A 238,179-nucleotide genomic window follows, 5' to 3' on the forward strand; every position below is an offset into this window, starting at 1 on the left:
TAGTATTGGACAAGTAGTATAGTATTCTGCAATTCTTCAGCACCTCTCAATATAGCCTCTAAATGCTTTGTGGGTTTTATTTGGTAATAGTTGGTGTGTATTTATAATGGTACCAGTGTAGATTTTTACTTTAGTCCCTTCACGTCTCTCCCACATTGGTCTCTACAGCCACAACTGGGGCTGTAACTCCCCAACAATTTGACTTCACCTCCAAAGCACACTCCTCCATTGTCTCCTGAGACAGACAGATGTCAACAGCAACCTCTGATGTCCATGCATTGAGTATGAACATCTACACCAGAAAGGCTACACACATAGGCATCTTTGCTACCAAGAACTCTTAGGGCAGTCTATAAATGTTAATAAAAAAATAATCAGAATACCAGTTTCATATTATGTCTATGTTTTATTCTTTATTGCATTTATATTCCACCTTTCATCAAGGAGCTCAAGGTGGCATACACAATACTTCCCATTTTATGCTCACAACAACCCTGTGAGGTAGGCTTAGAGACAATGACTAAGTGAAGTAGTGAGGTCTAGGTAGAGATTCAAACCTGGGTCTCCCAGCTTCTAGTCTACCTTCTATACTACACTGGCTCTTTCTCAATCCCTTTCTCTCTTCCAACTTAAAACTCATGTCATGTTTTCATAGAATTGGAAGGGACTTCAGGGGTCATCCAGTCCAACCCTCGGCAATGAAGGAATCTAAACTAAAACATCCTTGACAGACGGCTATCCAACCTTTGCAAAGCTCAGTATTAACACAAATGAAATTGATACTGTCTGGTTTTTTCTTTCTAAGGCAACAGTCAGAAAAACAAGAGGAACCTGAGAATGTAGATTATAGTAGATTATTGATAAATTTACAGCCAGGCTCAACCTGCCTGTAATAGCACTTTAAGTTATAGAGGTCTATGGTCTATCACTACTTTTTAAAGATTGCTGATATGCCTTCAACTCTCTTAAACATCTCAGTCTCTTCCTTTGCCTGATAAATTTCTGTTTGTCTGAATCCAATTACAGAAGTTTCTCACCAGTGAGACCATTTTAAAGCACTTCATTCCCTGCACTTTGACACCAAGTAAATCTTCCCCCCAAAAGTTTTAACGACTCAGCTGCCATTTCTGGCTCTGTTTCTATGGAAATGAATGTCATGGCTAGTTGAAACAAAGCAAGTAGTTTAAAATAATCACTATATGGTGGTTATTTAAAACAAGGCACCCCATGTTTGCAGACTCAGTCTCCGTTTCTATGGAAATGGGAATAAACAAAGCATTCCAAGACAACTTTTCATATATATATATATATTTCAGAACTATTAACAAAAGTCCCACAAATTCTATTTTTCATATACATTACTGTATAAAATTAAAATTTCAAAAATTGCAGTGATTCTGTTCTTCGTGCCCTTGCATCTTTCAATGAAGAAAAACAGATTTCCTTTTAGTTAAAGCTTTGAATTAATAATGAGGGATAGGGGATTGTTCATTCTAGTTCTAAAAGTTAATTAATAGTACAATCCTAGGCATGTCTACTGTAAAGTACTGCGGCCTGGCTCAACTCTAGGGTGGTTTTATTTAACTCAGTATAATTCAGGGTCCTAAATTAACTGTTTGCAACTGCTGTTACTGGAGCCTAACATTTCCCCTATGGTTTCCAGATGCTTTCTTCATTTTATTGAAGTAGCAATATGATATACATTAGCCTGGTGGCAGGTTTTATTTTATGTCTGATGTAGCTTCCTACAACATTTTAATTGTATTCCCTGCTGTACAAATAATCCTCATTTATTTTATGAAGACTAGGTTGATGAAAGATTTTCACTATTTCTCCTGGAGGTTATTATTTTATTCACTTTTTCACTGCATTATATGAATATGATCCAACCAAGGTTTTAAGTCCTACTGAATTCAATGGCAGACCTGTAGGCAAAAATCAATAGAAATAAAAGTGCTTATTGTTAAATGGATTGTACTGTGTTAACATACAGTGATGTTTTGGGAATGCAGTATCAAATCTTTTCTCTCTCCCTTTTAAAACACATTAATAAAACACTATTAGAACGTGTGTGTGTAACATTTGTGTGCACATTATCCTTAGCATGATGCTTGTGTAATTTTTATCCAAGACCAGTAAAACAATCTATTGCTCTCCTATAAGTAGACTTTATGCAGGATTGCCTTGCTGTTGTGGTGGTGGTGTGGGATAGGCATGCTGGATTCATATAGCATAGGAATGCACAATCAGCAAGGAAATAAACCTAACTCCAATATAAGTAAACAAAAATACAAAATAAAAAAGTTTACAAGATGGCATTGCTTGTGAAGAAGTCCCTCATAACTAACGATGGGGTGAGGAATTGATTAGTTTTAATAACATGTAAAGTGTATGCCCACTGCATTGTAAACGATACAACTGAATATACATTCTAGCTGGAGTAAGATTTACATTCACTTTGTATATCGACTTGATTGCAGAATCAAATTTAATACACTAATCTCTTAGACCCTGGATACAAAAAACAGATTAGCAGACCACACCTCTTAAATACTACTTGGAAAAATATAAACACTGCTAGGGTCATAGACATGTTTCACAAGGAAGTAAATACATGTAAGTAACTATAACCAACAAAGGATGAAGAAGGGGAGAAACTTGAAATATGTGGCTCTCATTTACAAGGATTAATTTTACATTCTGCTCTCTTAGCAGTAAAAAGTTCAAAAGGTGTTTTGAGTATCATGCTTGCATGATAATTTAACCTTTTCAACTGTAATAAATCTCAAGGAAACATTTTAAGCCAATAAACAGTTTAGAATTAGTGCGGAAGTGGAAGAGTGCTGCTTAGGGCTGTGCAGTGCAATCCTAAGCATGTCTTAACAGAAACATATCTGAGTTCAATGGGACTTACTCCATGGCAGCTGTGTTTATGACTGCAACCTTAGTTATTCTGAAACAATTAACATGGAATGTAAGGGTACGTTTTTGTGTAAATGGTGGTGGGGACACTTTTGACTATGTATACTCCTGGAGAATAGCGGGGCTGGAAGGGGCCAAACATAAGAGCTCAGCTGGATCAAAACAAAGACCTATCTAGCCAGCATCTTGTTCCTCACAGCAGCCAACCAGATGCTTATGAGAAGTCCACAACCAGGGTATAAGGGCAATAGCACTCTCCTGCTGCTATTTCTCAGCAACTGGTGTTCAGAGGCATACTGCCTCCAACTCTGAAAGAAGTATATAACTTTCATGTCTAGCAGTCATTGATAGCCTTATCTTCCACAAATCTGCCAGCCTTCTTTTAAAGATGTCCTAACTGGTGGCCATCACATCTTCTGCTAGCAAATTCATTTCACTCTGCCAGGGTTGGGGAGCCTTTGGCTGTCCAGAAGATGGTGAACTTCAACTCCCATTAGCCCCGGTAAGCATGGCCAATGGCCAGGGATGATGTGAGTTGTAGTTTAGCAAACTCCACTTTCTTTTTCAAATTTCCGCTAGCATGGAAGTTTTTTATTTTATCAGACATAATGCAGCAAGATATAACAAAATAACAAAATACTACCAGTGATGTAATACTAAATGCAGAACCATGTGCCCAGACAACAAGGAAAACAAATGTGGGCAGGAGAGAGCACACATAAGGGTAAAGAAAACCCATTTGCCACCTCACTCCGCTAACAGCAGCATTTATATGTGGCAGTCTAATGCTTCTAGAAACATATAAAGCTCCACTTTGGAGAGTTTAGGCAAACATTTGAGAAACCATGATAAACGAAAAGCACACAGCAGCAGGAGGTGAGCCTCTAAGTTACCACTGTGTTCTTAAAATATAAACAACTACGGTTGCCAGGCAGAGAAAAAACAGGCACTGGTGCAGGAAAGCGTATCACTGAAGACCCGAGTTGAATTCAAACGAATTCAAAAGTAGCAGAAAGGGCATAAGCCATTCACGCTGACACCACTAGCCTCCAAGAAGTCCCCGCTATGAATCTCTTTCGATCGTAACAGCGGATAAGCCACGGAAGGAGAAACACTTGTCAGAGAAAAAACAAAAACAAACCAATGCTATTCCAACTTAGTGTGCAGAATGGATTTTTTGGGGGCAACCTAATTTAAGATTTCTAGGTTCGGTGGGCCCCCTAGAGCGTGCGCGCCCTCGTGCACCGCTCACTTCATATGGCAGCAACCAGCGGAAAAGCCTCTGTGGCACGAGAGGGGAACCTGTTGCGCTTCTCCCGAGGCAGATCCATTGCACCCGCCACCCCTTGCAGCCGCTGGAGTCCCAAGACGTCGGGCGGGGACGACACAAGTAGAAGGACAAAGAGGGAGCTGGGATGGCGGCTGCATCTGAAGAAGGAGAAGGGGCCGCTGTCGGCTTCGGCCTCTTGGTCCCTGGACTGCGAAGGACTCCTTTCAGCGGCTTCCTCTGAAGTTCCCTAAAGCGGAACCTTCATCTCGCTTGCCCGTTTCCCGGGGAAAGAACAGCGGCCGGACCGCTTCCGGCTGCCGCGGAGAGCAGCGAGGCAAAGCCGGGCTTCCATCTCTGGTCGCAGTTGCTCCTGGTCATGGGCGCCAAGCGCAAAAGCCCGGCTTCGGCCAAGCGGCAGGAGAAGGAGAAGCCGCCGCCGCCTAAGCGGGGCCGCGGTAACGAGGCAGCGGAGCTCACCGGGACCCAGTTCAAGTCCACGTTGCGCGACCCCAGCGCCGCCATGAAGGGTGAGGGCTGCTTTCCCCACGTGTTCGCCACATCGGTTGCTTGTCTCCCGCCACTCCTTTACCTAAACGCTTCTCCCGGACCCCTTGGGGTTAAAGCACTGCGAATCCGTGACTGGGCAAGGGCCAGGCAGCTATCCTTGGGCAATAGCGTAGCCTACCCTTCCCCCACCACCACCGCCCCCCGGATTTCCCCCCCTTTGCTGCTGATTTATATAGCCGAGTACTGCTTCGCCACCCCAGTGAGTTGCATTGCTCAGTTTTCCACCAAAATTGGATGCTCAGTAATTACCGGTAACTTTAACCGCTCCGTCGAGGAAGATGCAGCTCGCAGAGATCGCCTTCCCCAGCAACTCTTGTCCATCAGAATAGCCCTTTTTGAAAGAAAAGAGCAGCAATCTGCATACTTGTAGGGGATTAGTTATTTCAAACACAGTTTTTTCTCCATTTACGCAGTTCAAGTGGTTCCCTTGTTGCAAGTTCTTATTGCACAAGGGATTGCAGATTCATTAAAGGCAACAGAGTTTTTTGGCACCTTAAAGACTCAGCACATTTATCATGGGATGGTCTAGTAGTGCCTGCTTCATCACATGCATGAAATGTAATCATCTGTTAGTATGTATATACAGTAAGGTCTGAAAGGGTAAATGTAAACATTTGAGTTAAATGGCAGTGCAGTGTAAAAAGTACAGCCCGTAACAATCCCATTTTAGCTTAAATACAGCTAAAATCATTTTAACATTGTTGTGTAAATTAACACCAATCCTTGGGCAGCAACTGCACATTTTATGTTATTTTAGCAGACAAACACTGCTAAATATCTGCATATTGATTAATGCAGAGCACAAAATGGGACTGAATGTTTATATATTGCACTAGAAGTGCGCAGTTGGAGGGGGTAGAAAGTTTGCAAGATGTCCCCAGGTAGGGAAGCTTGTCAACATAAAAAGAGAGACTCTTACTCTCAGTGTCATGCGGTTGGACTAGATGATTGTCATGGTCCTTGCCAACTCTACAAGTCAATGATTCAATGATTTTATTTATAATATTTAAATTTTCAGATTTACCCAGGTAATAGACTCCCAGTTCACTGCTCCAACTTTGTTATGGTACAATATTACAAATTTATTTTCCACTTTGTTACTGTTGCACCATTTGTTTGTCGGTCTGCACCTGTGTTCTGTTCCCAGAAGTTACATTGGCAAGGTATTAATGCCAGCAATTTGTTGGTGGTGGTTTCTAGGTACATAGGAAGCTGCCTTCTTTAGCTGGTTTATCTAGCTCAGTATTGGCTATACTGAATGACAGCATCTCTCAAGGATTTCGGGCAAGTGTTGAATAAGTCCTTGATTTGTTCCAGGTTTGGAAACATTCATATCGAGAGCAAAATCATTACCATCAGCAGAACAGTATGATGTTGTAGAGGGATACATAAAAGTTTCTGTCGAGTGCGCAGAAATTTTAAAACTTCTGGATGGCGAAAGGCGGCCTGAAAGTGAGGTCAGTATTTCATTTGTTGCATTTAGCATTCTATGATGAGTTGTGTATACATTGAACAAGTACTGATTGGTAACATAAAGCAATAAGGAATGAACTTTCCACTGGAACCTTCACACAGTTAAATTAACGTTTATTGCTTGTCAAGTATTTCACACATTGAAACACTTAAAATGATAATCTTATTTGTTCTCACAATAAGTCTGTGAAATATTTCCTTCATATTTTCATATTGTAGGATTTGTAGCCCTGCACGTTTGTGATGCACACTGTTGTTCCACCTTCCTTTGAAATTGTGCGTTGGCTGCAGGCATTTTGTTACACTACAGGACTGGAGCATTGGCTTGGAAATTTTGACTTACTATTACAGTAATTGTCTCCTTGAAGACCTTGTTTAGCAAAGATAGGGTCCACAATTCATTTGCAATATTTCTTTGCTTTATTTTGGTATTCTGATTTAGAGTTTACCATTGTAGGAGGAAGCAGTGGATCTAAGCACTTGCTACATTTTTACATTTGGAAGCTTCCTTTGTTGTTAGATGTTATACTTTATTTAGGATGATGACTTCTCAAGTTGTTCTACTAATATTTGCTGCTTTTCCCACCCACCCACCCCAATGAACAAAGTATAATAAAGTATTTAAATGTTGCAGATGCTGCTAATCTTTCAAGCTCTAGAAAGCATTTTGCTGCGAACAGCGAGTGATTTGTCCCACTTCAGTGTGGTAGGGATGAACATAGTAAAGAAGCTGATCAATAGCTACATGAGATTAATCTATGCTGCTCTGTATTCTGAGAGTCACAGGTAAGTTCATTGCAAACCAAAGAACATATATAATTGTCTAAAACTTGAATGAATCAATATTTCCATTGATCAGGATCATGCTAATCCTGAGAACAGATCTTGGAATGGTACACAAAGTACTCTTTATACTTGATTTAGGAGAATACTTTAATTGGCCATGACCTTCCTCTCCTTTCTTTTTGCTTCCATGTTCATATACAGTATTTATTTATTTGACACTTCTATTCCACCAGCATAGATTCATAGCAGCATAGATTCAAAGCATAGTTACAAAAATGTGGTTGCACATTTTTTAAAAATTCAAAATATAATGTGCAGCATCCATTACAGAGTGCAGGGGTCCACTATAAAAAAGGCTCATCAGCAGGAAGAAAAATATAAAAATAACAGTTACTCACATCAACCGCATGTGTTTAAAAGCTGTTGGTAGGGCCTGGCCATACTTATAAGTGACAAAATAATACCAAATTAAAATAAACTTACCACTTTTATGTACTCTGTGAGTCAATTTTTCTAATAATGCAATATCCTACACTTTTGTATTCCGGAATTCTTTCTCCAAAATCTTGCAATAGTTAGTCTGGTAAGTGACTGACCAGTTCCCTGCTATATGGAACAGATTCTTCCTCTGTAAAGAGGGCTAATTGCAGGGATGGCCTTATTTTGCCTTTTACATTGAGTGCGTTCTTACAAACCACAGTATTCAGAAACAGTTAAACTTGTGGATATTCCCACCATAAATGGAGATATGTTCCCATATCTTGACATTCTCTCCTGCACTTTGGCAAGGAATCTGGAACCATATTTCTAATAAGCGGGCTGTTACAAATACTGAAAGACCAGGCAAAGATGGCCCAAGACATTTTTGTTTCCTGAGGTACAAAATTCAAATGGTGCAACATTTATATTATTATGTTTTATTATTATTATAAAACCACACTAGCACACTTTAGTTACTGAAATCTTTTCCCTCAAATCTTCTGCTGAGGTGGACCGCCTCAGCCAAAATTGCTAGTTTTTAGGTTTTATGGTTTTCAGTTACAAACTTCAGAAAAGTAAAGAAAAAGCTACAGCAATGAATTTCAAACAAAAAACAAAAGGGGAGGAAATTTGGGTTAGATGCTTATTGGTAAGTGTTTTCAGGCAAACACTTCAGTCTGGGATGTGCCTTAGCATTTCTAATGATAGGGCAGCCTTGGGACCATAATTTAACAGGGCTTAGCCTGGTACAGTTATTCATAAAGAAGTGGCCTATATAATTTTCAATCATTTATCTTAAAAGTGATGAAACAAAAAATAGAGAGCATTGTACCCAGCAAAGTTTCCCATTGCCACATGGTTGTTGGCTTTCACAATGGGAATTCCTCTCCCCTCCACAAATCTCCTGTCTAGTGGTGACGTGCTAGGTATCTGCCGCTCTTAGCTGACATAATTCAGACTTGCCTATTTTAATTTCAAAGGTGTCAGTTCTTAATTTTCCATTGACTGGTTTGCCTATGTACTGTTCCTTCTCCTGTGTTGCTTATACAGACTGTCTCGCCAGTGCCTCATCTTGCTATCTGCAATGGTGTCACAGGGGCCAGATGCTGCAAGGGATGTCTACAGCCACTTTGATTTCAATAATAAATTCCTTCCTAGTTTAGTGAAGAGGAGAGATTATAAGGTAAGAGGAGGAAATATGCAGTGAGTGTAAGTGATGGCTTAACCGTATTTGTTTTTTGTGCTGTGAAAAGTAAAGCTAGAATTGGGGATGGGGATACCTAAGTCTCTTTCTATATCATGTGCAGAGCATCATTGATGTGGATTGTTTTATTGCTTCAAACTGTCACTGATCCACAGGGGAAACAGTTTTTGATTCTTGATTTACTTAGTTGTTGTTTTTTAAATGTATATATACGTGATTTTATTACATCATTTTTCTGTGGGGGGGGGGAGCTTTTGTATGAAATGGCACCTATGTTTGGTATGACATGGATGTAACTGTTATGTTCCCCCCTTCCCCTTACACAAATGCCTTCTTGCATAAAAAAGAAGTAGCAAAGTCATCCTGTGAGAATTTCACAGCAAGCAAGCTCATATGCACACAAACACACACCATAATGTGTGATTCAAGCTGTGGATTCCTTCCAAAGTTCTGTAAAAGCACATTGTGCAGTTTTCCTAGGATTATGCTACTGCAAAATGCAGGTGTGCATGGAAGTGCAACATGTTTGTCTGCTGTTCCGCTCTAGAAAGCTGCTGATAAAAACAGGGACATCAAGAAGATGTGTTAGCTTCCCATGTACAGTGGTACCTTGGAAGCTGAACGCCTGTAAACCTGAACGCTTCGGTTCCCGAACAATCAAAAACCGGAAGTGATTGTTCCAATTTTTGAATGATTTTCAGAAGCTGAACGTCCGGCATGGCTTCCAGTTGGCTGCAGGATGCTCCTGCAGCCAATCAGAAGCTGCACCTTGGAAGTTGAATGCTTTGGAAGTTGAACAGACTTCCAGAACAGATTCTGTTCAACTTCCAAGGTACGACTGTATAGGAAGGTTCATTCATTCATATGACTGGTAAACCGCCTTTTCTGTTAATCTTACATTGTTCCAGGTACATAAAAACACATTGTTCATCTTTCTCCCATGTTTAATGCATAAATAATCTTAGGCCCTTGGGATTTTGACTGCTTTTGTTTTATGTAAACATGTGAGGAAACCACAACCGCAGTTGTTGTTATCCATATCTAGGCTCTCTTACAAACCACTGTGGAAGCAGTGACACCACAGTGGTAAAGAGGGCCTAAGTTTCTGATGGTGTGCACCTTATGAAATAGTATAAACATAGAAATGGTTCTGCTAGTTAAAAGACTGTGAACTGTTTAAAATTGCAGCCACTCTTTTCAATATGTATTAAGTCCCTCATATTACAACTGTTGTAGTGAGTTGGCATTTGGCTTTATAAGTTGCTGAATGTCTCTTAACATTTATTTAGGGCAAGCCTGATGTTCGTATGGCATATATCCAGTATGCTGTTTCTTTTTTAATTGCTGGTGACAACACAATCCTTGTCCACGTTCTGGAGTTAAAAGGTATATTATAAATATTTCTTAAAGGCGTTAATATCTCCCTCTTATTTGTGAAGTGAGAGGTCCGTGTTTGGATGTTACGAGTACCTAAATTCATTGGATACAAGCTTTAAGAAGGAGCAGTTCACTTTCATTCACCTGTGAGTTGTATTGCACAAGGCATTTAGCTGTCAAGATACATAATGGGAGAACTTAGGAAAACCTCTGTGCTCTTTAATAGAGGAAGACGGAGATTTAAAGAACCCTTTGCTCATGTTTTTGAGTAAGTGGCTGAGTTCAATGAGGGCAAGATTCCCTTACTGTTCTATCCCAGCAAAGGAAAGTTAAAGCGCTTTGCCGGTTTCTTAGCTCTGTTTGGAGAAACTTGAGTCTTTGGATTGGGGACAATGTTATGGGCCAGATTTCCCCTGCTCCCCCATAGTTGGCCATCCTTACTGTAGATACTGTAGAGTTCAGAATTCAGCTACCCTCTTCCATGGCACAAGTTCATTGTTTATTCTGAGTCCATTCGCTTTTGGTTCACCTTGTAGACCAAAGCATTCGGTCACACCAGTGGCAACACTTGATAAAACTGATTTCATTTTAAAAACGCTTTCCATCTTCCAATTATGTTTTTAACATTTTTAAATGGTTTGTAGATTTCATCCCAGATATTTTTCGAACCGGTTTGAAGGAAGATAGAATTTCTACCGTTAGCCTTCTACTTTCCACTTTGGCAACTAAGGTATGACCTTGACGTGACTTTACTCTTTGTATCTTATTTGCTGAAAATAACTCTGTTGTGGTTTTCCAAAGACTCTCCAATTACCAATCCTTTAATGTTTGGCTACAGTTTAGATCTTGTCAGCATTTCTGTTATGAGCTTTTGTTTGATCATAAAATATTCCCTAAGAGTTGGAGCCTGTAATTTGCTGAGTTTTTAAACAAACAAGAAAATAGTATTTCAAAGCAACTGTTAGGAAGTTTTAAACCTTTTGTACATCCTGTAAAAATAACTAGATTCTTTTGGATTTCTTTTGAAACTTCAATTTCTGGGGGCAAGGGCAGCTGTTTCAGTTTGCTGAAGCAAAGACAACAGTATTGTGGCATCTTAAAGACTTAACAAAATCAAGGGTTCATTCACTTGTTCATCTTCCAGTGTGGTATAAGCAATCATCTACTAGAAATGCCACCCTGCACTCTTCCTAGGGCAAACAGGTTTCTGTAAAAATAAAACAAATGTACACAATCTGACATCAGAAAGGGCAATATTTAGAAATGCATGAGAGAACATTTCAGTCTCTTTCTTAATGACCTTAAACCTGACCGTTCTTGAACAAAGGAATTTCAAAGGTAGGCTCTAGCCTGAAAATGCGGAATTATAAATTTATCAAGATAAAATATTGTTTTTTTCAGCTTTGTAGTTGAAATTTGTGTATGTGTTGTATTTTTTTCTAGGTAGTTCACAATAGAAATCTTAGCAAGACCCAGAAAGTTCGTTTTTTTACTGTCGAAGTATTGAACCACATTGCCTCACTCTACCGCTGGAATGGAATTACTGACGTCAGCACAGAAGATGTCGTGGTACAGCAGTTTCTTCTTATCTTTCTCTATTTCACTGTTTAACCTCAGCAGAAAGGGTTTTGCCTTTATACTAACTCAAGAAAAAGAGGAAAGCTATATCTGGCCCCGCATAGTAAAACAATATTTTGCCCAAGATAAGGATTATTATTGTTGTTGCTATTACTCACCCTGTACCAGGTCTGAGGGTGGCTGGCAGAAATTCAAAACGGGATGGGAGTTGGGAGTTCAAAACATTTGCAGGGCACCAGGTTGGGGAAGGTTAGTATGCACAGCTGAAAAAAGCAAAGGAAGTGAGGAAGAAGAGTCTTCTCTGATCCTTCCTAAACCAGCTTACGGACATTTAACAGACAGTGTCTTCAGCTTTTTATAGTGTCTCACCATTCACCTTTTTCTCCTCCAAGAATCTGCTGGTTGCTGCTAGGTCTTGGGACTCCATTTTTCATGTCCTACTCATAAATGCCACCCCATTCTGCCCCTCAAATTTGACTTCCCAGCCAGAGGGAATATTGATCTGATTCCCCATTGCTCATCTCCTCTGACTGATGGCAGCCGTCCAGCTTCTCAGGCAGAGCCCTCCCCCTCACTTGCTCTCTGATCCTGGATATGCCAGGTACCGCATTTGGGACCTTCTGAAGCATGGAAAGCATGTGCTCTGCCCCTGAGCTATGGTCAAATAAACAAATTCTAGTAAACATTGATCTTTGTGCTCTACGCAGGTTACCCAGGATCCTGAAGAGGCAGGAAAGATCCTAGTGAGGAAACTCGTCCATAATTTTTTACTGGATCTCTGTTGTTCTCTGAAACATGGCATTAACTTTTATGATCCAAGCCTTGGCACATCTGGCAGGTAAAGTATCCCAGTTACTCCGGTGGTTGAAAATAGTCCCATCAGCTATTCTCTGTTTAAATCAAAGATTCTCATTTTCAACCAGACAAACCAAACATACAAAAATTGCTTTGGTTTCGTATGTGGACTGCAGGTGTTCCCCACTGTGGAACTGAGACTTGTCAGGAACCTGAGGGAATGAAGAAAGATAGAACTGGAAGGGCAGCCAGGAAGCTACCCCAAACCCCAGAATGTTTCCTAGTCTGTTGCATCAGGGGTAGAAGTGGACTTGGGGTGTAGGACCACAGCCAGTCCCAAACCACGATTCTGGTTGAGGCAGAAACATTGACAATTGTTATGTCATCTCCTTTTTAAAGGAAGGCCACAGGGTGGAGCCCCAACACTCTACAGCTCCCGGAAGACAAGGCTGAACAAAATACTTCTAGTATTTTTAGTGAGAACCCTAAACAGAGCTTTAAAAAATATAATATGGTTTCCCTTGGGGAGTTGTTGCCATCATATGATATAGGCTGCTTAGATGAAAGTTCTGTGAAGCATTGGCCTTTGCTTGTGAAAAGATTGGTCTACATGTGCAGGCAGTAGCTGCCTGGAAGAATGGCCTCTCTGTCATAAGCCTCTTCCTTTATGAACAGTCCTATGACCCCTTTTGTTGAAGAGAAAGGCTTATATGTAGCCCAGCTAGTGAGGTAAAAAGGTAAATAAAAACCACCTAAGAATTTCTTGACTGATTTACTTTGCTTAGCTAGTTCTTGCAGTACTTAGGCTGACATTCTTCCCATCCTACCTCCTGCTTGAATTCTCAGCTGGTACTGTTTCTTGCAAATGAGATTGAAACAATAATGCGCCAGTTATGTCCTATCTAAAGTGTCTAAATTAGATAACAATTCTGCGATTTCAGTAGCTTACAGAATTGTTTTGGGTTCTCTCTGTCAAAAGTAAACTGAGCATCTTGCCTGCACCCAAAGAGCCACTTTACTAATTCCATACACCCAAGGGAGCTTTGTAGGTGTGCTGTTTTGTTTTGTTTGTCTAATAGCAGTTTTTTCTGCTCCATGGCACACCTCTTTTGAAACTGAGGAATGTTACAAGAGCAGTTTGTGAATCAGATGGAGGTCAAAGGGGGGCAGGGGAGAGTCAAATTCCACTGGGCATGCTCAAGACCCCCTTGCACATGCCTAGAGCAGTTGTTTGTATCCTGGCCACTGTTAGAATTGGTTTCAACTGTATGGTGACATATGCTGCCATAGTGATTGCTTTTCAAAATCTTTCTTTACTAGAGGAGGGAATTTGGTTCTTTTGCGCTTTCTCGTGAATCTAAAGACTGCTGCAGAAGATGACATGGTTGCTGATCTTGCGGTGAACATATTCAAAGTGTGCCCAGATTTACTGAACAGATACTTTAAGGAGTCCCAGTATTCTTTTGTTCCCAGGCTAAAATCAGCTTGGCTAGACAATATGAAATTGCTGAGGAAGGTAAGAATTTTATGAAAAGTATACCCTTTGTACATGAAAATAACATTTACCAACTTTTTTGCTGTGTTAGGATCACAGTAAACATCTTTATTCCCCCCCCCCCCTGTAGTTATATTTGATGGGGGAGTAGCAAAGAGACTCATTTTGGTTAAATGGTTCATGCATTTCTTACTGTGGAGAAATCCCAACAGAGTTAGACCTTTGGGTTGGGTTGCTCTTCTCCCACACCTCACCATGTAAGTAAATAATGTCGATCTTTACTATATTTATCTGAACATAATACCTCTCTATTATCTGCCTTCCAGATTTGTCCTTGAAAAGAATGCTAGGGAAATACTGTAGTCACACAGCTGAAATGATATTACTTAATAAGAGCATGATACAGAAAGCCCAAGATTTTACTAAGTTGATATTTTGCCGTTGTAACATATGAACAAGTCCTGAGTTTGGAAATGTTTTTGCACAGGAATTAACCACATCTGATCATAACTGGCCGCCATTTTGTGCCATCTGTGCAGAATCAACATTCAATGGTACTTTGTGCACTGGAATCTGTACCAATCATGCAAAATCATATTTGATTCAAATATGCAAATTAATATTGGGGTCCATTGCTGCATATATTTCCTAATGGTTTTAAAGTGTTTGTTCTGCCAGTTGTGGAAGATGAAAGAAGATATAAGGAAGCTCCATTTCTATCCCCTGGGATAGAAATGGGAATACCAGCTCACACCTACTGACATCTATAACTTTGCCAGGCATTGCCTTTACACCTTCAATACAGTTATAAGGCAGAGTGGTTATAAGCCTAGATTCCCAGGATACTGAATTTTGGACTTGGTACCACATTCTATGCTTCTGCAATACTTATGGCATGTATACAGCTCTGACAATAAACAGGAGGCAAGATGGTAATATGTGGGCTAAGTTTGTTCTCCTACCTTTTTTCTGGGCATAATTGCTGTTATCTGCTCTTTAGAAAGAGTACATTATCAACTCAAAACGGGTGATTAAATAGGAGCCAATATATTATTATCTTCCTCTGTGCTTACTGAGTTCTGTACCAGGGACCCTGAGCTATAAGTTGCCAAGAAGATATTGGCCATCCTTCAAGCTAAAGATCATTTAGCTGGTGTGAGTTGACTTAGCTCTAGGTCTTCCTAGTTATTTATAGAAAATGTGGCGAGGGGTTTTAAAAACGTCTTACTAAAATGCATTAGAGAGAGATTAATACACATCCTTTATTCCTGGTATATCACCTTCATGAATGGGGAAAATGTTTTTGAAAGTAATAGAATATATTAACTAAGAGAATGAGATCAGTGATGGAGAAATTAGATGGCAGTTTATTTTTTATTTGATTAGAACGCTTATGAATAGCTTTTCTGTTACTTAGCAACATCCTGATAAAAGTGTCTTAAACAGGAGGAATTAATATTGACAACAACAGATAAGCTATGGAAACTAAATGCTTGCTAGGAGAGAGAGGGAGCACAATATCACTCTCTCTATTTAGGATTCTCAGCAACTGATACTCAGAGACTTGCTGCCTCTGTTACTGAAGGTGATGCACAGCTAGCGTGACTAGTAGCCATTGATACCCTTACCCTCCACGAATTTTTGTTTTGAGGTGGCTACAGCAGGAAACTGCTGAGGTTCTCCTAAATCCCTCTTCTGCTGGTGGAAAGCTATGCTTTATCAAATAAACAGCTGGGTTTATCTCCAAACACCTTTCTTTTCATGAGGAATTAGGCATTTCAGACTCTTTTATAATATAATAACCTTTGTACATGTTCAGCTGAATTGGCTTTAGGGGCCATGGCCTCATTAGCACTGTCTTAACAATGTGTATTTTCTATAAAAATTTCAGATCTATGAGGCTCAACCAGAGATTTCTACTGCTTTTAAAACAACAGAGTTTGTTCCTTTTCCAAGATTGCTTTCAATGGTGATGGTAACAACCATTCCAGCTGTCTGCAACAAAGTCATGTTTACCCAAGGATTAAATGTAAGAACTTCTCTTTATAATCCGGTTGGGGAGGTTTTTGGTTCCACTAAGCAATTTTGCTGGCACTTTCCTTATTAAAGCTTATCTTCCATGGAATGTTCCAACAGTTGCAAGAACTCAGTGGCTGAATTTTCATGTTATAGGAGTGAGCCTGTGCAAGCCTTGGGCTTGTGAGGAAGATTTTGCTTTGATTTTGACAAACCACACCTTTGCATTGCATCTGCATTCAGACAGACTATGTTAGTAAACTTAACTGTAGTTTACTAAAACAAGGGCAACTTCAGTCTGTGGCTTATGAGTCTGGCTCATTATGATCGTTAATTCTAGTATTACAACTGAACCCTAAATTGTGGTTAATGAAAAATTAAAGTGGAAGCTTCCAACCCTCTTCTCCTCATGGCTGTACAAGAGGAGGGGAAGCATGTGAGCCTTATTTCGTCTCAAAGGTCTGTCCTGATGCTGCCACCTTGTCTGGATGGCAAAAATGTTGGCACAAATAGTAAAAAATTGAATGTCATTGGCAACCCAAGTAGATTCCATCTCTCAAACATTACTGTAGCAACATAGAATCCATCGAAGGGAAACAGTTTTTGGTACAAGGCCAGTAAACTTAGCATAGCTCATTTGATACCCTGGCCTAAATATGTGAAATAATTGAAGTAAATCATGATTTTTCAGTGTCTCGTAGCAGTGTGTGGCAACCCCACTTTACAATATTATTTGATCATTCTCCAGTGCTTAAAACATCTGGGGTCCTTCAGATGTTTTTGACTACAGTTCCCATCAACCCCCAGCCAGCATGGCCAGTGATCAGGGATAATGGGAACTATAGTTTGAAACACCTGGAGGGCACCAAGTTGAGCTATTGCACCTTTTGTTAACCTTCCAATCTCTCCTTACATCCCCTCTTCAGTAAATGTTGTTAGCTGCTCTGAGCCCGGCTTTGGCTGGGGAGGCTGGGATATAAATAAAATTTTATTATTATTCTGCCTGGACACTGAGGTCCAGCGCCGAGGGCCTTCTGGCAGTTCCCTTGCTGCAAGAAGCCAAGTTACAGGGAACCAGGCAGAGGGCCTTCTCGGTAGTGGCACCCCCCCGTGGAACGCCCTCCCACCAGATGTCAAAGAGAAAAATAACTATCAAACTTTTAGAAGACATCTGAAGGGAAGCTTTTAATGTTTAATAGGTTATTGTATTTTAGTGTTTTGTTGGAAGCTGCCCAGAGTGGCTGGGGAAACCCAGCCAGATGGGCGGGGTATAATTATTATTATTATTATTATTATTATTATTATTATTATTATTATTATTATTATTTTATTACTACTACTACTACTACTACTACTACTACTACTACTACTACAAGATCTTGCAGGGAGAACCTTTCCAGTCCAAAGTACCCAGAATGTATTAAACTCTGTCTGGCCACATAATGCTTTGACCCTTTCCAGTCTGCCTGCTTCCTTCAGGCAAGAGCTGCTGCTTGGTTTGCTCTTCACTTTACAGGGCTGCTGTTGGCTTTCATTCTGTGCACGCCTACTTGAGGGTAAGTCTCACTGAACCCAGTGGGACTTACTTGTGCTCTGTCTGGCCCTTTATCCCTCTCTTCCTTCAAAGTAGTGAGTCTGACTAGGCAGAAGCTATGTGATAATTGATGTGGAGCTGTGCAGGTTAAAGGCAAAGGTAGAAAAATGTGTCTTGTTTCCACTAAGGGTGGGGGTAGCTCTTGTCACTGCTATTTGCCTCAGTTCCTGCGAAAGTTCAGGCATGGAGAGGCATTCTTCTTACATGGAACATTGATGCTTCCTGGCCCCATCCTGGCAATTGAAAGTGATGCCACCAGTGGGTCACATCAGCAGTTCCTGGAAAGGTGAAGCAGAAGCACAGTAACAGTTTGTTCCTCTTTTCTTTTAGATAGCCAATAAAACAGTAAAACATACAATCTTTTCGCTTATATCAACTGTTTTGAAAAGAGCACTGAAAAACATTGAGCACTGTCTAAATGAGACGTTATGGGAGAAGTCCGAAATCTATACACCATCTATGATGCAAGAATTTGTCCAGCAATACAGAGAAGCACTTGGCAAGGTAAAAATTAATAAAACTGTGTGGTGCATAATTGCAGTTTTGTGCAGCAGAAAATACGTCCATTCAGAGAGGATTTCTTCCTCCACTTTCTGTATCCTGACAGCTAAGGTGAAAAATATCCAGAGATATTTCTAATGGATTCTTAACGTCTTCTCCCTCTTATAATTTTTATGCCAACTATTTATTGATGCTTTAAGACTTTCTTAATTAATGCTTAATTGCTGAATAATGGGATACTAATGTTTTAAACTTCTTATATGCTTTTATTGAAATAATTCCTTTGTGAGGTACTAGTTGCAATTTTTAAGTCACGGTGCTTAGAATAGCAAGATATGTTCAGCCAGTAGAGATGGTAAAATAGAGTTTCAATAACTCTGGAATTCTGAATGTGGAAACCTGGCTGGGAAGAACACATATCTGGGTGCCAGGTTTGGGGAATATCAGCCCCCTATCATTTCAGTAGATATTGAAGATAAGGGGCAACAGTTGTAGACTGACAGTCAATTTGTACTAAGGTAATAGTTGAGCTAAGGTAATAGTTTTCCAATTCTCACAGCTGAGGCATCTCATTGGCTACGTTAGGACATAATGCAAAACTGAGAATAAGTTGATCCTCCTCTTGGGCTTGTATGCTCCTCTTTCCTTCTCTAATGCAGCCAGGAGGGGGATATTGGAAACCTCTGCTTCAGCTTTTAGATTACGTGCAGTTCAGCATGTCATCCAAACCATAAACTGTGGTTAACCTATACCATTGTCTTGCTTTTTCACACTGACCATAGTGATATGCATGTATTTGGACCTGTTGTATAATTGGTGTGATAATTAGTATTAAAAACTGTAGGCCAATTCACTTAAGCCTAGTTCTGACCAACTGAAGTGAACAGTCATCAGTGGGCTTAATTAGCAGTTGCACAACAAAAACTATTTCTCAGTTTTAAAATACTTCTCATCTTGTAATTCAGACTTTCTCAAAAAATCAATGACTGGTATATTTTTGTATGAATTTGCATAGGGTGTTCTTTCCCCTTTTCTCCTCCATTCCTGCTCTGTAAATAATTCTCTATAAACATGTTGCAGTGACAAGACAATTCTATAACAATATTTAGTGGCTAATGTTGGTGGTCTTTTTAACAAATCTAGCTCTTGCCAGATATGACTACCATAGTAGCAGTCTGGCAGTCGCTTCTAAAGCAAGAGAAGGGACAAGATGGACAGAAAGGGAGTGGTGAAGATGCTTCTGTTTCGGAGGAAATAACAGCAGGCAAAGAAACAAATGGAGAGCATGGTAGGAAAACCTTAGTCATCTTATCTAATGTGCGTGTGAACAGTGGAGCACAATGATTCATATCTGATGAGTCACAATGGCTCTGTTCTGTTCTTTGACAACCCCTGTTAATGACCTCTTATAGGAGAGATGCTTTTAGAGGCATCTAACATTATTCTAAGAATCTGAGCTCCTGTTTTCAAGAAACGTCTTGAGTTATCCTGGGGTAGTCACAGTGCAGCCTATGCAGACTCCGCAAGGATGCAAAATTCAGTGTTATCATTTCTGCCGAAATGGTTTCCAGAGCTAAGTTACACTCCTATCCTGTGCACAACTTAAGCTCTTGCTGCATAAACAAAGGCTTGCAACGGGGCAAGAGGAGTTGTCTGGATTTTCCTTTTCGCCATGGCCACTCCCCCTCCATTCTGCAGTTCTTTCCTATCACAGAAGGGATGAGAATGATAATTTCTTCGTAGCTCTGACTGTGACTGCCATATCCACCCACCCCTACCCTCAGTGCATTAGTACTTAACTATGTAGGGTTTTGCTAGCCAATACTAACGCAACAGTGTTTGTGGTGGTTGATGCACAAGCACAAGGGGCAGGGCCAGTTCCAAGCACCAAAGTAAGGGAGCCGGGCTTAGACTGTTAAATGCATAAACCTAACTCCATGATTATAGTTGGTTACTTCTTAAATCACCCTTGATCCTGACTGCTATTTCACAGAATTGTATTATGTCTTTGCTAGTAATATTATTTTAAAATATGTTAATATATCTACTCTAGGCTCAGATGATGCAGAGACCACTCTTTTGAAAGCTGTCTTACTCCACGTGATCTGCCTTTATCAGCAAGCTGTTCCCCATTTAGTAGCACAGAGCAACTTTGACTTTAGCAAATTAATAAAAGGTAATTTAAGAGTCTTCAAATTTTGAAGTAAGGCACACATTGAAAATCATTTGTATGATATGTATGCATGCAAAGCTCTGCCACTGAGCTATAGCCCTAACATAACATTTTGCTGTTAGACCTCTTTATTTTCCCAGGGTTTTAAATATTTGTTGTGTATTGCAGTGCTTAAACATTTTATACTCCTTGATCTATTATGTTCCTTTTTGTTGTTTTAGTTAGTTTTTTCCCCTCTGTAATTTAATGTTTTATTGAAATCATGTAAGCTCTGGAAATATAATGCATGGAATAAAATATTGTTATTTTCCAACCACAGGCATTATTACTGAAAAAGGACTGCGGCAGGAGATCCCTCCTGTTCTACAATATCACATTATCAAGGTGGCTCTAGAATTGCCTGCAAACAAGTTTTCCTGGTTCAAAATGCAGGTCGGAACATGAGGGTTATTTTTGTCTCCTATATTAAGACCAGCTGTCTTACTCATTGGTTTCCTAATCTGTTTTGTCTGTAAGGCAGTCATAAATTCCATTTCGTCAAGAGACCTGTGTGTTGTGAGCAATTATATTCACATTATACAAGTAGTGATGTTCCCAGAGGTAGCAATAAAGCTTTGACCATGCTGTAGGGCAGGGATGGAGAACCTTTGGTCCTCCAGATATTGCTGGACTACAAGTCCCAACATCCCTGGCCATTTGCCACACTGGTGGCTGATAGGAATCACTATTATTATAATATATATATTCATAGGTAAAGGTATATATTATTATAATACATATATTCATAGGTAAAGGTAAAGGGTCCAGTTGTGACTGACTCTGGGGTTGCGGCGCTCATCTCGCTTTATTGGCTGAGGGAGCCAGCGTACAGCTTCCGGGTCATGTGGCCAGCATGACTAAGCCGCTTCTGGCGAACCAGAGCAGCGCATGGAAACACTGTTTACCTTCCCACCAGAGCGGTACCTATTTATCTGCTTGCACTTTGACGTGCTTTCAAACTGCTAGGGTGGCAGGAGCAGGGACTGAGCAACGGGAGCTCACCCTGTCGCGGGGATTCGAACCGCCAACCTTCTGATTGGAAAGTCCTAGGCTCTGTGGTTTAACCCACAGCGCCACCCGCGTCCCTACATATATTCTCATATATATATATATATATATATATATATATATATATATATATATATATATGCTTTCGTAGATTTTCACGGGTACAGGAATGCAGGTTTTGGTGTCCTCGGGTGTCTTCCCGTGTAAAAGTTGGGGTGTCTAGGCGACGTTTCGACGAGGTCTCACTCGTCATCTTCAGGCTGGTGCTTTCGGCTTCTTGTTACTGGAACAGAGCAGGATCTCAGTGTTTGAGTTCCTATAAATACTGTTGAGGGGGTGTGGTGTATAGCCTCCAATGTTCTGGGCAGAGAGGAAGTTCCCAGGCTTCCTCTCTGCCCAGAACATTGGAGGCTATACACCACACCCCCTCAACAGTATTTATAGGAACTCAAACACTGAGATCCTGCTCTGTTCCAGTAACAAGAAGCCGAAAGCACCAGCTTGAAGATGACGAGTGAGACCTCGTCGAAACGTCGCCTAGACACCCCAACTTTTACACGGGAAGACACCCGAGGACACCAAAACCTGCATTCCTGTACCCGTGAAAATCTACGAAAGCATATATATATATATATATATATATATTTCTTATGGACCAACAAGATATACTTCGCTTTTTGTGTTCAAGGGAAGTGGGGAACTCTGAATTGTTAAACCTTGACCCCCAAGCTCTATGAAAGCAGAGTTGGCACTTGGCACAAGTTGTCAGTAACAGAGTTATAGGCATCAGTCTCTGTGGAGAGAACCCAAAACAATTTTATGAATTGTAATCAATAAAGTGTGTCCTCCTAGGATGAAGCCGAGAAGGTCTCTGGCGAAAGATCAGTATTTTATTTGCTGATGAAAATGTTCGTAACAAGCAATCATTTGCACCTCAAAACCTCAACAAAGAAATTGATTATTAAGGTGAGCTTTTTTTAAATCTAGTTTTCAAAATTTTGTTGTGCCCACAGAAAACTTGTTCACAGTGAAGATACTGAACAGGTTTCCTCAGTCTTGGCCCTCCAGATGTTTTTGGCCTACAACTCCCATGACCCCTAGCTAGCAGGACCTCAGTGGTCAGGGATGATGGGAATTGTAGTCTCAAAACATCTGGAGGGCCGAGTTTGAGGAAGCCTGCTTTAGAAAGTTGGATTTAGGGTTAGTAATAAGCACGAACACTGTATTCGCGCCCTGGATTGTATCCAACATTGCATGAATGGCATTCCACTCACACAACAGAACTGTCACACACACCCAATCTTTCAGAGTTGATTTTTAGGGTATGCAGGGAGCTGGAGGGGACAGGAAAATTGGTTGCACACACATAAGTCTGTTGTGTGAGTGGAATGGAGCTGCAGGGCTGACTAGAGCCTCCTCTGTTCCATAGAATATACCACTTGTGGACTGTTTGCTGTATTCCCAGGAAATGGGTTTAGTTACTTCACTTTTTTATTCTTTCTTCAAGTCTCTGTTATCAAGTCTGTATTATGGCAATGAATTTGGTTGTAGGTTGTGAATACTGATACTCTGCTCTTCAAGGACACAAAATATACTGCTTACGGAAATCAAGTTTTCCTTCAGATGTTATGAATGGACTGATACTTGATGAAATCACCTGTGTGGGGAGGTTCAGACTTCATGCAGGTGGTTGCAAGGCAACCTCCAGTGTGTTACTTGAGCACTTTTGATAGGAAAAAGCACTGCCAAAAGTTAAACAACTCCCCTTGGAGTTGCCCTAGTTTTGCTCTCCACCCTTCAATTTAATGCAGTAGTGGGTTTTTGTTTTTTTAAAATGAAGTCTAAACTGGGTGATTTAGCAGTAAAATCCAGCCCCTCACTTCACCCTCTGAACAGCTGACTGGTGTGATTGTGGCTTTTACAGGGCCACACACACATGGCCCTAGCTGCTGGATGAGCTGGGGAAACGTAAATGTGTTTCCCCATCAAGCTAGGGGTTCATGTGTGTGAGAAGTCTGTGGTCCTTTTGTAGGTTGAGGTGAATAAAATTGTTTCCATATAAATGTTTATAATTCAATTATTCATAGTGCTAGTGTTTTCTTTAGTTACAAAATTTCCTCCCTGCCCTTCACCCTAAGATCCCAGGATGGAGTGCAGTGATAAAATGTACAATTATTAAAACAGGACGCACCCCAAACAGGTTCCTGCCTCTTTTCATAGGCTTGAATTTGGTAGCTGGTGCTGACAGTAAAACTCTCCACCGCAACCCGTGGACAGGCTATTCCATGCTGTCTGCGTTACAATAAAGGAGAGACAGGGTTTGATCTACCCTTTGGCAGAGTCGTTCAGGGTCCTGAGAGCAAGTTTGAATGATCCTTACCTAAAGGAATCCTTACAAAATGTTCTCTGGACTAATAGCTCCATCTTCTTTCAGAAATAAGAAAAAAATAATATATATATATTATAAAAACAGGAAACATAATTTCAAAGCACATGAAATCATTCCAAATGGAACAGAACAGTATAAATTCAGCACAAGAGGTGGGTCCCATGAAACAAAATACAGTGGTACCTTGGGTTAAGTACTTAATTTGTTCCGAAGGTCCGTTCTTAACCTGAAACTGTTCTTAACCTGAAGCACCACTTTAGCTAATGGGGCCTCCTGCTGTCGCCGTGCCGCTGGAGCACGATTTCTGTTCTCATCCTGAAGCAAAGTTATTAACCCGAGGTACTATTTCTGGACAAAAAAATTCCTTCCAGTAGCACCTTAAAGACCAACTAAGTTAGTTCTTGGTATGAGCTTTCGTGTGCATGCACACTTCTTCAGATACTATTTCTGGGTTAGCGGAGTCTGTAACCTGAAGCGTATGTAACCTGAAGCATATAGTACCACTGTACTATAGCTGTCAAAGGCCAGGTTGTAAAGAGGTGTGTTGCCAGCATACAGCAGAAGCTGCCCTTAGAAGATGCTGAACACTTCTCTATGGGGTGGGAATTCCAGAATTTATGGACAGCCTTAAAGAAAGCCCACTCCCAGGTTTCCACTTCTGAGGGCAGGGCAGTACTGCTGAAAGGGCTCCCTCTGCATATCATCACACCCAAGAAGATCAGTAGGGATAGAGACAGTATTTTAATTACATGGGCTTTGAACACTAACGTGAGCGCTATTGGTGTATGCTATGGAATTGGAATGGAAGGCTCTTGCAAGCTTGGCCTTTTGTGTTGGCATAGATAAAGGAAAGTGGTTGAGGAGGGAGCAACACATGAGGCTTATATACTTTTAAATAACCTGTTTTTCCATAATTGTGGTATGTTTTTAAATAGGGGTCAAGGTAAAAATGACTCTGCCATCTGCTGCTGTTCTTTCTTTAAATCAAACAGCCAAAATGAGAGCTGACATACAAAAATAGAACTGAAAGCTTTGCATGATAATTGTTTTTTTAACAGGTTCTGCACGACAGTGGAGTATTTGAGTATACCTGGAAGGAACTTGAACTGTGGCTTGAACACTTGGATAACACAGCAGAAGGCAAAAAGGAAGCAGTGATTCAGTTTTTGGAAAGGGTAATAAATGTGCAAATTAACCAGATTAACAATCCCAAGAATAGCATATGTGGGGACTTATTACCTTTTGTTGTTTTAAAGAGGAAAGTGTTTTGAAAAATCATGAATGGATTCTGAGAACTCTTATCTCCTAGACACGGAAGGGAACAAAGGAGATGAGTGATAGGAAAAGGCTTTTGTTAGAGATTTCCACTACAGTGGGTGGCATTGACAAAAGATTGTTTTTCACCATCAGTTTTTTTATCAGCATCTGCTGTTAAAGCAGAGTGAACAAAGGACATGGGAAGGAAATGCAGCAAAGTTATGTAAACCATGATTTAATCCTACCAAAGATGCTATCTTTTTTGTGTGGAAGCTGTTAGTAGCATGCAGGAAAAACATGGTGTGGACTAGAAAGATCACTTCACAGGCAGTACACTGCATAATAAAAGTAATACTTGGTTCTAGGAATGCAATTTTATTATAGAATCAAAATGAATCCATATTATACCCCCCCAATTGCTTTCTTCAATGACAACCCTAAATATTTAAGAATACACTATTATAAAAGGAGGAGAAATTTAAAAAGGTGTCTTCAGTGGTTTCATTCACATTTTGTATATGTTTGAATGAGCTCAGGTACCAAAATACATGCAATTCTGCTGGTTTTATGTACACAATGATAAAGCATCTGTTTTTCAGCCACTGTGATGGTTGACTTTTGTTCAATTATACTAGAAGATAAAATGTTTAGGCTCCAGGACACCGCATTATATCTTTGGCTGACACCTGTGCGGAATGTGTGGAAATGTGCTTTGGCATCTAACATACATACTCACTGCTAGATTTCTCAAAATATTTTTTCAGGGGTATGTTTCAATGTATGCAAAATTCTGCACCAAATCCTGTAGGCTGCCGTGAAATGTTACATTGCTCACTGGGGCTGATGAGAATTTGAGTCCAACAACATCTGCAGGGCTAAAGATTCCCCAGACCTGCTTTATGCTTACAGTTAATAGCATTGCTCCCTTACTATCTTTATGATTAAACGTTTGTAATGAAAGTTCACTTTCCATTGCAGATCTTGGTAAAACTGGTGACCAACCCCTATCCATACACAGATAAAGCAGCAGACCTCGTCCAGGAAGCCAGCATTCTCCAGGTCAACTTGTTTAAGCAAGATGTTGATAATGCCAGCATACCCATCTCTCACATTGACGGTATGTTCACTTTTTTGGGGGGGTCATTATGCAAATCTTCCACAATTTTGCTGGAAAATTACATGTAGCCAGCATTTTAGAAACAGGCAGAAATTTTTAACTCGGGAGGGGAGCAATACTGTTTTGTTTTGTTCTTGTTTTTATTATGTGGTTTTATTCTATATTTGTGGTTTTATTCTGTATTTTTATGCTATGAAATGCCCTGAGATCTTCGTATGAAGGACGGTATACAAATTTAAATGACAACAACAATGCAATCCTGTGCATGTCTACTTGGAAGCAAGACCCTTTGAGTATTGTGTGTGTAGGATTGCAGCCTTATTGGCCTTCTCAAGCTACACTGCAGTTGCTGACATAGATTCGCAGCTTTTTCTAAATGCAAATGGGATTTTGCATCTTTGCTTATCTTCGGGATCCTAGGCCAATCCAGAGAGTTAATTGGATTTAGTTTTGCTTCCAAGTTACAGGACTAAGGTCAGATTTCTATATCAGTTTCTATACCCTTCTGTTGTTATTCATACTACAGATGGTTTGTCAGTTATTACTACACAGAAGTTCATACTACAGATGGTTTGTCAGTTATTACTACAGTTTGTCAATCTAGGTACTCCACCAAATCAGAGTTAACACAGACCATGGTTTCTGATACTGATAGGCTGGCTGATTGCAACACATGGTTTGTCAGTTCACATACTACACCAAGCCATCATAATTTTGACATGGTGTCTGAATAAAGCCATTGAGCAGTTGCTAGCTCAAATCATTTAGCAAGAATAGACCATCATCACTGAATTCTCACTGAACACACTTAATGTTAATAGACCCGAAATTTGGCATTTCTTTTGAGTTTCGAGGTCCCCCACCACAGCATTTGATATAGCAGATTTCTTGGGATGAACCGAAAAGCCTAAATGGTCTGCCACACACAAAATATTCGAAACTCATGCAAGCAGAATTACTGTTTTCTGTTAAGATCTATGCAGGATTGTGTTTTGCTATTTTTACTGAATGTTTCGTTTTGAGTAATGTTGTACTTGAGATCCTGTTATTCGGCTTCTGTTGACTGTTGACCCATTTGTTTGGGTTCTAGAAACAACCTTCATCTAAACTAAGCTTTTCCCCCTTTCAAACTAGATGTTCTGGATATGATTGGTGTCATTGTGGAAGGCAATGAAGGCCTAAATGAAGAAATTGGATCTACTTTAAATGAAGACATGATTGTCAGCACTTTCCCATTTAGTGCTGTCGTTCCTGCTGCTTTGGAAGCCAGGAACAAGTTGCTTCTTGAGGCTGATGGGAATGCAAGAGGTATTTCCTTCCTATATTTCTTTTGCATGCTTTAATTCTTAATAATATGGGCAAAGCTTCCCTCTGAGTTCTGACAAAATAATATTAGTTGTTGCTGTCATGGAAAAGGTTTTTAAGCAACAGGGGTTCTTGTTGATTTGAGTTTCTTGCCTACCCATTTTTTAACGACTACATGTGCTTTTTAAAATGCTCATAAGTATATCAGGGTGCTAACCAATAATTTAGAGGACTGAGTTTTCAAGTTAAGAAGCCGTACAATTCAATCTGTGTTTTGTTCTGTGTCTTTAGGAGAAAGCATAGTGGAGTATCTCATCACCGTTTTCACTGACCTCCTGCATTCTCAGAGAGACCCCTTAGCCCTTTGTTTGCTGTTTCAGCTCTATGATAAAGAACTCCAGACTGTCTCTCCTCAACTCTATCAATTCAACCACTACTACAGTCTTTGGATACCAGAGCAAGCTAAGGAAACTGTGGTAAGCAAGGCAACAAGTATTTTCAGCTGGTTAATTTGATGTTGAGCTCACACTGACTGCTTTTGGGTGTCACACTAAACCACTGTTTGGTGTGTTGACAGTGAGCCTCTGCAAGCCTCATGATGGCAACCCCAACCCAGGTGCTTCTGGTACAGTAGCAAGAAAGAGCTCAGAAGATTGTGCTGATTTCCACTAACCACAGTTTAGCATGTTGCTTGAATCCTAAACTGTGGTTAAGGTAGATTAACCAGTCTCAGAATCCATGGTTAACATCAGGCACCCCGAACCTTCGGCCCTCCAGATGTTTTGGACTACAATTCCCATCATCCCTGAACACTAGTCCTGTTAGCTAGGGATCATGGGAGTTGTAGGCCAAAACATCTGCAGGGCTGCAGGTTGGGGATGCCTGGTTAACATTAACATGGCCTGTTAGTTTGAATAGCACAACAAGCTATGATTAGACAAAACCCCTTCCTTCCTGTCACAATGGAGTGGGAGGGAAACGTGTGAGTTCAAGGCTTGCTGCAGTTTCTTCTTGTCACATAAATTGTGGTTTAGTGCAGGGTGGGGGAACTTGTTTGAAGCTGACGGCTCTGTGCCTTGCAGGGCAATATTCCAGTGGCCATTGGTAGCAGTGAGTGGTGCCCCAAGCAGAAGTAGGTTGGACAATGGGTGCAACTGTTAACTTTGTACAATAGGCTACATTCCAGCCACAGAAAGGCAGAGGTTTCTATACACATGTCTGTAATGATGTTTCTTTCTTCCCCCCGACCCTGCTTTCTGAAAACATGAAATGCATTTTAAACATTTCCAGCAAGGCAGAAGTGAGTACGTAGACGATTGCCTCTTGCCAGATTCCTCCTTTTCCTCGCTGCTGAAGAATGCCTATCAGAAAGGTGTTGCAATTCTGTTGGAAGAGGGTTTTGAAGAGAAGCTAAGAGAAGCTATTTCCCAACTCCAGCCTCAGCGGTTCCTGTTAGCTTCAAAGCACGTCCTTCTTTGCCTAAAAACAACCGTGGAGAATTTCAGCAGTGTAAGAGATGTTGTTTTCTCTCCTTCACCCTTTTCTAAGATTATTGGTTATAATCCCTTCCTCTTTTATTCCCACACCAAGAGCTCTTTTACAGATTATGTGGCAGTAAATAAGTGCTTGGCCGCTGCAGGTGCATACACCTGAGAAGTGTATAAAGTTTCAGCTACTAGGCCTGCACGATAGGCACTGCAGAAATGAACCTTTCACTCTATGGAAATGTCACAGTTTTAAGAATATTTAAAAAATATGCTGCATGCATCTGGCTTTAAAAAAACCAAACATTTTTAAGTGTTACAAAGAGAAAAATGTTACAGATAGGTAGCCGTGTTGGTCTGCCATAGTCAAAACAAAAAAAATTCCTTCCAGTAGCACCTTAAAGACCAACTAAGTCAGTTCTTGGTATGAGCTTTCATGTGCATGCACACTTCTTCAGATAAGAGAAAAATCATAGACTTTTTTGTATGTGCTGACATGCTCTGCAGTGCAATGATGTAGTTTCTCTGCTTGGTCCTTTCCCCAAGTTTTCCCTATTCTGAAATGTATCTTAATTTTCTAACAGTTTGGCAAAAATTTGGGTCTCTCACTTCTCACCTTGTTTGTGGATCTGCTGAAGAGCTTGTTGCACAGGGGGGATGCCATAGAACTGTGTGGTCAGCAGAAAGAGAAAAATACACAAACCGAATCTGATCTCTTTGTGGATGCGGAGTGTCTGATGGCAGCAGAGACTGGAAACGACAAGGTAATAACTTTTCTCTGTCTTACTGTTTATGAATGTCAGCCTAGTTAATCGGCCCTTGGAAGGGGGGGGGGAAACCTTCTGGCAATTATGCATAAACGTTTACAGGTGCAGGCAATTGTTGTGAGACAAAAAATTACGTTTCCTCAGTGAAGTGGAAAGTCATGCAAGGGGGAAAATGACTTAATTCTTCTGTTACTTAGGTATTTTTAGACTGAATAAAGATAAAACCCTAGTCATGCAGTGTTTCTTAATCATGCACCTTCACTTCCATTCACTGGCCATTTGTCTGGGAGATGGCTCAGTTCATTCCAGACAATGACTTCCTTGACCCGTAAAATAACAAGAGCAGCTCTCTTAGGGAGCAGTCCAAACTCACAGCCAGCTGACAAGCTTAGGGTGGGGGGTTAGGAAGGGGCAGGGACACTGCTGCACCTGCATCCTTGCAGGAACAAGGGCCAGAGGGATCACTGGAGCTGATGCAGTTCTCCTGCCTCAACTGGGCATTAAGAAAAATAATATATATATCAGGGTGGTTCACAAGATAAAAATACAGGATAAAAGCACAAATAAATAGTTAGAACAAAAACACAGTAATAACCTCCCTCCCACACACACATTTAAAAGGCCATAGAATATTAATTAGCCATAGTCCTGATTGCCTATCACATGGCAGATTCTGAGCTTCCCCTGCTTCTGACAGCTCCTGGGTCTCTGGGCAGCTTAACAGGGATCTTAAATCAGTTGGGTGATGTCTTTAATTGTAACCATCTCCATTGCAGATACTGGGAGAGGTGCTTCCTTTGGTCTTCAAACACCCTACGCTGGAGAATTGGTTCCTGGCTGTAGAACAACGTTCTCTCCCTCCCCATAGTTTAAGCCCAGTTAAAGTGAAGCTGCTTGCTGCTCACCTAAACCGTGGCATTCTTGAGTTGCTGAAGGTGGGCTGCCCAATGTTGCAAGCCAGGAACCAGCTAGACACGCTCTCTAGATATTTCGAAGCCATCACTAAAACTGTCTTGGAAGAACTGCATGCTGGGAGAAAAGATGTCTGCAGGTTACATCCCAAAAGGTCACAGCAGGTGGAGGCCCTGCAAGAACTGCAACTGTACATGGATACCCAACAACTGAAGGAAGTGACGTTGGCTATGCTGCAGCTTCCTAAGGCGATGCTGGCCTCCAAGACAGCTGAAAGCATTTGTGGAAAAGAAACATGCTTGAGCACCTACGGGGAGACTTTGGTGCAGCTGCTCACAGACAGCTACCAAAGGGGGTCCCTGAAGGGAGACCTCTTCGTCTCAAGAGAGCACATTCAAGGGATGGGGACTCTCTTGTCCACAGCAGTCACAGAAGAGTTGGAAAAGGTCTTCCTGCATGCGATACAGAAGGAGCCTGTCTTTGCCCAGGCAGTTGGAGTGGATGTGCAGCTTTCCTGCCTTAAGCATTCAACGAAAACGTCCCTTTCCATTGTGGCTGTGCTGATTCGGTACAGTCGGACTCACTTGCTGCAGTTTGAGCTTTGGTGTCTGAAGCCGGGCGCTTGCAAGCTTCTGAGAAAAGATGTGGACCTCTTTCTGCCACTTGTAAATACATACTTGGACTGTCGAGAGCAGCACACTTTGAGCCACCTGTCAGAAGGTAACCATGGTCAACCTACGTAACACTCTTGATCAGCTTTTTTAAAAAAGGGATTGCAACTTTTTTGTGCCATTGGATGAAGAGTATGATTTTGAAAAATAAAGTTGTAAATGCCAGTGGTACGGTGTTTGCGGGTTTTCAGACTAAAAACTTCAAACCTTGTTTGTTAAGTGGGCCAGTTAATGGTTCAGATGTTAGTTTCCCTGCAACTTTATTACCAGGGAATTTGTTTTTTTCTACCTTTAAATTTTGTTTACAAGTTCTCCTGCCGGTCTTAGTTTGTTTCCATGGTCCTATATTATAATTTTGTAAGGAAAAGTATGTGAGAAACTCTTAACCAGGATGCAGTTTTGGAGCAGCCTGGTTTAAACATTGTTTGGCTGTCCCTTTCCAAGATATTAGAGTTTGTGATTTCTCTTTAGGCTAGTAGTTCTAGTATGTCATTCCAAGGACTTGAGACTGTGCAGTGGCCTCTGGTACATGTATTAGAGTATGGGCCTGTGAAATGCCTATGTATCCACCTTTGTGACTGTTGCGTTGTCCTTTCCTACAGTCTCTTCAGCTGTTACGTCCATCTTGAGAGAAACTTTGTGGCCACAACTGCTGGGCATTCTTCTGAATAGTGGTTCATCTCAGCCGTTTACTGAGCACTGTCAAGTTCTTTCCAAGTTACTGCCGCCTCCAGAAACAGAGCCATTCTCTAATTTAACAGAGAAATTACTTTTATCTCTTGAGATGGCGGGAAATCATGAACAGTAAGTCTACTTATTTTCTGCTTATTAGTTCCAGTTCTCCATAATGACCAGTTGATTACAATAAACACAAGCACATGGCCTCCATTCTCAGGTTCCTGCTGTCAATGTGAAGTAGTATTTTAATACTTCAAATAGATAGAAATCATCTAAAGTATATCATCTTTTGCTGAGTCACATCAGTGGAGGTAAATACCAGACGGAACATCAATATTGGGGGGGTATGCTCAGTGTTAATAATCAGAATTAATGAAATATGGTAAAATTTAATAATAAGATAAAATAAAAATGTTGGGCGAATGTGATGTCTGCTACACTTTAGAAAATTACACAAGATAAAATAAAAATGTGATAAACTTTAATAAAAATGTAGTAAGCTTCACTACTGCAGCTTGGCTAGATCAGAATGCCTGTTGCATTTTTCTTTTTTAAACATTGATCTGTGTCTGTTATCAGTAGAGAAAGAGTTGCTTCAAGTATGACGCCAAACCTGTTTGACGCTATTTGAACGAACTCTGCCCATACACTCCGCCATCATCCCCTGCCATGATCAGCCAGTTGCCACTTCTCTGGATCATTTCTTCAGCATTAATCCATAGTTCACCATTAGATCTGAAATGTGCTGATATTGTCATTTGCCTTCAAACAAGGTTTGCAAACCGTGGTTTCGACCTGTTTTGCAATCCTGATTTTTAGGCAAAGTATTGGCTTGTGCAAGCCATTGTTCGCCTGATTCAGATGTTATGACAAACTGTTGTCTGCTGCTGAATCTGAACTGAAGGAGGAAACCAGAGCAGGGAAGGAGAGGGCGCAAAAGGCTCATCCATGTACCGTCAAACCAAGTTTGGCATTTTGTGTGAACTGGGCCAAATAAATGAAGCTTCTTTTGCACCAGGATAGCAATAGACATTTTATCACAAAGAGAGAAACCATATGTGGTGGTCATGATGACTCACTGTGCAATTACTTTCCTGATCTGCAAAGTATTCCATCCCATTGTGTTTAACAGTCTAGCAAAACATGCATTAGACTTCTGCAACCCTCCATAATGCCTAAGAAGTCACTAGTCTAGACCAGTGTTTCCCAACCTTGTGCCTCCAGATGTTTTTGGCCTACAACTCCCATCATCCCTAGCTAGCAAGACCAGTGGTCAGGGATGATGGGAATTGTAGTTCAAAAACAGCTGGAGGCACAAGGTTGGGAAACACTGGTCTAGACCAATCAGTGGCTGTGTGTTTTCAATAGGGGGACTATCCTCATGGCGCTCTGAGAACTCAGGGCACTGCTAACATCCTCTCCTGATTCAGCAGAACTTCCAGGTCTAGAAAGCAACTAATAAACGCTCCATTTCCCAGCAATTTAAGTTTAAGGTTGGGGGGCAGTGGTTGAAATGAACACAAAAGCTACCATTTCATTACTCTTTTCAAACCTCTCTAGCTGGGTGATTGCTGACGCTGTATCCAGAGCCCTGGAGAGCTCTGCAGAGAAGTTGCATTCATGGAGGAAACGCCTGCTAGTTGCCTGCATGAAGTGGTTGATCCTCACGTACAGCAGTAACAGAGAACAAGAAGCCCGCTCAGAAATTGAGAGTGCCGTGCTGTTGAGGCTAGAGAAACTACTGGTGAGAATTAGGGGATCCCCCCCCCAAAGTTGTTGGACATTATTCTAAGCAGGGTGGAGGTGTATCAAGCAACAACCGCAGGGGAGTAATGTGACCACTAGAGGGTGCATATGCACAGGCTGTTGCACATGAAAGTGCAAACTTCTTTAGAAAATTATTCTTTGCTCTACCTACTTTCTCGACCTTTTTCCAGCTTCAGCTGTGACCCTCCTGACAAAACCAAACCTTGCCACAGACACCCATAGTCCAGTGACGTGCAGGCTAGATTACTGCAACATGCTCTGCATAGGGCCTTCCATTGAAAAGTGTTCACAGATGTCAGCCAGGGCAAGATTCAACTAGGCACTTTGGGTTTATCATGCCAGTTTTGTGTGATCTTATTGATGGCAGGTTTCCTTCTGGGCTCAATTTAATGGGTTCTGTTTAACTTTTAAAGGCGTAAGCAGCTTAGGATCTGCATAGTTTATTCCATATGAGCCTCCCTCCATACACGAATCATCATCTGAGGCCTTCCTCAAGATCCCATGAAGAATGCTTGGCAGTGACCAGGGCCTCTTCTGCAGAGAACTCACCCTATGGAACACATTGCTAAACATGCTGCATCAAGACTGCTTTTGGCTGAGCATTTCCTCTTTCTTTCTTGTATTTTGATGTTTTAATTCTGACTGCTGCCTGGACATTTTTTGTGGTCTTGGCTCCTCATGCTAGTATTTTGGTTTATGATTTTAGTTCAGTGGTTCCCCACCTCACATGGACCACCTGAAAATTGCTGATGGTCTTCACAGGCAGCTTAATGATTTTTCAGCCTGTTGTAGCCATTGTAATGTGCTGTGCTAGATACTGTATTATTTTTAATTCTGGGGATTTTTGCTGCTTTCCCCCCTTGTGTTTTCTAATACAATGGTACCTCGGGTTAAGTACTTAATTCGTTCCGGAGGTCCATTCTTAACCTGAAACTGTTCTTAACCTGAAGCACCACTTTAGCTAATGGGGCCTCCTGCTGCTGCCGCGCCGCCAGACAATGATTTCTGTTCTGATCCTGAAGCAAAGTTCTTAACCCGAAGTACTATTTCTGTGTTAGCGAAGTCTGTAACCTGAAGCGTATGTAACCCGAGGTACCACTGTATTGCAATTTGCATTCCCATGAAGTGTTATCCCTGCACCACCACATCCCCACTGTCATATGTTTAAGTGTTGTTTTGCTGTTTCCTACCTACCTAGAACTCAGTAACTGAGGTGACTCCAGAAGACTGGCACAGTTTTGTGAAGATGGGACTCAAGTAAGCATGTTTAGATTTATAAGAGTATTTTTTGCTGCTACAATGACATACAACACTGAGGTTGCTTATGGCTCACTAGGCAGTAGTTTTGCTTCTTTTAATAGATGTTTACCAATTGATATCATATACAGTACTTTTAAAGCGGTGTGGCAAACAGGTTGACAGACCAAACCAACTCCTGGGATATAATTCTTTCTTTCATTCACTTTGCAGGCAGAGTGCATGATTTTTATCTCAACGTCTCTTTAAATCTCTGTCATGTAGGTACCGTTATAAAGACCAGGGCTTTCTGAAAACTCTGAATGCAGCTATCAATTTGCTGTACCAGAAAGGAATCCCTGCTGCTCAGAGATTAGTGAAGCTGTCGGTGCTTTATATGATGATCACGCAGCACTCCTTATTTTTGTCAACTATGCTGAGGTCGCAAGAAGGTGATGACACAAACATTCATGAAAGAGGTATCACCTTCTCATTTGTTTCCTTGTGTATCTATATATAACCCAAGTGTCTTTCACGTGTTGTTTTTCATCCTTCCACTTGCCAGCCCACCTAGATGTTTTCAGAGCTGCTCTATCTAGAACATAATTATTTTAGCATTTACCTTTTAACATATTACTAACTCATCTCCATTATCATAGCGTTGTCCCTTTTCTGTATATTTTTTCAGCTCCAGTGCCTTTTCTTCCTATTTATTTACATTTGGATTGCATTTATTTATCATTGAACTTAGCATTTCTTACTTTATTTTTTATTCTTTGGCTATATATTTCTGAAACAGTTATTGCAGTATTGTATACAGCTTTGTTTGTTTTGTAATTAAGCATGCTAAAAAATAGCCCACTTGTTTTGGGTTACCTGGTCTTACTGGGATATTTACAGTGCTAGTTGAAATCCTCAGAATCTCAGCTTTGTCCCTTTTTCTTAGGAAGTGACATAGTGGAATTTATCCTAGACTAGATGCAGGAATAGGTGGAGTAATGCAAATTGAAAGAATCTGGGCTACACAGCATCATTTAAGAGCTTACAAAAAGGAACCCTGGAAAAACCTATGCAAAAGTTGTTTAATTAACCCCGAGACCCATTAATTAGCACAAGGGCAGAAGTTCCCATGTTACACTGGATGGGGATTAGAGGAGAAAGGAAGGATGGCCCAATTAATTTCCGCACAAAACTTGAATGGAATGTGTGGGAAGCTTGAGTAGCTGGAACTGTGTGGATCAGTGCTGCAGAACTGCCGTTTACCTGGACTACGCAGCGAGGGGGCAAACCAGAAGTGAGATCAGGGCTCCATGGGTGCAGCATTAGAGCCAATCTGGTGCTCCCTTTAAACTTTGATCTTCCCCCTTACCTTTGTCTTGGTAAGAGGCAGGGACATTGGTGTCAGAAAGGCAGCGCTGCCCCACCACACTGACCATTCCTGGTGATAAAATAATACTTTTCAAGGCCCCCTTCATATTGGAACACATGTTTTATGAATTGAAAAGGGCCTTCATTTTCTTCCAAAACAAAAAGCCCTATGTGAAAGCGATGAACATTTCACAGTTATATCATAATGTGTTTTCCATTTTGTTGGCAACAGTCACTGTCCACTGGGAAGTTCTCCTGCGTGGCTAAAATGAATGGGAGCTTCATGAAAGCTCTCATGGTGCTCCATTCATCTCAGCAGGTCTTGCCCCAGAGAACAGCCTAGCAGTGTGAGTGACCAGCACCATTGTTGTTAGGAAGCGCCTGAGCAACTGTAGTATTCTCAAATTGCTTGACAAGAGACGATAAGTCATTTGGAAGAGGGAAAAAATATTTTTACTTTTTGCTTTAGAGGCATTAGTGGACATCCTGCTGACTCTAGTGAAACTCTGCCCTGCAGTTTGTGAGAGCAACCATTTTGCTGTGTTGCTTGGAGCCTACGGTGCAACACTGAGCACTACAGGTAAGCGTATTTGCAGTTGAAAGAGATGCATGGCCTAATTTTGGAGACTTCTTAAAATGCAGCAGCCAAACTACCATGTGTGTCATATGCAGTAGCTCAGACAAATCCTGCTGTTCCTGGGTGGTTCGGGAAAATGACCAAAGAAATAAGTGCATGCATGCATTCTAAGGAGTTTAAGTGAAGTAATTTTCCTATCCTCCTTTTGTTCCCATTGTCCAAAGGGAACTATTTGAAATGGGACGAAACAAAGATAAAAGGAGAGAAAGAAACAGCGTCTTAGGAGACATGGGTAGTGGTCAAGAAGTGGCAGGAGGGGTAGCTGGAAGGGAACTGTATTTGGAGGTTCAGAGACTGGTTGGTCTGAGGGTTGTGGCTTAGGTAAAGGAAGTACAGAGCAGTAGCCTGAGGGAAACTGAGTAGGGTGTGGTGTGTTTTGTACAACAGAATGCCACAAAGACTTCAGTATGTGGTTCTTAATACTGATCCACAGGCATTCATATGTCATCTGCTGTGCCTTTAGATGATAACTTGCAGCAGAACATGTGCACTGCCTTCATTGCAAAGTATTGTGTTCAAAATGATGTCAGGTGAAAAACCTCTCTTGATTAAGGTTAAAGTTCTTACTCAATGTTGCAGGAATCAATAGTTGCATGTGCCCAAAGGTTGGCACTCTATTTGTCTGTCTGTCTGTCTGTCTGTCTGTCTGTCTGTCTGTCTGTCTATCTATCTATCTAGCTATCTATCTATCTATCTAGCTATCTATCTATCTAGCTATCTATTTATCATCTGTCTACTATCTATTTTTTCTCTTTTTTATTTTTAGACCAGAAGATATTGCAGCTGCTTAAATTGTATGAAAATAATGGTCTGAGCCTTGTAAACTTCAGGTTAGTTGACTGCCATTTTCGTCAGTGTACAGTGTGTGTCAGGTTTGCCTTCCTGTGGATTACGTGCCTCAGGTATTTGCATATACAAAGGGCATGTTGAGGGGAGTTTAAACCTGTGCAGAGGAACAGTTATTCCTTAAAACTAGTGGTAGGGATGGGAATGGAATCTGATAGACTGCAGTTCCAAAGTTGACTCACCTGGTCCATTTTAGAATCTGAACATTGACAGATTCTTTCAACTCACCCTGAATCATTTATGGGTTATTCCAAGAGTCTGCCTCTCTGTTCACATCATACTGTACATTCTTTTTAAAAGGTATCTATTCTTTCCTCTGTGAACCCACCCACCTCCTGAGGTTTATCCCACCTTCTTCCCTGGTGGAACCCTTGGAAATGAATTCTAATTTTTTTTAATAGAAAAAAGCATTTTCTTTCATTGAGTGATATTGTGGCGGCTACCAAAAAAACTGTGTTGTTTATTGCTGATGCTGTGATACTGTGTAGGAGGCAGTATTGCAGCCTTTCTCTAAGAGCCAAGATGGCTAAAAAGGAACACAGCAGAGTGACTGTTGCTTCGTAGTTTAATTTTGTTTCAAAGTGCTTTGGAAGGAAAACTAAGGTTGTCAAGGAAACACATCCTACCTTTGGTTTCTCTGGTAATAAATAAAGAAGTGAAGAGAAAAGGAAAACATTGTTCTACCATTTACAAGTCAAATTGCTTTGTGTAATTGCTATCTTCTCTTCATATACAAAGTTGGAAAACACATAGCATCTTAATGTGATTCCAGAATCCTGCTTTGGGGTCCAGCTGCTGTGGAGCACCATAAGACATGCAAGAGTCTGGGAAGGTCCCTGTGGCAGCAGCCAAGCATGGAAGAAATTCTGTGTCTGCTAGACCAAGAAATGATGATGAGGACCATTCTCCATTTCCCACAGCATCGGCATCTCCTGTCCACAGAGGTGCCTTCATCTGACCACAGATTTCTGTCCTTTTAAAAACATACGTACAATAGAACCATTTTAGTCTTAGGTCATTAATCTTGAAAGTGGCATTGTTAATAGTCACAGTGGCAGTCATAGCATCTGGTTGATTTATATTAAAGGGCCTTATTCCTCTCCCCCCCCCTTTTTTAAATGTAACGACTGCATAGTCTGCTTGAAAGCTGCGAAACTGCAATCCTTTCAGTTCAGTGAGGTTTCAGAGTTGGGTGCTAATTATGATCTAGGAATTAACCACCAAACCCTTGGGCCAAAATTGTAGCAGCTATTGAGGAAACGTAAAGCTTTTTCCTGCAAAGAGAGAGATGCAGTCAGGCTGCAAATCCTAGACACACTTATCTGGAAACTGAAATCAGTGGGGTTTACTTCTGCGTTGACATGCATAGGATCAGTGGCTTCTAACCCTTTAGTGGGCTATGGGCTTACCTCCACAGTCGGAGCCAGTATGCTTCTGAAAACCAGTAGATGAAAACTGCAGGAAGGGAGAGCTCTGTTGTGCTCAAGCCCCGCTTGCAGGCTTCCCCTAGGTATCTGGTTGGTGACTGAGAACAAGATGGACCATTGACCTCATCTAGCAGGCTCTTCTTAATTTCTTATTGCACAGCAGTCATTGAGGTCAGGGAAAGCTGTAAAAAAACAACCCAAAGCAGTAACACAGCTATCACCGAGCTTTAGGATGCCCTGCGGTTCTTATATGATGACTGTTATGAGAAGGCTTTCACAGCAGCTAAAAAACATGTCAATTAAAATTCAGTCATACCTTATTTTATATCCTGTATTTAGGAAGAACAGATGCTCCTAAGCAAAGGCAAAAGCGAAGTGGCTCTTCAGGATCTCTATGACCCCTGTTTTCTCCTTCATCTCTTCAGTGAATTGTTGAGACCAGGTATAGGAAATGGTTTTCTTGTATTTTAGGAAGCATTTAGTGTGAAACTGTAAACATAGACCCCCCCAAAAGTTATGGCTTGAAAACTGTCCAAGATTTGCTATGCAGGTCTGAGGTTGCAGCTAAGCTTGTGTGATTTTTAAAAAAGGCAATGGCCATTTTTGAGAATATAAAGTCTGTTACCCAGATCTTTCTGCAGCCTTAAGCCAAACAATAAGGTAGAAAGCACAAATAAAAGAGCTGGCAGTTTTTATATTGACAAGGCAGGCAATTACACTGAACCATTTTTTGTTGGTTATTTTGTTAGTTTGATAGTTTTCTTCCTCCCCCCCGTCCTTGCTTTATATAACCTCCAGCCCAATCAAAAGTTTTGACAGTACCCAAAGCACACAACATTTTGGTTGGTTCTAACAAATATGTTGGCCAACAGTGGATTTTGGAATATTTCTTGTGGTTTCCAATGCTGTTTCCTTTGCTTTTTATTTGTGTTCATGGTTTAGTCTGAGGCTTGTGTAATTGGACGCAAGCTCTTTATGCACATCTGCTGAGCTAACATAGTACGCTTTATATGTCTGTCTTATCTGTTTATAAAATGCTTCAAAATCCGGAGCTCATTTGCATTATGGCATCTGGTTTGCGTTTGCCCAGGAGTCACGGCATCTTCTAAAACAGGTGGCTAGTTGATAATGCAATTGCTCATTAAACTATTTACTCTTCCATTCAGAGCAGACATCAGATATCAAATTGACCCCAAAGGCTTTAATTATACTTTTTAAAGAAAACAAGAAGGGGTTTTGAGATGGAGGAAGAACATCATCTGACACTGCAGCACACACAGTTTTGGAAGGGCCGCCAGTGCACTTGGCAGTCACCGTTTTGGGTTTGCATTCATCGTCTTGGTACCTGCCACTTACCATCTCCATTTTCCCAACCAAAATTTTTCACTCAACAATTGAAAAAAAGACTCAATGCTTCTTTTAATAGTGAAGGAGTGTGTGTGTGTTTTCCCCCACAGCATCTCCTGTCCTGTATTTTGTTACGTTGTTTTGCAGGAGTTTGGAATCATTAGATTTGTCAGTGCTATGAGGAATATTGGCTGCTGCTGGATTGAGTATGTGAAATCTGGGTGGAGCGGGGGCATAAAAGGAAATTCAGGTGGCTGAGAAGCTGCACACAGATAGGCCACATGAACAGGTGTTTCGTTTTTGTTTTTTGAGAAAGCTACAAAGCAGGCAGGATTTCCAAATCAAGAGAGACTGTGTAGTGAGTACAGCATTGAAGGGTATGTGGTAGTGGGAGTAAGTAGGTTGATTTAAATAGGGTGAAGCAGAGCTTGTTTTTAGTCTTGGGTGGGAGAAGACAATTTTTCATCTTTGGAATGGCAACCTCTTCCCACCACCAGAAACAATATTGTTTTGAAAAGCACTGCTTGCTTTGATTCTCTGTTTTTGTGGATGATTTGTTACCTCAACTGTCCACCGACTCTTGTTTACTTTTCCTTGTGGCTTCATTGCCATAGCTTCTCTTAGCTTGCAGGCTTTGCGTTACCACAGAAAGAAAATCTTTTCTGGTCAGTGGCAGCAAGGCATTCTGTGAATGTCTGAAAGCATTTGCTTAGGTCACAGGCATGGCCAAACTTGGCCCTCCAGCTGTTTGGGGACTACGGTTCCCATCATCCCTGACCACTGGTCCTGTTAGCTAGGGATGATGGGAGTTGTAATCCCAAAACAGCTAGAGGGCCAAGTTTGGCCATGCCTGGCTTAGGACATGGGAGCATCCAGCTGAAGGCTGTCCACCCCACTACAGTCAAAACCAGATATTTTCCCCATTATGATTCCTGTATCATTTTTGTCTTTCTCACTAACAACATCCAAGCTGCAGATCTTGCTTTGGTTCCTCTTTGCCTCTCTTGCTGCCTCAGTTCCCTGAGGCTTTCTCCCACTTACTGCATCACAATCCTTCCTTTTATCCTTCAAATAATCTTTTAAGAACCTGCTGTCTCCATGGAATCTTTTGACAGCCGTTCATTCTGAACATGCTCTATGGAACAACCCCAAACATGCTGGGCCGTTACAGCAGGTGGCCGAAAGGGTCTTTGTTATATTTTTTGCTTCCTACATGTGTTTATAACAGTCTCCTGTGAATAAATGTTCCATAATTGCTTCTCACTGGGCGTAAAAGCCCCAAATGAAATACAAAAGGGAAAAAAGACACCTCTAGAACTGATCATTATCTCAGCAGCCGTTTCCCCTTGATTTTTCCAAGGTTTTGTAAACAAAACTGTATGTCCAACATAAATTAAACTTGCTGTCAAGTTTCATTTTGCCAAGGCCAGGTCCAGCATTGATGTTTCCTTCCATGACCTATACTCCTCTTTCCAGATTAATCTTCACTCCATAAATTTAGGGCTAGCCCCCAAAATACAGAACAAGATTCCTTGTTGACAGAATCTCTCTTTTAGTAAGGGAAGAGGGGTGGCTCACGGGGAAAAGATTCAGCTGTAATTGCTCTGCCTTCCAGTTCCAAACTTTCAATCACTAGCTTGAAGTAGAATCACTGCTCCACAAATATACATGCACTGATGAAACAGAAATAGAGATCCTTGTTACCAAGCTGTATCAAACAAAAGCATGGTAAAGAGTAATTAGATCTGTTTTAATTGACCCTGTATGTGCACCTCGGTGTAGGGCTACAAAGAGATACGGTTTGGGTGGTGCCAGAATGGAAGGCTCCTTAGAAACTCAGGTGCAAGAGGGTTTGTGTCTTTATTTGCTTAAGCAGAGGCAATTCAGAGAGATTCTATCTTGAATTCTTTGTTGCAGAAGAATAGAAGAGGACAATTTTCTAATCAGGGATTCATTCACTCTTCTTCTAGAAATTGCTATGATTTAATGTGCATACCTATAATTTAGTCTTCCTTTAAAAAATTACCTTGTAAAAGATTTTGAGAGTTTCCTTTTTACATTTTAAAACATTCCTTCCCCTTCCTTTTTTCCTATGTAGAGTGTGTTGTAGCATATCATAAGTTTGTTGACGTCAATGCCTTGGGTCTGGCAGTAGCAGCCCTTAGCAGCTATGACAGTAACATGCGAGCGGCAGCATACTATGTCCTGAGCTCTTTCCGCTCTCACCTGGAAGGGGCTCGGTTTAGAGAACAGAAGCAGGTAAGGAGTTAACTTTAGCTTTCCTAAAGTATGCAGTGGTTTGAAAACATGCCTAAGTCTAAACTTGCTCTGAAAGCATCTCCTAGGATAACTGTATTGCTAACTGCCAAAGATGTCAATATGCTTCTGATTTTCAGGGTACTATGTAACTTCCTTGCCCACCTCCCAGTTTTCCAAATTATATATAGGACTCAACCCACGAGTGAAATACAGAACTTAATATTTCCCATTCATTTGTATTAGTAATCATTTCCTCATCACTTCCATTCAGTTATATTAGGATAGGTATTCTAATTCAATTGAGTATAATTTCTATACTATGATTAACATATACTTTCTGCAGTTTCTGGTGAAAATCATACTGTGTTGTCATATGAGGACTGTGTGTACAATTGAGCAGTTACTGATAGGCTCATACAACCAATTTCCTGATTATTTCTCTCTTTTTGTCTTGTGCTTCAGTTGGTTTACCTTATGGATGTTGTGCAGAATGGAATCAGACAACCAAATCTCAGATTTACTTTCCCTTTGGCACTGTATGTTTCAAGAGTAGCCCACCAAATGCTAAAGCCAGGTATTCTAGAACAAGTTACACCTGCTCTCTAATCTTTCTTAATTCATAAGATAACCATTTTGTTTCTGTTAAATTTCAGCTGGTTTTGTTTCAGAATGAAAAACAATGGCTTTTAGTCAAATTGTTACTTCCATTTTAGATATCCCTGTGATCATGAAATGTTTGTCAGATTTGTCATGCTGTAAAAGGAGAGATTTTTAAGATGAGCATAGAAATTTCTTGAGTTTAATAATGGAAATAAGGGCGTTTTCCATGCTACAGTAACCATTCTGTTTTCTTCCCAGAGGAGCACATGTACACAAAGCTGAACAAGTTCCTTCTATCTCATCAGTATTTGGATTTGAAGAAGGTGCCTGGATTTTTTCAGCTTTTCTACAGTTTTGACTCAGAGGTAATAGAAATCTGTGTAGTGTAAACTGTCATTCATGAATAGCACAATTGTTTGCTTTCTGTTCTCTGTACACAAAAATCTGGTACCTGTCAAGTAATTCTGAGAATCTTTCTTTTCTTTTCCTGTCTGTTGCAACCAAATCACTATGTAAATAGTCTTTATAGTTGATTGCAGCAGCCAGGATCTTCATTTCTAAACTCTGAGCATGGTAAAAGCGTCATTGTTCAGACACTGAGATTAGTGTCCATGTGGCAGCCGCCTCTTCCTGTTACACAATTCTGTTCATGCATGGCCTCTTTATTTTTTCCTTCTGCCATTCACCACATTTTTGAAACGCATTCCAAATTCCATATTTGCATTATTATTTTTTTAAAAAGTGTTTTTATTAAATTTTATCCATATAAGCCAAATAACAAAATACAGCAAACAAAACACATAAAAACTAAACCAAATCACGGCAGGCATGGGATGTTACATTCACAAGAAAAAATGGTGAAGCTGGTTATCTGTGTGTTTGCGATAAGATACAGACAGGCAAGTGGAGCATCTTTTTTCCTACATTCAGTATGTGACTATATAAGAAGGTGCATTCTGAATGCAGAAAAATGATAAAAATTGTTTAAGCCGTTTAAAATAAGGAATGTGTATTATATTTAGCAACATCACAAATTACTAGCATATCTGGAATTTAGGTTTTTGTGTCTCTTGTTTGCAGCATCATGTGGTTTTTTCCCCCTTCTTTCTTCATCTTTATCCGATCTGTTGGAGACATTCCTATAGAGTGGAAAAGTTACAATAGTAATTTATGCTCCCTCTTTATTTTCCAGCACAAAATGGAGCGTGAATGGATTCTTGCAATTATTGGGGAAGGACTCAAAGACAAACACTGCTATGAACTATATGATTATCAGAGAATTTTCCATGTCATTCTGTCTTTCTTCCATAGTCCACTGTGTGATGAATCCTCCCAGGTAAAATGCAACTGAAACACATACAGATACTCCTAAAAGCTTTTAACTTAAAGCAAAAAGAAAACATTGAAGACTTTTTTTCTAAGAACTAGTCATATATTAAAAGAAAAATATCCAGTTAAGTCTTTAATGTGTCAAGAATTTTAACATCTGTGGCTATCTTTAGATCTCAACATAGTCTGTAGTAATAACATTCTAAGGCTGCGATCCATGCTTGCTTACTTGAGAATAAGCTTGGAAACAATACTGACTTCTGAGTGAATGTGCATAGAATTACTCGTAATTTATGAAGATACAAGCAATCCTTGTTTTGTGCAGGGGTTACATTCCAGACTCCCACGCTTGTCTGTGAGACCTGCATAAAGCATTTCCTCCCTCGTTCCAACCTTTTAGTGATGTTTTCGGGTCACTTCTGGGTTTGGTGTGCATGCGTGATTGTGCATCAATCAGTCACTGCCTGTAGGTTAATTTATATCTCATTACTGTTTCTCTCCCCCACCTCACCCCAATATTTGCTAGTAAGGTTTTATAAAACTTAGTAATTATGTATGAATGGAAAGCTTGAGACAAAATTTGAAAATAACAAGCTATCTCCTAAGACCAAGGAGTGTGCTAAAAAGGCAGCGGGAAGTATTGTAAAATTTTTGAAAACACTAGAACCAAAAATATTGGGGTACTCTTTGTATATAACACACAGAAGCAAGATAAAGGTCACCAAGTACCCTTAGAATGTCTGTCTGCATTCTGGAGGAGTCATGGTACCATTTTGCATGCATTTTAAGGCGAGATATTGAAGACAATGTTCAGATGGATACTGTAGATTCTGCCCACACTCATGAGAAGATAATTTCCAGGGTGACGCCATCTTTGATGTATTCACTCCAAAAGACTGTTGGTCTCAAAGGTGCCACAGAACTCTTTTATTGTGTTTGCAGATAATTAGATCTAGTTGTTTTCCCCTTGTTTCATTCCCAAAGGCTTAAAATTGCAGCTGTGAAAGTTATTAGGGACATCTTATGTAACTAAATAATAATATTATTTTTTTTTTTGTCTTTCAGAATCAGATTCTGGAAATACTTCAAAATGCTGCATACATCACCAAAGCTGCCTATCAGCTAATAAGAGATCACAGCCTATTAACTTGGATAATATCTGTACTAGATAAAAGGTGCATAGAAGAGTATTCATGATTGATTGCTAAATAATTTCTTTCTTTCACCTTTTTAAATGTGCATATACGAGAGCAAGAAATTAGGATAAGCATTTTTTGCTCGTAGAGGTCATGGTATGCCACTAAGGCAGCTATCCTAAGAACATTTAGAAGGATGCCAGCTTCAATGAACAGACTTACTTTTGAGTAAATGTGCATACAGTTGCACAGTGAAACAGCTTAAGCCCTTTAAATACTTTTACTTAGAGATACTTTAAAAACTTTGATTCTGTTAAAATGTTAGCCTGTACATATAATTATCAACTTAGTTAAGGATTATTAACTATACTTTCCATGTATTCCGAAGCCATACTCCATGTGCCTGCAAAGACTTGAGTTCATTAACTGGAATTTAACAGAGTGTTCTATTGCTTCTTTGGAGAAAACATTTTATTAATACTCTGTCGTTCTTGTTTGTTGAAGAAAACTTGGCCTCTAAATATGTTTCTGAAATGTAATGTAACTGAATAATAGTCAGAAAACTGGCTGTGGCAATGTTTTATTTAAAAGCTGAATCTCCTGTTCTTGAAACTCGACTTAAATTCTCCAGGGATTAATAAAGAGGTTCTGAGGATTGTTATGCTGTTAGTGGGAAAACGACACTGGGTTATTCTTTCCATAGTTGCTGCTACTGTGGTTTGCTTTTAACAACTTCAGCACTCTTCAGCTTAGGTCCCATATTATTGGATCCTATTTTTGGCTTGCAGCGTTCATCTCTGAAAAACTGTTGAACTAAGTTTCTGTTTTCACACAGTTTCTCAGTGTACACACACACACACACACACACACACACACACTCTGTAGTGTTTGATGTGGGAAATGTGAATTTCCTAAATGCATGTTCAAAGTCTACTCAAGGTTTAAATCCTACAGTGACTCTTTCAAATAAATACATCAACAGGAACGTACACTCTGGATTCAGTGTTGGATTTTTCCCTTCCATTTTTTCCCCCTCAGGTGAAAGGCAGTATTAAAGGTAACATTTTGTGTACGCAGCTCATGGGACTAGTGGATAATGGTTGAGAAATATTATTTTTTAAATGCTATTTTGGTGCACTATTGTAATCTAGTTTTCTATAAAATAAACATGGTACACTTTTTATTTTAACTTTTTTTTTATTCATTCATTCATTCATTCATTCATTCATTCATTCTAGGTTTCTGGAATCCAAGATGCTAAGCAGTGTCATCTCTTTAGTCCATACACTTTGGGTAACCAATTTAGGAGATAAACAAAAGTCACTTGGAACACCTGATACGAAGGAGCTACTAGAAAATCAGAGATTCCTTCCTCTCCAGCTTGTCAGTGAATTTCTTCACATTTTATTAATGCTTCTTAAACACATTCGGTATGTATTTCCTTCTGTTTTCAAGAGTTCAGTCATACCTCGGGTTAAAGACACTTCGGGTTAAATCTTTTCAGGTTGTGTCCCGCGGCAACCCAGAAGTAACGGAATGGGTTTCTTCTGGGTTTCGCCGCTCACGCATGCACCGACACTCAGAATTCCGTCATGTGCAGATGCGGCAAATCGCGGCCCACACACACGGGTTGCGTTCTGCTCATGTTGCGAACGGGGCTCCGAAACGGATCCCGCTCGCATCCAGAGGTACCACTGTATAATGTAACTGGAATTAAATTTCATTGAACCTTGAGTTTTTGTAATATCTCAAAATTCACCTTTTATTTTTCATTGTAAATGGCAACAATCTTTTTTTTAAAAAAACAGCTTATCTGCAGAGATCTGAAATGCCTTGGTTGGTACTTGCTAATGTCTAAGTGGCCCACTCATCATTTCTGCTCAGTGGGAGCCTGTCTTCAATACATTGTGCTTTTATTTATTTTCCAGAATATCTTTCTCACCTTTCTATATTGTAATCAAGGCTGTGAATGGGGGCCATGGAGAAGCACTGCTGAAGTCTGCTTAGCATTCAGTAGTCTATGCCTTCTCAAAACTATTGCTTATGGTTTTTTTCGGCCACTGTAATTCTTCAGAGCCTTAGTTCTCAGTCAATTTTGGCAGTTCTTAACCTTTAGAGTCATTTTCACCCCTAACAAGATGTTATGCCTGATTTTGTCTCTTTTCACTGACCAGTTTTCCATTTGACCTAACCCTTATACTGTGTGATTTTTACTTGAGTTCACTACAATGCATTCACCAGTAAAACAAATTTAGCTTTTTATTTTTGTTTACTGTGTACCTGCATTTTCAGGAAAGACATACACTAAAAGCTATGTAAATCAAGCACTTGAGTAGCCCTGCCTGAAAAGTGTATTCATATTTGGAAGGAGGAAATAGATTCAAAACCTGTGAAAATGAATTGGCTATTTGAACCCAACTAGCACATGTATTGTTGTTTGGAAGTGTTATTCCTACTATGGCTTGGTTCATATGCGACATTAAAGCATCATTTAAAATAAGCTGTGGTTTAATGCCCATAAGTATGTTGCTCCTACTTCACTCTTGACTGTACGGTATGGGAGAGGAAACAAGCCAGAGTCTGGCTTGATGTGAACTGTGTACCCAGCCTTGAGGTTTGTTTCCTCCCAGGTTTGCACATCATGACAAGCCAGGCTCTGTCTTGTATCCTCCCCTGCAGGGCATCGTAACAGTGGAAGAGAAAAGAAGCGCTCATGTATACTAAACCATAGTTTATTTAAACTACAGTTTAATATTGCATGCAAGCCAGAGCAAATTATGCAACCTGATAACAAACGATAACTCAAATCAGTAGCCTTCATGTTTCACTGCTGTCTTTTTGCTGCAATCATATCTGCCTCAGACTCTTATTTTGTGTTAGACAAAAATTAAATAAACCGTCACTTGTTTCCAAACAAAAGCAAATTTTGAGTTTAGTTACCATTTGGGTTGAGCATTGTAACCTTTGTTTTCTCCATCTCCTGCCAAATAGGACCAACTTGGATTCTGCCATATTGATTCAGTTTTTCAGCACGTTGAGTTCTGTATTGGAATACCGCGTTGTGGTTTTTGAGGCCTTCAGACAAATGGGAAGATTCACTGTGAATGAGCATGTCCTTTCAAACAAAGATGTTCTGCTGCTCTTGCACAAGTGGAGCATAATTGGCAAAGACATGGAACTTCAAGATATTCTTCAGATATTTGCTCAACAGTACCAAATAAAAGAATTGCTTAGTAAGTTCTAAATATATCATGTGTTTTAAGTAAGGTCAGCTATTTTCTGCTGAATTCTGAAAGTACTGAACGCAACAGCCAGCTCATCATATTTCATCAAATGCATGGAAAAAGAGGAAGCCCTTAACCACACACTAAAAAGATATTATTGTTGGCCCCAGGCAGGCTTCCTCAGGAAGTTTGAAAAGGGAGTAGAAATCATTAAAATATATGTGTACTTCATTAATAACATCAGACATGATCCAAGAAAAAGGATTTCATATCTCTCCCCCCCCTCTAGTGGTAAACTTCATAGAACATCACCATATGCTCTTTATATAAAATGAAGCTCTGAGTATAAGTGACTTTCATCATGTCAGTTTGCCAGGATCTGCTTAGGACAGTCGAGGCCTTACCCAAACACTTTCCCCTTTCCTGAGCCTTTGTAGGGGTGGATAATTAAGGAGCAGAGACCTGTGTGGAAGCAGAAACCATTTTAGTTTGTGTGATCCCACACACAAAACACCACTGAGATGGGTAAATAAAAGAAAGAGTTCTCATTTTTGAGATAGTGGGAAATTGCTTTTGTTAATGTAGATTTAAAAGAGAGGGCTTATAATAATGTTTGTTTAGAGAAAATATTTTTGGCAGCATTCATGCAAAATCTATGGAGTGCTGATAATCTCAAGATAAATGTTCAGGTCTGGGCTTCCTGCAACTGAGCTATTTGTTTTGTTGGGATTTGGTTGAACTTTTAACCTGTTACTTTCCAACTTTAAAAGCATAATTCAGCAAGAGGTTCTATCTGTCCTTCTGTCTCGCTTTTAAATAAATACTGAATTGATTAATTTATTTATTACCATTCTCCCTTAGGTGTGAATATGTCTTCGCAGCAGTGCAGGAGAGGTTAAGACAGGTGCAAGATGATGGTTGTGCAGAGTCGTGAAAAAATCAGTTTACACCTTTTGAAACCTCTCCTGTACCAATGTGAAGACATCTGCTTGCTGCAACTTGGAGACATCCAAGTACCCACTGAGAAACATTTTTCACAATAAGACCAACAAATACTTTTCAGAAAGTTCAAATTTTCTCATTTTTCTTTAAATTATTGTAAGTATTTTGTTTGTTTTCTTCTACTACAGAAAACATTAAAGACAAAAACAAAGCACAAGCACCATTTCGAACATCATCCCGACTTATTCGGAAGAAGAATGAAATTGAACCAGAGCCAGAAACAGCATCTGAGCGGGGGGAGAAATATTTAGAGGAATGCAGATCTGTCCTGAGATCTGTGCTTTTCCACTGGGAACCTGTATTCCTGGATATGGCAGCAAAGCATTCAAAAGAGCACAATGGAGATGACAATCCTGGTCTTACGTGTAAGATTGCTTACTTAGTATTCAGATGGCTAGTGAAGTCTCTTCTCGACAGCAGCTTCAACGTGCAAAATGTACTTTTGACTTTCAAGTGGTTTGAAAAGAGTGCTTTGCAAAACAGCACTGTGGTAGATGAGATTCTTAAAGATTCAACTCTCAAAAGTGGTATATTTAAGCTTTACAGTACTGTCTACAATGCCTGTGAAGAGGCGGCCATGGAACTGAGTGATCTCTCCTTGCTTAATGGAATCATGCTGCACCTACTAGATTCCCAGAACCTGACCAAAAATGCTTTTCATGAGACTGTGGAAAGGTTCTGCCTCTCGGCAGTAACAGAGGAAGAAAGAACGAAGAAAGGTAATGTTATTTTCAGCAAGGAAGTTGAGGAGAAACTAAGCATATAATCTTTCTCCCCCATAAAACTTCTTGAAATTTTGCCTTTTGCTATAATATGGTAATTCCAGAAGATACTAAGAGATTAACTAGTAATGTAGAGTAGGATATTCTGGTGACATTAAAATTGATTGAGAAATTAAATAAGCCTGAGTATGGTAAGGGATATTCTAAGGAATAAAGTGGTGTTTAACATCAATAACCCATGTTCGCTTAATGAAGTATCAAATGTTCCATTTTAATTGGAAACTGCCATTTAAAATAAGCAGAGTAAATGATGTATATAGATCAGCTTTTAAGAAAAGATCTTGATTGTGACAATTATTTTCTTATTTCCTAGGGGCAAGCATATTCCTCACTTCTGTTTACATTGGAGATCTTTGGCTGGGAGCAAAGCAACCAGACACATTTATAACCCATGTTAAACTGATACATGGAACAGCAAATGGTAAACAAAAGAATGATGATCAAAGAACACGGGAACCTGAAGAAGCTATAGCTTCTCTCTGCAAAGACATTTACCCATTCTTAATTCATCACCCTGTCTTTCAATCTTAAATGTAAAGTGTGTGTCATGCTTTCAGATCTTGATGGGGGGGAGGCTGCCATAAAGAGAACTATTTTGGAACTCATAACTTATTTGTAATTATGTATCACGAAAGATACGGTGTACTTTTAAGCTGGATTTTGAATAAATATTTACTGCTATTTTTTTCAGAAGTTTTGAAAGCTGATTTTCAAGGCTTTTGATGTATTATGTTTTAAGATGCCTGCCTACTAAAACCAAAACACCTGACTCACAGTTAGAATGGTTGGTTGACTCAAAAACAAACTGAATAGGTGACAAGAAAAAAAAATTCAAGTCATCACCCTACATCGATTTTCTACATTCACTTTACTTCTTTAAAAGACTCATGCAGAATTAGGGCTTCATAGACACCAGGGCCAGTAGGAAGATATTTCTGGGAACCCTAACATGCAATTCCTATTTGGACCCCCTCAGAGAAATAGTGTGAGATGGGTTATAGCAGGCAAGACATGCACTCAATTCAGACAGTGATTTCTGGCTTGTATTACATCTGATCTGGGGAACTAAGATTTAATGTCAGCTAATAAGTCATCATGATTCTGGTTTGTTAGCCCCAGTTCCGATTCAGAAATAATACAAGCAGCAATGAAGTGACACAGTAGTAATCCAAACCAGGACATTGTGAGCCTAATGGAAGCAGGGAATGTATGATACAGTATTTTAGAATTTTAGAAGCAACGTAGCCCAGGTGTTCATTAATTAGATGCTTAAGGATATAAATCTAGGATGCTTGCTTTGCATCCAAGTCCTGTCTTTCATAAGGGCATACAACCTTACATTTCCTTTCATCTGCAGAACACAAAGCATTGTACTTACTTCACGGGTGTAGAACCAGTCCGAGATATATAGAACAAAATAAGGAAAAGAAATGCCACAAAAGAAGCAAGCCCAATCCAAAGGGCTATGACAATTGAATCTGTGGAAAGAAATACAGTATTTATAACACCTTACAAATCCTTAAGGCATTTATTATAGATTTATTATAGATTACTAAGCAATATTACGTCCACTCAAGGAAGGCTTCTTTCCCAAGGAATAGGGGCTGTAGTGCTTTAAGTGAGGACACCCTCCTGAAACTCCAAATACTAAAAAAATTAATAGCAAAACATTGCTTTCATTAGTATAACATTTGAAGTACATGACTTATATTCTGTTTTAATGTAACAGTAAGAGGGAAGCTGTCATTTACTACAATGTTCAAAACATATTAATGTATTCCAGCAGTTAAGTCATTTGAAAACAAAAATATACATTCCATCCAATTTTAATGTATACATACTTGGAAAAGAGTTTCAGTGAAGTAGGTGGACTGTCTTAGTAGTCAACCTGCACAAGACTGGTACTGAATTTGGTAGCCAACAAATTACTATGCAGTAGTCGGAAACCCCAATCTAAATAAGCAATTTACATGCAGAAAGTGTGTTTACAAAAACATTAAACTTTTCAAAGGATGTTTTCTTTTTTGTTGTTATTGCTTTAGTTGGTCACATAATGCAATACTTACATCTGTTAGCCTTCAGCTTTCTTGCATCAACTGGAAGTAGATCTAAATAATCCATGTAATATTCAAAATCGTAAGTAAAACTGGATGAATTTGTCTTGTTAGCCATCTCAGTACAACCTCCTAGCCAGCTCTAACCCCAACCAACAATTATGATGAGTTGTACTTAGGTGTTCCTATAAAGAGATTCTGTAGTTGTGCAGTTTCTCATTTGAGCAGACATCCTTGAGCAATGCCAAGATACCAGACCCAATCAGCAGAAATGAAGGTCAGTGTATGGCGATGGTCTCTGGTGCCAGAATGACAAATGTGAACATTCCTTGTGGAAAGAACAAAAAGGCATTAACTCTTATGTTTTCACTAATACAGAACTAAGTAATAAGAAAAGACACATAGTCAAGTTGGTAAAGAAAACCATGCCAGCAGGTGACAGGCTATCATCATCATCATTTTATTCATAACATGTTCTTCATTTAATATTTCGACCCCACAGCAGTGAAAATGGCAATATACAAAAATTAAGGACTAATTAAAAAGTCAAATAAATAAAACAAACAAAGCTAAATGCAGGGAGGACAACCAACACATTACCAAGATAAACAAACATGACACCCGGCCCACTAAAATAAAGCAAATTGTGTTAGCAACAGCTGACACCCCATTTTTCACCTACAGAGTGATCACTGCAGGAAATGAACAACTCCACCTTTCAGTCCTCTCCAATGCACCCCTCTTTCCCGCAACTGACCACGAAACGAACACGAATGTGGGAAATGGGTGGCACGTGGAGACTCCTCAAAGAAATCTTTCCCACCACACTGGAGTCAGTTGTTTTGCAGGCGCAATGATGCCACTGCTACGTGTGATGTGCTTCCTACTGCCACCTCGAGCAGGTTTTTGAGCAAAACCTGCACAGTGTGCATATTCTTGCTGTTATCATTAGCAGCTGCATCTCTCGAGGTTGGTTGGTGGTACTGAGAATCGTGTCTGTCGAAAAGATTGTAAGAATCACGCGACCCCCCCTTTTTAAAAAAATAATAATCTTCAGAATCTGTATTTTGGAGTTTTTATTCTTTCATAACTACTTCTCTCAGAAGTCACTACCATGCAACCTCGCAAAGACCCTTAGACCGCTCAAGGCGGCTGCTTCCCCCGCGTTGCTATGGTGAACTCCGCAACCTGCCCGACCGAGGTCCTTCCCTGGTGCTGAATCACCCAGCGCCACAGCGCATGCTCCCACCCGCTCTCGAGCGCCGCCGACTCCGCCCCTTCTCCTGGGAGAGGCCAAAGAGAAGGGCTCGGTTTGCGCGCTAGAGCGGCACCGCGTTGCATCTGTTATTTCCGGCGCTGGCGCGGAGGGGGGGGGGGGGCGCGGTGCGGGCGGCTTTGAAAGAGAATGGCGGCGCACCCGGGGGAAGACAGCTCTCTCCCGTTGACGGAGGCGTCCCCTGGCAGCCCGGGGCCCGGAGAGGAAGCGGGGTCTGAGGAGCTGCCCATGGTGTTCCTGTGCGCTGGCTGCAAGCGGCCCGTAGGAGACACGCTCGGCTGGGAGTTCAACGACGAGGACACCAACTGCATCTTGTTGAAGAGTGAGCGACGAGGCGCCCGCCCGCCCGCGCGGCTAATCACCTGGGAAACGCTCTGCGCCCGCCCGCACCGCGGCTTTCTCTCGCGCGCTTCCTTCCCTCGCGCGTGCAAATATTCGCGCGCTCGTCCTCCCCCCCCCCCCATAAACCAGCATTCAGTGGCTCCTCTCTTGGCTTTGTTCGCGCCCTTCTTTACGTAGGTCTTAGGACCCAAGTCTCCCTTCTTGAGGCGGTTTTAGGCTGCGCCATCACTTGAAATTATCTGGGTGACTTGAGAGGGAATTAAAGCAAAGGCATTGCAATAAAAGAAAGTGAATATGGTGAAGTTGCAGAAGGAACAGCAAAACACTTGAAAAGAGAGAACGGGGGAAAGATTCTGCAGTGCTAACGTTGCCATCCTATATTTGTGTGTGTCCAGTTATTTTCAGTGGGGTTTTCGCCCAGGTAAATGGGACTCAGTTCTAGTGCTAGTGACGTATATGCCACTTTTTAATTTCCAAAGTGTTTTGGAATATGCATTGATCTTACTCCTTGCCACCCAGTTGACCAAAGCATGTGGACATTATTGTGCCCCTTAGTTGGGACAGAGGTTTTTGTCAACCCACTTCAGTGTTTTCCCATTCTGTGTTGGTGATAAATAGCATAATTGGGCTGGGAGTACTTATGGGAGACTACTTTTCTACTGATCTTACATCTTTTGATTTTCAGATGTTACGCTCAATGTTTCAGTGGACAAGGAACAAAAACTTTCAAGCCGAGCAGGCGAATATGGCTGGTAAGCGGTGAAAATCCCAAAGTGAAACAGATGTGTCTCACAATAAAGCTTTATGCTAAAGAAGAAAGTCAAAAGAAAGGTTTGCCCTAAAAGTATCCATATGGGCTAATAGACAGTATGTTTGGACTCCTTTTTATTAGGAAGGGGAATAGGAAGCCACTTTAGAGCAGTTTTTTTTTTAAGCCATCTGTTTTAAGCCTGTTACTCATACTGAATCTTTGAGGAAGTGTGGGATGTATATCTTATTATGTTAGTGTTTTCAGGATTTTTTAGGAGACATTCCTTGGGAAGTGTGTGCATACATAATAAAAATACATAGGTTAATGATCTTCAGTGCTTGCTACTAAGTTGTCACTTCTTAAAATATTTACAAGTGTTCCAAGAAGAGTAATTTCCACACAGTTTTGAATCTGTTTGAACATTCAAGCTACAATGCTTGTGCTTATTGACTAAGACTAAAACTGGTTTAAGAATTTGGTTCACATCTGCTAACCATCACTCTGAATAGTTGTTTTGTTTTGTTTTTTGCGCACTTGCATGAATGCAGTACATGGGAATTTGCACCTTTTTGACCAAGTCCTTAAAAAAAGTCCTGGGAAAACCATTTTTTAAATATTGCTTTCAGTCAGATAAATATACACAACTTGCCTTTAACATTTATTCATAAATAAAGAATGTGTTGTCAACAGGCCTTTTCATTGAGTCATAATCAGTGCTACGGAAGGACTGATTCTTAAAATGTAATGCAGTGGTTGGAGTACCCAGCAAGGACTTGAATGTGGTGGAATCAGCTATTATCAAAAGCACCAAGGTCTGGGTGATCAGACCATGGCTGGGGACTCTGCTGGGTAGCACCCAAGAAGCATAAGAAGGTTCTAATAGTGGGTTCCCAACCCGCTTCAGGTTGATCCCTCTGACACCTTTGGCTGTCCTGTCTAACATGGATGCCTGGTCTTGTTTATCCCTCTTGAGACCATAAACAAGGGGCCCCTGTACAAACCAAGACAGTTCAGCTTCTGCCTTATCTGTTATCTCTCAAATAGGCCCCAAGCTGGCTGCCTCCAGGGTGCCTGGCATTGTATTACAAAGCATCACATAGTGTTACATTTTGCCTGACTGCCTTTTCCCAGACTTGCTTGGTTGTTGTGTCTTCTTTATCCTGAAGTGGCCTTCACATGCACAGCTGCTTCTGACACCTGTGGTAATCTCTTGGCCTTCCTTGTAAAGGAAAGTCACCCACTCACAGTTACACTCCAGGCTGTCTTTGCTTTATGATCTAATTAAGTTGAAGAGCAAAGGAGAGAACCAGAAAAAAGGTTGCAATGGTATTAGGTTTTTCAAACCAGATTAATACAACAAAGTATATAAAATAATTCTGTCTGATTGCAATAACTATTTCAGAATAAATTCATATCTTGACTGCATTGCCACAAAATCCCTACTTGGCTGTGAATACCAGTTGGTGATTTTGGAGCCAGGCATTAAGACACAGACCAACCTAGAGGAGTGTTGTGAATCGTAGAATTGTAGAGTTGGAAAGGGACCCTGAGGGTCATCTAGTCCAACCCCCTGCAATGTAGGAATCTCAACTAAAGCATCCATGACAGATAGCCATCCAACTTCTGCTTTAAAACTTCCAATGAAGGAGAGTCTGCAACCTCCTGAGGGAGACCGTTCCACTGTTGGAACAGCTCTTACTGTCAGAAAGTTCTTCCTGATGTTTAGTGACAATAACTAGGAGTGGGCAGGAAAGCCAGGTATGCTGCTAGAAGCTCCTCAGAAGGAGGACAGGATAAATCCTTTTTATTTAAAATATATGTAAAAAACAACTTTCCACTAATTGTTTTATGCCATTTGTTTAATTTGTACTGGAAGTGGTACATTGCTGTGTTACGAATTACAACATGAACATGTTAAAATGATGTTACATATTTTCTAAGTGATGCTTTGCTTTACAGCATGCTTGAAACCTTGTTTTGCACTGGGTGCAACATGACCCTTGGAAGCATTTACAGATGCACTCCGAGACATCTGGATTATAAACGAGATTTATTTTGCTTAAATGTTGATGCTCTTGAAAGGTAAGCAAAGCAATAATTCTGTTTGCCTTTCTTCTGATGACAATTGATTATTTAAATACTCTTAAAACTGGACAACTTCCTCAATACTCCAGGTTATTTCTGATGTGCGTAAAGTTTTTTGCGGGGAGGGGAGGAACAGTAGCGCAAATATTTTTCTGTTCCTCCATGGAAGGAAAAAATGAATCAAAACTGGCCTTCGTTTTTGTTTGCATTCAGCTAAGTAACAATGAGGAAAACATCAATTTCTTCCTCTCTTTCCTCACTACCACCCCTCCAATCCTTGTAAGTTTAACCATTATTCTGTGCAATAAATACCCGTCATTTCCAGAGATGAGACTTCATTGACAATTGCTTGCAAGTAGCATTTTCTAACACAGAGATAATAGTGTGCATTGTGTTCTCTGAAACATATCCAATTACCATACTTTCCTTAGCAACCATTGAAAAATTATCCTTGAACGCGTGCTTGGGTAACTACAAATAGAGGATTGTGATCTAACTGTGATAGAGGATTGTGAACTCATCTCTTCCTTCAGATGTATTTTGAAAACTTTTTCATTTATGCTTGTCTTCACAACATGCATTTTCTTTTTAAATCCATCAGGATTTATTGATTTCTTTGTTACTATTTTTGGTATGTTGTGTTCCGTAATCAGGAACCAGAGAGCAAAGGCTCTGAAGCCAATCTCAGGGCCTGTACAGGGCCATAGAGTTGCATAAGGTTGAGAAAGATGTCATTTCATTCTTCATCCCCCTCCTGAAACCTGCCCCTCATACATTCTGTAAGACGTCTGTTCTGAACTGGCTTGACCTTGAGGCTGAAGAGGAACATTCCTGTTAGGGATTGGGGATGCACCAGAACATGTTGCTGCAGATCATCACTTGTCATACATCTCTCTGGAATTTCATCATCTGCCTTAGGTACATAGCTCTGCATTCCTAGGTGGACCTTCACCAAGGTAACCTGGCAGGCTCTACTTATAATGCAGGCTCTCATTACTTAAAACAAAATAGTGGTAAGGGGCCAACCAGCCTATAAATAATGTGTGCATTTCAATTACAGTGGTACGTTGGGTTACATACGCTTCAGGTTACATACTCTTCAGGTTACAGAAATAGTACCTCGGGTTAAGAACTTTGCTTCAGGATGAGAACAGAAATTGTGCAGCAGCAGCAGGAGGCCCCCATTAGCTAAAGTGGTGCTTCAGGTTAAGAACAGTTTCAGGTTAAGAATGGACCTCTGGAACGAATTAAGTACGTAACCAGAGGTACCACTGTACTGAGTATTACAGTTATGACCGCTGTCACTGGTAAATGATTCTTCAGTTAATAAATGCTCACACATTTATTGATTGTGATTGTGATGTTACTTATAACTGTACAATGTCCAAGTTATACCCTAGGGTCCTCGGAACAAAAAGCTGAAATTGATGAAGAGCCTCTAACGCTTGAAAGTCGAGCTAGTTTAGAAGAGTCATTAGGAAGGGTAAGATGGTTATTTTATGTTTTATGTTTTACTTTTTTCAGATGTGAAAGATGGTGTGATGATGGTTCCTTCTTAAAATCCCTCTTCTTAAGAAATACAGTAATCATGTCAGAAGAACTTGTTAAGGGAAACGGGGGAGAAAAGACACATGAGATTCTTTCTGTACTATATGAGAAAATAATGGCTGTTTGCAACTGGGGATGCAGATGTGTTGAAATATGCATGCAGCTGCTGAGTTCTCCATGTAGTTCTGTCTGGAGATCAATGTGCAAATGCAGCCCCAAACGGACAGAGCATGCTGTCATCCTCTGATCATGCCAGTCAACCAGAAGGTTGGTGGTTCAAGTCCACCCAGGGATGGCTGTGGGCAGGATTCCTGCATTGCAAAGGGTTGGACTAGATGACTCTTGCAGCCCGTTCCAGCTCTACGATTCTATGATCTCTACCATATGGGGGAGGGTGACATCCATTCCTGTCTTCTGTGATCCTACTCATGACATATTGAGGAGGCAGGATGAGCGTCAGGTATACTGGCTTGTAATTCACTTGTGGGTCCATGAATTTGGGACACAACTTATAATTAACATCTAATGTAAACTAAAATGTTTCTCACCCCATCCCCCGTCCCTTTACTTAACAGGCAGAAACTATTTTGAAGGCATTGGAGCAACGATTATCTGTAGTTGAATCAAGTTTTGCATCTCTTCACAACATTGGCTGAATAATTATTATTGATATTACTAATAATATTGACACTTGAGTTTGAAGTATGTTGAATCACTGCTGGAGTTGTCTGGTTAAAAACAAGTGTTTCCCAGTGTCTAGAGGTTGAAAATGCAGACACCTGAGGAAGGAGAATACTTCTGGAAAGCCAGACATCCTTTGGAAATTCTGGTCATGAATGTTGTTGTTTTTTAAAAAAAATCATCTTTTTTATTCTCATCTTTTCTAAATCACTGAAATGCAGATATTGTTCTCAATATTCTCTTGTACTTTTTTGGTTTTATATTTTGATTGATATTTCTTTTATGATTTTTCACATTGCTTTTGGAACAAGTGTGGCTAACCTGCTTTTTCTGAAGAAGAATGGCAGCAGTAGTGTGTTAGCTGCCTAATAGATCGATGGAATAACACTTTCATTTATAGTAGCAGCTGTTTAGTCTTCTATTAGTTGTGGGTACTGAAATAATGAGCAGTGTTGGCTGAGCCTACATCTGTGGAACTTGTTAGCTTGCTTAAATGATTTAAGTGTTAATGTTTATATTCCTGTCTTTATTATTTTCAAGAATAAGGTTTAAATTTCACAGAAGATGCTATCAGTGGCTTGATGAGAATTTCAAAAGTTAAAAAGGAGCAAGTGATACTTTGACTGTATTGTCTTTTTTGTAAATAAAATAAAATAATATGATAGAACTCTGCTTCAGTTTTATAACTGTATTGTGTACAAGTTATTTAGAGAGATTTGATTCCTAGTACTGTGACACTTGAATAAATGTAAATACTTAGTGCTGTAAACGTTTCATTAAAAAATTTCTACAGCTGAACTGGAATTTAAAACTGTTCAGTAAAAGTGTTTTATTGCAGGTCTTTGTGCTCATTCTTAATCACCTCGTCCTCCAAATTGAAGCTTCATGCCGTTTGCCAAACTTGAATGCCTTTCATATTCCAAATAACCTAGGTGCCATTAGTCATCACAGAGTTTTCATTATGCTGAAGCACATTCTGTTCACATCTAATTGCAGCACATCATGCTGTTTCATCCTTATTTTCTCTTTCTTTAAAAAAATGGAAAACAGGCACTGTTCACCAAGAAAAGGCTTTTATAAAATAGATGCTTATATATAGTAGTAATTCTAGCTGTAATGAAGCTGGAAGCTCAAGCAAACATTGCCATTTCTTTTCAAGTTAATTTGGTAGGTTTCTATCTTGGCATGTGAATAAAACTGAAGGTAATTGGCATCATTAAGTTATGGAAATTTGCAGATTGAGAGTTTCCTGTCCCTTACCTCCCCTGTAATCACCTCTTCCCAAAAAGTATAACCAGACAATCCGGGAGGAACCCTTCTGAACAATTTGGGATTGGGTGTAGGAGATGGGGGGCAGGACTTGGCAAGAACTCAGCCTAGTTTTGGGTGATTTCCCCCCTCCTACCACAACTCATTGCTGTGCCTGTTACTGTTCTTTGTACCACTAACAAGTAGTCCAGATGCTTGTAAGTTTTCCTGATCATGTTTATGACCATCAGATATTTTCTTCAATGTAAGAAGATGCTGATTTGGATCAGATAACAAGGGTAGCTGGTTTCTCAGATGCAAATGTAAAACACAATTTTTTATTGCAACCTCAAAACAAATTTTGAGATAACAGCTTTCAATTCACCCAAATGAAAGCTGAAAACTGGGCTGCCATTGCTGATCTTTCGCTACATTTGGCATTTTGATACAGCTTTTTAATATGGACTATTGGGACTGATTTATTGAACACAAGTGGGACTTACTTGCTAATAGACATATAGAGGGTTGTACTGTAGAGCTGTAATGTTTTAGAATATATGAATATACTTCTAAAATGCAGATAAGAAACTGGATAAATATACATCTCTTTCAAATATGCCACTAGTAGATGCAAGCCAACAGTATCCTTTCTTCCACATGTCCTGTTGAAATGTATGCATGGATGTTCTAAGTAAATAAGCTTGAAGCCTGGCTGTGACTGACGTCTGACATATGTAACAGTGTTTGATTTTGCAGTATATTTCTCAAAATCTGATTTAAATATCTTTGAGCTGATGAAAATTTTAATTGTTTTACTTGTGAGCTATGCATAGAATGCAGGGTGATCTATAAATAAAAGTAGCATACGGTAATGTTAGATAACAAAATCTCAATGATTAGTATCATCATGTCTTCATTAAGTGAGCATTATCTTCTCTCAAGTGACATTAGTTCCCTGCACATGTAGAATGGGGTTCAAGGCTGTGTCCTTGCTACTTACCCTGTTCCTGCAGTGTCTGCTGGACTTCTAAAAAATAACAATCAATGCCATTTACAATTTTGTAGGTGTTTCATGTGCATTAGACGGATAAAGAGTCACATGAAGATTCGATAGATGACCCTATGTGTATGCAGAAAACTTACTATAGGTTACATACACAGGAGCCATATGAGTGGGGAATGGAAACCTTCTATGGTAAAGGGCAAGCCCAGATTTACATTAAATTAATTAATTTAGCACCTTTCCCCCCCTACTTCATCATTACAATGGTACCTCAGGTTAAGTACTTAATTCATTCTGGAGGTCCGTTCTTAACCTGAAACTGTTCTTAACCTGAGATACCACTTTAGCTAATGGGGCCTCCTGCTGCCGCGGCGCCGCAGACACGCAATTTGTGTTCTCATCCTGAAGCAAAGTTCTTCACCTGAGGTACTATTTCTGGGTTAGCAGAGTGTAACCTGAAGCTTCTGTAACCTGAAGCGTCTGTAACCCGAGGTACCACTGTACAGCTAAAACAATCATTATTTAACAAAGTGTATATACCGCTTGATGGCAATAAAACCCCCAAGCCATTAACAAGAAATATTAAAATTCTCAATTAAAAAAGTTAAAAGTACTGTAATTAAAACATTTAAAAGATAATTAAAGTTAACATTAGACTACAGTGGTACCTCGGGTTACAGATGCTTCAGGTTACAGACGCCGCTAACCCAGAAATAGTACCTCTGCTTCAGGATGAGAACAGAAATCGTGTGGTGGCGGCAGTGGTAGGTCCCATTAGCTAAAGTGGTAACTCAGATTAAGAACAGTTTCAGGTTAAGAACAGACCTCTGGAACGAATTAAGTTCTTAACCTGAGGTAGCACTGTAAAGAGATTAAAACATCAAAATCCAGGATTCCCTAAACAAAAACGTTTTAAGCAGGTGCCAGAGAGTATAGCGAAGGCACCTGCCTGATGTTTAACAATCCGTATTCCTGGGAAGATGGGAATTGTAGCTCTGTGAGGGGAATAGGGGGTCTCCAACCAGCTTTTAACACCCTTAACAAAGTACGGTTCTCAGAATTCACTGTTTAGAGTGGCATGATACTGATTTCAATTTATAGTGCATATGGGGCCAGAATAATGCACCCTGTCTTCATTTACCCTACTGAACTGTCTACCCTGAGTTTGTTTTAAACCTTTGCAGCCAAAATTTGCTGTTTCTAGATGGAACACAATTCTGTTATTTGGGAGTATGTGCTTTTATTTTGATTGGCTAGTGATCTTCAGATTATATTACAAGAAATGGGGTTTTCATTTCAGTCTGCAAATTGCATGCAAATACTAACCTGACTAGTTTTCTGCTTTGATTAATGGCTTTATTAAAGTCATTAGAAAAAGCAGAAGTGATGCTGTAGCATGCAATGACACTGGAAGGTTATGGAATAAGGTACTGCTTTGCACATTCTTAAGTGAGATCACACTCATTGTGCAGTTCCTCACACGTTTGCTTGTTAGAGCATTGAGGAAGGATGTGGAATAATGAATTTGTAAGCAAGTACAAAGTTCTAATTGTCTTGCAAATTGAGTATAGAGAGCAAATTGCTCTTGCTGAGAAGATACAAATAAGATGGCCTACTGTTCCTTTAAACCCTGTGAGTTTATTTAAATGCTTGCAAAATAAAAATCCCCTATTAACTAAAATCCATGGCTGAATTAAAACACCCACTAGTCCCAGAAGCAAAAGATCCAACATAAAACACTATTGAAGCCCTGGTCTCGCTATGGAATGGCAAGATGAAACAAGTGGTTGATGTTATTGTCATGGAATTCTACTCAATATTGATCTGGAGCAGATTCCAATGTATAGTTAGTGGAGTAAAAACTTAAGCACGTTGCAATATTCCCAAAAAATATATCAGAGGCAATTGTATATTGTCCAGCTGAGCTTTACTGCTACTGAAGGCAAATGAGCATAATGATCACAAATCCAGTACATTCAGGATTGGCACTGTCCATAATAAATCCAGTTGCAGCAGACTGAACTTAAACTTACAATAAGTCTAAAACCTTGACACTAAGCATTCTATCTACAAAGGTAAAGGCAAAGAACCCCTAGATGGTTAAGTCCAGTCAAAGGTGACTGGGGTGGTGGTGCTCATTTCACTTTCAGGCCGAAGGAGCCAGCGTTTGTCTATAGACAGCTTTCCCAGTCATGTGGTCAGCATGACTAAACCACTTCTGGTGCAACAGAACACTGTGACAGAAACCCGAGCGCATGAAAATGCCTTTTAACCTTCCCACCACAGTGGTATCTATTTATCTACTTGCACTGGTGTGCTTTCAAACTGCTAGGTTGGCAGGAGCTGGGACAGAGCAACGGGAGCTAACCCCGTAGTGGAGACTCGAACTGCCGACCTTGTGATCGGCAAGCCCAAGACGCTCTGGTTTAGTCCACAATGCCACCCACATCCCACTATGTACAGAATACCATACCAGAAGGAATAGAGTAGAAAGAGAAAGTGAAACCCAGGCTCCTTCTGGCCTATTATTATAGTCACCCTGACCTTGACAGAAGAGATAACAGAACCAGTTTAAGCCAACTGTACTCAGTTTCTCCGAACAAATAACCCAGACATCACAAACCTGCTTGTTTCTTTCACACAGAGAAGCTTCCAGAACCCTCTTGAATTAAGTAGAATAGGGTCGATGTCTACACATCAGATCAATACTTTCTTTACTAAGAAATGCAAACTGACAATTATTGCTCCTGAGCATCCTCTCTGGCGTTTTGGAGCTCAAGCACCTCCTTGGTACTCTGAGGAGCTCTGGACTATGAAACAGGCTGGATGAAGATGAGCACCGGTAGCGCAGGCCTGACTCTGAAGCTGACCAATCACTGGTAAGAACACATTGAGTTATCGCTCAATTCCATATAGCACAGGAAAGCGCTCAATAGGCATAGTAGCCATTTTTAAAATATGCTTTAACTGAGTGCAGCCCACTCTTGCCTTAATTGTTGCACAATGTGCCCCCATGCTTTCCCCAAATCTATTATGGAGGGTTGGGGCAAAAACCCAGAACAGATTTAGAGGGTGTGCAAGGAGAGAGAATAGAAGTTCAATTCTACAGCCACAAATACACTAGTGAAAATACTTCGTTGAGATAACCCCCCCCCCAAGAGTTCAAAGGCATATTTTGTCAGCTTGTTATGTCTCCCATAATTGTTTCCTCAGCCCACAATGTTTTCCCACTTCTTCTCGCTTTCCAGTCAAGCAGGTGTGCCTGTTAGAGATTCCCTCTGATAACAGTTCAAAACATGAGTTCCTCCCGTAAGGGAACTTTAAGCTTATAGCTGTAAGGAAAGAGGGGGAAGTTGTATGAATTATTATTTGTGGAACTAGTGATTCAACTCATTAGAACAGAAACTGAGTGACTAAATGCTTACATACAATTTCTCATGAAAACATAAACACTGTAATGATAAAATATCTGACAACTCTTCATTACGCTGAACCAGTATCCTTGTACAGAGGTACCTCTGGTTAATTCGTTCTGGAGGCCCGTTCTTAACCTGAAACTGTTCTTAACTTGAGGTACCACTTTAGCTAATGGGGTCTCCCGCTGCCACCGCGCCGCCACCACACAATTTCTGTTCTCATCCTGAGGTAAAGTTCTTAACCTGAGCAGGGGCGCTGACTTATAAAAAATATTGGGGGGGCCCATACCGACATATAAAAAATATTGGGGGGGCCCAAGACCTCCAAACCGCTGCTGCTGGGGGAACGAAAGGGGCGAGCCCCGGGCTGCCCCGACCTTAAGTGAACCTGTGAGGCTGGCTGCCGCCGTGGGCGGTGAATATTAATGATGTATCATTTTTGTGCTTCATGCTGTGGCCACAGACATGTGATCTGATGGTGAATTTGGGGTGACCCAATGCAAAAATCCCGAGAATCCCTGTGGATCCATGTTTTGTAACCACGGTTTTGCACCATTGCAGCCCCAGGCAACAGTGGGTGTGTGATTTTGGGGGGGCAGGCTGTAGCCATGGACATGCTATGTGCTCTGATGGTGAATTTGGGGTGACCCAATGCAAAGATCCTGAGGATCCCTGTGGATCCATGTTTTGTAACCACGGTTTTGCACCATTGCAGCCCCAGGCAACAGTGGGTGTGTGATTTTTGGGGGGCAGGCTGTAGCCATGGACACGCTATGTGCTCTGATGGTGAATTTGGGGTGACCCAATGCAAAGATCCTGAGGATCCCTGTGGATCCATGCTTTTTAACCACATTTTTGCACCACTGCAGCCCCAGGCAACAGTGGGTGCATGATTTTTGGGGGGCAGGCTGTAGCCATGGACATGCTATGTGATCTCTTGGTGAATTTGGGGTGACCCAATGCAAAGATCCTGAGGATCCATGTGGATCCATGCTTTTAAACCACATTTTAAGTGGGGAGGGAAGGAAAAACACAGAACGGACAAGGAGCACGAGAGGGGTGTGCAGAGAAGCAGCTGGCTAAGAATGCAGGGGAGGGGTATAACGGCAGGCTCTCTCTCTCTCTTTCTCTCTCTCTCTCTCTCTCATTCTCTCTCTCTCTCTCTCTCTCTCTCTCTCTCTCTCTCTCTCTCTCTCTCTCTCTCTTCCAAGCCCAGAGACAGCACATGTCCAGCCACTTCTGTCCATTATTTACTTCAATAAAACTTAGTTCAATTAAAGCCCAGAAGTTTCTGCATTAACTTCAATTAGCATTGTGCTTGGAGAGAGCAATTCAAACATTCTTTGTTATGCTGCTGAACCCTCTTGTTTGCAATTCTAATCTTGTGTGTGTTTACTGCATTCGCTGGGACATATCACCAAATAAGTGCTGTCAATGTTTTTGTTTAGAAACTTATCAAGATACCTTTTAACATTTGAACTTTTCAGCATAGGAAAAAACTTTAAAAGGTAGGACTAAAAGTTAGAACTAAACCCTAATTTGAGCAAATGGAGTAGTGGGGTGTATGTCAAAAATGCCACCCTTAGTACTCAATTCTAACCATGCTTACTAAGGATCAAGCCCCACTGAAGACATCTGGACTTACTTCCAAGTAAATATGTGTGGGATTGCACTGTCAGTGTGCTTCCTGTTTTTCCTAGCTCAGGTTAACTTCATATGACTAATATAAGTGTGGGATTATTTTTGCTATTACCTTGTGGGAGGAAACACACTGCAGGTGGCAATATAAGTAAATCTATCATCATGAACCTGGAAAGGCTGTTTTTAAGATTCACTGGAAAACATGATGAGGGAGGCCATGGAGACTTCAAATCCATTCACAATAATGCCCTCCACGTGGAGTTATTTTGGGAAGAGGAAAGGGAGAAGCAAGTTGCCGTATTCTGACAGATTTGGAAGTAGATCAGATTAGTTTTTACTTTACAATGAATTTTGATGTGTCCCATAAAATATCAAATTCATATTTGAGTACTGTATTTTGTTATATTCTCACTTCTACCACATGGTGGTGTAATCTGCCCTCTAACCTTCCTCTTTTGCTTTCACACTACAGTATATTCTTCACTGTTTTAAGGCTACATACTTGACCTGCTTTTTAAATCATAAATATTTAAAAACAAACAAAACTGCAGGGAATTTGAAGGGTGCGGGTCTTGCTTGTTTGTTTCATTGCAACTTGCTACAATTTGTGTTTTTTAATTTTTTAATTTTATATTGTGAACCATCCTGAGATCTGCAGGTACAGTGGTACCTTGGGTTACAGACGCTTCAGGTTACAGACTCTGCTAACCCAGAAATAGTGCTTCAGGTTAAGAACTTTGCTTCAGGATGAGAACAGAAATTGTACTCCGGCGGCGTGGCGGCAGCAGGAGGCCCCATTAGCTAAAGTCATGCTTCAGGTTAAGAACAGTTTCAGGTTAAGTACGGACCTCCAGAATGAATTAAGTACTTAACCTGAGGTACCACTGTATAGGGAAGTATACAAATTAATTAATTAAATAATAACAACTCAGCTTCAATTGTTTTATGAGAATTTTCATTTCAGTTTAGTTAAACGAATTAGTAATTTGCTTCCCCTAAGTAGATTGTTAATTATTTTTCCCCATGTTGGTTTCATTCTAGTCTCCTTCTTCAACTTTAGCAATGCTATGCAATGTTAAAACTTGTCCACACTTAAGACTTATAGCGGTATTTTTTTAAAGAGTTAATTTATAGCTGATTGGCTGTACCTTTGGCCACATGGGGCAGTTATTAGGTTGAGTTTCCTTTCCACACTAATGGCAGGTTGTGCCTGAATTTAGAAAAGTTCTGTGGCTGTAGTCACACTCCTTATGCACCCTCAGGTTCCTCTAGTCAGTAAATGTCAGGGTTATGTGTATGTGCAAGGGGATCATCCTTTCATGACTCTCTCTCTCTGTGTGTGTGTGTGTACGTAATGCCTAGTATTCCAGAATTCTAATATGTGGAAGTTCATGAGATTGGAAGAGAAAACTATTTGTCTGCCTGAGCTTTGGTGAAGCTGGGCACGGTGAAGAAATTTTGTCTCCAGCTAGCAATTGTTGTCATGGGCAGTATTTTGACTCTGTACCATTGTCTCTATCGGCCACATCGCTCCTCTGTAACTAAGCTTGTCTGCCAAACCTTGCCAACCAACCCCCTCTCTTATGTATTCAGTGGTCTGTGTTTGCCTGAGCTTGAGCCTGAACTAAGGAATCTGAGCCCCTGTGTTCTGATTCGATACCTGATATCCAATCACAGAACATTCACTGGCCCTTAAACTCTGAGTTATGATTTGGAGCTTCGGAGTTTAGACTACCAATCACATTGAGAGTGGGAGTGTCCCAGGCCGTCAGAAATGTATATAAGCGGTCACTTTCCCCTTGTTGTCCAGTTCTCTTAGTTCAGTAAAGGTTCTTGCTGTTATCACTGTGTCTTGCTTTGTGGGAACCCAACTACACTTCACCCTCCACTGGGAAGATGCCTGTACACATACTACACAAATGAAAATACAGTGGTACCTTGGTACTTGAACAGCTTGGCTTCTGAACAAAGTGGGTCCCGCAAATCCGGAAGTAAGTGTTCCGGTTTGAGAACATTTTTCAGAAGCCAAACGTCCAACGCGGCTTCTGCTTGAGTGCAGGAAGCTTCTGCAGCCAATCGGAAGCCATGCCCTGGTTTTCGAATGGTTTCAGGAGTCCCAGAACGGATTAAGTTTGAGAACTCAGGTACCACTGATTGAGGAATGATATCCATTCTGGATCTTTCACAAAAGTTGGACTTTTGTCGTAGAAGAAAATGTGTTTTTAGTACATTATTTCAGAATACTAGCTGAATAATACTATAATATTAGTATACTAGCTGAATAATGACCAGAGTGCCTGGCGTGCTCTGGTCCATGGGGTCATGAAGAGTCGGACACGGCTAAACAACAACAACAACAACAACAGCTGAATAATGATGACGTGTGACAGCATGCCGAAGAAAAATCCAGAAAAAAACCCCAAACCAGCAACTGTACAAATAGTACGTGCAGAAAGGCCTTTATTTGTAGGCTCCCAGATACATTGCTCTGTTACTAGGCTACATGCTGTCAAGCGTCTAGACTCTAATAATGCTGCGACTGAGGCCTAGTTGTCACAGATAGCAGATGAAGAGGGAAGCCTGTGTTTCTGACTTTCATCCAGCTTGTGGGTGGGAGCTCATATAATTAAGCAGACTGACCCTGAGAAATGGGCTACTTCAGTATGTGGCAAAAAAGAGCTTAAACTGCCAGGAAACACATTAGATACTCTGCATCACAGCAAAAAAGGAGGAGAGTGTGAATATGTTAATGCCAGATAATAATTTTATGAACATTTCCAGCGTAGGGAACCAAGTCTAGTGAAGGAAGCCAAAGATGTAACAGCACCATAGCATGATCCCTGAAAACTGAGTCATTCTCATTAGTGCCTCAATGTCTTTTCTGGCTTTTCAGTTAAAGAGTAGGGTAAAAATGCTTCCAGAAAATAAATAAATAAATCAAGTATCTGAACTAAGGCATTCTCTCACTTGCATCCTAGTGTAGTACCAATCCTAGGGGCCTTTCTGCACTTACAAATAGTAAGTGCAAAAAGGCCCTTATTTGTAAGCACCCTTTGCTGCAGATCCTGCTATGTTTTGACGTTATAAAACTGTTTAGCATCTCCCTGCCACATCCCCTACCGTTCTAAAGGATCTCTCAACTCCCAGGAGCAGCTTTTTGGCAGGCACAGGAGGCTGTAATGGATAAAGAAGGTAATTTGAAAATGGGTGCTCTGACTTACACCAGCCGAGTGTTACAACCCCATTATACACATACACACAGGAATTCAGGTGCTGCTTTCCTCACTGCAATACATAAGGCACAAGCACACATGCATTTGCATTTTTCATCTGACCTATATCTCAAAATTACACAGGGTACTGCTTGTAGCTATGAAAGTTTTCTTTCTGTAAGTGATATATGGCTGTACACTACCCTCACATCTTTTAAACTGCAAGTTTAAAAAAACAAAAGTAAATTTTGAATTCTTCAGCATTTTGAAGCTCATATATTTCCAAAATGTATCCCTTCGAGTGTTCTCGAAGCTACAAACATGAGTCTGACCAAACTGCGGGAGGCAGTGGAAGACAGGAGTGCCTGGCGTGCTCTGGTCCATGGGGTCACGAAGAGTCGGACACGACTAAACGACTAAACAATAACATCCCTTTAAAGGTGTTGTAAGAATGGGTGGTGCTGTGGGCTAGACCACAGAGCCTAGGGCTTGGCGATCAGAAGGTTGGCGGTTTGAATGCCCGCGACAGGGTGAGCTCCCGTTGCTCAGTCCCTGCTCCTGCCAACCTAGCAGTTTGAAAGCACATCAAAGTGCAAGTAGATAAATGGGTACCACTCCAGCGGGAAGGTAAACAGCGTTTCTGTGTGCTGCTCTGGTTCGCCAGAAGCGGCTTAGTCATGCTGGCCACAAGACCCGGAAGCTGTACGCCGGCTCCCTTGGCCAATAAGCGAGATGAGCGCTGCAACCCCAGAGTTGGCCACGACTGGACCTAATGGTCAGGGGTCCCTTTACCTTTACCTTTAAGGCTGAGGGTATAGAGTTTTGTTCCTCTGTCTCTAAGTAATTCCCATTTTATATGAAGCCAAATTCCAGGGACCAGAAGTGGGTGGCTTTTTCTTTTTTATTTCCTGCAGAATGCTGATCTCCACTAGTATTCAAATTCTACAGTATCCATTCTTAAAATAAGAGCCTTCAATCAACATTCCAGACTAATCACTTGTGCTGCTTCACTTGAAAGATACTACAGCACATAGGAAAGGAACCAAATATATTTCAAAAGCCTTAGATCAGCCCCAAATGACTACTGTTGAATAATCCTGTGGGACACAGGGCACATTTCTTTCAGGGTCACCAGCCACACTTACTGGGATAAATTTAGACACAATTTTTAACAAGAAAATGTGTATTTCTTTCATTTTTGAGTTTCTGCTAATCCAGTTTCCTATAAGCTTCATAGTTATTTCAGCTGACGGCATCAGATTTCGGATTTTAAGAACCCTGTGAATTATAATCTTTACCAGTTTCATTCTAGCTTTTTAAAGTATAAGCTTACTGTAACCTCTATGTACCTAATGGTTCTTGGTTCAACAGAAAGATTGAAGGGAGCAGTTTTGGTAACTCAGCATTCCTTGGTAACTCAAGGAAATGTTGCTGGTTTTGTACTTCTCAAATATTCAGAGGCTATGTCTGCAGCTAGGACCTGACATCAAGAAAACAGACACATAACTGATGAGTGTTGGTGAACACTGGCTCAAATTACTAGTAAGTCTTTATCTTAACTTTCCATAGGTATTGCTTGCAGTACAGATTGACATGGAAGAACAGTCTCCTAGAACAGTGAATACAGATTGTAATTATTACCAAACAATGAATCACTACTGTAGACACAGATGAGAAATTTTGATGCCATGTGCTCTAACTAATAAAATAACCTTTGCACCTCCAGTTTTTGACACAATCACTCAGGACAGATTTTGGCAAAATGGAAAGGATTCATAAGATAGCTCAGTGGGTGTGCAAGGTTCTAAAGGAGTAAACAGCTGAAGGAACTTGTGGGGAATCTGTGATTTGCTCTTTTGACATCTCTCTCTCTCTCTCTCTCTCTCTCTTTCTCTTTCTGTTTGTGTGTTATGTCTGTGGATATAACATCCAAAATAATGCACGTCAAAAATTAAATGTCTAAATTAATGCCTCTAGATATCAACAGCAGCAGGTCTTTTTTAGCACCCATAAGATCTCTGTCCCCTTCAGCAGCAGGTGGAAATAGGCCAGCAAAGCAGGGAGCAGGTGTTGTAGCACTTGAGCAAAGACTCTGCCCTTGACATTTACTCATGGAGCAGAAAAGCCTCACGCAATAGTCATTGTTTGGTTGAACATGCTTAGATTCCCCCATGCATATACAAACCCTGTGTGATCAGGGCTCTTGCGGTGAATTCACAGCACATTAAGCCAAACACATGAAAATTCCCCTTCCTGCTCAACATGCCAAGATTAAGGGTATTGCTGGTGGGGATATGGGGGGCAGGCTAGCATGTGTGACCCAGGGCTTCTGTTCATGCTGCCTGCTTGCCTTGTTCTGAACTAATATATACATATGGATAAAAGAAAGGTTTCCTATAGGCTGACATGGAACATACACCAAACTCATCAGCCTCACCAGTGGGCAGAAAGCTTAACCTTTTCCTCCCACCATCTTCCTCCCCACCCAAAGTTGCCATTTGTCTTGCTGATAAAAACAAACAAACAAACATGCAGATACGTAAAAGCAATAAAGTCAGGATATCCAATTATGGGCCTTCCACATTTCTTGTGTAGCTTGGCCCTTACTCTAGTGCAAGCACGGCGAGTCTACAGTCTGTGGGTCAGATCTGACCCTCCACACATTTTCATTCATGCTGTGAAATGTACTGATTTCCTAAAGCAGGTCCTGTGTTGTAAGCTTACCAACACAGTGCTTGGCTCCAGATCACGTAGAAAATGCATTTTTCTACACATTAGTATAAATCTTTGTGGCTGTCTATGGAACGAGAAAAGTATAGCATGGGGCATATTTAATTTTAGATGTTCCTAATGAGCACTTGGGGAAGAAAGATAAAGCCTTTTGAAATAAGGCATGATGCAGCCAGATTAAGTGCTTTCCACTTTCACACCTGTCTTAATTGTGGCTGGATCGCAACCCAGCTATTATTGGGAGGGGAGGAGGTGAAGGAGAGGGTCACTTTCAAGCTACTAATCAATCACATGCAGGCACCCAATGGGTTACCAGCCTTTATTGGCTTCTTCTCTGGCACCAGATACAAAACATCAAACAGCAAGTCTATAACACAGCATATTCTCTTCCCTCCTCCCTGGCAGGTTTATAGGGGTGGGGAATTCTGGCAACCAGCCAGCCCCATCATATGCTCCCACTCTGGGGACTAATTGTTACCACCTGCCTGAGGGACCTCACTCAGCGATACTTCCTCACAGGATCATGACTTCATGACAGAGGAGACTCAAGTAAAAGGTCCATGACGCCATCTGTACTTTTGTTGAACAGGGGTACTCAGTACTGCACGAACTGCTGTATGAATTTCCCCAAGTTTAAAAGGCAGCTTACAGCCCTTGGGGAGCAGCAGCTGTTAGACAAGAATAAATACAACTCACACAAGCCCTTGGAAACTCATTTAAAAAAGTACTAGAGCAGTTAAGTAGTACTGGAGCAATTCAGTTAAAACTATTAAATTGTGATCAAAGGGCAAAACGAAAAACAAAAAAACCAACCCAAGGCATCTGAACACTTGGAATGTAATTAAATTGCATTACAATTAACAAATGCTGCATATGCAGCATACATTTAAAGCACATTTCCTCCACCACTCCACAAAGACTCCTGGACGCTACAGTTTACCCCTCAGAGAGTTACAGTTCCTAGCAACCTAATAAATTATGTTTCCCAGGATTCTTGGGGAAGGGGGATAGGTTTTTAATTTATGTTGTGCACGCCTTTGTAACTCTTTGAACCTTTGTAACTCTTGATGTGTGCTTCTTTCCTTGCTAAATGAATAAACCCATCTATGAGGCAGCGGTAAAGGGAAGATATGGGCAGGCCCCATAAGAATGCAGTTTTGTTTTGTTTTTCATTAGAGACCACTTGTGCTTCTTTCAGCCACACCTAAGGCCTGTGTAGCTGTGGCCTCATTCATTGACCTATTTTGGTGCCCCCACCCCCAGACAGAATGGTAATTACCGTGGTTTTGTGTTTAATTCCCCTGTTGTTGTGTGGGTTGGCTCCTTTCATGGAGCTGTTTTCAAAACAAAGTAGTCTTCTTTGGTGCATCCATTGTCTGCCTGGGGCACACTGTGATCTCCAAGTTGATTTGTGGTGGGCTGGTGGATGGATGCATATGCTAACTTTTAAACAGCTTTCCAAACTTATAATCACGGTTATGTGTCCTATGCACCCAACACTTTGCAACCAGAGCTACAATTCTTACAGGGGAAGGAACTGGTTTGCTCAATATTGACCCTCCTTGTCTCTATGTATGTGTTCAAAAGCGCGGGACAAAACTCTTTTTAAAGTATGCACATGGATGTTCTTGAGAACATTGCAGGATCTTTGTAGAATACAAACAACCATATAATTTATTGTTTCATTCTTGCGACAAATCAGATTCCCGCCACCCTAATGAATCATCCCGTATATACTGTCCTTCTTTTCCTCCTCCATCCCCACCCAATAGTGGGCAAGAAGAAAAGGATAGAATTCCATGTTTAAAAATAAAGTATCCCATGGAAATCCCTTTCAAGTGGAGCTCACTTTCATTTCCTCTTCAGATGCCCATTTCTGCGGCTCCATAATCCCGGTGTAATGCAAGTTAGCCCTTTTCACAAAGAGTGTATTATGTTTTCTGCAAAGAGGAGGGAAGTCTCCCCACCCCCAACTTTAAAGGTTCGTATCTATGAGCTGAAGCAGCTGGTTTAGTCAGTAAGCTAAATAAATAGCGCTCATATGGAAAGAGTTAGACACTCCCGTCAAGTAGATGCGGGTGAAGAGGGATATGTATTTGGTGATGCTGTGTGAACGAAAGGGTCCTGCAGAGGGCCTGGGAGGAGTTTCCTGACCTCATTTGTCCATTAGGGTGGAATAGAGGCTCCTGTTGTTTGTCTGGCTCCACATCAACCCCAGCTGCTTGAAATAAAATGACCTCTCAGCTCTCTGCATTTCACACCAGTACAGAGGTAGGCCTGTGCACATGGACACCTTTTCATCCATAACCTGCACACTTTCAGCAGGACAAAGAGCCTTTCGCTAGCTTCTGTTAATCCCCACCGAGAGCAAGAAAGACCTATTCTCACTCTGCCTTTTTATACGCAGACCAAAATATATACAGTAGTGTATTTTCACCTTGGTATTGATTCAGCTTCTCAGTTTGCCTATTAATAAAAGGATATGATGGTGTATCCAGTTCCATATGACAGAGCAAACACGTTTGCATCTGAGTATTGATAGCAGTCTACAAAAACCACATATATTTTCCATTGCTCCAGAGGGTAGGACCAAACTGACAGGCTTAAATTGCAAGAAAAAGGATTCTGATGAAGAATTAGAAGGGATTTCTTGATACAGGCAGACTGCCTCAGAAGATGTTGGACTTTGTTAAGCATATGCAGGAATCCTGTAGTCTTTCTGTTTCAGCCGGCATGGACTACGTGGGCTTTCATGTCCCTTACAACTCTCTTATTCTATGGCTTCATCAGGACTACACATGTAAAGCCATATCATATCATTTTAATTGTTACAGTCTCCCCTAAAGAATCATGGGAACTGTAGTTTGCTTAGGGTGCTGAAGAATCGTTAGCTTACCCCCCCCCCCCGATTTATGTTAGGGGAGCAGGACACCCACCTGTCATTATCTTCTGTTTGGCTCTGTCTAGCAGATTCGGAATGAAATGTCTCAACAACAGTTGTTTTAAATTACTTTATTTTGATCCCAAGTACTCAGAAAGTTCTGTCAAAATCTTTCTACAATTTCTACTTTTAATTAAGTATTTTTGTTTATTTATTTGATTTAGGGGGGCAACTGCGTTCCCGCGCCCCCTGGCTGCATCCATGCCTATCCCTATTCCTCTCACACAGCTACAATGCCAGCTCCCTTTGAAGAGAGATTTAGTGTTAAACCACGCTGAGACCTGTAGCTCTGTGGGGGGAATAGAGATCACCTAACAACTCTCGGTAGTAGTAATAGTAGTAATTTTATTATTAATACCCCACCCATCTGGCTGGGTTTCCCCAGCCACTCTGGGCAGCGTCCAGAAAAATATAAGAACATAATAAAATGTCAAACATTTAAAAGTTCTTTATCTCCTTGACATCTGATGGGAGGACGTTCCACAGGGAGAGCGCCACACTACCCTTTACAAACCAGAGTTCCCAAGATTCTTTGTAGGAAGCCATGACTGTTGGCAGCGCTTTAAATGTGTAGTTCAGTTCGGATGACTATCATGTTGGCAGCTACAGTATCTGTAACCTTTCCATACTGGGAAAGAAGTTTGAAAAATAAAGGAAGGAATAAATTTGTTGTTGCTGGAAATACAAAGCATGAGAAAGCACTAAGAGACAAGAAAGCTTATTATTTGAACCTTGCGTCCTCAGTAGATAGCACAAATATTTTGCTAGCCCTGGTGAGCAAACCCTTGGGAAGTACCGTAATGCCTTGAGGCAAACATCAGTCATGTAGAAAGGCAGCAATGGGCCATAAAATGGTACTGAATAGCCAACTTCCATCTCTTTATACACTTCACTGTGAAAGTACAGCCTCACTAACTTTGAAGGCAAGTTAAAATTAACTTAAAGTCTATTCTATAGGAGGTAGATAGATGTAAGAATAGAGTGTGGAAACAAGTTCACTGAAGAAACCAACATGAAAATGTTGTGCTCATTCTTTCAGTGCAGATAGTGTATCTTTAAATTATGACCAAGACCTCATCTGTACTAGATAATTAAAGCAGTAGCATATCATTTTAAACATTAACGGTTTCTCCCAAAGAATCCTGGGAACTGTAGTTTGTTAAGAATGCTGAGACTTGTTAGGAGAGCCCTAGTCCCCCTCAGAGGGCTACAATTCCCAGAGTGGCTTAACAGTCAATCCCTCTCCCAGGGGACTCTGGGAATTGTACCTGAGAGTAATCGGGGTCTCCTAGCAACTGTCAGCATCCTTAACAAACTCCAGTTCTTGGGATTCTTTGGAGGAAACCATGACTGTTTAAAGTGGTATGGTTCTGCTTTAAATGTATTGTGTGGACAGGGCCCAAGTGTTTGGGAGAATTATGATACTAGAAGATCATGCATTTCCATTCATTGTTAAATAAAATAGTTATTATTAAAAATAGAAAAAGGCATGGGAGGAGCCTATTGCAATTTAGTGTCTGAACATAATCTGTGATTAGTATACTGACTAACTTAATTAAAATGCTATTTTCCTGGCAGACTCTAAATTGCTGCTAAAGAAGATGCAATTAAGGTGCTAATCCTATGACATTTTCTTTTTTGTAGAATCATTGTGTTTTTGAGGCTTCTCTTGAGATCCTCTCCCCAACCTGACCAAAAGGATTTTGATTATTGATCATGTAAAAGTTTTTTCTCTGTTTAGAGCCTATGGCTGTTTCCACATCTGTTTACTCTGGCTCCAGTGCACTCCCACTGCTGGTGTTTGAAGCTGTGTATAGTGATGTCAGCCACAATCCATATCTGTCCTCTGGTTTCTTGAGAAATACTGCTATTTGATCCATTTCCCCTCAAACCAGCTTCCATCCAATTTGAAAACATAAGCCACATTCATTTCACAGTTAATCTGAGGTACGTAGTTTTGAGACAGGCGTTGCACATACACAGATGACAGTTTGATGAATAGAAGTTGGGGTGGTTGCAGGCAGGGGAAAACCAAACAGGTAATGTATGTCAGGTGAAGACAAGCCCTCTGGTGTAGTGTGTACAAGCAATATGTAAGTGTGACTTTCAACAGAGGGGGGGGGGGAAATACATTGTACTGTCATGGACTGCTTGGACGCAGAGGAATGGTGGGAGGAACCAGCCGGGGAACTCCAGTGGCATAGCTAGGGAGGGACAGGGAGGGCAGAGCGCCCCAGGTAGCGCTCACAATCCGCTCAGGCCATTTGAAAGGAACCCCCAAGGGAAGACAGCTCAGAGCTCAGGGAGTGGTGATGGGACAACAGTGAGTGGTCAGAGGGAGAAGATGGGGTGTCAGAAGCTGAAGAAGTTCCAGGGCCTAGTGAACTGGGTGAGTTTGTGGCAGACAGAAGTCCAGAATCAGAGACAGAAGCTGGAGCCAGTGAGTAGGAGGGGGGAGGCCAAGAAGCAGAGATGAGTCAGGCAGGGTGTCTCTCCCTCCTGCTGTGACAAGCTCCCCTCTCCCATAACCAGAAGAGGACTGAAAAGGGCAGAGCAGTGACAGGCTTCACACAGGCATCATCTTCAATTGCTTGGGAAAAGCCCTGGAGAGAAGAAACTTAGATGGCTGTTTGAAGGGGAGAACTTTCAGTCTCGGCAACAGATTTCATGGGGTGAGACCTACCAGGGTTGAGCTGCTGTGCTCATTAGGCCTGACACTCCGCCAAGTCTGTGAAGATTGCAGATCCTCTAAGTGTCCCTAATTTCCAGGGACCATCCTGATTTAGAGAAGCTACCTTGGTTTCTGATTTAATCCTGGAATGTACCACTTTTCCTTAGGTAAAGGTAAAGGTACCCCTGCCCGTACGGGCCAGTCTTGACAGACTCTGGGGTTGTGCGCCCATCTCACTTAAGAGGCCAGGGGCCAGTGCTGTCCGGAGACACTTCCGGGTCACGTGGCCAGCGTGACATCGCTGCTCTGGTGAGCCAGAGCCGCACACGGAAACGCCGTTTACCTTGCCGCTGGTAAGCGGTCCCTATTTATCTACTTGCACCCGGAGGTGCTTTCGAACTGCTAGGTTGGCAGGCGCTGGGACCGAGCAGCAGGAGCGCACCCCGCCGCAGGGATTCGAACCGCCGACCTTTTGATCGGCAAGTCCTAGGCGCTGAGGCTTTAACCCACAGCGCCACCTGCGTCCCACTTTTCCTTAGGATGTCCCTATTTTCATTGGAGAAATTTTGGAGGTTACGGAATTATCCAACCCCCAAGCTGTCTGAAGGCAATCCTGTACAGGGAAGTTTTTGTTAATGTTTAATGTTGAATTATGTTTTCATATATGTTGGAAGCTGCCCAGAGTGGCTGGGGCAACCCAGTAAGATGTGTGGGGTATAAAAAGTAAAATTATCATTATGGAATGGGACATCCCTATTTTCATCGGAGAAATGTTAGCGGTTATGAGATCATGGTTTTGCTGATAAAAAGTTAACTCTACCTTGAACAGTGTGACTTAATGGCTTGTTCACTCTGTGACAATCGATGACCTATGTGAAGAATAGTATGCTACAAAGTCCTTCTGTCTTTGAAGACTATGCCTTCTATGTTCTTACATCAATGACTCAGTCATAGTTTTTTCCCACACAAGATGTATGTTGTTGTTGTTGTTGTTGTTTTATTTGTACTCCGCCCATCTGACTGGGTTGCCCCAGCCATTCTGGGCAGATTCCAACAAATATAAAAGCATAATAAAACATCAAACATTTTAAACATTTTTTAAAACTATAACATAATTTTTCTGTATAGTAATTTGCAATTGGTTTCACAGACCTTGGTTCCCCCCACCACTCAGCTTTTCTTCCCTCTCCTTTCATGTCATATTAGCATCAGCTTGCAAATAAAATGGGCTTTCTTAAACCAGCTGCTGATAAATTCTCCTGAAGACCGTAAGTTAAATGAATAAATGTGACATTGTGTTGAGTTCATGAAATAAAGAAGTAGATGAATTCATCCAAGTGACCAAATAAGGGCACCGCATGGTTTTGTTCAGATTAGCATCTACTCCTCTCTGTATTTCCAAAGGCGCATCTCAATATGGGACATCACTTCACTGGGAAGTAGGGCAGATCCTTGTTTACTGGCAGAAATGTTGATGCTTTTGTTTTTTCCCCTGTTTGACTAAGGCATGTTATTAAATGAAGAAGCTTAGATGCTTCACACAAAAGGTCTCCCATCAATAGGGCAGTGGGGGTGGTGCAGCTGATAATCTAGTGCAAGTCAGCTGGAAAAACAATTACTGTGACCTTCCCCAGGCTGAGTTCAATTGGGCCCTGCCCTGCCTTCTCCATCACAAGGAAAGGCAGTTTAAAAAGAAGCAAAATAAATATTTTAAATTTCCACTGGGGTGTCCTTCCCCACCCCTCCCCTTCTCACCCCAAAAAACAGAAATTGAGACAAGATACACATGGGTTGTGGAGTGGTGTTTTCTGTCTAAAAATGTCAAGATTTAAGATTTCCCACTGTTCCTTTGGGATGTTTGCTTTAAGGCAACAATTCCTCTCTTAGATTTGCTGTACATGATACACTCCTACCGGCAAGCATAGCGAAGAAGCCATCACAGTTTTGAAAAAGGAAAAGAAAAATCCTGCCTTTCTTGGGAACAAAGTAATTTCTTTGCTGTTTATGGACAGACCTCTGTCCAAGCAGAACTACCATGACTGCTGTGATTCTCAACCGACAGCTGTAGGCTAGTATTTTAGTTATTCAGCTCCTCACATTCTAAGTCCATGCCAGGGTTTGCTACAAATATTATGCATGATTGACAATGCAGTTTGCTCTTATTAATAGTGCAGCATTAAATTGTTCCGTTCAGCTGCTATTAGAGAGAATGAAGATCATTGCTTAAGCATGAAAGGCACATTTTCTCATTGTTTAAAACTTTCTTGAAAAAGATACAGGTTTAGGAATGGAAAAGGTATCAGAAAGACTCGTAACATCATGGGACCAGTTTCCCATATCAGAGATACAGGATTGTATTCAACAAAATCACCCTGTTAGAGCAAGGACTGCCACCTGCACAATCACACAATGCTTCCCCCTCCCGCCCCCAAATCTCAAAGAGATGGTTGAGGGAACAGGTGGGGGGGACCGGTAGAGAAAGAGGGAGACCCATTGCACAGGCAGACATATTTGCACTTTGTAGGATACAACTTCATACCTCTGAAAGCAGGCGTGTTCTCTTAATGCAGGGGTCAGCAAACTTTTTCAGCAGGGGGCTGGTCTGCTGTCCCTCAGACCTTGTGGGGGGCCGGACTATATTTTGAAAAATATATATGAATGAATTCATATGCCCCACAAATAACCCAGAGATTTTAAATAAAAGAACACATTCTACTCATGTAAAAACACACTGATTCCCAGACTGTCCGCAGGCCGGATTTAGAAGGCGATTGGGCCGGATCTGGCCTCCAGGCCTTAGTTTGCCTACCCATGTCTTATTGGAAAACTGGGCCACTGTTACTTACTGTATACCACTGGCTATAATTTTCTAGATTTTTCTGCTACTAAAAGATACTAGCCAGACCACTGTGGGGGTTTTTTTTTTAGTTGCTTAATAAATCCATGTCTATATGTAATAAATGAAAGCTCCTATGTTGCATGAACAATTAACATTTGAAGCGAAATGGAAGTTAGAATGCTTGAGATGCACATTTACAAAATAGTATTATTTTCAAATGACTGAAGAGGAACATAACTCAGGAATTCACAGGATAACAATTGACCGTAACTAAAATTATCATCTTCTTGAAAACTATTATTTCTAAAACATTTGGCTACAAGAGCTAATGGAAAGTGAAGTCAATGCATGCCTTATCACCCATTACTGATCATTATAAGGCTGACTTTTTTGTGCTCTTATCAGCAAACTCACTTGCATGATCCTGCAACAAGAGATGACGGTGAGAGAAGCCTACAATCTCAAAGTCCATCCTAGGATGAATAGATGTGTCAAGTGACTAGGAAGGATCTTTCTAGGCTTGCCATTTCCTCCCATTCAGTATAAATAAGGTACCCAATAACCAAATATTAAGGAATTGAGGCAATACTGCAAGATGAGTCTACAGTGGATAGATCACGAAATCACAGATGGGGTGTAATGACCCCTGGGGGGGAGCATCAAAGGGAACTCTGTGTGAGACGACAAAGGAGTGGGGGCCCTTTCACATCACAGATGAAGCAATGTGGGTTAGAAGCTGAGAGTAGAAGTTAACATAAGTGACAAGCAGAAAGCAGAAGGCAGAACAATGGCTGATATCTGTTTGAATCCAGTGGAAATGGCAAGACCCTCTTGGAGTGGGTAATTCAGTGGACCCCTCCTACATAGGCTCAGGTTGTATATATGTGTAAATAAACCATATATCATAAAGACACCACAGTCACAGCTGTGCCTCATTTTCCAAAAGGAAACACAGATCCTGGATAAGCGTGCCTGGAACTCCCTGGAATTTCACACCACTCTGAGATTGGGGGGTGGGGGTGGCGTGTAACCATACAGTGGAACCTTGGTTCTCAAACGGCTTAGTTGACGAACAAATCAGCTCCCAAATGTTCTGTTTTCCGAACGTTTTTCAGAAGCCGAACGTTCGACACAGCTTCCGCTTCAGTGCAGGAAGCTCTTGCAGCTAATCGGAAGCCATGCCTTGGTTTTCAAACAGTTTTGGGAGTCAAATGGACTTCCAGAACAGATTAAGTCCAAGAACCAAGGTTCCACTGTATTTGTATATATTACTTGCCTGGAAAGCTGCACTGCAAGTTTCAAAGAAATGTGAATCTTTAAGAGATGCCTGTGTTTTGGTTCTCAATTTGTTTTGGAAAGTGTGATTTAAGTGGATTTGCCTTGAAATGCAAACTGAATCAAATATCTCCCCATCCCTACCTAGGAGTAAGCCCCCATTGAATCCAGTGCAACTGAATCCTGAGTGAACCTGCAGAAGATGGTGTGCTTTGACGCTGATGTTGTGCTCAAGCATAGAACTGTGATTTCTGAGTTAACTGAGTTCATTTTAAGGTGTCACAAATACAAAGAGTTATGGAATCATCAGGAAAGACATTAATGGCCTGAACTGGCTGACCTGATCTTTTCGAGCAAAGAAAGAACCGTATTTGAAGCAGTTAATGGATGGCTTTCTCAACACTTCTCTCCTGGCAGTAAAGTACACACAGTAAGTATAAAATATGCCGTCAGATCTCAAAGCTGAAATAATTTGATGCTAGGCTTGCAGTTTCATTTTGATTAATCTCTCTAAAATAAGAGGCTTTCAGAAACAGAACGTAGTATTACAGGGAGCAGGGGGTTGCAAAATATTTATGTAAACATATATTCAAGTTAACATCAGTTCTTTTCACACTGGCATACCTCTACATGACATGGTGAGGAACTACATTATGGTAAACAGTTTGCAGTTCTTAATAACTAGAGGTCTCCCGGGGGGGCTGTGGTAAGAGAACTGAATCTTATGTCAGCTGCTGAAAGTCTGTTATATATATTTCCCCTATCGATAGCCATTTGGATGACATTTGGTCATAAGGCACCTTGCTGAAGCTAAGGAGGTCTGAGTCAGGACCTCTTGGGTGCCATGTTGGAAGAAAAGCGAGATATAGTGTAAATGTAGGAAAATAAACCATAAACACAATAAATCCCCAACCAACAACTCTGATTAATGCAAATCAAGATCCTTAATTAAGGAGGGTCTGTCCCTCCCCTTGATTTTCACTCTCTTTGCTTTTGATTACTCTGACACAAATCAGATTATCTTACCAGAATACCTGACTATGGAAGTACATTAATCTGAATATTTCTCCAACTACAGACAACTAAACAACAATCTCCACTGAGTGTTGGAGCCAACTCGTTATACAATGAGAGCTCAGAGTTGGACAAATCTCTGTTTTTCATTTCTAGTCTTAAGTCTGGCTCTTTTCATTTCTACATCAGTTTGGGGGTTTTTTGGGTTTTTTAAAGTCATCACTAGAATTCACTCGCATTTAGTGCACATGCTCCTAATACTCAGTTTTTTTGTATGAAATTTTGCCTAATATCTACATTTTTGCAAGCAATTTTCCCCAGTATAATGCAGTTTTGCTATTCTCATTAATATATGCATTATTATGCATACTTTTACCTTATATATTCATTTAGAGAACTACATTGCAAGTGTGAATTTTGAAGAATAGCTACATTTTAGTCTGTGTATTGTATCATGGTGTGTAAATTAGATAGTTTTACATAAATTTATGGACTGAACCAAATTTCTCCCCCATCCCAAAGCTTAATATTATTCACTGAATTTTTGCTGATCAACAACAGCATTTTCTGAAACAGTTGCTTCCTCTGAATTATGGGCAGATTCTCAAGGCTGCGACATCATCCTTTCAGAGTGCAGAGTGTGGTTATCCATTTTCAACACACTGTCCTGCAGCATCTTGAAAGCCGAACATTTAGGGACAAGGTTGTATTAATTACATTAAGTGAGACATAGAATGATTATGATTTGATTGCACTCGTCATTTCCATGTTTAATTCAATAAACCCTCTGCCCCCATTTTATTAATTTATTGGAGCTACTTCCAAATTTCCTGTCTGCTGCTCTGGAGTGTCGCAGAATGTAGGTCACAGCTGCCGCAGCTTGGGCTAAGCAAACTGAGTTGCTTACTTCCAAGTGGACAAGTGTGCTCATACGAATTGGCACTTTCTTTGAAAGAAGAGCACAGAAACCAGTGACTGCACCTAGAAAACCTTCGCTTTTTGTCCTCTTCTAGACTAAAATTCAGTCATTCTCATTGGCCGCATTTGGACGACATGCTAAACCATAGTTTAGTGTGATCTGAACGAAACATGATGAGCCTCAAGCTCATTGTCCCTGCTCCCCCCTCCCTCCTCCGTTCCCAGCTTGGGTTTGAGAATTTTAGAAGCTTCTGCTTCCATTTCTTGTTAACCAAAGCTTGTCATGTCATTCCAACTGACAGACTGACGTTAATGTTGGATCTTGATATAAGAAGCCAGGATGGAGAATGTTGCAGAGGACCCACATTCCAGGAACAACAAAAGCTGAACTGAAAACAATAGACTAGGATAAGATGAAATCACTTTAATGCTAGGTCTAGACTAGATTTAGATTAATGAGCTTTTCTTTGTCTTTTTTCATATCCTAATTGCGATATGGTTAACTGACACAACTTTTAATAATATCATCACAATATACTGTATGTTAAAATTGCTGCTTTTCAAAGTAATTTAGTTTTGGGCTAGGCAGTGAACCTATTAAAAAAATTAAGAAGAAATTGGGGGGCATTTTGGTATCACAACAGGGGACCTGTGGGCACATTCAGTAAAAATGTTTTAAAATATTTATTTCTTTTTAATGGAAAATAGGTGGGGCTTGGAGGGCCATAATGGCTTCACATCAGGAGACCCATAGGGAACAGTCCATGCTTCTTTAGAACACTAAAAAAATACAGACATCAAAATCCGTACTTTTTTATAAGATGACAATGTGGGGGGAGAACTTAGGGAGACCTAAAAAGAAAAACTATTGGCGACTGAATACAACCCACAAGCTATGTCTTAGCCACCCCTGCTGTAGAGTTTGTTCCTACACAGCTTACCAGTGAGTCAACTACACTTCTGGCTGATTGCTAATGCTTTACCAAAAATCCTAATTGCATATTTCTAGCTAATCACAAAACATTAAGGGTTTGAAGAATGTAGTTCTGGAACCGACAGCAGGGCAACCTAGATATTACAAAACCATAGCTTGTGTGTGAAATGTGACTAGTTGGGTGGGGAGGACACAGTTCAGGGGAGGGGAGGGGAGGAGATACAAATATAATTCTCGCATTTTACTTTTTATTATTAGGTTCTCATAGTTGACTATATTGCTAAAATTCTAATAAAGCAGTGCCCACAATACAACCTTTTCAACTAAAAAAAGATACAATGCATCTATCCTGCGGTTTTCATGCATGCCAACTTTGTTTTTCTTTCTGTTGACATACAAGCCATCCTTCCATATTCAGCTGCTTGCAAACACTGTACCTCAGGCAAGAGTATTCTTCACTCACCATGTACACTTGTTCTCCTGGCTTTGCTTGCCGTGATCAGATTGGATCTGAAATGTTTTTGTTTTCTAATATTATTTTGTATCTCTTTCCTCTGCTCAAAACACAGATTAGTGTAAGATGTGATTCAACTAGACAACTGAATTTGGAATCCTGCTTCTTCTGGGGGAGCTGATGGAGGGAGGAAGAAAACACCAGCGTTTGGAAGATCTAGGGTGCCTGGTGACCTTTTTTTGACCCTGGTTTGCCGTCAAAAATGGTAGGAAAGCCCAAACTGTACTAGACACCAGCTCACTACAAACTGTCGCTTTGTTGATCACACCTGAACTGAGTGCACCTCATCAGCTGCAGAAGCAAACAGAGCTGTCAAGGCTGCGATTGCCTCCCACAGATATTAACACAGTGAACGCCATGACTAATGCAGTGCAGCTCAGTGCAAGACCACTGAGAGGCAGGAAGTCTTGCCACAGTGGTGCCCAACACTGACTATGAGGATAACACATGTAAAGTTCAGCTGCATTGTCCTTCCATCAAGTTCGGTATCAACAGGATGCAATTTAGCTTAGATTGACATCTAAGAACCTTAAGGGTTTCTCCAGGACCAGACTAATGTGAGTCTCTGGCCAAAATGGTGCTGCTATGAGACAGGACCAAATAATTGCCTGTGCTAGTACTGTACTCTGATTTGCCAAGCATTGAGTAATTAATATGAAGAGGGGTATAGCTTGCATGGCCACCTTGGTTGCCAACCATCTGTTGCATTAGAGACCCTTGCTTCCTCCCACATTCTGGCACCTGCTTGAAAGTGGAGGGATAAGTACAGGATGGTGATGAGAACACCTTACTTAGCCTTTCGAAGTGCACTACCCATAAAACGCGGGGGGCCATGGCTGTGATCAACTCTCTGCTTGCATCATCCTCTGTGGCATATGACTGCATAGGGCTAGAGATAGGAAGGCTAACTATATTGGCCTTTTCAAAAAAAATATACGGAAATTATGTGTTCTACATGAACAAATAGTGAATTAACGTGGCAGTTCCCTAATAGAAAACTGAGATATAGCTATCATTATCTGGGTGACTCAGTTTCCTGCCCCAGAGAGCAGATGGTGTGGCTAATGGCATGGTGGGAATATGGTTAGTGTCTGCCCAGTAGGGTGAATGCAGCACGTTAACAGGAAACTGTGTGTGCTGGCTGATTTAAGGGTCTCCTGGCACAAAAGAAGTTCGTCTCCAGTCCTTGTGCTGGTGTGGGCTGAATGTAATCAAGCTGTAACAGCTCTGGAAATTCTCACAGCTGATGGCAAGGCATGTGGTAGGTGACCTGGCGGTTTCCCAATCTAATCGGTCTCAATATAAAAGATAATGTGTCTCCATAACGCTTAAAATACACACCCTAAAACCATAATGATTGATACTCCTGTCTAATGAAAGCTGCCTAATGTGAATCTATTTCTAACAGGTTTTGAATTACTTGTCATTAACTGGACTATTACTGGAACACAGTAACATATTTTATAGGTTAGGTATCCTTCTTGATTGAATTCAGTATCTACAATGACTTCTGTTAAAACTGCATGCTATAATCTGGCCAAGGCTTTCAAACCTGCAGTGTGAAAGGCTAATATGCATATAATCCTCCTCTCTCTCTTTTTTTTTTTTTGGATAAATATTCAGTCACTATTAAATATAATTAGATGCATGATCAGTAGACAGATCTGTTCTTTACCTATTACGATTAGTGTTCATAGTGTACTTATTGCAAAATGCAGCACAGGCATAACCCATGAAAATTGCAACCAGAATTCCTTTTAGCACCCCACTCCCCCCCCCCCCCAATCACTGCTGTATAAAGTGGCAGGGTGGAAGCACTTTTTTGGAAGCAGATGTGCTTGAAAGAAAGAGATGTCTTCAACTTCCATCACAGATTCTGTCCATGAAGGGAAGGACTCCAGAATGCCATAGGATGGGCTCCAAACAAAGGAAAGGCCTTGCCAAAAAGAAAAGGACACAGGTTTGAATGAAATTTGCATATCCTATTTTTAAAAATACACGTATGCACATTTAGAAGTCATCATTATTGTTTAAATCAGGGATTGCAAACGGGATCGCCCACTCCTGCCTGCCCGTATGTCAATTACCTGATGCCACTTTGAGGTCAGGTTACTTCAGTTCAAGGTCAGTGCTCCTGTTTCTTTGCTCTCTTCCTTTGCAGGTGTGGTTTGGCTTCAAGCTGCACTTGCGGAGGAAAAATGGTCCTTTGCAGGAGCCACTTACATTCAAACTGTGCATGGCTTGGATTGAACCACATCTGCAAAGGAAAATCCACGACGCAAGTGGGACACTGCATTTAGCCTAGCTTTTGGCAGAGATGGGTTCCACTCAGGAGCTCACATTGCAAGTGCTCAAGTGCAGGTGACCATAGTGAGCTTGCATTTGGTGCTGAATTTAAATTTTAAATAGAAATACATCTTGGCATTTTGGGGAAGACTGTGGCCACTGACCAGGTGTCCTGTGTGTCTGCTCAGTCTGCTGTCCAGGGGCTGGTGGTGGATGGGCAACATTAAGGCTTCCGTTGTCCCTTCCTAAAGTTATTTATCTCGAAATGAGAGACAGACAGGGCACTCTGCTCCTCTGTCAACCCATCAGACAGAAGATTGCTCTATGTACCGTTGGACATAAAGCCACCATAGACGGCCACTTGACATAGACTGTAATTGTTATTTGTCAAGAATCAGAATAAACATGGTTTATCGTACGGACATTTGGTGACTTGGTACTGTGATTATTCACAACAATCCTTTAGATAAGACCCTTCCATACAAGTTACAGCATTGTATTTCGCTCAGTATTAATTTCGTTGTTGCCCTAGGATTTCTATCCAGATGGATTGCAACAAGGAGAGGAGTACTTCATTAAAAAGATACTTCCCTTGAGGGGAAAAACACACACCCCAAGAATCCAAACATAACAGGACTGGACCAGTAATTGGGAAGAGGAGCTGGCTGGAACAGCTGTTCCTTGGACATCTCAGGAAAAAACAATTAGTGTGCATGTGCCTTCATTTTGCAATTAAGTTTCACTGGACTGAAAGCTGGACTGAAAGCTTTGTTAGGCATTAAGCATGACAGAAGCATCACATTTCACGAGCAGAATTACCACAGTCCCTCAATGGGAAAGGGTGACATTTGCTCAGACTTTCACCTTTAAATGTCCAAGGGAAAGGGCATTCAGCTGGACATATGCCCACATCAATCCAGCATATATAAACAGAGTACCGTATACATCCAGGCACATATGATTTCTGGTAGTTTTTCTGCTGGAATTGATAAATGAAATGTATCCTTGGGCATAGTCTTCTTTTTTAGAACATAGATGAATACATCCATGTCTCAAGATGAACACAATTGCCACATGGAACGGCAGAGACATATCTGCCTCCAAACAAAAGTCTTGGGCCCATCTTCCAGAGTTTTTGACAGGTTCTCCACTGCTTTGAAGCTATACTCATTCATGAAAAAGGCATTGAGAGCAAACTACAAGGAAAAATCCATACTTGCTGCCTTGTAGGACATTTTTGGGGAGAGGAAAAGGTTAAGGAGTAACCCTACAGAAATCCAGAATGGACTCCCTAAGATGGTGGGCCTTGTACGCCTCCTTCTGGCAACCCCTGCAGCCAAGCTGGTGCCAGATGTATTGTTCTGCTTTCCTTTGGATCACATCAGTGAGGCCGAGAGTGGGGTCTTTTCATCTGGGAAGCCCAGGCTTACCATACACACTGCCTAGACCAATGCAGCAAAAACAATGTGGGAGCCAAATGTGATTCTCCAGCGCTTTGACTTCACCCCCGGAGGCGCACTCCATTGTCTATCAAGTCAGATGGATACCAGCAACCTTTGTTGGAGAATGGACATTGGTAGCTATTCCCATGCAATGTCTAAGATCCAAATTGCATCAATCTTTAGAGACATGGGCACCTTGCCCATATCTTAAAAAGAATTCTCTTAGAGCCCATCTTTGGATATGTTGCATCAGTATGTTGATGAAATTGAGAAGGCATAAATAAATAAATACTTTAAGAAATAAGAAGCAAGTTACACAACAGATGGCCCCAAAGAGCTATGTTGAGTTTGAGGATTAACCAGGCCATAACAAAAAATATCATTGCAAATTGTTAGTGTTGATGTGTTACTTATTATTGCTGAACAGTGTTCCCTTTAGCTACCAAATGCCAAATGCTTAAATATGTAGAAAACCAAGTTGTCCTCTCCCAGCTGCTCCCATTTCAAGCTGCCAGCTGCATTGTCTAATCTTTTAAGGACTGCCAGGAGGTATTAATGGGCCCCATTATGCCTATCATATTGTCAGTGAGTTTAGATGAAGTCTTATTGTGGTATTAATCTGATCATTTGCTATTAATCAGTTTTGCATTGTTGCTGTTCTGACCTTAAAGCCCTAACCAGCCTAAAAAATGAAGGCAGAGCATATCACTAGATTTATAATGAAATGTAGAGTTCAAGAAAAATGTGGAATTACTGGTAACGTGCGAAATAACCATAGTGCCAACTTCATGTAAAGGACAGCTTGCAATTCTCTTTGCAACTTTTGACACTCGGTCTAAACTGAAAACTTTTGCACTTCTCTCTCTGTACTTAAAAAGTACCGGTATCTTTGGCAACCACAATAAAATAACTGTAATCTCCCTTGCTCTAGTTAAAATGGAAATGCTTCAAAATATGCCACAAGGCCACACCCCCATCTTACAGTTGAAGTATATGGCTTCCCTCAATGAATTGTAGTTTACCCCTCACAGATCTACAGTTCCCAGCAACCTTGACAAGTAGTTTGCACCCTGAATTCTTTGAGGAAAGCTGTGTGCTTTAATTGTAGGATATGGATATTATCATTCTTCCCTGCCTCCACCCCCCAAAAATTGTCTGAAAGGGGTAGTAAAATTACAGTGAAATTCTAAGGAGGGGCTGGGGAGAAAAAGTGGCTCTACCACCATAGTCATAGTTTTTTTTAGCTCTTGCCACCAGCCATGTCAGAAGCACACACACATGTGTGTGGTGGTGGGAGTATTAGCTTTCACTATTCCAAACCCTTGTTGGCATGACTGACAGGCACAAGCACTAAGCCCCTCAGAGGACCCTTGGGGCTTTGGATCCAGTGGATCCAAAGCTTCTGCCACTCTGCTCCCAAATGGTCCATTTCAGAGCTCACTGATTCTTACCGCCAGCAGTATGTCACTCCAATGGCAAAGGCCACTGGAGAGACCTCTCGACACAATCCCAGAATACTACACCATCTATCAACATGGGTGTCATGAACTGGCAGAACAATGGCAAGGAGGAAGAGGATCCTGGTGAGGGATGTAGCCAGGACTGGGACACACTGGGGCAAACTGGAGATGGGGAAGGAAAGACTGGTGTAAGAAGTACCTATTCATGGGGTGATAGATGATGATGAGGGGATGGGCACCAGCGCACAGGAACCAGAGCAGCAGGACCCATTACCAGAGCCAGAGGGGCCCCTGTCTCCACAAACACAGTGGGTTCTGAGACGTAGGGAGAAGTGGGTGGGACGATCCAGGAAATTGAGACAGGCAAGGCCTTACAGCCCAGCTCCCTAGCTGGTCAAGTAGGACTTACTAGCTCTGGGAGGAGGTGTGTGATTCCTCAGAGTAGACTCAGAACATGTGAGGGTCACACGCCTCGTCAAGCCCAGATGCTGCAATAAGTTTACATAGTAAAAAAGGGCTGCAGAGCTGAGGTGCTGTGTCTGCTCAACTGCCCATGTTGATGGACTTCAGTTTGGATGCTGCAAGAGCTCTGTGGGACTGTGGACATGTGAATTGACCCTGGACTAAGGACTTGACCTACTGACTTGCTGCCAGGTAGGCCAGGGGTTCAGAGCAATGGATGTTTGCAGGATTGCACCATGGCAAAAAAACCATACTTTTTAAAAAGGTATATTTTACCAAGAAAGGTCCATCTGTACCTGAAAGCTTTCAGGTGCCACTGAGTTTTGTAATTTTAAAGATATCTGGCAACATCCAACTAACAATAGGCACGTTTACTTCCCTCGATTTCAGTGTGAGAGAAAAGCATGTGTTAAACTTTCTCTCACTGAAGTCCATGACCCTGAAACATGCTTACTTTTGACGAGACCATACCCATTTTGTTGTTTCCTTAAGAACACACACAGAGACACTCACAACTCATACAAAAGATCACCAAACAACAAACACCAATCCTCAGAAAGTTAGCAGATTCATAACAATATATAGCACTTGCAAAGTTAAAAGAAACTAACTTTGCCAACTTCCCCAATGTGCATTATTTTTTGCCATCCTTCATTAACGCAGGCATAACTTATTCACAAAACCCATTATTTTAATAACCATTATTTCAATACTGGCATTTACTTTGTTCTCTTTTTCCCCAAATTAACCCATCTGGTTTCTAATCAAAAGATTTTTTATGAGGTAGGTTTTAAAATGTTATTGTTGATTTTCTTGTTTAATAATCATTCTGTAATTGGATGTTAGCCAAATATAGACAGCTATGTGTGTATAAAGATTAAGAATACATTCTGTGGATAAGCAGTGGCTGTGGACTCCCTCTACCACTCCCCCATACCCCAATTTTGGGTCAGAGCACTCTCTTAAAATTCAGTGGGAGGTAAACAAAAGAGATTTCAGAACTCAGATAGCCCTCTCCCTCAGATACCCTCCCCCTCTCCTCCTAACACCACACCAAATCCAACTTGTTAGATGCAGCGTTGCCAATTTCTAGCTTTAAAAGTCTTTCCATTTAGACCTGGTTTCATTGTTGTTTTTCACCACTGGGAAGAATGCCATGTTCTGCAGTTGTCTTCTGCATCAACTGCACAATGTAAACTACCAAAAACCAACCACCCTCCCTTGGAAGTGTCATATGGAGGCAGTGAAAGTCAAAGCACAGAAAAGCACTGGGGCATTGATGAAGTTCTATCACAGTAAGGGAGAGCAGCTGATTGAATCCACTGTAAAGATATTTGGTAGTGAGGAGCTTACCCAAATGCTTTATGGCCTTGAAATCTGGGGCTCTGATTCGAATAGTTTTGGAAACTGTGCAAAACATTTATTATTTTAGGGGGGGAAGCTATACTCTCTACCATCAGGAATATCGGCAGGTCTTCTTTGTACAGAATTTGGGTGGCCAATCATTAAGGCAAGAACAAACTGCACTCAGTTAAAGTATTTTAACTGTGCTGTGCTATATGGAATTAAGTGATAACCAACTCTGGAAAACAGCTTGTCAAGATGTTTCGGACTATTATTACTTTCCAGAACTCAGCTCTGCTTTGCCCTTGAATAAGTATCAACTAAGGAATTGGCTCTCCTGGATAGAATCCAGAAGGGATCTGCAACTGATTCTGATCTCCCAAATTTCCCCTTGGAATCCACTCTTGAGAACAGAGCATCTTAGCACTGGTTATCTGACCCTACTCTCACCAGTTTCCTTAAGAAATGCCTTTACTGACCCGTGTTTCCAAGTGATGATCAGTGCAGTCTTGGATGGCTGCTACAAGGTCCAGTACACAGATTGGCTTTGTATTTGTGGTCAACCTCAGGTGGAAGATCTGAGATCCAAGAGATCACTTTCTGAAACTTTGTTCACACACGCAAGCAGATACAACCTGGCAGAAATGTTTCCGTTTCTTTTGAGTGACAATAATAGCTTTGCAACACTGAGTGGCCCTCTATGCACTGGCTGAAAGAAAGAAAAGCAGAAGGAATTAGAGAAATCACAATAAATTATTGTGGTGATTCGGAGGTTTAATTTGAAACCAAGCTGGATTTGAGCTTGTTGGTGCCTCTGGTAACCTGCCTCTTACATCATGGATGGTGGTTCATATTATGGATGTATGATTTGTATTGTTTATTGGCACTGTTGTGTGGGTTTGTCATGGCCTTTGGCTAAAACAATGAACTTATGTTGATTTGATTGATCTGCCAAAAGCACAAGAAGCTACTGAAAATGAATAAATCACATTCTAGAACTTCATAAACCCAAATAAGGATTGCAAAGAAAAACTATGGCAGCAGCCCATAAAATGCTGGTTGTTTGGGGGTTGTTGTTTTTAAGCAGAAAGGGATACCAGGAAAGGCTTGATTTGGATAAACTTTTCTGTGACTACTTTTGCTGTTTTACGTCTGCAGTGCTTTCCACACTGGAGGCCAAGATTTCATTGTAAGAGCTAAGATAGAGTTCTCAGAACAATAATGGTATATCGACTGAGGGTATGGGTTGTATTTCACTGCTTGTGGTGCAGCTGTTCTTCTCTCCAGGCTTCTACAGAAGGGAGGCACCTGTATTTTTTCATCCGACAAATATGTATGGCCTACCAGATATCCGATAATTTATAGGCAGACATCTGCTGTTTCCCAGCTGTTGTCAGAAAAACTTCTAACGCTAACATTTTCTTGTCACTGACACAAAAATAACCATCGAGCTCATGTTTAAAATCAAGCTCATGTTTAAAATCAGAGGCAGAAATAAAAGTTGGGGTATTTTTAGAGTGTTTGTATTGCTCCTCCTTAGCCAACAACTGACTTCAGTTACATTTTGTTAAGTCTCTCTCATTTTTCTGTGGTTGACTTTACTTGAGGATCTCACAAGGATTTGGCATCTTCTAAATAGCCCTGCTAAATTATGAACATAGTGACAGCTTCATTTGTTGCATAAACAGAAGGCTTTTTGCTTTGATGGAACTGCTCTTTTATTGGTTATTTTCTGTAGACCCAACATGTCACTAGGAAGAGGTGCAGTATACTCTACTCCCAATAAAATAAGTTGGTCACCTGCTTCTGCTAAGGATGTGCCTTAAACTCCACATTTTCATTAGAACTGTAAACACATGCTTTAATATTCTCTCACGATCCTTGTCTCCTGAGAAGTGGGAAATTTATGGCAGTCTTTGCAAGGCCAGATTCCATAGAATGAGACTTTTCTGTAAATGTAAAGTGTCTGCAATAAGTCATTTTCAAATGTGCAGGTTGAGCAAATATTATGGAGGAAGCAGAAGCAAGCGCACTGGTAGGCAGTGTTAGCCCCTAACAATGGGTCATTTAGGCTAAGTTCATGCTCCTGCTAATTGTGCACTCACAACAGCAACAGAAGTATAGTGTCCAGATCAAGAGAAGTAATAGTACCACTCTATTCTGCCTTGGTCAGACCACAGTTGGAATACTGTGTCCAATTCTGGACATCACAATTTAAGAAGGATGTTGACAAGCTGAAGGAGCATGTCAGAACTATCACAAAGCTACATGTGACTTCAGAATCTCAGTCTGGCTTCTCCAAGATATGATCAGATTATTATAGCAATGAATGAACAGTTTTTAAAATAAAAAACCCCTAGGGATGAAATACTTCCCTAAGCCTAATAATGTCAGGGGTCAACATATTCATGCCAATGGAACATTTTCACATGTGTCAGAGTAAGCCTAAGGAATATTTTAAATGTTTGCTTTCAGAGTTGAAAAGTTTAATTGCAGCCCAAAGAATGACATGTGTTGAAAAGCCTGAATTAGAAGCTTTTGTATTCCAACTCCCCACCCCCACCCGCTGCCTTAAGCTTTGCTTGGGTAGCATTTCACATCCATTATGTTTTCCCTTTCATCACGTTTGGTGAATTAGATTTATGCAAGACTATTTTGCAGTTAAATACACATTTTGTTTTTACAGTCTGCCAATTTACAGGCATTAAATGTATGAATTAATAGTGCTTAAGATTAATGCAATAAAGTTTGTTTAGTTTAAAGAAGCGCTTTTGTTCCAAAGTACTATTAAATCTTTACATAAGACATTAAACCAAAGTGTCTTTGATTTGACTCTGGTAGGTGTCCAAATAACGTTTATAGAAAATGTGGCAGCTTTTCAATTGAGGAAAGGGATAAACCACCTTCTTTAGCATTTATTCCCTGGTCCTGACATTCAAGGGTGTAAGTACTGCTAAATACACAATGGTTATTCTGTGTGCCTTCTACACAGACACAGCAATGCTATTTTCTCAGTTAGGGTTTGCAAACTGTACATGGAATAATCTTGCTCTGTATACTCAAATCTCAGCCTTGTATACTATAACAATCTGCATTAAATGAAGAAAATGTACCATAGTGAGTGAGAACATAATTTTAAAAGATTTGCTTTCTGAAATCTCAGCCTTGAGACTTCGCAGGTGCACTCACAAAAGGGATTTTATGTGATGATGATATTGTGTATGAATCCTTTTGGTTTTTTTGGAATGAATGGATTAACTTCCAAACACATAAATTTAGCATTTCAGAGTTTAGACACATTTATAAAGGTATGAGTTGTGTCTGCAACCGTTTAAAACAACTAAACAAAACACTTCCATTGTTTTAAGGGCAGTTTAATTTTTCAGTATTGTTATGTCTGTACAAGTAAATAGAGCATACTTTCTACAAGTGTAGACACGTTTCCAACCCTAGGAACCCTCTTAAAGTGTGGATAGGGGGCATTCAGTGTGTGTGTGTGTGGCAGATTGATGATCCTGGCTGCCATCGCAAATCTCTCTTCTCACAATCCTAGGCTGCTTCAACTTTGGGAAGTGAAGGTGTCACTCCCACAGCCCCACATGCTACCCATCTGCGCTTTGTCAGGCAGAACTCATATCCCAGGCTTCAAGAAAGAGACAAACAAGGTCCTGTTATCAGACTTCTCTTGTGTTTTTTGGGGGTGTGTGTTTGAAAATGCACAGGGCTGTCTTTAGCATATGCACCACCAGGGTGCAAAGATCCACCCAGCGCCCCCAAAAATTTTAGGGGGCAGACTCAAAGTTGTTGAGCTTTTTGGGAGGAAAGAAGCCGATGATGCAGAAATAGCTGCCTTTGTTTCCTGATCCTTCGGGAATATTTGATGCTACGGAGTAACAGAGTGACGGAGGGGTCCATTGCTTTTTACTGCTGCCAGTACATTTGGCGCCCCACCCAGAATTCAGCACTCGAAAGCACCGCACCCCTTGCATCCCGAGTAAAGACGGCCCTGAATATGCAAATGCAGAATACTGAACCCCTGTTTTTGGATATCCCTATATTGGTGAGTGAATCAACAAGGCTTAAGGCTGCAATCCTTACTCATATACTTGGGAGTAAACCCTAATGACCTTAATGGGACCTGAATAGACATTATACAACTGTTCTGTAAATTCCTTTGTGCAGAGGGAGGGTTCTTGTCCCATGCATAAGGGTAGGACATACAGAACATTCTGGCAGGGATCATTCACAGGCATTAAATGAGAGGTGGGGAACCTGTGGCCCTACAGATATTGTTGGTGTCTGCCTCCGCCCATCGGCATGGCAGCATGACCAATGGTCAAAGGCAATGCTCCAGCAACATTTGGAAGGCCAAAGAGTCCCTTTCCCTATGTTACATACACATCCTGCTCTTACTAGCTTTATCGCCACCTAATTTCATATAACTGGCATACAGTCACATGGCGACTGGCCTTTGAGCAGCTTTTTAGAAAAATGAAAAATGAAATATAAACAGCACTGGAACTATGAAATCATTTGTGCATCTCCAATTAAAAGCATGTATGTCAAACAGACATTTCAAAGGCACTTCCTGCATCTTGTCTCTAAGGTCCAAATCACAGCAATTAGGCAATTATGTCAGTCCCTTGGGTAAGCTGGAAATGAAAAAGTTCATTCGTTCTCGGCTTGATTACATTTGTATCTATTTATTTTTTTAAGCCTGCCCATTTTCATTTCCTCAGCCATAAGTACACACAACTCATTTAATTTATATGCACAGAAAATCTCTCAGGGTACATTATAAAACCACACCATCCATCCATATCTCACCAGAGCTAGAAGCCCTGAAGGCTGCTTATATATATGTTACAATTTATGTAAAGTTTGAGTTTGCTTCAGTTCTTCAGAATTCCAGAGGAAACCTCGTTCTCGGGCAGAGCATATGCTTTGCCTGCAGAAGGTCCCAGATTCAGTGGCGTAGCGTGGGGGGCGCAGGGGGGCCGGCCGCACCAGGCGCAACATCTGGGGGTTAGGGTTAGGGGGCGCAAATCCATGGGTTAGGGGGTGCAAATTACTTGCCTTGCCCCGGGTGCTGACAACCCACGCTACGCCACTGCCCAGATTCAATCGGATAGGACTGGGAGAGACCCAAAACCCTGCAGAGCTGCTATCACTCAGTGCAGACAATACTGGTCTCAATGGACCCAATAGTCTGACTCAACAGAAGGCAGCTTCCTATCTTCCTATACTCTTGGTTTCCACAGAAGACTACATTGGCAATGAAGTCACATTCCCTCCTGGAACCATAAGGCATATTGCTCCTTTCTATAAAAAGGAAGGGGTTAGAAAAGAGAAATGGATCCTACAGCAACTAGTTCAATATTTTGTCTTCTGAAATTAGCTATCCAGGGCTCCAGAACTCTCTCCCAGGAGAGGTACACATGAGTTACCTTTGTTGCTAAGTCTTTTAGTGGCAAATTAAAACTATTTTAAGAGAAGGGGAGAGAGGCAAGGGGACGGGGAAGAAGAGGCAGAGAAAAAGGAAGGGAGATGAAAAAACGCAGATGAAACACAGTTAAAGAATTAAAAGTGAGTCCCATATTCCAGGTTTGGGTAAAGGATGGATCCTAGACTGTCAAAAAGACTGCTGGATTGGGAAAAGGATTATGAAGCAAATACAAATCCAGCCTGGCAGATCACGATTTCTGTTTTTATAATCTGTTGTTTGTATTACTAGGATTTTCATTTTATTAGAAACAATGTTTTATAGACCATCCCTGTTGTTGCTACTACTGCTGGAGATATTATTTACTGAAGATTTTTCATTGCAATGGAAATTGGCAAGAGCATCAGTTGTGTCATTCCAGCTCATTTCAATTAGGCTTGTGCTGGAGATGTCCCTGGTGAGTTGCACCCACCACCTCTATTGCCATGTGTTGCTCAGGCCACTTGAATCATCACTGCACAAAAAGCCATTCTGAAACATTCCTCTCCAACTTGTGAAGCAGGTGTTCATGCTGCTGAAATTCCACACCACGACACTGTAAAACCTTTGCTGGGAACTGACATTTTATGACCAGGAAAATGAAACACACGAATTAGTGTAATTTAATATATTGTGTGCTGTTCTTTCTTGGGCATTGTATCTTTCAGTTACAACTTTTAATTCACTTTTTCCGTCGTCACTGATAAATGATTTTGGTGAGGAAAGTTATTTATGTAGCTCTGTGCTTTTCTTACACCCGGATTCAAAATGCATTTAATCTCATCCAGCTCAAATTAGTTGGACTTGTGACAGGCAAGCTGATACTATAGTTTTGCTTCAGCAGTGGTGCAATCCTACATATGATCATTCATAGGAAAGTCTCAATGCAGCATATCCTACTTATGATCCTATGTACTCATAGCAGAGAACAAACCACAAGAGTATAAAGAAACCCAACATAGTGACATCAACAGGCACTCCCTCAGTACCTCTCTATTACAGTAATCTAATCTACAGGGGTAGGGGACGCGGGTGGCGCTGTGGTCTAAACCACAGAGCCTAGGGCTTGCTGATCAGAAGGTTGGCGGTTCCAATCCCCTGACGGGGTGAGCTCCCATTGTTCGGTCCCAGCTCCTGCCCACCTAGCAGTTTGAAAGCACATCAAAGTGCAAGTAGATAAATAGGTACCACTCCGGAGGGAAGGTTAACGGTGTTTCCATGTGCTGCTCTGGTTTTGCCAGAAGTGTCTTAGTCATGCTGACCACATGACCTGGAAAAACTGTCTGCGGACAAACGTTGGCTCCCTCGGCCTGTAGAGCGAGATGAGCGCCGCAACCCCAGAGTCGTTCGCGACTGGACTTAACTGTCAGGAGTCCTTTACCTTTGCCTTTTTAATCTACATGGAAGGAAGAAGTTCCTGCCCTAACCAAAATTGGGAGAAACATAGAAAGCTACTGTAAACTGAGTGGGTCCATCTGTCCATCTAGGTCAGTATTGTCTCTACATAGACTGGTACATAGACTAGGATTTCAGACAAGGCTACCTTCCAGCCCTACCTGCTAAGTTCTAAGGAACTTTATGTACAACTAGGAAGGAGCTGAGCTTTCACTATTAACTTTTCATACTGGATAATTTTGGAACACTGGAGGCTAGAACCAACTCAGGAGGACTCAGCTGAGATCACATGCTTGGATAAGTTGGGAGGGTCTTTCTGTGCCTGTCTATAGTCTATTTCCTCCAGACAATTTGTGTGCTTTGATCATAGGAATATAGGAAGCTGCCTTATACCAAGTCAGACCATTTTGATGCTTCTGCACTGCACTTTGTTAAGGAGTCATTTGATCCCTGGATGATGTTTTAAACTGAAATTGAATGACAGAGAAGACTGGGAAACACAAATTAACTTAATTTACTGAAAACAAGGCATCTGCACCCACCACCACTCTAAGTTCTAAGTAGCCTTAATTTTGTTGTTAGAGCTTCCACAATTCTCTTAAATCAGCATTGTGCAAAATTATATTATATTAATAAGCAAGTTGCAGTTTAATCCTGTAAACCAGCCGTCACCAACCTCCAGATGTCGTTGGACTACAACTCCCATCAGCGCTCTGCCAGCATGTGCTACCAGTAAGGAAATTAATCAAAGCTTCAGAGATCAATTTTTCAAATAGAATCTGGAACTGTGACTGACTTTATGAATATGTTACCGATAGGTAGCCGTGTTGGTCTGCCATAGTCAAAACAAAAAAAATTCCTTCCAGTAGCACCTTAAAGACCAACTAAGTTAGTTCTTGGTATGAGCTTTCGTGTGCATGCACACTTCTTCAGATATACTGTGTATCTGAAGAAGTGTGCATGCACACGAAAGCTCATACCAAGAACTAACTTAGTTGGTCTTTAAGGTGCTACTGGAAGGAATTTTTTTTGTTTTGTTTATGAATATGATAAATGAGTTTGCAGTGTGAGTGCCTAAGTGTCCATTAGAAAACTCTTTGCACATCATATCATTGATGACATGGGAGAGATAACAGCAGACTGTGATGGTTAACTCTCAACATCAACTCTGCTGACAGACCAACTGCCTTGCCTGCCTCAACTGTAACCTAGCAGCAGCCATTCCATCAGGCTGCAGTAGAGGAAGAGAATGGAAGCAAGGCTGCTCTATCAGCTCTTTTAAGAGACCAGCTGCCTTCGGCTCTATTTCTCCCACATCTGGCACGGAGCAGTAACCATCCTGTCCGATATCCTGAACTGTTTCCATGCTACCAGTTGTTATCAGAACTGTAACTTTTAAGAACTGGTACCAGAGTTTGTTTTCCCCCTTCACCCTCCCCATCCCTTTTTCCTTTTGTGTTGTGTCTTTCAGATTGTAAATCTAAATGCAGGGATTGTCTCATTTTAAAAATCGATTTGTAAGCCTTTCCAGCAGAAAAGCATAATAAAAATGCTTTAAACAAACAAACTTATTTCTTCTCATTTTTTGCGTGCTTAGCAAATGACGTCTCAGGCATGGCTGCCTCTCAATGCTTCTAATAGTACCCTGCCTGGGGGGAAAAACAAAGGGGACAATAACTCTTCAAGGATAGCACCTACCTTCCCATTGCCAGCTGTAGAGGCAATGAGGCAGAGAGATTCTTATTCAACCAATTTTTGCTGGTGTAAGACTATTCTTTTCACACACTGCATTTCAGTGGAAGGTGCAGATTCTAATAAGCTTTCATCTCAGTTTTATGTTAAAATGGCAAATATTTTATGTAGGAATCTTGGGTGTCCTCCCCACCACCACCTGCCTCTCTTGTTGTTGTTTTTTTTTTTCATGATTTCTTGCTGAGCGTATATCTTTGTAGTGCCCTGATGGAAATTTCCTATACAGAGTTGCAGAACAAGGTGTCAAATCCTTTATAGAGATTTGCGGGTGACATCAAAAGGCTTCACTTCATTGCCGTGGCAGGCTCTACCCAAGTGTCACATCTGAATCTTAATATGAAATCCACATTGGCTTAATGCCAGCTAAGCAAAGAGCAAATCCTTTCTGCAAATGACATCCTTAGATGAGCATTTGAATTAGAGCGAGCAAAATGCCAGCTTAAATTGCAAGAGAAAATGGGAAAAATGCATGTATGACGTAATGTATTTGCTCTGTGGCCTCCCCACCCCCAGGAGAGAGTCTGCTAGCAGGAGAAAGCAGATTACTACAATTTCAACAGCCAGAGGAGTCCCAGAAAAGATTTATCTGGCTGGGGCCTTCTTAGGGTAGCTGGGATGCTTGGAAGAACAGCACAGGTAGACTTTATTAAGGGCTTCATACAGGCATGTACAACTTGTGTCCCATCAAACTTATTAGCTGTGCTTTGGGGGGGCAGCTGAGGCTTGGCAACCCCCCAGTTTTGCAGTCTAAGTAGGCAGCGTATGGAGTCATTGGCGAGCTGGGTGTCTGGTGGGCTACCTCACAAGTTGCACAAGCTTTTGACTACACAACTTTTGACTGCAGCCGCTCCAGCGACAGTGCCTCATCAGTGCCCAGATTATTGCCCAGTTTACCTGGTCTGTACCTTGATGTGTCAGCAGTGTGACCCAGAGAAATGTCTTTGAGAAAGATATTCACACACCCAGGTGTGCTCATATTACTGCATTCATGGTCTGCTTGTGGGTTTTTCAGTGACATCTAGTTGGCTGCTATGAGAACAGGATGTTGGAATAGATCCACCTTTGGCCTGATCTAGCAGAGCTCTTCTTGTGGGGAAATTGCAGTGAAACATAACTATGCAAGAGTGCTTGTTAATGCATGAAGGGGTTAAGACCACAGGGTTGTAGTGCTAGGCTCAGTTAGATCACACACCCTCACTTCTGATGAGGGAGGAAGTGAAGCTGCTTTTCTTTTGTTTCTTCATTCACTTCACACCATGTAATTGACCAGAAAGGACGTGCCTGAGTTCAGACTGCATACTTGAAGATAACTTTCTGTATTTTGTAACCCAAGAGTATTCTGTGTTCTCCTTGCTGCTGCATGGAATAACACATGAATCAGACCTTTCAATTTTGTAAGTAAATCATTTTAAACTTAGCAAGGTGTGGTCTGCTCATTGCCAGAAGCATAGAGAAATGGTCAAGAGTTGTAAGCAGTGGCGTAGCGTGGGGGGTGCAGGGGGGGCGGCCGCACCGGGCGCAACATCCGGGGGTTAGGGTTAGGGTGCGCAAATCCACAGGTTAGGGGGCACAAATTACTTGCCTTGCCCCGGGTGCTGACAACCCACGCTACGCCACTGGTTGTAAGCAAACTAAAAGGGATATCAAAAGGGATTTAACAACCTTTATTTCCATGCTGTACTGCTGCTTAACTCTAAGACTGGTTTAAACTTTGCTGGGTGCTGTCACCTGCCGGAGAGTGTGCAAAGTCCCACATTTTGAATCCAGCGTCCAGCTGATTTTTTAAAAAAATTATCCACACATGTGTCATGGATCTTATTTTCATCCCACACTTCTTATATGGAAAAAGGCAACCCCTACAGGTCCCAGTATACCGTATTTGGAGCTTTAAAGCTTAGAACCTGAACACAGTATCGTACTCAGAAAGAGACCACGATAAATTGCAGTTAAGACTGACAAATATATATTCCCTGTACCTGATCCTCGTCAATGTTCTAGCTGCTGTGTTTTGTACCAACTTTAATTCCTGAACAGAGGTGGCCCCACGCAGAATGCATCATAGAGGGATTTTACCAGTACATGGATTACATTCCGAAAGCTAGTTTTCCAGTGATCACGAGAATATCTCCTGCCCTTAATTCCCATTGATGAAACATCAACTGATCATCAGCAAGCCCTGAGCCTAATAAATTAACTAGCATTTCTAACACTACTCTGAGGAGTTATTAAGACAGGGGATCACCCTGGCCCGAAGCTTAGCGCATGGTGGATATCGGCAGAGATGTGCATCCAGCCCCTAAAAGAACCCCTCTCCCAAATGCACAGATGTATCTCAAGATTTGTAGTTCCTGTCTTTTGATTCCATACGTAATGTGTTCTTCATTATGGTGTTAGACGCTTTCCAAGTGGCAAGTAGACAAATAGTCTGCACACAATTGGCCTATGAAGTACTATTTCAAATTCTTTGACTGCTTCCATGGGACAGATCTCCCATGCTACAGAATCATAGGGTGAAGAAATGGAAATAGAAAGCAGAACCTATAGTCTGTTATTAGTTGCGGCCTAGAATCTATTCTCCCCCACCCAAGCACTAGTCACAGAAATGATAAACATGAAGTATGGAAGAAGAAGAAGAAGAAGAAGAAGAAGAAGAAGAAGAAGAAGAAGAAGAAGAAGAAGAAGAAGAAGAAGAAGAAGAAGAAGAAAGCTCACCCCACCCCACCCCACCCCAAGGGACTTCTAGTGTAGAATTGTTGAATGAGGGATGTCCCCAGTTTCCTGTCATGGTCATGACAAAAGTGGCTGTTTAAATCATTTCTGCTGCACAGTTTCCTTTGGAATCAGAGGGAAAGCTTCGGCTGGTGGTAAAGGAAAGGAAGGTCAACCTCTCCCACAACAGAACAGCTGCCAAGTCTACAGGGATATTGTGCTCTCCAGCCCTGGTTGCAGGCCTGTGTCTCTCCCTTTGATCTAGCAGCAAGTAGTTCTGTGGGCCCCAGGAGGCCTCAGAGGTGCTGAAAGCTTTGATTTGAGAAGGGCCAGTCCCACCACAGGCTTGGATCTTCCAGCTGCTTCAAATCTCATCTGACTTGAAATTTAACAAACAAGTATCTTGAGCCAAATACAAACATTTGCAAAGCATTATTCTGTCTCGGCAGTTCAGGATGACAGTTTATTTTTAAGTTCATTTCAAAAGCTTTTTGTCTTTCAGCGTTTTTTGTTTTTTAAGAAATAGCTCAGTGGATAGTTTTTCTCCTTTGTGTAGTGGTGGTCCTTTTGCAGCCTAAAAAAGGATAATTGGTTCTATTATATGGTGGGGAAATGTGGCTGAATCTCCAAAGTTACCCTCTCACTGCTGCCTCCTTGATAATGGCAGCAACTGAAAAGAAGGACCTTACAGGGCAGGGTGGGGGTACTATGCGCGAGGCTTGTTCCAGACTCTGAGCAGATGGTGGCAATGATTGCCATCCTCTGTTGTCTAGCTTTTCTTGCCGTTGTGCCGGCACAGATTCGCCTGGACCAACAGCCCTGGGATGCTCGCCTGTTCCATATTATTGCTTTTAACGATGAGGAATTCAAATGCATTTTTCTCCACAAAACACTCCAGTTGCAAGAAAACATTTGCAACACTCAAAATTACAAAATGTTTATGTCGGAAATGTGTAATTTCCCCCTTAGCTAGAGTGACAAATGTGACAAGTGTGTGTGATGCGATCGTAGAAGCACTTATTAGATGGTGCCGATGACAAGCTAGACAGATGCAGAACATTTTATGAACTAATTTTAAGTTCTTTTGGGGTTTTTTGAGGCTCTGAGAGCTTCCCATTGTCTGTAAGTATTCATCTAGCTCTCCCCAGAAAGGCCCATTTCCCCCACAGCAGAGCTCTTTAAGAGGAAACAGCCTTGCAGTGGGCAGGAAAACTGTATTGCTGCTTTCCAACATATGTTTGGAGGCTCATCCTGGTCCTGTCCTTTAAAAATCATTGGGGCACCAATGGACACAGCAGTTGCTGTGACTCACATACAATTGCTCTGCTAGCCCCTTCATTCCCCTCCTATAGCGAGTCAAAATATTTGCCCTAAAGTGAGTAGGATATGAGGTTGGGTGGACAGGAACAGAGGTTGGCTCAGAGCTCTTAAAGGGGCAGGCACCAAGTGAAGACCTAGCGTTTCTACTACCCACAATGGACATTGGTGCTCAGGGAACAAGAGTGGCATTCCGCTATCTAAAACATGATAAATGTATTTTCCAGCAGTTGCACCAGTTTCTCATATAGGGGCTGGTTAGAAATAACAATAAAAAATATTTTGAATATACAGCCCTGTGGTGTGCCACATTTTGATGACATTGTAGTAAACTTTAAAGACATCTAAAGCCTAAGACCTATTTCCTTTGTACTCCATCTCTGAAATCTGCATCTTTTGATGAAACGAACTGGCAGCTTCTAGGCTTTTAACTAACAGGCTGACGCTGCTTTGTCATTCCTGATTCTGGATCCTGTCTCGTGATCAAAAGAAAACAAAAGGAAAATCTGTATCAAAGCTATCATCTTCCAAATACTTGTGTATTTCTTTAATTTATTGCATGTGAGCTGATCCCAAAAGGAATTGTGCTGGGTACTTAATGTTAAGCATATGCATATACATGTTTATAGGATCATGGCCAAGGAGATATTCATTTCCCCATATCTAGTTTGAATTTGCTGTCAGAAAGTTTGTAGGCCTTTAAAGCAGTGTGCTCTGGGAGCTCTCCAGATCTTAAACATTTTGTGATGTTAATTACATTTAAAAGCTATTGGTTTTGCAGACAGTTTGGTTCCCTGCCAAGCTGTGTCTCCAGCTGAACCGTCTTGAGTTCTGCTTTATATCACTGCATTGGTATTGTCAGTCTTCCTGTCCCAAATCACCAAACTCCAGGTGTGTATCTGACTTGTCTGCATTCTGCTCAGGGTTACACAAACTTTTTAAAGGCTTAAGGGCTTCAGTGCAGAGCACAAGGCCTGGTTATACTCATCTATGTGCATCTTGACCCAGGGGGAGACCCTTCAAGATTTTCAATAGCAACCACAAGGAGTTAGCACTGGAATTTTCATCTGTGGCTGAAATAGTTTATTTTGCAATCTGGCAATTTACAAAATGACACACACATAGAGATGCAGTGGGTCTCCACTAACCCACAGGACTGGTGCTCTGGGAGTTGTTGCTTTCAACATTTGTCTATATTAAAAATATATGCTTCTTTTAAATCATTGCCTACCAGGGCTATATTTGTGCTGGAGTACCAACCATCAATTGAAGCTGGCTTCTGTAGCTCCAGTGGGCTCATACAAAACCATAAATGACACATAAATAGTTTGGAGGAATGCTGCACACTTTACAGCCTTACTGTGTTGTGCATCTATTAGCACAATCATCACAGTGTCACTTCAGAGCAGGTCCAGTGCCAAGGGCCTTCTGGCGGTTCCCTCACTGCAAGAAGCCATGTTACAGGGAACCAGGCAGAGGGCCTTCTCGGTAGTGGCACCCACCCTGTGGAACGCCCTCCCACCAGATGTCAAAGAGAACAATAACCAGACTTTTAGAAGACATCTGAAGGCAGCCCTGTTTAGGGAAGCTTTTAATGTTTGATGGATTACTGTATTTTAATATTTTTTTGGAAGCTGCCCAGAGTGGCTGGGGAAGCCCAGCCAGATGGGTGGGGTATAAATAATAAATTATTATTATTAACTCCAAGAACAAACCTATCAGCACAGTGACTCTATCACCAAACCCTAGGATCAGACTGCTTGGCAGATTTAAATATTTCCTTTACACTACAAAGTTGCAGTGCAATCCTAGAGCATATTTACTCAGAAATAAGTCCCACGCTATTCAGTGTGGCTTAACCCAGAAAGGTGTGCATAGGACTGCAGTTCATGGGAAAAGTAAAGGAATTAGAAGTTCTGAAATTTACAAATCTGCACAATTCAGGCACAGACTACCATTGTTTCTCATTTCTTCTCTTCAGCACCATGTAATTGGGGGCGGCGGCGGGGGGGGGGAGTGTTTCAGTCATATAAAGACTGCAAATAGACAAGTCACCAACCTGTAGTTACAAGTCATAGAGCTTGCCTGCATCCTGCTCCTAGAATTATTTATTTGTACATGCATTTTGCCTGAAGGGTCTGAATTGGGAGATTGTGTTCTCTGTAGTGCCCTGGGATTTCAGTCATTCTGTTTACAGCGACATGAGATTCAGCCACAGCAAAGAAGCATCAGCTCTGTTGCTCTAGTAACAAAGCGATGGACCCCAAGGTCAGTTACACACATTAAATGGCAACTGTTGTCGCTGTGCAGACCACGTATGTGCCTGTACAGACACTATGAATAACTACAGGTTATCTAACTAGCTTCCTCCATGGCTAGATAAATGTACAGTAATTCTTCCAAATACACTGAGTGTGTTAACATTTGGCTTTTAAAAACAAAATCAAGTTTATAAATAAGTTCCCTTAGACCTTGAAACACAACTCTCCCTGATTAGCACATTTGCTTCAACCAAAGCTGTGAATGTGTTCTTTCATAGCATAAACCTTTTGCTTAATTTGATTTTTTCCCCTGGAAACAGAGGTTTCAGTAGACCTATTCTATTTGCATTAACCTGCATTAATTAAATAACCTATTTGCATTAATTTTATTTAATCCAAAGTACTTGAATGTCCTTGATTGCTACATAGGAAGTTATTACTGGCGTGACTGATGATTCTGTTGCTTTTCAAGGATGAACATTCTGGTTTGGCCACAGAGATCCTGTGAACAGGAATTTTCCCATTAAAAACAGAGGCAGCAGCTCCATGCAGACATCCTTTTGGACATGCTAAGAACTGAGCTACAACTTCAGGCCACTTCCAGATTGTTACTATTTGTGGGTATGATTCAATTAAAAGTGGATTTGGTGCTCTTGTGCAAAACCCCTGATTACAAACCACAAATAACCCCAGGACAGGAAAATACACCATATTTTGTGCAAACGAATCAGGACAAATGCTCCATAAACAGGTTGTGTGAAAGAAGCCTCAACTGAATTAAATGGGAAGTGTTCATCATAGAAAGCCCTATGCACACAGAGCATCTGTGAAGTTCTGGATAAGGTGCGTGAGATGAGAAAGTCAATGACTAAACAGGATGCTTTGTTAAATAGATAAAATGTATTGCTCTGAAAAAGCAAACTATGAAGTTAGGGGAAAATAACCACTGAAGGTGCTCAGGGATTAGGCCTTGGGTCTGTTTCAAGCAGGGTTGTGGTTGTTGTTTTTCCATGAGTGACCAGGGGAAAGGAAGTAGAAGTGAGCTGATGAAATTTGCAGATAACACCAAGTTTGCCGGCATTGTTAATACAGATACAGATTTGGAAGTTATGTAGGAGGAATGGGATGATCTCATGAACTGGAGTAAAAGAAATTTGATAGTACGACACATATGTTATACATCTGGAGACCAATACTAAATTTTGTGTATGTGTGTCAGAGACTTACCAGCTGAAAACCACGAGAATAAGAAGTTATATTGGACTATGAGAAGTGTGTTTGTGTTTTTAAATTGTTAAATTGAAATTCTTCATCAGTGTTGGCTCTGTAGACAAGAAGCTCTCAGTGGTCCCTCTTGCCTGATTACACATACTTCCTGGCTGCTGGTCCAGCATCAGAGGTCAGCATAGTTGGGCACTTGCCAAGGGCTGGGGGCTTAGAAGGAGCCATTAACAACCCAAGTAGTGCTGATCATTAAGGATCAATGTTCAGTGCTGGGTGCCCCTGCTAGGGCTCTGAGCAGCACTACTGCTGCTTGCTGCATCCAGCCTCATCCCTTATCTTACTTTCCAGCCCAGAGAGGCAGCAGCATGGGATTCAAGCTTCCCCTTGGCTCTGATTCATGGCAGCCACCCATCATTAGATTATCCTAAATGAGGTCAATTGGTTAGAGGATGATGCTGGTAATGCCAAGGTTGCAGGTTCAATCCCTGTATGGGACAGCTGTATATTCCTGCATTGCAGGGTCCCTTCCAACTCTATAATTCTATGATACCATCAATGTTGAGTTGGGTAATCTACATGGTGGGCAGCCACTGCAAATGAGAGCCAAACACTGACTTGACTTTAATTCAGAAGTGCCAGCAGCAACAGAACATAGCAGCTGCCTCCCCAGCAAACATGTCCAGGGTAAGCAGAATGACTGGAGGAATTGGTGGTGACATCACACAGCAGCACCATGCAGGAATCCAAGCTGGTGCTGGGTGAGGACCTATCAGCCGCACCTTACCAAGGACCGACAGAAGTCTGGCACCAGCCCTGCTTGCTGCTCCTATTCCCTTGCCTCTCCTCTCTGCTTAATGTGGTGTCAGTGTGGTGTAGTGGTTAAGAGCGATAGACTCGTAATCTGGTGAACTGGGTTCGCGTCTCCGCTCCTCCACATGCAGCTGCTGGGTGACCTTGGGCCAGTCACACTTCTCTGAAGTCTCTCAGCCCCACTCACCTCACAGAGTGTTTGTTGTGGGGAAGGAAGGGAAAGGAGAACGTTAGCCGCTTTGAGACTCCTTCGGATAGTGATAAAGCGGGATATCAAATCCAAACTCTTCTTAATATGCACCATCTCCCAGACGAAGAAGGCAAGGCATGTGGTGCTTACTGCTCCTTCTCCCAACTCACTTGCTCAGCAAGGGCAGCTGAACCGGCAGCAACAGCAAGTAGTAGTACGAGGGGGTCTAGGAGGCTCTAGAAATTAGTAGTCAGTTTCTTACTGGGGTATAGGCCTTGGCAGTTGCCTGACATTGTCAAAGTCTGGCACCATCCTTGTGCTGCATGAAGGTAGTCCAGAGTCTGCCTCAAAAAAAAGCTGAACATTGAAAAGAGGCTCAAGCATCTCCATGGGAATGTGGAGGCCCTGCAAGGATGCAAAAGCAAAGAGCTCTTATGCTGCTCCCTCTGCTTCCCCTCCCTGTTTGCCATCCCATTCCAGGATTCAAGAGAGAGATGCACCACCAGTTTGTAGAGCAGGAAATAGAGTCATCGGGCATTATTCAGCACTGGTTCTGCTGTAAATTTCTGTAACTCCCTGATGAAAAAAATAATTTGGTCTGTATGTCTTGGGGGAGCAGGGGTAAGAGAAGTGCAATTAAGTTCATTTGTGCAAGAAAGCCCCGTGTGTATTGCCAGCATGGCCTTTTCAGCTGTTTATATATGATGAAATCTCTGAATATTCTCCAGACCTGGTATGTGTTCATTCAGCATACCTGGAAAGTTGTGCGTAATGTCATTTTGCTGACACAATGCCTGTTTAGAAGCCCATAAATGATACGTAAACCTTGTTCTCTAAACCAGCAAAATGGCTGTCTGAGTGCTCAAATTGTGGTGAAGGCAGTAGCAACAAGCAACAGGAGATGTTGCCTGGCACCAACACCCCACATATTCAGTGGTGTGTCAAAGTGTACTTGTCAGCCAGCAGGAAACTGGCTATTGAATGCACTTTCATTACAGAATTACATCCAGCTCAGAGAAAGAACTAAAGAGAACCTGCAGGCTCCATATATTGCTCTAATACATCTCCCACCATCAGACTTTGCTGGCTGAGGCTGATGGGAGTTGTAGTTCAACATCTTCAGGGCCATTGGTTGTCCATCCCTGCCTTAAAGCCTGGCTTATATGAAGTGGAATCAGGTAATATAGCGTACTGCACCACTTCAACTGAGAGAACCATTTTGTAAGGTCCCCTTACCTTAAAAAGAAAAAAGAAAAAAGCAAGCAACAACAGCAACTAGTTACTCAAGTAAAAACCTAGCATGATAAGGAGGAACAATGCAACCTAGGCCATTCCCTGTTGTGCTAGTTTTCTTCTTAAAGGAAGAAGTTTTGAACAATGTGATTCCACCACCTGCTCTCTGAAATAGTACAATACCATCTCTCGATTTTGCCACCCAATTCCCACCTCATTCTGTTTAAAGTGTACAGCCCACTTAGACAGGGCTTGTAAAGAGTTCCTACATCAAGTAGCAGGATCTACTCCAAGCAGTGTTTCAGTCATCCACTTGCCCTCCATTTGTTTTTCTTGATATGTTATGAAACTGAAGCATGCTTGTAAATTAACTGGGGAAACTACAGCAGCATAATGTGTTAATGGTTGAGAGGATTCATTTGGAAATAAAAACACTGCTTTAGGTAAATGTGGTGTACTGTTACTTTACATCTCACACCATTTAAATTCCTGTTTAGGGTGGGCCCAAAACATTTTGCTGCCTGAGGCAAAGTGGAAATTAACCAAAGGCAAACCAAGTGATTTTGGTACCTGTTCCTGAGGCAGAAAATTGCACAAGTAGCTTTCCTTCTCCTCATCAGAAATAACCTCTCTTTCAAATCCTTTGACTCTCAGTTCATTAAAATGTTGGGCTTCAGTAAATTGCTTTAAGGCAATTCAATACAATACAACTGTAAAAACCAAAAGAATGGTTGACAAACCAGACGATTTGAATATAAAAGATTACCGTCTTGAATCAAGGACCCAGTCTAGATGGATAAGGAGTAGAGCAGGTCCTACTTACTTCCCCAGGAACTCAGATCATTCAAAGGTCATTGTGTATCTTGAGGGGAAATTCTGCTCACTTCTCCATACCAGAGATAACAATCCTGCTAATTGTGTACATTGTGGTCACTTACCCAGGACCCAAGTTTGCCAGGGGTTTTTCCTTTGTTTCTCTTTTCATCTCACTTCAGCGTCTTGATCATCTCTTGAATGTGTAAACAAATCAGAGGCTTGAGTCAGTTAAGCACTTATTAACTAAAAATGATTGTTCATGTAAACAAATCTTGGGTGGCTACTGAACTCATCTATGCTGTTCTATATCCATGCCCTTCCATGGACAGAAGCTGATCCAGACAGGCTGTTGAACCTCATTTCAATACTGGTGATGAGACAGTGTCCTTCACTGCAGGCTGGCTTAAGAAGTTCAGGGCAAGCTGTGTGGCACAGAGCTCTATTCTTCAACTTCTCACAGCCACTCCCAATTCTTCAGCGTCTGCTGCCTGAGGCAGCTGTCTCACTTTGCCCAATAGTAGGGCTGCCCCTACTCAGTAGCAGCAATAGTAGTATGGTACAGATCCACCAGCAGAGCATACAGGTTGAGTTATAGCACTCTTTAAAACAACAACAACAACAACAACAACAACAACAACAACAACAACAAGTATTGCATGGTGAAGCCACTTTATAACTAGACTTATTCATTTGGTGTTTGGAATACTTTCATGCGTTATGGATATCACACTGGTACACTTCCCAGACGAACTGGATGTGGCAACTGTGAGTAAGACACAAGCGTATTGCATGCTGGAATATTTCCTCCATCCATCATGCCAAAAACCTCTTGGAAAGGTTAACGTGAGGTGAGCTGCTGCATAACAGATGTGTGGAAAATGTGATAGTTCAATCCTCAAACCAGCACAGGAAGTAGTAAGTAGGGATTTTCTGTACCTGCACATATTTTTTTGTACCTCAGTAGCTGATCATTAATAGGAAAGAATAGCTGCTGCAGGGGCAGCAAAGATAGTAAGATCATATGCATCTATGTCAACCTCTTCCAACAGCAATCTCTTTACCATCGATTCTATTTACAATCAAGAAGTATATAAATTATGTGAAATAAAAACTAAGAATATGTATCTAATAATAGAAATAACATTTTTATACAACATCCATTTTGGCCTGCTGGCTCTATGTTCTCCCTAATGTATTATATTCGGGTAAAAGGAATGCCCCATGGCAAACAAGCCTGTTAGGCAAAAGACTGTGGATCAAGATTTTTGGTTTGCCCCTGTTTCTCTGATAAACTGCTATTGTCACAAAAAAACACACACAAAAAAACTACATGGGTGATGCTTAGAGAAAACAGAAGTTAATCCGATTTAATACTTTTTTTCCCTAAGGAGAAATGCATGCAATCTCCAGTAGTCTTAAATCATCAGGGATTACTTTAGGCTCCAAAGAGCAATGAAATGCTGTCCCAGCTTTTTAATAAGAAAGATTTTATGGTTTTTATAAAAATCTAATCAGATTGCATCTGCTGGAGTTTGGATGTTTAGTTTGGTGTAGACCAGGGATAGAGAACCTGTGGCCTTCCAGATATTATTGGACTCCAACTCCCATCATCCCTGACCATTGATTTTTCTGGCTGAGGCTGATGGGAAGTTGGAGGGCAACAGTAGACTGATCTTGTTGTGGAGGTGGGGGAATGATTAACAAAATCAATCCTCCGGCAAACTGGGAATATCCCCTCACCCAAGTTTAGGATATTCCACCATTCTTCAGCAGAGTTTATTTTCCTTTGAGAAAAATAAGTGGCTCACATATATGTAAAGTAAGCTTTAATACTGTAACAAAATAACATAATGAGAGAAATGAAATACGGCAACATGAGGCAAATCTGAGGCAAGAGGCAAGAAGAGGCAGTTGGTCCCTCTTAACTGATAATCTTAATGGAACACACATTGAAGTGAGGGGCTGATTCTGGAGCAAAACACACAAGCCCTGCCCACCAGATACCAAGCACTCTACTATTCAAATTAGCACCCGTGTTTTTCTTACAGATATACCTCAGGAATTTCGTCTAGAGACCCACATGCAGAAATCTGCTTCTATGCATGTATGGCTCTAACTGAAACAATAGATTTAGTGGGCTTAAATGTGCTTCACAATTGTGGCCAAAAGGTATAAATAAATGGCAGGATCGCCAGGAAATCTATAAATACATTGTGCTTTTCACGTATTGTGTCACCAGTTGAACATCACTAGGAGAAAATGTTCTGTCTCAAGCTGTAACTATCTCTGATGATGCCTGAGAGGAAAGAAAGGGGAAAGTGGTTCCATCTTGAAAGATTACAGGAAACCAGAGATGAGTGTAAGAGATTGAACAGCTCTGTTGCTAGGTTATGGATTGTTTTCTTACGACAACAGTGAACTTGAATACTAATACTGTGCATTAATATAGCAGCTTGGCTCATTCTGAACAAATATATGTAATATTGAACTGTGGAATATTCTAACATTTCACGGAATCTATTCTAGGACAATTCAACAAACATGCACATATAATTCCTGTAATTGTGTCAAAGAAGTTCCATACCCTCTTTGTACACAGTCAGCAATGGGAACATTATAAGATGTTTAAGAGCAGTTTCTGTTCAGTTTAATTTCCTCTGAGAAGCAGTTTTGGAGACTGTAAATAGATTTACTAAGGTTGAGCTTCACCTGTCTCCTCACCATATTCAGGCATGGACATTACATGAACCATATATAGGCCATTTCAAATGCTGATTGAAATTGCTAGGAAGCTGCACATTGGCAACTGGGGATTTGGTCAGGGTAGTGGTGCACCTTGAGGTCTCAAAAATTAGTGGCATCCTGCATGATGCCAAAAATTGCCCCCCCTCACACTCCATTCTAAATCATAGTTGTGGCATCCCCTGCATCGCCCCCCAGGCTCCCAGCGTGACCAAGCCAGTTAAAGGTAAAGGTAAAGGTACCCCTGCCCGTACGGGCCAGTCTTGCCAGACTCTGGGGTTGTGCGCCCATCTCACTTAAGAGGCCAGGGGCCAGCGCTGTCCGGAGACACTTCCGGGTCACGTGGCCAGCGTGACAAAGCTGCATCTGGCTCGCCAGAGCTGCACACGGAAACGCCGTTTACCTTCCCGCTGGTAAACGGTCCCTATTTATCTACTTGCACCCGGAGGTGCTTTCGAACTGCTAGGTTGGCAGGCGCTGGGACCGAGCAGCGGGAGCGCACCCCTCCGCAGGGATTCGAACCGCCGACCTTTCGATCGGCAAGTCCTAGGCACTGAGGCTTTAACCCACAGCGCCACCTGCGTCCCTTACCAAGCCAGTTACGCTCCCCCAAACCCATCTCTGGTCAGGGCTTGTTTTTCAAAAATTGTAAGAATTAGAAACTTGGAGATCCCAGTAGATTTTATTTTATATATTTTTAATCTCGTATTGCGAACTGCTTTGAAAGGATGGTGGTTCTGAAAAGCAACATAAGAATCACTTAAATAATACAAATAAACAGCCTAAGGGAGTTATTCATTATGCAACCCACTGATGAACTCGCTATAATGAATAGACAGTTGTAACTGAAACTTTCTACACACTTAGGGCATGTGTACGTTAGTGGCTTTAAAAGCAGTGAGATAATCCATCCCTTGCATTTCAAGTCCAGAGTTTTACATTGATATATTGTATGCAATATTACCTGATTTGTTTCTCCCCACCTGCAATGTCCCCATCAAAAAACTCCTATTCAATGGAGCTGTCATGTAGGCGTGTGCCACACCTCAGCTGAACCACAGTTTACATTTTCAAATCAGTTGGGACCTAGTTTGAGGGGAAGTGCATCAGACAAGAGTGTTTCTTAAGAAACTACAAGGTCAGGCATAGGCAAACTCGGCCCTCCAGATGTTTTGGGACTACAACTCCCATCATCCCTGGTTAACAGGACCAGTGGTCAGGGATGATGGGAATTGTAGTCCCAAAACAGCTGGAGGGCCGAGTTTCCCTATGCCTGTACAAGATACTGATATACTTGTGCTGTAGCAATATCAAACACCAGCAGTGGGATCACACTGGAGCTGGAGTAAGCGGTAAGGTGTACGCAGCCTTACTTCTGAGTAGACCTGGATATAGGATTGTATTGTTGCAGTGTCAGTGCCATCGGCAGGCACAAGTTCTCCCTCAGTGCAGTGGTGGCATGGGATTGTATTTTTTATTTTTTAATTCTAAATGTCTATTGACATATTAGCAGAATTTCAGTGTTTACTTTTGTAAAACTGAATAAAGCCGTTTTTAAAAGCCATAGGCAGGAAAGTTAAAAATTTAAATCAGCATGCATATTACTGTATCGTTTGTAATATTTTGGCAGCACTGTCCAAGATGCTGGGACACACGATGGACATGGAGACAACTGGGGGAGGGTACAAAATTTTCACCCTTCCCACTCAGCTGAACTAGATGGGCTTTATTATTATGATGTTGTTGTTGTTGTTTAGTCGTGTCCGACTCTTTGTGACCCCATGGACAAGAGCACGCCAGGCACTTCTGTCTTCTACTGCCTCCCGCAGTTTGGTCAATCTCATGCTGGTAGCTTCGAGAACACTATCCAGCCATCTCGTCCTCTGTCGTCCCCTTCTCCTTGTGCCCTCAATCTTTCCCAACATCAGGGTCTTTTCCAGGGAGTCTTCTCTTCTCATGAGGTGGCCAAAGTATTGGAGCCTCAGCTTCACGATCTGTCCTTCCAGTGAGCACTCAGGGCTGATTTCCTTAAGAATGGAGAGGTTTGATCTTCTTGCAGTCCATGGGACTCTCAAGAGTCTCCTCTAGCACCACAGGGCTTTATTATACACAGCTGAAAATCCAACACAAGTTAAAATGGCGGGGGTGGAATGCAGCATTTGTATACATGTAGGCCAGAATGTGTACAACACATTCCTATATCAGCAGACTGCAGCAGCAAACTAACTTCTACGTATATAAATATAGCTTTAAAGACAGCATTTCCTGCTGTGCCAGCATGTTGCTATGTAAAACACTCAGGGATGGCCTCCAGCACAGTGGCCTGTTCTAAATATTTTCTTTCACTTCAGGGAAGCTTTTCAAAACCTTCAGAGCTGCTTCAGCATCTGATTGATGCTCCAAGCAAATTTCTTCAGCCCAGTTGTTGTTTCTGCTCGGTACCCATGTGCTGCTTCAAGCATGATAGGTGGGGCACATTCAGTAAATAGAAGGGGAATTCTTGTTAAGGGTACCTGCTTCCTTGGGGCAGGGGAGAAAGGAAATTCCTTTAGGGATTGTTTCATATGGAAATGAAGGGAGTGAAACATATTTTCATGTGTGTCAAGTCCCATTTTTGTAACTTGACTTCCTGCTTTACAGTCTTTAGAGCTTGTTAAAAGAGTACTAAACTGCGGGAGGCAGTGGAAGACAGAAGTGCCTGGCGTGCTCTGGTCCATGGGGTCACGAAGAGTCGGACACGACTAAACGACAACAAAATCTGACCTTCCCAAATGTGTGGATTCTTCAAATCATGGCAAGCCATCTAGTCAGATGCAGAAAGATCCAATGAACACAAAAGGGGACTTACTCTCAGACAAGTGTGCACAGGACATTAGCTATAGCTGACCAGTTAGGAGAATTTACACAGAACATTTTACAATTCTTACACTATGGAAAAACCATTAGTTTTGTGCACCTTTTAAAGGATTTTATTTCCTAACAATATGTTTTGAAATTGTCAAGCAATTGCAAGTAGTTAAGAAGATCAAACCTCTCCATTCTTAAGGAAATTAGCCCCGAGTGCTCACTGGAAGGACAGATCGTGAAGCTGAGGCTCCAATACTTTGGCCACCTCATGAGAAGAGAAGACTCCCTGGAAAAGACCCTGATGTTGGGAAAGATTGAAGGCACAAGGAGAAGGGGACAACAGAGGATGAGATGGTTGGACAGTGTTCTTGAAGCTACAAACATGAGTCTGACCAAACTGCAGGAGGCAGTGGAAGACAGGAGTGCCTGGCGTGCTCTTGTCCAGGGGGTCACGAAGAGTCAGACACGACTAAACGACTAAACAACAACAACAAGTAGTATTAATTGCAACTGCATGTAAGCTAACAGGAGCCAGCCAGCAGTAAATCACACTGAGCAAGTTGGCGTTAACTCTTTATTAGCAAAAACAGGATCTGCACAGGAGTATTCGGCCTAATGAGAACAGCAACTCTTCTCCAGCAGGTCTGGCCTCCATGAAGCAGTTGAGACTGAAGGTCCCCTCTTCTCCAGGGTTTCCCCCAAGCAATCTGAGACTGTGCCTGCATGAAGCTAACTTCTCCTCTGTCCTCTTCATGCCTCTCCTGGTTTTGGGTGACTGAGGGGGGAGGGGAGCTCATCAGAGCAGCAGGAGCCTGTGCCTCTTCAGCAGCAGAACTTACCTCTGCCTCTTGGCATCCCTCTTCTGCTTCAGCTTCTGCCTTTGATTCTGGATTTGTCTGCCACAGATTCCCACTGCTCACTAAACCCTGTTAGGTTTTCAGCTTCTGAAATGTCCTCCCAATTTTCTCCCTCTGACAACTCATCATTGTCCCACCACCAATCTGAGCCTTATTCCTTGGGGGTCCCCAGCTATCATTCCTCTGTATCAAACCAGTCTGTGACATAAACAGTTAAGAACAGTTAAGTCTAGGAAACACGAGTTTCTATTTTATTGTTTTGTCCAAGAAAGCGTGTCTGATAATCAGATTTGAAGATCAGGATTTTTAGTTTAATTCTTCATCCCTGTAACCCACATTCCATTCTAATTTCCCACAATGCATTGCTTTGGGACACTGGAAAATTTAAATGGCATTGCTCAGTAGCTCTTCTGTTATGTTCTAGAATTAGTGTGACAGTAAGAGCAACAATGAACAGTGTCCACAGGAGAAAAGCAAGCACTCAAGATAGAGGAATAAATTTAGAGATGCAAGAAATCCCACATTCCCTAGGCCTGCATGCCTCAAAATACACTTACTCAATGAGCTGTCTCATTGAGATCAAAAAGATGGCTGCTCATCTTTATCTTTAAAAGCTGCTTCCTTATGTCTCTATGCCTCACTATGAGCTGTCGTGCTCAGGGTATGTCAGTGACAGAAAGCAGACAACGGTTTTGGAGTTTTTCAACCTCTTCTCCTCAGCTCAGAACCAGCTTTGAAAGGAAGAGGGGAGGAAGGAGGTAACAGGTATGTACAGATGGCAATTTAAGGTAGATTTTATGCATCCTACGTGTGCATGCTTTCCGAATCGCCCACACAATGTCCTCATCTTAGTGGCAGCCTACACTCCCTCCGTTTAATTCAGTTTTTTCCTGATACATGGATAATGCAGTAATTGGCAGGGGGGACCTCCAACATAAAATGTAACGTTATCTGAATGTAGATGCAGTGAAGCACCTTGTGTGGGTAGGTTTTTCTTTTAAGTGTGATGTTCTGCTGGATGCTGTTAATCACCCTCCCCTCCACTTGCTTGTTGCAGACCATAACCAACCATTCTGTTTGTAATAGCTGCAAGGAAAGAAGCATGTTTATTTCCACTGCTTGTTGATGATGGGACATGCTGTGTGTGTGTGTGTGTGTGTGTGTGTGTGTGTGTGTAAAACAGCCCTTTTGTGCAGAACTGCTTTTCCATTGTACTGAATAGGGACAGATTTTTTAAAATTATTTTTTAATTGAAAAAAATGGGTGTTTCTTTCTGAACCATAAAGCAAAACTGAAAGGTGCTAAGACAATCCATCAATAACTGTGACAAAAGATCTGCAGCTCAAGACTTGAGCTTCGGGAATGGCCACCAGCGATTTTCCTACTGATCCAGCATTTAGAATGTTCCTCCCTGTTCTAGGGAATTAATTAATTATCACAAGCAGGTTTTAGTTCACCTCCTACTTAGGGCCTTAGGGTCCAATTAATTATCTGCCTGGCTATTTGAATGGCAACGGTGGAAGGGTGGCTATACAAGCTGCTTGTGTGAATTGTCTTGCCAAATGGCACAGTCATTTTAACAAACTCAAATCCCCTCCATCCCTCCAACTGGGAACAGCATAAGCTAAACTGAACCACAGAGACGCTTCTTTACACAGATGACTTGCCATAAGGATTTGCCTTGATGTGATTGCAGTGCCACGTGGCCACACACACTGCAGAGTGCCACCGCAAACTGGGCCTACGGTGCCTTTCATATAGAGCAGAAGGGAGGACTGGAGACACCTGTGATGACAGAACATTGGGCAAGAGTTTGGGTGAAGGAGCAGTTCTTTATGTGGAACTGCTAACTATTATAATAGTGATTTTGCTTCAGGCTTGGTTGTGGACTGAAGACGATGGGCTGTGTTACTGCATCTTGGGAAATGTGTCGTGCAAATTGCAGTAATCACAAAATGGATTGTTAATTTGTACAGAACAGTACGGTTCACACAAATGGCACCAGCCAAATTGAGTGCAGTTGTACTATGAATCCTAACCATATCCCCACTCAAAGTGCATTTGCATGTGGGCTGTTAGCAAGTGTGAATCAGTCCTTAGGAAGCAGCTTGTAGGATACATTGCATACGCAGTTATACTTACTAGCGTAATACTCATATTTCAGAATAAAAACAGATTCAGCAACAATGTTATTTCATTCTGCTATTACATGTATTTACCATTTGTTCACAAAAATACAGCTCTCTCTTGCTTCCCCCAACGTTTCATTGGGTTCCAAATAAACCTGAGTTGATAGTTCAAGTTAGTATTTGCAGGACATTCAGGTACAGAAGTCTGAAGCATGCACAGAACGGTATGCTGATTATTAGTGCCTTAATATTGTGTTCTATGGGGAAATGCCACCAATTATATTTTATAACTTCACAAACATCAGTGGTGTATGGGTCCTTATCAGAATATTTGGGGTTATTTTGAAGACACTACTTGAAATACTGAGAGGTTTTTCAGAAAGCATAGTTGAAGCACACACAAAACATGCCACAATCCCATTTCAACAAGGTATTTTTTGTTTACATTAAGCAGTGTTGTAAACTTGATTAAACTTACAATGCAGCTTGCTTTGTCTACGAGGGGTTATGTGGATAAAAATGTAAATGAAACCATCCAGTGGCAGGGATAGTAGAGGTTCATAATGTAGTAGTTTCTGGAACACCATGACCTTTCAAAATTCATCTCTGAAGTCTGAAAAACCCTTAATAGTGTGAAGTCAAGTTCAAAAGGGCTAGAACAATCTCAGGCAGCTGAAATTGGGTGGTGTTGGCTAAGAATATGGGCATTTCTCCCCGTTTTTTCCCCCTAGACCAGCTGCACATGAACATGCCCGCACATGGTATGTGCTTACAATTTTTTTCTGGCACACAGTAGGATGCTGTTCTTTCATGGTGAGGAATCTGAAACATTTTCAGCCATTCAGGCCTATGCCAATACGGATGTTCATTTGACACAAGCACACTGCACATTGTTTCAGCCTGGCCTGCTCCCATACTTCTCCTTGGGCCTAGTTTTCACAAAGAGCAATGTATTAAAACTTGCACAACTTCAGGCTATGCATGAGCTTAAAAGCAGGCACAGTCTTCTCTTGTTTGTGCTAAACGATGGTTTTGCTTAGCATTACATGTGAATCGTTCAGTTTGTACAGTTGGATATAACATGGCACTTGTGAAAATTCAGTGATCTGGACTTTAAACTGCAAGGTAGTCAGTGGCACTGTTACTGGATTAAGGTACCACTACCTTTGAAGCAGAAACAACTGTTCTCATGCATATACCTATTCCTAAGATGGTGTTACAACCAATGGGTGCTTCTACTTTGGATGTACTCATGCACAAGCAGGTGGATCCAATTTCAAGATGGCTGCAGCCAAAGAACTGCTAGTGCTCCTGACATCCTGTCCACTGCTGTTCTTCAATCCTAACCTTTTAAGAAATATTTGGTGCTGAGCTGAGATTTTATGTGTATCAACAGAATCTCAGCGGGAAAAACCTGATTATCTGATCTTGGGGTTTCTTAAAGAAGGCATCAAAACGACTCAGAAACATACCTTTAAAAACAATCTCTCAATAATTCCCCCCACCCAAAGCACTTATTCTGATTTGTCTTTTATAAAGGCATTAACATCTAGATACTGTGTATGCTAAAGAAGAGGGGAAGCACACAAACCATTAGTGACAATCTGCCACCGTGCTAGTCTAATGTTAACAACTATCAGCAATCCTGTATACATAACATGTGCTAGCAGGGAACAGGTAAACCATAGAATAGTCTTTGGTTAAAACCCTGTAAATTAATAGCAAATTATTTGCACAAACCCCTATTTTCTTATTCAGACATTTTCTTTACTGTGAAATAAAAAGAGCTGCAGAGTACAGAACATGTTTGCCTTTTACGAAAGTTAATCACAGTTCGTAGCACTACTAAATTTTTGATGACAACTGCATTACCATTCCTGCCATTTGCAAATGGCACTGGAGCTAGCAGATGTGTCCTTTGATAACTCTTCTGAATGCAGTGCAGAGTTTCTCAGCAACACTTTCAAGTATGTCCAATGCTGTTTTGCTAAAACTGAAAGTATACAATTTTTCTAAAGGCAGTTTCACAGAAATGGCATAGCTATACAGATGACCAGGTGTTTGTTTTTTTAAAGCACAGCATTTAGAAATATGGGCTATTGTCTCATGATGAGGAGGAAAATGTGAACAAAGATTTCCTTACAGTCAAACTAGTTCTGAGATGATCATGTCTTTTTATAGTAGCATCTCTTAACAAATGAACATGTCCTTTAGGAAAAATATAGAATGATTTTACGTGTTTTGGAATTATTAGACAGTAAAAACTGCTTCAGTTATTAGCATCTTGCTCTGGTTTTTGTGCTTTTATGCCAAGTCCCTTCAGGTCTGTTTCTTCTTCATCTGTACATGACTGAAAAGAGCACATTTGCTTCAGAAATATGAAAAAACTTAAGTTTTCCTGTTTTTGAGTAATACGAATGGTGCTTATGCCTGTGAAACAGAGAACTATTGCCTGACAAGTACATCAACCACAGCTTTACAAACCAGAGGGCAATTCAACAAATTCTTCTTTCACTGTCCAAGCAAGTTGCTAGGTCCAGTGGTCTGTTGTTGACATAAACTTATGTGCAATATTGGAACACAGCCAAAAAGTATCTGCTTGGGAAGATTACACAGATCTTCAAAAGTCAGTAAGTCTTTACATCACTTGAAATATTTGTCCTTTCCCACCAATCACACTAGTCTAGGCCACTGAAATATGTGGCCTTGTGATTTCCTTATTGAATGTGGTAACAAAATACACAGAAAAAAACATTTCACTACTTCTATGAGAAAGTCCCAGAAAACGGCACTACACAAATTTAGATTTTCAGAAAAGTCACCTCAGCACTGGCCATTTATAGGGTCCATTATATTGAATGAAATTTGTGTTGGGCTCATTTGCTGCAGCTGAGGCATTCTCGCTTCCAGCGTCTTCTCTGTTGGTGACCCTACTGACTGATTCCTTTTCCGCATCATCTGTCCAATACCCATCATGGGGAATCGACCTCTGCTTTTCACACAGTTAGGGCTCCCCAGAGGATTAGAGGCATTATTTAGCTGGGTTGGAGAGACAGCTTCCTCTCTAAAAGAACTGCTCTTTTCGTCATATGTGAAGGACAGTTGAGTAGGATGAACTGGACTTTTAGTAGGACTGGGAGAAGTTCCCCCTGGCTGGAAGAGCGGAGACAATGTCCTTTCACTGGAACTTCTCCGACCAAAATTGACTGGAGAGCTTAGCATTCGATACTGATGCGTGGGAGAAATTTGGTCTATTTGGTCCTCTCTGTCGCCGGTTTCAAAAGAATGCACAATGTTCAGAATTAAAGGAGAATCCAAATTCTGGCTGCCAGGGCTTGAGGGCTCTTGCTGAGGCGAATCTTGCCGCTTGGTGAGCCTTGGGGTCCTTGGAACAGGTTGCTGGATTTCAAGGTATTCCAGAGAATAGGAGGTGACACAGCCTGTCTTGGCAGTAGCTGATTCATGGAAGGGGCTCAAGCCACTAGGAGAATCTACAAAACAATTTTTTAGAAGAGTCAAGAAAATCCTTTCATGGATCCCCCCTCCCTGAGACAAGGCCAGCTATAAGTCATCAAGTGAGAAACCGCCTGAGTGAAATTCAAATCCTAAACATAAACATACCCCCAGAACAATACAGTAAATACAAGTTTAATCCAAAATGTGTTTTCCCTTAAGGTGTGTTATCCTGCTTATTCCTTCTCTACTTTGTCTTACACTTTGCCTGCCTGCCCCATCAGAAAGCTAACCTTTCTATTATTCTCATTTCTCTGTTCTGTCAAGGCTGTCAACCCCCTTCTCTCTCTCTCCCCCTCGGGAATCTGTGGTCATGTCCCTTCCCAAGCTAATCAAACATAAATCATCATCCGGGACAGAAAGAAAGATAACTGTGCACTAAGAAGTTTGAATAGAGGAAGGAATCTTATCTGAAAAGCCAGTGATGATTCAAACATACTGGAAGTCAGGAAACAGAACATTTCAGAGCATGCAATTATCCCCAAACACATTTGTCTTTCTGGGATGCATCTTGATGTTGAGTGCTGTAAGTCAACTGCTATTTCACAACTTATGCAGCAGTGAATGCGTATTTAAAACTGCCCATGCATGATGTGGCTAAATGTGACTCATTGATATGTATATCTGTGCAATACACCTAGTTACAAATACATGCTTTCTGAGTTTATAATGTACAGTTTTATATTTACATGTAAACAATATTAAGTGTACATGCAAAAAATGTAAAATATGGAATGGACTTCTGCTAAAACCATGCTCTTAACAGCTATTCTTTGTTATCTTTGTGAATGGCCTACAGCGCTAAAATGAATTATAAAATCAAATGGCAGAAAAAGAATATGAGTGTGGAGCAAGGCCAAACTTAAATGCTATCCCATGCCTCCTGTGGAACAGTTTACATGACAGGTCTCCTGTCATGGCTTCCCCATGGAATTCTAGCCTGGTAAGAGTCCTGAGAAAATATCATCACCCTTATTAGATTACAATTCCAGGAATTCAAATATTCTATACCCCCATCTCCCTGCCACAATTAGGATTCCCTAGGGAGAGATAGTATGTGTTAAACAATTTGATGGCTGTTATCCTATGGATCCTTATTGGGGAGTAATCCCACTGAACACAGTGGGACAAAAACCCGAGTAAAGATGAATTGAGTCACACTAAAATGCTGCAAGCCTATATGCACTGACCTGGGAGTAATTCCTGAACACAGCAGGGCCAGCTTCTGAGCAGATATGTACAGGATGGCAGTGAAAGTCTGTGATATGCCCTAATTTTCGCTGATCTGCAACTTACAAAGCAAGTCTAGATCACATCAAGAGCTGGAAAGATGGCTCCACTTACCTTTGTCTGGTGCACCACCCTGGGTAGCTTTGTGATCATTCAGCAGAGCTTTTGTAGTCTGTATCTGTGTCAGAAGGCAGGTAGGAGGTTCTTTGTAGGTGGGGGAATTTTTCTCAGACTTCTTCAGAAGCGGGTGAAGAGGCTCTTCCTTCGTTTCTTGTTCCTTGGCCTTTTTGTCCTTCAAATTTAAAAGCACATAAACAAAAACGGTTTGGTTTGTTGGAATCTACTTTAGAAAGCTTCAAAAACAGGTGAAGTAAAAACACTGCTTCTTAACAAGTTTGAAAAGGCAGCATTAAGTGAATGGAAGCAAGTTCATCAGGCTGGAAAAGGCGCCCCAGCCCTGTTTTGGGCTTAGCAACCTTGTGTCCCCTTTGGATCCCTCTCCTTCCTGCCAGTAGCGCAGTTCCAGTAATTTGCCCCCAAGTGACTTTCTTATATCTTCTTTCTCCCAAAACGCAATTCATGTGTCTGTACATGGAGGTTTCATATCATACCAGTAATAGAACTAGGATGGGAAAGTAGGAGCAGCTTTGGTTGGGTAGAGCAGAAGGAAAACATCCTGGGAGGTTGGTGGGATTTACAGCACCTCAGGTCTTGGGCTGTACCACCCACCACCGACAGGGATGATCACAAATGGATGGTGCATCAAGCTAATCATCGTAAATAATTGGCCAAGAAGTGAAAACTATGTGACCCCCCCAACTGCTACTGAAAATTGAAGGATTCCAGAACGCCAAGGTTACAATCTGACACCCAGATTTATAGAAGAGGATACCCAGGTTTCGTATGCTCCAAGATGAAAATAAGGAGCATCCATCAACAGCCTTGAAATCTAGCACTTGGTAGCGATTGGCATGTTATCAGCTTAGGTGTTTAGCTCTGATTGCACAGGGAAGGATGCTAACTGAAGTTTAGCAAGCTGTCGGACTAGAAGCTATGACAGCATTACAAAGAATTACCGTATTTTTTGCACCATAACACTCACTTTTTTCCTCCTAGAAAGTAAGGGGAAATGTCTGTGCGTGTTATGGAGGAAATGCCTACGGGTGGCATGCCTACGGATTTTCCTTCTCTAAAAACTACATGCGTGTTATGGTCGGGTGCGTGTTATAGAGCGAAAAATACGGTACCTAGGATTAATAGCAGTTGGTATAATATTTTATGTAGCACTTTCAATGTAAAGCATGCTTTATAATTTTTATCCAATCCATCCTCACGACAAGTATTGGATATTGGTCACTATGATTCCCATCACTCAGATGGTGACACAGAGATGTCTCACCAAAACCACTTGCACTTTGGATTCTGGTATCTAGTGGACAGAAGAACCTTCTTTTGCATTTGTTTTTCCCATTATTAAAATGATGCGGAAGAATTTTCTGCAAAGTGCAGGAGGACCCTAGGAGCTGTCTGGCTGCATCTCCATAGTAACGCTCTGATGCGCTTTCATGTATCTCTTACGTTCAGAAAAGCTCTTTGCAAGTGGATGTCCGTAGCTGCAAGCTCGGCTGAAAAGGATGTTTTGTCTGGCTGTAGTAGATGAAGAACACTGAGATGTGTGTCTCGTTCACATGTCTGTATCAAATGAAATTACCGAGGGGCCCTTAAGACATGCTACCAACAACTGCTGGATTCAATTACATACATGTGCTGATGATAAAGTTTTGCAATAAGCCAGAACATGAGACACAATGGAAATTGATTCCCCCCCCCCGGCATAATTATTAAATCTTTATATGATCAGATATGTTAGGAGTCACACACTTTCTATTAGTTTTTGATTCTATCCATTTGGGCTGGGTGTATGTGCATGGGCACACATATTTCTGTATGTGTATGTATCTCTGTATGTATCTGTTGTGTCTATATATGTCTACATACAAAAACACACACATACACGCCAGCAAATGATTTTGAAAAAATGTGAAGCAAAAATATTTACTGGCCCAATTAATTTAATAAAAACACAACATCACAATTAATACCATGGCTTTAACAGCAATCTTCGAAAAGTATTCTTTTCTTTCTTTTTTTTTTTTGCAAGTATTGCAAGTTAAATTACAGCTGTGAATGTTCACATCAGTCGAGTTACAGAAGAAGCAGGATGAGCTCTGCTCTCCTTCAAGAACAGAGAAGGAAGAAAGTGGCTGCATTTCTGGACGGTTGCCAGAGAGGAGCTATGTCCTAACCTGGTTGCTAAACAACACTGAATTGGAGGTTGACTTCTAAAGCAGAATATCTATTTTGTTTTTCAATGAGCTATGACGGTTCATTGTTTTAAGGTCTTTTTATTGTATTACTTCTATGAAACAATAGAGGGGCAATTCCCAAACAAAGCAAAAATGAAAGGGGAGCTAATAATTACATTCATGAATTAAAATTTTCTGGTGCCCTGCTATATTGTCCAAATATTTAGTATTCAAAATAGCCTGTTGCCTGATATAGATTCCATCCCCTGGGATGTGTGCACCACCAACTCTGTGTATCCTTACATCAGCTTTGCACCTCTGTACAATTGCCCTGTATGATCAGCACACTCTCTCGGAGCCGGAGCCAAAGAGCTGGATCATGGCTCTTGTGATAAATACATGGCATCAAATACAATGGTTCCACTTAGGTAAGTAGGGGGCAATTAGGGAACATGGCATTACAGCAAACGTTGGGCAAAGTGTTCTCTGCCATTGAATTATTCCTTAAACAGAATCTGTTTTGGGAAATGCTGAAACCGCTCTAAATGAAAATAACAAGCTGTGGTGCAGCATTAGCAATAGCTTAACAGTTGCTACTTTAAAAAAGAAAAGAAAAGATATCAACAGCATCTATTGTCGATTGTATTGACTTTGTTTCTAAAAATGGGGATAGTATTATTTCCCTTTATTTATTTATTGAATTTATATCCCACTCCTCCCTGAGGATATATTCAGCATTTGCCAAACTGGATTACCCCATGTTGCCTTGGCATGTTTTGCAGTGAGTCATATGGTAAGTTTCTCTTGCACAGCCATCCTTCAAGAGACCTCTGGGCATGACTTTTTGTTTGTACTCTTTGTTGAACCAAAGTTGAAATAACAGTCAAGGGAAATGCCCAAGTATTGCCTGGTTCCAAATAATTGTAACCTGGTTTACCTCGTAGGTGTCCTTGTTTGACTTGTATTTTTCTATCCGACACCAATGGTTCATGTACACATTATCGGGAGCTTCTGTCTTCTGGAAGGATAAATAATAATTGTAAGGTATTTGTGGGGAGAATTAGAGCACAGATTAGTTCAAATACTTGTTTAAAAGAATTGCAATCACTACTTCCACTCTAAATATTGGGGTGGCCAGACTGGAATCTACTGGTGGGTAGGTAGGTGATTTACATAGTTTGGCAAGTTCTGGGTTAAGAGCATCAACATCTAAAAGGCTTCCTCCCTATTCTAAATTAGGCTGCTGAAATAAAGAATGACTCATAAAAAGCCAAGAGTGGAGTTTTGACCTGGGCTGAGCATGTGGTTAGTACTACTTTGCCTTCTGAAAATATGTCCTTTCCCAGAGTCACTATTTTGCACCTGGTTCCCCCTCCTCAGGACATTAGTGGGGGGAAATCCAGTGGATCCCACAAGCCTGAAGTCTGCCCTCCTCAGTTATTATTTGACAGTACTGTATAGTCTAACAAAATTACAATCTTGTAATTGTCTAGAAACAGGTTAAGTCCAAATAAGCATGGTAGGTAAACGGGTATAGGGCTGTAGCCTCAATCTCACAATTATTTTACTTCAGAAATTGCTGTAAATAAATAGTCAGCTATACATCTTCTTAACATGCTTCCCTCCCAAATATAATCATAACCAGGGATGCATTTAACAATTCTTGTTACTCACAAAAATAATCACCTTCAGGTAAAACGGAAACCAATCAGATGTTGGTAAACAAGCACTAACCATGGGAATTAAATTATTTAAAAAATGCAACCAGTTTCCTTGATGCTTGAACTGGAAAGCCTCTAGGGCGTCCAAATTCTCTTTTAAACAAGAAAGACCTAAAAGGCAGAGGGCTTACAAGCAACTTCCTCATTAATTGCACCTCTACCTACTTTAACAGAAAAAGAGTCAACCATCATGTAGCTCAAAAGGACAGGCTAACAATTCCTTCCTGATAATCTTTTATATAGCTCTGAGGTAGCACTGCTGGGAGTTTGGACTTTTCAAAGAAGACAGAGATAACAGAGCAAAGTGCTCTTCATTATTGATGGAACCTTCCTCGTATGGAAGAGGATAAAGACTGGGCCCTCTCAAAGTGTGTCGCAGGTGACAGCTACAATCCATTTCTTTAATCTAGGAGTTTCAGATAGAGGTGACAGTAACTGAGTTATTGTGCTGGTGTTCACTGTCTGATAGAAATCTATCATGGTCACAGAAGGCTGGCGAGTGATTTTCTACAGGCTCACAAAGCAACCTGGTATCACAGCGAGTTATTAAGATGATAGCTATTTCATTTTGAGCAATGTAACCAGCTTCTGGTACACCAAATTGCTTTTATGAACTAGTTCTGATACTTTGGGTGTGATAGCGATGCAGAAGAAAAAAAGATTATTTAAACTGAGATGTTCTGAGGAGAAAATGTAAAAAGGAATGAATCTAGCAAAAATAAAATCAATACCCTCCCCCATGCAACTCTTGCCTATAAGATGACAACATGTGAAGAGCAATTCTAACAAAGAGCCCAGGTAGCACAGGGCAATGGACTCAACAATACATCTGCAGCCCTGCTGGAAGGGTGGAGTGTAGGGTTGTTGTTGTTTATTATTGTTGTACCAGCACCATGTTGGCGCAGCTGAGGGGCTTGAGGATGGGGACCACTTGTGGATCCTTAAGGCTTTGGATCTAGTTTCGGAGTTTTCTACCTGGCTAGTAGCTGCCTTCTCAGTTAGCAGAGGCCAGAGGAGACACAAGGACTCACCATTCTAACTACACACACCCCAACAACATTTGGGCTTAGCATTCTGGCCTCAGTACGTTAAACGGCTATACTGTATCAGTTAAAAATCTGACCAAAAAGTTGCTTCCAAATAATTGTCTTACACACACACACACACACACACACAATTTGTTAGTACAGGTATGACAAAACCTGTGAACGGCAGGTACAATTTTGAAAAGGTACTCTTCCCCTCCCCTTTTGCACTTAAATTCAAACTTATATCAGTTTTTTAAACTGATTGATCAACTAATACTCTTATGATGAATTAAGGTTTTTGTTTCCAACATAAGGGACGGCCCCAAAATGACAGTTATTGCTACCTCTAAGAGTAAACTCAGGTGCTGAGTGCCAAAATGATGTGGCCACCAAGAAACAAGAGGGCGGTATCAGAAGGCTCCGTGAAACCCTGACATTTGCAGAAATACAAATTACAACTGTTTAAAAAATCTTCTCTCTTTTAACCACCCCCACTGCCCTTTATAGCTTATAATCTCTTGGAGGACATGGCTACCTGGTTGACAGCAGGGGCATCATTGCCACTTACCTGGATGTTGCAGGAGCAGCAAGTGAAGTCAAGGCAGTGTGGCAAACTGGCAAGAGTGCCGGGACTGGCTTTGTCAGTGAGCCTGTGCTGACTGACCTTGCTGCTGCTCTGCCCTGGTAAATGGCAATGCTACTGCCGCTGCTGCCAAGACACTGGCTCTGCCTCCTCACCTCGTACACTGGAGACCCCACTTGTAACTAAGGCTGCATACACACTATGCCTTTAAAGCACATTCAAAGGGCATTTCCCCCCTCAAAGAATTCTGGGTTCTGTAGTTTGCTATGGGTTACTTTGAATTTCAACTGAGAGAGGTAAACTACAGCGTCCAGAATTCTTTGAAGGTAACAAACTGTGGAAGATTGGCAGATGAAGATGATGGATTTTTTGAAACTAGCCGACCTGACTGGAAGAGTCTGCAACCAGAAGGAGGGGGATTACCAGGAGGAATTGATGAAATTTAAAGACCATTTAGTTAAATATATTAAGTTAAATTAATTGGAAAAGATTGCAAATACCAGATAGGCTTAGGATCTAAATATGTAATGTGATAAATTAATATGTTGAAATGCTGAATCGGAATGAAAGAAAGATGCTAAGTGATTAAGTTAATTTTATGAGAATATTGGTTTTGGAAAACTGTTAAAATGATATACACTGAAATTCAACCAGGGGGATACGAGGAAGTCATTTAACAATGTCAATAAGATTGGTTTAAATAAGGTTATGATTTATGTTTGTTTGTTTATTTGTTTAAAAAATTCTGGAAAATCAGTAATTTAATTTTTTTTTAAAAAAAGAAGGGAACAAATGTGCTTCGAACATGCTTTAAAGGCATAGTGTGTATGCAATTTACCTAACTTAGCAAAACAGTCCCTATATTAGGGGAAAATTCATACTTTTGTTGTATATGCATTGTCAAAGCAACAGTCAGTGGCGGATCATAAAATCTCTGTCCCACCACCATGAAACTTCCCCCTGATGTCCATGGGAATTCTATGCAGGAAGTGAATGCAAAGAATGGAACAGATATATGTCCTGAAGGAAAACAAGTAATAAATATTTATTGCATGAGGTCATAGGCGAGAACTGTTTTGTTTAAGTGGCTTGTGCTGTGAGCTAAAAGGGCACACAGAGGTCAAGAAATGCTCTATAGGCTTTTACTTTCCAGTGCCACTTTTAAAAATAACAAATAAACTAAAATCACTAGGTTGCTCTGCCTTGCTCCCAACTCACAGACCACATCGTATTACTCCTTGCTCTTACTTCCTGCATTTTAAGGACAGTTTTAAAACAGCGCTATGCCTTTGCTATCCTAATAAAGACACTATAATGCTACGAGAACCTGCTTGGAGTGAGCTCTTTCTCCAAGGTTAAAATTAAACTCTTCTCTGTCGCAAAATTAATGCAAAGTGTGTTGTCTCCTTAAAGAAAAATATAAACACAATTCCTCCTAACTTTTAATACATCATTAAATAGTTAATCATGCAGATTTTCTTCTGATTGAATTAACTTCCTTGTAAAAGTCCATGTGATGAACCATCATCAGTCAAGTATCTATCTTTCAGTTTAGCCCACACTAGAAACGAGGACTGCAGCCTGTTATCATTGCTCCTGCGCAAGTGCACTGGCCAGCCATGTCTTCATTCTGGATACTCCATTCTATACCCCCCACAGTCATCTGGTCCTCCCTGCACCCCACAACAGACACTCCATATTCTGTGGCCATTGGGGTTTTCTTCTTTTTTGTGAGAAGGGTCCCCTTAAGTTATTTAAAATCTACTTTTGCAAATCTTGTTGTTCACCAGAAGGAGCTGGTAAGCTCCCTCTTGTTTTTCAGTAGCCCTATTTTGACTGCACTGCCTTCAGAACTCAGCACCTGAGACCAAGTCTTGGGGAATGGTCATTCAAGCCCTATTATTAGGGCTTGAATGACCCTAATAATAGGGTCAGGGCGGTTCACAGAATAAAATCACGATATAAAACCATAAAATACTTAATAAAAATAAAAACAACCCAATAGCCCCTCAACACACAAAAAAACCCACATTTTAAAAGGGCATAGGATATAAATTGTATCAACCAAACTTACTCTAAGGCCTGCCAAATAGCGTTCCAGCTTCTTATTAAGCAGGATGTAGATGGCCAAAGTGTGGCAAGCCCGGTTGGAGAGGACGGTATTGATGACATCACTGTTCTTATAGCCAAGCTTTTCAGTCATGTAGAGCAGCACACTCTGGCTGATGTCTTCTATGTGGATTCTACATGAAGAGAAAAGGGAAGGGGTTATTTCCCCCCTCCATCTTCCAGGGAGAGCGTCACCAGGGAGAGGTGACAACAGACATGCTATATAAACCTTAATGGCCACCATGTAACAAGAACTATATACTGTTTTAACCAAACTGATGATAACAAAGTTGTTGAGACAAAATACTTTTTGTTAGTTTTAGATTCTGCACACACTTTGTTAAAATAATGTGCATATAAAATAGCGCAACACAAATAAATAAATAAATAAATACTTATATGCAACTATTTTGAGGGGAAATGTTTCTGTAGCTTGCATCTTCCCCTCATATTTTTCTGCTGTGCCTTCTCATTGCTTCAGAATACCCGCAAGACCAATAAAGGTGCTAAACAGTAAGCATAAGCACTATATATAATGTTTAGTGCCCTAGAAATAGCACATCAAGAATGACAGCCTCCCTGGGAACCTATATTTGATTTGCTATCACTTTGGGCCAAATTCAAAGTGATGTTAAATGTTCCTTTGCATTTAACACGCATGTGGGTGTTTGTTTGTTTTGTTTAAATGCAAATAGCACCCACTGTGGAAGCTGGTAATTATAAGGATCACAGCAGATGGAGTGGGGTTTAATCCTTTCCTTCCTCTGCTCCAGCCCCGATGAAGATGGCTTCTCCAAAGCGGACATTTGCAAAGAGAAGGAAGGTCCCATTGGCACCACAAGACGTGGTGATACACAGTGGTTTACATGGAACTATAAAAGGCAATTAGATCAATTCATGAAATATCAGTAATTACTAAATGGAACACCCTCGTACAAAGGCAGAGGACCTCTGGGTACCAGTTGCTAAAGGTCAAACATCATTGTTTGGAGATACCTAGAAGCATTTGACTGGCCGCTGTTGGAGACAAAGACAATGGACAGGAGGGAACTTCAGTCTGCAATCCTAAACACACTTGCCTAGGAGTCACTGGCGGAGGAAGGCGGAAGCGGGGGGTGGGGTGCGGTCCGCCCCGGGTGTCATCCTTGAGGGGAGGGGTGACATCACCCCCTGCCCCCGGGTGCACAGCATGTGCACTGCTCCAGGTGCCAGAGCAGCTGCTGGGAGTAAGCCCCACTGAAGTAAGCGCCCGCCTCTGCTGGGAGTAAGCCCCAATGAATTCAGAGGTGCTTATTTTTCAGTAGACATGGACTGGATTGTGCTGTTAAAATGATCAATAGGGCCCTTAGGTTATAACGTTAGTTCAATGACTCATCTGCTTCACACATTTTGCCTGCCATTCAACATAACACACAAAAACAAACATACACACCCTGGCTAAGGACTGCTTGAAAAATTTACAATTTTCTTACATGGAAAACAGTTCCACATTGGAAAAATGCTTGAAAACCAAGCTGGGCCAACACATTTGATTGGTACATATTCTGACTGCATTCGTGCTTACGCAATGAAATAGATTTATGCGTGATCATCATGGGTGACGATCTACATACACTATTCGCTTTTTCTTCCTAACTGCAAGAATGAATGAATCCATTTATTTCAGTCACTGACCAGAGTGTAACATATACAACAACAGAGAGCATACAGACATAAATAGATAAAATTAAGCTTTATGATAATAGACAATAAATAATTCAGATATAAAACAGGTAAAATATATGTCAAAACCTTAATCACTAATTTAAAACGTATTAAGTCATTGGCCATTTGATTCTCTCAAAGTTTGTGCAGCAGCAGCACAGAATTTAGCCACTTTTAAGGTAATCTCTGGTTCCCTTTCCTCTATTAAGTATTTTAAGTAATTCCTATCTGCAAGAGATATACTGTGTAGAAAACTCATAACATCTAAAGTGCCCCAGAGAACAGGCAGTGGAACAACAATGTTTCAACAATGATTTATTTCATCCTCTGATGCACCTACTAAAGCAGCCATTTCTCTCTTGCAGTTTGCACACTTTGCGAACTTTTGTTGGTTAGAAGCAGCCAGCCCATGAATTTATTGGGTGGCCACAATAAGGCTTATATCCATCACATAAAATCTGCAGTAGATGCTTAGAAAGGTACCAGCCTCCTCTGCTGTATTAATATCCATCCATGTGTTACATAACCCTCATTACCATAGTAACTAGCACCTCACAATGATTAAAGGTTTTTATCCTCACAAACCCCTTTTTGAGGTTGGGAAATATAATCCTCCGCACTACAGGGCTGGGACAAAGGCACTGGGGAAGCAATGCGACTTTGCGCAAGGTTTCACCAGAGATTTGGGGCTGATCCAGGAATTGGTCCTAGCAACCCTAAAACCATTGCAGAATACTAATCTTGTTCCCTGCTGCTGAGGAAATATCAGAGACTGAGAAGAATCAAAAGTGAGAGCTGGCATAGTAAAGCAAATAAGGGGCGAGAATTGAAAGCCAGACAGTAGCAGGCAGTGGGATGGTGTAATTAGGGCAGTGTTGCTCACCTGCCTTCCCATCACTGCTGGTTCCTGAGAGCAAAAGGAGGAGGGGAAGGGAGCCTGGATGGCAGAGCCAGTCTGATGCACCTGCCAACGCACCTGCAGTGCGCTGAGCTCCCCATGCACCACCCGTTTCAGGAACCTGCAGTGATGCTCACGATGAGATGGCAGGTGAGCAACATACCCCTGTCTGTGCTACCCTGCCAAACACTATTGGAGCCAGAGAGTCCTCAATCCAAATTTCCCTGCAGCTGCAGACATACTACATTGATGCAAAAGAACTCATGCTCAGCCTTTAACTTAGAATCTTAGCGTTGGAAGGGACCCAAGGGTCATCTCATCCAACCCCCTGAAATGCAGGAATCTCAGCTAAAGCATCCATGACAGATGGCTTAACCACTTAACCAGTATATAGTCCATTGTTTTGATTTCTTTTTCCTGCAAATGTTTTATGTTGCTGTTCCTCATCCAGATCGAAGATACTCTTGTACCCAAGTATTTTTGTTCTGGGAGGGTGGTAATGGTAGAACGGCAGAATTTCAAAGTCATTCTTGGTCATGACTGGTGTTCTGGGAACTACAGTTCTTAGGGGCAAATAAAACTCATGTGCTTGCCATCATCGCAGTACACGTACCAACATTTCAAAACAAGAGAGATCTCTTGGACAACAGAGACAAGCTTTTCTCGAAAATTCTCCAGGCTCATAAATGCCAACTAATTCAGAAGTGAGCCAAGGGGAATTCACCCATCATTAGGGCTTATGCTGAATTTTGCAGGATCAGAGTGTGAGAGATAACATTTGAAAACACACACACACACCTCCTCTGGCTCACTCAAGTAGCCCTTCCTCATTCAAGCAACCCTAATGACTTCAGTGGAACTTTATCATGTTGGTAAAACAGCCTTATCTTGCACAGTTTACCTGTTTGGATACGTGACATTATTCAGAACTTTTCCATTCTCATTAAGCCAACGATTCGCTAAGGCTTGTTGGATGTTTGGCCTCTTTGTAGGATCTGGCTCTAGCAGAGATCGTAGGAAGTTCACAGCCGCTGTAAAGACATTAAGGAGAGAGAGAAAAAGTGTCACATGTTTTGCAAATCCTTTTTGTGGATGATTAATTACAAGAAAGCAACTTTACCAAAAACGTATCAGCTATTACCCCAAACATAACATGAATGGTATTCAGTATGAATTAGAAAAGCACATGGTTTCCAAATGGAGGACACACCACCTCTAGAAACCTGCAAATATGGGCTGTATCTTTTACAGAAATGGTGTAAATAGCTCTAAGACTATAACATATGAAGCTACCTTAAACTGAGTTAAACCACTGGACTATATAGCCCAGTACTGTCTACTCTGACTGGCAGCATCACTCCAGGGTCTCAGGCTTTCCTTATCACCAGAACCTTTTAACTGGAGATTGCAGGGTTGATCCTGGTAAACCGACATGCACTTTATACATGACAAAATAAGCATTATGGAATCAAATCAGATGCGTCGTGAACAAACTGAGATCAGCTAAAGAAGTCCATTATAGTGATCACTTCAGTAGGTAAGACAGATATAACAAAACGAATAATTAAACACACTTATGGATGCAACTCTGATGAATCTGGTTTCTAACTCCTATTGAAATAATGGCAGTTACTTCTGTGTGGTTTTATCAGCCTGATTTATGCCAAGAACAGCTCTTGTGTTTATACAAACTGCTCACACCATCAGTACATTGTCAGCTTTAAGCATGGTAATTTATTTCAAATGTTTTTAAATTAAATGTGTGTTTATATATGCCTAAGCTTAAATCAAGAGTCTGACACTTTCTTCTGTGATTTAAAGGAGGGTCACAAAGCCCAATCTTAAAAGGGTCATGTGCCTTTTTAAGTTAGGAGGCTTTTTTAAAAAAAGAAAAGAAAGATAAAAAACCAAGTTGGTATCTGAGCTACAGAGAGGCTCAGTAGTACAAAACCAAAGACTGTGATCTCTAAATCCAGTGGGATAAATCTTGCTCTCTGACTGTATAATTAAATGTGTGCGCCACAAGAAATTAATGAGGCTTTGCACTCAGCATAATAACTAATTTCTGCTTTGCATGTCACTTGTACCAAAACAGCCGTCACATGCAACTGTATTGAGTGGCCCATCTGGTGCATTCTCTAGTGACTACAGGAAACATTTGGAGAGGGTGCCAAAATAATCTTGGATGAGTTCCACAACAAGTGCTTGGAAAACGTGACCACAGCAATACTCCCCCCCCCCTTTTGCTACAAAGAACATCGATCCAACTAAAAGTGCCAGGTTCCATGTATTTCTGCACCTCACGTGTAAAGAGAGCTGTTCACAAAGAAGATTCGCAGCAGCCTAAACAGTCTGTGATTTTTCCTTTACTAAAGAGAAGATAAGTTTGCCTTTAAAAGGCTACCACCTTCATTCAGCCACATTGTCATCCAACCTTCTCAGTACTATGCAAGGGCATTCCCTTAGCCATATTCACACCAGGCAATGATGTCATGCACTTTCCACATGAAGCCAGGAAAAGGAAATACATGCTCATGTTCCACAACAAATCAGGGTGCCAGGAAGAGGAAAAAATAAAAGGCTTGTCCAATAAATCAGGATTGGGTGGTATCTAGTCAGAGTAACAAGAGATTTTCACAACATATAATCTGAACTAAACGTTTTGTAAGAATCTTACTTTTGCTGCACTGGGCCTGGAATTTAAGGCATTTATTATGTCAGAGATTTATACTCGGTAACCTGAAAATAATTTATGTTGGCAGGGGTTTGGGGGGGCATAAAGAAGTGACTGTGTGTGATATGGGGGGGGGGGAGCAAGATCTTGATTCCTTTCTACCTGTAAGGCACCAAAGGGGAGAAGTCTGAAACTAGGATCTCCAGCAGCCAATACCAGTACTTCCTACATCACAAGCGCTCTTGATCTTCAGAAGGCCAGGATGTTTAGAGCAAGGAAAAGGGTGTCCTCTAGGCCCCATCTCCTGCTTGAAAAGAGCCAGGCAGACCAAGTGGGTCACACCATAAGGCCCGGCAGCCATGTCAGACCACCAGTTTGAGTGATTTGTCTTAAGCATGCCTATTCTGCCTACTCTCCTGCTTTGGTTTTTCATGACTGCCAGACTGTGACCCTTGTCTGCTGCTGACCTTGTGCCTGCTTCTACCCTCTCCACCCCTCTATTATTGCCTTGGAACTCACCTTTCTGTTTTGCTCTGGCTCAATACTTGCTTCTTGATCTTTGATCCATGTCCACTTGCCAGTGACCACCATGCCAATTTTCCCTGGCCTGTTGGTCCTCATATGCCTAATCTGGTGCCTGACCTCCTGTACCTAATGCCTTTATGCTCCTTGTCTACCCATGTTCATATGGAACCACAGGTGCATCCTGTCCTGGAGCTATGAAGAAGACTGACAATCCCCTTCCTTCCTGTCGTAATAAATCCCAGCTTCCCTTCCCCTTATGATCTTTTTGACAGTGAAAGGGCAAGGTCTCCTCGCTACTTAAAGGGAGGGGGGGACTGAAAGAAACTGGATCCAGAGGATGCATGACAGGATATTTCTCTGGCAGCCTAAAGGCTACACACCTGCACAATCTTCAGACCTTACAGGATTTTAGGAGCTGGAAGAGAATGCAAAACACACCCATCTTGCATCAGATGTGAAGTGCACATGAATGTGTTTTGAGCCACTCATATGCATTTTAAAGGTGCAACCACAAAAATATTCACATGAGATGCAGGGCCTATGTGTTCTGTACCAGTATCCTACTCAAGAAGGGAACTTTGTCATATAAGTAAGACTTAAAAATGTCCCACAAATCCCCACTGTGTGTGTGTGTTTTGTTTTTTTAGTTTAGTTTCAGATGTCACTTAGCTTCAGACGCTCAAGTTAACTGACCCAGAGCAAGGCAGGGAAGCGAAAGCTGGAAACACTTGTTCTATGCTAAACATACAACAGATGTTCAGTCTACCTCTTGAAACCACTTTGGCAAAATACGGAGCCACTGTTCAGAACCAACTGAATGACTGGCATGCATTTATTAAGCTGCAAGTGTTTCAAGATGGAACCAAACAATCCAGGTCAGCCTCCTGTTTCGGTGTGCAAAATGGCCAAAGGTCACTTCCTACGTTATGAGTTTTCATTCAGGGGAGTTTTCACTCCTGTGAGCAAAACTGTCATGCAGAAAGAAAAATCCATTGTTTTAGGCCCACTCACAAAGTAAGCCTATGTATGGATACAGATCCTGCCTATAATATGGGAGTGCAACTGCTGCCACATGCTTCATGTATGGAAAGTGGCCCTGACTTAGACCAGTTCTGTTTCTAAAAACACTGCAATAAATTACCCTTGCTCCACTCTGGCAAGTGACCGAGCAGCTAACAAGAAAATAAATCCAGAAATACAGGCCCCTCCTTTACAGATGCTTGCCTTGTTATGTGCAGGTTTTACCAAGACATAGCTTCCCAGGTATTTTCTTTGCTTCTTGCTCTAGCAGAAACAGAAAAACTGTACTGCTAGGGGTGGGAATGATGTGTCACTGAAAAATCCTGCTCTGACATTGGTCCTTCCCACATGAACAATGCACTTGCAAGCATGAATCACAAACCCAGAGAACAGATGCACAGCCAACATCTGAGAAACTTTCTGAGCACATGCGCTCTTCATAAGAACCACTTCGAATTTCTCCAAGCTTGTGCAACACAGCAGAATAAAAGAACAACTTGCCGCTTAGCTGGGAGGCAAATCATCAGAAAAATCAAACTATTGTCAAAAAGTGGACACAAAAAGCAACCAGTGTGCCATAGATCAATCAGCTTTGGAAATGGAGCCCCGTGTATCTATGTCTTGGAAACTGTACCATATTAAGTATCTCTCATTTTTTGCTGCAATTTATTACTATTGATCCATTTATTTTTTTAGATGTGTTTATTGGGGTTTACACATTTTAGGTAATAGATAGATAGATAGATAGATAGATAGATATACAAAAATAAAATACAGCAATAACAAAATAAATCACATGAAAGAGAGTTGACATCATGCCAGGAAAAACAAGAGAGAGGATACCAAGGAAGATCAAAGCATATCATCACGTATGTTATGAATTTCTATACCATAAACTCAGTTAAGAATATATCTATCAATTATTCCAAAACAACACAACACTTAAGGGCAAGCAGAATACATTAAAGAAACAGAAATTGTAAACACAAAAATTTGTCATCTGAAAGGAGGCTAAAGAACTATAAATCATTTTCATGAGAAGGCTTGCTGAAAAAAGAAAGTCTTAATTTGGCACCAGAAGCTCATTACAGATGATGCCAACTTGATTTCAGTAGGCAGAGAGGTCAGTAATTCCAGAGCCAATTTATGGTCTCTGCAGGGGCAACACCAGTACCAAAGGGTCTGTTTCTCTCTTCATTAAAATTTACTCCAATTTCTTTTAATGATCTTCGTTTCTTTTCTTCTAACTCATTCTTGTGTGCTTGACCTGTTCTATCTTCTTTATAAAAGCGTCTTTCCCCTATTTTTTTCTACTGCTATTTTATATTTTTAACTACTAACTCTTTTCTGATGTTTACTCTTCTTAACCTGAGTATCTTGCTTTCGTTCCTTTTCTCAGCTTCATTCCTTCTCTTTCTAGAATCATAGAATTCTAGAACTGGAAGGTACCCAAAGAGTGATCTAGTCCAACCCCCTGAAATATAGGAATCATGCCCACAGCTGTCCTTGAGTGGGCTCGAACCACCAACCAACAGTGTGTTGGGCTGTTAACCAGAAGGTTGGTGGTTCGAGCCCACTCAAGGAGCCCACTGCACCACTGGAGGCATCCATTCTTAATTCTGCTGTCAGTTTGGTGTTTTCCTGCTTTCCTTTTGTTGCAACACTTCACTGGGTTCCATTTCCTTATTAGATCCAGTGTGAGCTACCATGTTTTGTTCTTCATACAATCACATAATATGAAGTAACCTTAAAGCTCATCTAATCTAAGCCCTGTGCAACACAGGGAATTTACTGCTATGGCATCCTTGATAAGAGGTCTTTCATTCTCAGCTGTATCATACCTAATGTGAAGATGGTGGTCCCAATAAGCAGAACAGCTCAGCAAGTGACTTATATCCTTGCACGGCATTTCTGTCCCATCAGATATCCCTGCTGGCAGCTTGCATCAGTGTAGAAAAGTACACAGTAGGACCTATCCATAAAATTAGCAGCTCTGCACATTATGGCTGGTGCATGGAACAGCTACCAAACAGAGGGAATTTCAAAAAGGCACACTGAGAGCATTCAGCCAACAAAAGCCAACACACGTGAGTCCAATATACAGCTCCCATTGATCCACCAGTCGGTTAGAGATAGTGGTGAAGTCTTCACTGGTGATAGACATGCTAGTTGTTAGTCTTATTAAACTTATTAATTGCCTTACAAACTGTCTCAATGTGGCATGGAATAAAAAATAGGATGCATCAGTACAAAAATCACATAAAATGTAAGGTTTAACACAAAATAAGAGCAGCCTGTACCAGTGATCACACCAATAAATGATAATACAGTAAACACCACAGCTACCCCCTCTCCTAGCAACATGGCATGATCACAGGACCCAGGAAACACGAAAGCTTGCATATTGCCTCCTGCACTTACATGTGTTAAGGTGATGATCAACAAGAAGTACTGTATAGGAAATTCTCATGTATATCATGAGCTAATGTGGTGGCCTCCAGATATTGTGGACTACGCCCTCTCATCATTCCTGACTATTGGCCATTCCAGCTGGGCTGAAGACAGCTGTAGTTCAAAACATCTGAGACCACCACTTTGGCTAGCTCTGATCTAATGCAATTGTTCACAGGAGGATCTAGCATAATTGCTGTCTGGGCTGCCTGTCTATAAGAAATGAGTTAGCAATGTCACTCAGCAGCCAAAGCCTCATTTTAATTTAGCTTCCATGTTTACCAAGTTTGTTATAAGACAAATAACATATCTGTAGTGTTAAAAACTCAGTGGTAGCTGATGCTCATTAGGACTGGTAGGGCAGCCAACAATAGATAGAGCCAATGACAGGCAGAGCTGAGTAATTCTAGTTTTGTCCCACCATTCTCCTCCCTGCTGAATTCTACAAGGGCAACAATAAGACTAGAGGAGAGACCTTACCCCGGGACTTGCTGTTAAGTAAGAAGACAAGCAGGTGGGGGGTTGGCCGAGGGCAGACTGGGGTTGGTGTGGCAGCACCTCATTTGGTCTAATGGACCAGCCTCCACTGTAAACTGCTATCAATGCCAGCACCTAATTCTTCATGAAGTTGGCTTAATGGACCATGCATTTGCCTACCATCAATATACCATTTTTCACAGTTGATCCCTGGGATACAAGCAAGTATGCTGTACCGATAAATATGTGGCGTATGCATTTTCAATAAATTCTGCACCCAATGCAATTTGAAATGGGGAGGAGGGAAGGCTTCAGAATAAAACGGGTACACAGTTAAAACTTCAGTGCTCTGTATGAACAATCCTTTTGGAGGTAATTCCACTAACCCTCAAGTTTTTTGCAGATGGAACACATCTGAAGCTCAGCAGTCATAAAAAGAGAAACCATGAATTAGTCTGAGGTTTCTGCCAAGTTCCACAATTCTGGAATCCAGCCCATCTAAAATCACTAACAGAATAACAATATTTCCTGAAAGGCTTTGTGGAAAGTCGTCTTCAAGAAGGAGGGCTGAATAGCCTACAGAAAATGTTGCTATTTATTTGACATATTACTTGGGGCTGGGGGAAGGGAGATGCATAATGGTCAGCGATTTCTGGGCTTATATATAGCCTGATAAGCTACCATAGACTGGTAAAAGCCCTGGGCTCAATTCCTGACATCTCCAAGCAGGGCTGGGAAAGGCCTGTCTGAAACCATGGCGATCTGCTGGGAGTTTCCTACATGCTCAAACCTCAGAAGCGTATCTGAGCCCAGGAGGGAACATCAACCCCTGTGACCAGGTGGCAATCTGAAGCCTCAGATTGGTCAGGTTCAATATAAATACCAGGCACTTGGCCTTCTGTCTTTGGCACTCCAGGTTCAGAACCAGTATGTCACGGGTCAGTGGGGTAACGGGGGTGGGGGGCTACTGCCTCTCTATCTTTTGCTTATGGGCTTCATGGAAGCACCCAGTTGGTCAAAGTGGGAAACACAACATTGAACTAGATGGATCTCTGGACTGATCCAGCAGGGTTATTGCTTTCTGCATTTAAGGTCCCAGATTCAAGCTCAGGTCAATCGTTCTGAACTGGAGGTGCACCTTCCACATCTGAATTTTAGGTACAATTGCCAATGACTCCAGCTTGGTTGAGGCACACAAAAACAGCAAATGGGTGTATGGCATTTCAAGCCTAGACACCACATTAGTGCCCCCTCTCTATTTTGTCTGCAAACATGACATAAAGGCTGGCAACATCAACCCTGTCATGTGGGGAATCCCTTGCAGACAACTGCAGTGCCTGGAGACAGTCAGTTTGTGTATCCTCAGCAGTGACCAGAGGAGAGATGACCTTTGGGAGGAGTGCAGAGAGAAGAAATGCCATGGTGCATCTGCAGGAGACAAACTGGACCCCTTCACCTGTCTCTCCCGAATCTGTCTCTACAGCCACAGCAGGCGCTGTAACGTTCCAACAGTTTGACTTCATTCCCCAAGGCACACTCCTCCATTGTCTCCCAAGACAGACAGATATCAACATGGATGGATGGGTATGTGAACATGTGAAAGGGAGTAAGTGTGCAAATGCACACTAATCCTTTGGTGAAGCCTACCAGCTAATTTAACCTTTTCAATGTGCCATCATCCACTGAGAAACAGTCAAATAAATAAATAAATATAAAGCCTTTCACCCTGTTTCTAAAACTTGTCTAATGCAGCAATTTGTGAAGCATTGCAAAGAACTTCTACTGTTACAAGCACAAAGAGATAACAAGAAATGTCATATTAAATCAGTGTCTGAAGAGTCACCAAACGTGCAGTAACTGAATGTGACTTTAATCAACGTTTGATGTATAAAGTTATGCAACACGGCATAAAGGCTAGCAGCCTTAGGTATTCTCTATTAAGTAGTATTGCCAGTACTGCTGCAATAGTGAACAGGTAGAAGTAAGAGCATAACAGTGAAGTAAGTTTAATTTCTGCAATAATACTGAACATAAACTTGTAGAAAGAGCCTACTGCCAATTATTTTCTCCTTTTTTAGTGTAAATCTTCTGATACCACTCCTGACACCAGTAACATTAATAAAATACCCCACCTAACAAAACCAAAGAAAGTAACAAAAAACAGCAGTAACTCCTGCCCCAAATGTGCTGTTGAAGCAAGAGTGAAACTTTCCATTTACTCCATTGGGATATGAAAACTACTCATGCATGCAAATATTTGAAGAACTGGATTGGTCAAATTACCACAGTTTCAATAGCTCTGACAGAGAAACAAAGCAAGCAAAGTTATGTTTGTTCTAACCCACTTGCAGCTAAAGTACAAAATTGGTCATTAAGGAACAGAGCTTCATAACCATTATGACACTAATTTATAGTTTGACACACCAAACACACTTCAAACAAATCCTATGGGTAATTCTCACTATCATCTTATACTGAAACCAAGCTTGGAATGTAAAAAAAGGAACGCTTTTATTTAGGCTTTTATTTATTACTCCTAATGCATTGGAATAATCTGATATATAACTTCCACAGTGAATTGGGTTAAGTGAATTTCAAATCATTCTGGCTGAAAACTTGCCCAGGAGGGAATCTCAGGAAGATCAATAGACATTACTCTTGGGAAGAATGTAGCCCTTCCATCTTCTGATTAAACCAACACAGGGAGAGAGACAGAAAGCACAAATCAAGTGTGAAATTACAGACCAAATAGGTTGATTCAGCGAAGTTCTGAACACTCAGCCCACCAGAAACAAAAGTTCTGATGTACAGTACAACATTAATTATGAGGGCTGTATGGGCTTAAATGGAGTAGCACTTAAGTAACTGCATTATTTACCTGTGGAGAGCTGAGTAGGGAAAGGATTCATTTCTTTGTCTACCATTTTCTGGTACAGTGCTCTCAGACTGAATGGCTCCACAGTAAACGGCAGTGTCCCAGTCAACATTGCATACATATTCACCCCACTGTAAAAGAAGAGTGGTGGGGGAAACTGTTAAGAGAAACAATTCCCTTAGAAACAAGACAAGGCATGCAAGAATGCATTAAGTTTACTAGCCTATGGTTTATCACACTTATGGAACATATATGAACATATGATGTTACTACTGGTCCATCTAACCCACCACAGTTTATTCCGATTGACAGCAGGTCTCAAATGTTCTTTAAAGGCAATGGTCTTTTCCAGCTTTGGTATCCAAGATCCTTTTCATAGGAGAAGCAGGGATCCAAACTGGGACTTTCTGCACCCAAAGCACTTGCTCTATCACTGAGCTCTTCTCATAGAAGCCATAACACAATGTTCTCTAGAAGTGCAGCAACAGTCTGCTGGATCTTGTGTCTCAGTCATGTTTAGAGTAGACCCACTAAAACCAATGGAGCTTTAGTGTGGTTAAGTCTGAATCCAACCCAGTAGCATTTAGCCCCCCTTCAGAGTATCTGCATAACCAGTTTCTTGAGAGATAAAACCATTCATAGCATGAAGGATCACATTAGTTAAGAATTAATTCTGATTTGAAAAGTTCACAGTTTTAAGGGGTGATTTGGTTATATGGAAGTAAGATTTGTTTATGTGCAAAAGGACCATACATAGGATTGATTCACACTATGCTGCTTCCATGCACCAAGCAAGTGCAAAACCCAAGGACTAAGCAAGTGCATTATAAGGTATATCCTATAATACAGCATTCCCTGTAGACGAACAAGCTATGAGTCAACTGTCTCTCTCCTTAAATTAAATGGTGCAGGATGTTATTGCCTGAGAAGGTTAAAGGGCAAGAAAAAAGAACGATGGCATTCTCTGTTTGAATCAAGTCACAGTAAGAGCTTCTTCGTTCAGCAGCTCCAGCTTGCTGTGGATGGGTGACCCTATGTAGGAGCAACCAATTAAGGAGCAGTGTGACAGTTTCGATTTGGATTTTCTCGAAGCACAGACACTGTAAATTGGGCTTCAAAATATAAAGCTCTCTGAACTAGCTGCTTGCAAACAAAGGACAAAGCAAAACAAAAAATCCCAAAGAAGGAAACTCGTATCTGTTCTTAACTGCACCGAGATCAATGGAATTAATTCAAATTTCCAGACAGGGAAGTCTGAACATTTCTTGAAACACATTCATCTTTGTTTGCTTGTAGTACCCTGGAGTATTAAGATTTCCACTGCAGTCACTGAAAAGTTCGTATCAGTTCCTATAAAAGCAAATTATTTGACAAGTTTCTTCAGCCAAACATATCTCCTTGTTTTCTGTCAACAACATTCTGGGTAACTTCTGTCCCTGCTTCACAAACAGCTGTAGACCACAGTTTGTATATCCCAATGGCCAAGGTCAACGAAACACACTAGGCAGCAATTACTTTGGAGAATGAACTGTATCATCTTATGTTTGGAAATTCCTGGCAAATTGAAATCCTGACATTGTAAATGCTAACATTTACAATCAACAGCACTGTAAACTATTTTTCCAAAGTTACATATTTTAATTTACCAGCAGCTCCAATTAGAACTTGTATAAAAGTCAAGCAAGAGAAGTCAACCCCCACCCCCTGCATGCATGTAGCTTTTTCAATTATAGTAACTCACATGGACCAAACATCTATTTTGGGACCGTATTTTTTTCTTGCAAGCAGCTCTGGTGCTGCGTAGGCTGGACTACCGCACTGCGTGCTGAATGGATCAGAGTATCCCAAGATACTTGCACAGTTGCTCAAGCCAAAGTCTGTGAAAAAGAAAATAGAGCTTTCAACATTGCACAGGAGAAACAACAACCTCACAATATTTGTACTTTGCTGCAATCATTTATGCAGTTAAAGGCTTCCTTTTTTAGTTAAGAGCTTTTTATTTGAGTCTAGGGGAAATTTAAATATAAATTTAGTCAGGAAACTGGAATAACACTTATGAAAAAAAGATGACAGTACGAGCTCAAGTGTCTTAAGTAAATGCATATAAAATAGCTTTCTCCTTGCCTGGTAGAACTATTTGAGAGGCTGGAATAAGAGTACAACCCTGCTCTCCTTGCATCTTTGCAACAGTGTGTGTGGTTGCATGCTACAGAACTGAGTATAGCCCTACCTATAACATCATGAGGATTTGATCAGATGCATGGTAAGGACTTGAAACCTATTTCTTAGGATCAAGGATGAAGTGATAGACATATAGAGGATTTACACGCCAAAATAGTATTTCCATCATTGGAGCCTGGGGTTCTTAAGGACATCAGGAGGGCTAAGGGAACGTGAAACCTGTACTTCGGATTGAGAGCACACTGTGAGGTTACACAATACCATGAAACAATCTTTTTTGTCATTGGGGCTCCCAAGGTTCTGGGTCAGAGGGAGAGACCCATTCGTGGCAATATATGATTACGCAGAGGGGTCACAGTGCACTCCCAAACCATGTTTAAGGCAGCACCCCAATATAGTATTTTCAGGGAGAATCCTAAAGCAATCCTAAAGGGGGGCAGGGCTTACAATGAAATGGGGGCACAGCACGTGCCACTTTTCAGTTTGATGGATGGTAGTTCTATGTCTGCACATGTGTGTATATCTCCCTTAAAGGTTTTATACACCTTAAACATTCAGAAACAGTCTCACACAGAGCTTTGTGTAGTTCACAATGTCTTGTTCGCTTTTTATTTCTGGTCCCATTTTAGGCAACAATTTTCATCACCTCAGAGGTGATGAAGCCTCTCTCATGAAATCATCATCATCTGGCTTCTACTGTGCACCCAGACTCATTGCTGCTAGAAAATGTGTAGGCAAAGAATTAAATACATAAACAGATGTTCTGCTAAGGGGAATATTTTCCTATCAATGCCCACAACTAGCATTAATGGGAGCTATAAACAGATAGTAGAATAAGATGAGTAATCTATGGTGTCTGCAAAATGTGGATGAACAGTGCTCTGAATGAAGTTGATAGGCAGTTGAAGAATCAATGGGCCATTGACAAATTAGATATAAATATAAAAGGCTTCTCAACCAGTTTCACATTCTATTTCTGCAGATGAGTAAGCCAATCGTATGGAGTGGGTGGGGTTTTGCCTGATGCTGCAAGACTAAGGCTGTGTTCACACAACAGTGTATTTCATTTCCACAAAGTTACCTAATTGTTAATTGCTGCATTATATTTGAGCATTCACATGACATAAAAGCCACTTCCAGAAATGTAACACAATATAGCACAAGTTTAGTACTCATCTATGTGTAATTGACTTCCAGGGGGGAAAAATCCATTTGCAAATAAAACAGAAAGGCAAAACTTTCTTGGAACTGAAGCTCTCAAATCCACCACATTAAAAAGCAATGGTATGGTGGTAGAAGGATGTTCACACTCCAACTATATTTGCAATGATATGCCATTATGCATGCTCAAATTTTAGATTCCCTGTTCTTAAAAACAGGAACAGAGCCCAGATGCTGCATTTGTCTGCGGCAAAAGTAGTGATTAGGGGCCGAGAATACACATTATTAGGACTACATGTGCATGAAAGTACATGAAAACAAGCATCAACCATTTAATTTGATTAATTTTCAGGGACTGTTAATTATATTTAAAATGGCATTTCCCCATATTGCTTTAACCTCTCCATCGTTTTGTAAAAACAATGTTGATATCCCTTGTGAAAATGGCTTTTATTACCACAATTTTATGAGGAAGTATAGCTTCCTGAAGTCACCAACTGGTAAAAACTTGCTGGTGGAATCTGTCTCCCGAGTCAGAGATAGGAGGGGAGTATGTACACCCTAGGTGACAGATAGAGGTGGTTTGATGGATGTTTTTTCTGTTTCTTGTCATAGGGTAAAATTACATTCCTAACATATATCCATTGTGATTGATTTGTACTTTGTAATTTTGCCCATATGGAATAATGGTTGGAGCGTTGGACTATGATCTGGGAGACTGAGATTCAAAGCCCCAATCAGCCATGAAGTTCACTGGGTGACCTTGAACCAGTCAACACCTCTTAGCCTAACCTACCTCACAAGGCTGTAGTAAGGATGAAATGGGCAGGAGAACCAGTATACCACCTTGAGCTGCTTGAAAGAAAAGGTGGCATATAAATCTAATTTTGTGTGTGTGTGTGTGTGTGTATTATTTTGTTGAATATTGCTTTTAGGTATTGTTTTCATTTGTTAATGCTTTGTTACTGAACTCGGGGGGGGGTTGGGTTGAAAAGGAGCATACAGGTGTGAAATTAAATGAAATCAAATCAAATCAATTTAAAGTGTCTTACTTGCAAGTAACACATTTGGGGCTGTATGCTACTTACCAGTGCTCATTGAAAAAAATTATATATGCATAGAAGACCACAGGATTGCAACTACTTTTGCAACATTCCTCTAAAAAGCACTGCTATATACTGCCACACAGAATGTTTTGGGACATTTATTATAACAAAAATACCAGTCAACAAAATTGCAATAAGAGTTTCATACCAATAAGCTTGATATTGTTGTCATCATCAAGCAAGAGATTTTCTATCTTCAAATCTCTGAAACAGACAAACATGTTTAATGAGAATGCAGGCCTTCAAGCTTTTGATATTTTCAAAGTTTCAGTAACCACTGTCATTTTCCACTTGCATCAGATTAGGATCTTAATGTTATGCTATAGAGATGATCGAGTTGTAGTCCAATGTAGTTACCATGCTGGTACACTTGGTCTAATATATGTGTTGGGGCACAATCCATCAAACAGTTCTATTCCACAAAACTGACTGAAATTAATGAGAGTTGCACCGAAATATTTGGCTGGGAAGTCTAGTGGTATTTTCCAGCATTGTGGTATGTGTCATGAATTCATATTAGACAGTCTCCATTTGAAAAAAAACATGAGAACAGACAGCTTTTGTACAGAAAAAGAGAGTTTTAAAGGCTATGTATATTTCATTTATGCTATCAAATGATATTTACTGGGTCTAGTCTTCTGCATGGAAAAGAAATACAGGCACAATAAGGCTGAAAAACATATATCACCATAACGTAAGTGGAAGAAGGAAAATGGTTCACTGACTTCAAAGCATAGTTTGGGATATTTGTGGCCTTGTGCAGTTAAACTGCATTCCTAAGGCAAACCTATGGAAGAAAAGCCAACTTTGCATTTCAAAAGGAAGCAAATCTCAGTGCTGCAGAATTCTGACATAAATATTGCACTAGCCATCACACTGTACTTAAAATTAGTTGGCTGAATGCTTCTAGAGATCAAGCAACGGGTGCCAAGAAACAAAATTTAAGATGCCTGGAATAACTGTACTTGAGGGGTGCTATCAAGAGACTTTCAAATGTTTTTGTCACTGTTTGCATTTTATTTCCATAGCCTCTGCAATGTTCAAAATGCTTTACAATCACTATCTCTGTCATCCTCATAACAACCTACCTGAGGGCCTATTAATGTTACCTCTTGGAACAGAACAAGTTGCCAAAAATGCCTAAGCATTTGACAATCCTGCTAACACTTTGTGTTACATAGAAAGGAGCAAGGCCAAACTGAATGTTGTAGAGGTTTAATGCATCAACTTTAAAAAATGCATATAGCAAGGGGGGGAGAGAGATGCTATCAAGACTGCACCAGGCATGGATGGGGAAATTTAACCTTTTCCTCCCCTGCTGATATCCAAAGGAAAGTATCTCTTCTGAAGTTGCTATGTGCATTGGAAGGAAAGCCCTCACTGGGGGCAACTTCAAAAGCGACATTTGCAAGTTACTTGAAGTTGTATCCTCTTCTCTATGAGTACCTGCAAATAGGCTTCATCAGCTGTAAAAAGCCACTCATTGAGATTCAGAACTTTAAAAAGTCTCACAATTTTTGAAGTGAGAGTCAGGATGGTTTAAATACCTCAGCAATGCTTCAGAGGTGACTAGAAAGTTCTTTATTGACTATGGGCAACCATGTGAATTGGAAGTCATAACAAACAAACAAAAGAACGTTATTGTTGTACTGTATGATAATCTATAAGGAAAGACATCTTTGACATTATCCGCCAAGGTCTAACCAAATGCCATGAGTGACCCAAGCAAACAGTATGGTGACATGGTGAATAACAAAATAGATGAATTTTGAAAGAATTAGGAATGTCCTATGACTAGTTGTTGCCTACATTCTCAACTGGTGTGTCCTCTAAGTCTTCCAATACATGGCCCAATGCGGGAAACTTGGGCTATTATCAGAAAGAGGCTGTCTGGCAGCACACCTATGATGCAGAGAATGATATTAGAAAAGGTAATTCTTAGTCCCTTTTACAGATAGGAAATGAAGACGGAGCGATAGTGGCTTGTCCAAGGTGATAGCATGGAGGTGCAGCATTCAGACTTTGATCTCTTACATCCATATGCTATTATAGCTCACAAAATACAGAAATGTGTGTATTTTAACATCTCCCAAAGCGCTGCTTAATAACCAAATTCAAGGTGATATGCATCTAGTTCCACATTGAAAGAAATAGTGGGGGAAAACAGATACACAGGAAGCTGTCTTTGCCACTGGTACATTATTAAATTCCTTTCTCTGACATTCTGACAGTAATTGCACTGAATAGGATTGAATTTGGTTAAAATTACTTTAAAAGGGTTGTTGAGAATTTCCTGTGGGATGCTATTGCAAGCACCAAAGCCTTAACTTCATTGTCTTTGTTGTTCTTACTCCCTTAGGAAGCTTAATGCTCATCCTGTTTTTGACAGCATGAAGGCCTCTGTAAATATCTTCTAAAAAGAAAAGGCTTCCCATATATTGCCATTTGAGATTGTTTTCTTGCTGTCAGACAAAGAGACAATGACTGCTATCTAATTCTGATTTGAGATTGATGCTTCTATGGCTTCACCAATGAACAAACCGCAGGCCAAAGTTTACAGACCTTCTCAAAATGACCCCACAGAGCCAGGACAGGCATCAGAAATGACTGCTTGGTAAGAGCTTTTGGCTGCAAAAAGGATGTACAGTATTCTTAAAACGGGGTTCTCAATCTGGCATTGCAAATTTCATTAGGTCAAGGGGAAATCAGCCAAGCTTCCTCAAACGTTGCTAGAACAAGACAAACACAGACTGACAGTCCTGGAATCATCTTTTACAATATAATCTGGCAACAAGCAATCCAAAAGAGCATGAAGAAGGCTACAGTACCCATCTTACATGCCTTAAACTCCAATTAATGATGGAAGACCCTAGGGAAGCCAATAGCTCCCAAACAAAATGACTGGGCATGGTGACTGTGTTAAAAGGAGCAGCCCTGGGCTCCTTTAGAAGGAATGGCAGGGTAGAAATAAATAAGAGGAGCTACTCTGGGATGCCTAGTGCTTTGGCACCAAAACAGATTCTGAGAACATAACAAGCCCTGCTGCAGCTGACTAAAGGGCCATATAGTCCAGCATCCTATTCTCACAGTGGCCAACCAGATGTCTATGGGAAGCTGACAAATGGAACAATAAAAGCACGCTTCCCGCTCTGCAACTGATATTCAGAGGCCCTCAATCTCCAACACTGGGCACAGAACACAATAATCACTACTAGCAGCCTCTGCTTATCCTCCATCAATCTACCTACCCCCCTTTTAAAGCTGTCCAAAGCTATCCACACTGAACACACAGAACCCAAACAAAAACAAACCATGGGGCAAACTGCACATAACAGGAACCCATGAATTTCTTTTAAAGATATTGGTAACCTCACGTCATCTCTTTGGGAAAAACACCCAGGGAGGACTGAATTTTGTGGACAAACATTAGGAATTAGCTAGGTAAACCCTCCTTTTGGGTTCTGATTTACAGCCTTTGATTGTACTTCACTGTTAAAACAGCGAAAAATTAGAAAAACAGAAAAACAGAAAATTAGAAAAGCAATTTGGTGTAATGTTTGCCCCATTGTCCCTTTGGGTTGTTGGGAACGGGAAGGTGAAGCAGTGGGCTCATGTAGTGTAGGAAGAGCTTACACTCCACTGGCAACTCTCTGTTCTCTCACAAGATAACAGGATTCATATTATGTGAAATAATCCAGAAAATTGCTGGATACTGGTGGACTGGCTACTAGGTAGCATAAGTGAGAGTTTACAGAACACAGGCTGTGTTCACACATCATTCTAAGTCAAACCACGGTTTAACATGAATGTGCTGGCTCCCAGGGAGGAGACTGCTCCATTTTGCTCCTCCTCAATTCTTTCAACTCAACACAACATGACAGCTAAGATTTGGCTGAGTGTGTCATCTGAATGTGGGACTGTGCTTAAAACTCTCTCCTCCTTAACCATGATCTGCAGCCAAGAACAAACCTTGGCTAGATATCATGGTTAAGAAGAGAGCTTAACCAAAAACCCATGTCTGGATGACACACTAAGCCAAGCATCGACTTAACTAACACAGCACACTAAAAACTAAGAGGACTAGAAAGGAGAATCAGTATGTTCAGGCAGTTTCAGTAAGCCACAGTTTAGCTTACAGTGTGACATGTGAACCAGGCTACTATGGCTCACAAGGTTAAGGAGGTTTCACTTTTAGGCCAAGTACTGAAAATGACAGGCAGGACAAAAGAATAATTATTTCCTTAGCTGAAGAGTTGGATACCTTGAACACTTCTTTTAACCTTAAAATACCAAGTATTTTCATGACAGTAAAATTTTCTATAGCTGAATTCAAGGTCATAAAAGTTTTAAGGTTCTTCAATAATTACAATTCACTATTTTCAATAACATGACTCATGTTGATAAGATGACTGAATTTAATCACTCCTCTCCCTCAATCTAATTATTTACCTACTTTACCACACAAGGACAAATAATTTGTGATAGAGCCGGCTGAATATTATCTCTAATGAATTTGATTTTGTTGTTGGTGGAAGTCCTTACCTGTTCTGTTAAACAAGCTCAGAGATCATGAGTATATATTGTAAAAGGTACAGAAGCAAGAAATTCCATCCCGCAAGAACAGCCATGTCTTGTTTATCATAAAGAGAGAATGTGAACACCTACAGATCACAGATGTGCAAGTGCTGTTATTTTTAGAGCTGATTTAAAATAACTTCATCGCCAACTGCACTTAAGGCAAGAATGAATTGTGACTTTCTAAAGCATGGATTTAGCACTCCTTTTTAAAGGGTCCGTTATAATTAAAATAATAGCAAACTGCTTGAATTGATAGGTGACACATAGAGCTTGCACACTTTTAGAGCCTGCCTATAAAGCAACTCTCTACACTCCTGGCTGGATATTGTGCCAGTCAACTAAATCACACAAAGTAGAAAAGATAGGTATATAATTTAACCATTGAGGTTGCCTTTTCTGACATTAAGTCTTTCAAACTGGATTACAGCCCACAGTTAAAACAAAATATAATTTTAAAAAACACTTAAAATTAACCAGTGAACTAACATGTTTATTTTTTAAAAAACACTGGCATATCAAGAATTAGCAACAAATTATAAAAAAATAAAATCGGAGTCCACAAAAGTTCTGTTGCAAAATGTACATTTTAACCAACCACCTGAAACTCTGAACTGAAGAAGAATGATACGATTTCCCTTGGGAAGACTTTTCACATACAAGTTCCATCTTGTTTTATTTATAACTGCCACTGCTTAATTTATGTAACGACAGATTGATTTTATTAAACTCTTGTTTAATAGTTGCTAAATGATATTTGCATCCGTGAACATACTGTAAAGATCTCTGTGAAGCCATGGTCTTCAAAAAGCAGAACACTCGTGTTAAATAAATAAGCAAGCTCACCTGTGAACCACCCCTGCACGATGTAGGTGTTCAACAGCCAAGATAAGCTGCCGGATGTATTTGCGTGCTTCATGCTCTTCCAGCCGCTTTTTCTCATAGATTTTGTGCATCAAGTTGCCCCCTGGGCACAGCTCCATAACAAGGTAGTAGCTGTTTTCCGTTTCCAAGATATCCAGCAGCTGAGCAATGTAAGGGTGTCGGATCATCTGCTGGATCTGTCCCTCCCGCCTCAGATTCTTGGTAACATAGGTGTCCTTTTTGGCTCTTTTCTTATCAATAACTTTCACTGCCACCTGATGGGAAAGAAAGACAAGCCATAGTTATTATTACTATTCTTGTTATTGCTCCTAACACCAACTGTTCAATCATAACATTAACCTGAAAAAAGGGGGAAAAACACAGAAAGAAGGAACTGGATTGGGGGGGGGGGGAGTGAGAGCTGAATTATACGAATATAATCTTAATCCTCCAGTGATGTGGTCTTACATGTATGGTGTTTGCTTTAAACAATTTTCAATGTTGTGTTTAAAGTTGTTGTTCCTACCCTGGGACCTTATGGTGAAAAGTGGCTAGTACATTTATAAATATTATTATTAATATTAATATTACTGTACCTCCAAATGCAATACTAATTTAATTATGTCCAACACAGTTGGTTAAGTAGGAATTTGTGACTTCTAAGCAATCCAATTGGGGCCCAGGTGGCGCTGTGGGTTAAACCACAGAGCCTAGGACTTGCCGATCAGAAGGTCGGCAGTTTGAATCCCTGCAACGGGGTGAGATCCCGTTGCTTGGTCCCAGCTCCTGCCAACCTAGCAGTTCGAAAGCACAAAGTGCAAGTAGATAAATAGGTACCACTCCAGCGGGAAGGTAAACAGCGTTTCCGTGCGCTGCTCTGGTTCGCCAGAAGTGGCTTAGTCATGCTGGCCACATGACCCGGAAGCTGTCTGCAGACAAACGCCAGCTCCCTCGGCCAATAAAGCGAGATGAGCGCCGCAGCCCCAGAGTCGGTCACGACTGGACCTAATGGTCAGGGGTCCCTTTACCTTTTAAGCAATCCAATTCTAAGCATTTGGTGATCAGCAGAACCCTCAAAAGCAAAACCTACAGTACTTAATTCCTACCATATTGAATGTTATTTTTCTAATTTATACAAATAAGTAAATGTGAGGTATCCAACAAATATCCTTTTATTTTAAATTGACTTCTGTATCTTGATTCCAATTATTTAATTACTAAGCATTTGCATTTACATAACCTAAAAGCAGATTTCTAGGTCACAAGCATCTACTGATGTTTATTATGACATCTGTGGTATGAGCAGCAAAAGAATTATGCTAATAACCATTCCTCTTTCGCAGCCTATTTCTTCAGAGTCCTATGGCAAAGGAAATGATCATACCTTGCAAATGAGATCTATTAGCTCATTGTTCATTACTGCCAGCTTATTAGAATGGAAAAGGGAACTCGCTATTCTTTCATGCTCTTGAGCTTTGCACTGAAATCAGTTTAAAAGGTTCCTGCCCATACAAAACAAAATCCAAATTGGTGAAGACTCTTAGTTTAGTGGTAGAGCACATAGTCTTCATGTGAAAATTCCCAAGTTTAATCCCCAGCATCTCCAAATGGGACTCTAGCTTTGACGGACCCCAGACAACATATCCTCTGGCAGGCCAACCTACATAGCTGCAACGGAAATGTTTCAATCAGTGCTGGTGCCTGGGTCTAGCTACCCTTTCCCATGATGCTTCTGACCATTGCGGAACACTGACATGATGGCTGGATTCAGTCACATGAGGCACTTTTTGGAATTCTTGTTAATTACACGTTTCTTCAAGTATAACACTTTTAGGCCAAATCTATCATCCCAATGTCAAGTCTACATTACACTAATGTTCTTTTCCTTGTCAACTTATAAGATCTCTTGTTCTTTTCAACAATAACCTTCACTATATCTACATTTAATAACACTGCCCAAACTACAGGATCACCCTGATTTCAATAGCCTTTTCCAGAAAAGTTGCTGTGGTGATGACAATAAACATTAGTTCAAACAAGAAAAGTAGCTCTCAGAAGCAGCCTCCAGGATACAGTTGACAGAAAAGGAGCAGATGAGTTGCTGATGTGGAAGACTCAATGGCAGCTTACACTCCCAGTGCTTCCAGTTTTCTATGCCTGAGAATAAGTGATTAATATTTCTATGTCCAGTGTGAAACGTTGCCTGGGGGAAACTAATGGAAAGGGGATGGGCTGGCCAGGCCAGCTGACAAGGCCTGCAAAACTGAGCAATAATTACTTTTAACTAGATAACACAAAGGTCAAGCAATGCTCACAAGGCAGCTGCACGATGGAAATTAACATTTGCAAAAATGCCAGGAAGCAACATATCACTGTGTTGAGATGAGGTAGTTTGGTTACAACTTAAAACACTGAAAATCACAACTTCTTTTGCACTGTTAAATGTGGAGTGAGGGTAGATTCAGGCAACCAGGAATTACTAAACCCCCATGTTCACATAGAGAGGCATTGTAGCAGTTCCCACATGGTTAACAGTCATCTGAATCCACTGTCTTAAACCAAAAAACTGAATGTGCTTTTCTCCCAATGAAGTTAGAACAATAACTCAGATTAGCATAATGTGTTTAAACAAGCCATCCTTAAGGATTAGTCTGCTGAGGACAAATTAATTCATGCATATTGAAAGGTTGTTTCCTGTTGGCAGAATAGGAAATACCACTTGCAGGCGGAAACAGAAAAGTAGTGTTGGTTTCCCCCAGGATTGAAAGACACAGGAAGAAACAGAAATCTGTTGTTTGAAGTGCTTTATGAATCACATCTCTCCCATACCAACAAGTCATCCCTACCTCATTGAATATAACAGTTCATTGTTGAACACCACGAAGAGGTGAGCTACATGTTACATGCATGCAACAAAGAAAGCCCCGACAGTTTTTTTAAAAAATAAAAAGCAATCTTAACATTTACATTGTTTTAAAACCTATTACGGTTGTTCTTATTGTACAATTTTAAATAGCCTCAAGACTTAAGTGAACAGCAATAAATTAATAAAATAATTTTGATGGGGGGGGAGCTCAACTGGCTCTGGTCGGTGGAGGCAACCAGGGCGGGGTGGTTTGTAAGACCCAATAATCACAGAAATGTGTCTTCCACCTCAAGGCACAACCTTGCAGTTTCCTTATTTAAACCCATCTGGAACATTTGCTAAGGAGTGGAGAAAACACAACAGCTTTCCTACCACCTACAAAACCCCAGAACCCAACGTAGGATTCTTCCACCAACTTTTGCTCTTAATTACTAATATGATTACAGTACAATTAACTGAATTAAAATTGTTTGCAAAATCAAAAGTATTAAAATGTATTAATAACAACTGAAATTGAAGCAGGTGTGCATAGGTGATAAATGCCTGAAAACATAGGTCTGTTAGTTTAACATCCTAAAAATGGCACTCAGAATACTTCCAGATGAGGACTTAGTTTGCAAATGGATCATTCAGTTATCTCAAACAGATAGTTGTGTTTTTTACTAATCGGATTTTGCATGGAAAGGGAAATGCAGACGAAATGGGAAAATATGAGCTGGTATTTGAATGCTAATGATGCCATGTGGATGCAGGAAAAAACCTGCATGCATGAAGAACACAATAGGCATCCATCTAGAACCACACTTAGGCAATTTGCTATATTCTTTTACCGCTCAATCCTATGCATGTCTACTTGAAAATAAGCCTAACTGCGTTTAATGGGGCTTATTCCCAATGGAAATGGAAACAACTTTCCATGTATGGTATCATACCATAATACAACCTTGTGCCCACCAGACTGCTCTTTACACATAGCTGTTTCATCTGCATCACAATGCTTTGATGAGGGGGCCGAACTAAAAGTAGCACTTATTTCTTAGAAGTTATGGTGTTCTTGTACATAATAAATGCATATGAGCTAATTAATTTTGCCTCACAAGTCTGTTGCAAAGTTCAACTGGGTAGGAGAAGGGCAAGGGTTAAAGTTTTTTTTAAAACAACAACTTGGCTTATTTAGACCATTTTTCTTTAATCCTGCTCTTTGTAAACACCCCATGGTGCTGGGACCTCCTTCTCCTTATATGCTTTATGTGCAACTCTGTTTTTACTTCCAATAAATAATTCAAGTCCTGGCATTCGTAAAATATCCTGCTGGTGGGAAACAAAACACCAGCTCCCACAATTAAATTGAGAAAAGGCTTTAAAAAGCAAAGACAAGTTTACTGTAAAGCTGAACTTCAGTGGTATGGAAAATCACTGAAAGCAGTCGAGCTTTATAAAGAGCCCAAATCCTTATGCAGAACCTGGGGTGTGTTTTTTTGCAGTGTAAATGTCCATTTCTCTTTACAACTTTTCCTGAGAAGTCCCAGAGTCTTCTAGTTAAAGTATACTGTAATCTGAACGAATATAAATGTACCGTATTTTTCGCACCATAGGGCGCACCGGACCATAGGGCGCACCCAGTTTTTTGGGGGGGAAATAAAGGGGGGGAAATTATTTCCCCCCCAGGTGCGGGGCTGGGGCGGGGGAAGCTAGAGCTTCCCCCGACCCCAGCCCTCAAACAGGCAGCTCTCCGCAAGCAGCGGGAGCGCTCCCGCTGCTTGCGGAGAGGTCCGCGAAGCCTGGACGCGCTGAGCTCAGCGCGCCCAGGCTTCGGCATGCAGGCACCTCTCCGCAAGCAGCAGGAGCCCAGCGCTGGGCTCCCACTGCTTGCAGAGAGGTGTGCGAAGCCTGGAGAGCATGAGGGGTTGGTGCGCACCGACCCCTCTCACTCTCCAGGCTTCAGCGAAAGCCTGCATTCGCACCATAGGACGCACACACATTTCCCCTTCATTTTTGGAGGGGAAAAAGTGCGTCGTATGGTGTGAAAAATACGGTAACTGGGAATTTCTTTTACAAAAAAGCACCCTCCCTAATATTTACCAGTACTGTACTGTGTTATTTTCTCATATGGCAAATCCAAATGATTACAGGATGTTATTTTACCATTTTCAGTGCCCTGAAGTGGGCATGAAAAACTCTGCCTTGCAGGGACAGCAAGGATTGCTAGGGTACGTTGCTGGGACGGTGGGATGCTTTACTGTAGCACTGGAGAAGCCTGAGAAACAGGAGAACTTCTCCACAGCTTCAAGGAAATAGGTCAATTGACTTTCCCAGAAACTGGAGTGAAGTGTGGTGCTCCAAAAAATCAGTCTGTCTGGCTTGAGGGCCTACAACCCATTGGTTATAGAGGAGCATCAAGGGAAGACTTAGGATTCGGAGAAGCACATGGGGAAAGGACCAAAAAAAAATGGCTGGAAGGGAATTGTCACTGATGCACATTGGCCATACAAATGATCTCTGATTCATGTAAGGGAGTTAGTGCTTCATCCAGTTTGGGTGTGTACAGGTGTACTATGTTATAATTAGCAGGCAGGGTGAGTATACATGTACCATTCACAACAGAGATGTACTTTTCCCAGCTGTGGTGAATCTTTAAATAATAACACTTTTTCAGATTTTCACCTAAAAATTAGGTTGGATAGCGCACAGAGGACGGCAACCAAGATGACCAAGGGTCTGGAAACCTAAAATAAATATCTTCTTATTGAAAGATTCCCCTTTTTGCCTTCATGTCTCATGATTATAAAATAGAAAATCCCCAAAGCCTAAGGTCTGAGGGCAAAACCTAAGGTCAGATTCCTCAGATGCTTGTCTAACCATGTACCAGTTCATGATTTTATGACAGTGTAAACCAATGCTTAACTTTAAGATTAGGCTGCTTTTTAAGATTAGACTGTAATGCTTTACACATCAGGATAAATGACTCCATTCTCCTGCACAATTCCCCCCCCCCCCCAGATTCTCTTACAAAATGATGTCACATCATCAAATACTTAAAAAATATATTTAATGCACATTAGATTTGATGACACATTTACATTCACCAGCAAATACCTTTGTGGTTTCAAGGATTTCAAAACTGAGGTGCACATTAGATTTGATGGCGCATTAGACTCAAGTAAATACAGTGGCACCTCGGATTAAGAACTTAATTCGTTCTGGAGGTCTGTTCTTAACCTGAAACTGTTCTTAACCTGAAGCACCACTTTAGCTAAGGGGGCCTCCTGCTGCCGCCACACAATTTCTGTTCTCATCCTGAAGCAAAGTTCTTAACCTGAGGTACTATTTCTGGGTTAGCAGAGTCTGTAACCTGAAGCGTCTGTAACCTGAAGTGTCTGTAACCCGAGGTACCACTGTACAGTATTATTGCTGATAGGAGCAGATCAGGACAGAAATCCAAATACAGTGCAAGCTGCTAAATTTATCATCACAGCTCTATGTTTCTATGACATTGTGCCAAATTGTCAGATTCAGTCATAGTAATTTGGAGCAGGCCTGAGTGAAGAATGCAGCCTCCAGGTCCACTCCCCAAGCCCTGCCACAGGCCGCCACAGATAGGCTAGATTTGAAATACTGGCCACCCATGATGCTCTGTGGCAGCCGGGGAAGCTTCCAATGGCCAAAACAACATGGCAAGGCTTTGGAGGCGCCGCAGCGAATCGCAACAGCTGGCCACCCTGAAATCAAGTAAGTGGCCATTCTAGCACTGAAATTTGTTTGAATGTTGCATGTTTCCCCTCTCCAGCTCTAATCAAACATCTACTCCATTTCCCCCAGCCCCATTTTAAATAGGGGTAGATAGTGGCCCCTACTCTCATCCATTGCACGATCAATGGACAGCATATTGTCATCTCTGAATCGGAAGTTCAAACTATCTCACAAGCACTGAAATTCAGTCGCAGTGGAAATCTCCATCCCATCTGTTTTATTATACAGTAAACAGTAACTGAGTGAGTGGAGGCTTATAGTTAAAAGCTGCATCTTCAGATTTAATCATTTAAGGATGGAACTATTCAAGGATTAGAGATGGTGTCAGATTCATTTGGTATTTGTTCTTTACTGCTTGTTCTGGTAATTAAAAAGACTGAAGGACACAAAACAGAACATTTCAATGCAGCCTACAAAGCTTTTTTTCAAAAAACCACACACGCACACACACAACCAACCCTGAGGTTTATAAGTTTAAGAAAAGGATTTTCAAACCAAATCCATGTCTTGAAATAGATCAACACTTTCCCCAAATAAAAAAGGGAAATCCTTCAGTGCAAGTTGCCAGGCTGTGAACTGTGTACACACAGCTGTAACTACTCTGTTCCCAAGAGAGGTGGGATTCAAAGGAATGCTCTTTTACTGCTTCAAGATAACATTTCTTGCATTACAAACCAAATTTGGTAAGGTACTTAAACATGAGCCTTACTTTAATTTCAGGAGTAGTTCCAGTGAAATGGAAGCAATTTAAGTGACTCCCATACTTTCTGTAAGGGCAGTTCCCATGACTCAATAGATGAGTTGTGAACGTGTGTTAGAATGTAAGAAATGACTTGCTGGATTAGAACAAAGGACAATGAAGTTCAGCACCTTGCCTCCAACAGTGATCAGCCAGATGCCCTTACAAAATTCACAAGCAGAACATTCCCTGTTGTTTGTTCTTTGCATTTGGCGACCATAACACATGATTATTCTGTGCAGTACGGTACTTCTACTTCTTTCCTCAAGGCTTAACGTTTCCCAAGCCCTCCAATTACAATATTTTGTTTCTAGGAAAATTCTATTCACCCCCCCAATAGAGTATCTATTGCATCTATGACTGCTGTGTAGAATGAGGTAGTATGAGCATTTGCTGGATTTGACATCATTTGAGATTAGTGACAATTTGCTCACCCATGGTCACCTTTCAAATAAATTGTTTATTTACTGCTCTTTTACATGATAAGGCTTAAACAATCCACACTTACCTATGAATATGTCATTCCACCACTGCAGCACACAACAGTAGGATTGCTTATGTAGCAATTCAACAAAAAATGAAGAGATAAACACCAGCAAGGTTACTTCTACCACAAAAATATTTGGCACTTTGGAAGCTTTTTCTTTCTTAAAATTATATGAAGACTAGAAGCCCATCTCCCTCATTGCTAGGGTGTGTATACTCTCATATCTTTTTTAAGGTGGTAGACAAGAGTACAGCTAATCTTCCCCCGCCCGTTGTTGCACATATCCAAGTTTTGTGATACAGCTCTCTCTTTAAAAATACACAAAATGCCTAGAAAGCACCATTTCAAGAAAACACACTCAGAAATAGATTTAAAAGGTTAAAAGCAAAATGCATTCAGATTTACATATTCTTGTATGTAGATAGGAGAGAATCCTTCATGCTTTTTGAAAGAACAAACTACTGTTCATTGCAGAAACACAATGGAATAAAAAATCAATGAATCAAAAAATGGAAAGAATATTTCCATTCAAATACATTTGCCTTCAAATATAAATTGCAACAAATTTTAAAATATGTAATTATTAAAATATGCAGTCAACAACAGACACACATGCATCCCATAAAATCATTTATCTAAAATCTAAATAATAGTCATTCAAGTCAATGAAGTCACATGCATTCGCAATGCTTTCTCTAGCATTAAACTTTGGTAAAGCCAAAGGTTTCTACTTTATCGCTGACTTCATTGTTGTTGTTATATTATTCCAATAAATATTATTTCATTCTGCATGCACAACAGAACCTGCAATTCTTTGTTTAGGGTAGAGTTCGCTAATCCTGCACCCACGGGTGGCAGATTGGTGCCAGCCCTGCTAGAAAGATAGATATTGGGCAAATTAGAGTGGTGTGGCTACCTTGCATATTTTTCCTAGTGCTGAAGAATGTCCCCTATTGTTGTTAGACAGCAACAGCAACAGCATCATTGTGTGTGTGTGTGTGTGTGTGTGTGTGTGTGTGATGATCTCCATAATCGGGACCAACAGGATACAGCCGACTTCCTGTGGTAAGCATAAGGCTGTTGGGAGTGGTTGTCTCTCTAATTTTGTGTTATGCCACAGTCCCCATGGCAGCCATTTTGTTACTGATGCCGCCATCACTATCAAAATTTGAAATGTGTCCACTAGGTTGGCAATCCCTGTTTTAAGTCGTTAAAAATCTCTTCTAAGTTACTAGGCTATGCTAACAACCTTCCCCTCACAACAAGTGTCCATTCCTTCTCTCTCTCTTTAAAGTGGGAGACAGGAGAATTACTTCCCCCCACCCACCCCTGAAGCAAGAATTACGTTTCTCAAATTATAGTATCAGCAACAGAAATTTAACATCTGAAGTAAGTTAATTTGCTCAATAATTCACCAGATATTTTCCAAACAAGGATTTTGGCATTACATAAATAATGTGAAACATGCATGCTCCTTGTGCCATTAAAAACTAGAAATCCAGGTTAAGCTTAAAATACTGTTGACAAAGAGGAAAGGAATTTCAATGGGCAGTTGCAGAAATGAATGAGGAGTCTTGTGCATGATTGCTGTGACAGATGAAATACCTGTTAAGACAAGCATGGTCTGTTTCCTTTTGTTGACCAAAGCTGAATACTGTACATAACTGCCCATGAAGTAAATCAGGTTTCCAACTGCTATAAAACAGAGGTTTTTCTGGTCCTTTTAAGTTAGATGAACTAAGAAAACACAGAGCTCAAATAAAGCCAAACAAAAGTAATGCCTGGGTCACAAATGTATCCTACCTAGCTGGTTTTGATAATAGAACTAGACTTTTTAATGTTGCAAATGTCTTCTGTCACAATGAGATAGATGAGACTTCTCAGATTACATGTGGCAAAACAAAAGCAGAAAACCCATGCCAAGTAATAATGTTATTTTACTAGTCAAGCCTAACGTGAAAATACTTGTTTGCAGAACTTACAAGATGACAACATTAATTTATCTATAAGACAGGATACATGTAAATGTTCCTATTTGAGATCTGGTGTTGAAATGTACATTTAGCTATTCCAAAGCAGTAATGACTCACTGTTCTTTATAGTTTTTCTACAGCAAATGTATGCCATACCAAAACAGTAGTACTGCTCTTTTGACACACAGGGGATTTCAGTTTTGGTATTACCAGCTATGCTGAATTATGGATTTGGGCAGCAGGATGCTTCAGTTGTGCGCACACAAGCAATCTTCCTCTCACTCTTTTGCCCCAGTGTGCTCCTGTACAATCCAGATGCTCCAAGAGAAACACAGAAATTACTTGCATGTAAGTAGACTGGCTGCCATTTCATGTTGTCAGCTGGGGCATTTGTTCACAAGTATAACTGTTGACGAAGCGGGCTAAAGCTAGGCCCTTGACACAGAAGACGCGAACCTTGCCATGCAAGGAAGTCAACAAGGCTATGTTCCAGTTGTTAATTTGGATCCCATTTTTTTTCTTTCTCAGGGAACAGATTAGAAGCTCGAGAGGTAGCATTCTCATTTTGAAATGGCATGTTTCAAGTTGAAGCGAACCTTCTTGAACACATCTGCTGCCAACAAAGGTTCTAATTAAACTGTTTTTATAAGAACCTAACCTGTTTCACTCAAAAAAGTGTGTTATTGATAATGTTCTTAGCACTGTTTTTGTCCAAATATTACTTGAGCATGGGGCTCAAATATCTGATGAGGGCCAAGTTACATGGGAATGCCTTTCCACCTCTTTATAGGCAACTCCCAATTTACGTGGGGGTTATGTTCCAAGGCACCACGTGTTTAAGTGAAATTGCGTATATTTGAAACACCATTGGGAAAGGTGGCAAAATCAGAAGAGCGCTTGAGATCTCATCCTCATGTACACCTCCGTCTTTAAACTTTCCCAGGTATCTGTATGTGACAGACTAGCTGCCATTTCCCAACAGGAGAAGTAAAATGGAGAATGAGACGTATTAGAGCACATTATGCACCATTGGTGCTCTATGAGCTGGGTGCCCCCTTCCTGCATTTCTAAGCCAGAAAAGGGCTTGGGCTGAATAAGAAATCATGAGAGAGAAAATTACACAACAACGAGCTTTCTTTCAGGTTTACTTCTCCGTTATACATATATTCACAAATCTGTCCTTCTGCCCCCACTCCATCTTGTCCTTCCAAGCTAAGAAAATCCAGAGGAAAGAGATACAGAAGGCCATGCAAGGAAAAGAGTTCTCTCTCTCATTTTTGTCTTTGGGCAGATGTGTTGGAGAAAGGGGGACAAAGGAAAGTTCTTGCTCCCTCACCCTCCGCACTATACACAACCAGTGACTTTATATAGAATATTTTATGAAGCTTTATAGCAACATCTCAGAATTGACCAATGAATATGTCAGTGTTCTCCCTGGTGTAACTAACTTCAAAAGGACTTCAAACCTAAATGAATCCAGTGGAGGGCATGCTTTAACTAACAAAACATTTATATACAAAAGCATGACTTCAAGAACAGGCATACAACCTTACACATCATAAAATTGCAAGAAATACAAACACATACAGAAGAAACCAGATGTGATTTTCACATAAGAATTCACCTGGTGTCAATTTAACCTAAACACTGGAATATTTCCACCATCAGCCATCCACAAGTGAAATGATTATATGCGCAGGGGGTAGGGAGCTGAGGCTCTACCAATGTTCACTGCTGAAGATACTGTAAATTTGAAAGCAGATTACCTCAAGAGGATAAGTACCTGCCACATGTGCGTTAATTCAGTCTACTGCAGAACACGTTGAAAATTTCAGCGGAAAAAACATTAATATGAATTTCCTAGAATCCAGGCTAGGTTTGCAAACAACAGACTTCAGTAGTAAATACCATTTCCCTTTCTAGAAACATGCAGTGTAGGATGACAATTTTAAATAGGCTTGTTACTTGAGTAGCCAAGGAAAGAACTGATTATGTAACAAATAATACACAGGTGACTGCATCTCAGCAGCATGGTGCTTATCCTGACTTAAACATTAAGCTATTTAAAATTTCCTGCACATGTTACGTCATGCTACCTTACCAAAGCAATAAGCCCTATCCCCTCCCCCACCATACAACCACTGGATGTGTTTTAAAACAACATATGACCTTTCTTGAAATATGACATTTGCACAGATTTAATATATATAAAAATTACAGCATCAATTGTGCCATGTTAGACAATATTTCCTGCCACAAGGTTCTATCCTTCTAATGCTGGCAGTTAGTCAGGTTTTCAGAACAAGAATGGCCTCCCATTGAACAGGCAGGGATGCTGCAGTGCACTGGAAGTTTTTGGTCCCCATTCCGGCCACCAGGGTGACATAAGTGATTGGTACAGGTGTGTGGCCAGGCAGGCTAGTAAAGGTATTTGTGAACCTATTTGCAAGGCTACAAAACCCAAATGGCTGAACGGGGAATGTTGCTTGTGCAGCAACGTTCTGTAAAACTTCCCACACACTGGTCAGAGTTCTAATGCAACTGAAAAAGCTGTACCCCAAACTTAGGGGACCACTGGTAGGAAACTCTGATTCGATTCAGCAGGTGAAGTTTCTTTGAAAAAGCAGAACTGTGGCAGGCCTGGTTCAAATGCAAAAGCCTCTGGATGCACAGATAATGTACTTTAGATCCCAACAACAACATTCAGACTTGAGATTTCTTTCCCTTAATCCAAATTTGTTGCGTTTGTTCATTTTTAATAGGTCTCAGAAAAAGATAAAAATGTGTTTTTATTTATGTCGAGGCTTATATATCGAACAAGTATCTAGACAGGAAACAAAATACAGCATAAAAATATTTAGTTACATTTCACATTTTACAAACTTGACAGTATCTTTACAAATGAACAAAGAATTAACGTTTGACCAGATTTAAGCCCACTTTTGCAGATTGGATTTTGTGGTTAAGGATAAAATTACAGGCAAATGAGGACTGAAAGGAAGTTACAATAAGGCATGGCAATTCTTACTGTGATATAAAGTAATTCATCTCATTTAGTCTGCTTGGGATGAATGTGCTATCAAAAGATTAAGCATCTGTAACAGGAAACTTGAGTCAGGTGATCAAGTTCCTCACCTACATTGGCCAGCCAGAGGGATGGCAGCTTATACCATTCTTCATCCTAATTTAGTGTAAGAAGATGAGGAGAGAGGAAAAATTCCACTGGCTGTTTTATATGTTTTACAAAGAATTTGTGCCTAACACTTCCCTTTAAACTGATGGTGAAGAAAATCACACTTTATTTCTTTAAAAGTGTGTGTACAGGAAGTAACTCAGAGGGAATTACAAAAGGAAAACATGGGAAGATTAAATTTATCCGATGAAACAAAAACAAAGGAGCAAAGACACAATATTACCATTTTTGAAGTGTTACTCATACCATCCAATTTAGTTAAGGGGTTTCTTTCTTACATTCAGGGCTTGCCTGTACTGTACCTCCAAAATACAGTGGTGCCCCGCAAGACGAACGCCTCGCAAGACGAAAAACCCGCTAGACGAAAGGGTTTTCCGTTTTGGAGGCGCTTCGTAAAACAAATTCCCCTATGGGGTTGCTTCGCAAGACGAAAAAAATCTTGCATCCCCCCGCGGGTTTTTTTCGCTTTTTTCTTCCTTTTTTAAAGCCGCTAAGCCGCTTATCAGCTGTTCCGCTGATAAGCCGCTTAACAGCTGATCGCTGGAAGCCGCTTGACAGCTGTAGCGCTAATCCGCTAAGCTGTCAATGGGCTTGCTTCGCAAGACGAAAAAACCGCTATACAAAGAGCCTCACGGAACGGATTAATTTCGTCTTGCGAGGCACCACTGTAAGTAGTCATAGAAACCCTGCCTGGCTTGATTATCCACTTTAAGGCCACTATATTGAGTGTGGTGGATTAAAGCCCAAATACAAAGGAAAACATGATCACCAGGTCTCACCAATATGCAGTGTCTACACACTGAAATGTAGTTGCTGCTGCCCTTCTACTGGTCCCCTTACCCGCCATTCTCCCCTGGTTGCTGCTATACAAAAACATAGTGCTGCTCGCTACAGCAGGCAGGAAGAGGGGGGAGAGGGCTGACGGAAGAAGACTCTGCAGCCTCACTCTGATTTAAAGATGCATTCTCCACTGCTGGGTGAGGTCCTAGAAAGCCACCATAGAGCTAATTAATGATGGGATAATCAATAGCACAGTGGTTTAATGATAATACACATATAGCCCAATAATAACCAAGGACCTTGATGCATCTTATATAGTTTCCCCCTCCTGTCCTGACAACAATACTATGAAGTACATTAGCCTGAGAAACAGGGATTGTCTGAAGGTCACCCAACAAGCTTCATGGTTAGGTGGAGACTTGAACCTTGGGTCTGACACATATATAAACAACCACATGTAATAATCACAGTGCACAAGACTGGATTATCTCAAACACAACAACTACAGGAGAAATATATCTGAGGAAGATTACACTTTTGCCAGCATTTTTACTAACTAAAGCAAATGAAGGTGGGGGAAACGTCCATATTCCTGCAAATGTAATCTCTCAGCCTTTTCAATATTTAAACGTAAATGGTTGTTAATTTAGCCACTTAAGCATTTACGGTTGCCTTGGAACAACCGTACAATATACCCTGTAACTATTTCTAGGACTGAATCTTATTAAGGTTCCCTGAAAGCAAAACTCAACACCTGCTGAGAAGATTTGGAACTGCACTGCTATTTGTATACATACTTCAGCCCCTCAGAAGTGATTCAAAAGGTAATGCAAGGCACACAGTTCAAAGGAAATGTGCCTGCTATGGCAGCATGTAATTTTTAAAAAATTCTATGCGAAATGACTGGTCACTGACAGATCCAACAGGACCTGCTACACAGCTGTCTTTAGAGGCTGCTTGCCTCATTCAACATCAACCTGTCAAAGGTTAACAGGAATTTCTAGCTTTCTGTGGAGTGCTTGTTCTTCCCACACAAGCCACCCCTGCATTTCCAAGGTTCTAAAATACACAGAGTAGCAGCTGTTTGCTTTAGAAATATAGTCTAAAAACAGAGCTTTCTATAAATAAGACCACTTCTACTATTAGTCACTCTATTTTTGTTGCACAACAACCTGTGAAAGTCTTATCTTTAGCAGCTGTTTCACACTGACTACCAGGTACTGTAATTCAAAACTGATTTCATGCAAAAAGAAGAAGTGAAGAATGAAGCTTTTAAAGCACTGCAGTACCATTAATGAAATGGATAAACAGATTTCTTAGTGGGCTGAAATCAAGGCAAACTATGTGACGGCAAGAGTTATCCTTGGTTTCAACCTATGAGCTACTCAAGCATCATTTAGGCTCAGGAACCAATCATCCAAACACCAAGCAGGCTCTACTAATTCTGTTGTGCAGCATTGAGATGTTCAATAGGTTTTCAGTTTTTTCATCAGAAGCTCGAGGTGGATAACACAGTCTTCTAATTCAAGTATGTACCTACATTCACAAGGAGCCCACAGTGGCATAGTTATTATCCCTTTCATTCACACAATAAACCTTCGAGAGGGTTAGGTTGTAAGAAAATGACAGGTATAGAGTCAACAAACTTTATGGCTGAGTGGGAATTTGAACCTCAGGCTCTTAATTAATTGATATACTTGTATAAAAGTTTGGATTTAAAATACTTCCAGAAATAAATATATACCACAATGGCTATTTATCGTAGCAGAGAGTTTTGCAGCTAAATTGATCCAAGTTAGTTTTTTATTAATTGAATTTATACACCGCCCTATACCTGGACGTCTCAGGGCGGCTGGGTAAACATAAAACTGTTAATGTATGTTTGCTTAAGCTGGGCATGAATTTTAATCTCTCTGAGACTGTATCCCAATTGTAGGCTGGCTGACTAGAAGGAATAGCTACTGAACCCTCCCAGATCCATAGACACCCATCAGAGGACTTATATAAGGCTTGACACATGGGGTTCCTGCATTGTACAGACCATTACATTCCAGAAGGGGTTTTGTCTATTAGTAGAGGAAGCTAGTCCTGGATTACTCTTGGCTATGAAAGATTCAGGAGTCTGCTACAAGCATTATTTCATTTGTACAGTCTTGTCAGAAACACAGATGGCACAGCTCTGGTAGGAGAGAATTTTCTGTTTGGGCTCCTTGTATTATTTAACCCAGCTTTGCAACTAATGCCATGGAAACTTACAGAGTTGCTATCGCTTTTCTCAAAGAGAGAGCATATGCACTCATGAAACCCACCTAAAGCTAATTATGTTATTTGCAATATTAAAAGTTTACATTACTTTATTATAATACCACTGTAAAAATAGCTTGCCTCACTTGTTTTCAGCTAATATATGTTTAACTGCCTCAGTCTTCTCTATATTCATATTGGGTAAGGAAACCATAGTCTGACAACATGAAAGTGGTATAAAAGAGTTTTCTTAAATAGAATACAAAAGACAAAACCTATAGCTATAACCAGTGCTTTTTTCTATAAAAATGTTTAGGGGTACTCTCATTTTCCTACTCATATTGAAATACTGCCCCTCAATGAGGCCAAACTTAGACCCCTAAAATGTTTAGGGGTATACATACCCCCTGCGTCCCCCCCATAAAAAAACACTGGCAGTAACAAAAAAATGGCTTAGATAAATTTTGTTGTGCTTATTTCAAACCAATAACCCCTTCCCCAAACACATGTAAAAAGGGTATTGGATGTTAATCAGCCAAAAGCCTGGTTGAAGAGGAACATTTTTGCCTGGCGCCTAAAGGTTTTTAATGAAGGCACCAGCTGAACCTCCCTGCCGGAGTATTCCACAAAGGTCCATTCTTCTGCTGCCACCCTCCGGACCTCTCATGTGGAGGAGGCACACAAAGAAGGGCGTCAGAAAATGATGTCAGGGTCCAGGTAGGTTCATATGGAGAGAAGAGGTCCTTGAGGTATCGCGGTCCTGAGCTGTTTAAGGCTTACCTTAATTGGTCAAACCAGCACTCTGCATTGTTCCTCCGGTGAGCAACCTGGCCACCGAATTCTGCACCAGCCAAAGTTTCTGAACTGTTTTCAGAGGCAGTCCTACATAAAACTTTGATTTGACAGTCACTTTGACGAGTGGATCTGCACAATGCACCAATGTGAACTGCAACTCATTAATCAGTGCCACATTTATGAAAGAGACATAGATTTCTTCAGAGTTGAGTCCCCTGACATAAAAAGCTCTTTGCCACTCTGTATACAGCTCTTAGCATTTGATAAGTCCAATGTGACAGGAAGCTTGAATGGAAAAATGATTGACAGTAAGGGAGTGGAATGGAATGCTGGGCGGAGCTAAGAGTGAGTGACAGTTTGAGTGCGGCTGCTGGAAAAAGACAGTTGGAATGTGGGTGCTTTTAACAGCTGTATAGCAACATAATTCAGCAGTTCCCCATCACTACATCTCCAAGCTGGGGGAAACAGAACCTGTTTTATCTGCTGCATGACAGGCAGAAATATAGGGAGCCTGTCAGGAAAAAGTGACAAACCTAGACCCTAGTTCGTAATGCCCTACTCATGCAAAGGGGTCTCTATGCAGTCAAGGGGTAGCAGAACCATGCCACAGGTCTCATCTGTGAAGCTTACCCTGCCTTGTCATCTAGGTATTAACCATGGATGTCTCCATAGGTGCACACCAGGGGCAGAGAAAACAATTTAATCTTGGGGAACATCACAGACCAACTCTCCCTTGATTACATGGAAACCCCATCATGCGAGTAACACATAAAGAAGGCTATGGATTAGGAAGATTCTGCAGCATATACTCTTAAATAGTCTAAAAATTTGCTTATCCAGGAAGAGTACAGCACTGCCATTCCTGTGTATGTCTTATCTCTTATGAGCCCTGATGTCTTCTGTCTGTATTACTGAAGATGAAGTCCAGTCTTAGATGAATGGAAGCATAAAGAAGTCTTGCTTTCTTTAAAGCATGTTGTAAATTCAGAACTATGTGTGTGTGTAGTCCTGGGATAAGTGGACTGATGAGGCAGATTCACTTAGGCGAGAAGGCAAGAGAAAAACAGAGGTAGTAAAGTGCCTACTCTAGAATCATATATGAGCTCTCATGAGCCTTAAATTATTCAGTCCTAGTCCAGCTCCCTGTTGTCAGCCAATAGAACTGTTGCCCAAATAAATCTTGTTTAATTAATGGTATGAAACCTAGTCAATTAATTGTCTGATTGATTAAATTAAATTAGTTTGCATATGAAAAATAGGGGAAATACTTTTGTTTTTAGATGATGAAGTGGGTATAATCTTAGAAAATGCATTCTGCCTCCTCAGAATGAAGGGAATGCTTGCAGTATGTAGTTAATATAAATATTAAAAATAAAGTTTTTACTTTTTTAAAAAAATCATCTGCTTGATAAATCAAGGGCACCTTTCTGATTGACATAAATATGTTAGTTGATAAATGGATCTACTAGTTAAATATTTCTGCCACACCAACATCTAAGCTTGATGTTCTTCTAACAACACTTCTATATCTATTTTCTCTTGCTGTCCCCAAGAGATTGCTTTAACTGCTGTTCATTTAACCTCTGCTTTTACAACTCTCCTGATAACAAGGGCATGACCCAACGTTTTAGGAACACAGCACCAGATGACACTATGAAGCAGATATGAAATAACAACTCGTTACCTGAACCTGATAATTCTCTGCATGTTTGCTTGGGAGCAAGCTCCATTAAGCTCAGTGAGATTTAGTTTTGAGTAAACATGTACAGGACCAGACTGCATGTACAAAAGAAACAACATGTCTTATTGTATTGGCATCTGTTTAGTAAAAAAAATAACCTTCAAATGACAAAAAATGAGGTAGACTGTAAAGAAACTTTTTTTAACTAAAATAATATGTGTTGATTACAAATCCTACAAGGATTTACTTGGTTCAATGTGGCTTTCTTCCAGGTAATGTGAACTGTGACCTTAAGCATATTTAATAACCTGAAGCATATTTATTTAGTTTATATACTTTTTAGAGACCCCATTCAAATGGTTCATTACCACAATGCATAAGAAAATTCATATTTCTTAGGAAAATTAAAACACTGAAAATCAATAAAATTTAAAACAAACAGCAAGAACTAAACGATCAAGTGAGCTTCACTAAAAGGATGATGAGAAGCTGAGGATGATGTCTGAAAGGAAATCAAAGAGGGGATCATATGCACTTCATGGAGGAAGAAACTACAGCTGAGATGTCAGTGCTGGAAAAGGTTTGTCCCTGATACCCACCAGCAAGATAGCTCATTAAGGGAAAGCAACAGAGAGGCCTCTACTGTCAGCCCCAACACCTGGGTAAGTAAAAATGGTACTTCAAATTAATTGGTCCCAAACCATTTAAAGGTTAAGAACATAACATTAAACTGAGCTTGAATATGAATAGACAGCCAATGCAACTGGCAGGGAATAGGTGTACATGATCAAAGCGCTTGACTCCCAAAAGCATCCTGGTGGCTGTTATATGCTATTTAGATCTTCAGAGACAGCCCATAGTGATCTAACCAGAAACACTTCTGAAGTTTAGCCATACAAGATATCTGGATCACTGGGTCTCACACACCACAATTACCCAAGAGTCCAGTGTCGCTGTCAAGCATTAACCCACATACCTGTTTGGTAAGAGTTTCCAAAATATTCTGGAGTTGTCATCTTCAAATCACATTTTGGAGTTGTCCTGGAATGGCCCTACTTATTTCCCTTACAATACCATTTAAGTGTACGTGGTTTAATTAAGCATGGTCATTTGTGTCATATACTATTGAGCAAAGCTGCATGTTATCAACAAAGTTATTATATTTAGAGCACACACTGAATAATGCTAAAAGCAAGAACCTTTCTAGGTGCGGTTGTCACCCATTCGTTATGTCAAATCCAGACACAGTCTGTATTGAGCGTCTGTTGTAGTGTTATTGCATCTTCGCAGCACTAAATGCTTTATTTTTACTAATTGGAAAATGCATAACATATCTACTGCAAAAGCCTGGGCAACTACTGATTACTGTGTACTTCGCTATGGCCACACAACGTCTGTGTTTTTGTGTGTGTGGCATAGTCTCTATTGGACCAACAGCCTCTACACTATAATAAAAACAGAAGGTAAAAGGTAAAGGACCCCTGGATGGTTAAGTCCAGTCAAAGGGACTATGGGGTGCGGTGCTCATCTCGCTTCAGGCCGAGGGAGACGGCGTTTGTCCGCAGACTGCTTTCTGGGTCATGTGGCCAGCATGACTAAACCGCTTCTGGCAAAACGGAACACCGTACCGAGTAACAGAACACACGGAAAAGCTGTTTACCTTCCTGCAGCAGCAGTACCTATTTATCTACTTGCACTGGTGTGCTTTTGAACTGCTAGGTTGGCAGAATATTGGGCTAGTTGAGCATTTGGCCTGATTCAGCAGAGTTCCTCTTTGGTTCTTAAGGCAGCTTACATGTCACATTAAAAAGCACAATCCTATGCATGCTTATACAGTGATTAATCCCATTACTGTATGTTCAGTGGAGCACAATACAACAACCATTGCACACAGGCATAGGATTGTGCTGTCACAAGGCATTGCTGCATTCGGCCACCTCACATTTTATATCTTTGGTGGCTCTCTTCTCTTGGTGCACCTCAAGACTGGAATACCCCTCCTGCTATGTGTTTTGTTTGTTGATTATTGTTATGATTACCCCTTGCCATAGGAAGAATCCCACGCACGGAAAGCGCGGGGGGCGCTTGCCCATTTAAGCAAAAAAGCCAGCGCTAGAGCTCTCGTCCATCCTTATTACAAAGGATAGGAAGAGAACCGGAGGGAGAAGCGTCTGGGCGAGCGGGAAAGTAGCGAACAGCGGCCCCTGGGGGGCGACTCCCTGACGGGCATTTGGGGAACGCGGCGCGCGAATAGACAGAGCGAACGGGCGAGGCGGCGGGCTTGACCGGACATTCAACCAAATTTCGGCCGCGGGGGGGAGGCTGGGACGGTACTGGGACAAAGCGGCGATAAGCAGGCAACTGCCCGAAGCAGTTCGGGCAGCGGAATAGGCGGCGAGGTCGCCTCACGTGGAGCCACCTCAGGGGCAACAAAGCCTGACTCGGTTCATATGGCGGGAAAACAAAAGGCTGCCCCCCCCCTCGAGCGCGGGGCGAGAGCCAAGTACCTTTTCTCCGGTCACGACGTGCAGCCCTTCCCGCACTTTGGCGAAGGACCCCTCGCCCAACTTCCTTCCGATCAGGTAATTGCCCACGCGCTTGGTGTGCTGGAACTCGCGGAGCCGCTCCCGGGACGCGGCCGCGTTGACCCAGGCGGCCAGGAACGTCCCCTCGGGGCTGAGGGGGGGCGTCGTGGGCTCGTCGCCGCCGTCGCCGAAGCTCGCCGCGGGGGGCTCGCTCAGGAGCCCGTCGCCAGCAGCCGCCGGCATCCTGCTGCTGCTGCTGCTGCTGCTCCCGCCGCCGCAACTCGGTGCAATCAATGCCTTCTCTTTGCAACCCTTGCGGCGCCAAAGAGCTTCTGAGAAACTCGCTTCTTTCTTTCTCTAGCTCCTGCTTCTGCTCCCGCTACTCCCCAAATTCAAGTCTGCAGCACCAGCCTGCCAATGTGATCGGCACCCGCGTGTGCACGTGGGGACCCGACGGCGGCTGGCTGGCTGCTGAGGCGCACTTTGCCTCGCAGGGAAATGTCAAGCAAAGAGCAAAACAAGCAAGCAATGAAGAAAGCAAAATAACAGAAAAGAAACCCGCTTCGCCAACGGGGTCTGGTGGAGATCTAGCGCGATTCGGCCGCCACGAGGAACTGGCCCCGGATCACAGCCGCGCAGCTTTGCAGCCAGGTCCGGCGAGCTGCGAGGCTGAGGAGGCTGTGCACGCCTCACGTTGAAGAGGGAGCCTGAGCCAGCTCCCGCAGATCAATTGTCTCCAGTCTCCGTGGAAGCCCGTTGGCTGCCTTCCCCTCATTGGATCTGTCGATCACTTTTCCCCTCCCTCTCGTACCGCGCCTGGCTGCCTCCTCCTGGTGCTGCTGCTTGAGGCTCTCTTCCCCTCTTGCGGGGAAGGGTCTGGGGAGGCGGGGGGGGGGAGGAGAGAAACGTTTCATTCAGGCTAAATTGGCAGTAATTTAATCCGATCCCTCTGCTGAGAACAGATGCAATGAAAACTCGACAGCAGTCGTGGTCCTTTAGAAATTCGGGCAGCTCCCCCGCCCCCCCCCGGTGTTTTTGGTGTAATGCAGATTCAACCCTAAAGCCAAATCGCATCGAGGAGCCCCCTTGCCAGCGAGTTATTTACGCCTTCAATTCACGAAGATGCTGCATTTCTCTCTATAATTAGGGCAGTCAAGCCGTGACAGGCGCTCTGCGTGACGCCTTTCGGAGCAAAGCTTGGTTTATTTTTCTCAAGATCTCTTTTATTCCTTCCCCGATAATATTTTTCTTGTGTTGCTTTGTGCCCCTTTTGTGCTTGAAAGCACTTCACTTTGCTTTCACTTCTTTGCGGGTGACATGTGCTCCAGAGCTCAGATCGTGACAGCCCTGGCAATAAAAGCATAAGCGGTCCCCACCTCCCCTTTCTGTTGTAAGAAATTGAGGCTGAAAATGCAGTTACCTTGGCAGCTTAAAAGCAAAGGAAAGCCCCGCCTTATATTATACATTATTTTTATTTAGAGCTGCAGCCTCCATTTTATGTTCTCAGCCCTCTTGCTTTTAACAATTCCCAACCTCAGCTTTAGGAAGCATTACATCCTTCATTCTAACTGCTATCTTAAAACGCTCCACACTTCCACAATGCAACTTGAGTAAATATAACTACATACAGGGACTATGAATAGTTGGGGAAAGTCACAACTATTGCTTGTGCGAGACAAACTCATAAATAATATCAATGCCCCCCCAGGGCAAATAGAGACAGCCAATCATCCCCTCCATGTGCACAAATCACATCCTAGGCCTTTATTGAGAGTCTGCCAATCCTCAGGTGCCTTTTTGGGGGGAGATGCAGGAGGCAGGAGTGGCAGGCAGGTCCCCCTTTCACTACTGGACTTCTACTTGCGGAGCTTTGGATGCCATTTATAATTAATTGACAATTTGCTGTCCTTTAATGGTACCCCCAGATCTGCTACCTGCCATCTCCATCAGAGTGCATTTCGACGAAAAAGGCAATTGCTGGCATCAATAGCCCTAATCCTTTCTGCCAATGTTTTAATTGCAATACACTCCGTGTGACAATTACCCTGATCACTTGCTGAAATTACTAATTCCATAGTTTAGAAAAGCTTTTTATATAGAAGTATACAGGAAAAAAAGCTGAAATCATATGCTTTTGTTTACGGGAAATAATCCCTCTGAACTCAGTGTGACTTATTTCTGAATCAACACCCGTAGGATTGGGCTATATAAGAATCTAATTTTGTTCCCCCAACGTAGTCTAATGGTAGGTCTGGTGGTAACGTAACCTTAGCTTGTGTGCTGATACTGCAAAACTGCATACACCAATAGTACTATCACTAAGTCTTTTAGTTGTGATATTTTAATAAGCCAATCACCCTACATCGTATCCCAAGGCTGAATATGGTTCTCATTACCTGTTTCCATATTCAGCACAGCACAGTAGCCTGAATGAAGTTTATATGCCTATGAACCCCAGAAAAGGCTTATCCCCTCCATAAGGTACCTTCTCTACAAATCTAGTTCATTTCTCTCCCAGCTATGTGCAGGTTTTTCAGTTGATATTGGCCCCCTGAAGATTCAATAGACTGAAGCACTACTTTCCATCTGCCTTGTGTTCTTGTGTTCTTTATCCCAAGCCTCATATAGTGCACTTAGATCTTAGTTTTGCATTGGTTATAATTTGTTCATTGCCAGCCTCTACAGGGATCCATAGGGCTAGTTCCAGATCCATAGTCAAAACAAAAAAAATTCCTTCCAGTAGCACCTTAAAGACCAACTAAATTAGTTCTTGGTATGAGCTTTCGTGTGCATGCACACTCCATAAACAGAGTGAGAGCTTAAGAGTACATCACAAGGCAATAATAAAAATAGATAAACAGGTATTTTATTTGCTTCATGTTTTTATTGTGGCCAGTTTATTTAGCATAGCTGTTACATCAAAGAAAGACATCATCTGGGCGTATTCATTGATCCAAGGATAATATGCTAACTTCAACCCTAGAACATTAAAGGAAGTGTTTTCCAGTTATTTTAAAAACTGGGATTTCCGCAGAGTGTTGAGTGTGTTGTGAGAACAGGGATCAAAAGTCAATTGCCTGCCCAGTCCCAAACCAGGACTGTAGAGAGAGTGGTCTGAGGATAAACATGTAATGGCATCAGTGTTTCTGTTCTCTAGCATAGCATTCATGGGGTTCAGTTATTTGCCATAATTTTTTTAGAAAAGATAATACACCTTAGCTAATGAAAAATGGAGCCCTTCTGTATTCCAAAGGAAAGTGAAAAAAGCCCATTGGACCATTTTCATGAAACAGATCAGTGGCAACGAAACAGGCAGATTCAAAAGTATATCAGATGGTGGGAGAAAGTTGACTTTGGTAAGTATTCATACACACACTATATTAATAGTTAAAATTTCTAACTCTAAATATGTGGCCACTGCTTCCATTTTATTAAATTCAAAAAGACTACACAAGGGTGATGTCTTTAAGAATATAGTGTTTGTATGCGTACCCAAAGAGATGGCCAAACTGATTTTGGGAGCAATCCAATGCATAAGAAGCTGGCATAAAGCAAGCCAGTGTAAATGAAGCCAAGATAAAGTTGCACCAGATCCAAAACCCATTCAGTAATGGGGCTGCTGCTGCTCTCTCCAAATCTGGCAGAGCAGTGGCCGACCTTCGGGTCTCAAATTTTAGCGGTGCCTAGTGCAACGCCAAAATTTGGTGTTCCCCCACCTCTCCCCTTCCATTCTACATCATAGTTACAGTTCCCCTGAAGCTTCACATCCAGTGAAACCGAAGCAGTCACTTTCCCCTAAATCAGTCACTGGAAAGAGGGCAAACAAGTCTTTAAAATGGTTTTGTTATTGGGTCACATGACCAAGCTGAAAAACCTTGGGATCCAACCTAAGTCCCCTTTTGTGGTCCCATTCCTGCCACACCTCCAGAATACCCCTTTGGGGGACTTACATTGGGCTCGTCTCAGCAGGCTAAGCTGGGATGAGCAAATTATGTTGGCGTATCTTCAGCTGAGATGAGGTTGGGGAGTTAACACCCTCTGAGCCAGGAATCAGCCAGTTGATCCAGAGATCCACTGTATCCCGATTGCTCATCCTGGAAGATATTGCCATAGGATTGCCCCATTAATCAGGTAATTCACTTTGGGAAACACAGTTCATACAAATATATTAAAGTATTTTTAAACCCAGTGTATGATTTAGTCTGTTAATCTCTAGCCCCTAAATTTTGACTCAAAACACACCCTAGGAGCTCTATAGTTAAAATTAAAAAGCAAAGAAGGCAGGACAGCCTTACTGTATGCCTCTTTGCAGCTGAATTACAGCAGTGATTCAGCCACTGGAAATCACCTTAGAAACTGGTGATAAATATAACATTTTGACACCCTTAATAAATGTGGTAGGAAGAGTGAATGCATGAATGCTGGCAAAAAGAGGGCTACCAAATTTGATACGTATTTTTTAATTGCCCCCAATACTATTATTACAGCTGTGTATGTGCAAGGGGCTGTTGATTCAAGCATGCAAGTAAAGCCAAAGATATGAAGGGCGTAGGAGCGATAAAAGCAGAATTTCCCATACAAAATTAATGCAACACTCCCCCATCCCCAAATGACCATAGGTTTTTAGTATAGAGTAGACTAGGGGCACGTAAATGTTAGCTTTAAATGCCATTTCCCCCACTGCATTTCAAATTGTGTTTTACATTGCTGTGCATATCACTACCTGGCTTGTTTTCCTGCACCCACAGCCCCAACTCCTATTCAATGCAGCAATCATTGTGCAAGCACAATGGATGTTTAAAATGTAAACCCCTCACCTTAACTGTGGCTTATGGTTTCAAATGGTTTGGAAGCTGTTTTGAGGAAAAGCACATACCATATTTTTCGCTCTATAACACGTACCCGACCATAACACGCACGTAGTTTTTAGAGGAGGAAAATCCGTAGGCATGCCACCCGTAGGCATTCCCTCCATAACACGCACAGACATTTCCCCTTACTTTCTAGGAGGAAAAAAGTGAGTATTATGGTGCAAAAAATACAGTAATAAAGAAACTACAGAGTAAAGATGAAAAGTGGCTAACTTATTGTGTACCGAGGTTCGAACAACAGCAGTAGCAGAGCACTGGAGTCTGAGTAAATACACAGCCTACCTTGCAAGCAGAAAGAAGCTAAGTACATTAGATTGCCATTTATTTTGCAATGACATGGTGTTTGAACTCAAATACGTGATGAAACAGATACAGACAAAAGGGCATTGTTGGGTACTTAGAAGATGCGGAGGCATAAAATTGGCATATGCTCATTAATATGTATAGGTGCAAATTTAGGCCAACTTTCAGAGGGGAGAAAACAAACTGGCTCAGGGCATACTCTCTAAGCTTTGGGGACTTATTATCACGTAAGTGTATAGGAGTGCAGCCCTGTGGCACCATCTTGTGCATGTTTATGCAGCGTTAAATCCTGAGCTCAGTGGGATTTACTCCCTAGTCATTATATTTAGGGTTGAATTGCAACTTAAGTGCTTTTTTTTTTTACAAGTTCTCTGATAAAATTCTTAACGCATATACAGTACCAACCCAGTTAAAATATTTAGTATTAAATGAAGAGGATGTATAAGATACTGTGTTAGTTAAGGAAAATTAATAACGTATGCAACCTTTTCCCATTGTATTAATCTGGAGCTCTAAAATTGGAAACTTCATTTTTCCTGTCTTCCTTTGTATACAGAGAGACTTGCAAATGAGTTTCAACAATAATTGTGTGGCATATCACAGTTTACTTGATGCAGTTGGGTCTCTGTGCGATTCTCATCACTAATTAAGACACCAGAGATTAACTGCTAAGGGATTCAGTTATGAAGAACATGTTTTTATTATCAAATGTGAAGACTTCTGAATGCACGGAGGAATCAATATACTTTGAAATAAAGCCTGATTATTAAATAAAGAGTATAAAAACAAATTTAAGGTGCAGATGAGCACTGCTTCATTTAGCTATACTGTAAACATGTTCATTTGATATATTCCATTTTTATATATCTGTTATATATCTGCTCCTAAGATGCAGCGGATGTCACAAGGGACCCTGCATGAGTTTGATGGGCTCTGGACCAATGGCCCCTCCATTGCCTGCTCCCTCAGGTTCACAGCACAGTGAGAGGGCAGACCTCTCTGTGTATGGGGGTGTATGAGGCAGCCATTTTGGAGAGAGAGATGAGGGAGAGATCGGGATGTTGAGGGTGGAATGTGGAGGATGCAGTTCATTTATGCAGCGCAGGGCTTACTTGCCCTCCCCCAATGTTGTATTCAAACTGGCACCACTGGGTGGGTGGAACAGAGGCAGAACCCTTGGACCACCTTGCACGTTGTTTTGAATATATTCTCAATGGTTTTAAATATATATTTACAATATGTGTTCCTGGGTAGATTTTTTAAGGTTTTCCTCTTTAAAATCGACCTGGAAATAGGATGTGACAGACTTAGTCCCACCCCCTCTGAGAATAAGGACAGTCTGAACTTCAGTGGGTGCCTATGATTGGACATTGGGTTTGGGGCGATTACAGATAGCCCAAATATTTTGTGTGTCTGATTGAAGTCTGCAAAAGCTAATGCCACCATAAATCTGTCTTGAAGATGTCCTAATACTTTTTGTTGCAACAGCCTAACATGGCTACCCTTCTGGAATTTTCCCATTACATGCTGATTATTATAGCTGAACATTTTCTATGGTAGGAAATTCCCCTGTTATTCATGTATTTGTGCCTTTATTTATGCCAATCAGAAGTGCCAGTTGACATTTCACATGCCAAGAGACTCATCCTTATCTTCTGAATTTCCATTTTGGTCTGCATGCACACTTTCATGAGAGAGCTATTTTAATCACAGCCCTCAATTCACCTTCACTTCAACTTTTGAGCACAAGTTACCAAGACTGCCACACTGTGGTTTATGGAGCAACGAGTCTGCAAACGTGTCTGAAGCAAAGCAAAGCATTGCCAAAAGTGATGCAAATTCGTCACTGACTGCTGCCACTTCAACAAAATGTTTACTCCTTGTCTACACTCTTGGCTCTTTGCTGACTCCTTGATTTTCAGACAGACAGAGATATTTCTCTGAAGTGGAAACAGATTTCATTATTATTATGGGATGATTTTTACATATCAGTGAGAAACTTGATTTCCTTACATGATAATTGCAGCTTGCAATTCAATTTCTTTCTCTCTGAATTACTAATTTCTCCTTATTCTGTATCTATGAACAAACCAGTTCCTGTAATTTACCTGAATTGCAAACAAGGTTTGCAGATGTTTTAAATATGTCTTGCCTATCATATCATCATTTTCCTTTATGTTTTAAATATAAATTTAGTGACAGTTGCTTATGTCATATATATATATATCTAAATCACGAACAAATAAGCTATAACACAAAATACACTACAGTAATATATATGATAACTTGCACACAAACAAATTAAAACACAAACGTACACACATACACCATGGAAGAAGAAGTTGACATGCAGGAGGAACTTATTTGTCACTGGTTATATTGCCAGCATCAGATTGCTCTAATGCCTGCATATTAAAATCCAAACAAAGAGCCATGCAAATTGCTGCCACTGGTTAGTTGCCTAGCAACTATACAGTGAGTACTGAAAACAAAGTACTGTCATACTACACTACCATGCTGAGCTTGAAACAAAGCCTATAGTATGACTTGTGAAACACTATAAATCTGAAATATTTAAAAGGGTTGACAAAAAAAAAGAAAAATATATTTTGAGACTCTCTTGATTTTACAAATTTTCCTCAAGGGAATGGGCTCACAGGTAATGCCATGACAAATGCTGTAATAATTTATGCCCTCCCAAATGTGTTTACATTGAAGGTGCCACAAGACTCTTGTTTTGTTTTGCATGGATCTCTCACCCATTTGGGGAGATGCTGGAATATGTCCTTTGCACAAGAAAGGACGCCTTCATAATCCATCCCCAAGAAAGCGGCTACATTGTGATAAATTAGGGATTAAGGAGAACTTCAGTGTGGTTCACATTTTAACGTGACCCAACCTAATTTGCACTTCTAGAAACCAAATGCAAACTGAAATGCAGCTCTCCTTTGAGTTTCACAGTTGTCTGAATTTTACGATGTAGTTCTCCAACTGATAAACGTGGATAAAAATGTGCATATTAGGGGAAGGTGTTCCTAAAAATGTGTATTAGGGAAAACTTGCAGTATGTTAAGTTTTATGCTTGTAAAAATCTATATACAGTAGTAGAAAAAATTGGCACTAAAAACATTGACAATTTTTCACAAGAACTTAAAAAAACATTCACATACTGATGTGAAGATGTGGAGAACTGAACTGAACTGAATCAAAGAGAAACCAAAATTGAGAGGTTTTGGCCACCACTGTGATAAAGAGGAATGGCACTGCGAGGCTCTGGTGTAACAAAGTCACTTCCTCCCCAAATCACACTTTTTTTGCACTAAGCAAAGTGATGAGGAAAAGGAAGTGTGGGATAACTACGGCATGAAGGCAATGTTCTATAACCACTGCACCATTTTTTATTTTTTAGTGCAAGGATGAATGTACAATAGGTAGGTTGTCTGGAAATGTCCTTGTATACAAATACTCCGAAGGAAGGCAGATGATGGCTGGAGGTAGGAATAGAATCTTGTGGCATCCACAAGATGTAGTCCATTCCTTGGACTACATCGACAATGCTGGCTGGTGCTGATGGGAGTTGGAGTCCAGCAACATCTGGAGGTCTCAGGCACCCCACTCCTGCTCTATACCATCAGCTTTGAGCCACCATTGCATCACTTGTCTTTTCTTGCAGCAGCCAATGCAGTTGACTGCACCCTGATTCTCTTATCGCCTTGACCTCCAGGACAGATTCTGGCAGCTGTCTTGTCAAGCCAATTACTTTGGACAGGAATCTGGCAGGAAGCCTTGCTCGTTTCTGCCCCTCTGCACTTTATACAAGCCTCCAAGAAACAGTAGGCCTAAATGTAGCTCTCTAGTGATGGAAACGAGACAAAGCCTGCAGAACTGGATGCAAGGTCACCTTATTATAGCACAGCTTGACAAGGCTCATTTAAGAAATGAAGGCACAGTGCAGTACCTGGTTACAGTCAGAATTAGAATATTTGTCTGCTTGGTGCATTTGCTTCAGCTTTCAGAAGAAGGAAGAGCACAATGTGCTGGCACCACTCGTCACCTAAGTGTTGCTGTAACTATGGGGATGAAATATACCGAAGTATATTTATGGAAGAGAGAGATTTCTGTGCAGTTTCCTAAAAGCACAGGCTGACTGAAGTATGAAGAGACCTCTTACTCGCTTGCACAGGACTGCTGAAATTAAGATGCGAAGACTTAATTTTTTCCCCCAAGCAAGTTGCTGATATTCCTCCACTTGACTTAATATATTTTGTCTGCAAAGCTGCAAATATCACCCTGACATAGATCACTTTTGCTAGCTGTTTTACAATATCATTTCCTAAAAAATACATATAGGAGTTTCTAGACTCTAGATTATATTCTCTAGGGGAGGTGTGGTGAACCTCCAGATGTTGCTAAACTACAGCTCCCAAAGTCTTTGGGCACTGGTCTGGCTTGCTGGTTTCTAATGGGAATGGTAGTTCAGCAACACCGGCAGGGCCTAACATTCCTTGCACCTTTCCAAGGGCATAAGGAATCTGATTTCGACTGAAGACTGATTTTGGTTTGCTAGACAAGCAACCGCTCCTTCAGTTTAATGAATTTTGAGTTGCCCCTGGAAGAGACTGGACATTTGATGACCACGAACAGTTCTCATGAATAGAGGACAAAGGAAAATAAATGATTCCCATTCCAACTTGAGAAATATCCTTGGATTACTAACCCATCCCCCACCAAAAGGGGAAGGGACTAGCATTTATTTTGCTCAAAGCAACCATACTAAATTCCACATTATGATTTGCTTGTACTAAGTATATGAGTAGGGATAAGCACATTTATTTTTGTTTTTATTTTATTTTATGATTGTAATGTACGTAGTACTATTTTTATAACCCATGCTGTAACCATTTGGTGAAAGGCAGATTATAAGTATGAATAAATAATTATTTCACAAACATGAAACCTGTGATGTTTTAAACTGTAATTCTTATGCGACTTTTGAAAGTGTGTGTCAGGGGTTGGAATTGCAAAGATCACAAACTAGATCACACTTGCACAAAAACAGCAAGAGCCAACCAAACGTTTCAGATCTAGATTGCACCTCCAAGAATGCATGGTAGATACATGTTTATGGTGTGGGCGTCCACTAGGAGGATCTGTACAAAGAAGTTAGCATCTTTGGTAAGGATTTAGTCTTTGTGTACATAAGCGCCATCTGGTGGTGTTTATTAATATTGATTCAGTATGTATTTTCTGTACATTAATTTGATTTAGCAAGCTGGCCATTGCTATTCTTTTGTTCAAACATCAATAAAAAGCACATCAGTATAGCATAAGATGTATGCAAAATTTTCCAAAATATTATCCATAATGTGATTAATATAATGAAATAAAAAAGTGGTTAAGGAAACAAAAGATGTTATAAGGGATTAAGATTGCAATCTTTTCTGCATTTGTTTGGAAATTCAGTGAAGCTTCCTTCTGAGTAGACATATATAGGAGTGCACTGTTAATCACTTTGATCCCACTCAATAGTAACCTTTCAGATTACTTGTAAGTATTTAACAGAATGATCTAAATATCAAATATATATATGTATGTTGTCTTCAGTGCAACACTATTCAAACATGTTCAGATGTCTTAACCTTTTTGCTCATCTTCTTCCTCTTGTATCCACCTCCTTAAATCTATGGGTTAATAAATAGCAGTATTATTCCTGTGTGTGTATCACAGTCTTTCATAACAAAATGCTTCACAGTAGTCGAGTCTGAGCCTGTTTATCAAATGTAAACTTCCTGTTTTCAAATACAGATTTTCTTTCTATATTTGCTGGAAAAGGGTATAAAGGATTATACCGGCCGACAACAATTCTGAGCTGATTCCTAAATCAACATTTTGCCTCGTATACTTACTGTTACATGTTAGTGTATTGTTACGAGTTGGGGGGGGGGGGGTAGGCTGTATGCTTAAGCTCATTTTTAATTCCTTGATCCAGCAAGTGTTAATATATAAGCAGATGACAAATGCCTCCCCCTTCAACTCGCTGGTAGTTAGAGAGATAAAGGCCAGGGTTGAGGTGTATGTGTGGTAGAAAAGCTAGAAGCTGACTATCTGTAGGCTGGGCAGCTAAGAGACAGGGTTATACCTAATTTCTGTTGGAATCCAAGACTCTGAATTCTATCAAAGAAGCAAGACCCTCTTGGGGTGGTAATGCTGTGAACCCTTCTGTCGTAGGCTCAGGTTATATATACGTGTGTGTAAGTAAACCATATATCCTAAAGAAACCACAGTCTCCACTGTCCGACATTCTGAAGGAAACATGAACCCTGGGTAAGTGACTGGGACCCCTGGAATCTCAGAGTTTTGGGGAGATTGGGGAGGCATGCAACAGTATGAATTCATGGGCATAACTCAGTTTAATAGGTTATCCACATCATTCCATCCCGACCATAGTGAACCACAGCTAGTTGTCCCTCAGTTTTTTTGCCTGATTCATCTCACTCACAATATCACTTCAAAAAGTAGCAAACCTCTATAGAATTATTCCAGTGTCTATTTTGATAGCTTGCAAATTTCAGAAATAGCAGATTAGCAGAGGAATTACTTCTTCCAGGCTTGAATCTCCAGCCTGAATAAAGTCTATTCAGTAATATAAATCTTACTCTTCTACTCTAGTTGCTTGCAGAACTGTAGACCAGCCTGCTTCACTAGCTTTATAAACTGCCTTTTGGAGGTAACAGGATTACAGACATGGACCCAGGCACAAAAGGAAAGTAAACTAAAGTTACCTGAGGAAAACTAAAAGATAATGGGAATAAATTACACACATCAATTGCCAAAGCACTAAACATTTAAGAATCCATCCCTACATTCTGAGAACCTAAGCAACTACCTGCCAGTGGCTAATGTCCCCTTCTTGAGCAAGATTCTTGAGCAGGTAGTTGCTGTTGTAAACAAAAATTGCCCTTTTCCTCTATGGGGTATCCAAGAGCCCATATAGAGTCCTTACATAGGTTCCCTATAGGTAGGAGAAGATAACAGAGGCCAACCAGAGAATATTGAGAAGCAAAGCACCTAGAAAGCTTGATCTTTATTGATCTGTTGCAACAGGGTGCTCCCCTAAATTGCAGGAGAGGAGGAACCCAGAAAAATGGTGCGCAAGGCCTTAAAAAGACTTTTGAAATTGCCACCCTGTAGATCAAGACCACCCCCAGAAACATCATACATACATCACAGAAGGGGTGTAACCTAAGACCACCCCCCAGATACATCATACCTACATCACAGAAAAGGCGGTCTAAACAGAAATTTGAATGTTCTTTATCTCCTGTTGTTGTTTTTCTCCTGTCTGGCAGGTAACTTGATTGGATTGCCTGGGGAGCCTGGCCATTCTTTTGCAGTGATCAATACTTAGTTCCTGGGCCAGGTCACAGGCTCACACCCTATTCATATCTTAAATGTGCCTTTAAGACAGGATTTGTGAGGAAAGAGACAATGGGGAGGTTTCCCAGTTTGAGCTTGCAGAGAAAACATTTGCACAGTTTAGGAGTCAAAATGGTTCCAGGTCGGTCTTCCTGTGCTGATCTATGTACGAGCTTGGTATGCTTATGAACATTACCATATATCTAAGACCTCAAAATTCCTATCACATTGCTGATCAGATAGTGACTCAGCTATACAGCAGCAAATATAACATTTTATGTGCGTTTTAGGTACATTATACAAATGTGACACTAGATGGCAATGGGGAGTTTATGGGAAATTCAATATATTTTTCAAAACTTTTTTTAAAAAAACATTTACACAGCATTTTTATATGTGTCTAGATTCCACCCCAGACACTTGTGGAGGAGACTAATGTGGGTCTGCTTTTGGCACAGAAACTGCCTCGGTTGCCTTTTCAGTAGTGCTGCCCGCCATGTGGACAGCGGTGGAGCATATGCCCACGCTGCCTAGGAAGGGCACGGAGGGTGCCCTCCCAGGCACAAGATAGCCGCTCAGCACGCCTTGCAGACAGCGGCGGAGCAAGCCACTCACGGGGGCAGAGCAAGCTGCTCATGGCGGACATTCAGCACGCCACCTGCCCACGACTCCCAAGCGTTCCCCAAGCTGTCAAAATGAAGGGGGAAGGGGGGAATGCCGCCAGCAAAGCAGCACAGCTTCCCCCTTACCTCAACAGCTTGGGGTAGGCTTGTGAGTTGTGGGTGGGTGGCACGTCAAATGTCCCCCCCTCAGTGACTGCACCCAGGATGGTCTGCCCCCACCGCCCCTCTTCCTACTCCCTCCCATTAGATGTCAAGGAAATTAACAACTAACTGACTTTTAGAATACATTTGAAGGGAGCACTGTTTAGGGAGGTTTTTAATGTTTGATGTTTTATTATGCTTTTAAATCTGCTGGGAGCCGCCCAGAGTGACTGGGGTAACCCAGATGGGCAGGGTATAAATAATAATACCTATTATTATTGTTGTTGTTGTTGTTGTTTTATTATGACCTCTGTCAGAAGTAGTACAGAAGTACTCTATCTCTGTTAATGTTTCTCATACTATTAGTGGTTTTTTATACCATCTACCATGGTTTCCTCCTGGAAGGCCTATCTGAGTTGTGGGTGGGTAGAACTGCTTTGCTGTGGTTCCAATCCTGCTTGGTTGGTTGTCTTCAACGGGTGATGCTTGGGGAATGCTATCCGGCACCATGGGGTCCCTTGTTGTGGAGTCCCTCAGGGTTCAATTCTATTCCCCATGTTTAATATCTATATGAAGCCACTGGGTGGGGTCATGCAGAATTTTGAAGTGTGTTGTCAGCAGTATGCTGGTGGCACACAGCTCTACCTTTCCTTAAAAGACTAGAAGAGCGTTCTGATTAAAGGCTCCCTGTTACATTCTGCTGACAACGAATGAAAGCAAAGCATGAGTCTGACATGTAGCTTCTGAACTGATTGCATTTTTAAGGCAGTAAAACCTCAATATGTTTAGCTCTGTGCAACTGCAGCTATACCCTCCCAAGTCTGAGTAATGAAAATGGGGGCATTTATTTATCAGAAGCTGCTGTCATTTTCCTATGTCACAGTAGGAACACTACTCCCCTCAGCTGCTGTACACATTTCTGAAGGCTCTTCTTCTGCTCTGCGTTGCCTTCTTATGCTTGCAAGGATACCTGGGAAGCCACGGTTGCTGCTTGCTTCGAAAACCCACCCTAGCCAATATTGACTTTTATGCTGTATGTATTGTTTTTAACACTTGATTGGAAGCCGCCCAGAGTGGCTGGGGACACTCAGCCAGATGGGCGGGGTATAAATTAATAATAATAATAATAATGGCGCAGGCGGGATGAAATGGGCAACTCTGAGGCTGCATTCACGTTTCATTTGGCACAACGTCCAGCCCCTTTTCAGTTAAAGCGCGGAGGATTCAACTCGCTGCCTTTCCCAAGGCTTAAAGCGAGGTCGACATCTGGGGTAGTGGGAAGTGTCCGGAAACAGGCGATGAAAGCGTTGGGCGCGAGGCAAAAGGGCGAGCGCTGTCACGTGGCCCTCCTCAAGCGCACGCGCGCGCGCTTGTTCGTTGATATGCCCGCCTCCAGGGGCGGGGCGGGGGCTTGGTCCGCAGCTCTCCTTTCTTCCGATGGGTGGCGCGCAGCCCGGAGGCCTGCGCTATCCCAGGGTGCTGTTCGCGGCGTGGGCGCCGCCGTCCCGCTGAGGGGGAGACAGTCTGCGCGGCTGCCTCGCCAACGAGACGCGCTGCGGGCTGCCGCCAAACGGACATGTTAGCGCCGAGGCCCTGAAGGCGGGAGGCCGACGAGAACGACGTCCCGCCGCTTCCTCCGGGGCTCCTCCGCGCGCGGTAGCAAGAGGCCGCCGAGCCACAGCCATGGAGGCTGTGAACGCCTTCAACCAAGAGGTGGGGACGGGGCCCGGCAAGGGAGCGCGGGACGGGTAGGCCCCGGCTGTCGGTGGTGGGGGGTTGGGAGCGGCTGGCGGCCGCTGATAGCGCTCTGGAGCCTGGGGCTGGAGGCCGGAGTTCGCAGGCCTGGTCTGAGGCGGAGCAGCCGACGGGAAAGAGTTGCCAGCGCCCTTCGGTGTGCGGCGGCCTCTCCTGGGCCCGGCGTGTGGGCGGCGGCGCCGCGTCGGGTGACGCGGGGCTTCAGGGGCCGCTTTCCCCTCAGCCCCCTTCCCTTCCGCTGCACACGCGATTTCCCTCAAGCTCGAAGGGGGCCTAAGAACTTTCGCCACACTTCCCAGGTCCTCTATCCCGGGCCCGGCTGCTGGGGAGACCCGGCCGGGCTGTTTAAGGTCAGCCCTGTAGGCCAAGGGAGAGGCCGGGAATGGAAGTAATGCGCGCGTGCCGGGTAGCGCTTCGCTGTAGGTGGGGAGGAAGGGGGCCTAAGTATATTGTGTGTGTGTGTGTCTGTGGGCGAGCGAGCACTTCGAGGAGATCGCGGTGCGGGGTGGCGGCGAGAGAGAAGAGGAAGTTTCTGGCCTTTTTCTTGCAGCCATTTGATGATGAAGATCCGGGACGTGCGAAGAGATTAGGCGTCTCGAGGGCATGTTATTTCCAGCCCTATTACGCGACCCATCAAAAAGTTTTGTATTTATAAAGTTACCATCCCAACTGTTTCTGTGATACTGTGCGAACCCCGTGCGTTGCAGAATCTAGCAATGAATAAAAGCTACCCCACTGATTATATCTTAGATAATGTACACGGTTTTCAAATTATCGTGCATATGGCGCGAGTGTGAATAGAAAATCCGGAAGATTTCCCCCTTCTTTTCAGGACTGGTTGTGGTGGGCAGGAAAAGTGAGGGAATTGATCTCAAGGAGCAGAGAGTTCCTAGCCAACATCAGAAATTTGCTTTTTAAAGGTAACATTGGGCATATTCTCATAACAGAGTGCCAGAAGAATTCCGAGCTGAAGTGTCTGGTGAATCGCATTGAAACTGAATGGCTGCTGCTAGTGTTTTAGTTGTGTTAACAGTTGATATTCATAAAAGTCTGTTTCAGCGGGCTAACATTGCTACTTCTCTAAAAGGTTTCTGTGTACTGCTGTGGAATTCTGGAAAATGGATACAAGTGTTATTAAACTACATAAATATTGCAGCAAATTTACAACTTTATGTGATTTCTGCTGCAGATAACCAGATAAATCAAAGTGTTCATAAATGCAGGTTTACATGGACATAAAGTAGACTTTAATGTTTAAATCACTGTATATGCTTTTTGAACAGAAAACTCTGTAAAGTTTGCTCACTGTAAATGCTTTTATATTTGGGCATATCAATGGCCTTCCAGTTAAACATCCAGTTACGAAACTTAATGTTCAGAACTGAAAGAGTACATTAAGCTTCAGAATATTGCCCTTCATTTAAGCACAGCATTATGACAGCCATACACACCTCTGGTTGTCTTTCTTTGGGTCCTACACAACCCGATACGAAGTATCAAAACAGCTATGCATAAGTGGCAGGTTCAGTTTGCTACCTGGGGCTTGTTCAGTACTACTAATTTGTCTTAACACGGACCTATAAATGCTCAGTTGCATGAAAAGTATTTTGGGTAACTTTAGTAGAACTTGTAGTGCATGTGCTGGGTGTGTATGGGATGTGTTCAATTAACAAATGGATTCTTTTCAGTATTGTATGTAAAACTTTATAAATGCTATCATCATCAACTTTAGAAAAAGCATTACAGTTTGTGTAAGATTTCCATAAAGAGAATGAACAGTTGCTTAATTGCTTGGGGTAGTAAGTATTATTTCAGAGTGTTTTCTAAGATTACTGTGTGTGAGCTCCTGAGATGAAGTACAGTGGTACCTCGGGTTAAGTACTTAATTCATTCCGGAGGTCTGTTCTTAACCTGAAACTGTTCTTAACCTGAAGCACCACTTTAGCTAATGGGGCCTCCTGCTGTGCTGCTGCTGCTCAATTTCTGTTCTCATCCTGAAGCAAAGTTCTTAACCTGAGGCAATATTTCTGGGTTAGCATAGTCTGTAACCTGAAGCATATTTACCCCTAGGTACCGCTGTACTCAAAATGTTCAGCTAAGTGTTAGAATGGCTACTGCATCTTCATGCATTGTGTTATGGCAGAAAGCCAGGAAGTGGCTATGCTGACCTCTTTGCTTCACCTTGGTAGAGATCATAGTACAGGTGTGTGGCTGCTGTCTTCAGAGTTCTCTGTACTGCTCTGATATTCTGTGTTTAGATATAAATGGAAGAATGAGACCTGTGGAGCATCATTGTAGTACAAATGCACTGATGAAAAAGAGAGACAAGAAAAATGCAAGCCATTGTAGCATTTTACATGCCCACAAATTTAACGTATATTGTGTAGGCTTTATCTTTCAGAGAAATAGTGAAATGATTGTTTCCTAAGTCCAGAATAAATAGTGATGCTTGGTAACTTATTCTTAGACCTAAATCCTACTGGTTTGAGTGGAGTATAATTCTAATTGTGCCTTGGATTGCAACCATAGAAACTTTATGGAAAACTCCTTTCTGTCAAGGGTTGCCGTATCCAAAATATTGGAGCCGCAAGCAGTGTCTGGGTAGAAATCGGCTAAATGTCCAGGGAAATCTGGACGTATGGTAGCTGATGTTGGCAGTGTTGTTTTTGCCGAGTTAGGTCAGGAAAGCTCAAAAATGTCTAATTTGGGGGGGCAAAACTAGAAAAAGAAAAAGCTCAACTTTACTGTGCAGATTTTCACTTTTTGAACATTTTTATAGCTTGTTTACATTTTAGGTCTGACTGTGGCCCAGATATCATAATCACATATTTTGTGTTGTCATAAAGGATTGTCTTAAACCCTGAGAAATAAGGCATAAATTGAAAATAAAATGGAGCAGTAATGGGCTTAAAATTTCAAACAATTCAGAGCACATACATATTCTAGCATCTGTTGTGGATATGTATTCTCTTTTCCATAAAGTGAAATTTATTTACATTTACATATTGTGGGACTCTAAAGTTGGAGGACACCCAGTGATTCAAGTGCTTGAACCCCTACTCATTTCTAGATGTTGCTGTCCTACAACTCCCATCATTCCTGAACATAGTTAGGGTCTGATGGGTGGGCCTGATTAGAGCTGTAGTTTGGAGGACATCAGAAATCTTCATTGATAGTATCCCCTCCAATACCGTGTATTCAGCTTTTGACATCTAGACACTATATTCCTCTTGGGCAGGGGTCAGCAACCTTTTCCAGTTGTGTGCCAGCCCACAGTCCCTCAGACCATGTGGTGAGCTGGACTATTTTTTTGGGGGGGGGGAAATGAACACAAATTCCTATGCCCTAAAAATAAGACAGAGATGCATTTTAAATAAAAGGACACATTCTACTCCTGTAAAAACACGCTGATTCCCGGACTGTCCGCAGGCCAGATTGAGAAGGCATGGGCCGCATCCGGCCCATGGGCCTTAGGTTGCCTACCCCTGCTCTTGGGGTAACAGAAATAGAATTAGGTGATAGTTTACTTGAAATCTGGATGCTTCTGGGGATGCTCGTATCTAACACACAATAGTAACAGAACAGTGGGTATTCCAGTGGTGATATCCGAAGGTACTGGTTTTGGATACTTCTTGCTGACAGCAGTCAATATAAGGTGCTGTAATATCTGCTGTATTATATATAGTGCTTTTCGTTAATACCATAGATAACATTTTTGTGCTGGGGATAAATATAGTTAGGATATGGTTGGCAATTAGATGTTAGATAAATTAACACAAATGGTGTAGCACTTGTGGTATTTTAAGGTGAGGAAGGCAAAACCTATTTCCTAATTGCAACCTCTTCTTATATTTGCTGTATTGTGTTTGTGGGGTACTGGTTTGTTTTGTTCTTGTTTTTATTATGTACTTTGTGGTTTTATTCTGTGAACTATCTTGAGATCTTCAGATGAAGGGTGGTATACACATTTAATAAATAAAATACAAATAAATATTTAAAACATTTTCTGTTTCTTTCCTTATGCAATTAAAAAAACAATAGTTTTTATCATTTTTAATATTTGGAAGCTGATAGCAGCCTATTTACATTTGCCTTCCATCTTATTTTCCCTAGAATGAAGGTCCGTCATTCTGTTTGTTAGGATTTGTTCTTTTAGCTCTATTTAACGCTAGCTCTCTGTTTCACCTGAATCAGGAAAGGTGGCTGAGGTGTTAGACCAGTGCTTGGAGGCAGTAATGGGTTGGACATGGGCTATTAAACTGAGACTGAATCCTGAAAACAGTAAGGTGTTATGTGCCCCAGGTTCTTTTGTCTAAGAGGTGGGGAAGTGGCTTCCCCTGGAACGAACAGATTAACAGTTCTGGAGTGCTCCTGGATTCAACATTGGAGACAGGGAATATTGGAGACTAGGAATGCCTGTTTTCAACTCCAGCTGGTTTGCCAGCTACAATCCTTTTTGGACAGATATGACTTGGCCACTGTACTTCATGCTTTAGTAACTTCCTGATTGGATTCTTGCAATGAGCTCTGCATGGGACTGCTCTTGAAGCTGACCACAAAGCTTCAGTTGGCCCAAAATGCAACAGCTAGATTACTGGTTGGGGTCCATTTAGGTCTTGTATAACCCCTGATTTAACCCAACTGCACTTGTTGCCAGTTCATTTCTGGGCCTAATTCAAGGCACTCACATTAGTGTTTAAAGCACTAAATGACTCAGACCCCAAATACCTGAAAGATTGCCTCCTTCCTTACAGACCCTCTTAGGTGCTGAGATCAGCAGGGTGATGGTGGCGGCCTGGAAGCTGTGGAACTCTCTCCATAGCGGTGTGTCTGTCACCATTATACAGCTTCTGGAGAATGAATGCTAAAGAGCCACCTCTATCCTGGCTTTTGACATGAATTGTATATTTTAGGACACACTTTATTATTGTTATTGTAAGTTGTTTTAAGGTGTTTTTAATACTGTGTTTTAATGTGATCTGACCTTAGGGTGAAGGAAAGGAAATAAATAAATACAAAAACTCCTCCAGCTTGTCATCATGTCTTGAACAGTCTTCTGTTTTCAGATCTGTACCCTGTGTTCTGTAGGAAGTGAAAACCTTTGTTGAATAGTGATGATTTCCCATCTCTTAGGGCTTACTAAATAAGTCAGGTGGTTTGTTTTTTGAAACATCAGTAATGCTTTGGTGAGAACAGATAGAAACTTTACCCCCTCATAATAATAGAACTCGAGTTTGAGCTGTAAAAGTGATTGACAGTAGATTTTGAACAGACAAAAGGAAGTGCATTTTCACACAACATTTTATTAATGTATTAGATTCGCTGCTATCAAAAGTTGAAATGGCCCGCAACTTGGGTGGTTTAAAAGGGCATTGGAGAAATTTATGGAAGACTGGTCTGTCAACAATATTTGCTATAGTAAATAAATGACATGTCCACATTTACGGGCAGTGTGGTTTTGAACACCAGTTGCTGGGGAGGTGAGCAGTGGGTTAAGGCTGTAGCTTTTAAGCCCTGCTTGATAGTTTAGAAATATCTGGTTGTTTCTGCTTGAACACAGAATGCTGAACCAATACTAATACTTATGTGTTCGGGCAGATCTGCACAATACATTTAAAGCACATCCAATGCACATTTAAAGCACACAACTCTCCACGAGATGCTGGGAGCTGTAGTTTCTTAAGGGTGATAGAAATTCTAGCTAGTTTTGTAGGGCAAAACTACAATTTCCAAAATTCTTTGGAGGAAGTCATGTGTGTTGCATGGACTTTAAAATATAGTGTGGATCTTCTCTTAGTATACTAATTTTGACTGTTCAAAATACTATATATGTTTTGCTTTATGTAATCCTTTAAAACTGTAAAGGGGGGAGGGTACTCAGGGTGAATGGGAATATTATGGCACAGGGCAGGTGACATTTTAACCAGGGACCTCTGAACATAGCTTAGCTCTGATTATGCCAGTATTCCTAGATTAGTATTTTTATAGAAAGATAGATAAAAAACCTATATCTAACCCCTTACCCTAATGTTACAGAATATGTACTCTGTGCAAAAAATTCAGTAGATAACCACAACAGTAAATGAATAAAAAACCTTTAAGCATAAATAGTAAAAAAACCCAACCCCACAGTATTTCTTGTATTTGAAAACAAAAATAAAAGCTCACTGCTGTTGTTCAAAGGTTTGGAAGAACAGAAATGTTTTAAACTGTCACTGAAAACAGCTCAGTGTAGGAGCCTGCCTGAATTCAGGCAAGAGAGCATTCCAGAACCAGGGTGCCACTGCAGAGAAAGCCCTGTTCTGGTTTCCAGCGAACCAAACTTCCACTGATGATACTGCAACATAAAACTGTGTGCCTGGTGATCTCAGATCCAGAACAGAATATAATTTGGCAGGAGAAGTGTTCTTTCAGGTAGCTAAGCCCTAAGCTGGTTTGAAATCATAAAATTTATACACATTGATTAATTTTTAAAAAACCACACCTCAAAAAGCTCAAAGCTGTTAAAAAGTGTTTAAGGCTTTATATTCAAAATTCATCATCAGTTAGACTTTGTAACAAATAGGTAGCCAGTGCAATTGTTTCAAGAGAGGTGCTAAATGATCCAGGGACACTGTCATTGTCAGTACCCATGCACCAGAAGACGGAGTTTACAAACCAAGGCTGTTTTCCCCCCAGCGATCCTTTGGTGAGTTGCTATTTTCTTTGACCCCAAAATAATGTAAAAACGTTGTGCCCTCCTCCCAAAGCTAAGCAACTTATGCATCCCGAACCCCCTAAAAACGGGGCTTTCCCCCCTCCCCCCAAAAGCTCAACAACGGGTAGATCACTGCCAGTTTTTAATTCTGTGAGTAGATCGCAGTCTCTTGGAAGTTGGCCACCCCTGTTGTAAACTATCTTGTGTGTTCCTTAAATGGAATGGAACAAATAAATGACTTGTAGTTCTGTGTATGAGCACATCAAAAATGTCCTAATGAAGTAATCATAAGTGTGCAAAAAGATACAAAATGAAGTAAGGCATGGATTCAGGCAGAAGGAGCTAGCAAAGGCAGAAAATTGGTGCTAAAATGTGTGTTGTTGAATTTCCTTCGCAGTCAGCTTAACACACGTGTCTTCTCTGATGTCCATGATGCCAGTCTAATCTGGTTGTTGCTATAGGTTGTTCCACACTGTAAAAAAACCACATACTTTAGAAGCTCTAAAAATGAGCAGTTTTCTTCTACTTTGGCTATGAGGCTAGAGTGGTGTGCACCAGTGGAATTTACGTGGCTGGATATAAACTTCCAAGTCTCTTCTTCAAAAAGAAAGTATTGCCACCAGAAGTGGGAATTATTTTTTCTGTAAATCCTTGTTGGACAATGCAAGCCCTGCCCATACTACCAGTATGCTGTTCATGATTATATAGCTGAAAACTCAAGGTTTCCAGATACTCCTTTACTAAATCTATTCCATGCATGCCCCAAACTGAACTACTGCAACTGTCCTTTCATATTTAGTATTAAAAGAGCAGGGATTCCTTGCAAATCTATATTTCCTTAAAAATCATGTCATTACCTTCGAAACATTACTCCATCTTGTATCGCTTTTGGATTTGTGAAGATGGGACACCCAGGGCTGAACCAGGAAGTGGAAGGAGCTTCAATCCTCACATATCCTTTTTCCTACAGTTGAGAAGCAAGCTTCCCCAGCTGTGATCACATTTCCTCAGCTCACAGACCAGAGGCTTTTTTCTACAACAAGGAAGTTTGAATAGATCCTAAATGTACTCTCCAGACAATTCTTTTTCTGCAGCTGCTTCCACTCAGATCAAACAATCCCTGACTCAGATGCTTGCCCTCGAAAGAACGTAAGAGTCCTGTTGTATCAGTCTAAACCAGCATTATGTTTCTACAGTGGACAATCAGAATCCTATGGAAAGCCAACAATTGGGGCACAAGTGCAATAACATTCTTCCACTCGTGTTCCCCAGCAACTGATATTAATATAAATGCTACCTCCAAGACGGGGTAATAGTCATCACTACAAGTAGCCATTCATAGCCTTATCTTCTATAAATTTATCTAATTTCATTTTAAAGCTATCCAAGTTGGTAACTATCACTACACATTCTGGTAGTGAATTCCACAAATTATGTATCAGCCATGCAAAGAAATACTTCCTTTTTTCTGTTCTGAAACTCAGCTTCACTGGATGACTCTAGATTCTGCATCTCATACTGTACTTTGCTCCTCAGTGATTCACTCTTCTCATTCCTAGTGGTATAGGGAGGGAGGAGAAAGAGATTTCCTTCATGCCATCTTAGCATTGCGTAGGAGAGAGGAGACTTCTTCCATTTCCCTCATCTTCCACTCATCTGAATATAGCAGTTTTCTTAATCTTGAAAGCTTGCCATTACAATGCAATCTTAAAAGTATTAGTCTCACTAGCAATACCTGGAGGAACATACTTTTGATACCATAACAGACACTTGGAGAATGTTGTTAATCTGTTTAGCTTTGATTAAGAGTATTTTCTAAAAATGTGTGGAAGTCAGAGCAGTGAAAACCAACTCAGTATTGCTGTTACACTTGAATATGTACTGGCAGTGTGGTTTTTATCTTGATTAATTTGTTTAGTGGGGAACGCAGATGATTAACCCTCAGTTGATAGAAATACTGACTTTCAATCTGGGTTTGAGATTAAGTATACATCTAGGAAGTGATGCAAATAAACCCGGTGGAAGTTATTAAGCATGACACCATTTTCAAGTAAAAAACTGTGCACATAAGTCATCAAGGTGAAGGATACCCTATAGTTTAAGATACAAAACATGACAGTGTGTTGGAACTAAGTAACCCCACAGTTTTAAGAACTTCAGTATTGTACCATTGTATGCATACCATAAAGAAGGCTGATCGCTGAAGAATTGATGCTTTTGAATTATGGTGTTGGAGGAGACTCTTGAGAGTCCCATGGACTGCAAGCAGATCAAACCTCTCCATTCTTAAGGAAATCAGCCCTGAGTGCTCACTGAAAGGACAGATCTTGAAGTTGAGGCTCCAATACTTTGGCCACCTCATGAGAAGAGAAGACTCCCTGGAAAAGACCCTGATGTTGGGAAAGATGGAGAGCACAAGGAGAAGGGGACGACAGGGGGCGAGATGGTTGGACAGTGTTCTCAAAGCTACGAACATGAGTTTGACCAAACTGTGGGAGGCAGTGGAAGACAGGAGTGCCTGGCGTGCTCTGGTCCATGGGGTCACGAAGAGTTGGACCCGACTAAACGAAAAATGATATATCACTATAGCAGTGCAATAATAAGTAATTACAAATTACGTGTAATAACAAAAGCATTTTATAGAACTGGCAGTCATAGTATATACTGCTTGAGCAATATATGCACCATCACGTTTTGCAATGGCGCGTGTAGGACAGAAAAAAGTTACATAAAACAGTGTGGCTCTGATTTTCTGTCATTGCATTGACTCTGGAGATGACACATTTCTCTGTAGATGCTAGCAGTGGAAAGCAGGCCTTCCGTTTCTGAGGCTGCCTGTCTTGATGTTCCAGGTAAGCTGACCATGTTTCTAGACACATCCCAAAATTGGTATTGACCTTGGGATAAGGCCTACTGAGAAGAAACATATTTTGGGATGTTCACACCATTGTGGTTTGTTCAGCTTTCCCAAAACGTGCATTTAAACATATACTGTAAAGTATTTGGAAAAACAAACCCACCTTTGGCTACAGTTGGATCATGGAAGTGTATGAAAACCATCTTATGTCATCTTTAGTTTTATTATAATAAAGAACAATCTCAGGCTTGGCATTCTGGTCTGAAATTGCTCAATATGCATTGAAGAAAGGAGAATCATGGTCCTTTAACAGACATTAAAACTGCTGATGCTGACAATTCTCAGTAAGAAAAAACTGTAGATGAAATTGAGGCCACAAAGAGTCCCCAATCCAAATTTGTAAATTTTGTGCAAAATCTTACCAATGATTAAAACAACTAAGTTTTGCTGGGTAACTGAATGTTATAACTGGAAAAGAAAGGTATTTTAAAGTTATGTACGGTATATACTGGGGTTTTATAAGCTTATATAGTGATTTTGACTGCTGTAGATTATTCTGGGATGTTAATAAAAGTGAGTAATTTTAAACTGAGACTGAATCCTGAGATGGAGGGTGTGTGTGTGTGTGTGTGTGTGTGTGTGTGTGTGTAGGCAGCTCATGTGTCTGGGAAGTAGATAGACAACCTGTTACAGATTGAATTGCAGTCGCCTTGAAGGAGTAGGTTCATAGTTTGAGGTACTCCTGGTTCCAGCATTGGCACTTGATGCTGGGTAGCATTGGTGGCATGTGGTGCCTTTCTCCAGCTGTAGCTGCTTTGTCAGGTCCTGCTGTTTATGGACTGAGCTAGCCTGGCCACAGTAACTTACATACACTGTTGAAGGCAGGATGACCTTGAATGCCAGTTGCTGGGAATCGCGAAGATCACTGCTGCATTCAGGTTCTGCTTTTTGGCTTTCCATAGCCATCTGGGTGGTCGCTGTGAGAACAGGATGCTGGACTACATGGGCATTGGCCTGGTTCTGCAGGCTCTTGTGTTCTTATTTTAACCTATGCATTAGTAATATTTTGTTTGTATTATGTTCTGTATATGCTGCTATTTCTGAAGAAGCTACAACGTTGGAAGCTGCAACTAATGCAGAATTCAGCCTTCAGAGTGCTGAACAGTGTACCATTGTAACTGTATAACACTGGTTTTACAAGAATTGTACTGGTTGCCTGTATACTGCTGAAGATGTGTGACTTCTAGTAGAGTGGGGCAGGAAATATGAGCATGATGATGCCATGCATCTTCATCTACAGGATGTTACTGGGGAAAAGCGGGGATGTAGCTCTCAGCAAGCAGCCACATGGCCCTTTTAATGTTTAATCTGATCCTAAAATGGTAAGGTTCTTAATTTTTATACAAGTATGTGATCTTATCCTGGCTTTATTCTTTCAGCAGCGGTTCGATAGTCTAAAAAGCCAAGGATATACCCTTTCTTTTTGTTCTCTGGTTCCCCCACCCCCATACGGCACACAATATGAGATTGCTGCTGGGCTGTTGTGTTGTTCCCCTTCCTCTGTTGCGCAAAATGTACTTCTGTGATCATTGGGTTTTACCTCAGTTTGCTGATAATCTCCCTCTAGTTTCTCAGTGGTCCTGTTTTGGCTCCTGTTTTGTTGGTACTAAGCAACCTGAGTTTGCTATTAGGAATGTTGATTTTTTTAAACTTGGTTTAGGAGTGAAGTACTTGCACTGACAGCTGTTATGTGATGGTGGACTGGTTTTGGACACAAACATAGGTAGCACAGGCAACACCTGTTCTGCACGGGAGTTCAGTTCCAAGTCATTGTGCACGTTGGCGAAGTACACATAAACCTGCCCCATTCTGGCTACCCTGCCCCATTATGCCCCCTTTTCCTGCTACTTCTGGGTTTGCAGTGATGCACACAAAATGAAAGTTGCCTGTACTAATTGCTTACTTAGCTGAAGACGGATGTATTTTAACAGCATGGCTTTTTTACTTTGGCATTTGTATATTAATGTAAAACCATTGAATACTGTTCTTCTAGCCTCTAAATACCAACGTATTACAAAAAGGGTGGGGGGAGCTGCAAACTTTAACAAGTAAATGTATAAATGAAAGCTTTGGTTGAGCTAATCCTTAGCAGTTTTAGAGGACAAATTTAAGGACACAATTTATTGAGGCTATTTTGATTCAAGTGTGCTACTGTGAATGAATAAAAAGCTATTAAAGTAAACTTTTGTCTAACGGTGTGTGGTAGATTTTTAATTATTTACAGTGTATGAGGATCTCGTATCAATATTTATTATGGATTTAGACTGGCAAGTTATAACTGGGGATTTGTCTAAATCCTAGTCCTGCTTCTAACTGTTCTGCTGAAATTTGGTGCCTCTCTTTCTGTTGAATCTCTTATTTGCTTTCTTAGATTGTTTTCTTGTTAGCTGGCCTCTTTTCCCCAAGAGGGTATACAGCAGCATGTCTGGAAACTAGCATCATTACTGTCTTCATTTTTTTCTAAATGCCTGCTTCCATTATATATTGCGGCATTATATATTACGAAAGTTACAAAACATCCCTACATAGTGGAGGGAAGGGAGGTTTTTTTTTAACCTCATGGCATATACAAGCTCTGCAACCCTAGTCTTCCCCACTCCCAGAAGACAAAGCTCTTAGGATCTTGAGCCGGCCAATTGACGCTTCTTCTGATCTACCACCTCCTTCCTTTCTCTCTTCCTCACCTGCTACCTTGGCATTCTAGACACCTTGGAAGCTCAGAAACCATTGGCAGCCTGTTTTGTGGGTTTTGAATTCTTTTTATTGTTATTTTAGTTTACAAACTTAAATACTTCTGTGTTCCTAAGGAGTCCCCAGAATATTTAGAAACCTATACCTTGTTTTTGGTTGGTCCCTTTTCACCTCCAAACTGCTAGGCACTTGATTATTTGAGGGAACCTGTGGGACAAAACATTGCAGTGCCGAGTGCTTTTGTTCAGACTTCCAGCTACTCCCCCTCAGCATTCTGTGGCAACTGAGCATGTTCAGTCCTCATTGAGTTGTGTTTCCTTTTTTTTTGGGTGGGGTGAGGGTGGAGATTGCCTCCTTAATTTCCCCTCCTAAATATATTTTGGGACTCCTGCACCCTCTCATGTGAGTTCCTGTTGTTTTATTAATTCATTATTTATAAGATTTCTATCCTGCTTTTCAATTGAATGATCCTGAAAGCAGATTATAGTATATTAAAATAAAACATGCACACATATACATAAAAACCCTTCACAACCAATCAGCCCTTTGTCCCTTGCCTATTGGTAAATGCCAGAAGGTGCTTCTTTTCAGCTCTGCAGTTCCAGGTGAACAGAGAGTTGGAGCGGAGTGTCCTTTTTGGCAGGGTAGGGGAAACATGCTCCCTGTCATTGTTTCTTCGAAGGCAGATGGATGAGGAACACAATGGACAACGGGTGTACACCTGCAGTCCCCTGAGTGGTGGCAGAGACTAGAGTGCATTTTGACTACAAAAGTCTGGAGAATTGCCCGAGATACAGGTTTCAGCTTCATATGAAGAGCACAGAATAGTCTGATCAGCCATTTTTATAACATTTAATGGGTGCAGTTTGGAACATATGTCACTTTATAAGTGTGACATAATTTCAGAAATAGCTTTACAACTTGCACTGTTATTTGAACTAATTAGTTTTTAGTTCTGGGGCTATTTAGCATTTAACTGGGATGGAAAGAGTTCATCAAAAGGTGCGTAGTGACAAAGTTGCATTTCAGTTACTTGTGTTTTATGATTTTTGGTTTCTCTCTTCTCTCCACCCCACCATGTTAGCTCTTCTCATTGATGGAGATGAAACCTCCTATTTCTCGTGCAAAGATGATTCTTATTACTAAAGCTGCCATCAAAGCTATTAAGGTAAGATAGTATTTATTTTATTTTGTACAAATTTTTAAAAGGTTTGAACATTTGTAGCATGTTCTGTGTTTTTTCAAAGATCACATGGACTGAGAGTCATTCTCACTTATTAATATTTTACAGATACTGAATAATTTTAATTATAATGCTTTTAATGTATACTTTTATCACTGTCAAAGTAATTTTTAAAAATAACTCCATTTCAAACACTCCTTTGAGATAATTATAAATGCAGGTTGGGACTAGTTTAATAAAATGACCTATGATATATTTCCTTCTGCTTAGTTTGATATGAGTTTATATGCTAATGTTTAAGGTAAACAAATTCACACTTCTTAAACATATTATGAAATTAAACATTTCAAATGTTCTTTGATTCTCTTTCAGCTTTACAAACACGTAGTCCAGATTGTAGAGAAGTTTATAAAAAAGGTAAATGAAATATTTATTAAGTTGTATATACTGATGATTCAGCAATTTATATTCTCCCCCCAAAAATGTTTTTTTTAGAGCACACACAATCAAAATATGTGCATCTAGCAGTTCTATGGGAAATCACTCAGCAACTGCATATATTAATTATGCCAATGGTAATAGCTCCATAACTGTGCAGAAAGATAGCATATTACATGGGGATTTGTCCTGGGGGATTGTATGTAAAGCCAAAATTGTGTAGTTGGAAAAATCACGAAACCACTCCCGTGTGATCATTCATACTTTTGGGAAGCATGGGCCTTGCCCCCCCCCCCCGCCCCCAACAAGACAAGATCTTGCAGGAGCTTCCCAGAGTGAGATCTTCCCAGAGCCTGGTAAGCAGGACTCTCTGCCTTGTGTGCTTTAACTTGTGTGATACCAGCTGGCTGGCCGCCAAGCGTGTAAAATTTTGATCATGCAAGTTAAATGTGCACAGGTTGCAACTTTGCTGTTTGGGTTTCTTTGTTTGTTTGGGAGAATTAGCTATTTCTAACTACCACTAAACTAATACACAACACACCTGCAAGACGAAGTAAGCACACAAGGCATAAGAGGAGATGTGGAAGTTTAGCCTGCCTAGAATGGGAGCTGGAAAGTGAATTGCATTGTGTATGGATCTCCCCTTCTTGCATCTCTAGATGCCAGAAAACTTTGATGTTACTGAGGTTTTGGGACCTAGGGCCTACATTCTTGACCTTAGCTGTGTCAATTCTGCCTGTGATCTAGGTAACATGCAACTAATACGAAGACAGGGCATGCTGGGGCAGGCTTAGTCTGCTTGTTCTATTGTACATTGATTATTTTTGTGAGAGTATTTTTGAACTGCCAAGTCATTTAAAAACATTTGGTGATGTACATTAAAACATTGTAGTTATGACATCATTATGAAAAATAACCATCACTGAGTCAAATTAATGTATATTCATAGGCATATTTTTAAAGTGCATATCTTTCCTGATATGTGACTGGATTTCTGAGATCAGTGTTTAAAAAGTGAATAGCACTTACGTTCAAATTCCAGGAAATATAGTGGAATGTCTATAGTGTCGTATGGCACCTGCTAGTTTGTTTTCCTTTCCCCCGCTTTCTGGACTTTTAACTTCATGCTAATATGATAGGCCTGTTTTATGATCACACACAGCTTACTGTTAGGATTTATAAAATGTATATTACTGATAAGACTTTCTGTCTGTCTCTCTCTTTAGTGTAAACCAGAATACAAAGTTCCTGGATTGTATGTTATTGACTCTATTGTTCGTCAGTCTCGTCATCAATTTGGAACAGATAAGGATGTTTTTGGGCCAAGATTCTGTAAAAATATAACAGCCACATTCCAGTATTTATATCTCTGTCCAACAGAAGACAAGGTATAACTCAATTTCTTGTAGCATTTTGACTTCCTGTGTGTGTGTGTGTGTGAGAGAGAGAGAGAGAGAGAGAGAGAGAGCGCGCGCGCGTGTGTGAAAGAGAGAGAGAAAGAGAAAGAGAGAAATGAACATCTTCTGATCCTACTATATTTGGTCTATTCTGTACAAACACACATTGTTGATTGTTGGATACTATTTCTGAATGAGGCCTTGATGTTGAATGTTTCTTTTCTAGTTGGCTTTTAAATTTTTGAGGCCCTTCTTCCTCACCACTTCATGACTAAAAGCTCTTATGGAGGAACTTTTCTCTTCTGTGTAGAAAGCCATGTGAGCTGGATTTTATTCTATTTGATAGTAAAGCGGCAACACAAACTAGATGTGGCTGGTGACTTAGAACAGGCTTGGGTTCCTGCTGCTTGTATGTATTATGCTGACAAAACTGATCCCCACGTCTAGAATAGAATAAAGTAGCCATCATTTACTAAGTTCGGAGGTCCATAAAGTGTGTCATGAAAAATATTGTATGGGATTTGATCTCTCCATTCCTTCTCACTGTTGCTCATGTCCACAGTTCTTTCCTGGAGAAGTCACAAAATGTTACAAAGCATAGGAAACAAAGTATAAAAGTTTCGTACTGTACTAATCCCTTTTGTGTGTGTGTGTGTGTGTGTGTGTGTGTGTGCATGCATGCAAGAACTAGGGCCTTGTTCAGATGGCATTTTTGTGCTCTCATCTTTGTGCATTGTGAGATTGATTGGTTTCATGCACCTTGTTTTGTCTCCCCTCTGAACAGAAGATATCTGAACTCTGATGTCTCACATTTGTTTAGGTGATAGGAAACAAAGTGCATGTGTCCATTACCTGATCTCATGATGTATAAAACTGAAGCGGGGGGACAGTATTGTCTGAACTTCCTAAGCTTTGATTAAGCAAATGAAGATTTTTTAAAGTGTACTTACACATCTCTTCTTTGAACAGAGTAAGATAGTTCGTGTCCTCAACTTATGGCAGAAAAATGGAGTGTTTAAAATAGAAATAATTCAACCTCTCCTCGACATGGCAGCAGGAGCTAGCAGTACTGCTTCAATGACTGAAGATACTACTAATAATGAAGGTAGGAAATCTTAGTTAAAGCATTATTTTATGTTATGGCCCTGTATTGTCAAACTCAGATTTTATTTGCTTTAATCTGCATAGAATGGGCTGAATTAATTGCAAGCAAAAGTTGGAGATAGATTTTTGTTGTTGTAACTCTTGGTGTTAAAAATATGATAAAGTTCATGTTTTGGCTAAGTGATTATATTATAGAATAAGAGCGCTGTGAAGAGCCTTTTGGTTGACTGTCTTATTCATGTGTATGCTTAGGACTGTACTGTGAAAACTTTTTTTTTTGTTCTTCCCATATTTTGAATAGAATTATTTCTACCCATTGCTGTGTTCTTGATGAGTCTGGCTGAAAATATTAAGATGGCCTAATAAATAAAATACACAATGATTTGGATACTATACAGCATATTCTGTTACCAGAAATGGCATCCGTGTATAAGTGGGGCACCCCTTAGATTGCTCAGTAGTTAAGCAATATCACTTGCTCCTGCAGTATCACAATATCACGTTTAGGATATTTTTCACTCAATTTTCACTCATGGCACAACACTACAGGGAAATTACTGGTCCTCAAATAGTATTTTCTACCACTGTGAAATATCCTTCTCTCTGCCATATGTGAACCATAATCTGTTACATGTTTCTGGCATCTTGTGTTGACATACCTTTTTGCCCAGGCTTTCCCTGGTCCATATGATTGAATCCTGTTATTTCTGAAATTCTTTTTTATCTTTTCCTGTTTGTGTTTAATACTGCTTTGCTACTGTTTTATTTTCATGATATTTTTATATACCACTTAGAGATGTTTAAATAGTAAGCACTTTAAAAATGCTAATGGACAAAACACATTATATAATAATGGGGGGTGTGTGTGTAATAGTATATTAACCTCAAACAGTTAAGCAGCTCTCCATATAACCATTCAATCATCAATATTCTTTATAAAGGTTTTTCCCCCAAAATTTGTAGTCTGTAGGCTTGTTAAGCTACAAAGGGCTTTCATGAACTTTGTCATCAATCAACTGTCATCATGGTTTTCTATACAGAAGTATGACAAAGAAGTATGATTACTGAAATACAGAGAAAGAGAAAAAGATAGGAATTTATATGGGACTGCGGATGAAACTAGACATGACAATAATCATGCAAAAAGAAGTTTTGTGTTTTAAGAAACAGCACCACAAAATATAGCCGTGAGTGGGCTCAGAATTAGATTGAGGCTTTGATGGGGAGGTTTAACCCTTTGCCTCTGCTGTAGTCCTCATTGCCCCCACTCACCTGTGGCTGCTGTTTACTATACAGAACATAATTATGTAAATACCACTTGCATGATTATTGTCAAATTTAGTTTGGCCCTAAGAATATTTAAAGGGACACGGGTGGCGCTGTGGGTAAAAGCCTCAGCACCTAGGGCTTGCCGATCGAAAGGTCGGCGGTTCAAATCCCCGCGGCGGGGTGCGCTCCCGTTGCTCGGTCCCAGCGCCTGCCAACCTAGCAGTTCGAAAGCACCCCCAGGTGCAAGTAGATAAATAGGGACCGCTTACCAGCGGGAAGGTAAACGGCGTTTCCGTGTGCGGCTCTGGCTCGCCAGAGCAGCGATGTCACGCTGGCCACATGACCCGGAAGTGTCTCCGGACAGCGCTGGCCCCTGGCCTCTTGAGATGGGCGCACAACCCCAGAGTCTGGCAAGACTGGCCCGTACGGGCAGGGGTACCTTTACCTTTACCTTAAGAATATTTAGCATATACTTACAGCCATATATTCACCTGGCCCTAAAACAACAACTTATTAGTTATACCCTTCCCATCTGGTTGGGTTTCCCCAGCCACTCTGGCGGCTTCCAAAAAGTATTCAAAATACAATAAAATACATACTTTGTGTTGTGGCATGCAGGGCATGAGGGTGTTTGGCAATGAAGCATTGCCACATGATGTCTATTTTTGAGAATCCTGCCCGTGGAATTAAAAAAAAACTTACTGACCATATTTGCGAATAGTCTACAGACTGACCACCCAAGTTTTGATTTTTAAAAACTTGCATTATAGCGTAAAAGTGCAATGCTATCAGTGGGAATTGTTGAAATCTTAACGTTGCATTTAAATTTTGTAGGTTCACCACCTCCTGCCACAGTGATTCCATTTGAGCCTCTTCAAGTTGCTTCCAATTCAGTACCTGCTGTGCCGCAATTGCCCAGTTCTGATGCCTTTGCAGCTGTAGCCCAGTTATTTCAGACAACACAAGGACAACAGGCAAGCAGAGACTTTTTGTTCAAACATACAGAATTCAAATTAAGATAATAAGATGGTTATCAAATGCAGAATATATAACTATTCTATTTTAAAACCATTAGTGGAAATTTGATAATAATAATAATAATAATAATAATAATAATAATACTACTACTACAGTGGTGCCCCGCAAGACGAATGCCTCGCAAGACGAAAAACCCGCAAGACGAAAGGGTTTTTCGGGTTTTGCGACGCTTCGCTAGACGATTTTCCCTATGGGCTTGCATTGCAAGACGAAAGCCCATAGGGAAATCTCGGGGACCTTTTTTTAAATGCTGGCGGTGGGGAGCAAAGCCTTTTTCCCCCCTCCGGACTTCAGAAGAGGTCCAGGAAGGCCGGAGGGGCGAAAGGCTTTGCTCCCCACCGCCAGCATTTTAAAAGCGGTCCGGGATAGCAGGGAAGCGCTTCCCGCTATCCCGGACGGCTTTTGAAGGCAGGCGGGGGGGGGCAAAGACTTTTGCCCCCCCGCCCGCCTTGGGAAGAGGGACCTCTTCCCAAGGCGGGCGGGGGGCAAAAGTCTTTGCCCCCCCTGCCTGCCTAACCGGGGGCTTTTAAATCGCCCCGGGACTGTCCGGGGCGATTTAAAAGCCCCCGGATGGCTTTTGAAGCCTTCCCCCGCCGCCCGGCATCGGGGCATCGTCCCGATGCCGGGCGGCCGGGCAGGAACGCCTCCCCCCGCCGCCCGGCTTCGGGGCATCGTCCCGATGCCGGGCGACGGGGCGGGAAAGCCTCCCCCCACCGCCCGGCTTCGGGGCATCGTCCCGAAGCCGGGCGGCGGGGCGGGAAAGCCTCCCCCCGCCACCCGGCATCGGAACCATGTCCCGAAGCCCGGCGGCGGGGCGGGAAAGCCTCCCCCGCCGCCCGGCATCGGAACCATGTCCCGATGCCGGGCGGCGGGGCGGGAAAGCCTCCCCCCGCCGCCTGGCATCGGAACCATGTCCCGAAGCCGGGCGGCGGGGCGGGAAAGCCTCCCCCCGCCGCCCGGCTTCGGGGCAGGAACGCCTCCCCCCGCCGCCCGGCTTCGGGGCATCGTCCCGATGCCGGGCGACGGGGCGGGAAAGCCTCCCCCCGCCGCCTGGCATCGGAACCATGTCCCGAAGCCGGGCGGCGGGGCGGGAAAGCCTCCCCCCGCCGCCTGGCATCGGAACCATGTCCCGAAGCCGGGCGGCGGGGCGGGAAAGCCTCCCCCCGCCGCCCGGCATCGGGGCATCGTCCCGATGCCGGGCGACGGGGCGAGAAAGCCTCCCCCCGCTGCCCGGCTTCGGGGCATCGTCCCGATGCCGGGCGGCGGGGCAGGAACGCCTCCCCCCGCCGCCCGGCTTCGGGGCATCGTCCCGATGCCGGGCGGCCGGGCAGGAACGCCTCCCCCCGCCGCCCGGCTTCGGGGCATCGTCCCGATGCCGGGCGGCCGGGCAGGAACGCCTCCCCCCGCCGCCCGGCTTCGGGGCATCGTCCCGATGCCGGGCGACGGGGTGAGAAAGCCTCCCCCAGCCGCCCGGCATCGGAACCATGTCCCGATGCCGGGCGGCGGGGCGGGAAAGCCTCCCCCCGCCGCCTGGCATCGGAACCATGTCCCGAAGCCCGGCGGCGGGGCGGGAAAGCCTGGGCGCGCTGGCAACTCTCCGCAAGTAGCGCTCCCGCTGCTTGCGGAGAGGTCCGCGCCTGTCCTGGACCTTTTCTGAAGGCAGGGGGGGGGGCAAAAGTCTTTGTCCCCCCTGCCTGCCTTCCCAGGGGCTTTTAAATCGCCCCGGACAGCGGAGAAGTCCTCCGCTGTCCCGGGCGATTTTAAAATGCCGCCCGCCAGAAGAGGTCGGGGAAGGCGGTTTCCATAGGAACGCATTAATTGGTTTTCAATGCATTCCTATGGAAAACCGTGCATCGCAAGACGAAAAACTCGCAAGACGAAGAGACTTGCGGAACGAATTAATTTCGTCTTGCGAGGCACCACTGTAATTCACTATTATTATTATTATTATTATTATTATTATTATTATTATTATTATTTATACCCCGCCCATCTGGTTGGGATTCCTCAGCCACTCTGGGCGGCTTCCAACAAAATATTAAAATACAGTGGTCTGTTAAACATAAAAGCTTCCCTAAACAGGGCTGCCTTCAGATGTCTTCTAAAAGTCTGGTAGTTGTTCTTCTCTTTGACATCTGGTGGGAGGGCATTCCACAGGGCGGGTGCCACTACCAAGAAGGCCCTCTGCCTGGTTCCCTGTAACCTGGCTTCTTGCAGTGAGGGAACCGCCAGAAGGCCCTCGGTGCTGGACCTCAGTGTCCGGGCAGAACGATGGGGTGGAAACACTACTTCAGGTATACTGAACCGAGGCCATTTCGGGCTTTAAAGGTCAGCACCAAACTTTGAATTGAGCTCGGAAACGTACTGGGAGCCAATGTAGATCTTTCAAGACCGGTGTTATGTGGTCTTGGCGGCCTCTCCCAGTCACCAGTCTAGCTGCCGCATTCTGGATTAGTTGTAGTTTCTGGGTCACCTTCAAAGGTAGCCCCACATAGAGCGCATTGCAGTAATCCAAGTGAGAGATAACTAGAGCATGCACCACTCTGGCGAGACAGTCCATGGGCAGATAGGGTCTCAGCCTGCGTACCAGATGGGGCTGGTAAACAGCTGCCCTGGACACAGAATTGACTTGCACCTCCATGGACAGCTGCAAGTCCAAAATGACTTCCAGCCTATGCACCTGGTCCTTCAGGGGCACAGTTACCCCATTCAGGACCAGGGAGTCCTCCACACCTGCCCACCTCCTGTCCCCCCAAAACAGTACTTCTGTCTTGTCAGGATTCAACCTCAATCTGTTAGCCACCATCTATCCTCCAACCGCCACCAGACACTCACACAGGACCTTCACCGCCTTCACTGGTTCTGATTTGAAAGAGAGGTAGAGCTGGGTATCATCCGCATATTGATGAACACCGAACCCAACCCCCCTGATGATCTCGCCCAGCGGCTGCATGTAGATGTTGAAAAGATGTTGAATTGCATTAGTGAATAGTGAAATCAATATTTCTGCTGTTTACTGATCACATCTGGTCTGAAAATAAATCATGCATATGTATAACATGTCTGACCTTTGCTTGAGTAAGAAATGTCCTTTCTATTCTCTTGCCAGCTGTCTACTCATCTGAATAGCACTAGTACTTCTCTTTGAGGACTAGTAGACTTTTAAGTGCAGAAGAGAGAGTGTGAATATGCAGATGTGATCATCAGTTCTTTACTAGGTTTCCATGCAAAGCTCTCTTTTGTGGCTGTCTATTGTGGCTACCTCTGTGCTTCCTTATAGCTTTAAGAACACAGAGCAGAGGGAGCAGCTGCCTTGTACCATAATACCCACCAGCATAGCAGTAACTCCTGCCTGATTGGAGGGTGGGGAGAGCAGATATCCACCCATTGGAAGGCATCAATTATTGTACATTTATTACGCCTCTGATGTTTTCATGATCATTCCTAAGAAGATGTTAATGGTTGCAGTTTCATTATTTTAGCTCCAACAGATTCTTCAGACTTTTCAGCAGCCTCCGAAACCTCAGTCTCCTGTGATAGATAACAATGTAATGGCTCAGGTCCATGCTATTACTGCCCAGCTGCAGACTACAGCAACGCAACCATCCGAACAAAAACACGATTTCTCAGCACCTGAGCAAAAGACATCTTTTGATAAGGTAATATTTTTCTTGTACTAAAAAGGAATTTACTCAATGATTTGTTTTTTTGTGGAATGCCATGCCAAATTATTGTTTCATGCTATGAGAACAAGTATTCAGGGAGTCTTGATTCCACCTCCACTGCATGTGACATTTCCTTCCCCCCTTTCTGGTTTTTGGTGAACCATACTTTGGTATGCAAAACTTAAAATGATCTTACATTGTCAGTGGTACCAATATTGTTTACTTGTCTTTCATTATTTACTGAAGAAAATAGAGTTGGCTCAATGTAATATGTTTCAGAAGCTGTTGGATCGATTTGACTATGATGATGAACCAGAAGCAGTAGAAGACACCAAGAAAGAGGAACCAACAGCTCCTGCAATCTCTCAACCAACATTGTAAGATTTATGAGTCAGAGCAGTAAATGCTAAAATTTAAGGTGATGTTGTAGAAGCGTAATGTTGCATATATAGGTTCTCTTCATTAGACTTCATTGTTTTGAACTCTTTTATTATGCAATATTTGATATGCAACAGTTCGCTACGCAAAACCAAAAGCCCCTATCCTGCAGTTACAGTTGAATATTACCACCTCAGCTTTAAAAATACTTAAATAGTGCCATCATTATAACAGCTAGAATACTGTTTCCATCCCTAATGAGCCTGCAGTCTAGAGTCTTGACAAAGAAAAGCAACAGAAGGAGGGGGAGCAAAGAGGGGAAGTTTGTATTCATCGAAAACATGCATGGGGAGGGGAGCACTGCTGGCAGCCTAGGTTACCGTACTAAATTTTATGTCCTTAAAACGCTGCTTTAAAATCTTTTATTTATTGCTCAGTGGTTTTCCGGGTGAAGGTATGCAGCAACAAGTTTATGCCCAGCTCCCAAATATAGACCAGTATCAGCAACGAGTGCTTGGAATGCAACAGGAACCTATGCTTCACCAGGTATTGGAAACATTTCCCTTATGCACAGTACTTAGATATGCAGTACTTTGAACGCTTGTTCTTGATTTTAAATTAATGGAAAATACCTATATATTCTTTTTTCTACAAGGTCCCACTTCCTCCAAATGGACAAATGCCAAGTTATGGACTTCTACCTGCCTCACAGTTTCCTCCCATGGCTCAGCCTGGGATGCAACCCTCACCCCAGGTGCAACAACCTTTCCAGCCTTCTTTTCCAGCACAAAATGAACCACATACACAGAAACATACACATCAGCAGGTAAATAACTTGCTATCTTTTCCCCCAGCCCTAGTGCCATATGTTGCACCCAGGAAGAAATCTCAGGACTGTTCACAAGAGTTCCATAGTGTATGTTTTGATCACTGTTTCTTACCCTATTTTAATTTATCTGGATGTGTTTGTCACATTAGATTTCCAGTACAGGTCAGACTCCTTTAGAGTACTGAGTTTTAGTATGTTTAGTCACCCAAAGTGGCGGCGGCAGAACATTATGATGGTATGGTAGATTAATTGCTTAATCGTTTCAAAAATTTCTAATGTTCACTAGAATCTGTATACTTTAATATGTGCTTTGTGAAGGAATCTACATTTATTGTATCTCCAATTTTAGTCCTTGATCAAAAAGGCAATATAGGCAATATTCAGACAATCGTACTTTGGCTTAATAAGATGATACATGAACAAACATTTGGCAGTGCACACAGACTCTTTATGCCTTTCCTTCATATGAACAAGCTAACAAACTAGAAAGTATTCTGTTGACTATAATCTCTGTAAACTATAAACAATGGTTTAATGGTTTTGCAAAAGCACTTGCACACCTTTAACTTTAACAATCACAGCTTTACATATTTGCTGACCAGTTCGCTGCAAGCACACAAATGAAACGCACACAAGCCAGAGAACTTTTAAAAAGTTATTTTGGTACCAGGTCTTCCCACTCTGGAAAGAGCTTTTAAGCTCTCCACCTTGCTTTTAAGCTCCCATGAGACCCTCCCAGAACCCCTTAAGCAAAACGGAGAGCTTCTATATGTGTGGAGCAATGTCTGCTCAGCGTGCCAGCATCGGACAGGTAGGGGTGCTTGCGCAATCACCCCGAACATAACCCCCACACAAGTTGCGAGACTACTGTAAATAGATTACATCTATGCCAGGATTTCACTGTCCAGTAACTGTAACAGCAGAAATCTCTTAATTTAACTGATGTATCCACTACACTGCACTGAGTAGAAGTTTTCAGTTTGTATAATGCTTTATTGGACAGAATCGGCAGGTCGTAAATTCTCACTTAAAGAAGTTAAACTTGCTCATTAGAAATACAAATACCTTAGTTACTTCAGATAATATAATACACCTGTTTTCAGCTCAAATTATATATGGATTAGCAAGGGTGTTGGATATTCCTGTCAAGCTTACATGCTTTATTTTACAACTAATACTTTAGATAGAATGTGATTCGTTTAGCATTTTGCTGAAGCAAAATGATTGATTGATTTCCACCACTTACTAGTTTTCATTTGCTGCAAGTTAATCATGACACCTGTTGCCCATTGATTCCAGTAGGTTTGCTCCAAATATTTAGTAAGATACATCCTTAACTATGTTAATTAAACCACTTAAACAGCATTTTCTTAAGGAATCGTGTTTTTACAATCTGTACATTTATGTACATATAAGTGAATATGAATTGTAATTTGAACCAAATGAAAATCTTTACATTTCAAATGCTGTCTAGTTTTAAATTTGAAACTGATCAAAAAGTGAAACTGAAGAACAGCAGTGGTAATAAATCCTTGCCTCCCCCCCCCCCCAGGAAATGGAAGTGGATCAGCCTCCTGTTCACGAAGGAAAGAGGCATGAGAGCAGAAAGTCAAGATCTAGATCTGCATCAAGGTACGAAGTAGCAATTACATGTACATTTATAATCCATTAATAGGTACTAGAGTGTATCCAGATACAGGAATAATGTAAAAATCTCAAAGCTGAAAGCTTTTAATCTCTTATCCTACAATCTTGTTATTTATGGTTTTATACTTTGCCATTCAGTAAGTGCTACATTCAAGAATGGATCATTTGCATTTTGTGATTTCATACAAGGCATACGTAGGGACAAATGGGGTGTGGTTTTTCTAAGGCAAGGTCGGCTTCTTAGAGGTGTTTTGTTTGCATTTTGGGGCAGTGATAGCCAGAAATAAAGATCTTAAAAGGGAAAGTTTTCACATTGCTCTCAAAGGACAAGCCTTGCTATACAATAACAATTCTCAGATTTGGGGATGGGCAGAATTCAGTAGCAGCCAGCAAGTTACCTATGAATGTAAAACTTACTCTGTCTTTTTAATATCTTCCTTAAATACTAGATCACCCAAAAGGAGAAGATCACGGTCTGGTTCTCGGACTAGAAGATCACGCCATCGTCGTTCCCGTTCCCGGGACAGGCGCCGCCATTCCCCTCGATCCCGATCCCAAGAAAGGCGTGAAAGGGAGAGAGAGAAAGAACGCAGAGCAAAAGGCCTTCCTCCAATCAAAACAGAAACTGTTAGTGGTGAGTATTATTTCTGTCTTTCTTAGCAAGATGGAACAGTATTAATACATGCTGTCAAATGTGTTTTTGTCCTTGCTTTCTTTTTCCGGTAAGATAGCACTTCAGAACAGTAGGCAAAGTCAGAATGGCAAACTGATACTCTGCATCACTGTGTTAAATCCATTTTATTACTGAGCTGCAGTCCTCGGAAAGTTTGAGAGCCACCAGTGTAGTAAAACTAAGTATATATTTTTAAAAGGTGGGCCAGAAATGCACAAATGTTCTTGTTAATTTCACCATGATTAGTAGTGTCCTGTTTTTGGCGATGATGACAAGCTCTAGCCTCTCATTCTGAGTTTGGAAATGAGAGATGTCTCCTTCTGGAGGAGCTTTCCATTTGCTCAAGGGACTCTAGATCCTACCCATTCAGATTCATGTATACTTTCCAAATTATTGCTAGCTTGTGATTCAAGTTGCCAGTCATCTTTGACTTGTCACATTTTTAGTTTGCAGTACAACACTATGGGTAGGCCAGTTGGATAAACGAACATCGCAGCAGGATGTTGGAGGTCTCCTAGAAGAGTTTGGACCAATTGAATCTATAAATGTGAGTATGAAATAAAATACAAGTTACGAGAAAATAAAATCATCCAGCTGAAAACATTTTGAGTGATTCATGTAGTATTTTTTTCCAACACATGCTAGCAAATTTGTATACTTGTTTAAAAACAAATTGAATACTTGTATGAGTTATGATTTTTTAAAAGACAACATTTTAAATGTTCTGATGTGAGAAATTGCTGTAAACAGTACGGAATATTAGTAATAGATGCAGCAAACAAATAAAGTCCATAATCAACATTATGTATTTCCTCAGAAACCTCTAAGAACTTAAGAAATATTAAAAACACGCAAGTCCCAGTTCTTCTGTTGCTGTACAGACAATGTATCTTGGTTTATGCCAGGAGTAGAGAACTGGATCTGGCCAGTGGGCAGGATCCTTAGCTTCCCTACCCCCATTGGCCAACTTTGACAGATGTGCAGGACATCTGGTGATGGACAGTTATCAAAGTTGAAGTCTATATAATTGCTGATTAGTGGTTACAGCAACCTATAGTGGTACCTCAGGTTACATACGCTTCAGGTTACATAAGCTTCAGGTTACAGACTCCGCTAACCCAGAAATAGTGCTTCAGGTTAAGAACTTTGCTTCAGGATGAGAACAGAAATCGGGCTCCGGCGGCAGCAGGAGGCCCCATTAGCTAAAGTGGTGCTTCAGGTTAAGAACAGTTTCAGGTTAAGTACGGACCTCCGGAACGAATTAAGTACTTAACCTGAGGCACCACTATACTTCATAGGTGTGCCAATTGATGTTCTTAGCATGCCTTCGAATGAGTTTCTGCAATCGCCAATCAGCTCCCTTGAAGTATATTTGGAGGAAGTGGTTTGGATTCAACCCGTAAATGGAGAATTTTTCCTTTGCAGATGTCTGGTATTGGCTGCACTGGTGAGTTCCCTGTTGGAAACTGCCTAGTGCAGCTGACAGTAGAGTATGGTGTGTGTGTGTGTGTGTGTGTGTGTGTGTGTTGCTTTCTCCATTTTCAGAAAGCACTTTGGATTCACAGACTGACTTCAAAGGTGCTTGTTGCAGAGGAAAATTGCTCTGTTTGGAGGTAGTGAGCTGAAGTCAAACCTTTTCCTACAAGTGAAGAGGGAGCTGCACCATGAGAATGGTGTCATGTGTTTGTTGAGTGGACATGGTTTGTGGCAAATGGCCTTGCAGACCAAACTGAGACCCTTGGCAATTAAGGTTGAGGGCTAGAGGTTTCTCTCCACTGATTTATGCCTTAAAAGGAAATAAGGCACACATTCAAACAAATTTCTTGTGACTTTGCACTTTTTCCTTGCAAAATTTATGGGAATTCCTGTTTAATAGTAGTGCAATGTTTTTATTTTTACAACAGATGATACCACCAAGGGGATGTGCCTATATTGTAATGGTGGAAAGACAAGATGCATACCGTGCTCTTCAGAAACTGAGTCGTGGGAACTTTAAAGTGAATCAGAAATTTATAAAGGTATTGGATATATTTTTCAATAAATTAACTTATAGGATACAATTTTTCCCTCAACCCCCTCCCCAAAGATTTCTATGGGATAATATTTTCAAGAGGGAAGAGAGGAAGGAGCACTTTCATTGTAAAAACAGAAATTGGTTTTGCTGCAGACACCATTGTCATCCATAGCAATCAATTAATCCAGAGGGGTTTTGGAAAAAATATTTGGTAGCAGTAAGAAAAACCCCATTCAGCTCAGGTTGGGGGGAATGTTTATTTATGATAACTATTTGGTGGATGAGCCAAGTGGTAAGCTCCTACAAACAGAACGAATCACCATGTTATTTGGAGGCAGTTTATGTGGCTTGCATAATTACGTGACACTGTCTTTGGTCATCTCGTTGCAAGAATTTTTCACAGGGCTACGATATGTTATTCTTTGCAGATTTCCCATTGTATGTGGGCTGTGTTGAATGTGAGTCACACTCAGAGTAGACCTGCTGAAATAAATGGACATGACAAACTTAGGTCTATTCATTTCAGTGGGTCTACTCTTGGGTAAAATGTTTTGCTTTCTGACTTTAGTTGTGCTGAACAAGTACAGGTTCACTGTAGGAAGGAAATCACTGGTATGTTGCTGTTTTCCTTCAGATTGCATGGGCTTTAAATAAAGGAATTAAACCAGACTATAAGCAGTATTGGGATGTAGAATTAGGCGTTACCTACATACCATGGGGCAAAGTTAAGCCTGAAGATTTGGAAAGCTTCTGTGAAGGAGGAATGCTGGACAATGAAACACTTAGTCCTGGTAAGAGATAAATATATGGAAAACAAATACTTATTTAATAAAAAGTCTTACAAGTGAAATAATTTGAATCTGTTTTAAAAAAGTCACTTGTTTTACTCTGCTTGCTTTGGGGTAGAGCTTTAGGAGATGCTTGTAAGTAGAACTTCACTTGAACGTGAATCCCCTTGGAGCGTGAAATCTAATTCAAACATAAATTCTAATACTTACTTGGTAGTGTGAAAGAGGGCTGATAATTAGGGAATAGCGAAGGTGTTTATTCAGTCAATTTTTACCTGATTTGATGCTTCTGTACCTGCTTGTGGTTTGGAATGCAGCTCCTAGTCCAATTACACACATATGCAGATAATGCAGTACAGTTTCAGCATGGACAAAAATAGTTCTATTTAAAAGAATTTGATAAAATTTATATTTTGTGATGAAATCCATATTTTACATAAAAATAGTATGCATAAAATTTAAATGCAGAGTTTTGTGTGCGCTCTTTCAAAAAAAAAATCACATAAATGGAGCTGAATGGGACCTATGAGGGGCTGCAGGACAAAGAGGAGTGTGAATTTTGGTTGCATGTGCAGTATTGGATTCTACCCTACATGCTTGTTATAAAGATAGATAATGGGGCTGCAAGATAAACATTTCAAACAAATCTGTGCTTTTGCTGAACAAACTATACGTGCACATTCCAAAAATTGTCTTTTGTCACCCTAAACAGATTCAGATAGTATTTGTGATTGCCATTGGGACAGATAAGTGGGTTGGCCATGATGTATACATATCATCAGTTAATGCATTAATTAAATTAATGCAGACTTTACACTTGCATTGTAAGGCAGAAATTGAGATTAAATATTTTACATTCTTATAATTGATGTTTATATCTTTCCTGTAGAATGGAAAGGAATTCCAAAAAAGTCAGAAAACCAAGTAGCCCAGAATGGAGGCGCGGGAGACGCTGCACATAATGAACAAACTTCTCCGGTTGCTAAAAATATGTCCGTTCAAATGCCTGTTCCTATGCCCACACCAATAACAGTGCCTCCACCACAGGTAAGTTGTTTTTCTCCTTTTGATTTCTCATTTCTGCATATGGAAATTTTAAAGCTTGGTTCATCTTGTTGTTGAGAAGTAAGATGCAATTTCATGCACTGTTTTGACATGCTGACGCACATACCATATGATGGTATTACAATACATCTTTTACATAATGAAAATTCACATTTGAAACATACAGCAAGGTTTAGTACTAACTAAAAGTATACCTGATACAGAAGAAATATCAGAATTAGTTGCTTTGAAGGCGCATTCAAATGAAGAAATCACGTGGTACAACCTGTTATAGTATCTTTGTTGTGTCAAAAAGCAATGTGAGAATTTAGCTTTAGATTGATTAGATAAGGACTATAGGTTTAACTTAACCTGATAACTTGTTGACAGATTGGTTAAATGATGGCAAAACATGCAGGGCCATCAGCACTGAAACTGTTGATTTATGTGTTAATTGCATTAGTTGAAAAGCAAACTTCATTGAAATCACTTCAAAAACACTTTCAAACAGTTCTTACAATTGTGCATAATATCTGATAAATTAACTGCTCTAAGATTTTATGCAAGTAAAATTGTCTTTCTCTTACCTATGATCAGTCCAATTATAGGTCTTTTATTGAAGATCCTATGCCAAGAGGTGAAGTTTAACTGTACAATCTAAAGATACCACTTAAGAGCAAGGGACTCTTTAAATCAGTTTTCACCAGCCTGTTACCCTCTAGATGTTTTAGACTATTTGTCCCATTGGCCGCAGCCAGCTTGGTGGTGCTGGCTGAAGCTGATGGAGTTGTGGCCCAAATTGTTTTGAGAGCATCAGGGTGAGAAAGGCTGTTTTAAATGCTGCTGGAGCTTTCTGCATTTCTTTTTATTCAGCACACAACAATGCAAACACGTTCTTCATTTTTAAAAGTAACTTTTCTCATTATCTAATGGCAGATTCCGAAATGACAACTACAAAGAAAGCTCCTTGTAAACGTTTGTGGTTCCTTATCCTCCCATGTAAATGATTCCACTGAAAAAGAGTTTTAGTAAGATACAATGTCTACACATTATTCAGAGAGAGAGAGAGAGAGAGAGAGAGAGAGAGAGAGAGAGAGAGAGAGAATTCTAATAGTTGGCTCTGTTAAAATGTCACACAAAGTCTTCATGCTCAGTAAGTCAATATCTATGGGTAAAAAGCTGTAGAATTATTGGTGAGTAATTTTTTTCATTCCACTGCAGGTTCCACCACACCAGCCAGGACCTCCAATGGTTGGTACACTTCAACCACCTACATTTACCCCTCCCATGGGAATGCCACCTCCAGGATTTGGTCCTGGAGTTCCACCTCCGCCATTTTTGAGGCCTGGCTTCAACCCAATGCATTTGCCTCCAGGTAATTAGATAGTCTCATAATTTTCATACATATGAATTGTGAATCTACTACAACCTAGTGACATCCAGATATTTTGGACTCCAACTCCCATTATCTGTGACCATTGCCATGCTGCTTTGGGTGGATGGGAGATGTAGTTCAAAACATATGTAGGGCATCAAGTTGTGGAAGGGTACTCCTTTCCTTTTAAGGAGAAGAGAAAACTCCCTGGAAAAGACCCTGATGTTGGGAAAGATTGGGGGCACAAGGAGAAGGGGATGACAGAGGATGAGATGGTTGGACAGCGTTCTTGAAGCTACCAGCATGAGTTTGACCAAACTGCGGGAGGCAGTGGAAGACAGGAGTGCCTGGCGTGCTCTGGTCCATGGGGTCGCGAAGAGTCAGACACGACTAAACAACAACAACAGCAACAACAACATAAAGGATTTCTGTTGTAGTGATGCTTTGTTATTTCTGTCTTCATAGGTTTCCTTCCTCCTGGACCACCGCCACCTATTAACCCCCCAGTTTCAGTTCCTCCGGTCTCTGTTCCTCCTTCTCCAGGAGTAAACATCCCAAACTGTAAGTCTAATTTGTTATGTTATTAAAGTTGATGGTATCGCAAGTGTATGCCATTGAAAATATCTCTGTTAATATCACTGTTCTAGCTACTGTGGCCAATATAAATGAAGACACTACAAAAGACTCTTCTGTGGGAAACCCCATTCCAACAGTAGTTTCTGCAGCTAGAGGAAATGCTGAAAATGCAGATGGCTCCAAAGGATATCCAAATGCTCCGCCACCTGTAACTTCTACAAGTATCTCAGCTCCTGTCACCCAACCAGTTCCACTCCTTGGTAAGTTCACTTTTCAGTTGCTGGATATATATGTGCTTTTTCTTTCTTTCAAAAGTACTCATTCGACTTTGTCAATAGTTAGGAAGTCAAAATTTTAGAAAACAAAGTGTTTCCCTGTGTAATTTGGTGGGGAGTAAAGCATTTAACGGTGCAAGTACCCACTATAAATAATGAAAGATTGAAGCAGTGATTCAGTATTGAGAAATGATTATGTTAGGTACGTTTTAGTAAAACAAATCCAGGGGACTCAGGAAATATATAAGCAGATTCAGGGTTCTGGGTTTACTTTTGCCAGAGATGTTTTTTTCCTGGTCACCAATGGCTGTGTATAGAAATATCTGAAACCAGGAGTCGGTGTAGGTTAAAATATTCATTCCCGCATTCTGCTGTCCCCTTAGCATCTGGGATAACATCAGTAAATGCATGTCTCAGGCCTCTCCATAGGCCACACCCCCATTCAGGTTACTCTCTCTCTCTCTTCGGGCCACACCCCTCTCTGGCCATTCTTTATGCCTCCCTCCAGTGTTTTTGGCTTGCTGGAATCTGTCCTTAAACTATGGTGAGGACTCTGGATAGAAAAGTATGTGTACATGCAAACAGAAACCTCTCACTTCTGTATAGCTGGGATGAGGTTTACTATATCAAGATAAGAGTCACACCTGTTATTTCACCCACTTTTGCCTCTGACCCCAACCACTCACATGCAGCTTCCAGAATGTTCCCCTAGAAGCAATTCAGCCCTCAGATTGGAAGCAGGGTCCCTCCCTCTCACTTAGGTCCTCTCTCCTCCATGTTTCAGGATATATTTGTATGTGTTAGTTTGTATGCATAAGTTTGATTTTTGTTTTCAGATACTTAGCATGTTTATCTGCTCAGCTACATGGCATTTTGAATAATAAAAAAACCATTTTAAACACTTTTTAAACTCGTAAGAATGAGCAAGTAGCTTTATGGTTGACACAAAGAGCCAGGCAATTAGTGGTGTGCAAAACATCTCCTGAAACCCAGAACAGGTTTCTCTTGAGCTCAGTTCCAAGCAGTAGCTTGTACATTTGCCCAAATGCAGTGAATGTGCTCACAATTAGGTACATCTGTACACATCCTAATATAGAGGTCTGAACCTGAGCATACAAGAAAGATGTAACCATCTAATGCCATTGCTACCATTTCTTTCCTTCTACTCCTCGTCTGTTTCCTTATGTAAGAATTGTCTACCATTTTGTCACCTGAATTTCTCACCAGTGCAGACTTGCATTCCATACTCTTCCACATTTCCAGGAAAGTGCATTGAGAGTGGGGTTCTTTTTGGCCCAGACTGGGTCACACAACTCTCAAATGTATCACGATCATTTGCCAAATCACCTGAATTACTGCTTCCACAACATTTTTGGGAAAGCTTTGCTAAAATTGCACTTCCTTGGTTTTAAACCTCCTTATTTCCACTGTGGAATATGCTAGCTGTTGGCAACCCATTGTGAATATTTTACACAGCTTCTGTTGTATATGCAGCATTCCAAGCACAATATTGTCTTAATGTGCCATATACAAATGGTTAATCAATCAATAATTTTATTTGTATGCCGCCTTTTCAAAGTCAAAAGGATGCTGAAGGTGGGTGCAACATATACAAAATTACATAACTACGAACATAACAAAAGTAGTCATAAGCAGTAAACAAAACATCAAAAGGTACACAAACAATTTAAATGATTTCCATGTATATCAAGATCCAAAATAGATATACAAAGAATAAAGAGCAACAACAGTATCTACCCTGCCTCCAATAAAACGCCTTAAACAGTACAACTGTCTGAGATTGTGTTCAGCAGCCTCAGCTTTTGTAGCTGAAGTCAGTCAAGGCTCTGCCCTCCCAGGCCAGGTGGGAAAAGCCCTCAAGGCATGGAGCAGGTCTTCCAGGACTCAAAGCCAAGATGGTTGGAAATCACATATAATTGTACAAGCATAATTGTTGTCATCAGTGATTCTGTGTGTGTGAAAGAGTGTGGGGCGGGGGGGGGGAGAAGAGATAAAATAAATATTTTTTGTAAATGTAAAAAATGATTACGCAAATGTCACAATGCCTGGTCTTGGGAAATATTCTAGGAAGACAAATTCTATAATCCCTGGTACTGTTGTGCTACATGAAAATCTGGAGGGAATTGAAATGTTTCCTTTTAAGCTGTACTGGAACAAAGCAGTTAAGGGACTGATGTAAAAAACATCTGTGCAGTTATGCCTGGAAAGCTATATAGCTATCCAGCTGAGATATGGGACCTCAAGTGTTTTAACAAACTTTTATTTCTCTAGTTGAGGTGACTGCATTCTACACAAGCTAGATCAACATATCTAAGTTTACTTAAAGTAGTGTTCAGTTTTATGGGGAATGGCATGAGGACCTGCTTGACAGATCACAGTTCTGAGGCATTGCAGGTGGAAATTGGTAAGATAAATGTCCCTGACCTCTGCATGGAATCGGACATGTAACAATGAATTCAGAATACCCGAACATCTTGAGCCTAAAGAACTGCAGGAAGGCTATCAGCAATAGATGTCATCAAGACGACCAACTATCCACAATTCATTCTTCTCCAAACTGTTTCTATCAGCTTTCTTGCTTACTTCCTGCAAGCATTATATAAATTCTGAAATTACATGGCAGGCTTTGAAGGAAGGAAGGGAGAAAACTGGGTGTCATCAATATACTGGAGGTACCGTTCTTCAAAATGGACACCTATCTAATGCTTTGGCATCTTACACACATTGAACATAATGGAGGTCATATGACGTACTGCAGTAATGATACCAACAAGAAGTACATTATTTGGGCCTCTCAGAAGTCTTGCAAAAAGCAGTGATTAATACTTCAGAGCGAGCTCATGCTCATGACACCTTGTATTCACTTGATCGTTATATCAGTGGTCTTTGAAGTAGAATTTTTAAAAAGAAATCTGTTGATTACTTAACATGAATGGCTCAGGGCACAATCTCAGTGTCATATCAAGTTGTGCTCAGGAGTTGGATGAAGCGCAAGAGTATATGAATTGCAAAGGCACCACCAGCTGGCAGTCTCTTGAAAGGGAGATGGAATTTGCTTAAGTGAAAAATAAAAATGCAGAGAATCCACTCAAGATTTTACCTTCTTAATTACTGGTTTTCATCTGTCAATATGAGTCTTGACTCCTGTGCACAAATGCTTGCATGAGTTCTTCCAGGTATCCTATCTGGTGGTCATATTAAATGAAATGGATGTATTTAAACAGGGTTGGCCTGAGCCTTTCACATACAGTTTGGGTAAAGCAGAGCATCAGAGGATAGTGTACATTTCCAAAGATGTCGGTCTTAATTTCTGCTCTCAGTCTGATGAGGTGTAGAATGTCTTGATGTTTCAGAAAGCAAATCCCATTCCTTCATGGTCGTTTGCAATATTCACTGTTGACAAACACCTGCGATTTAATGAAGTTGTATATACTGAATAAGTTAACTCAGACTTGATCCAGATTTTACAAAGTGAGGCATGGCCGAACAACTGCTGCTATATGGTTGGAGCCGCATGCTGCGCCAGTGTTGAAAACTACTGATGTGGTTGAGGCATATTATGTGGTCCCTGTGCTAGCAAAGTACGCCTGGAAGCCTGCCACTTTTACTGGCATAGGAACCTGTATGCAGTCTCCTGGATCTACATATCTACTCTTGAAAATGAGCCTGTGGTTTGGAGACAGCCCAGTTCAAAAATGATTTTCTAGCAGCAGTATCCTCGCATTTATAATACCTGAATCCTCTTTAAGAGCAACTGGATTCCAATACCCTATGTATATTGTGTAGTTATTTCTGGGTGCCACCAACAACCTAAAGGTGTGTAGAAGCGGCTTCTGCTAGGTCTTTCATTCAAGGCCTGTGAAAGCTAAACTAGTTCTATGCAGTAATTTTAATGAAAAGCTTTCGCAGATTTTTAAAGTTGCTGTGTTTTAAAGGCTATGAAATCATAGCTTAGGGAAATTCTGAGAAACATAACTTAATCTGAAAGCTGCCTAAACTGTACTGGGGGTAGAGAATCTTCTGTACAGAGAACAACATGGAAGAATGCATCACACATGAATGGAAAACAGGAAGATTCTTCTGAGGAGACTACCCAGAGTTGCTTTTGCTTTGGCGTATCTTACGTAGACACATTTCTCACAACATCCCAAGCATTTTCAAGTGACATGTAGAAATGTGACTTACGGAATATAATGCTTTCCAGATATGTCAGGAAAAAGGGTCCTAGACTGCTGCTATTTTTACAGATACAGTTCCAGAAAAGTTGGGGTGGCTGATCCCCCAAGTAATGTTTCCACATGGGAATGCGGATTTGATAGCTTAAAAAAGTTGAATCGCAAATAATCCACAGTTTTATGAGTTTAAATGATTAAACAAGTGTGTGATGTAACTTTGAATTGAAATACACATAAACATTGGTTCACAACACCACATTGCTTCTGTAAATGTTGACAGGAAGTAACTGAAATTCTGCACTAAGAAAATATGAACTCTGCAACCTGCATGAATTACACAGCTAAACCATATACATAATTTTGTATAATTTATTTTGTTCATGATCCGAAAGGGGAAGCATAAGGCCTAGATTCCCCCGCCCCTTTGTTTTAAATGAAAACTGATTAATCTTGGGAAGCTTGAATTCTGTGCCTACAATCACATTCTGGTTTCCACTCCTCGAATGGAGTCACAGCATGCACACAATCCTATACAGATTTTAAGTATATCTTCTAAGATTCCTGCTGCTTTTCAGACATTCAAAGTTCTGTGATTGTTCAAAGTGATAGGTATTCAGTTACAGTACAATTTCCAACTCAAGGTGACTGATAACATTACATTATTACACTATTAGATTTTTGCAAATTGTTTCTGGGTTAATATCTGAGTTTTTATTAATGTTTTCTCATTTGAGCAGCCTGCGTTAATTAATTTGTTGGTCATTTTTTAAAAAAAAAAACATTCAGAGACTTAAGATAAATGATGAGGCACTCTGGGAGGGGGGAATTATTTCAGTTACTCAGTGATACTCAAGAATTATTTTGTTCAGCTTGTCAAAGACATCCCATAATTGTGAAGCTATCAGTCTGCTAGCTGAAGATTCCATATCAAATGATATAACACACAGTTCTTCTGGTTGCATTCTAATCTATGAATTTCCACAAATTTTCTTTTTAGCTTATCATCTTTTCTGTTACTTGTGAAATGTGTTTCATTTATGTTCTGAATGTTACTTAATGACTTACAATGAAATGAAAAAGTTTTTGATCTAAGCCAGCACTAAAAGTAATTAAATTTTGTTGACTTTTTTAAACTAAAAGTTTATTAAATGAGTAACAGGGAGGTAGATTTCAGAAGACTATGTTGATCCTGTTATTATATGAGTATCTTAGTCCAGGATTGGGAAGAAATAGGTTGGGATCCACCGGTAGAAATCTGTGTGAACTACAGTCCCTGCAAAATGGCTCTCCTCGCCCCATAGTACATTGCTGAAATGAGGATAGCTTGAGGTAATGAGTGGATGTTTGTGTGGAAGGACTATGAGCTCTGTTCAGTTCTGATACTCAAAACAAATTCCTGGGCTCCAAATTGTTTAATTTTAAGTGTCTTTTGCACCAGGTACCAGTTGGTGGATCTTGAGGTCCCAGTACAAAACAAAGTCAATCCTGCAAACCTGATGCCTGCTCACCTCTGCCTTGCTGTATTTTATATACATCCCCACTTTTCATACCCCAATTGTTGTTTAGAGAACTGGTGCTTTGCCTTATTCTTCCATGACTTATTTGCCAAGGGTTCCCCAACCACATTTTATGTGTTCTGCAATTATCACAACCCTGTGTTCCACGTTCAGTACAATGTTCAGTTAGCATATTATCCTCTGTGTGGTACATAAGTACTGCCACTTTGGAAAGGGGGATAATCTTGCTGCTGTTTTTCACTCCCATCTCATGAGATAGGTGAACACTGAAATAAGTTCATGTGTTTAGGTTTCTGTGTATTGCTGTATGGCACAGAATTCTTAAAGAAATAAGGAATTGAGCTTGGGGAATTGAAAATGCACATCTACACCTTAGGAGTATAAGATTGCTGATCCCTGACGAGTTGGAAATTTTATATAAACACATTCATAAGTTTAGCGGTAGGAAACCCTGACTTGAAAATACACAAAAACTCCTTGCCAACCCCAAAAAACTTGTAGCAATGTGAAAGGGGCTTCAGTCTGCTACAGAAAAATGTTCAAAGTACAGTGGTACCTCTGGATGCGAACGGGATCCGTTCCGGAGCTCCGTTCACATCCTGAAGAGAATGCAACCCGCATCTGCAGGTCACGATTCACCCCTTCTACACATGCACGTGACGTCATTTTGAGCACATGCGCGAGCGTCGCGTTACTCCGGGTTGCCATGGAGCATAAACTGAAAACGCTCAACCTGAAGCAACTTTAACCCGAGATATGACTGTACTTGACCAACCAAATTACAGCAGGATTACAAAGTTCTTGGAAAGTGTAGCTGGGAAATATTATTGTATTGGATACTGCAAAAAACCTGCTTGTGTAAAATGCTATTGGCTGTGCACTTGCCCCAGTGTGAAGCAAATGCACCATGACTTCTCAAAACAATGATTATGAGAAGTGGCCACAAGTCTTATAATTAACAGGAAACTCTGGAATAGAGAACAGGTGTGAATGTAGTATTTCTCCCAGTCAAAGCAAATTGTCATCACCAATATATCTTTAACGTGTCTAAAGCGTATTTAATAGTCATCCAACAGTTAACATTTTAAAAAACCATACACAAATCTAACCATATTTAGTAAAAACAATAACTTGGTCCAAATGAGTGTATTAGCACTGTATAAAGCATAGTTTCTGCTGTAATGGCCAGTGCACAGGAATGTTAAAATAGGTAAGAATGGTGTGCAAGCTTTCAAGTTGTAACTTCCTTGCCAAGTTGGCCAAGTTGAAACCAAGCTAAAATTCAGCTGGAGAAAAAGCTAAGGTAGCTTGTGCCATATACAATCAGTTCAAGCAAATAATTACAAAACTTCATCTCTGTGAAATATTAACTAGCAGTGGGTTGGGATCGCTTACCTTTTCTATTTAGCAAGCATATGAACTTTAATTCCTTGGCATGGCTTTCAAATCAGTGAACTTTTAATCCAAGGACAGAAATCTGAGAACTAGGTTTGTGCTAGGATAAATTATGGCCTAGTTCGTAATCTTTTCTGCATTGCTCTTGATATTTCAAGAACTGTTTGGATTCACTACATTGTTGCATTTCAGATATTTTGTGGTATTACAACAGTTGGTGCATATTTCATCTCTTAGTTTCATTAAGCCTACAGGTATTTTCAGTTTTATTGTTCTTAAGGACAGAGCATGAAAACTTGCTGAACTCTTTATGTTGTGAATGCCATTTAGCTGTCACTTTTCCTATCATAACCTGAAAATGACTCCTAAGGGAAGTTTACTAGTGAACTCTGAGTAAATGGCATGTACTGACATGGGAAAATAAGAAGCTTCCACTTCATGGAACAAATCTTATTATGACAAGTGCAAGAGGAACTTATAAGATAATTCTGTAGCGTATTGCCATCCCTTCAAAGGAGTGTTCTTTCCTTCAGCCAACCTGGAATAGGCACCTTGCAGTCCTGTTCAGACTGTGTGTGGGTCCGTGTGTGAGGGGGTGGTGAAATGATGCACACCCTAGCCTTTCCCAGCAGTTCTGTATGGTCCTAGAGGGTTTCTGTTTGAGACTGGCTCAATTGTGGGAGGAGTTGGATGGTTTTTGACAGCAGAAAATGGAGAAAGATGTCATCGTCCTTTTTCTTCCTCATAAAATATCCCTGGATAGTGCAAGGAGAAATGTAACACATCCACACACCAAAAGTAAGCATGAATCCCCAACCCTATTCCGTCCCTTTAGAATACTATTTACAAGCTCTTGGGGACGTGAGCAGCCCACTTAATCTTCTCTCTGGTTTCCTCTGTCTTAGTTACTCTGAACCACAGGATTAAATGATGACTTGCATAGTTTACCTGACGTTGGCTCATCTGTTGTTGGATTCCAGTTCTCATCAGCCTCTGCTTAGCATGGCCATTAGGGACAATGGAAGCTGGAATCTAGCAATATCTGGAGCTCCATACACTAGCCTCACCTGATTTAAACCCTCTCCCCTTCTCCAGGGTGTAAAATTTCAGATTTTTACCATAGGTGATTGAGCAGTAGCTTGGCTTCCTACCCCCGCCTCCCAAAGGTAGCCGTAGCAAGCAAGAAAAGTTACTGTTGTAGTTGTTCCATGTGAAACTGGAAATACCATCCCTAAAACTGGGTGGCCCAGTTTTTAGTATTATTTCTGCAGGCTTAATGGTCATTAACATTCCATAAAACTTAGAAACTCACAAGTTCTTGCAGGCACGTTTTTTAAAAAAATGTTTAGATTCTTAAATACTATTTAAACCTAGGTACAATATATATACAAGCTACTTTCTTATTTTTAGTGGCTGCCTTTGGTTTCCATACCGATAGGCATTTGACCAAAGGGACACAGGTGGCACTGTGGTCTAAACCGCTGAGCCTCTTGGGCTTGCCAATTGGAAGGTTGGCAGTTTGAATCTGTGAAACAGGGTGAACTCCCATTGCTCCCAGCTTCTGCCAACCTAGCAGTTTGGAAGCACACTGGTGCAAGTAGATAAATAGGTACTGCTGTGGCAGGAAGGTAAATAGCGTTTCCATGTGCTCTGGTTTCTGTCACAGTGTCCCATTGTGCCAGAATTGGTTTAGTCATGCTGGCCTCATGACTCGGAAAGATGTATCAGGACAAACACTGGCTCCCTCGGCCTGAAGTGAGATGAGTGCCGCACCCCATAGTCGCCTTTGACTGGACTTAACAATCCAGGGGTCATTTACCATTTCCCTAGGCATTTGACCACTTGACTTTGCAGTTAAGGAGAATGATGACACTGAGAAGTTATGAAATCCCCATGGTTCTTCTGAAAAATACTTATCAAGCTTGTTCCTGCTTAAAGGTGACAGGAAGCTGAACAGTTGCCAGTTCTTTAGAAGCTTTAATTCTTTAGAAGCTTACTATCAACCCACCTGGAAGACACTTAGTAGTATGAATAGATTGTCAGAAAGTTGCTCTGTGTGAGTGTCTGGAGGTGGTTGGCGGATGGATGGCGGCTAACAGATTGAATCCTGACAGGACAGAAGTACTGTTTTGGGGGGACAGGAGGCGGGCAGGTGTGGAGGACTCCCTGGTCCTGAATGGAGTAACTGTGCCCCTGAAGGATCAGATGCGCAGCCTGGGAGTCATTTTGGACTCGCAGCTGTCCATGGAGGCGCAGGTCAATTCTGTTTCCAGGGCAGCTGTTTACCAGCTCCATCTGGTACGCAGGCTGAGACCCTACCTGCCCACGGACTGCCTCGCCAGAGTGGTGCATGCGCTAGTTATCTCCTGCTTGGACTACTGCAGTGCGCTCTATGTGGGGCTACCTTTGAAGATTACCTGGAAACTACAAGTAATCCAGAATGTGGCAGCTAGACTGGTGACTGGGAGCGGCCGCCGAGACCACATAACACCGGTCTTGAAAGACCTACATTGGCTCCCAGTACGTTTCCGAGCACAATTTAAAGTGTTGGTGCTGACCTTTAAAGCCTGAAACAGCCTCGGTCCAGTATACCTGAAGGAGCATCTCCACCCCATCGTTCTGCCCAGACACTTAGGTCCAGCGCCGAGGGCCTTCTGGCAGTTCCCTCATTTTGAGAAGCCAAGTTATAGGGAACCAGGCAGAGGGCCTTCTCGGTAGTGGCACCCGCTGGAAAAAGGTTTAAAATTTGCTGGACTAAAAGACTACTGTGCTTTTGAGCATACATGTCAGATGAAATGTAAGGCCATTTTGGAGAGAGACCATATGGGGTCTAATCAAAGTTTGTTTCCTTTAGTACAACTCTGATTTTGTTATGTTAAAAGAGGATAAAATAACTGCTAGTTGCTATTCTGGGGAGGGAGTGGGGACTCATACTTTCCTGTGTTATCTCTCTTTTGGAATTGCTGGAAGAAATACAAATTTGTTTGCCTGTTCTCTGCCCATTGCATTGGCTGCCCGTCTACTACCGAGCCAGGTTGAAGGTCCTTGCATTTATGTCTAGGGCAACTTGTGGGTTGCCCAATGCCTTATAACCCAGTGCAGCCACTCAGATCCTCTGCCGTTGGTTCTCCCTCAGGTTGGCCAGGCTCATTTGACATCAACACAAAAGTGAGCCTTTACTGTCATTGGCCCAGTCCTGTGGAATAGATTCAGCAGGCACTTTCTGTTTCAAGCTTTGCAAATACGGAATTTATTTCTATTCTACCTGGCTTATACTAGCAAACAGGAACCGATGTCAGCCACTGTTGTGCTCTCTTGCCTAATAGGAGGGTACATACCCAATCCAATGAAATATGGACATTTTGAGGGGGCTAAGCCAGTGCAAACGAGCTAAGCAGGAAAAGTAGAACAGCCTGTCATGCATTATGGATTATTATTTTGTATTTTTACTGAGCCCTTTCGCAGATGCCATAGGCAGTAAATGGTGAGCACACTGGTGTTTATGCCCACCATATTGGCAACCTTTGAGCTGAATACACTAATTCTCATCTTTGTATATGTGTTTGGTATTTGCTCGTGTGTCTGATTTTTTTTATCCAACTTCGAGCTTTATACGAACCCAAGATGTGTGTGCTATGCCATATAGATGACATGCAGAACTGACTTTGTAGGACTACAGTATAGTAAGTTGGGGGGGGGGAGGCTGCACAAAGCTACTTTGGACCGTGTACACAAACAGGGGAGTTAATTGATTTGTGATGAAGTATTTCATTTATAACAAAAGCCCTGGCATTTCTTTCAACTATATTTGGGTATGATTCATCCAAACTGGAGCACTCTTTAATCCTACCAAATGCAATGGGAGAGTTACCTGCTTAAATCTATTGTGTTAAAATAAATGGGACTTAAATGAGCTTAATGTTGAGTGAAAATGCTGGTACTAAATGGGGGAAGGCAGTTGTATTGGAGCAAAGGTTGGTTGATGGAAGTCAGGAATAAGTCCTGCAGTGTATGAATTGGTTGGGGGATTGTAGGTTGCAGCTTGCTGGAGCAGCAGAAAAATAGAACATATCTTGCATCCATTTACAACTTTATTTCTTTTGGTTTGCCAGGTTCTCAAGGAGTTACACCCAGCCCTGTGATTGGGCTACAGACACCTTCCACGGGCCTTTTGGGTGCACGGCCTGGTTTGATACCACTCCAGCGACCCCCAGGAATGCCACCGCCTCATCTGCAACGGTTTCCAATGATGCCACCTCGGCATATGCCTCCCCATATGATGCACAGAGGCCCACCTCCAGGCCCAGGAGGTTTTGGGATGCCTCCGCCTCATGGGATGAAGGGCCCTTTCCCCCCACCTGGCCACTTTGCAAGGCCCGGTGGAATGCCTGGAGGGGGGCCTGGTGGACCTGATGATCGAGATGGAAGACAGTTCAGGAATGACAGGCAGCCGTTTACTCCAAATAGAGACCAGGAAAGGTTTGGAAGGAGGTCTTTTGGAAATCGGATAGAAAATGAACGGGACCGCTATGGTAACCGCAATGACGACAGAGATCATGAACGCCTTGGTAATCGTGAAAGGAGAGAATGGGGAAGAAGAAGCCCTGAACGTGATAGACACAGAGACTTGGAGGAACGAAATAGGCGTTTCAGTGGACAGAGAGAGAGAGATTCTAGAGATAGGGAATCTCGCAGAGAAAAGGACGAAAATCGAGGAAAGGATAAACCAGAGTTGACAGACAGGGTAGATGGTGTTAAAAACCATGAACCCCAGAGCAGCAAAGTGGAAAATACAGACACTGTTCCAGAACTTAAAAAGGGGGAGGCTGAACCCACAGGTGCAAAACCTGCTGAAGAGTTAACACCTGAGACTACCTCATCTCTTGAACAACCTGAAGAGTCTACTGGCTCAGTCACGGAGGCTCCTCGCTAGACTGGAATACTTGTCAAAAAAAAAAAAAAGTGACATTGGAGTGTAGAGCTTTAGAGTTGTACAGTATGCTGTATATTTGCTTTTGCTATTTCACAACTCCTCCATAGTTTATGGGATATGTAAGCAATTTGATTGCTTCCCTTCTATTTAAATAGCTACAAAAATAACACAAAAGAAATGAATAAACCATTACCCTTTTTTTGCTGTAACTTTTTAAAAGTTTTGACTTTAAAAAGTTTACAAGTCAGAATTAGAAGTGCTATTTTTTTTAATTTAAGTGAAGGTAACGGTAAAAGCTCCTAAAAACAAATAGGGATGTGTTTTTAATAAACTCTATTTTCATAACAAACTTTAATGTGTGCTATTCTTCCTACACTGCACTGAAGTGGTAAAGGATTGTTCAACATCTTAAAGTTTGAACTGTTAATGCTGTACTGGAGTCTAAATTAGACTTTGTTTAAAGCTGTTAAAACATGTTTGTGTAACAGTTCACAAAAATGAAGTATATGTGGTAGTTATGTTCTTAGATTTCTGAATTTTAATTAACATGACTATTCTAGATGGAAAAAATAGCTCTTAAATGTTTCAAGAGGAAACCTAGTGTTTGCAGTGAAATCACTTTTATTTGTTTTTGTTTTTCCTCACCATCCAAGAGATTTTGTGGTAAATGTTGCCCTAAAAAAAGTTCAACATTGCGTCCTGTGGAAAGCACACCTTATTTTTTGTAATTTAATTCATTGTGTTTTTGAGGGAGGTAAGGCACCAAATTACCACTATATTCCAATCTGTTTTTGAATGTTCTCTCTCCTGTTTTGTCTACTACATAACTACTGTCAAATTGCTTGTAACAAGCTAGAGGAGCAAGTATTGACTTATTAGCCCCTCTGCTGCATTCTGAAATGCAGGCAGTACTTAGCAAATTGAAAAATTACATCACCCCATGGTTTGACATGCTCAGTTCAGTTACTGTTCCCATTCAGATGAGTTTTTCCCCTTAATTTTTTGGGAAGTGGAATGTGAGGTAGGTAAGTTATCTTGCAGTGATAGAATAAAGAGAAACTTCATATACTTGTGACATCGATTTCCATTCGTTGACCTTTGTTTCTATGCTAGTAGCCACTTAGGAAATGCACCAAAACTCAATTTTAAAAAATAGTTAACTATTTCATGAAGTAGGAAACTGAACAGGCATGAAACTGCAACTGCTTTTTGAAATTTGACATCGGTCACTTAACTCTTAACACCTACGGCTATGATTGAACATGATCTTTTTACAATTAAATTATGCAGGCCAGGTAGAGAATATCTTCCTCCAAATTCTATGGAGAGCTAATTTAAACTGTGTTAGAATGTAAAGCCCAAGTGAGTAAGATTATATAATTTAATCCCCATGTTTACTGACATTAGTTGTCACTGTTACTTTGAGAACCAGTATGTCATCTGCCTTGTTTATAACACAATTTGACAAAGCTATTGTCAAGGTTTCTTTGAAAATCAGTACAATATACCCAAGCTTATTTCAAGGCAACGCTACAACCTAGAGGGCTTCAGGTAAGATTGTCAGTCTTGGTGAGCAAGGGTCTAACCTGCTCAAGCATGTAAACAATTGCTAAACCTTCAAGAGAGCTATATAGAAAAAAATGTGCTTTGTGTGTGCCTCTTGCATTAAAGGGTTTTAGCCAATACCCTTCTCCAAAGCAGGCAAGCACATTAATATTGACATGTTCGGCACATAGCATTTACCATTTATTAAGCATGTTCATCTGCAATATCTACCGTTCTCACTTTGTGTGGTGATGTTGGTATGAATTTCTACTAAGGGTAAGAACTTTTGTTAAAATGTCAAACAGAATATGGCAAATCTGTATAGCAATAGCTAGACATGGTGGAACAAGTTTTTTATATGCACAGTAGCCCTCTACAGCTATGCAGCTGAATAGCTCACTATATAAAGCTCAGTTTAGCTATTTCAGATAGCTCAAAGTGGTTGCTGCTGAGACAAGACTGCTCCTGTAAGACCATACACTATCAGTTTCCCTATATGTTTTCTATGAAACCCAAGCTACTCCATATTGCCTAAATAAGGAAGAATATAAAGATTTAGAAACCTGGCTTCTACAGGAAGTAGGAATGTCTACTCAGTAGCTATAACTCACAATCCCAAGATGCAGATCTTTTAAATAAGCCACGGCATTCTCTTATGTCCTCTCCAACAGCTCACAAGAAAGGCAGACTCGGCTATCTCACTTGCAGCAATTAGTTTGTGACAGTTTACGTTTGATTGGAGTCAGTAACAGTAGACTTCAGAAGCAATTTTTCATTTAATGA

General features: G+C 41.3%; 4 protein-coding genes and 4 long non-coding RNA genes across 11 annotated transcripts; 5 read left to right on the top strand and 3 right to left on the bottom strand.

The window, feature by feature from the left end:
• Nucleotides 1–4,469: 4,469 nt before the first annotated feature.
• Nucleotides 4,470–51,511, top strand: URB1 (URB1 ribosome biogenesis homolog). Of its 2 annotated transcripts, none has more exons than XM_081907967.1 (39): nucleotides 4,470–4,719; nucleotides 6,077–6,216; nucleotides 6,867–7,018; nucleotides 8,549–8,681; nucleotides 9,992–10,088; nucleotides 10,724–10,809; nucleotides 11,523–11,648; nucleotides 12,365–12,495; nucleotides 13,773–13,968; nucleotides 15,839–15,976; nucleotides 17,888–18,061; nucleotides 19,202–19,346; nucleotides 20,112–20,234; nucleotides 20,551–20,663; nucleotides 22,131–22,244; nucleotides 24,726–24,842; nucleotides 25,903–26,041; nucleotides 27,176–27,349; nucleotides 27,638–27,822; nucleotides 28,637–28,855; nucleotides 29,415–29,594; nucleotides 30,374–31,229; nucleotides 31,783–31,984; nucleotides 33,419–33,602; nucleotides 34,824–34,882; nucleotides 35,147–35,340; nucleotides 36,699–36,809; nucleotides 37,633–37,696; nucleotides 38,485–38,656; nucleotides 39,479–39,581; nucleotides 42,585–42,745; nucleotides 43,208–43,319; nucleotides 43,604–43,710; nucleotides 44,538–44,681; nucleotides 45,740–45,849; nucleotides 47,049–47,240; nucleotides 48,802–49,043; nucleotides 50,165–50,755; nucleotides 51,132–51,511. In XM_081907967.1, exons 1-39 carry the CDS (start codon nucleotides 4,569–4,571, stop codon nucleotides 51,347–51,349), a joined length of 6,855 nt encoding a protein of 2,284 aa, XP_081764093.1. In that variant the 5' UTR covers nucleotides 4,470–4,568; the 3' UTR covers nucleotides 51,350–51,511. The 2 variants fall into 2 exon arrangements, with proteins under 2 accessions (XP_081764093.1, XP_081764094.1); XM_081907968.1 differs by lacking the exon at nucleotides 4,470–4,719 and adding an exon at nucleotides 5,616–5,640.
• Nucleotides 44,445–53,550, bottom strand: LOC309368214. Its single transcript, XR_014167641.1, has 4 exons — nucleotides 52,885–53,550; nucleotides 52,197–52,296; nucleotides 48,751–48,885; nucleotides 44,445–44,484 (listed from the first exon to the last, which is right to left on the bottom strand). It is a non-coding gene; the product is annotated as an uncharacterized lncRNA (long non-coding RNA).
• A 624-nt stretch (nucleotides 53,551–54,174) lies between these two features.
• MIS18A (MIS18 kinetochore protein A) lies at nucleotides 54,175–60,227 on the top strand. Its single transcript, XM_081908046.1, has 5 exons — nucleotides 54,175–54,470; nucleotides 55,176–55,242; nucleotides 57,201–57,323; nucleotides 58,716–58,809; nucleotides 59,450–60,227. Exons 1-5 carry the CDS (start codon nucleotides 54,278–54,280, stop codon nucleotides 59,528–59,530), a joined length of 558 nt encoding a protein of 185 aa, XP_081764172.1. The 5' UTR covers nucleotides 54,175–54,277; the 3' UTR covers nucleotides 59,531–60,227.
• Nucleotides 60,228–60,363: 136 nt separating this feature from the next.
• LOC309368219 lies at nucleotides 60,364–112,692 on the bottom strand. Of its 2 annotated transcripts, none has more exons than XR_014167647.1 (3): nucleotides 112,217–112,692; nucleotides 93,385–93,614; nucleotides 60,364–60,584 (listed from the first exon to the last, which is right to left on the bottom strand). It is a non-coding gene; the product is annotated as an uncharacterized lncRNA (long non-coding RNA). The 2 variants fall into 2 exon arrangements; XR_014167648.1 differs by lacking the exons at nucleotides 60,364–60,584; nucleotides 93,385–93,614 and adding an exon at nucleotides 110,160–111,281 and having other exon boundaries at nucleotides 112,217–112,287; nucleotides 112,450–112,692.
• An 8,037-nt stretch (nucleotides 112,693–120,729) lies between these two features.
• HUNK (hormonally up-regulated Neu-associated kinase) lies at nucleotides 120,730–177,564 on the bottom strand. Its single transcript, XM_081909247.1, has 10 exons — nucleotides 176,686–177,564; nucleotides 155,653–155,945; nucleotides 150,380–150,435; nucleotides 147,525–147,660; nucleotides 145,787–145,914; nucleotides 136,663–136,792; nucleotides 133,125–133,293; nucleotides 128,656–128,736; nucleotides 125,527–125,704; nucleotides 120,730–124,160 (listed from the first exon to the last, which is right to left on the bottom strand). Exons 1-10 carry the CDS (start codon nucleotides 176,944–176,946, stop codon nucleotides 123,493–123,495), a joined length of 2,100 nt encoding a protein of 699 aa, XP_081765373.1. The 5' UTR covers nucleotides 176,947–177,564; the 3' UTR covers nucleotides 120,730–123,492.
• On the top strand, nucleotides 162,188–166,142 carry LOC309368893. The gene is made up of 3 exons (XR_014167955.1): nucleotides 162,188–162,265; nucleotides 165,615–165,833; nucleotides 166,014–166,142. It is a non-coding gene; the product is annotated as an uncharacterized lncRNA (long non-coding RNA).
• LOC309368892 lies at nucleotides 176,666–182,667 on the top strand. The gene is made up of 3 exons (XR_014167954.1): nucleotides 176,666–176,760; nucleotides 179,923–180,059; nucleotides 182,434–182,667. It is a non-coding gene; the product is annotated as an uncharacterized lncRNA (long non-coding RNA).
• An 8,867-nt stretch (nucleotides 182,668–191,534) lies between these two features.
• On the top strand, nucleotides 191,535–236,926 carry SCAF4 (SR-related CTD associated factor 4). Of its 2 annotated transcripts, none has more exons than XM_081907981.1 (20): nucleotides 191,535–191,770; nucleotides 205,202–205,285; nucleotides 205,673–205,717; nucleotides 206,965–207,126; nucleotides 208,105–208,240; nucleotides 210,343–210,482; nucleotides 214,029–214,205; nucleotides 214,491–214,588; nucleotides 215,027–215,135; nucleotides 215,245–215,415; nucleotides 216,971–217,050; nucleotides 217,515–217,699; nucleotides 218,185–218,285; nucleotides 219,643–219,756; nucleotides 220,387–220,543; nucleotides 221,430–221,587; nucleotides 222,806–222,959; nucleotides 223,425–223,520; nucleotides 223,607–223,795; nucleotides 235,031–236,926. In XM_081907981.1, exons 1-20 carry the CDS (start codon nucleotides 191,741–191,743, stop codon nucleotides 235,849–235,851), a joined length of 3,207 nt encoding a protein of 1,068 aa, XP_081764107.1. In that variant the 5' UTR covers nucleotides 191,535–191,740; the 3' UTR covers nucleotides 235,852–236,926. The 2 variants fall into 2 exon arrangements, with proteins under 2 accessions (XP_081764107.1, XP_081764106.1); XM_081907980.1 differs by having other exon boundaries at nucleotides 191,580–191,770; nucleotides 214,494–214,588.
• Nucleotides 236,927–238,179: the final 1,253 nt, after the last annotated feature.

The sequence above is a fragment of the Podarcis melisellensis genome (genome assembly GCF_964234715.1).
Source record: "Podarcis melisellensis genome assembly, chromosome: 4".
In the NCBI taxonomy this organism is placed as follows: Eukaryota; Metazoa; Chordata; class Lepidosauria; order Squamata; family Lacertidae; genus Podarcis; species Podarcis melisellensis.

Excerpts from the sequence above, each read along its gene's own strand:
- URB1 (XM_081907967.1), top strand. The coding sequence starts at position 4,569 with ATGGGCGCCAAGCGCAAAAGCCCGGCTTCGGCCAAGCGGCAGGAGAAG. Across the intron at positions 31,985-33,418 it reads ATGGCGGGAAATCATGAACA|CTGGGTGATTGCTGACGCTG; the intron begins GTAAGTCTACTT and ends AAACCTCTCTAG. Across the intron at positions 50,756-51,131 it reads GGAAGAAAGAACGAAGAAAG|GGGCAAGCATATTCCTCACT; the intron begins GTAATGTTATTT and ends CTTATTTCCTAG.
- MIS18A (XM_081908046.1), top strand. The coding sequence starts at position 54,278 with ATGGCGGCGCACCCGGGGGAAGACAGCTCTCTCCCGTTGACGGAGGCG. Across the intron at positions 57,324-58,715 it reads AATGTTGATGCTCTTGAAAG|TTATACCCTAGGGTCCTCGG; the intron begins GTAAGCAAAGCA and ends ACAATGTCCAAG. Across the intron at positions 58,810-59,449 it reads TAGAAGAGTCATTAGGAAGG|GCAGAAACTATTTTGAAGGC; the intron begins GTAAGATGGTTA and ends TTTACTTAACAG.
- HUNK (XM_081909247.1), bottom strand. The coding sequence starts at position 176,946 with ATGCCGGCGGCTGCTGGCGACGGGCTCCTGAGCGAGCCCCCCGCGGCG. Across the intron at positions 136,793-145,786 it reads CCCTACTCAGCTCTCCACAG|CGGCTGTGAACTTCCTACGA; the intron begins GTAAATAATGCA and ends ATGTCTTTACAG. Across the intron at positions 128,737-133,124 it reads GCTATTTGGCAGGCCTTAGA|AAGACAGAAGCTCCCGATAA; the intron begins GTAAGTTTGGTT and ends TTATCCTTCCAG.
- SCAF4 (XM_081907981.1), top strand. The coding sequence starts at position 191,741 with ATGGAGGCTGTGAACGCCTTCAACCAAGAG. Across the intron at positions 215,416-216,970 it reads AGAAACATACACATCAGCAG|GAAATGGAAGTGGATCAGCC; the intron begins GTAAATAACTTG and ends CCCCCCCCCCAG. Across the intron at positions 217,051-217,514 it reads AGATCTAGATCTGCATCAAG|ATCACCCAAAAGGAGAAGAT; the intron begins GTACGAAGTAGC and ends CTTAAATACTAG.